The sequence below is a fragment of the Pithys albifrons genome, chromosome 9 (genome assembly GCF_047495875.1).
Source record: "Pithys albifrons albifrons isolate INPA30051 chromosome 9, PitAlb_v1, whole genome shotgun sequence".
Lineage (NCBI taxonomy): Eukaryota > Metazoa > Chordata > Aves > Passeriformes > Thamnophilidae > Pithys > Pithys albifrons.
The window spans coordinates 35,499,459-35,785,096 of NC_092466.1; the positions used below are offsets into that span (position 1 = coordinate 35,499,459).

The following is a 285,638-nucleotide window of genomic DNA, read 5'->3' on the forward strand; positions in this document are numbered from 1 at the left end:
TAAAATACATATCTATAAAATATAAAAATATTTTTACACATATATATGTATGATGCATTGTACATAGATATACAGTATATATGTATATAGAGAAATATAGAATATATATTACTTATATATGGTATATAGTAATACATATAATATACATATAACTTTATGAGATACATATTAAAATATATGCAGAAATATATAAATAGAAATATATAAATCTGTTTATTTATATAAACATATTTATTTGCACATATGTATATATAAAAAGTACAGTATAAAATATATAATATATATTATAAGAGATAATGTATCATGTATATTTTATATATAATGTGTACTATGTAAAGTCTATGCTCCGTATACACCTATACACACGCACACATGTGTATCCGTGTTATGTTACACATACGTTCTGTGTGATACACGTTTCCCCTGCCAGCACAGTACTGCAGTCCCGGAGCGCTGTCCCTCCCGCTGCCGCCGGGCCCGGCCCGGCCCGGCCCGGCCCATCCCGGCCCTTCCAGGTGGAGCTCTCGCTCGTCCCGCGGGCGGAACCTTCGCGCGGGGCAGCAGCACCGGCCGGACGGGGGAAGCGCGAGACGCGCCGTTGCCGGGCCCTCCGAGCCGCCGGCGGCTCCTCCTTCCCCTCCTTCCCCTCCTTCCCCTCTTTCTCCTCCTTCTCCTCCTCTTCTTCCTCCTCTTCTTCCTCCTCCTCCTGTCCCCTTGCCCCGTGTCCCGGAGCGCGAGTGTCCCGCGGTGCGCCCGGTGAGTGAGCGGCGGCGGGGCCGGGCGGGCAGCGGGAAGGTCACGGGCAGCGCGGCCCTGCCCGGGCCCGCCGTGAGGGGCTGCCGGGGCCGGGGGGGATCCCCGCACCGCGGTGGTACCGCCGCACCCGGCACAGCCCGCGGGGGCCCGGCAGGGCTCCTGGCAGGGCTCGGCCTCCCCTCGCAGCGGAACAGAAAGCGGCGCCGCTGGTTTTGGTTTCGCTGTGGCTCCGGCACGGGCGGGCCCGGCACTGTGCGCCCTCCATGCCCGGCACTGTGCGCCCTCCATGCCCGGCACTGGGCGCCTTTGGGGCCGGCACTGTGCGCCTTTGGGGCCCGGCACTGTGCGTCCTCCATGCCCGGCACTGTGCGCCTTTGGGGCCCGGCACTGTGCGCCTTCGGAGCCCGACACTGTGCGCCTTCCATGCCCGGCACTGTGCGCCCTCCATGCCCGGCACTGTGCGCCTTTGGGGCCCGGCACTGTGCGCCCTCCATGAAAGGCACTGTGCGCCTTTGGGGCCCGGCACTGTGCGCCCTCCATGCCCGGCACTGTGCGCCCTCGATGCCCGGCACTGTGCGCCCTCCATGAAAGGCACTGTGCGCCTTTGGGGCCCAGCACTGTGCGCCTTTGGGGCCCGGCACTGTGCGCCCTCCATGCCCGGCACTGTGCGCCCTCCATGCCCGGCACTGTGCGCCTTTGGGGCCCGGCACTGTGCGCCCTCCATGCCCGGCACTGTGCGCCCTCCATGCCCGGCACTGTGCACACTCCGACCACCTTGTCACCCAGCCCAGAGGACTGAGTACCTCGACTAGTCCTTCCCTGGGCACCTCCAGGGGCGAGGACTCTGAACCTCCCTGGGCAGCTCCTTCCAAGGCCTGACCACCCTTTCCAGCAAGAAATTCCTCCTAATGTCCAAGAAATTCCTCCTGATGTCCTCGGGACAATGCAGCCCTAGGGACAGACACCTGACGGTGCCCCCTGGCTCAGCGCTCCTGCCTGTGCTGTCTCCATGGAGTTTCCTGTCCCCCTCCATCCCCCTTGCCACATTATCCTGGCAGAGGGAATGCACTGTCTCTGAATCACTAAATCAGCCTTTAAACCCCTTAAACCTTTGGGGCACAAAGCCCATGGTAGGAGGTTCTTAACGCTCTAAGCTGAGAATTCCTGCAAGTTTTTGGGAGTTACCAGTGTTGATGTTTTGCAGGAAAACGACAGCACTCAGTTCTCGGTTGTTGGCAAAGCCCTGCCCGTCTCCATGTTCTTCTTCTCAGGCTTTTCCTCGCAGGGTATGGGTTGTATAAGGAGGATTTTCCTTCCTTGAGGTTTGGAGAAGGCTGTTCCCCATTCAGTGCCTTCAGATGCCTTTTATTTTAGTGAATTTAATAAATCAGGCTGAGGAGGGCACGCTGAGCCCTCCAGCTCTGCAGTGCTTGGTTAGATCCCTAAGCAGGCAAATTTGGGTCTCCAGGAAGGTGGGCACAGTAATAGGCTGGATTTTTAACTGCCTGAAGAGAGAAGGAAGTGTTAAAAAACCCAGGCCCAGTGATTCCAGTGATCCCACTGGGATACAGGAGGGAGGGGTTGATGTCTGATGGTCAGCACCAAGTGGTGCTTCTCCTGAGCCCAGTCTCCATGGAATTCCAGATTCCAGAATCTGTGGTGTGGCAGTGCCTTCAGTTGAACATGGGGTCAGGATAACACAGAGAGGGGGAATCCAGGGATATCTTGGCTGTAGGTGCTCCAGCCTTGCCCTGGGGAAAGGGAATCCAGGGATCTCTTGGCTGTAGGTGCCCCAGCTTTGCCCTGGGAAGGGGGAATTCAGGGATCTCTTGGCTGTAGGTGCTCCAGCTTTGCCCTGAGAAGGGGGAATTCAGGGATCTCTTGGCTGTAGGTGCTCCAGCTTTGCCCTGAGAAGGGGGAATTCAGGGATCTCTTGGCTGTAGGTGCTCCAGCCTTGCCCTGGGAAGGGGGATCCAGGGATGTTTTGGCTGTAGGTGCTCCAGCCTTGCCCTGGGGAGAGTTCCAGGGATGTTTTGGCTGTAGGTGCTCCAGCCTTGCCCTGGGAAGGGGGAATTCAGGGATCTCTTGGCTGTAGGTGCTCCAGCCTTGCCCTGGCTGCCAGCTCCCTTTGGAGCACAGCCAGAGAGCACTGGGAGCTGCCAAAGGAATTGCCACTGGCTTTGTCCTTGCAGCAGGAAAATGGGGCAGTGCACGAGCAGTGATTTGGGGATTCTCAAGTGGAAGCCTCCCCCCCAGCTAAGCAGGAAGTGGACCCTGATTTTCCAAGTAGTTTTTCCAAGGTTTTAGGAAAAGTTCTTCCTCTGTGCAGCACATTCCCTGCGCTGAAGGTGCTGTGCTGTCTGGGCTTGGCTCATGCAGCATTCAGGCTTTTCCCTGGGTAGCTGTGTGCCACTTCCAGCGTTTTCAGGTTTCCAGGGATATTAATAACTCCACCTTTATCCTGCCAGGGGCAGGCTCCAGCTCTCAACCTCATTTTGGTCAAATCCAAGTCGTCCATTGCTCCCGAATGTGGCAGTCGGGTGACTTTCCTTGTAGGGAAAAGACCTCTCTGGGTAAATAGTGGAGGTCTCTGTCTCCAGGGTTTCACCTTCTTGGGACAAGAATAGTCCCAAAATGTCAGTCTCATTGGGAATGTGTGCATAGAATCCCAGAATGGTTTGGGGTGGAGGGACCATAAAGCCCATTTCATTCCACCCTGTGCCATGGGCAGGGACACCTCCCACCAGCCCCGTGCTCCAGGCCCCGTCCAGTCTGGCCTTGGGCACTTCCAGGGATGGGGAAGCTCCAGAGATTAGACAAGCACTGGGCTCTGAAGTTAACCTGAAAGGGCAGAGAATAGGTGAGGAGAGGAGGGCATTTTTTCTCTTCTGTTACCTTTTCTTAGACAAATGAGAGGGGATCCCTTCCCTGCTGTGACTTCAGGTGGAGAAATATTTATGTAAGGAGAAGTAAAAGATGGACAACCTCAGACCCACTCTTACACTGATGATGCCAAATGGATAAACCTGTGGTTGTTTGGAATCCAGGTGTGGAGAAAGTATTAGAATCCCAGAATGGTTTGGGTTGGAAAGGACCTTAAAGCTTATCCAGTTCCACCCCCTGCCATGGGCAGGGACACCTCCCACCAGCCCAGGGTGCTCCAAGCCCTGTCCAGCCTGGCCTTGGACACTTCCAGGGATGGGGCAGCCACAGCTTCTCTGGGCACCTGTGCCAGGGCCTGCCCACCCTCACAGCCAAGAATTCCTTCCAAAATCCAGCATAAACCTCCTCTCTGTCAGTGGGAAGCCATTCCCCCTTGTCCTGTCCCCCAGGCCCTTTGCCAAAGCCCCAGGCAAACAGCTTTGATAACACAGAGTTTAAACACGAGGCAGATGTTTCCTCAGCTCTGATTTTCCTTCCCTCTTTCCCTCCCTGTGCCTCGTGTGTCCCGTGCAGTGCTGGGAGCAGGATGGTCCACGCCGAGGCCTTCTCGAGGCCCCTGAGCCGCAACGAGGTGGTGGGGCTGATCTTCCGCCTCACCATCTTCGGGGCCGTGACCTACTTCACCATCAAGTGGATGGTGGATGCCATAGATCCCACCAGGAAGCAGAAGGTGGAAGCTCAGAAGCAGGTAGGACTCCATTCTTCAGTGTTTCTCTGGAATATGAGAAGTCTTCCGGTGGAAAACTGGCCTGGCTTGACCAGGGATAATTTTTGGGATAATCCAAAGAAACTGGGATTGTTTTTTAGGAAATCTCAGGATTTAGGCTTTTGGTCTCTTCAAATAACCAAAAGTGAAGTGTTACCTTTGGATATGTGGCAGCTTTTTTGTTTGCTTTCTGGCTGACACAAATTTCACAGATTCAAGCAGCAGTTTTTGAGCAACCTAAATCTGTTTTGGGTGGTTTTTCTTTTCTGATGAACTTTTGATTTAAAAATCAGATTTGCCAATCTGGGCCAGGGCCAGGTGTTGTATAAAAAGCTGCAATATCTCGAAGGTGTGTTGGACTTAGTGCCAGGTTGAGCACAAAGAGAAGCTGAGTTGTGCAGGTGTGTCGACACTCCTGATGACTTTTCCTTTCAGAGTGGGGGAAACCCACTGAACACATGTTAAAGGGTGACTGGCTTCTGGGAATTAGCTTTTTTTGCCTTAAAAATGTGTTCATCTCTCCTTGATGCAGCGCTGTGGAGGTTTAGGGGGGCCAAAATTCAGTGGGTTTATGGGGTTTGGGTTGGTTTTTGGGTCATCGTGATGAGCTGTGGGTTTGGGTGGGGAGGGCTGGGGTGACACGTGTTTGGTGGGAACTGAGACATCTGACTGGGCTTCACTCAAGTGAACAGCAGAACTCTCTACTTAAAACATTTTAACCTCTTTCAGGGTGTGACTGATGGTACACACAGAAGTGTTTTTTTCCAAACCCCACGTAAATTTTTAAAAAACTCATTTTTGAGTTAAACAGTCCAATTCTGTCTCTGATTTTCCTGGTATTTGATTTCCTCCCAGGCTGAAAAACTAATGAAGCAAATTGGAGTGAAAAATGTCAAGCTGACAGAGTATGAAATGAGCATTGCTGCACATCTTGTGGACCCACTCAGCATGCACGTAAGCAACTGCCTTCCCTCCTTCTCCTGCTCTTCAGACATGGGATAGCTTTGGCTTTGACTCTGGATTTCATCAGCTGCCATACATACACATCTGTGGAAGCACACAGAAAAGATTCCTGTGATTTAAAACTCAAATTGCAGAGGTTTTTAATCCCTTGTCTCTTTGTTTGTGAAGGCCACGCACTGCTTTGAAGCTTTTGTGTTTTTCCTTGGGAATTTGGGGTATTTTTCCCCCATCAGGAGCTCTGCTGATCATCCCTAATACTGTTTTTCCCTCCTAGGTCACCTGGAGTGACATTGCAGGCTTGGATGATGTCATTACAGATTTGAAAGACACTGTCATTTTGCCCATCAAGAAGAAATATTTGTTTGAGAATTCCAGGCTCTTACAGCCCCCAAAAGGTAGGAAAGGAATGTTACAGATCTGTGTGGTGGCATTTAAAAATAAAAGCTACAGTTACTCAAAAAGGGAAGGGGAACTGTGTTGCCAGGCCAAAGTGCAACATTAGGACTGATTTTGCAGGGAAGGCCCTCAGATTTCCCCTTCTCTCCTGCTATAAGGAAGAAGTTTCATGTTAATAATGGTTATTGTTGATCCATTTTGGTGCACTAATCACAGAACCATGGAATGGTTTGGGTTGGAAAGGATCTTAAAGATCCTCCAGTGCCACCCCTGCCACGGGCAGGGACACCTCCCACCAGCCCAGGGTGCTCCAAGCCCTGTCCAACCTGGCCTTGGACACTTCCAGGGATGGGGCAGCCACAGCTTTTCTGCCCAACCTGTGCCAGGGCCTGCCCACCCTCACAGGGAGGAATTTCCTCCTAATATCCAATCCAAACCTCCTCTCTGTCAGTGGGAAGCCTTTCCCCTTTGTCCTGCCACTCCAGGCCCTTGTAATCCACACATCCTGTGTTTTTAACTGCCTAAATTGCCCTGTTTTTTTCATCTCCCACCCCTTCCTGTCCTTTGGCAGTCGAGTTACAGCTTTGGCTCTGCAGCTTTGACACTTGGGTGATGTTTCTGTGTTGCAGAGGAACAGGAGGCAGACCATGAGCCCTCAGTGTAAGCCCATCTTGCAGGCATTTCTGCTCTGGTCCTAGGAATTCCCATCATCCAACAAGGCAGACATCCCAGTTTTCCTCCAGAGATCCCTTGATTTCCTCTGGAGTTGGGGCAGTGAGGAAACTGGCAGGTGGCAAAGGAACTTTGCAGCAGCCAGACAGAATCTGGGCCCTGCTGGAATCCTTGGCAGCCACGTCTGTCCTATGTTACTGCAAAACAGCAGAGTTGAAACCTAAAATGTTGAACAAAACACCAAAGGTTGTCTTCACTGCTCTGATCCCTGGAATATTGTCTTCTGGAACTGTTAATTGCTGCCTGGATCTGTGACCATCTCAGTTCTGTGCCCCAAGGGATGGAAAACGCAGCACTTTGGTAGCTGGTTTAGTTTTTCCAGGCTACATTGAAGCTGTCTGGAAAATGACTTGAATGCTGTGATCTAATAAGCTGAAGGGAAAAAATGAATTTTTTATTTATCTTTTTAAAGCAGACTTTCCATCTGGGGCAGCTCCCCAGCTTTATTAGTGGCTTGTGCTCTGTGTTAATAGGAAGTCACTGCTTCAGAGTAGTGATGTTTGTGGTCTTCAGTCACATAAACAGGGGCAAAAACCTTAACAATTCTCTGTTTTAGGCTTTTTTAACTAGATTTTGTCTCTTTAAATTGTTTTCTCTACAACTATGTTAGAAAAACACTCCTGTGAGTTCTTTCACTATGACAGATTTAAAAATAACATGAGATGTCATGTTTAATTGTGGTAATTTGTTTAAATGTCTGTGGGCTCATTTTTTTGGTGTTTTTATTCCCTTTTCTCACCCCTTCTGTGCTAAGTTTTCTTAGCAGGGCTGAAACTGGCTGTAAACAAGGCCTGTCAGGTGCTGACAGGAAATAAACAGAGGCTTAGTTTTGTGTAACCTTTGCAGGCACAGCCATGGAGTCACAGAATGGAATCGTGGAATGATTTGGGCTGGAAGGGGCCTTAAAGATCATCCCAATCCAACCCCCTGCCATGGGCAGGGACAATAAACCAGCCATTTTCCAAATGTCTCCCTTTAGTTTCCCTAAGCCTGTATTTAAATATTTGCAGCTGTAATTTAATAACCCTTACCTGGAATAGCTCTGTGTTTGACTGGGTGGAACAGTGCTCTCCTGGCTTGGTTTCCTTCCCTGGGTGAGACACAGCCCTCAGGTCTGTCACAGCAAAGCATTAACACCATGAATTTTTCAGGAGTCCTCCTCTATGGCCCCCCTGGTTGTGGCAAAACCCTGATTGCCAAAGCTACAGCCAAGGAAGCAGGTTGCAGATTTATCAACCTCCAGCCTTCCACACTGACTGACAAATGGTATGGAGAGTCCCAAAAACTGGCTGCTGCTGTCTTCTCCCTGGCTGTGAAGCTCCAACCATCCATCATTTTCATTGATGAAATAGGTAAAAACCTCTCTTTTTGTGTAGCAGAGTGACATGAAACTGTAGGTTTGATGATGTCTTCATTACTGTCATCTTTTCCTGAAAAAGAGGGAAGGTTCAGTGATGCAAATAGCACTGAAGAAAGGTCCAGTAATACATTTAAAGTAATTATGGCAAATTAGGAAAAACAATGTATTCCTTGTGGTAGTGGAGGAATTTACAAGTAGAACAAGTTGCTGCTGATTTTTGGTTCAGGAGGAAAACTGTCACCAAATCTCCTTCAGTGCTTGTGCCATGAGGGCACAGAATGGAAAATAAAATATGGAATAGTAGTTTAATAAGGCAGGGGAAGTAGGAGGAGAGGCTGCTTTCCATGAGTTCAGGAAGGTGAGCATTTGGAGCACAGGATTTGGGGCAATGTCGTGTGATACCTACACACTTGTGTGATGTCATTTAGGAGCTGGGGGAGATTTCCCTTTGCTGTTCTTCATGGTAAGCAATGCTTTGGTTTGGTGACAATGGTTATAAAAATGCATTTCTAAGATCAGAGAACAGCCCAGGTGTGCACATGAGGAATCAAACTGGGTTGTCAGTGACCTCCTTTTCTCCCTCACACAGATTCCTTCCTCCGGAACCGCTCGAGTACCGACCATGAGGCCACAGCCATGATGAAAGCTCAGTTCATGAGCCTGTGGGATGGGCTGGACACTGACTACAACTGCCAGGTGAGGACAGAGGAGGGTGGGAAAAGGGGTGGGATTCCTTCCTCTGGGTTCTTGTGCATGGAGCCCCTTGGGAAGAGGTTTGCACAAAGCAGGAGTTGCCAAGTGGTTTCTTTACCTGTCAGTGATTACCAGCACATTATGGGAATGAGGTGAGTTGTATTAACAGATCATTTTTCTGCCTGAGAAGACTGGGTTTGGGCTTTTTTGGTTTTAATTAAGAGGAGTTATTTCCAGAAGTGCCTCAAGTCTCAGTGATACAAGTGTGTGGTCTGAGCTGCCAGCACTGGGAATTTTTAAACTGTTTCAAAAAAGCATTGTCTGGACAATATTTTCTTCAGGTGAGGTGAATCTTTGATTTCAGGAAAAGCTACTGAAAGCTCTGAGTATTCATCCCAGGTGCAGATTGGTTTGTTTGTCATGGAATCATGGAATGGTTTGGGTTGGAAGGGGCCTTCAAGCTCATCTCATTCCACCCCCTGCCATGGGCAGGGACACCTCCCACCAGCCCAGGGTGCTCCAAGCCCTGTCCAGCCTGGCCTTGGACACTTCCAGGGATGGGGAAGCTCCAGGGATTAGACAAGCACAGGCTCTGGAGTTAATCTGGAAAGGTGGAGAAGTGGATGTCCTCAAAGACAGATTCTGTTAAGCTGTGTTTCCATCCCATTATTCCCACACTCTTCCATCCCCTCCATGGTCGCAACTGAACTGTTGTATTTTGGAGAGGGGAAAAAATATAAAAGTTGCTGGTGCTGTAAATATAAACCAACAAAAACCATTCATTAAATAAATATTTCTCTAATAAACCTGGTCTAGTGGAAGGTGACCCCATGACAAGGGGTGGACAAGATGAGCTTTAAGGTCCCTTCCAACCCAAACCAGTCTGGAATTCTAAATGACTTGAATGCAGCAAAACCCCTGCATGGTGTGGTTCTGAACTGTCCCTAGAATGATGTTTTTAAAGCCTTTAAAAAGGATGTTTATTCCCCAAGTTTAAAACGTTCAGCCTTTTAAATCTGTGTTTCTGTGTAAATGTGCAATGCACTGACCTCCATTAATTTGTAAGATCTGCTTTTCTGTCTCTCTCAGGCTTGTGCTAAAGATGCTTTTAAGTTGATTCCTCCAAAAATGAGTAGAAGACAGTGAATATATACATATATATATGTGTGTGTGTATATATATATATATGTACACACACACACTGAGTGGCTTAAAGCAGGGTGTTTGCTTACCATTAATAAGAAGCCAATGGTAGGAACACTTCACTACAAACCAATATAATCTTTCAATCACAATGGATTATCTTTTTTTTCCCCAATACACCAACAATTTCTTGGAGCAAGTCAGATGGTTCATTCCCTGCAGCAAGACAGTTTGGGGGCCCTCGAGTTCAGCAGAATTTGGATTTAGGTACAGTAACAAAAGTCCTGAAGGCTCAGAGGAAACTAAATCAGTGTTGGGATGGATGTTATTTATTCCTGTGTTGATTGCACCTGGAACCCACGCTGAGCTTTGGGCTCAGGATGGAGTCTGGAGTCTGGCAGGACCTCGGGGGAAGAGCCCTGGTGAAAAATATGCCCTGGGGCTGAAAAGCCAAAGGAAATAATGCCCAGAGCAGTGTGGATTGCAGCAGGGAGGCAGCGACTGGTGCCTCTAGGTGGCAGGGCAGCTCTGTGCCACCAGCACCACCCTGCCCAGCAGGCCAGCACAACGTCAGGAGAGCCTCTGCAGTGCAGATTAATTGCCCTGACATTGTTCACTTTCCTGACTGGGTGTTTACCGTGTACATAACTTAGAGTAACAAATGGGAAAACAAGGCTTGTATGAATGGGAAGTAAATTTGTTCTGGAATTAATAACTGGAGTGCCCCAATGAGGTAAACACTGTCCTTGTGTTGGACTTGGCTTGGACATGTGTAACCCACTGCTGCCAAATGCACCTGTGCATATATAGATTCATTTAATGCTTTTTTGATGCTTAAAAAAACAGAGACACCCTTGTAGTGCATGTGAAAGCTGCCAGGTGCTGATTGCCCTTCTTGTCTAGTGGAAGGTGTCCCTGCCTGTGGGACAAGATGATCTCTAAGGTCCCTTCCACCCAACCCATTCCGGGATTCTTATTTAACACAGCACAAAAATACCACATTTTTGAACACCTTACCAAAACATCTCCTTTCAAATTCCTCCCAGAGCACCAGGAATTAGAAGTGACGTCACTACCAGTTACAAGCAGAAGTTTTAAGTTCCCTCTTAGGGTCTGAACTTTCCAGTTGGGCTCATGGTGTTCATCCTGATGTAAAAATCTCCCCCCAGGTGGTATTTGTGGCACAGGTTCTCTCTCCAGCTGCTTCTTGCTGCGATCAGGGCCAGGAATCCCTTACGTAACCTCTTCAGACGTTGATGTTCTTGATAAAGTGGGAAGCATCACCTGGTTGGTTGATTTTGAAACTCCCAATCCACATTTTCCAAAGCTGGTTTCAGGCTGACTGGTGTTCTCTGCTGGAATTCCCAGGTGATCGTGATGGGAGCCACGAACCGCCCTCAGGACCTGGACTCGGCCATCATGAGGAGGATGCCCACGCGCTTCCACATCAACCAGCCCGTGAGTCCTGCCTGGGCCACAGCAAGGGGCCTCAGCAGCCAGCAAATGGCTCTCTGGGGGGGGTGTCCAAGAAATGCTGCATTCTTTGATCTGGTTTTTGAGTTTTAGAAGCATGTTCGTAACTTGGTTTTTTAAGGTGGTGTTTCTCGGGGAGGTTTTGATGCTTCTGGTATTTTATCTGTAACATTTCCCATCCCTTTTCTTCTCTGAGAATGGAGTGGTTTATTTGCTTCACACTGGAAAGAGCTGATGTGGAACTTGCAAACAGCCACAAAAAAACCAGAAGTGGCTGCACACACTTGCCTGGGGTGGGGGATGGCACCTGGGTCAGCTCGTGTGGAGAACCAGGACTTACTGACTCCTACTGGTGCCTTCTGGATACACAGTGTTGAGTTTGCAAGGAGGGAAGAGGGAATGAACTCTGCCCAGGAAAGCCCACGCTGTGCTCAGGCCTTGCCACAGCTGGGCACTGCAGGCACTCTGGAAAACCAGGTTTGCTCTGCTTGAGGTGGGGTTGGAACAGGATGGTCTTTAAGGCCCCATCCAACCTGAACCATTCCACGAGTCTGATTTGTGACAGAGGCAGTAATTAAGCTCTTTATCAATTAGCCAACTGCCACAAGGTTGCCCTTACTCCAGATTTGCTATTGCCACCCTGTTCTAGGTATTTTAGTCTCCTTTGAACATTTGGTTTTGTCACCAGGCATTTTTGTGTTGGTGTTGTTGGGGGCTCAGTGTCTGTCAGAATTCCCTTCTGGCTACAGAAATCATTATTCATCTTTTGCTGAAACTTCAGAGACAAAGCTGGAGGAGTAAAGCTCTTATGGATTGTGCAACAGAGCACTCATGTTCCCAGGCCCATGTGGTTTGAACTGGCTCTCACTCCATGTGGCATTTTTCCATACCTGTTCCATACTCTTTTCTCATCTCCTGAGTGTTCCTTGAATTAGTAAGGGCAAGGATGTGGATTTTAGTACCTTCTCTTGTCTTTGCATCAAGAGCTGTCACTGGAAGGATGAATTATCTGCAGTGCCTTGGGATATTCCAGGGATTGGCTCCCTGTCCCAGGATCAGAGTTACCAAAGGAGGTATCACTCAGGGAACAGAAGGGTGATTTTTCCTCACCCCACTGCAGCCCCATTGTGAACCTATTGCTTGTCTCTTGTTCTTGTGCTTTTTGATCAATGAGGATTGGTCCCAGCTGGGATAATTGGTGTGCTGTGGATTGGGAATGGGCACAGGTTTTAGAGCTGAGTTTGAGATGAAGATGCCCCAAATCACTCATTAAAAATTATCTGCAAAGCAGAGGGAAATGGAAAAAGTATTTTTTGGGACAGAGTAGCAACTGTTCATCTGGTAGAGAATCTGTGGGAGAATTTTTTCCCTTTTAATGATTTAAGAGGAGTTTGGGAGATACAACACCCAGTCTTTGCTGCCTATGTCTTCCTTCCTAGCAAGGACCCGCTCAGGACTCAGCTGTTTGTCATAACCTCATTACAGGGTGTGATTTCTCTGGCTTAAAAAGCCCCAACCGTTACCTGTGGAACCGAATTTGCCCTCGGGCAGGTTTCTTCCCACCTCCTGGGGGAGGGCTCAGCTTGTGTGGCTGAACTGGGACCAAAATCCCCTGCAGGGCAACTGGAGCTCGGTGTTACACGTGTTTACCTTTGTCCTCTGGTGACTTTGATCTCTTCTGTTTCAGGCTCTGAAGCAAAGAGAAGCAATCCTGAAGCTCATTTTGAAAAATGAAAATGTAAGTAGGGCCCTGTTCCTGTGTCCTTTGCTGGTGTCACCAGTGGCCTTGCAGAAAACGTGTGTAATAATTGCCTGCCTCGGGGCAAGGGAGAGATTACCTGCCAGGGTGTTCCTGATGGCACCTTGGGAATCTTCTGTGGATTTAGGTGTGGCCTTACAATAAAGCACTGGAGTTGCCTCCTGTGTAAGCACAAGCCTCATCAGAGCAGCAGCCTTGGATTTTGGGGTGAATCACCATCTCCAAGCAGAATTATTTCATTTCTCTGTCTCCATTTACTCATTTTGTAACAAGATAATACATTTATCTCCCTAAAGATGGTGAAGGTGAATCACATTTGGATAAGTGAAGGAAATTGTAAGACCTCATAAAGCAGAGAGAGGAGATACTGACCCTTCCTTTACTCTTTCCTGGCTCAAGTCAAGAAAGGGGAAATTACTTTTTTGACAGTGCTGCTTTTGCTCCATAATTCATATTTCCTTTAGAGGAAAACTACTACAGATGTTATTACTGTTGTGTGGTGTTTGTGTCCCACCTGCCCTCCAAGGGGAGGGGAGGGGTCAGTCTGAGCACACCTGGAAGTGTCTGTGGGCAGGATGTGGGATCCAGTTATCAGAGGTTCCTCCCAGGTTTAGTCAACAGCACTGGCTGTCTTGAAGTTAATGCTGCAAAGGAAAAGGAAATACTGATGGACTGGAAAACATGCTGGGAGGGACCATGAAAAGATGGAATAAATGTGGGGTCTTGAGTGGGAATAGTTCAGTCTGGTCTAGTGCACGGAGTTAGACACCTTATTTTGCCTCTAAATCCCCATTTTGGGGTTGTGTGAGTAGGAACAGGTGTTCAGACAGCAGAGTTGCTGAAGAACTTGTGTGGGTGTCTGGGAAAATGGGTCATTATTCCAGTTTTTGCCACCCGGATCCGTGCAGGGGCTTTTTTAGTGATGGGATAGACCAATAAGATGGTTGGATTTTGGTGGGTTTTCTTTATCAGCCACAGAGTTTGATGAGCTGAAGCAGCAGTTTAATGAGATGAATTATTTGGGGTGTTCAAAGCCTCAGTTAATAATTCATCTCTCAGAAAAAGGTCAAGCAAAGATGATCTGAGGGTGGGTAAAAGTACTGGGAGGGGACTTGACTGTCCCTGGTGACTGAAGTCCATGGCTCTGGACTTTCCATGCTCTGACCTTGTGGTTCCTGGCAGGTGGACAGGCATGTGGATCTCCTCCAGATCGCCAAGGAGACCGATGGCTTCTCGGGCAGTGACCTGAAGGAGATGTGCCGGGACGCGGCGCTGCTCTGCGTGCGGGAGTATGTCAACGCCACCTGCGAGGAGGACACGTACGTGCCGTGGCTCTGCCTGGCCCCAGCCCGGCAGGCTGAGCTGCCCCTGCCCAGCTGCTGCTCTGCACTCCCTGATTTGGGGCATCATTTACAGAGAGTTCAGCCCCTTTGCTGAGGGGCTCTTTTTCTTGCCAAGTTGCAACTGGGCACAGAAAACTCACACACACAACTAAGCTACAGTTACTGATTTTGACTCTGAAAATAAGAGTATTGGTGCCAAGCTGGAGGTGGCATGAGCCAACAAGTCGTGGTGCTGCACTGTTTAGTACCAGGGCTCAGTGCTGGTGACACGGTGCTGCGATGTCCCTCTGGTACCTCCCACACCCCCAGGGAATCCCTGCATGCGCTGGGGTGGAGCTGGAGCATGTGCAGGGCAGGGAGTGGAGCTGGCAAGGGGCTGGAGCAGCAGCTGAGGGAGCTGGGTGGGCTCAGCTGGAGAAAAGGAGGCTCAGGGGGCACCTTCTGGCTCTGCAATCCCTGCCAGGAGGGGGGAGCCGGGACAGGGTGTCGGGCTCTGCTCCAGGGCACAGGGACAGGAGGAGAAAGCACGGCCTCAGGCTGGGCCAGGGCAGGGGCAGGTGGCACAGCAGCAGGAATTTCTGTCTGGAAAGGGTGGTCAGGCCTTGTCAGGGCTGCCCAGGGAGGTGCCCAAGGCAGGACTGGCCGTGGCACTCAGTGCTCTGGGCTGGGGACAAGGTGGGCATTGGGCACAGGGTGGGCTGCATGGGCTGGGAGGGCTTTGCCAAGGTGGGCATTGGGCACAGGGTGGGCTCCAGGGGCTGGGAGGGCTTTGCCAACCTCAGTGGTTCTGTGGTTCCAGTGTGATGCTGGATCCACATCAGAGCCCATTTCCAGTGATCACTGCTCACTCTGGGAATGGAATAGCTGTTCCACAGCACCTGAGCCCTCACCTGGCTCTTTCTCTGTCTCCTTTGAAGCCACGACGAGGACGAGATCCGGCCGGTGCAGCAGCAGGACCTGCACAGGGCCATCGAGAAGATGAGGAAATCCAAGGATGTCTCAATGCAGAACCTGGCCATGGAGATTGTTTTTGATTAACACACCAGAGCGTGTTTGCAGTTGCTGATGTGGTTAGTTTGACTTGTGTAATCAGTTAGCAAAAACAATGCCGGGGGGGAGCGGGGATGGACAAGGGAATTCTGTTTCTGGAATCGTTTTTCTACAAAAACCTCTAAGTTATTGAAATTCCATCGTGCACCACTGGAAGGGCAACCTTAGATCATGAATGGAACAATTGAGCCCAGACGAAGAGTGTTGTCCCACACTGATCCTCTGAGGAGCCTTCCAGCAGGTGAGGGTGGGGCACTGGATGAAGAGGGACAATCCAGGAGGGGCTGGGCGAGTCCCTGTGATGTGTATATAGCCACACTTGTTTTTATATATAGACATAATCTGTAGATAACTTGAGTATGGAAAATCTTTTCTACTTCCTGAAGCAAACCAAATGAGAAGATGTATAAAGATTCCTCGATACTCAGTTCACCTCTACCTTTTAGCAGCAAATACCAAGGTAGAAACTGCTTCTAAAACAAAAGATTTGAAATGCTACTGATCTCTCTTTCACATGACCACTTGAAATCTGGTGCCATTTAGTAAAGATAGCGAAGTACTCTGTAAAAATGTTTGAATACTTTTAATTTTGTATGAATTCTGCTTTTTATTTTTATTTTTGGGTTTCCCTTGATGTGAGCAATTAGAGTAGAATCTTACCTGGTCTTCCCTGAAGCCCCACCACACCTTCTGAGCTCTGGGAAGCTGTGGCTTCCTGATCTCCTGTGCTGTGCTGTGGCCTCAGCTGCTCTCTCAGTCCCCTCTGGAGGCCCCACTGTGGCCCTGCACTGTGAGGTGTCGTAGCTCTGAGGCCTGGGGGGGACTCTGTGTGATGTTTGGCTCTGTCAGGTGCTTGGATCTGTGAAATGGAAGAGGAAGGGATGAGTTTTAAGCTTATAAATGTGATTTAGCAACGTCCTGGTAACAGTTCTGGTGAATTCCTGTGATGTTCTGTCGTGATGAAGGCGAAGGGTTACACATGTGAGTGGCAGAAGTGTTTTGGTGAAGTTTTTGTCAGAGATATTCAAGAAATTGATTTTTCTTTGTCTAATTCTATGAATTGTGCACTATTTGAACAAAAATCTGTGGAGGGAATTCTTCTAACCCCTGGGCTGGGGTGTTGTGTCACAGCTCTGCTGCCTGGAAGGGGAGGGAAGTGTTGGAAGCAGAGAATGATGTAAAACAAAATGCAGTAAAAAGTGAAATAAAGGGGGCTGGAGCCCTGCCATGACACCGTGTCAGCAGCTGCTGGCACTGTCCATCAAGCACAGCTTGCTCCCTGTTTCTGGAATACTGGGCTGGGGATGCAGCAGGGCTCAGTTTGACCCAATTTAATCTTAAAACCAAATGGGGGTCTGTGTGTGTGTAAAAATAATTAAATAATTACTTAGACTTCTTGTATCAAAAAGCAATGGGAGATGCATGTTGCTCAAACTAAGGCACAGCACAAATGCTGGGCTATGGGGTGCTAATCCTGCAAGTCACAGTAGTGCTGGGGCCAAGGGCAGTGAGGAGGGGCAGTGCTGGTCTGTGGGTTCAAGGAGCAGGGCCAGAGGAGGCCCCAGGATGGGCAGAGGCTGGAGCAGCTCTGCTGGGAGGGAAGGCTGGGAGAGCTGGGATTGTTCAGCCTGGAGAGGAGAAGCTTTGGGGGGACCCAATTCTGGCCTTGCAGTGCCTGGAGAGGCCAATGGGAAAAATGCTGAGAGACTATTTCCAAGGGCCTGGAGGGACAGGAGGAGGAGGAATGGCTTCCCACTGTCAGAGGGTTAGATGGGATACTCTGGGAAGGAATTGTTCCCTGTGAGGGTGGGCAGGCCCTGGCAGAGGGTGGGCAGAGAAGCTGTGGCTGCCCCATCCCTGCAAGTGTCCAGGGCCAGACTGGACAGGGCTTGGAGCACCCTGGGCTGGTGGAAGTCTCCAGTGCTGAGCTCCAAGATGTAAGGCAAAGATCCCCCCCCAAAAAAAATCAGAGCTACTCACATGTATAAATATTTATTTGTACTAAAAGTGAGTATTTCATAGCAGAGTATCGAGTTCAGAATATATTAAATCATGAGATGAATCAGGTGAGGTACAAATTCCAGTCTCATGTCTTTAATAAATACACTGTAATCCCCCCATCCCACATGTTCTAATCAGAGGTAATCAGGACACTATGCTGGTTTTCAGGGATAACACATCTGGGTTTGGCTGCAATCACCTGGATTTACCGCAGGGTTTTCTCAATGTTGGATTATTTTATGATGAGCAGCAACAGTGCTAATTCACTCCTTTAAAATCCTAAGTAGGAATATTGCTTTTGGCTGCCAGGTCTCTGCCAGAGGGCCTGAGCAGCTGAGGTGCTGGTGCTGATGTGCTGTCACACCCACCGTGGGGCTGCAGCATTTCCTTGGGGTATAGCACAGCTTTGGGGCTCTGCTCCAAATACTTTAAAAATGACTTGAAAAACCACCCAATAAGACTTTCTGGAAGGATATTTCCTGTAATACACAAAGGCCTGGACGCTCCGCCATGGCCAGAGCAAAACAGGTCTTAGCTGGAGGTATCACTCCCTACCCTGCCTGACGATTGGGAGCTGGTTTGGTTGGCTGAGCATGGATCTGTTGGTCACTAAAACTGGAGCACAAGAGGAGGGGAACGTGGTTACTGTTCGTTGGAAACACATCCTCACCGGATCTCGGGCAGCTACTAAAGAAGGGCAGGCACAAAATTCACAAATTCAGCTCATTGCAGCAACGAGCAAAGGCACGACTGTTTCCCTGCGCTGACACCTCGCACACGAGCGCGGCAGCCGGGAAGGGGCTGCGGGATCAGCCCTTTCCGTGGGAAAGCCTCCGCTGGCCCCGGGGCTCCCGAGGCTGTGCCAGGCGCCAGCGGGACGTGCTCGGGGCGGGGGTTCGCTCCGGTGTTGCATCGCTGCCCGGTCCCGCCGGAGCTGCGAGCCAGCGGGAAAGCGTCGGGCGCAGCGGCAAAGTTCGTGCCGGGGGCGAGGACGGGGAAGGAGGTTAAAGTCTGTGGTAACTTTCCACCAGCCGGAGCTGGGAGCAGCCCCGGGCAGGGGCTCTTGGCTGTGCCCCAGCCGGAGCCAGAGGTCCCACAGAGCACGTCAGGTCACCTGAGAACACAGAGGGCTGCCGATACAGATGAGCCCAAGAGCTTCAGCCTCCTCGCACCGGGTTTACCAGGTACTGGTGCCCAGACCCCCCTCATGTGGTGACTTTGCTGTTTTGCCTGTGATGTGCCTTGTGGATGGGAGGAGTGTGGGTATCCTGTTGGCTGGGAGGATGCTCGAAAGCACGTGGATGACATCCCCAACTTTTTCTTGCTGCCCAGAGTGTTCTCAGATCTCAGGACTCTGCTGCCTTCCAGGACAGCTTCCCCTGCCAGGCTTCAAGCACAGGGATTGCCACAGCACAGGCCCCACGGGGGGCTGAACTCAGAGCACAAGGAATGCTCAGCCCAGGTTCTGTTTGACCAGAAGGCTCAAGAAGGAGGAAGAAAGCAGAGAATGACAGTGAGCAACTGGCTCAGCCAAAAGGAACTGGCGGTGGTCAAGGCTGATTTAAAAAAATCCTTTTAAAAAGGCCATTAAAAAGATTCTGCTGTTTATTGGCAAAAATTGTCTAAGGCACAACCTGGAGGGCAGTGACGATCTGGGCATTGGGAGCCCATTTCCCTCTCCCACCCCTGGCAGCACCATCCGCTCCTCACTTCAGCCCCTCTTCCTGCCTCGCTGTCTGAGGGGCACTGCAAAGGCACTTCTTCCTTCCTGTTCCAGCAGGGCATAGGCAGGATTGGTCCTGGTGCTGAGGTCCCACCTCTGCACTGGGAGTTGGTGTGTGGCCCCAGCAGCACCACAAGATCCTTGTGGCCCATTCAGAGGCCGTGCTGGTCTTCCTGCCACCAAGCTCAGCTGGGAATGAAGGGCCTTCCCTTCCAGCTCCACGAGGATGCTCCCAACAGCTTCAAGGGGAGGACCAGGCTCAAAGTATTTCTGATTAGTACAAACCACTCTGACCCAGGTAGGAACATCCCCTGGTCAGAGCATTAGAAGTGCCAGGTAACTGATCTGTGTCATAGGGAATCAATCAATCATTGCTCACTCTTAATACAAGTATTTCTAGGGAGGAAGAGGCCTTAATTCTTTTTTTCCAGCGACTGGTAGTACGTGGTGAGGACTTTCCAGGCCTTTGGTGCCATGAAGCCGTCGGGTGGGTTTTCACCTTCCCGAGCGAGTTTCCTCATGCGAGTTCCTGAGATGAAGTCAAAGTCATCATGCCTGCACAAAACAGAGACAGGTGCCATCAGCACAGCTGCCCTGAGGTTCCTCAGCCCAGAGGAGCTGCAGTGTCTGTGACACACTTCCCCAGCTGTGAGGGGCTGTGTTTCTGCTGCCACTCAGCCCCCTCACTGCGCTGCTTGTCCTCCCTGGTGGCACCTTCAGTTCCACGTCACCTGGTGACAGCTCTTGGAAGGGACTGTGGGTGGCTTTCTCAGGTTCTCCTCCCATTCCTTTCCTTAAGAGGAACACCAAGGGCTTTTCCCTCTGCCCTGCCACGAGCCCAAGGCGACCACAAACCCCACGTGCCAAAGGAACCACGACGCCGCATCACCTTTTGGGGTCGTAGAAATCCATGGCCCTTTTGAGCTTGTTGTAGGCAGCCACCCGGAAGGGGAGGATCTCCACCGAGGTGAGCCCTGGCGCCATGCTGAGCACCTTCCCGCCGTGCGTGGGCTCGTACAGGTCCTTCTTGGTGTCGGGGTGCGGCATTCCCGCGGGATCGCGCCCCACGATGTAGAAGTTGGCACCTGCCACCATGCGGGCTCGGCAGTGCCACTGCACCTGCACGACAGGGACAAGGGAGGGAGGGACAAGGAAGGGAGGGAGGGAGGGACAAGGAAGGGAAGGAAGGGAGGGACAAGGAAGGGAAGGAAGGGAGGGACAAGGAAGGGAAGGAAGGGAGGGACAAGGAAGGGAAGGAAGGGAGGGACAAGGAAGGGAAGGAAGGGAGGGACAAGGAAGGGAAGGAAGGGAGGGACAAGGAAGGGGAGGAAGGGAGGGACAAGGAAGGGGAGGAAGGGAGGGACAAGGAAGGGGAGGAAGGAAAAGAAGGGAAGGAAGGGAAAGAAGGGAAGGAAGGGAAAGAAGGGAAGGAAGGGAAAGAAGGGAAGGAAGGGAAAGAAGGGAAGGAAGGGAAAGAAGGGAAAGAAGGGAAGGAAGGGAAAGAAGGGAAGGAAGGGAAGGAAGGGAAAGAAGGGAAGGAAGGGAAGGAAGGGAAGGAAGGGAAGGAAGGGAAGGAAGGGAAGGAAGGGAAGGAAGGGAAGGAAGGGAAGGAAGGGAAGGAAGGGAAAGAAAGGGAAGGAAGGGAAAGAAGGGAAGGAAAGGGAAGGAAGGGAAGGAAGGGAAAGAAAGGGAAGGAAGGGAAAGAAGGGAAGGAAAGGGAAGGAAGGGAAGGAAGGGAAAGAAAGGGAAGGAAGGGAAAGAAAGGGAAGGAAGGGAAAGAAGGGAAGGAAGTGTCAGCAGCCTTGCTGTGGTTTCTCATAGCACTGAGGCCATCCAGACACATCTGCCAGTGCTTGGACCTGTTGCAACACCACAGCTCTCCTAAGGACATGTATTTTCAAAAGAAACACTGGGCATGGGAAGAGGGTTTGTTCCAATCTGGTGGCAAATGGAGACCAGTTTGAATTTGCAACATGCAAAGACTGCCCACACATCCCACCCTTTCTCCCTCAGGGAAGGCCCAGCGTTTACCCCTTTCATCCCACTAATTTCGGGAGGAGAAGGGAAACCACTGGGGGAAAAGAGGAAAAGGTGAAGTCTATTTCTGTCCCTTCTCCCCGTGGGAGGGTGGGAGCCCACAGAGCTGAGCTCTGCAGGGACAAGGTGGCAGCAGCAAGTGCAGGGCAGCCATGGAGGGAACAAACAGCAAGGCAACGGCTCCTGGTCCCTTCCTGGGGCTTTCCAGAGCTGCAGAGCTGGGCTGGCAGCAGAGTCCCCATGCACAGGCCTCACACCCTGCCCTGGTGAGCAGCCAAAAGTTATGTTACCTCCGTGGGGCCGGCATAGAGCATGGGAGAGGGGAAGATGGCCACAATGGTCGACTTGGGGTCCAGGACTTGCTCCTCGAGCACCGCCGCGTGCTGCTTCATCCGCCACTCCAGCGGGACGTCGTCATCTTTGGTCCACCCTCCCAGAGGGTGCAGCAGTAGCACAGGGTTCTTGTAGCCCCTCTCCAGGAGCTGGCGCCGCGTGTCCTGCATGAGCAGGGCGTGCCCGTTGTGGACGGGGTTGCGCAGCTGGAACGCAAAGACGGCATCTGCAAGGGAAGGACGCAGAGGGTCACGGGCTGGCACTGCCCCCCAGCCCCTGCAGCTCCATTTTACACTCGTGGTGTTTCCACACAGTCATGACAGACGTGTGTGTGTCCTGTCACCACATGAGTGAGGCCTTGAATACCCCAGGGGAGCGTTGCACACGGGTCCATCGCTCTGCCAAGGTTATTCCCATTACACATCCCTGTTTGGGGCTGCTTTCTGTCCTAGCAACCCTCCTGTAATGCTTGTACATGCCACTGGACACTTCCACCCAAGTTCCCCAACTTCCTAAGTGATCTGCCACCTGCCTGAGAGCAGTGGCACCTTCAGGAAGGTCCATGCTCTCTTCTCAAAGTGAGGATGGATGCCTGACCCCTGCCAGTCTGACCAGGTTGGATGGGGCTTGGAGCAACCTGGGACAGTGGAAGGTGTCCCTCCTGCCCATGGCATGGGGTGGAACAAGGTGATCTTTACGGTCCCTTCCTACCCAAAGCATTCTGGGATTCTGTGGGATAGACACCTGGGAGCAGACACCTGAGCTGGCCCCCATGTATAAGGGTCAATTGTGTCAGTGCAGAGAGGCTCTGAGCTGCCAGGGAGGACACGAGCAGGATGCTCTGCACTTTCCAGGCCACTGAGGGCACAGCCCATCACAAGCACTGTCCTCAACCAAGGAGGCCCTGCCCCGCTTTTCGTGCCATGCCCTGGGTCCCTCTTGCTGCTCACCCCACCTGAACAGTCCCGTTTTGGGAGTATCCAGAAGCAATCTGGCACGTGCTGTGAGCCTGGGAACACACCATCACGGATCACACCAACCTCCCAGTGCCGGGTGGGGCAGGAAGAGCCATGGCACCAGTGCTAACCCAGGGCACTCACCAGCATTCATCTCCCTGAACTTCTGCTTCAGAGCCCGCGGTGTGAGGCGATACTGGTCCAGCCCATCGTTCCACTTGATCTTCTCCAGGACTTGGAGGTCTCCTCCCACCAGCCAGTCCCCACTCTCCATCACCATCTGTGAATTACACACACGTGCAGGGCAGAGGGGACAGCAAGTACCTCCTTTGCCCTCTCCCAGTCTCCTCTGACAATTGTTCAGCTCAACTCTGCTTGTGGAGTGATTCTCCTTTTCCTTCAGCACATTGTAGGTGGAAAACACCATTACAGTGACCACATGAACTGAATGTCATGAGCAGCAAAACTTCACCAGGTGAGGCATCAGCCACCCAGTCCCCACCACTGCACCCAGCTGGGTGCTGCAGCCTGGCAGCCAGAAGTCTACAAGGTATGGCACAAGACCTTCCTCCACCACACTCTTTGCTCTCTCCTCCTGGGAATACACAGGAGGAACAGGGTTGTTTCATGGGGAACACCTGCTGCTGATTAATCACAAGAGATATTTTAAGGGAGGGGGAAAGAATTAACACAGCTTTAGGCTTTTCAAGAAAAGTCACAAGTTTTGACAGTCACTGGGTGGAACTTGGAACTCTCTTTTTCTGAGAGCTGAAGGTCCTTGTACTGTCAGAGAGTAAGTGGGAAGAGAGGGAGCTGTGAAAACATAACACCCCTTTTGGCTGCCTGTATGGAACAGCCAAACTGAGGAGCACTAATTTCCCAGTATCACAGAACATCCTGATTTGGAAGGGACCCACAAGGACCATCAAGTCCAACTCTTCAGTCCTTCCTGCTTGGGATGCGATGATTCCCAGCACGGAGCGGGGCGAATGGGAAACCTGTGACCCTCAAACCCTTGGGAAAGGGGTTGCCATCCCATCCAGGTTTCCCAGGGTGGTGAGGGGACAGGCCTACCTGGATGTGGGGGTGCCTGGGGCAGGTGGTGCCCCAGACCCGGGCACAGCGCTCCTCCTTCCTGTGCTCGAAGAACTCGGGGCTCCTCAGCACGGCCACGCGCCGGCCCTGGAAGGCGAGCGCCAGCGCCTCGCAGCCCTCCAGCCGCTGCTTGTCCTCCGAGGACACCGGCAGCACGATGGGGATGCTCAGGTTCACCACTCCATCTGGCAAGAGAGAGGGAGAATGTTACCATCCTCCTGCCCTGGGGCTTGGGAACGCAGCAAATGGAGGTTTCTGTATAGATTTAGTCATCGCGCTGCTTTTTCAGCACTGCTGATAAATAGTGATGTTGGTGGAACACAAAACTCCTTGTCTCGGGGCTAGAGAGGTCTCCAAGACACCTGGAGCATCTCACTGCTTCCTGCACTCTCTCTCTTTCCCTGGTTCATCTCTGTTAGTTGTAAAGTTGATAAATTTAAATGTACTTGCAAAACACAACCCTGATATAACTCCTGTCTCCTCCTCCAGGAAAACCACCCCTACGGAGGTGGCTCCAGTATGGTGTTCCCTGGAGCATCTCATTCCCTGCACACCTCCTGACCTGCCTCTTCCACCAGGGAGAACACCATCACCATCACACTTGGTTTCTTGGGTTTTTTTCTGGATATCTGTATACTGCTCCTCCTCCTCTATACTTCTTCACTGTCCATTTTTAATCTGGGTTTATACAGCAAGTCTGTATTTGCTCATGTAGTTTCTAATTTCAGTGTTGTCCCTAAATATCTCAAAATCATGTTGGTTTTGTCCCCACTCCCCCAATTTCCCAGACCTCCACTAAAGTCCTCCTATTTCTGCTTGGATATTCCAATGTTTAAAGGAGAAGGATCAGTCCCTCACATGCATTTCCAATCACAAACAAATTACTGATTCAATTTGTTCTGATCCCACTAAATTCAGTTTGGACCATTGAGAGTCTTAATTTGAGGATTTTGGCTATGATGTAGATTTTTTAATCCTTATTAAAATATTTGCATTTACTTTTAACTCACAACTGGGTATCATTTGCCTGCCAGGCAGCAATTTTCAGGAATAATTAGAGATACAGTCACATGAGACCCAATCATTACCATCTTTGCACATTTAAACCATATTAGTAGTGATAAGTCAATGAAGTCAGCACGGGGAAAAAAAAGGCTGGATTAGGAAACCAACAAATGATGCTGAAAGGGAGGATCTCCAGGCTCCATTTCCAAATACAAGATGGAGATTTAACACAAGATCACCCCAGTGATGGTAATTACAAAGCTGCACGACTGGGATTTCTGTGCAGACTGGTTGGTAGGACACGAGGTGTGTCAGGCCACGTGCAATTGCCTGGATCATAAATAGGCCTGGTTGTGTCTAGTCTGAAGAATTTCCTTTTTTTTCTCCTATAAATCTCACAAAATTATGGCCAAAAAACCCCAACTCAATTGAAGTAATTTGCCTAAGATCAGTTACATACATACCAGCTACCAAGCGATTCTTTCCTGGAAGAACACAAACACAGTTAAGATAATTAACACTCAGGGGCATGTTACAGAAACCATTGCAAGAACCAAAGCATTTAAAACCTCAGCGAGGCACCTCCTGACCACAGGCAGGGTGCCTGATGGTGTGGCCATGGTCCTCCACGGTGCCACCCCAGCCTCTCCAGCTCTCACCCACCCAACATGGATCACTCTGGCCAGCAGCTCCCCTGCCACTGCCACCCCATCCTGATGGAGTCCCACGCCACCAGAGCAGAGGGCAGAGCACTGCACACACCACGGCACACCCTGCAGACCCTCCTCTCTTCCTGCTGGCCATCCACAAAGCTCATCATCACCCAGCTGCTGGGATAGCAGGGTGGGATTTACTGCCCCAAGACTGAGCAGGTGCAGCACTAACTTGAACAACTCCACCAAAGCAGTCACTTGGAAACCCCCCAGGGCAAAGGGCTGGACCGATGACTCTGGAAGGACCAGCCTCAAGCCTCTCCTGGGCACTGCCACACCCCAGTCTCAGCACTATGAAGTGGAACCTTCCACCATTCCCTAAAGCTCATCCAAGAGCACCTGGGATGTTCTCCTTCCTGCCCAGATGTCATCCTGTGGGGCTGACCATGCAGATGTTGAGCTTGGAGACCCCCATGGAGACAAGGTAAACCAGGGACTGGTGCTGACGCTCTCTGCTACAAAAACCTTGCTCTGAAGAGCTCACTCCCCTGCAAAGCTGCTGTCCTGGGCTTTGTCCCTGACCCTGTGGAGCTCCACAAATCCTGAATGTGCTCCCAGACCTCAGAGGAGCTTAGCTCAGTGATGCCTGCAGACCTGGGGGGGGCACCCCAAAAACAAATGCTGTCTGAGACGAGCCTCTGGCACAAAGTACGGAGCTCTGGAGCAACGTGGTCATCATGGGGCACCTCTGTGACCTCCTCAGGCCCTGCAGGCAGCTCAAGGACCACAGATCAGGCTCTGATAACAAGGACATGTGCTTCTGAACACTGTTTGCACCCTGGGAAGGAGGTGAAAGGCTACGATGTGTCTGAGAGCAGAAGCCCCCACACAGACACTCCCCCAGTCCAAAGGGAGCGCTCCTGAGCTTTGCCTCTGCTGCACGGTGCCCAAATCCCCAAAACAGCAGCATGTCACTGCCCTGCGTGACCATGGGATCTTCCAGAAGATTGGCAAGGCTCAAAGGGACTTGCCCACCAAGATCCCAGAGGGCAGAGGTCACTACCACCAGGTCTACAAAGCTCTTTGTGCAGGTGAAGCCACAGAGACAGCACCTACAGCTGAGAAACTGGATGGGAACATCCCTGCCTCACTCTCAGCTGTGGATGGTCATTACCTGAGCACTCCTTGCCTTTTCCAGGGATGAACCACATGCTGCTGATGGGTAGAGGAAATCTGATTTGTTTCAAGTTACCAGATTGGATAGGCAGGAAAACGGGGTGGGGGATCAAAATCAGGCTTTGCTCCTCTTCCCAAGGAACAGGCCCTCTCTCCTCCCACCTCAAGCTCAGCCTGCACGCTTGGCTTGGGGTTTGCATCTCTGTTTACCCCCAGAAAGAGCTCCACGAGGGCTCCTATTTGACCAGGACCATGCAGGGTGTCAGAGCTGTGAGCCAGGGCTGTGCCCATGGCACGGTGACCTTGGCCACTGTCACAAGCCCCCAGGTTTGGCACAGGAGAGGAAAGGAGGAGGACACAGCTGAGCATGGAGCTGCCCTGTGGGGTCCGTACCACTGATCAGGGTGCCAAAGTGCAGCACTTGCAAGTACTCTGCCTCACGCATGAAGCCCGTCAGCGGAGTGGCCCAGCCTTCGCTCAGCACCTGCACCCACTGCAGATCCAGCTGCAAAACAAACACAGAGGGCACTCCTGTCACCACTCAGAGGTTGCTTTTCCTTCCCTTCTGCTGCAACAGTGCTCTCATTTCATTTTGTGTTGGAGACTGAAATGGTTAATGATTTATGCATTCTAGGAGACTTTTGCAGGCGTTTGCCTTTTGCATTATACCTCTGATGGGCAGCTGGGGCCCATCCCTCCCCCCTCCCGGTGCTGAAAGTCTCAAGCCCTGAAGAGGCAAGAAGAGCCCTTACCCTGCCCTCCACATGAACCCTGAGGCCATCATGAAAGGCTGGAAAAATATTGGGGGTTCATGGCCTGGCTGGTGACACCTGATGGAAACAACCCCCTGCCTCGAGGCAGGTGCAAAAGGCATGCTGAGGGTGTATATATGGACTGGTGACTTTGGGGGTTTGGGTTCTGTTCTTTGCCCCCACCGCCTGCGGATGGAGACATGGCCTGCAGGACTGCTGAGATGCAGCCCTGGATCCAATGGGCAGTGACTATGTAAACTTTTTCATTCTCATCTTTTCTTTTTCCTTACTCTATCCTGGACTCTTCTCCTGTCTTTCTCCCCCCTGTGCATTTTCTTCCCCCTCCACAAAGGTTATTTCTATGTCACAATATATGACATTGTTAAAATAAACACCGACTATTCATTGTCATTTCACTCTAATCCACCCCAAGGGAATTATCGATATGAACCTGGGTTACCCCCCTCCCCTTTTCCTGGGGCAGGTTGTAACAACAGGACATTCCTGAGGGGCAGAAAGCCACAGGTGGGGGTAGCGTGGGGGCTTTTTTAAGCCAAGCTCACACACTTTGATAACACAACTTAGAATCACAAAATCCCAGAATGGTTTGTGTTGGAAGGGAACTTAAAGCCCATCAAGTTCCTGCCCCTGCCATGGGCAGGGACACCTTCCACCAGCCCAGGGTACTCCAACCTGTCCTTGGACACTTCCAGGGATGGAGCAGCCACAGCTTCTCTTCCCAACCTGTGCCAGGGCCTGTCCACCCTCACAGGGAAGAATTTCTTCCCAATATCCAGTCTGTCAGGGTGAACTTGTGGGGCTGTATTATCACAGTGAAGGGAACTGACAGCCCTGGCTTCCTACAGCACAGGGTAGAGACATGGCAGAAGATGTTTTAGGATCAAGATCACACCTCAGCTCACCATAAACCACGGCCAGGAAAGGACGTGGCCATCAGAGGAACACAGACCCCTCTGGCAACATCCTCCTGGAAGATTCTACCCTTGGAACAGCTAAATAATGACAGGACCCATGATGGTACCTTAGTGATCTCCACAGATGGCAACTTCTCTGCCTCAGCTTGGACACTTGTGAGTTTATTTTCAGGCACAAACAGCTCAAGAATGTCCTTAACTGAGCCTTGGGGGACGATGTTCTGAAAGAAAGAGAAGATAGTACTTGTAGGAAACACACTGGTTTTTACACACTGAAAAGTCCATGTCTCAAGGCAGGATTCCAAAGCTGCCAGTGCCAGGGACCTACCTGTGCTTGGAGGAGCTCCACAACCTGCTGGATACATTCAGACACCGACGCAACGTTCGTTTTCAACACTAGTTCAGGAGCTTCAGGTTTCTCGTACTCCGAGTCAATCCCTGTGAATCCTGCAGACAATTAAACCCCAAATTAAATTTATTTAGCATAATACTTGGTGCCCTAGAGCCAACAATGCTGTACAAACAACCAGTAGGCATTCAACCATGCTTGTGACACTTGTGACAGCGAGATTAGGGAAACAGGATCCTCTTGTGCTCTACAAAGAGCCTTAAAAAACCCATGACAAGGTGCCCAAAGCTTTGGAAAGGAAGGGCAAAATAAGACCTCACTCCTCCATACCTTTGATCTCTCCAGCTCTTGCCTTTTTGTACAGGCCCTTCACATCTCTGCTTTCACAGATATTTAAAGGAGCATCCACAAAGATTTCAAAGAAAGGAAGTCCAGCTGCCTCATGAATTTTCCGTGCATTTCGACGATCCTGTCAAAAGAAAGATGGGAAAATCCTGTGTGTCCAAATTGCAGCAAGCACCTTCCTGCTACCTGATGTGCCCTGGAATTTGACACAGGCAAATTTATTTCTGTTATAGATTTATTAAATTTACACTAATTTAATATGAGCTTTTAATCTCTCTTCCTTCCTTTTCTTTAAAGATATTTGAAAAAAAAATAGTAAAAATCTGTAAGTTTGATCTGGTTTCAACTATTTCCATCCAAAGACTCAAAGATCTTTTTGTTAAGCAGGATAGAACAACTTGATTGTGAATAATTATCTGCCCTGTGTCAGAACAGCTGGACGTGGTGATGTTACAGTTCCTTTCCAACCTTAACGACTCTGAGATTCTATGAAAAAAGGAACTGCTTGCAGCAGCTTGATAACAACAACTACTTGGTCCTCTCAGGAAGCAAAAAACCCCCATCAAATCTCCTTCCAAAAAGGCAGTGAGAGCACAAGGACAGGCCATTGCTTGGGGCCCTCTTTTCTGCTTCTAAGGGGTTAATAGTAGGAGCCTCTGCAGGGAAAATTTAAACTCCTCTTAGCTTTTCATCAGTTTGTGACACTGAATACACTGAGGGAGGTCCTGTCCAGCTGCCCTCCTGCAGCTGGTACTGCTGGTGTGCAGTTGTGTCTCGGTGGTGTTTTACAAAAGAAGAGAGAAGGTGTGAGCCAGAGCATCCAACAGGGAATGCTCCATGCCCATCTCCCTTCCCTAAGGACAGCCACGGGGTGGGGATAGGGGACTCCAGACTGAGCTGTGGGGAGGGCACCTTTGTGAAAGGAGAGATGAAGCTGGTGATGCAGACGAGCCCCGCGTCGGCGAAGAGCCGCGCCACCTCGGCGATGCGCCGGATGTTCTCCTCGCGGTCCTCGGCAGAGAAACCCAGGTTCTTGTTCAGGCCGTGCCGCACGTTATCGCCGTCCAGGGAATAGCAGGGGATGCCATGAGAGACCAAGTACTCCTCCAGAGCAAAGCCAATGGTTGTCTTGCCAGCTCCAGAAAGGCCTGTTGGAGACAGAGGAGTGAGGGGCAGGTTTGAGGTCAAAAGAGTGAGGGTGTAACGCAAGACCTGCTGGGACACTGACAGCAAAACTTGTTCTGTCTGGTGTGGCTGTAGGAAAGAATCAGGTAGAGAGGTTGGATTCATCTTTTTAGCACATCTAGGTCAACCCTTCTTATTAATGCCATGGGAAAAGCTGCTACATCCCAGCCTCTGGAGAGGCTCAACCCAGCAGTGCTGCAAAAGCACCTCTTGCTGGGTCGTGGTGGGACAAACAGGTACCAGTAAGTAGGGGAAGTTTGAAAGGGTCCTGTTGCCTGTAGGTCTCTCAGCATCTTCCTCTTCCTCCTGCTGTTCCCACTGTCAAGAGTCCACTGCTCTCCCAGACTGAACCCAAGGAAAGGCTCTTGCCACAACTGTGTGGTGTGGGACAGGCTCCAGCAGCAACAGCCTCCCTGCATCCACGGACACTCCTTCTCTGGGTGCATATTTCAAAGAATAATCATCAGCCAGAGAAGCTCAGACCTTTCAGACATGAGATTTTTGAGTGATATTGGAAACAGAAGGAAATTGCCCTGGATATATTTTTTGAAATTGAATCAAAATTGAAGAGAAGAACAAAACAGAAATGTGTTTTCATCCAACACCTACCACCTAAGCTGACAGGAAGGCAAATCAGAACAGCTTTACAAACCCTTCCAAGCATGTCCTTCAACATTCTCCTTCAGGCAAAGAAAATGCCAATGTTTAACAAGTAAAGGAACAACAAGGACAAGTGGCAAAAGACAAGAGTTGTCTAAATATTAGAGATGAGAATTGCAATTGTTATTTCCAGCACCCCTAATCCCCAAACAATGAGTTTATATTTCAAAGCAGAAGAGAAGGGCAACAAAACAAGTATGAGGAATTGCTTCCAGTGTGACTGGCTGGGAGTATTTATTCTCCAGACAAGGTGACTGCCTTGTGCTGCCTTAAACACAGCAAACCTACGTGTCCCAATAAGCTTCCCACCACCCCTGAATGAAAACATCCACCTTTTGGACAACCCTGGGCACGTTTCACTGCCAAGGACTGGCTGGATCTGAACAAAGGCTTCCTCAGCTACACACTTGGGAACAACAAGTGCTCCCTTAGGGCCTCTGACGTGTTCAAAGGAGCCTGATAACAGCTGGGAAATGCATAAAAACATCAGTTCTGGGCAGCAGCTGCCAGGGAGCACATCTTGCTGCACCAGCACTGCGTGTCTGTGTTTCCCACGTGTGAGTGTTTTGCAATTCCCTGTTCACAAGGAGTGCTGACGTTTCCCGTGCATCCCAAATCCCCACCCCCGAGCCATAGTCATGCAGGATGTTTAACAGGTGAAGCCACTCTCCCACACCCAGGGGGAAATACCTGTGAGCCAAACGGTGCAGCCTCGGAATCCTCCTCTGGTGCCCACAACTTGCCCTCTCTTACTCCTGCTCACATGGTGGGCTTGGTAAACCACATTGGTTGATCCCTGAAGAAAACAAAGCAAAACACTTTTGTACTGAGAGCAACAGAGAAGATCCCTGCTGGGACTAACACGGGAGAGAAGCACAAATTCATTAATGAACTTTGGTGTCTGGATTTCTGTCTCAGCAGCACAGGCTGATTTTTTGAAGACTCCCTGGCTGTGCCCAGAGTGCTCCTGGTGGCAATGCCTTAGTGCCTGTGCCAGGTGACTGATCCACCCACAGGCAGGCAGGGGAGGGAGGACACAGAGTCTGGGCACAGAGACACACTCCCTGCCTTTTCCATGTTTTACAACACAGACAGACTCACCTATTATTATAATTGTGCTTGCAAAACAAGGGCAACTTCAGGTGCTCATTTACTTGCTGTGTCTAAGATAAGTTAATAGCTGGGGCAGGAGACAGTGACATGGCAGTGCCGAGCTGAGAGACACCAGGGAACACACCGGGATGGGAGGCAGAGGAAACAACACCTGAGGTATTGGGTGCACTTCCCAGAGCACTTCCCAGAGCAAAGGAGGGACTGGCACAGTGCTGAGCCACAGGCCTGAATTTTGGTGCTTCCTGATGTTGCCCACCCCAGCCTCTCTGCTGGGATGAGTATGGAACAGCCTGTCTGTGCCCTGCAGCTCCAGCAACAGCACCTCGACAAAGGATTCTGCACAGAAAGGATCTGCAAGGCCTTGTTAATTGAAAGGATTGTTTCCAAATGAGGTATCCAAAGGAAGGTATCAGGAGGAGATGAAGATACAAATATATCCTGGAGAAATACATATATTAGAGAAGGAAAGGTTGTGTGGAGACCTCACAGCACCTTCCAGGGTCTGAAAGGGCTCCAGGAGAGCTGGAGAGGGACTGGGACAAGGGATGGAGGAACAGCACAAAGGGGATTGGCTTCACACTGACAGAGGGCAGGATTAGATGGGATATTGGGAAGAAATTCTTCCCTGTGAGGGTGGGCAGGCCCTGGCACAGGTTGGGAAGAGAAGCTGGAGCTGCCCCATCCCTGGAAGTGTCCAAGGCCAGGTTGGACAGGGCTTGGAGCAACGTGGGATAGTGGGAGGTGTCCCTGCCCATGGCAGGGGATTGGAACAAGATGAGTTTAAAGGTCCCTTTCAACACAAACCATTCTGTGCTTCCATGAAAAATCCAAAACACCTCGGGTGAAGAAGTGAGAGACACTACACAACGTGTGACTCAGAGAATACAGGATAAGTACCTCAAGATTTGTTTTTTGTGGTTTGTTCTGTTTTATTGGTTATTTTGCAGGGGGGTTGTCAGAAGCTTGAACATTTTGAGCTTGTAAAGGTGAGACAGCACCACCAAGGTTTAATTTTCACCCATCCCTGGGGTTCAGGCTTCAGCAGCGAGACAAAATGAGCACACACAGAAGATCCAGCTGACAAAAATAATCCCTTCTCCCGAGGCACATGGGTGTGTTCCTGCGGTGTTTACTCCTGGTTGAGCTGTGTCACCTGGTCAAGGACCCTCAGCAGGGCACAAGAGCCCAAACTTCCCTTCCCAAGGGATGTCACCACTCAGCCCTGCAGCCAAACCTGCCCTGCCACTGTGCAGTGCTGGCCCGGTGATCACACCCCCCTCAAGTGCAGCGCTCCAGAGAACAGAAAACTGGCGCTGGGCAATTTGTTTGCAAACCACAAGAGACAAGACTGATATTTCTGCAAGGAGAAACGATCCTACATGCTTCAAACCTCTCTTTTGCATCAGTAGGGACTCCAGGCTTTGCAAAGAGTTGATCTGCTGGCTCTGTCCCACAGGAGATGAGCCGCGATACCGTGCGTGCCTCAGGAAGGTGCAGGATCTAAGACATTCCTGCGGGGCTGACGTAGCCAGATTGTTTTAAGTACATGTTGCTGTGCCATAAATCTCTGCTGTGAGTGCATCTCAGAGCTGGCATTTTGCACACTGGCATCTTTTGGGAGCTTGGGGAAGCACCACTGAGGGCATTTTTGCAATTCAGCAACACTGTCAGACCTCTCCTTCCTCCTGGAAGCTCCAGGTGGTACCAAACCCTCAGATTTTTCTGCTTTGTTAAATTATCTTTCTGGGAAATTTTCCTAACCTTGAGCAACTGGATGGCTGGGCTAGAGCCTTTTGCTTGGCAGGGAATGGAAACATGGACTTTCTACCTCACTATCCACCAGCCCAGACATGGCTTGGGAAGCCAGAGCTGAAACAAGATGGAAGGGAGCGAAAAATCAGTGGCCTGAGAGCAAACACTGGAGGGATTTCATGTTAGAAGAGCATGTCTGCAAGATGGTTGGGAGGCAAAGAGAAGTGGTGGATGGGGGTTAATCAGAAGCAGAGCTCTCCTGCTGATTTCATTCTCAAGGTTTTAACCTTGTCGTCGTAAATCAAACTATTTAAACAATTCAGTCATCATCACAACACTTAGACCTGGATTTTGGGCCCTGCAGCAGGGACAATTTAGGGACACTGCATGTCTTGGAGTAGTCTAGAACAAGAAAGTGAGGTTTGGGAGAGGACTTTCTTACCTATAATTCAGCCCCAAACAAGGCTCCAAGCAAGGCAATAAACGACCCAGCAGCATCTCCAAAGAAGAGCTGTGCAGCCTCTGGCAGACAGATGGTTAAAGAGGACACTGCCAGGCTCTCTCCTTTCCTTGGAAATCTGCTGTTTGGCCCTGTGTGGATGATCTCAGTGCTCAGCCCACCCTGTCTTAGCTCATCCAGGAAATCGAAAAAACATACAGACATGAAGACATCACTCCAAACCTTCTGCTGAGGCTGCAGCAGACCAAAAAACCAAATCCAAACTCTGCTTTTGGTCTTCCTTCCTACTGACCCCTTCCATGAGGTTGGCAAACTGGGAGACACCAAGATCTTGAGTCTTTAAGATCAACTATGTGTCAAGTGCCTCCTCAGCTGGTTTCTAAGGAAAACAGTTTTTCATCAACCAACCTGATGGGACAAGAGGGGCCTTTGCTTTGTGAAAGCTGCAGGCAGAAGCCGGAGCTCCTCCTGCATAAAGAGGTGGGACCTCTGAGATGAGAGAGTCTTCTTGGAAATCAGGAAACATCAGTGTCCTCTGCTCTGAGCTACTGCTGCATAGTGTCCAAAAAAGTGACCTCAGCAATTCCTGAAGTATTTGGCCCTGGAAGGGAGTAGCTGTGCTTGCCCACAAAGGCCATGTGTGACTATTCACAGGAGATGTGTAGTCAGGGAGCATCTTCTCTCTCACCTGACAGCTAAAAGCACAAGGTCTGGGGGACCCCCCAGCCATTGCTGGAGCTTGTTGGGAGCAGAAGCACTGCATGGATAATAGAAAATGCTCCAGATAAAGAGCATTTACAATCACAGAACTGTAGAATCATTAACGTTGGAAAAGACCTTTAGGATTACCAAGTCCTACTGTCAATCCAGCAGCACCGCTGGGGTCACCACTAAACCATGTCCTCAAGTGCCACATCCACATGTTTTTTGATCACTTGCAGGAATGGTGACTCCACCACCTCCCTGGACAGCCCATTCCAATGCTTTACAATGCTTTCCATTAAAAAAAAATCCTGATATTCAATCTAACCCCCTCTGGTGCAACCTGAGGCCATTTCCCCTTGTTCCCTGGAGCAGAGCCTGACACCCCGCCCCGGCTCCCCCCTCCTGGCAGGGACTGCAGAGCCAGAAGGTGCCCCCTGAGCCTCCTTTTCTCCAGGCTGAGCCTCCCCAGCTCCCTCAGCCCCTCCTGCTGCTCCAGCCCCTTCCACAGCTTTGTTCCCCTTTTGTGTTTAGGGTTATCCCATCAAACTATACGGATGTTTTGCCTTCTCCCACTAGACATTCAGGTTCCTTAGGACTCAAGGCAGCACCTGCTCCTGCCCCCACATCCTTAACCAGCACCTGCATCACAAACGGGACCGGGGTGAGAACTGGGTGCAAGTGCCACGTGCCACAGCTGAGGGGTGGAAATGAAGGAGGAGAGGTGGGAGCTGAGCAGGACACCCAACAGATCCCCTAAGTGCACACAACATCCTCAGGTCACCCACAGAAGGCAGAGCTCTCATGTTGGTGCTGGTCATCACGATGGCCAACAAGATCCAATGCAAGGTCCTCATGATGCCCTTAATTCACCCCCTCTGCCTGCTGGAGCTGGCACAGGCAGGGCACAGGAAGCTGCCCAAGAGCCACAGCTCAGGACAGGCTGCAGCAACATCCCCCTCTGGAGAGGGACTCCCTCCTGAGAGCACAGATCAGCCCGAGAACAAAGACAGCGGAGAAGGGCTATCAAGGGCACGTCAGTCACACCTCCTGCTCGCTCAGCAGAAGCACCGGCCTCCTCCGAGCATCCAGCTGGAAGCTGGCAGCGCTCAGGGCTCCAGGGAAACCCTGACCCAACAGCCAGGGGTGGGGCAGGACTCCCCCAGCTGCGTTTTTATTTGCAGGGCTAGCTCACATCGTCAGGATCATGATTCATCTCTTTCCAGTCAAGCATTTCATACACCCTATTTGGGTTCTGCAGCCTGGACATGTCTCCAGGAAGGAAAAATAAAATCCCAATAAAAACAGGGGCTTTCTAAATGTTTTCAGCTGATCATGTTTGCAAGTGGTAAAATGGGCTTTTATAATGATAAAATGATCAAGTAAGATTTTGCTTGGTAGGATTGTGGGGGTGTCTGTGCAGGGCCAGGAGTTGGACTCCGTGATCCCTGTGGGTCCCTTCCAGCTCAGGAGATTCTGTGACTACCTGACTTGAAAGTCAAACACTTGCTAAAGCCTCCAGAGACAGATCTAACATTGTTAAAAATCCCCTGCCAAATCCTACTATTTCAAATGAAAAAAACCCCAAATTAAAAAAATCTTTTGTCCTACCAGTTTAATTTGAAGCACAAAAATTTAGTTTATCGAATTTTTTCTTAAAAATTAATTTCTCCTACCAGGACAACTCCTATGGGTGCTCTGGCAAAAGGGTGAAACCAACACCACCAACAATGGGGAAAAAACCTTCTATAAAAGGCATTTGTTGAAAAGAGCAAAATGATTATACTCAGTAGAAAAGGGGGAAGGGAAGAAAGAGGAGGGGGGGTCTGCCTGTGGAAGCAAAGATTTGATTATGATCATGTTGAAGATGAAGAAATCTCAGCATCTGTCAAGTCCCAATATAGCTCTTGTAAGCTGAAACCTATGGATGTTCCCAAATATTCATTTAATGGACTATGGCAGTGAAGGCTTCAAACCCAGCCCCATTCTTTCCCAGGGGAAAACCCCACCAAGATGGAGTTACCCTGGAAATGTTGCCCATTTAACCTCACAGGACACAGGCCCACGTGGGGCAGTGGGACCTTCTGCTGTGCCACCCACCTTCCTGCTTCCCATGCTGGTATTCCTACCATGTCTTCCAGCTTCCCATCTTTGTGTCCACCTTTTCCCTGCACATGGGATGGTCTCCCTTCCCACTGCCTGGCTATGAGCAGGAATAACGTTGTGTTTTCCTTCCAGACTGAGCTGGGCACACAGTGATGTGTCACCAGACACCCTGCTGAGGCTGAGGGGTTGCCAGCGTTCCCTCGCCCAGGCAGGATGCAGGACTGGGCTTCTCTCTTCAAACCCCAGCAGACCTCACTTGCTCCTGGGCACCCGCCACCTTTGACGCCTGTTCCTTTTGGCATCCCCTCAGCCCCTGGGCCCTGCCAGGAAGGTAACACAGGAGACCTTCAGGAGAGCAGCAAAGCCATCCCAGTTCCCCCAAACAAGCAGCCTTTCAGCTTGGAGACAGACGGCTGGAGATGCCAAACGTCGCCACCACACGGGATTTTCAAGCTGCTGTCGAGCTCAAGTGGGTTTTTTTCTTAAGCCACAAGAATTTCTGAGCTCTTGGCAAGACCTTGTTTTTTGATGGCTGCTCAAATATTTGGCTTTTGGCATAAATTTGCATGGTTTGGATCACCACAATCAAGTTTTATACAACGCTGGCACAACAACAAAAATTAAAAAAAAAAAAAGAAAAGAAAAAAACACAACAAAATCAGGCTAACTTTCCAATAACTTTGTAAATCAAATGGTGATTTTCGCTCTGTGAGAGTCAAATCAGCAGGTTGGGCATTAAAATCTGCCTCTCTGAAGGCTCCCAGCTCAGGCATTTCCTTATCTCAGAATTAGATGATGTCACTACTTTAATTTCCTCACAGAAAGACTAGTGAGTCATCCTGCACTCCTGCATTTTCAGGATGAATTTGCAAGGCCAGGCCAGATGTTATAAAAACAATCTTCTCATCTTCATTCCTGGAATCCCAAGGCACAGCTGCAGGGGCAACAAATACTTGACAAACAAGGCATCTCGTTGGCTGCTGACAAAAATAACAATTTAAACATGAAAACTCTCCGTGGCTGCCCCACTTTTAGTGTTCAGAGTGGTTCTGATGAATGATCTCCCCCAAGTGAACCCTCCTGACCAGCTGGGCTCCTGCTCACTTTACAAACAATAGGTTTGACACAGCAGAGGGAGAACTGCTGTGCTTTCATGCCTGGGGTCTCTCACGAGGCTGCTCTGGATCGTGCCAAGGCCACAGGACCACTCTCAGTGCCAAAATCTTGCACCAAGAGGGAACATAAATGATGTTCTTGTGCAGTACAGATAAGTTTGGGGATTGAACCCTCATAGAAAGTGATCAAGCATGTCTATTTACCCTTCCAGAAAGCCAAAAAGAAGGGAATTTGATGACCAGATGACTAGTTAAAAACCACAGAGATGGCTGGCAAATCCAGCTGTGCCCAGCGGTGCACAGAGCCATGACCCACAGCCCTGCATGGAGCAACAGCCTCTTCTTGGGAAATGCTGCACCAGAACTCCAGTCTCCTGGCAGGAAACCCCACCCAGAACACATGGCTGTACTTCTCTGTCTTCTTCTGGAGAAAAAGCCCTGGCCACAGAAATGGTAAACTGAGGCTCAGTCCCTCAGACTGCACAGACAAGAGGAAAGGAGGACAAAGGTGTGGATTTTGACTACACATTAACTTCGGTATCAATAAAGTTTCCAGGTAAGAGTTGCATCCACATGTAATCAATTTTTTTTTTACTTGGATATGAGATTGAGGGGTTTAATTAATGGGTTGTGGTTCTCTATGGTAAATACGCCGCTGTACGTGTCCCACCTCTTACTGTGGCAGGACAGGCACCCTATCCCTGCAAACACACCAGACTCCTGCTCCAAGTACCACGCAAAGAAAACGTGCAGGGCAGTGCCAGGGGACTGTCAGCTGGGCTAAACTGTCAGACACAATCAGAAACACAAGCTCTGCTGATCACAGATGGCACACGAGTACAGACAGCCCTCCAGCCAACATGCCAGTGATGTCCCGTTGCAGCAAAACCACCCTATTGACAGCTCCAGGAAACAGTCCCACAAACCAGGACAGTCATTAACTCACCTGGAAAAGCTGAATGGGCACTGCTCTGACACAAAGCACGGTGAGCCACCTTCAGCAGTTCTGTGTCCCCAGTAACTCCGTTTGCAATCCGTTTTCCAAGCTGGAGGCCAACATCTAATCATGGCTCTGAGCAGGCAGGTGGGACACCAGCCCCAGCTTCTGCAGAATCTCCTTCCACCCTCTGAGCGAGCACAGCTTAACCCATCTCAGCTTTAAATGATATGGGGATAAGACACCCATTTTTAACATGCCCAACATGTACCTCTCAGCAAAGAGATCCTGTACCTTTAAAAAAGCTCCAGTGGTTTCATAAGCAGTGGGACCTACAGAGGATCTGGATTTCAAGCATCTCCATTAGGGTATAATATACATATATTTTCAAGTCCAGAGAAAGTCATTGGAGCTGGAGAAGAGGCTGGAGCACAAGTTTGATGAGGAGAGGGTGAGGGAGCTGGAGGGGCATTGCCTGGAGAAAAGGAGGCTCAGGGGGCACCTTCTGGCTCTGCAATCCCTGCCAGGAGAGGGGAGCCAGGGAGGGTTGGGCTCTGCTCCAGGGCACAGGGACAGGAGGAGAGGGCACGGCCTCAGGCTGGGCCAGGGCAGGGGCTACAGCAGCAGGAATTTCTGCCTGGAAAGGGTGGTCAGGCCTTGGCAGGGGCTGCCCAGGGAGGTTTGGAGTGCCCAGCCCTGGAGGTGTCAAAGGAACAACTTCCTTCACAGAAAGGATGATTAGACACTGGATCTCAGCAATTTTGTTAAGGTTTGCAAAGTGCAAAAGCAGCAGCAGCAGGAAGGACCACGGGGAAACAGGCCCAGAGCCACCACAGAGGACACAGTTAAACTGGGAACTCTGCTGAGCAGGCCAAAAGTTCACTTGGCTGGAAAAAATCATTACGATGAATTTGTGGAAGGAAAGTTCATTGCAGACGATCAGGAAGAAAGTCATGGCCTCTGGTATCTCAGGTCACAAATCAGTGGAAGCAGGAACAGTGCTCTGTGGTGTCCCAGCAACAAACTTTTCCCTGGCTCCCACTCTTGGCTGCTGCTGGAATTGACAGATGGAGCCAAAAAAACCTCTCCATCACTCAGTACCTCCCGCTCATGCAGAACCTCCTCAGTTCCCTTGGAATGTCTCCTGGACAAACACAGGGTTGCTTCCACTGTCACACCACCCTCCACAACGAGCTGCAGAAGACAAGTCTAAGTTGAGGACTCGAGTTTGGAGACAGCAGGATAAAGGTTTCCTGCCCCATCTCTCAGTGCATCTGACCCCTCCAAGCTGCAAGAGGGGCTTTTAACTGTGTGAGTGCACCAGGGGTTACCCAGAGCCTGGCCTAGGTCAGCACCAAGAGTGTTGTACTCTTCCTGCACAAGAGGCTGTTCAGCATTTCTGTCATCCCTCCCTAAATCAGGTATAGGCACAAGTCGTGCTTATTGCACACTACTCAAAGGCTGGCTGAAGGACAGTTACACATTTTCCTTGGAGGTTATTGTTAAGTGGTCCCTCAAAAGGTCATGCAAACTTCAAGTATCTCACTAAAAGTGGCATCACCCCCAGTTTTACAGCCATGGAAGAGTAGTGGCCAATACCAGATGGAGACCAGAGATCCCACACAGTATTTAGGATGTAAAAATGACATGCATTTGAAGAGCAGCTCCCCCAGACTTCAGGCTGCACCTCTGGGAGCTTGATGCTCCTCACATCCATCGCCATGGTCTCAGACCAGCTCTACAGAGCTGAGGGCAGATGCAATGAGTTGGCACAGCCACAGTTGTGGGGACTCATTCACACCATTTCCAGAGGCAAACACACAGCTCAGACTCCACACGGCAGCCCTCTAGAACACCTTCCTCCAAACTGAGGGTCTTCTCCTCTTCCCACACTCTCTGGCAACACAACCTAATGATCTTCCCATCAGAAGGGCTGGGCAGGCCTGAAAAATGACCTCCCACCCGACACATTTTTCTGCACCACAAAGGGAAGCTAAAAAATGGTTTGATACTGAAGCAAACATTTTGTTCTGCCAGAGAGGCTGCAAAGACCTCGAGGTCAGAAAGTCTTGGAGATGCAGGTTTTCCAACAATTCACAAAAAAAAAGCTCATCTCAACAAACCACCAGTGCTGCACCTAAAAAAAAAATAAAATCAAATCTATATAAATCAACTCCTTTCTCAAGCTCTGCTCTCCAAACAGGCCAAGACACTTTGGCACTCAGCCAGCAGATAAAGCTTTTGACACATACAGTTGGAACCCAACCAAGCTGTAAGTCAAGGAGCAAGGACCGCTCTGTCAGGGATGGGAGGCAGTGCTAGCAAGGAACTACCAGTCCCACAGGCAAATCCCAACTCCCCACATCCCATTTCATGCCCTCCACCCAACACAGAGAGCCTCGACTGGGCTTTTTGCATCCCCCCTTTTGTTAATGATACACTCAGTGTAAATTTTCCCTTGGAAATTATTAAGCTGTGAAACCATTAAGGAACTACTTCTCACTTCCTCCAGCTGTGATTCAGAGCTCCATCAGAGATAACCATTAGTCACCCTGCTCACAATAATGGCGTTTATGAATTTACTAACCTGAATTACACGGCCTTTCCCTTAATGGACTTTTCAAGATACCAAAGTATCTGAGCAGTGTGACCAAAGTACAAGTTCAAGTCAGGGCAGATCATGACAAGCATTAACACAGGCCCTGCACACCACTTATCTTTTGGGGGCACATACAGCCGGGAGTTTATCTGAAACACCTGGTTCCAGATAGGCAAGGTCTTTTCATTTCTATTTCAAGACTCCTTCCAGGATCAACATCAGCCCAGGAAAAGTGAAAAAAAAAAAAAAGCAAGTATGCCAGTATTTCTCTTGAAAGCCCTTCAGAAAAACAAAATCCCTGTGGTCTAAATCTAAGCTGCAGCTGTAGTGCACATGTCTGGGTAGTGTGGGGTCTTCAACACCATTTGTGTAGCCTAAAAGCTCTTGTAGGAGATGCCCAAGGAGGGCATGGATGGAAACCTAGGCCTGTGTTACAGGTTCTGGCATGGACTTGTAAGTGGCTGTGACTTAACCTCTGCTTGCTGAAAACAGGATGAGGCTGGAGCCTGTGTTTATCCAGGAGTCCAGGGGCAGGACAGGAGGAACACGCTGGCCCCAAGCACTGCAGCTCAGAGCTGGAGGAGCTGCCGTTGGGTTTTAACGCCTTGGCCACCACCCCAGGTGGCATCACCACACCAACCAGCAGCAGCAGCAGCAGCACCACTCAGCTGGGGACCCCTGGGAGATGGAGATATCCCAGAGAGCCTCTACTCCTGTTGGGAAAGCCAAAGATTAAGCTCCAAGCCCACCTGCAGGGATGAGGCCCACCAAGTGACCCAACTTGCAGCTTCTGGGGCTGGACCACACCAAGATGGTTATTTAACTCCCCAGGCCCTGCAGGGCTCAACCATGGAAAGCAAAAGGCATTCATATTTAGGAGCCTGCAACTTCTCCTGGCTTTTCTTCCCTGAAATTCCCCAAATTGAACACACCTGCTCTTACAGAGCAGAATATGGTTACTAAATACAGATCTCAGGTGAATGAAACATCAGGGTGTGGGCAACAGACTGGAAAGGGGACTTGTTAATAGCAAAGGGCTTCAAAAGAAACAGGGAGAAAAGGGGAGAGAGCCACAGTTAACTAACTAAACAACAAAAGTTAACCACCTCACCTTTCCATCATATCCAAAGAAAACAGACATAAAGCAAAAAGAGTAATAGAAAATAAACCAAGAAATCCTAAGCATGCCATGAGCAGCTGGAAAACAATCCCCTTTGACTGTCAGGGTGCAACGGGGTAGGCACCATATTTCACAAAATAAATCATGTTCTAAGAGTGGATAAAACTTGAGAAAAGCTTTCTTGAGTAATTCAACCCAGAGCAAGGCATGTTAATTCTCTGAAATCAGAGTGCACTGTCACCTGGGCAAGTGTCACTGTGCTGAGCTACTCTGAACTGCCTTGAAAATAAACATCTTTAAAGGTGTTTTGCTCTTTATGTTCAAGGCAATAGTTAAGAGTAAGCATGAGAGGAGATGAATATATGGTCTGGGGTTTTAATAAGCTTTTTCTTCTATATAGCTTAGCAATTAAATTCGTGAAGCTGTGCATATGCTACTGCTCAGCCTGAGATATCACTGCCCATCTGAACTCTGTGGCTCCACTTTTTTCACCATGAGAGTAGTTTTTAGGCAAAGAAACTAAGCCTCTTCCTTCAGGGTTGTCATCTGATCTTGTGGGTTTCTTTCTTTCTCTTGAAATAAATTTACATAAGCCCACATCATTTGCACATGGGCCCTACACAAACATAACTGAACCAGCAGAAGTCACAGCTTTGTGACCCACTGGGCTACGGAAGCAGCATCCCAGTGAGAGTGAGGGGTGCCACTCCAGTTGGCTTCCTGGAGATGCTGTGACAAGAGCAGGTGGGTGACAGAGCTGTGACACTTACCCTGAAAAAGGCAGTTTCAGTGCAGGGCTCTCATTCTCCCCATGGCATCTGTAAGAGAAACTCAGGACGTTCCCCTGCCGCAGGGGCAGGACTCCCAGTGCCTCCATCCCGTGAGATGCACTGAGCTGCATTTCCAGGCACCCCCCGGGGGCACAAAGCCACGCAGGCAGTCACCCCAGGGAGGGGCCAGCTCTTCCAGGGCAGTGCCTGTGGCTCGGGGCTCTGGGGCAAACTTCCCTGGAGCACACTGCGCCATCTGTATCATCCTGGAAACGCTGCTCGACGGGAGACGGAATGAGCTGCGGAAATACCAGCGGCACCGCAGGTGTGGAGAGAACAAGCTGCTGTTTCGACAGAGCTAAAAGAACCCCTCAGCCCTGAATGCCACGCTGTGCAAGAGCCTACACAATGAACAAGGGCAGTCCCACAGCTCCACCTTCCTCACTGCAATTCCTTTATGGTGTGCTTACTCCTGAGAGCTGGATTTGGCCACTGAGGCACACGGGAGGGCTGTGTGAGGAACATTAAGTCTTTAAAGTCATTGTTAAAGAACGTTCTTCTCCTGCAAAGGTCAGTCCTGAAACAGATCAGTCATAAATATTTTCTATCAGTAAGGTCTGGGAACGGGAGGACACTGCCCAGCACACAGAGGACTTCATGCCTCTTGCAACGGCATGAGCAGAAACAGAGAGCAGAAAGAGAGAGCAGAAAGTATTTCCAGCCAGAGAAGGACTCCTGCACACCAAGTTTTGGGTCCTCAGACCAGGCAGAATTAAGGAGTGTGTTCATTTTTAAGGATAACGCATGCAGAATTAAAAAAAAAATTAGTTCTCTTCTTTGTACCCTCACAGAAGCTTCTGTTACTAAATGGGCATGCAAATAAAGCATCCTCAAACCAGCTTCAAACTCCAGAGAGCATTCAGGCTGAATTTAGGATTTAAATCCTAGGTTTCTAATTATTCAATCTCCAAAAGGAGGAGCACAGTCAAATAACACAGCAGTCCATCTTGCCACAGGTGGCACTGCTATGCCTTCCAAAAGCCAAGAGCTGATGAACATCACCTGCAAGACCTGGCTCTGACATACTCTCAGTCAGTGAATAATACTGGTAACATCCAGCCTCATAAAACCTGGTCTGTGGGAGAAAGATTAACACACCACCCACGTTATGAAAACGTGGTAAAACCGAGATTTGATTAGTAACTAGGATTTCCAGGACTAATAAGGATTCATGTTACTGGGAGAAGGAAGAATGGGGATTAAAGGGGGCAAGAGAAGGATGATCTCTATTGCTGTACTCAGCTTAAGAGGACAAATTTTCATGTATCTCATCTTCATTTTCTAATGGAACTGCCTTGGCTGTTGCAGCTACAAAAGGTGTCAGGAGAACCCGTCCCTGTGCACATGCAAATAATCCTGCTGATCAAAAGATCCCTATCAAAGTGAAATTCCTTATCCCGTGCCTTTGTTATCAGCTGGAGATGATTGAAACCAAGAAGCCTCTGAGGCTGCGTGAGGAGAGAGAACTTCCTTCATACCCTGCCTAACACATCTTCCCGGTACTGACAGGAAGAACAGTAATGGGACATCACCATTTCATCATCATTCCCCAAATCTCTTGTAATTAGTGAAATCACGCCATTTCTCGGTCAATCAGATACCTGGCAGATAAGCACACCAAAATCCGCCTACAGCTGTCAACCAGATAGGATCTGTTTTGACACTCACGGTACAAAGGTCAGCCACAAACTTGCTTATAAAGGTCATTTTTCCAGCCAAGGGTGGAGGCAGAGGAGAGGAATTATTCTGGAAGTTCATAATGCTTCTCTCCTGTCACACAGCAATAAACAGAACTCCCATACACAGCTCTCGGCTTGCACCTCCCCTCCCCGAAATAATCCTTAAACCACAGGTTTTCGCGTTCCCAAGAACACCCTGCCCTGCCGCACAGGCGCGCTTTGTTCCGCGTGGTTTTGGTTGCATTCCTACCCGCACAGATTCCCACTGTGTTCTGAAAAACGTACGATGAAGTGAAAAAGAAAGAACATCAACCAGCAACAGCAGCCTGAAAGTCTTACGTCAAGATTTCTTCTGGTTCTGATTTAAAACCTGGAAAACGTATGTGCAGCCAGAGGGACCCGGGGCTCGCATCACAAGTCCAAGAAATAAGGGAGTGCAGCTGGCAAGCAGAGAACGATTTCTGCCTCCGACTGTGATTTGCAATTTTAATTTCTAACTGAACTCTGCTCTGGCTATGATTATTTTCCTTTGCTGCTCGTGTTATATTTTTAAAGCGCTGGCTCTGCAGAGTGCTGGGAGCCCACCTATGGTGGCAACTGGTTCAGCAGCTTCTCCCCCCGCGTGGGACCGGGGTAGGGGACACCCAAAAAGCCACGAGCGAGGCTCAGCCCTCTCGCTGCCTCGACCTTCCGCCCGGCATGGAGCAGCACCGTGGGGATGGACGGCGGCAGCTCTCGGCACAGCGGGGCAGGTGCGGGACATCGTCCCGGCCGAGTGCCAGCGGAGGGATGCTGCGGGACGGCGAGGCACACACCTGCACCAGCGCGGACCGGCTGCTGGCAAGGGTGCCCGTCCGTCTGTCCATCACCCACCCACCCACCCACCCACCCACACCCCCTTCAGGTGATGGTTTGGCGTTCTCCTGCGCGGTGCCAGGACGCCGTGCCACCGGCGCCTGCCCCGCGGGGCTGGATGCCCGTGGCATCCCACATCCCTCCAATGGTCCCGGAGAGGGCTCCGCTGTCCCCCCGCGCGTCCTTACCGTGTGCTGGCGGCTCGACATGGTGGCGGGCGGCTCGGCGGGGCCGGCCGGGCGGACGGGGCTATAAGGGCTCCGCGACACGTAGCGCGGCCCTGGGCCGGCCCCTCCCGCCCTGCGCCCGCCCCCGCCGCCGCCGCCGCCTCCTCCGGCTCGGCTCCCGCGGCACCGGGCAGGGCGCTCCGGCACCGGGGGACGCGGCCGCCACCCCCGAGGGGCGAGGCACCGCCGCCACGGCGAGCCAGGGCCGCCCAGCCCTCCCGGCGCGCTGGGCAAGATGAAATTGCCCCCAAATCAACGGCCTGGGGTTCGCCCGACCAGCCTGGGCTCAAGGAGGGAGGGGAGGAACAGGAGCCCGAGTGAAACTAGTCGAAAAATCACCTCTGGAAGATGATAATAATAATGACGTCTAAAACCGAGCAGTGCTGGTCCCAGACTGTTTGGCCAAAATGCCAAAAAGTTCAAAAGAAGCACAGAGGAGTCTACCAGCACCCAAAGTTCAGCAGGGGAGGGAACAGAAATTCCACACCTGACAGCTTTGCCCGCAAATCCTCAATTTTCCACTGCTGGAAAAGCTCAAATCCCACAATGCTGCTAAGCCAGAGGACAGGCAATGTACTGGTGGAGGGAAACCATGGAACATTCTTGGGTGGCCCGTGAGCCAGTGACAGAGAAAGAAATGACCCCTCCTTCCCCGCCACGGGTGTGTGATTCTGCACCTTGGGATGCACAGTCTGACCCAGTGTGGCACTTGTCCTACCACCACTGTCTCCTGATCCATACCCACCCATGCAGGGATCCAGCCCAGGGCTATGAGGATGGCTGTCACATTGTGCTGCCTCTCCTCTAGGAGGAGATAACTCACTTCTTATCATGCCCAGAAGAGCAAGTGCCCTCTCCAGGTCCCAGGTGCCAAGCCTGCTCTGGGCAGCTCCAGGTACCTGTTCAGCACATGATCACCACCAGCTGTGTGTGTTCCTCTCCATAAAAATACTCCTGTTTCATCTCTGTCCTACATTCCTGCAGTTTAAAGTGAAGATGCCTGAGTGAAGCCCCTTGATGGAAAAGGAAAAAGGTGGTCAAGTTTTGTAAAGCTCACCAAGGTAAGGGTCATTCTCCTGAAAAAGCCTTGAAACAGAAAATGGAAAAGCCCAGGTGGGAGGTGAAAGGAAAGACAGTGGAATAAATGGGGTTCCTCAAATGAAGTCCTGGTGGAAGAACAGGGCCCACTGTGGGAGCAGGGAAAACCTGGAGGTGAAGGAATGGGGCTGGAAGGAGGCAAGCAGCACCTATTCAAGCAACTCCTGAAGCCAGGCAGCTCTTAGAGTGTGATCAGCTATCAACTGAACTAATCCTCAGTATAATTCCAGTTAAACCCATGGCATTACATTCAGGATTAACTCAGCTAAATAATACCAGGGTTGCTTTTTAGCATTACTCATTTTGTGCTTTTCCTTATGTTGGTGGTTTTTTTGGTTGGTTGGTTTTTTTTGTTTGCTTTGTTTTCAGTTAAGGGCAGATTAAATTTCTGCCATAAAATCAATACAGTGAAGTTGGAAGAACAGGGAAACAAGCCCTAACACAATATCCATTGAAAAAGCTCATCCTGGCACAAGGAACCTCTCCCACAGCCTAGAGAGGACACAAGTTACATCTCATCCACTGGAGGACACCAGGAGGAACACATGAATGCCATCCCTGTTGAGTCAATTATGCATTTTAATTTCTATAAGTATTATTTTTAGCTGAGGGGTGTGCCTAGTTGGAGAATAACATTTAATATTCTGCTTCTGTGGGATGAATTTTAAATCCACATATTTTCTCCCTTTACTTTGCCTTTGTGTATCTTCAGTAAAGAAAAAGGGTTGAAAATGTGCCCAAGAGAGCAAAGCAAGAGAGGAAATAGATTTACTGAAGAACAAGGAGCAGCAAGAAGGGGTCTGTGAAGAAAAATCAGAGAGGGGCTTCTGCAACCACAGATCACTCTACACCATTCCTGCCTGACACACAACTGGTTCCAGTGAAGGCATTTTTGAAGGAAAAACTCTTTGCCATTAAAAATGAGCAGTAGAGAGGTCAGGGGAAAGACAGAAAACTTGTGTTACTGTGTAACAGAAAAATTAGCATCAAGAACATGTAACACCTCCATGTCTCCCTTAGATATCTATCAGACAGAAAATGAGTCAACATTATCTCCATTTGTTGCATCATTCTTTTTTTCTAACTTGATCAAAGTTATTCCCTTCTAGGAATTGAATTGATGGCTCACAACCAGTCTCAGGATTGGAGCAATTAGTATTTTGTGTAGAAAAGACAGGGATTTTTTTCTCCCCTATTTCACCCAAGCACAATGCAGAAAATGGTACAAACTTCTGTCACATTAACGTATAATAACTAAATATAAGTGGCTATTGCCTCAAGTTTTAATTTGTGTGGGGTTTTCAAGGAAGCAACTGATGAAACAGAACCAGAAATGAAGCAAAAAAGAAGAAAATCCAGTTGCTTACCTCAGGAGACATACAAATTAGTGACACTCAATAAATTTTCATGGAAGAACTTCTTGGGCTATTGAACAAGCCATAAGAGCTTCAGCCCAGCTCAGCTGGGAAAAGCAGCAGCACCCCAGCAAAGCAGGCAGGGAGGCAAAGTCTCTCCAGGTGGAAGAAAAAGGGCATTTGAGCAGCCTCTTTGCTTGACAAGGGCATCTTCAGGAATGATTTGGCAACTTTCAGCCCTGTTACACACGGCTGGGGGGATTCTGCCCCTCTGCCCCCCAGGTGAGACCCCACCTGCAGAGCTGCTCCAGCCCTAGGGCCAGCACAGCAAGGACATGGAGCTGCTGGAGAGCCCAGAGGAGGCCCCAGGATGGGCAGAGGCTGGAGCAGCTCTGCTGGGAGGGAAGGCTGAGAGAGCTGGGATTGTTCAGCCTGGAGAGGAGAAGCTTTGGGGGGACCCAACTTTGGCCTTGCAGGGCCTGAAGGGAGACAAAAATGGAGAGAGACAATTTCCAAGGGTCTGGAGTGCCAGGACAGGGGGAATGGCTTCCCACTGCCAGAGGGTAGAGTTAGGTGGGATATTGGGAAGGAATTCTTGGCAGTGAGGGTGAACAGGGCCTGGCACAGGTTGGGAAGAGAAGCTGTGGCTGCCCCATCCCTGGGAGTGTCCAAGGCCAGGCTGGACAGGGCTTGGAGCACCCTGGGCTGGTGGGAGGTGTCCCTGCCCATGGCAGGGGGTGGCACTGGATAGGCTTTAAGATCCCTTCCAACTCAAACCATTCTGTGATTCCATATGATTCTAGGGGATATTTTCATTTGTGGGAATTCTCCCTGTGCTTACAGGGTGGGAGACTTTTTTCCTTTCCTTACTGGGAGGGACAGAAGAAAGTGATGCCCTGGGCACCTGCCCTTGTGCACACGGACTCAGCACTTCCCTGGAAAGTATGTACTGCCCCAACACCCCTATCTCAGAGACAATAAATCTCTAGACAAAAAGCTCTTAAGAGCCCATTGTGCAACTTCTTACACTAACAGGAGCCACAGAGAGCAAAATCTACATGTAATTCTGCCAGACAGGTCCAGTGAGCAGCTGATTGTGAGGCATTTTCTACAGCCATCTTCCCCATTCCAAGTCACCTTCCTAATCATAATTCCTACCCCAGTACAACCCTAGAAATTACCCCAAAGTGCCAGCACTTGTGTGAGTGTTTACAGGCCATGCATAAGCACTGGTCTCCTCAATACCCACCTTGACATACCCAACAAGTTCACCAACACCCTTAGTCAACCTGAGAGGTGGTCAGAGGTGGAAAATGAAACAGGCTGCATCCTTTTTGCTCTGTGGTATCACACCCACAAGTGCTGCAGCCTTTGGGCTGGTGTCATGGAGGCAGAGGGTTGTTCCCTGTAGTATTCTTCCATGTGGAAGATGTAAAGGGGAAGGTCATTGTCCCTGAGTTTGCACAACTATGTACTCTTGAATCCTTGCAGGAATTCCCTTACCTTGATGACATCTAGCTGGAAAAGCACCACCCAAATTAGCATCAGACCTCTGCAAAAGGAACCCAGAGACCAGCTGTGAATTTACTAGTGATACCATTCCCTCCATGGCTCCTGCCTGCTCCATGCTCCTGCTTTGCCAAAGTGGGAGCAAAGGGTGGAGGAAGCAGGAGGATGCCCAAGCTCTCCTGCGTGCCAGGACTATCCTGGCCAGGTAAGAGATGCTCCCTGCACTCAAACTACTGCACTGCTACAAGAATCTCTGCTCTTGTTTATTTGCTTCCCTAGCACTGGGGGACCTGCAAATGAAGGTTCAGCGCCTTAATTTTCCAAATGATGGAGATGCAGTTGGCATCTTCAGCACCATTTCTTCTCAGATTCTCTGGCTTTGTTCGCTCCCCTTCATGAAGGGTGAAGTGCCTGCACTTCCACTTCCACACTCCCTCAGTCTGCAGCTGCCACAGTGTTTCTCCAGGAGTTCAGTCCCTGCCTGCAAGCAGCAAAGAAGAGATCCTAGAGGACACACAGCCCAAAGACAGCTCTCAGGAGGGAGCCCTTGAGGAAATGAGTGGAGAGATACCTAAGGCAGACCCAGACTCAGGGGCTTTTGGCTGTATACAGACAACCAGTCCCAGGGGAGGCTGTCACCCCAGTGAATGGAGCATTCTTCAGCCACAAAGAGTGTAATTCTGCTCATCCAATCCCAAATGCATTAAGATCAGTACCTGTGGAACCTAAATATTCCACAAATGAACCCATGGAATACCTCTGGCATCGTCCTGCAGAGATACCAGCGATACTGAACTGCCCCAACAAGCAGTTCCAGCTTATCTACTTCATCTTTCACACAGGGCTTTTCACAAAGAGTTTTGAGTTGTGTGTGTGAGTCAAGTCTGGATCTGCAGCCCCAAAGCCTCAATCACGAGATATCAAATTAGAAATAAACTACAAAAACAAAGCACAGATTAATGGAAGCACCACAGATACAGGATGGTAAAGCACTCCCTCCTGGCATAAGCAATTAGGACTTCAAGGAGAGCAGGAAACTTTTTTCCTTTCCTTGTTCTGTTATTCAAACACAGGAGATCATCCCCAACCTTCAGAAAGCTGTTGGAGAAAAACAAGAGCTCCAGAAGTGGCAACAAATCAACCACTGAAACCTTCAGCAGTGGCAACTCCCACTGCTGTTGGGGACTGCCACAGCCAGCCAGAAATTGAGTCCTAAACCAGTTTGCCAAGATTTCACAATGGGAGAAATGAGCCCAAGCCAGGAACAAGCAATGCACCTACATGGGTCTGTCACTGCTGCAGAGGTCACTTGAAATAACCCAGATCTGGGATTGCCAGGGTGGGTTTTAATGACTGTGACCCAGTGACACAACCACTAATGCTCACCACAAGGATCTTCCTTTCCTACACCTCCTCTGGCCTGTAAGTGACAGGTCTGAACGTTCACAGTGCAGCTGGGGCAGCCCTTGGGATGGCATCCCACACACAAGCAGCCCAAATGCAGCAAATCCCCATAACCAGGGAAATGCACAACCCCACAGCTGCTGCTGTTACTCTGTTTTTTAAAGTGGATACAAACATCTCCTGCCCTCTGAGCGCTGCTCAACACAGGATCCCACAATGGGTCAGGCTGGAAGGGCCCACAGTGGGGCATCTGATCCCACTTCCCTGCTCCAGCAGGGCCATCCCAGAGCACAGGGTTGTGTCCACACATCTCTGGAATATCCCCAGTGAGGGAGACTCCACACCCTCTCTGGGCAATTGTTCCAGTGCTCGGTCACTGCTTAGGAAAGAAGTTCTTCCTCATGTTCAGGTATAACTTCTGAGCATCAGTTTCTGCCCACAGACGTGTAAACTAAGTTCTAATGGGGTCCTTGACTTTTCTAATTCACCTCCCCACTCCAATTTCTCTTTTATTCCTTTGCCTGTCTTTATAAACCTGCAGTGCCTTCAAGATTTCCCTGCCAGCCCCACAGAGGTCACAGCAATCCCAGCTCCTGTTCGCAGACAGACCTCACACTCTCCTTGCACAACACAGTTCCAAGACACCAAATACAGAAAATACATAAATATACTCCTATCAAGGCTTGGGTGACACTCTTCAAGGGAAGGAGCATTGACTTAAAAAATCTCTATCTTTGGAAGCAAAGCAAGAATTCTTATCATTTTGTGGTGTATCATATTGCAGTAAAGACATTAATTTATTTATTTATTGGATGTAATTATCTACTAGAGGGCTATTGCCTTTGCCCTGTGTGATTTCTTATCCCTATCACAGACCTTGACCCATCTCCCAACGTTGTTCCTTTTACAATCCTGGAATAAAGATCCAAGTAATTGAAATTTTCAGACTCATCCCTAGAGGTTGCTGTAATCTGGGAACTCTGCTTGGAAGCCACGTATGTCTTCTTAGAAGAACAGGTTGAGAGAAAAAAAAGTTATAAAACAGCCAGGCTGAGATATGTGCAGATAAAACTGCTGCCAGAGCAGTCATGATCAAAGGGGAATTAACAGAGGCTAAGGAAGAGCCAAGGAAAAATCCAGCCTCTTCAGGGCTGGGCAGTGTTGGAGCTGGAAAAGCACAGACAGGTAGCAAAGTTGGCTCCTATGACATTTTGAAGTTTAATTTCATCCTAATCCTTTTCCAAAGCACCCAGCTGTGTGTGACAGCAGCTCCCACCTGCCACTGCCTCCGTCTCCAGACTCCAGGCACTTGGGAACAGGAGCACTCCAGCACTGAGCACTTTTCCAGCCAGCACAGGGAACAACCCCACAGTCCCCACTTGTTTCCACCCCTGTGCAGGAACAGATTTAGGATCTGCAATACACCACTGGACTTCAGCACTTTTTCCTCCCTGCCATTTCCTAGCAGGATTTGTCACACAGATGAGTGTTCATACAGGAAACCACATGAAGGAAAACATTTCCAGGTTTGGTGAACTTTATCTCAAGTCTGCAATTTTTAGAATAATCTAGAGAAGCCCTTTTACCACTCTCCCATAAGAGTCATCCTTAATTACAGGTGATAAGCTGTGAAAATCAGGTTGTCATTTACTAGCTATGACACCTGTTGGGAGCTTTATCCCAAACTGATTTTCACAGAATCCCAGAATGGTTTGAACTGGAAGGGAACTTAAAGATCACCTCATTCCACCCCCTGCCATGGGCAGGGACACCTCCCACCAGCCCAGGTTGCTCCAAGCCCTGTCCAACCTGGTCTTGGACACTCCCAGGGATGGGGGCAGCCACAGCTTCTCTGGCGCAAAGCAGCCCATTAGCCATGATAGCTAAAAACTCCCTGAAAGCTCTCCACTGCCATACAGGATGGAAACAATTCCTCACTTCAGAAGAGCTGTCTCCAGGTCTCTGCTCTGCAGGCTGTCTGTGGGAGCTTTAAGAAGTAGGTCACATGATCCTCTGCTGTTCCTTGTGTTGCCTCATCCAGCTGGAAGCCTAAGGCTCAAAGCACCACCCCTAGATCAGGCTTTGACACCCAACTCCAGCCTTGTGCCAAAAACTGTTCGGAGCAGTAGAACCTTCTGGGGCAGAAAGAAAATTCAGAAAAAGAAAGGAAAGAACTGAAACTTACCAAGAACCTGTTTGATTTACCACTTCTTTTCTGCCTGACCAGGGACACAGGGCACATGGACACAGGACAGCCAGGCCATGGCACACTGGGAATGGCATTTGCTACTGATTCTCCATGAAAAGGTCGGAGATGGAGATGGGGCAGATTTGCTGCAGGGCAACCCTGGAGAATCCATCTCACCTCAAACCCAGAAGAAGAAAGGCAAAGAAGGAACCTTCTGATTATTCCCATGGATAATCAATCCCTGTACACCCAAACATCCAGGCTGGTGGGTCCTGGGCAGAGCCTGCACTCCCTGCACTCCCTACACAGGAAAGATGTGCCATTCTTTGCCACACCAAGGCAGATGAGGGCTGAAGAGCAGCCCTACAAATGCTGGGTAGAGTGAAATCAAATCTGAGGCCCAAAGGCTTTCCTGCAAAGCCAAGTCACAGCAGGACTTTGCATATGCTTCATGCTTGAGAGGGCTGGAAGAACAAGGCCCCAGGGCACCAGGCAGTGGATCATAAGAGCAGCAGACACGCAGGCAAAGAGAGAAATGCAGAGTGTAATTAATAACACCATGTTATAATGAAACAACTTTGTTCTTATGTAGATCAATGTGCAAGACATGACCTGTGACACCTAGGGAAAAGGTTCTGTATAAGATAGGAGCCAAACCACAAAACCTACACAGTGCGACAGAAAACAGCCCCTGGCCAACTAAACAAACACAAAACCCCCACTTGCATAATGATTAACCCTCCCAAGAGGGAAGGTGGGGAAATCTCCCTGCCAGCAGAGAGTCATTTGTTAGACCTCATCTGGAAGACCAAGTACAATTGTGGTCATTTCAGTTCAAAAGAACTGAAGTGAAACAAGAGCCAGTACACAGGAGAATGAAGTCAGGTGAGAAGGAGAGATGAAGAGGGACTGAGTTATCAGATCTGGCAAAGCAAAGACTGAAAGGAGAGGCAGATCCAGAAGGATCAGGCAGGTCAGTGACTCTATATCCAAACACAGAACTGGGAGACAAAGGCCAAATATAAACGTACAAGCTGAAAACCCAAAAGACGAAGGTTTTCAAATGTCTCTTTTGGCAGACACAGTAGGAACTAGAGATTTGGGGGTTGGGGTTTTAAATTGATAGGTGGACACAACCTGGCCGTGTGTGCTGGCAGCCCAGAAAGACAACTGTGTCCTGGGCTGATCAGGCACAATGGTGTGATCAGGGAGGATTAAGAGCCATCTCCCTGTGCTTTGGCCAGAACTATCTGATGGCTTGAAAATATTCCCTTTACTGCTCATCCCTTGTCTATTTATTCTAACAAACCAATTATTCATTTCAAAATAACATTATTAAAAAATACAGGATATCATAAATTTGTAAACACTGGAATAAAAAGCTGTTCCAATTTGTACAGGTGTTTTTACATAACCAAAATCCTCAGAGAGCAGTAAACAGCCTCTAATAGCAAAAAGGAGGAATACATTATACATGGAGGACAACACTATCTTTGGGATGCTATTTGGTGTGGGGGAGGTGTGAAATAAAAACCTAGAAAGCTTCACAAGAATTAGCATTTCACCCCTTTCCAAGTTGACAGCGACTCCTCACCTTGAATAATGTGTGCAAGTCTGGTCCAGGAAATGTATTTATAGGCATAGGGTAACACCAAGCCAAGGATCAAATTAGCAACGCTAACCATGAGAAGAACAGAATGATTTCAGCACAAAGAATAAACAAGCAAGATGAGCCCCTCCCATCTGGGGAAATGAAAACAAGTCACAAGTAGCACAGGTAGGATGCAAAGAGATCAAGTGTTAAACTCCTCTCTCAATAGAGGTGCTCCAAGGAATCAGATGAACTGCTGGTGTTCAGGAAAACACAACACTGAAACAAGATTGGTATCACACATACTGTTCCAGAACACATGCCAAGCTTTAGCTTTACCATTTGCATATGGTAATTAACTCTGTTAACTGAGTATGTCAGAAGCTATTACTGTTCTAAAATCACAGCTCCTAAAAACGTGGCTGAAATTCCAGTCTAGCAGGAGGCTCAGATGGAAGAAGCTGGACCTTCCCAAAGCTAGAACAGAGCTCCAGCATCCACCACATCCCCCTGCAAAGCAGATCAGAGAATCACAGACTGGTTTGGGTTGGAAGGAGTCTTAAAGATCATCCAGTTCCAGCCGAGGCATATCTTCCACCAGCCCAGGTTGCTCCAAGCCCTGTCCAACCTGGCCTTGGACATTCCCAGGGATGGGGCAGCCACAGCTTCTCTTCCCAACCTGTGCCAGGGCCTCCACATCCTCACAGAGAAGGATTTCTTCCCAATATTCCATCCTACCCTGCCCTCTGGCAGTAGGAAGCCATTGCCCCTGCCCTGTCCCTCCAGGCCCTTGGAAATTGACTCTGTCCATCTTTCCTGTTGGCCCCTCCAGGCACTGCAAGGCCACAGTTGGGTCCCCCCAAAGCTTCTCCTCTCCAGGTTGAACAATCCCAGCTCTCCCAGCCTTCCCTCCCAGCAGAGCTGCTCCAGCCTCTGCCCATCCTGGGGCCTCCTCTGGGCTCTCCAGCAGCTCCATGGCCTTGCTGTGCTGCCCCCAGGGCTGGAGCAGCTCTGCAGGTGGGGTCTCACCTGGGGAGGCAGAGGGGCACAGCTTGGGGTTAGGAAAGATCTAGGAGAGTTGTGGAGAAGAGAAATTCCTTAAGAGAATATATAAAACTAAACACAAATACACCTTCCCTGACTCAAAACCACCCTGTAGGCACAATAAGGTGTGTATGGGGAAATAGTTGCTCTATCCCTCCACATTTGCTCAGACACCACATCCTACCAAAAGCCAGAGGTCACCAGGCTAAAGGACCTTCAGCCTGATCCAACCTGGTTCCTGCCCAGGATCAGCTGGGCACCTTCCATTTCTGTAACAGATTCAGGATTCCTTATCACATCCAGTGAGCCATTTGAGAGCTACAGGTTACTGGTGTGGGGAAATCTGCAGTTTTTCTGACCCTTAAATAATAAGAAGTTCAGCTCCTTCCATACTAGTTCTTCAACAATAAGCCCTTCCCCAAAGACCAGGGATTTGTTTCTGGTAACTGAACACTGTGAGAGGTGTGCTCAAACCTTTCAACAGACTGCCAGAAAAACAATGCTCCCTTTAAACCCTTTCTCAAAAGAATTGTTAGAATAATAAATAAATTAATCTGCCACGGTAAGGTGGTTCAGGTGTCAGCCTTGATTTTACATAAAAATACCTCTTTAAGGTATTGAAATAAGTTGGTGGGGAAAATAGCTGTAAGTGTAATTATTCCTATAGAATCTTCATTTTCTACTTCTGGAAGCAAACAAGGGAAGGGAATAGTCACAAAGCCTTTACAAACATCTCTCTGTATCAGATCTGGAAGCAGAACCCAGCCTGGCATGTGTTCCACAGCCAACGAAAACCCTCTTCAAAAACATTATCAACCTCAGAAACAAAGCAATTTAGAAGTAGTTTTCTACTTACTGGACCACACATCCTGAGCAATCAGCCAGAAAAGCAGCACTCAGCAGCCGAGCTGGACACAAAGGAGTTGCTGAGTCTTCATGAAGATGAATTTGAAGGTGGCACCATGTCAAGGCCAAAACACACCCACGCACCCATCAGTCAGAGCAACACAAAAGACAGGCAGGACTTTTAAACCAAAGAAACCTTTCACACACAAAGCAAAGAGTGGCCTCACCATCACATGGGGACACAGGTGATGAAAGTGCAGGTGGCATCAAGACTGCAAATCCATAGGAGAAGGAAGGGTGGGAAGAAGGAACCTTCCCAGGAATCTGAATGTTCTGAGCATTCCCTGGCTCACAGGGCTTTGATGGGCACACCAAGGTCTTGGCATTTGAGTAGGATTCTTCTCCTCATGGTCCTACCTGACCACCCTGCAGAGGCTGTGGAGGACACAGGACCTTCACTCCAGTCCAGTAAGGTCAGGAGAAACAGTCTATAACTTAATAAAGCCCATGAAAGCAAGAATTTCACAATCTAAAGATAAACCATTAGTCCTGCCCCACCAGCAACTGCAAATAACACCTGCCAATACCAACTTCCTATTGAAAAGTTAGGCAACTAGCAAAATAATTATTTCATATATTACACACCAAGAAACAGAGCAGGGGAGATGGATGCAGGGATCGTGTTCTTCACCCTGAAGGTTCTACATGGGTTCTGATGTCTTAGTTTTTGAGGCATTTCACTCCTTTTCCTGTAACTATACAGTCTGGGGGGGTTTCCTTTGTTTTAAATGAAACAGCCTCAATTACTTTCTATTTCCAGCTGTCTTACAGACTAATACATCTTCACAGAAAATGTAGAAACAGATCTTGATCAAAGATTATGCTGTTCACTCACTGCACCCTTTTTGCATCTGTAAAAACCTTGGCAGGAAACTGTTGCCATTTTTCAAAGCAGGGCTCCTGGAAACAAGAGTAAATCTTTACTCCCCTCAAAAACCTAATCAATGCATTTTCTATGAACCACCAAGCCATTTGAAAACTTAAAATTATTTAGAGACACCAACACAAGTAATAGCAACCTACCAAATGTATTTTGAAGCAGAACAGAGCCATGATACTGAAGATTGTGTCATTATTGCTGGTCATCAAACAGAGATGAAAGAAGTGTGCAGTTTTATTTCACAGCACTACAAATCCACAGTAAGTTCCCAAAATTCATCCAGTTAGTGCCATATTATTACAAATTGGCATTGGCCAGCTCAGTGCTTAACCAGAACCACAGCAACACTTTCTAGGAGGGAAGAACCGATTTGGCAGAAAGGTTAGACATTCAACAAATTAAAATGCATTTCACACATATTTAAGGCCAGCAGCCAACAACATTGTTTTCTATCAGTGAAAGCTTCCAGTTTGAGAAAGGTTGCAAAGAGTCTTTGATAGATGAGCGAGATGAGGCAATCAGAGCCACAGGGAGGAGGAGAAAGTGTCGTTTTTCTTGCAGGTTGTGGGAATGTGCAATGTCAGGAGACGTGGCAGCCTGTTCAAACGCTGCTCACACTGAGCTACTGCTCAACTTGGTAGAAAGATTGTGATCCATTTCAGTATCTAAACAAATGTCTGTGTTTACCAGAGAAAAGGGTCAGAGTGAAGTCACCTCCCCAATGGTAAGAACGAGATTAAGAGCCCAGAGCATTTACATGTCCCAACACTTCCAGTGGTACGATGGTGCAAAGTTTCCAAACTGAGCCGCTACTTGTGCCAAAGGGGTGAGTCAGAGCATCCTCTAAGCACAGAGCAGACCCCAGGCAGCACCTTTCCCTTTCCAGGTAATTGCTGACAGCCACTGAAGATGGATTTGCTTCACTGGAGGTGTGATGGACCCGCATTCCAAGGTAAAACAGGGAACAGCCCCTGAGGAATCATCCTTTGCACAGAATTTAACCATATAATCGACTTGCTCATGCAGAAGGACATGAGACCTCACTGTAGAAGGCAGTTTTTGGTTCCTCCACCTCAACTGGCACACAATCAAACAGTCTGTCAAGTGCAATGTATTCCTCCCTCCACAAGGAAGAAGGATGTATCTTTTAACAAATATGATGCCTTAAACTCAGTCTTGCTGAACTGACAACAGAATCCTCCATTCATCTCCCATAGTCAGGCTTTCATCCCTTCTGTCCATGAATCATCACAGGGTGACTGACTCACAGGAAAAAATATTTGTTCAGAGGTGGATTTTCTCCCTCTCCTATCTGCGATTTCCAAACTTAACTGCCTTGAAACAAAGGTTTGCTTCTTTGTAGCTTGCCTCAAATGTTGCAACGATGTTTCTAAGTGGCAGCACTCACAGCGATTACCACCCGCTGACTTGGGCTCAAGGTAGGATCAAGTGAAAGAGGAGACATGCAAGGCTTACAGAGCAGTAGAGTCAGGTGCAGGGGTTGACAATTATCCTGACCTATATTCCTGTGTTCCTTGCAGCACTGAACTCCTCCCCAACCACTTCACCAGCTTCAGAAAGACCTGCAGAGCTAACACAGGCAAGTGTTTCACTGGGATGTTAATGCTGGAATACCCACCACAGTTAATCAGTGTCTTCAGTGATGGTGTCTGCAGCACCTGGAGCACGAATGGAAAAGGGCCCTGTATCCACAGGTAGGGAAAAGCCCTTAACTCAGAGAACAACAGTAAAAAACAGGTGTTCAATGGCTCCTTGACTCACAGGTGTGTAAATCTAAAGCGCTTTTCCACAAGCCATATTTAAAAAGTGACAGAAGCCTAAAACCTCAAGAAAGATTTTTAAAAAAATCACACACTAAGTTGAACTCCTCAACTTCAAGCCAGTTTGGCTTTCTTTTTGCTAGTTTTGCAGCAGTTCAGTTCCCAGTCGTGAAGGTGAGCCTACAAAAAGAACTTGGCCCATAGCAAAGGAGGGTATCAACATCTATAGTGCCCTGACGTGCTCTGGTAATCACATATTCCAACCTTTCACCTCCTTGCCAGGAAACACAGCAAAATACACCTCACTTTAGAGGGTGAGCTCTGGAACACTCACTGTGGGGTGAGAGTACACACTTCAAGAGTTACCTGCACCATAAACCCATACCCTCATTGGCTTCGGGGCAACTTGCTCACACAGCCTTTCCCTTCCAGGTGGTGAAGGAATTTTATCTGACTTCCTGCATTTCAGACATTTCTCGTCAGTTATCTTCAGTTTTCCTTTCTCAGCCACACTGCAGAGCTCCAAAGTACTTCCCAGCTTTCAGTAATGTAAGTGAAACCTACTTTAAGTGCAGTTACCTTAAAAGGTCACCAGACCTTCTATGCAATTCATCTCTTTAAAACCAGCTGCATTTCAAAACCAAGGTGGCACATCAAATATATAATGCCTATATAAGGAGCATCACATTTGATGCCTTAAAGCCAGCACAAGTCAAGTTTCACCCAGATACTTTTTACATTCCAAAACCTGCCTGGATTTACGGTTAGCAACAATCCCATTTCAAGCAGGAGGCTGGAAAAATCCAGATATCCCTTCCAGCCAGAGCTGCTAGGAAAACTGTCAGCACCTGGACAGAACCAAGACGTTCAGAGCCTAACCTGAATGTCCCAGGCCAAGCCTTCACCACCAGAAATGGAGGCCGTTAGGGAAAGGGCACCCCAGATTATTTAGAGAACCACTGCTGCATCTCCCAGAGTACCTTAAAGGAAGAGTGGCTACCTTCCACTCCCTCACTTCTTTCTGTCTATTTTTACTACTTCTTCTTACAGATAATTTACTTACCCTGGAGGCTAACTTGGTATGTGGGATGGGTCGGTGATGGCTTTAAGACTTCTACCTCCTTGGCCCTTTTCAGGCAGGGAACACAGGCAGGAACACTGCAACTCCTCCTGCTTTATAATGCCAAAAAAAGACATGGTGCTGTCCAGGCAGAAGTTGTGCAGCTGTGAAGGACTGTGCACCCTCTCCCTTCTAGAAGCTCAGGAAAAGGAACCAAAAAAGCTCACAGGTTTGAAGTATTTCATGCCTGGCACAGGAAAACAGCAGCAAGCAACAAAGGCAATGCAAAGCAACACTGAATCAGTCCAACCACCTTCAGCTCTGATAAAATGGAAGCTGCCCCAGCTCTTAAATCCATCTGTGGCACATTCATAAAAGGACTGACCAATGAACTTAGCTTATTTGTACATATAAAGACACAGGTACTTGTTTCTTGCATCACTTATTTGTTACAAATGCTCAGCAACTTCCCTGTTACAGCATTTGTTTTTGTAGTCCTGCTTATGCAACAGAGAACCAGCACACTGAGCTGAGACAACCCACCAAATAAGCAAGTTTAGAAAGTCAACACAGCAGCAGCAAATCATCCAAAGTGCTTCTTTACAAGGCCTGTCGATCCGAACAGAGATCATGACACAGAACGCCCACTCCGTGTCATTCCCTCACAGCTCATCCACAGCAGTGACATTCACTTTGGGCAATTCACACTCCTCCTTGAAGTGGCAGTTTTCCAGGATGTCCCTGTAGTAGTCCTTGAGGTCTGCATATGTGGAGATGGTTTCGTTGGAGTGGTGGAACACCATTGGTCTCTCGTTGAGCAGCATCTGCACCTGGTACTCCTCCCTGGAGGCGTTCACGTGGTCGCAGTGGTACAGCACCAGCACCAGGTTGGCTGCGTACGGCACGATGCGGCCGCTGCGGAACTTGCGGTGCTCCTGCCTGGCGAAATTGTTGGCCATGAGAGGCTCCTCATCTTTGAAGAAACCCATCAGGGCAAGCAGGGGCTGAAGTGTCTCTGCGTGCCCAACTTGGACAATCAGAGGTGAAGAAATGGGTTTTGAGCTACAAAAGGAACAAAGTGCAAGGGATGAGCAAGAGCCTGTGCTTTAAAACAAACATAACACATTGCACAGCTGCCAGCAACCAGGGCTCAGGTAAACCTCAGCCTTGTCTTAATCCTGATAAAAACCTGTTGGGCAATTTCAGTACACTACAGACTTTTCTAAAGGCAGCTTCCTAAATATTGTCCCAGTTTAAGGCATTCATTCTTACAGAAACTGTAAGTGCACCCAGAGTAAGTTCACAGGTGACACCAAGGTGGGTGGGAATGTTGATCTGCTGGAGAGCAGGAAGACTCTGCAGAGGGATCCGGACAGGCTGGATCTATGGCCTGAGGCCCAGTGGTGTGTCCTGCCTTGCAGCACAACAAGCCCCTGCAGCTCCAGGCTGGGGTAGAAAGCTGGGAAAGGTCCTGGGGGTGCAGTGACAGCAGCTGGGAATGAGCCCTGGTGAGCCCAGGTGGGCAAGGAGGAGAAGGGCAAGGAGGTGCCAGCCATGGGGTGTCACAGCCCCAGGGCAGTGGCTGTCCCTGCACTGGCCCTGCTGGGACACCCTAAGGGTTGTGCCAGTTCTGGGCACTCCTGGCAGGAGAGACACTGAGGGGCTGGAGCATGTGCAGGGCAGGGAATGGAGCTGGGAAGGGGCTGGAGCAGCAGGAGCAGCTAAGGGAGCTGGGGGCGGGGGGGCTCAGCCTGGAGAAAAGGAGGCTCAGGGGGCACCTTCTGGCCCTGCAATCCCTGCCAGGAGGGGGGAGCCGGGGCGGGTTGTCGGGCTCTGCTCCAGGGCACAGGGACAGGAGGAGAGGGCATGGCCTCAGGCTGGGCCAGGGCAGGGGGCACAGCAGCAGGAATTTCTGCCTGGAAAGGCTGGTCAGGCCTTGTCAGGGGCTGCCCAGGGAGGTTTGGAGTCCCATCCCTGGAGGTGTCTAAGGAACAACTGGACATGGCACTCAGTGCTCTGGGCTGGGGGACAAAGTGGGCATTGGGCACAGGACTTGATCTTGGAGGTTTTTTCCAGCCTAAATGATTCTGTGATTCCAAACTGTAATACAAGTAGTTAGACTAAAGCTAGAGCCTGATATGGTTAACAAAAGTAAGAAATAGATTAATGGTGTGCATCTATATACTCAGCACATCTCTGACTCCCTGTGTGAACCCAGTCCCTTGTGCTCTTCCCAGGTATGGGATGGTCCAGTGACCAGGCTACAGTGAAGAGTGAGTTTGGATTAAATGTAAGATCTTTAAATAGCACTGACTCCTCCCACCAGGCATCAGAGAAGGGCAGCAAATCACCAAGCCAGGTGCAAGGCTTTGTTAACATACAGAGACAAGCCCTTCTCTGATGTGAGAGAGCCCTCTTCAAATCATCAGCAGCATTTCCCAAATTCAGTCTGAAGACAGTGCTCCAGTCATTGGTGGAGAACAGTTGTCCCTCCCCAGTTTATTAGTCCAAATCATAAGCAGAAATACTGCTATTCCTTAATCTGGAGGATAACAGCTAGTCAAGAAGGGATGATACTCCCTTGCACACAGGCCAGTCAATTAAGCCCCTGATTCATACCAAGAATGATGCCTAAAACGAGGAGAGTTTGTGCAACAAAAGGTTACAAACTGCTCCACCAAAGTGAAGGTAAGAGCTGGCTTGCTGTGCCAGGAAGCACCAGCCAACAGGAAAATCTGACCCTTGCTCCAGAGTAGGCTGATGGTTTTTGGGGATCATTTCCAAGTGGCACACAGAGCCCAGGTCACTTGATCCAGCACATGTAAGTACACGTTAACTTTCAGGAGACACATCTTGACTGGCCTGAAAAGGAGGCACTTCCCTCTGCTCCAACCTAAATCAATGGAAGAATGGTTAACTGGGAGATCTGCCTGTGGACTGGAACTTTGATCAGAGAAGCAGGAATTCAGTGCTGCCACAGGATGGGTCCCACCAGCTCAGTACAGCCATGGGGTTTGTACAGTGTGACACACACACCCTGTACCGTGGTGCTCCAGGGCAGCCTGGGCCCTTCTCTCTCCACACCCCTGACCTGTGTGTATACTCAGGCACAGACTCTCCCCCAGGCAAGAGATCTCCCAAAAAAGAGATCCCAACACTGCCTCTGTTCCACCTTCAAAAGAAGCAGCATTTAAAACACAGAGGGGCTCTGTATGGAGGACATTGTATCTTTTTCCACCTGTGCCTTTGGTGCACCAAGAGTTGTACATTCACCACATCTTCTCTTCCAGCTTCTCCAAAATTAGTTCTCTCCTTGTTATTTACGACCCCTTCCCTCATTTTAAAATTGTAAAGCTTTTGGATCCTTCAATGCCTTTCTCTTCTCTTCCCTCTCCATTCTTTGTTCACCTCTCTCCCTCATTTGACTAATTCATGTATATCCTGCCCCTCCACACACACCTGCAGGGAAGTACTTTTAGGTTTTAGGACACATTCACATCCCTCCTGTCAGTCAACAAAACTCAGATGACTATGGAAGGAGACAGAAGGCTGCTCCTTTGATCTCATGCAATTCCCAGCTCAGAGGTTTCCTGGGTCTTCTTCCATGTAACAAATCCTTCCTTTGCCAAATCTCTCCTTAAAGCCACACATGTTTCTGCCCACACAGCATCCTGTGGCAAGGAGGTGCACAGCTTTACACACAGCCTCTGCAAATATTAAAAAATAGGAGCCATGTCCCATTCAATCCTTTCTATTTACAGCTTTGAAGTAATATTCTTTCCAAGTTGAGAATTCCTACCTTAGTCCTTCCAAAGTTTTCCCAAACAACCCTGATCCCTTTAGATCAGAGCATTAGAATGCACAATATTCAAGACAGTGAAGTACATCATAAATCCATGAGCTCTCTCTTTGCTTAATTCCTGACATCTAACATGGAATCATGGAATGGTTTGGGTTGGAAGGGGCCTTAAAGACCATCTTGTTCCAAGCCCCTGTCATGGGTAGAGACACCTTTCAGAGACGTGGTTGCTCAAAGCCCTATTAGCTTACAGAAGTTTGAGATATTTCCAGGCAACCACAACAGCCTCAAAACTCAACTCCTGAGCAGTACCTTAACCCAGATTTTACCTGACAGGGGATAAGATAATTTTTCCTGTATGGATTGACAGCTCTGCAGTTTTCCAGCCCAGCTGGTCTCCCCAGGTCCTTTTACAATCCTTTTGGTAGAAGCAATTAATCTTATTTACCTTAAATAAAACTGCTGCATTTGCAGTGCCACTGAACTTCTCACCTCTTTTTTTCCTGGGTCATTTACAACATGCAGATCCATCTCTGCTAGGAAAAATCAATCAGCTGTCCCTGCCCTCCACTTCTTGTAACTTTGTTCATTTTTACCCACGTAAGGACCTTTTCCCTTTAACCCCACCTGCCTGACTTCTTTAGATAAGGAAACCTGCTGAAAGATGTTTGGAAGTCATGACTGTGGCTCACAGTTTTATACTTGCTGATCCTTCCCAAGAGCTCCAAGAGCCACATTTTCCTTTCAAAGAGCTGTACTGACACTACCCACATTCATCAAGGTGCTCAGCAATACTAGTTTGGGGCTTTATTTCCACAAGACTGGCCTGTAATTCTGATCCTCTCCTGGAGCTGCTTTTAAAATCTTTCCTTCACTTAATTCTTTGTATTTAAATCATCACACCTGCCAGCCCCCAGAAGCTTCTTGGCTGCTATTTCAGCTATTTCCTTCACGTTCTTTTAGCACTCTTGGGGGAGTATCACCCAACTTTAGCAAACTGGCACATTTTCATGTCATCCCAGCTGCATGGTGGTCTGTGTTTTATGCTTTACTCAGCAAGGAAGCCAGTGATGCAAATATGCTGCTGAAGCCTCCAAAGGAGCATTACACAGGCATTATTCACTCTACAGGGAGTGGATTTCACATCCCACCCCTCCAAAAAATGTTTCACAAATGCTGAGACAAAAAAAAAAAATTAATGCTGGCTTTAAGCAAGGTTTGGCTCTACTTTCCAGCAGGAATGTTGAAATGGAAGTAAATCACCAAAAAGATGGTGAACATCTTTGTTAAAAAAAGAGCAAGACGTGTGTTTCCAAAGCAGGAAATAAATTACACACAAAGGGAAGGTTTTAAGACAAGCAAAGAAAAGCTCCTGAAGACAAAAGAAGGATTAAACAAGGTGCTGATTTCTCACTATAACTGGAGTTTTCACTCCACCTGCTCCAGTCTCATGGAATGCTCATGCTGACATGCCAAACTGCCCTGGGAGGCCAAACAAACCTCTCCCACTCACAGCTATCCCAGTGGATTATTTTAATGAGGATTAAAACTGTTTCCTGATACGACACAATCCTGAGCTTTCAACAGCCTCTCACACAGCGTGCTTGGTGTCTCAGCAGCACCAGGTAGCTCATTTTCCAGACCCCTCAAGCAATCCCTGTTCAGTCTCCAGGGTCATGACTCCAGTTCAGACGTGGCTTCATATCATCTAATGATGACAATAAAAATGGCCCTCAAGGTTAAAACATCAGTAGTTTTAATTACAGGGAAAATGATGACAGATTGGCTCTTCAGAGCAGGCACACAGGCAAAGGTTACCACTGCCCTGCATTTCTGATAAAGGCAGGACAAGCAACAGAACACTGATAAACTGAAAACAGTAGCACAAGCTAATAAAATATTAAATGTTAGGCCTGATGTTTCCACACTCCATCTGCTTAACAATCAACTAATGACTCAGCATCGTGTTGGAAGCATCAAAGTTCTCAACAGTTGCTACTGGTATTTCAGTTCACTATTTCCTCCCTTTCACTTAGGAGGAGTGAATTGGGAAGCCCCACTGAATAAAATCTCATTTCCACCTCTGAAGGCAGATGAAGAGACTGTGCATAAAACTCTGCCCTGAAATACAAAGAGCCTGTGTGAAAGTGATTGCTGGTGATTGGTTCTGTATTCATTTCACAAGGCATTTCCCAATGAGCAGCAGTGGCTGTCAGCAGGCAGAACACAGCAGGGTCCTTGGAGAGATGGGGCAGCTCCAGCTACTGAACCACCCACACTGGGGCTTTATATGTTTGGTTTTTTTAACCTTCTCAGTAAATCTGACCACAGCTGAACATGAAGGTGCTGAACAATTCATCAGCACACCCCCAGAAGCCAAGTCTCACCACAGGGAAAAATAAGGCATTGTGGAGAAGCACCAACATGGGGTTTATCATCCAGGCCAATTCTAGATCACCTAAATCTCAGCAGATTCAGATTTAACCCCAAATATTCTGCACCAGCTCACCCATCCTCAACAGCAGATCATTGCTGCCCTTCCCAGGACTACTGACAGGGCTTTGGATACAGAACAAGTGAACTTTCTTTAAACCAAAGTATGTCCTAAGCACTGGTCTGACTCTCAGTTAGAGATAACCCAAAGCCCAGGAAACAGTGGGAGAAGAAGAAACATTTCCTCCAGCAAAAGCTGAAACCCCATGTAAAAATCCCTGCAGCTTCAAAAAAGGTAAGTTTTAATGCTTGTTTAACAAGTAAGCTTAGACCATATTTTGTTGGTTTTGTCCCTAATAAAAAAGCCAGGACAAAGGGCTCCAAAACCTGCTTTCAGCTATAGATGAATTCTTAATCCTTCCCACCTCCAATGGTTATTTACTTCTGGGAAAAACAGCTGAAGGCACCTTAAACCTACAAGGAAAGAATGCAGTGGCAGGGCACTGAGAGGGCAGCACAAATACTTAAAGAGTGGGTGCTCAGAGCATTATCACCAGTGGGAAGAAATAAAAAAAATCCAAATTAAGGAAAAAAAAATCTGTCAAATAGTATTAAGTCCTCATATGTCAAAACTTCCACCTTGGATAACAGAAGCCAGCTGTGCTTGTTCATTTCCAGAATCAGCACCAACACAACAAAATGCCACTACAAACACTGAGAAGGTAAAAATTCTCTTCTTTTCCAACAAGGACACACATGAGCTCACTCATGACAAAGGCAAACTTGAAAAGCTGAAGAGACAAAATAAAATGCATTAAAAACCCCAATTAAAAGGCAACAGTTAATCACTGAGAGTTAATTAGGCTTTCCTGCATTTCAGTTCAGAGCTTCTGCACTTCCAAAGCTCTTTTTTGGATGATCCCACCTCTCTGTTCTGTCACACCTCGCAGATGAAACACGTTAGTGCACCAGCACCAGGCTGATGATGAATGTTGATTCATTAGAAGGAGCCAAAACCAAAGCAAGAGGGTCATGCCATTGGTCAGACCCTTCCTGCCCAAGGTGAACATTGCTTAGATCAGCTCACTGGTGGGTTAGTTGCCAAAGTACTGTTTTGTTTGGGGTTTTAATTGCTTACATAAATAGTAGGACTCTACAGAAATTGCTGAGCTATTTTTGAGCAACCCTGAGATAATTAATGTGAGATTAAGTATGTCCTGGGGAACCTTCAAGGCACAAGAAACTTTCTAGGTCTAGGCATAGAGATGAACAGCCACATTCCCAGGGGAGATCCCCTGGGCTGCCCAGCTCCAGGGAAAGTCAGCAAACACACACACACACTCCAGAAACACAGGCACAGGGATGCTGCTGAACATGCCACAGGGGTCTGTGGAGAATCCTGGCCTTCCCCACAAGCACCCTTTAAATCATGCCACAAGTGCCATATTTGGAGCTACCAAAGCTAATCATACACTGTGAAATAAAGCTGCTGATTGAGACACTGACAGTTTAGTAGTGAAAGTCATCCCATTTCTCTGATTTTCTGGAAGAGAATTTAAAACCTGCCCATTTTTCCAGGTGTACTGTGTGGTCTGCTGCCCTGCAAAGCTGGCACGTTGTCCTGAGAATACATGACCACCCTGTGACAGGGATCAGTTCACTCATCACACACACAATACCTGTTCTCCTCTCTGAATAAATAAATCGAGGTCAAGCAATTTTTATTTTTTCTAAGTGATACATCACCATGTAATTGGCAGAAGAGGTGACAAGCAGGTAGTCCAGAAGCTTCCATCACAAGCTCTGCCAGCACCCCAAAGAGCCAGGGGATACAGTGGGGACACCCCTGAAGTGGCCCCAAAGCCACATGGAGTCACCCCCACCTCCATGCCCACTGAGAGAGGGAAGCCCTTGGAAAGACAGTGATACCAGCTCTGACCTGGCTCTGCAAGAGCCACTTCACACCTTGAATTAAGTTCATGCAGCCCTGGCTACAAACTGCACTGCACTGCAAATACTCTGTTACATGTCTGTATGTCCCAGTCCTGGTTGCCCTTTGGAGTTGCTCTTGCACTGGGTGGGTGACCAAAGGCTGATTTACAACTCCCACCAAGTCTTGCAGGGCATCCTGAACCTGCTGATGCTCCCAGAGCCACAGCCCTGCACTGTGCAGATGTGGCACCCCAGCTGCAACAAAGGGGCTGTAGTAAAAGAAATGACCCAAGAATTTGAATCTGAGCAAAGGGGTTTTGTAAATCCAATTATTTCATTTCTACTGTGCACGTAGAAGCTTTTTGCTCTGTTCCCCTTGTACATGCCATAAAAAGAGTTATGAATAATTAGGTGGTTTTAGATCATACATTCTGTTCTTTTGTACTGAGTCACAGGTCTGGAAGGAGCAGGGAGGGCACAGCAGTCAATGACCACTGCAAGGTTACCAATTGGGTCGGGAAGTGACCTGCAAAAAGGAAAGCAAATCACATGGAACAATAAAAACTATTAATAAATTGCCAAATGCATCTGTTTAACTTACAGCTTAGCCTGGTATAACTCACAAAGATCACCTTCACTGAATCTTGAACTACATTCAAGTAAGTTTTTGTTTGTTTTATTTTTTAACACCTTGAACTTGCTTTCTTTCAGAGGAAACCACCAAATACTTTGCAGTGTACGTGTGCTCCTGGTTGCTCTTTCCCACACATACTATAAATACTGAGAAGGCTGCCCAAAACAAGCCTTCCAATTTCCACAGCCTTGTGGCAATCCATTCAGGCAATACAAGTGAAAACTGGCATTTCAAATTCCCTGTCACAAACAAGAGAGGCAAACTTGTTGAATATTTGAAGCTAAAAGGAAACAAAAAAGTATAAAACAGTTTTAATGAAGAGCTGATAGGCTTAGAGTGTGCCACAACCAATTTACAAATCCACCCCTGCCCAAGTGTGTACCTGCAAAGGTTTTTAAAGTCAGAGTAGCAGATTCATAGTACATTAACTACTCAAATACACAGATTTCTCACCAACACACACTGCTGGCACAATACTCTTCACTAAACAGCTGGGGAAAACAACAGTGAAGAAGAATTCCCAGTTAGCTTTTTTGTAACACTTGCATGGCCTGACTATGCCACCCCTGGCAGGAAGACCTAGAAAAACCATAATTCTTGTGCCTTCACAGAAATAAAGTGCTTTATGGACTAAGACAACTGCCCAAGACTGCCATTTCAGTACAGCAAGTCACATGGTTTCATCTTATAAGCAATTCTTGTGATACATTATTTTTTTTGTATTCAAGAAAATTGGTATGGGAGAGAGTCCTGCTTCCCAACCTCTCCCTAAAAACGGGATCATGACACTGCCCCATAGACTGGTAAGAAAGTCTGGAGGAACGTGGTCCTGAATGGTCCACTGAGACCATGGTAAGATCTCAAAGAATATTCTCTCTACTGAAGAGTTAACCTTTATTAGACATTTTTGCTTCATGGCTCCTGAGAGTGCAGAAGAATAGAGCCCATGCACTGGGCCAACAGCAGATGGTCATTAACACAACTACTGATAAATTCAACATCAGACTCAAGTTCCTGAATAGATATTCCAACACCTTTCCACGGGCTGTCTGGATGGAAAAAGTTAACAAAAGCAATCAGAGTGAAAATCCCATTTTAAAGCCTTCAACATCATCTTCCTGTACAGCAAGACCTACACAGAAGAGAGTTTTGGTAGTTTAAACCCAAGAATTATCATGGAATTCACTTGATGAAATATCCTAAAAATGTATGAAACTTTTGCACTCTAAATCAAAGGTGGGACTAATTAGCAATAGGTATTTTTTCACCACCTTCATAATTTTCTTAAGGATACACTAATCATCAGGAGGTGTTTTCCCCAGTAGAAATAAAAGCAGGCTTTGATAAGGCAACTATGTTTGCTGAGCAGGTTGCAAGATCAAGAATCTTCATGGAAGATTTACAATAAAAGCAAGGTTTCTCTTTTTAATTCTGCTGTAACTGTCAGTGAAAAGAGGACAAAGCTATTGAATACATAAATAATTCTACAAAAATACAGCATTGCCAACACTGTTCTCCTCTGCCAAGCCTGGAGCAGAACAGATAATCCAGATCCCTCAGCTTCTTGGTGGAATAGAAATGCTTCTCTTTCTACTGAATAGTCCAGTCTAAGCTTTCAAGAAAGGAGATCTTGGAGCAAAGATTATGCTCTGGAAGTAAATTTCTTGTTATTAAATTTTTAGAGCAAACAGCCAGATACAAATCAATACTAAACTTTGTTAAATCAGAACAACATTCCACTAAAAAACATTTCGTCGTCACAAAAGTTCATTTTCTGAGTAAGGAGCTGCTGCAAAAATATTTAACCTGTTGCCTTAAAGTTGAACATCACCATAATGAGAAAGAAGAGACACTCGTACACAGCCAAACATTTTCTGTTGTTATTAATTGTATGGTTTGCTTCCATTCGTACTCTCACATTGCCACAGGACCTGGGCTAAGTCTCTCTCCGCAGATGAAAAAGGCTTAGCTGCATCTCTGCTCCTTTGATCCCAAGGCAGATAAGCTGTTCCAACACATCTGCACCCTCAGCAGGGTTACCCAATCCAGGCTATTCCCGTGTCTCCGGTGCTCTCCGACTGCCACCTTCCGTTGTGGGACAGTAACGCGCTCCTGCCGCGCTCAGCCTCACACCCAGGCAGGTTCCGCCTCCTGCTGCTCGTCCTCCAGCCCGCGCACCCAGCTGGGCACGGGGCAAGATTTCGGGTCCTGACCCTTCACACTCACTGCCTGCTTCCCTCTGGGGGGGCAAAACACCACGGGAGCCCCTGGGATTGCAACTGAACTTCCACAGCCAAGGCTGAAAGACAGGAAAGTTCTAACTTCATCCCTTGGACACCTCAGATAGCTGCTCTTCCCATCTCCTAATTGAGCAATTCCTGAGCCAGTACTCAATAAATCAGAAGTATAGATAGAGATTTTTAAACTATAGCGCTTTATGTGTGTTTTAATTAATATTATTTAACTTACAGGGATGTCTTATACACAGCTGAGACACACAGCTGTGACAGCACATGCAATGTAAAGACTAAAAGGCTGTTACTGTTCAGAGCAAATTACACTGAAAGGAAACAAAATTAATCACCCCTATTAAAAGAGTCAATGTGGATGTGGCATTTGGGGTCCTGGCTCAGTGGTGAACATGGAATGGTTACACTCACTGACCTTAAGGGCCTTTTTAACCTTAACAAGTCTATGATTCAGGGGTTTGGGGTTTTTTCAGATTTCAGGAGGGCAGAGCCATCCAAGGACCTGCCTTCTCTGTTTATCTGTTAACCTGCACTTCTTCTGATCATCTCTGAGACAGTCAGAGCCTTGACAGGGGCAACCATCTGTTCCCAGCAGGCTGCCAATGACCCCTGTACCAATAGATTTTCCCTTCAGCTCTCTCGAGGCTGAAGAAAGGATACAGAAGTTTAAATAAACAGTGGTGTAGCACAATCCCTGCTTTAACTCCACCACTACCAAAAGGAGAGGTTTCACCTTCTCCCACACCAGCCTGCCACTTCCAGACACCACAGCGATCATCTGACAGCACAGTTTCTTAAGCCAGCTTGGCTGTAGAGGGGCCCAGTGCTTACATATCAAAGCTGCACTTGCTGGTGGCAAGTTAAAGTTACTTATAAATTGATTTCTAGATAGTATTTAATAGCACAATATTCATACAATCTTACAGTCATATCCTTGATACTGTGTACTTTTTAAAATATTTTCATAGTAATCTGCTAAGGTATTAATTAATGTGACTGATGACTGAACTGTGAATTTATAATTGTTCAGTTTGCATGAGGAACATGCACACAGGTTGTAAATTACAATTTAAAACAGCTCACACTCTCTCTCCAAAAAAAGAAATGTTAGCAGTACATGAAAGCAAATGCATATAATTCTGTGACACAAACACCCCAACCTGGAACCAAAGCCTTTGTTTTCTGCACACTGAGACATATCTCAATTTTGTCCCTGTTTTACTTCTCCTTGTCAAAATAATTCACACAAGACAAGAGCAACACCAAACAGCTCCCAGACCCCAACTGCTACAGGCCCTTAGGGGCAAACAGCACAGGCATCTCCCCTCTCATTCCTGAGGAAGCACAGGGATGGTTCTATCCATAAATCTACAAAGGCACTTTGAGGACTGCACAACACAGTGCTCAGAGTGCCACTGTAAGTGACTGTTGTCAAATCCAGGAATTTGTCCCAAGACAAACGATTTTATCAGGGCTCCATCCTTTGAAGGGACCTGTTATTTTACCTTCAAGTTTACCAACAGTTACTTCTATGGCCTAGTATCTTCCTACAGCAACAGTGTTGCTCCCAAATGATGGCTTTGCTGTGAAAGAAAGCGAAACTAAATATCCTTTAACAGAAACTAAATATCCTAGACAAAGGTCTCAGACTCATGGGCTGAACTCCTGACTTTGGGTTCATGTAACAAATCAAGACATTTACAACAATTTCAGGAGAAATGTCTTTTCCCTGTTCTTAAAGGGCACTGAGTACATCTCCTGAAGTCTGCTCTTCCCTAGTTCCAACAAAGCAGATTTGTTACAACAAGGCTGGTTTGCAGTTACCTCTCCAGGCTCTTGGATCCTGCAACAGCCTGTTCTGGTCCACAAACACTGTTGGGATTGATCTGCAGTAATTATTTTCTGCAATTACATTTCAACACTCTTGATGTGAACAGAAGGCTTCAGTAACACAAGGGACTCAAGTCAAACACATGCAGAAAGACAAACTGCCATGGTGATGTGCTTAAGTAACCAGGTAACAGAAAGTGCCACGGGGATGCTTCCAACCCACAGTCTGCCATTTTTGCCATGGATGATTTTTAACAGGGACATTTTAAACAAAAAAAGCTCATTGTTTTAACTCAATGGTCTCTTTTCAAACTGCAGGAAGAGAACACCACTATCAGACAGCAGCTGGCTGTCCCCTGAAGGCCCCTGTGCAAGTTAAAAGATGGAATTACATTAGCTGGGCACAAGAGCATCAGTGGAAGAAGAAAATACACTCTATAAAGTAATACTGATTCATTAAAAATTGCATTCTCTCCATTAAAGTTCTCCTAGCTCAAACTCTCCTAATATTGTCACATTTGGAAGTAAATTACTGAACTTCTGCTCACGTGAAATCCAGCTCAGGACTGACCACTGAAAATTCACACCCAAAGCACTGATTTTGATTTACCTTTTGCTCTCTTCCACTGCTTTGTCCAAATGCTGGAAGATATCCTGGAATAAAATGCAGCTGGAGCGACTATTGATGTCATAGCCATATCCTCTCTTCCAGTATTGCTTCAGGTCATTCAGGTATTCCAGCACCTAAAGCAGTGCAATAATAAAAACCTGTGAGCTCTAAGGGACAACAACCCCCTCCCAGCCTGAAGCAATGATGGAGCCACACACTGAATGAAGTGGACAAACCTGACACAGAAATCAACCCCAAGCACTCAGGCTCCAGTTGAAACCACTTCAGCATAAAACCAGACACAGCAGATCAGAGCAAGGAGCCACCACATTCAGCATCTGACCACACTCTGAGTCATGTCAGGTGCTGCACATCACAAGACAAACACTATCCACTGCTTTTTTAGTATTGCTGATCTTGCCTTTAGCTCACCATCCTTCACATGGAAGCCATTCCACACCTTTAACTCAGCTTGTCTGGTTTTACATTCTAGACATGTGCACACATCTCAAACAGACAGAACTGTGCCTGGGGTTTATGCAAGAGCACACAGTGCTCTCCTTGTTCTCTGTTCCTTTTCTTAGAATTCCTGCCATCAAAGCTGTTTCCCACCTCAGAACTGAATTATTTATAAATACATTTAACAGGGCAGGTCTTGGCAGAAGCCCATGGTGATCCTGATCCTAATCCATTGCCTACCCTTTAGCCAACCACCTACCTATGCAGAGGTCTCTCCTCTTTCCTAGGGGTGCAAATTTCCTTAACAGCCTTGGGGGAGCCTTACAGACATCAAAGAATACATCAAACACTTTTTGAAAGAGGAAGAACAAATATTTGTCTCATTTATCTGGGTTCTACTGGATTTTATTAACAGGTATTTGGTTTAGAGATCTGATAGTCCCCAAAAACACATACAAAGAGTGTTGAAGGCCCTAGAAAGCCTCATTTGATGTTCTCTGGAATCAATTTTATCATATGATTCTATTATATGAAAGCTGCCCAGAGCATTTCTGATGTTACAGAAATAAAAGTATTATATGAATTAAGCACAACAGCAAAAGACAATTTATACCAGGAAAAACTGAGGACAAGCTTAAGTCTGAATCAAGAAGGATATTTCAGTCTTGCTGCTTGATTAATCCAGAGCTCTTTGCAGAGCAAAGTGTTTTGTTAAGAATAAGAGGCATAAAGTTACAACTTCTGACTGTGAAAAGACTTAAATCTGAACAGTACGGCATCTTTCGAAGGCTTCTCAAATATCTCTCCCTTTTAGCACATTATAGAATGGTTGGGGTTGGAAGAGACCTTAAAGATCATCTAATTCCACTACCCTGCCATGCACAGGGAAACCTTTCACTAAAGCAGGTTGCTTGGAGTCCTACATACCTTGGCATCTTCTTCACTGAAGAGAGAACACCACGGGGAGGTCACATTTTTTATAGCCAACTCATAGGAGCAGGTAAGAAAAGCCACTTGAACAAGATCTGCAATAAATCCATCAAATAAGCAAAAGATAAACCACTGCCACACAACTAGCAACTTTCTCTCAACTTGCCCACTCCAGAAAGTGGAATTAAAAGAATAACATCAAATCCCAACAAACACAGGTAAGGTTGAATTAATCTTCAGGAAAGATGTTTTCAAACATCTTTTTCTTCTGACCAGTAACTAACAATCATTCGTTACTGCAACACCAACATACACTTATAGCCTCATGCATTTAATTAGAGACTGTGCCTCCAATTTACAGCACACTCTAAATTACCTACTCTGCATAACTACAAGTCTTGGAAGTTGCTCTCGGCCATACTCGGAGCCAAAGCCACCTGTAACAGGAATTCCTTACCTGCATTTAGCTCCTTCACTGGCAAACACAAGGCACTTGCAACCTTCTCCAAGACCTTCTTCATCTCCGGCCCCTCTTTGAAGGCGCTCACCTGGCACATGGCGGCGTCGTTTTCTTCCACCAAGGCTACAAACTTGGCACAGTGGTCAAAAAAACGCATCAAGGAATCATTGACTTCAACCTCCACCTCTGAAAGAAAACGTGGCCATCAGGAGAAGCACTGCCATGCCCAGGGGCACCAGCACTCTCTCATGGACAGTCCACCCATCGTTGCAGTGTCTGGGCACGGGGGATGTGGCACTGGTCTTGTGGCTCCTTAAGCCACAGGGCAGCAAGAAGGGCACGAGGCTCCTCCAGCCCCCTCAGGAGAACTGGGAATGCTGCAAGGAGGGTTTAGTAGCCTCCCAGGGGGACATAGAGCTCCCTCGGGGTGGGCACTAGCCTCTCCTGGAGTCCTCAGCCTCCCTCCTCAGGGAGGGCATGGGACACCCACATCCCCTTCTGGAGCGACTGGAATCTCTCAGGGAAGGCCAGGAACTTCCCCTGTCCCACGAGGAAGACACGGGAATCCCTCAGTCTGGCCACGGATTTCCCTCAGCCCCTCAGAAAGGGAGGGAGAGCACAGGAGTCCTCCAGCCCCTTTGGGAGAGCTGGAAATCCCTCGGGAAGGGTACGAGACTCCCCCAGCCCCTTTGGGGAAGCTGGAAATGCCTCAGTTAGAGCACGGATCCCCCTCAGCTGAGTGGGAGCGCTGAGAGTTTCTTCAGGGAGGACATGGGACCCCCCCATCCCTCCGGGAGGGAGGGCAGGGGAGCCCCTCAGCGAGGGCGCCGAGGCTCTCCCAGGGAAGGCGGGCGGGTGCCCCGGACTCACCGTCTCCGCCGAGGCTGAGGTCCGGCCCGAGCCCGCGGCGGAAGGCGGCTCCGCTCTGCAGGCAGCGGTGCTTGGAGCTGCTGGCCAGCGCCAGGCGGCGGCGGGCGGCGAAGAGCGCGGGGAAGCGGGCGGCCAGGCGGCGGGCCAGCAGCTCCATGTCGCGCCGGCCCTGCGGCGCCAGCCGCCCGTCCAGGCTCTCCTCGTACCACATGGGCCAGGCGGCCAGCGCGGCGGCGGCGGGGCAGGCAGCGGGCTCGGCGGGCCGCCGGAGCAGCCGGGCGTGCAGCTCGCCCAGCCGCCGCACCTGCCCGGCCGTGGGGTAGCGGGTGCCGTGCCGGAGCACGGCGCGGAGCTGCAGCGGAGCGCAGCTGGGGGGTGGCGCCGCGCCCACGCCCGGACCCAGCGACAGCGGGTCGCGAACCAGGTGCGGGTTCACCTCCTCGTAGCGGGACTTGGTGCCGAAGTAGCCGCTCAGCCCCGCGCCCGCCGGCGGCACGGCGAGGGCCGGGAGGAGCAGCAGCAGCAGGAGGGATGCGGCTGTACCGCGCGGCGCCATGGCGGGGACTGCCCGGCTGCCGCAGGAAGAGGCGGAGCAGAAGCGCCTTCCCAGGGCTACACCCGCCCCTTCACACACCCGCCCCTTCACACACCCGCCCCTTCACACACCCGCCCCTTCACACACCCGCCCCTTCACACACCCGCCCCTTCACACACCCGCCCCTTCACACACCCGCCCCTTCACACACCCGCCCCTTCACACACCCGCCCCTTCACACACCCGCCCCTTCACACACCCGCCCCAGGGACCAGCCCGGCCCAGCCCACCTCGGCACACCCGTACCCAGCGGGAGGAACAGCCTCCTCATGGCTTCATCCGTCTCGGTCCGGGGGTCTTGTATGCAAAGCAGAGCGGAGCCACTCCCTCAGGGCTCCACCCGCTTCCTCAGGGCTTCACCCACCCCACGAGCCGCCCCTCAGCCCGGGAGTCCCGGACGGAGCTGTCCCCTCACGGCTTTCCACCCTCAGCCCGGGGGTCCCGGACAGAGCCGTCCCCTCAGCCCGGGGGTCCCAGACAGAGCCGTCCCCTCAGCCCGGGGGTCCCGGACAGAGCCGTCCCCTCAGCCCGGGGGTCCCAGACAGAGCCGTCCCCTCAGCCCGGGGGTCCCGGACAGAGCCGTCCCCTCAGCCCGGGGATCTCGGACAGAGCCGTCCCCTCAGCCCGGGTGTCTCGGACAGAGCCCTCCCCTCAGCCCGGGGGTACCGGACAGAGCCGTCCCCTCAGCCCGGGGGTCTCGGACAGAGCCGTCCCCTCAGCCCGGGGGTGTCGGACGGAGCCCCCCTCAGGCTGGGGGTGTCGGACAGAGCCGACCCCTCACGGCTTCCCTCCCAACCTTGCACCCGGGGAGCGCTGGCGGGAGCCCTGACGGAAGCCACGAGTGTCAGGTCTGTTTCTGTCTCCGCTTTGCCTCTGCCGGGCCTCATTCCCTTCACGGAGCTCCACAGAAGTTTACCCACAGCATCAGACTCGAGGGAAAAGGTTTGATTTCTCTGTACAGCCACCAAAAATGCCAGGCATAACAACTGGGGCGACTGCAGCAGGGAAGGGGAGGCAGAGACGAGGCAGGTTTTCCTTCTCTGTATATAAAAGTCAGGGCAAACCCCATGAGGCAGGTGGGCTCCTATGTGCAAAGTGTGCTAGACCTCAAAAATTTAGAACTGCTCCTCTGTCTTCCCTGCAGTTCTGCAATGTATTACCAACTCTAAGGTTTAGTGTTATGAAAAATCCAACTTGTTTGACTGGTAACAGATGTCGTACTATCCCTGGAGTCCTGTTTTAGATAATCTCTCTGTAGATGCAAAGCTGTAGCAAAACTTGTTATTGAATCCCTACCATGTTTTATTCAACAAATTAGTCTAATTATGATTTAAAATAGCTAAATGTGAAGATACAAGCTTCAGTCAAAACCCTGGGCCTAGGCCCTGATGGATACAGGGCAAGTGAGGATGTGGAAATAAACTTTAAAGCTATGTCTGTTTCTCAGAGCTCTGTGAAAACTTCAGATATGATGTGCATATCTCCAGCATTGGAGAAGCTTTGGCTTACACAGACTTAAAAAGTCAGTACACTCTCTTTCTCTGTACTTCTTCATGACAGAAATTCATTCAAACTAGGAATGCTGCCCGAGGCCACAGCTCCCCTCAGAGCTCGCTTTGTCCTCCAGCATGGGTAAGGCCACTCAAGAAGGGCTTTTTGAGGGTGCTTTTGTCCCATTTTTTGCCCAAAAGCAGTTGGATTGCTCTCAAAATACAAGTAGTGATGCTGTGAGGGGATTGTGAGACATGTGGCTTTTTCAGTAAAATCATATGATATCCTGAGTTGGAAGGGATCCACGTGATCATTGAATCCCAGAATGCCTGAGGTTGGCAAAGCCCTCCCAGCCCATGGAGCCCACCCTGTGCCCGATGCCCACCTTGGCAAAGCCCTCCCAGCCCATGGAGCCCACCCTGTGCCCGATGCCCACCTTGGCAAAGCCCTCCCAGCCCATGGAGCCCACCCTGTGCCCGATGCCCACCTTGGCAAAGCCCTCCCAGCCCAGAGCACTGAGTGCCATGGCCAGTCCTGCCTTGGGCTCCTCCAGGGCTGGGCACTCCAAACCTCCCTGGGCAGCCCCTGCCAAGGCCTGACCACCCTTTCCAGGCAGAAATTCCTGCTGCTGTGCCCTCTGCCCTGGCCCAGCCTGAGGGCATTTCCCCTTCCTTCCCTTGTTTCCTGGAAGCAGAGCCTGACCCCCCCCCAACTACAAACTCCTTTCAGGTAGTTTTAGAGAGTGATAAGGTCACCCTTGAGCCTCCTCAGTGGAATCCAACTCTTTTTAACATACAGTTTTTCGTGTTCCCAGCAGAACAGGTGGAAACATGGAGCAGTGGAAAAACGAGTGGGAACACCAAGTTTGCAGCTGAGGATGTTTCCAGCCAGGAAAGGTACTCAGAGAGCCCCCAGTATTGGTCATAATCACAGGATCACAGACTGGGTCAGGATGGAATGGACCACAGTGGAGCACCTGGTCCCACCTCCATCCTCCAGCAGGGCCATCCCAGAGCACGTGGCACAGGATTGTGTCCAGACAGCTCTGGAATATCCCCAGTGAGGGAGACTCCACACCCTCCCTGGTCTCTGTTCAGTGCTTGGTCACCTGCACAGGAAGTTCTTCCTCCTGTCCAGGTGGAACTTGCTGGGCATCAGTTCCTGCCCATCCTCTTGTCCCATTGCTAGGAAACATCCAGCAGAGTCTGGTCTGTCCTCTTGGCACCCTCCCTTCAGAGACTCAATCCCATCCTGCTGGCATTGCTGGCAGCATGGAATGATGGCATTGTAATAATCCATCCAGAAAAGCTCAGAAAGGCTTAGAAAAGCAAAGAATGAAAAGAGTCATCCTGTGGAAAAGCCTGAGCTCACTGGTGACACATCAGGTTATGAAAGAGAAGAGAGACCAAAACCCCCTAGTTTTGTGAAATTTCTGATAACTGCTTTGCAAAATGCTGTTTGCACAGCAGGGCCACTGAACAGCAGGAAGTGCTGAATTGGTTTGTTCTGGTACAAATTGTCCAGTAATTATAGAAACTCGTGTACCACGGGTTAGAAGTCATACATTAAACTAAGCTGGACACTTCAATAGGATGAAATGGTGAAGATCCCAGATTTTGGAGAGTTGAAGCCAAGGTTTTACAAAGTTTGACAGGTCATGTCACTGAACAAAGAAAAGGCAGAAGTCCAATAGTGATGAAGATACTTCAAGACCATCCCGAGGGATGAGGTCAGGAGACCACCACCCAAATTCAAAGCCAAAAGAAAAGCTCTGCCTAAGATTTTGCCCAGTCATTAATATGGAAATTAGAGGGTGTTAACTATGAACTTAAGGCTATAAATGGCTTATTTTACACAAATGACTTAGGCAAGTTTTTGCCCAGTATGACCTGGCTGTGCCTCCAACTTCATCAATAAATACCTTTGCTGCTATTAGAAAAAAACTTTCTCTTAGCAGTTATTTTTTCAGTGTTTTCTCTTATCAGGTTATAAAATGATTAGGGCAAAAGCAGAAGCAAAACATCCCCAGTGCTGATTATAGCCATTTTCAAATAAACCCTCACTACTAATTAGGTATCAGTTGTAGCTACAGAAATAGAGTTTTCCATAGCATAAGCAAGGCTTATGGCTAACAAAAATATCTCCAGTCTCATGAAAAAGCTTTTGCACCACAGGATGTCCTGGGGAGACCTTTGTTTTATAGAGGGTCAGCTTTTACACCCTGTCAGGCTATTGCTTAGACTACTGAGAATTTTTGTTGAATAAATAAATTTTCGTGATAGAAAATATGGGAATAAGTAAATGTTTTAAAGCTTCTAGGCAACGTTATGAGCTCTCTGTGTTGAACCAGACTTAGCTGTCTCCCAGTGATACTGTGCAGAGTTACCTGGCACATTTCCTGGTGACTTTGGGAAAGGAAAAGTACAGTGTTTAAAGCAGAAGGTCTTGGTGGAGGCTTTGCTTGACCCTCTGTAGCGTGTGAAATGTTACATCTTGCCAAGCAGCAGGGCACCTTTCAGGGTATGGAGGAAAAACTGTGGACAGTGGGAAGTTTGTGCTGTTTGTTTCATAAAAATGCAGCTAATACAGGGCTGGATTTGTGACCTCTGCATACTATCAGCTCTCATCAAACTAATCTCACCTGACAAGTAATGCCCTCAGTTGTTCTGTCAGGGCTTCTGTCGCTGCCTGTATCACCAAAACCCTTGTGTGTGAACTACACTAAAGGCCGTGAAGGAAGAGGAAGCAATTCCATAATGATTCAGAGGACAATCTCCCCAGTGGAGAGGTGGAAACTCCACCGCACCTCATTTTAATTGCCAGCCCATTGAGCAGGTAAACAAACTCTTAACGACTGCAAGTGCCTTTCACTGGTCATGGGGCTGTGCCGGGAAGGGCTCAAGTTAAACACAACTTTGTGCACAAAGATGAGGCTAAAAACTGGCTCTTGTTTAAAAAACAGAGGACACTGCTGGAAAACAGTGGTAATTCAGAATCAGTGAGACAACCAAAGCTGGTTTCATAATTTGTCTACTACAGCTCTTTCAGATGTAAATGGTTCCTCAAAAATTGTTCCAGGGAGCTTTATAATTTTAAACAAGGCTGGACTAAATTTGTAAGTAAGTGTTTGAAGACAAGCACAGGGAAGGAATTTGGATTTCAGGTTGAAAAGTGGTCCAGAGGGGAAAAATGTAAGTACTCCAATATAATTTCATATGATAGTCTTTAGTTTATATCTACCACAAATCATTTCTAGCATATCATCTTTTATAACAAAACCAGCATGAAACTGCCTACACTGCAGTTTTCAGAAAATATTGTCCTAAGTTGGTTTGAACATTAGATTTTTCAGTTATGTTTTTTGAATGGTTTCACATGATTCTTTTTTCTATGCATCTGTTAAGACATCTTATTAATAAGATATTCTAAGAGGAGTCACAACAGCTCTAGTTTATATCCCAGAACTGTGGACAAAACATTTACACAACAGCCACGTGTCCATTTTCACCCTTCACTGTAATGTTTTTTTTTGGTACTCCTTTTGCCTTCTTTATGTTTACATTAGAAGCCAAAAGCATTTACAAACATGCCTGTTCCAAACAGACATTATCAGAGTGTTCTCTGTTCTGTTCTCCTTTATCTTTTTTGTTTCCATTTTCAAGTATGGGTGATGTTGAGAGTAGTTAGTTCATGAGTTGAATTTCCAGTCAGCAGCAGTTTTTTGTCTCTTACAGTGCAGTCAAATTAGTCCTGTCCTGAATAGTATCTTTATTTCTTCTTCATCTATGGATTTTCCATAGAGGTGCATTAATTTGCAAACCAAGGTACATTCCAAGTGACTGAGAAAGAGAATGCACCAACCTCTCATAAAAACACCTTTTTTCTTATAAATCCTTCCTGTTCCTCAGTGCTTTGGTGGTCTGTAATTGCAATTCATGGTGATACATTTCTTTAGCAGTCGAAAGGCAGAGAAAACAGATTTTAATACATCCCCAGCTGAGTGAGCTGTTCTTTTCTGGAGTGAAGAAGCTGCTCCTCTTGCCAGTCCCATCACGCAGAGGCCCCTGCCTGCAGCTGTAAAAGTGATGAATGGTTCTAGGTTTCAGCTCTCTGTTTAATGCTTTTAAGCCAAATAATATTAATTTTCAGGGAGGGAAAGGTGTCACCCTCTGATTTTGTGTTCTGCTTTCTTTTCCATGCAACCCTATTCCTTTACTTCCAAGCAACAGGTCTCCAAACAAGGATTTCTTCCTGCTGCCTGGCAGTCATTCCTTATTATCTCATGACTGTCATTTTAGGAGAAGATAGAATTATAAAATCACAGAATGGTTGGGGTTGGAAGGAACTTATAAGATCATCTCCTTTCAGCCCCTGCCTTGGGCAGGGACACCTTTCACAAGCCCAGGGTGCTCCAAGCCCCATCCAACCTGGCCTTGGACATTCCCAGGGATGGGGCAGCCACAGCTTCTCTGGGCACCTGTGCCAGGGCCTGCCCACCCTCACAGGGAGCAATTCCTTCCCAGTATCCCATCTAACCCTGCCCTCTGGCAGTGGGAAGCCATTCCCCCTTGTCCTGGCACTTCAGGTCCTTGGAAACAGTCTCCCTCCGTCTTTATGCAGGCTCCCTCCAGGCACTGCAAGGCCACAGTTGGGTCCCCCCAAAGCTTCTCCTCTCCAGGCTGAACAATCCCAGCTTTCCCAGCCTTTCCTCTCAGCAGAGCTGCTCCAGCCTCTGCCCATCCTGGGGCCTCCTCTGGGCTCTCCAGCAGCTCCATGTCCTTGCTGTGCTGGCCCCAGGGCTGGAGCAGCTCTGCAGGTGGGGTCTCACCTGGGGGGCAGAGGGGCAGAATCCCCCTGTCCTGCCCTGCTGCCCACGCTGTGGGACCAGCCCAGGGCACGGGGGGGTTCTGGGCTGGGCCATGTCCAGCCGCTCCCCCACCAGCCCCCCAAGTCCTTCTCCCAGAGCTGCTCCATCTGCTCATCCTCAGCCTGGACTGATCCTGGAGTTTGCAATGACCCAGGTGCAGCACCAGCACTTGGCCTTGTTAGTTGATGTCAGCCTTTGAGCTTCTCAGTTCCAAAGTGACAGGGGATCAGACACATGGGAGTGGTGCTGTTGGGACACCTTGGCCTCATGTGGAGTGTCGTTTTCAGACCAAGGCATTGTCCCAGCTGGTTCAGAGCAGAAAGCTGTCCTCAATCATTTGGTGTTTAGTTATACTCCCTAACTAAGTGAATCCAACTTTTGAAGGCAGACAGCAAACCCAACAAGATCCAAATGCATCCTGCAGACAACCCAACTTTACCCTGCTCTGGCAGATGAGCTCTGCGGACACCCTGGCGCTGGATCAGCCCAGCCAAGGCACAGCCAGCAGCCCAGGTGTGGAGACCTCTGGGGGTGTGTTACTGTTCTGGCTCTGGGCCTGGGCAGGAGGGCTGGGGCAGGGACGAGCTGTTGGGAGCCTGATCTGGCATAAAGAGGGCCAGAAAGATGAAGAGGTGTGGTGGAGACTCAGAGGAGGTGGAGGGTGTGGGCTTGGAGCAACTCAACCTGCTTTTAGGTCATGCCTTCACACTTGGAGATCATGCACCAGCACATCAACTTTGTGAGTTTCTTGTGCAATTTGTAGCATCAATAACTGAACTGCTTTTATTTCTCCCACAAGGAGGGTGACCTTTTTCCCTGTGAACTTCCATGGCTCACATGCAGCAACTTGTGTCTGTGCTCAGCAAGCCAAGCTGAGTTGCTGCTGGTGGTAGGTGAGGTGGTGGCATCCAGAAACCCAGGCTGTTGATCCTCTGTCAGTTGGCATCACATCTCAGCTCTCTGGTGCACAGCCATGTCAGCAGAGTGGTGCTCGCTTTGGATTCGTGTTTTTGTACACTGGTGCAAAACTACTTTGATCTGGGGACATTGCCAGGTCCCTGCTGCTCCTTTGGAAGTGGGGGCTCTTCAGAGTCACTTTCTGCTCTTCTGGGAGTCCTCGTTTTCTGTGCATGTGAGCAGGGAGCTGAAACACATTAATTGCTCACAAGGAAAGCAATGGGCTTTTCCTTAGCTGATGCCACATTCTGGTTAGCAATGGGAGAACTGGCAAAGGAACAATACATGCACTGATAATTACTGCTTCCTGCAAAAAGGGTGGAATTCAGATCTCATCCATTCAGTCCTAATGGAGAGAGAGGGACCATCTCCTGATGCTTTTGGTTGCTATCTGACTTGCATGTCATTCCAGCTGGGGACTGGGAACACTGCAACTCACCAACAGTTGTCACTGGGAGGTCTATGATGGCTGTTCGGTGTGGAGATCACCTTGCTGGTCTCTTTTTCCCCCTGTGAAGGGTGGTTGCCTTAGAGCTGCTCAATGTGATCCCATTGAGGATGGGGTTGAAGTCTTTCCACAGGCTTCCCAGGCCTGCTTTTCCATCTGACTATTCATTTAATGGCCTATAGTTAGGGCAGAGCCACTGCCTGATTGTTGTCAGGAATGGCTTGAGCATTGCAGCTGTGTCCTTAGGAGGCTGTGTGTCCTATGCCTTGTTCTCCCACAAAACACAGAAACCTTTGGGGATCCTAAGTGGTTTGGCTTCTTTACAAGCAGTTTCTGATCTTGCAGTGTGGCCTTACCCTGTGTGGGCAACTCCATCAGCATGGCCACCCCATAATTATGTGGTTGTCTTTCTGAAGCAGGTCAGGCCCTTCCAGTTCTTGAGCAGTGTGACACCACACAACAAAACAGGCAGGCTGTGGAATGGCCTGGAGTTTCAAAAATGCAGAGATAAATTCAGAAAACCTCAAGACCCAGCCAAACTGGGTTTTCCAAGGATAAAAATAAATTTAAAAAGTTTCTTTCTCCATGTAAGAGAAGGAAAGAAACTACACAATGTGGACATATACTCTATATATGGAAAAGGAAAATTTCTGGGTTGTATTTTCACCAAATAAGAGACAGAAAGAAACTCAAACTTCCTAACATGCTAAAGGCAAGGGACTAGTCAGAATAGTGAATCATGAAAGAACTGTCCAGGACAAGAGCAAATAGCTTCAAGTTGCATCAGGGGAGGATCAAATTGGACATTAGGAAGAATGTCTTCCTGGAAAGGGTGGTCAGGCTTGGAAGGGGCTGCCCAGGGAGGTGGTGGAGTCCCCACCCCTGGAGGTGTCCAAGGAAGGACTGGATGTGGCACTCAGTGCTCTGGTTTAGTGTAAGGTGGTGATCAATAACAGGTTTGACTTGATGACCTTGGAGGCCTTTTGCAAACTTAATGATTCAGTGACTTTGCAAACTGACAAGAGCAATTAATTAACTAATTCATCCAGTGGCATTCATTTTTGTATGGCTTTGTCAGACTGGGTTTGGGCTTGGATGGCCAAAAAAGGCCATAATAACTAAGTCTGCTGACAGCACAAAGCTTGAGAGGGACCCACTAGAGAGAGGAACAAGTCAGAGATGGGCTGAGGTTTAACAGTGAGGATGTTATCAGTCCAGACAGGGAGAGATTAACGGTCCCCAGTGTGGGCATCCATCCATACCCACATCCATCCAAGTGCAGGATTGCAGGGCAGCTCTCCTGGAATGGTGCACAGCTTACAAAGGGGCACACAGGTGGGTGCAGACTGCACATGAGTGAACACAGGCTGGACATGAGGAAGATTCTCATCTGGAAAGGGCAGCTTTGGGAACAGCCTTCCAGCAGTAAATGACCCAGGTGGCCACAAGATAAACTGGGCAAGATTAACTTTCTCTGTGAGAGGAAGGAGGTGATTTGCCTGCCACTGATCTGATGGGAGATCCTGAGCTCAGTGAGACAGGATGCTTCAGTCCTGTGCCCTGTTCTCCTGCTCTGCTTTCTACCTCAGGTTCAAGCCTGCTTTTATGACCAAGCTTCTTGCCCAAGTCAACAGGGATGTTATAGCAACAACACTGATAGTGTGACTTTCCCTAGCCAGTGTCATCCATCTCTCACAGGAAAAATGGGACTGAAAAGCTCTGGAAGAGCTTCAGAAAAATTCAGTGTCAGGAGTTGGCATGAAACAAGTCCAACTGTATCACACTACATTCAAAGCCACATCTTGTTAAATCATTCAGGGTGAAGGGCCGGAAACAAGGGCAGTTTGCCAAGTTATTCAGTAGATGTACAGTCACGGCTGGTCAGCAGCTTTCTAAAATTACAACAGTCATCCAAGACAGATTTTCTTCATGACCAAGGCACTTTGGCACCTTTTTAATAGATTCAGTAAATCAAATATTGTCTAGCAACATTTCTCCTAATACTAAGGCAGTAAATTATCCTTGTGATGCCACTTTTCAATTCCTTCTATGCTTTTTATTGCTGGTTTTATTTTCTTTAAAAAGTGTTGATCGCCCATATGGATTTTTAAAAAAAAACAAGGCCATGTTAATTTTTATGTCTTCCAAGGGATGTTAGAGGCTGTTTTACAGATACTTCTTTCAAGAAAGCAATTTAAGTGCCATTTAAAATTTCTTTCTTATCTGGACTAGTTAACTTTGTCACTTCATTTTTTCCATGAGAGGTAACAACTCACTGCTGGCTCACTTTTCTTCTCTGTGTGTTCTTCACTGCCCTGTTTTGTGAAGCTTACCTTTCATCTCTTCTAGACTTGAGAGATGGTGAGACACCACAAAGCCAAAGAAATTATTGTACTTGACAATATCCTCACATAAGAGGAGAAGCAAATATCATGAACTAACTCCTAGTCCCTTTGGTGATAAGATGCTTGTTCTGTTCTCCCCAGTCTGCAGCCATGCCAAAAGTACATCGTGGTTATGGTAGCAAGGGCAGTCCATACCAGTTGTGAGGGAATCACAGAATCAATTAGATTGAAAAAGACTTTCAAGACCTTTGAGTCCACCCTGTGCCCGATGCCCACCTTGTCCTCCAGCCCAGAGCACTCAGTGCCACAGCCAGTCCTGCCTTGGGCACCTCCAGGGCTGGGCACTCCAAACCTCCCTGGGCAGCCCCTGACAAGGCCTGACCACCCTTTCCAGGCAGAAATTCCTGCTGCTGTGCCCCGTGCCCCTGCCCTGGCCCAGCCTGAGGCCGTGCCCTCTCCTCCTGTCCCTGTGCCCTGGAGCAGAGCCCCACCCTCCCTGGCTCCCCCCTTCTGGCAGGGATTGCAGAGCCAGAAGGTGCCCCCTGAGCCTCCTTTTCTCCAGGCTGAGCCCCCCCAGCTCCCTCAGCTGCTCCTGCTGCTTCAGCCCCTTCCCAGCTCCATTCCCTGCCCTGCACACGCTCCAGCCCCTCAGTGTCTCTCCTGCCAGGAATGCCCAGACCTGGCCCAGCCCTCAAGGGGTCCCAGCAGTGCCAGTGCAGGGACAGGCACTGCCCTGGGGCTGTCACACCTCATGGCTGGCACAGCCCAGGTGCTCTTGGCCTCCTTGCCCACCTGGGCACACCAGGGCTCATATCCAGCCACTGTCACCAGCACCCTCAGGGCCTTCCCCAGCTTTCCAGCTCCTGTGCCCCAGCCTGGAGCTGCAGGGGCTTGGTGTGACCCAAGGGCAGGACCTGGCACTGGATGTGGTTGACCCTCATATTGTTGGCACTGACCCATTGATTCAGCCTGTCCAGATCCCTCTGTAGAGCCTTCCTGCCCTCCAGCAGATCAACACTCCTACCCACTCAACCTGGTGTTGTCTGCAAACTTACTGAGGGTGCAGTCGGTAAATCTCACACTCAAATTAACTGAAATCTGGTCCCTGTGCTCACAGTCTGTTTAGATTCTGCTCTTATATCTTGACCTGGTTTTATGTTTCCCAGGCAGTGTGGGTTGCAAACAAATCATATAATCCACACAGGGTTTTGGAAAGGTTTTCCTCCATCTAAAGCCAGGCTGAGACTGATGGCAAACCGAGCTTTGCAGAGGAAAGATGTTGTTTTGCTCTGCAGCTTTGCCCGGAGCTCAGCTGATCCTGCCTGTGTTTCAGAGCACAGATTTCAATAACAGGAGTGAAGGAGCACGCCAGTCAGTGGGCTCTTTCTTTCAGCACCATTAGCAGCTGCAGCACAAAAGGCAAATGAACAGAAGGAGGCATTCAGCTGGGTTTAGCTGAGTGTTAGTTTTTTGTCTGGAAAATCCTTAACTTCCCCATTGAAGTCTGGAGTAACAAATCAAAAGCTTTTGTCTGCTTGCCCCTCCAAATCAGTACGTGTCACTAACACTTTAAGCTTGCATAAAGGAAAAGGGAGTTTGTAGGCTGGGTTTAGCATTAATTAAGGTAAATTCATTTACTCTTCTTTATACAGAGTTGAAAAGTGCTGCCCAGTACACCAACAGTGCTCGGGGCATGGGCCTAGAGGGAGGGAGGGTGGAGAAATGGTGCTGTCATGTCCCACTCTGGGAATGCCTCTGAGTCTTGTGCAGAAAGTGAAGAGCTGTGAAAATCATCTGCTTTTCTTTATGTGAGTATGAGGAATCCATTCAAACACAAAAGAAAAGAGAAATGGAAATACTAAAATAAGTAAATGTTTGGGATGTTTTACCCCTCTTGAGGATTCTGGATGTTTTCAGAGTCTGTTTGGTTACAGAGAGGTCAGAGACAAAACTTTCTTGGTAGTGATAGGTGACATAAACGAGGGTCTCCTCCGACACCTGGCCCCAAACTGCAGACTCAGGTTGGATGTAGGGTAGCACACCTTCCACAGAGCCACGGAATTGTTAAGGCTGGAAAAGACCTTCAAGGTCATTGAGTCCAACCTTTGACTGATCACCACTGTGCCCACTAATCCAGCAGCCTCAGGGGGCAGTCTCCATCCCAGGGCAGGGTTAGGAACCTCCTTGAACCAGCCCACGAATGAGGGACCAGTGCAACCCTGAATGGAAGAGAAGGGAAAGCTTCCTTTGAAACAAAACTGGAGAGTGAGTTACTCCAATTCCTCAGGCTGCATGGCAGGAAAAATAGCAATCCAGGGAAGTTTTGTGTGTTGTTGTGGTTGAGGAAATGAACCTTCATGCACAGAAACAGGCTGTACGTGGGGAGTGCTGCTTGATATCATCAACCCCCAGCATTCTTTCCTTGCTTTCTGGGGAGGTTACGAGGGTCTGTTCAGGAGTCTTGAAGTCAGACTTCAGTGTCATAAGCAGCAGAGTCTCTTTTTTTAATCACTGCTTTTATGGCTGGGGAAACAGTGCTGTGGAGAACAGAGCTCTTATTTCTCATAGCTTTCCTGACATTTACCCTGATTAATTGTCTGTGTTTCTTTCACTCCTGTCAGCATAAAATCTTTCCTTTTTGGCTGATTTCTCTCACTGGAATTCACTTTTGCAGTTCATACATCAGTGGTGCAGGGCTGTGTATTGATTTTGTAAAACCTTTTACTTAAAATGCCAAGATAATAATTCACCAACTACTGAAAAAGCTTTCCTGTCTGCTAAAATAGATTCTCCAAAATACCTGAGACTTTCACTAAGACGGGAGAGACCCCAGGAAAAAAACCCCAATCACCTCTTCAAAATACCAATATTTTATTCCATCAAAACTCAGTTCACACATCTTTTCCTTCCAGCCTATCCCAGATGTGACAAGAGCAAGGCAAAAGTGCTTGTATGTATCCAAACAAAACCATGGAATGAAAGTCCAATAAAGGTACGTTCGTACAAAACTCATTTGGTCTTTAATTAAACGTAACGTGAAAGTGGCATACACAGATTAACAGGTACAAAAAGATGCATAAAGTTTGTGTATTTCTTGTGCCTGTTACTGAAATGTAGAACACTTGTCTTCACTACCATAACCATGCAGGGAATAAAACACAGCAGCATTAACTTAGACTTCAGCTTTTATTTACAGAACTTAGATGGAAACATTGTAGAATATTCTTTCTGTTATAAAAAAATACTTTATAAAAGCTGGCTGTTATTTACCATTACTGGAGAGCTCTGCTGATGTCAGTATCAGTACTCATAACATGATTAACTGATTGCTGTTTACAGTTCAGGCTATACCTGCAGCTATTACTTCAGTCAGTTCCCACAGACAATGACTTCTTTCTTACCTGATCACCTTTCCAATGGACTCTTCCATGGGTTTTCAGGGCTTTCAAATTTCAGTGCTAATGCCAACTGCAGCATTAACGCAACAGGACAGAGACATGACAACCACAAAACCATTTTACTCTTCTGATTTTTTCAACTTTAACTTTGCCTTGTTACCCAAGGAAGTTCTGGCTGTCTCAGCTTGTTCTGCAGTTTCAGTGGGTTTCTTTTTTAGCCTTTTCTTTCTGGAACGTACCAGGTCTTCACGTCCCAGTTCAACCATTTTTGCTTCCCAGGACTTCATTTCATTCTCATACCGAACCTTGTCATCTTCAGCAAGCTGCAGGTATGGCTGAAAGAAAATAATGTATTGACAGTTACAGAAGAGGCTTTGTCTGGAAAACTGCCATGACACAAAGGTCACATAGAACACCTGTGCAGTGCACAGCTCAGGCTTCACCTTCAGTTAATTAAAAAAAAAACAAAATAAAATCAAACTTGCAGAAAAATACAAAACTTTATCACTAAATTAGTTTAGTCATGATTTGGCCACTCCTGAAGAGGAGCTTTATTCAATATTGCTCCCAGCAGCTATGGCTTTTTTATTTGACACTAGTTTGAGAGAGCTGATTTATGTCACAAACAAGAACAGATATTGCTGCAGAATTATTTCTAATTTTTTCTACAGTAAGAAGATGAACCCAACATCTGTCCTAAGTACACATTCAAAACTATCTGGAAGAAGGGCACTGGGAGTGAGGTACAGAACACCTAAACTTGACATTTTCAGATTAGGTTTCAGTATAGCACCCCTCCACTTTTCATATGCCTATCTGCAGGTTTGTATTTGGATATACTGAGAAAGCTGGCAGAAAACCATCCCCCAGACAACTCAAGTTATTAAATTACTCCATGCACACCACTTGTAAATTTCTGTTGCTTTTCTCTGTCAAAAGTCTTTCCAAAAGCAGGAAATTATGATGATGGCAAGATTTTATATATTATTGGAAAAAAATCAAATTGTTGCACATTATTCCACCTTCCTCTCTAGATGCCAGTCAGCAAGCACCTCCATCCCATCCCACTGGCTCACATTTCAGTAACACTGTGAATGAAATAAAGGGAACAACAATCTTTTTCAAGATGCATGAAGGTCTTGGGAGTATTTTCCTCAGTATTGTCTTCTGAGCAACTTGAGTTTAAGCTTTTGTATGAATGTATAAATTTTGGTTCAAGTTTGTCATTTTCTGATTACGTTGGAGCCTCTTCAAATCCACTGACATACCTGCTTTTGAGAAGTGGACAATTTTTGCCATGCATCAAATAATTTCTTCATCTTTGCCTACAAGATACAGAACATGCAACACACGAGGGTTACTTTAGGAGCAGACTGACCTCAGATGAATGTCACACAAGTGAAAGTCAGGCATAAACCAATGCAGAAATGCACAGTCAAACAGGCTTAATCCTCCACCCTGTTAATGTAGGTAAACAATAAACTATATGGCTCAAAACAAGGTGCTGGGCATCACCTGAGCCACGTTTGCAGCCCGGGCCTTGGCTGACTGGAGAAGCCTGCCTTGCACAGGGAAAACCTAGGAACAAACTACATACAGCATCCCAATTTCCTGAAGAACTGTGTAGGTGTCCTAGTTGAGGAGGAGGGACCAGCTAACACTGTGTGGGGGTGATCAAAGCTGTGTATTCTACCCCCTCTATTCATTCCCCAAGGACAATGGGCCATCAGCAGCAGCTGCCCAGGGAGTCATTGGCACCTTCACACCCAGCCTGAGGGGATGTGGCTGCCAATGGGCCATCAACAGTTCAATACCCCCTGGCTCCCAGAGTTAATCACCCACTGTGTGAGTCCCCACCCAGGGGTAGGGACTGGGTGCTCCCTGAGGGTACATAAGTGGTGGGTAAGAAGACCTTGGGAACTTCTCATTGGATCCAGAGGAGCAGCAGGACCTCGACAGGAGGAGATCCCCGCTCTCGCCCAGACCACAGCCCTCACCTGCACCAACAGGTTTTTCATTTCCTTTTGCTCTGGACTTGGGGGAGCCACAGGGGTCTCAGCACAAGGGCAAACAAACCCCCTTGGGTTTGTGCCCCAGGACACTGGGTTATACTGCTGGGGTTTGTGAGTTGAAAGCAATTTCCCTTGTGTGTCAGTGTTGCTATTGTAATATTATTATTAAATTTTAGGTCTGACTCATAATCTCTCTCTTGTGGTGAGTTCATTTCCCCTGCTGGTTCACCTTTAAACCAGCACAGTAGGGTAAGGAATGTTATTACACACAGGGGAGGTCTCCAACCCTTTGAGTGCTGTAATCCATCAGCATAATTGACATCACCCCTAAGCCCAGTTTAGTGTACAACTTGGGAGTCTGCTGAGGAACTCTGGCATGTTCTGTACCAGCAACTGAGCTACAGGAGGTACAATAAACTGCTACTGCAGGAACAGGGGCAGACCACCACAACTCTTTGAAAAAATATTGTATTTCTACACCAAAATAAAGAGAAGAATAATTCTCTCCTTACAGAAGGAACAGATGAAGGCCTGTAACACCAAATTGCAAAAAATACTGCTAATATTTTAAGTCTGTATACCCAAACAGCAGTTTATACAGGCCATGCCAGCTGCAGTACAGCCAGATCACTGCAGTCTAAAAGAACTGTAACCTAAGCAAAGCAATATTCAGATACTGAACTACTGAAGTTTCTTGGAAAAGGACAGATTTTTCTGAATACAATGGATCTGTTTTCCAAAACAATCTGTCCTGGCTTACCGCAGGTGAAATTCCCTCACTTTCCTGGAAGTTTTCTGACACAAAAATGTTAAGGCCGCTACGAGGTCTTTTCGGTTTTCCAAGCACAGCCAATTCCTTTAAAAACAACAAGAAAAGTTATTCCACCTACCAAGCATGCATTTTTTTTTGCAAACTACACTTACCATTTGTCTTTATATTTTACACAAAAACCAAAGAGAAATGCTTTCTTTAGTGTTTTATTCTGTAAACAGGATGGTTTGTCATGAGGCTTGTTTAGACTAATGCTAAACTGAACTAAGAAAAGCGACCGACTTGAGTTTTCAGACACAGAAAAAGCATTTTAAACTGGTTCTTACTTCAGCTAAGTCCCCCAGAAACCAAAGACTGTTATTAAATGCCACTCTGTAACAAAGTCATGATGACAGGTTTTCTATTCCTCTTGGTAAGGCTTCTGTTTCTGGTGTGAAATACTGGCTGATGCAGAGAGGAGGGCAGGTGGTGGACTGTGGGAGGTCAGAAGGTGGAACAGAACCCATTTCCAGGGAAACAGAACTGGGTTTCTGCTATCAGAACACTTTGCCTGCAGGGATGATGGCACAAGAAGGGAAGTATAGCAAGTTATGAATGCAATTATACTTCTTGCTTTCTCCAGTTCTGGCATTCCCACTGGAGCCTGGGGGCTGCAAATTAACATCTGCTTAGGTATTAAATATGCCAACTAAATTCCTTGTGGTGCCATACTCTAAAAAAGGACCAGCACAATCATTTGGATTAACAACTTCCTCCAAGCAGAGGCCTTTTAAGCCACATTAATTTCACTTTTGCCAATGAGGGCAATGTCACACCAGCAGTTGAATTCACAGAAATGAGCAAGCACTAAGTAACCCCTTTGAACGATTTTGCTGCTGGACCAACCAAAATTTACAGACAGTTCTGTCTCTCACGACTGAGACATAAACCAGCTGGAAGGGAATAGGAAGATGGTCTGTATGAACCTGCTAGTAAAGGATTCTAGTAACCAAACACACCTCTGCAGCCCTGATTCACCACAGCAGCAGCCAAACAGACAGCTAAGTGGCAGGAAGGGACAAAAAGCTGCTTCAAAGAGCTGCCACCTGGTAGGGCCCAATGATGTAACACATACAAGGCCTCTGTGAAAAGCTATTTCTGGATGTTTCCCATTCAAAGAAAGTGCTGCTGGTCCAAATGTCCTTTATTGACCTGTACTTTCTCTGGTAGCTCCAGGAGCAGGGAGACAAAAGCACAGAGGAGCTACCTTTAAGCACAAAGATACAGGTCAGCTCTGTGTTCTTCAAGCAAAGGAAAGCCACTAAAACAACTGCTAACACCAGCAATTGTATTTAGCCCGTGGCACTTTTTGGGTTTTGTGTTTGTTGTGTATTTTCTTTTATTCTGAGTTGGTTTTGTATTTCTAAAATGTGCTTCAGCTCTGCTCTGTATATAGACAGATTTCAGGTTCTTGAGAGAAAAGAAACTTGGACTTCAAAATACTTACTTTTTTTGCCCTGAATGCTCTTCTCTTTGCCAGTTGTTTTCTCCTTTCCTCTTTCAAAGCTGCAGCCTGGGCTGGAGTTAGCTGGGCTTTATATTTGGCCAACTGCTCTATGTATCTTTGCCAGTCTGTCTTTTTTTCTTCCTCATAAACCTACAGCACAAATCATTACCAGCCTTAAACAGATGCTTTCAGTCACAAGCACTTGACCATTAGACAAACTAACACTTCTAATCTATGAGTAAAAAAATTACAGCCTGGAAAAAATTAACCTGGAACATCAGATATTCATCTGTCTGATCACCACCCTGTTCTCCATTTCAGACACACAAAGGGAAAAGCACAGAGTGGTAAGTCCAGGACTAGGAGAACACCTCAATTCTATTGGAGGTAATTGGTTCCCAGGCCCACAGCCACATGGAGCAAGAGCTGGGTCATTTCTCTGGCAACAGATTAAAAATATGAAAAAAAAGGTCATGTGTACAGGTATCAAAGAAAGTATCTCCCTGTACTGGGTTTGCACAGCCAGGTTTTGGTGGCAAGGGGCTCACAGGGATGTCTGGTGGAGCCAATGCCAGCAAGTGGCAAGGGGCACCCACAGCTGGCCAAGGGCAAGCCCACCAGTGGCAAGTGGCGCCTCTGCAATAAGGGCAATAAGAAGGGGAAAAAGAAAACCACACAACTTCAGCCTGAGAAGGGAGTAAGAGTATGTGAGAAGAGTATTTCTACAGATCCTAAGGTCAGTGCAGAAGGACAGGGAGGAGATGCTCCAAGTGATGGAGCAGTTTCCCCTGCAGCCCATGGAGGAGCCCATGGAGGTCTGTGGGGGAGCAGAGATCCACCTGCAGCCCATGGAGGAGCCCATGGAGGAGCAGAGACCCACCTGCAGCCCATGGAGGAGCCCATGGAGGAGCAGAGACCCACCTGCAGCCCATGGAGGAGCCCATGGAGGAGCAGAGATCCACCTGCAGCCCATGGAGGAGCCCATGGAGGTCGGTGGGGGAGCAGAGACCCAGCCACAGCCCATGGAGGAGCCCATGGAGGTCCGTGGGGGAGCAGAGATCCACCTGCAGCCCATGGAGGAGCCCACAGCAGAACATGGGGATGCCTGAAGGGAGCCGTGTCCCGGGGTGGGGACCCACAGTGGGACAGCCTGTTCCTGAGGAACTGCACCTCATGGAAAGGGACCCACGCTGGAGCAGTTCCTGAAGAACTGCAGCACACGGGAAAGACTCACACTGGGAGCAGCTCGTGGAGGACTTTTCTATAGGAGGGACCCCGTGCCACAACAAGGGCAGAGTGTGAGGAGCTCTCCCTCTGAGCAGGAAGGAGCAGCAGAGACAACATGTGATGAATCTCAGCCCCCACTCCCCATCCCCCTGTGCTGCTGGTGGCTGAGTAGAGAAACTGAGAATGAAGCTGAGCCTGGGAAGGAGGAGGAGGGGGAAAGTGTTTCAAGTTTTTATTTCTCATTATCCTACTCTGATTTGGTTGGTAACAAACTGATTTCCCCAGGTGGAGTTTGTTTTGCCCTGACAGTAACTGGTGAGGGATCTCTCCCTGCCCTTTCCCAGCCCATGGGAATCTTTTGGTGTATTTTCTCTCTTCTGCCCAGCTGAGAGTGGCTTTGCTGGGCACCCAGTGTCCAGCCAGGATCAGCCCACCACACTTTGCCCAAGTTATTCAAAGCTCCAAATTCTCCCAATTGTTTTGATGTCTGAACCTTTTTAAACTGTTGTTTAAAAACAAACCAACCAACAAAAAAACCCCCACACTAAACAGAAAATCCACAAGGGCCATCAAACCAAATAAAACAAGCACACAGAGTACAGAGTTCAAAGCACTCAGGGCACAGAGACACCCTTACCTGCTTCTGGGATGCTGGTAACTCCTTCCAAGCACCTGCTATTTTTTTAACCAGGTCCACATTGCTGGCTTCTGTACATTCAAATGAGAAAGCAAGAACACCAAGGTCAACATTGTATCTGTCGTCAGGTTCTCCAATTTTCCCAAGGAAGGCTGTCACAAGTACTGTCGTCACTACAAATATATTTTCATCCTTTCATAAAACTACCTTACTGTGGCAGCTAAAGGGAACTGTAGTATTTGTGGAATAGGGAAGAGTCACTGCCCTTGGTTCTACCTGGAATGAAACATGCAGTTATCAGGTGAAGCAGCATTTTAAGGCAGTTATTACCACTCCACAGCAATTCCATCTTTTTCCCTTTTGAGCTGGATCTTTTTCTATACAAGACAGTCTGAATTTGGAAGAAGGAGCAGGAAAGAAACCAAAAGTAAAATTTTTCCAGTTCTCAGTTTTTAGCAGAGTCTGCTGAATTCTTCAAAGCAAGTACAATGTGACTTTAGCCACAAAAATCAGTGACTTGAGTCTGGTTTTCAGCTGTCTTTCACTCTGGCCCTTGTACCACCATCATTTGATGAGGCCTCCAGCCAGACTTGAATTTGTAAAGAGGAAAAGAGTAATAATTCAGAAACAAACAAACAAAAAAACCCAAAACCAACCCCAAAAGAACTAAACTCAAGGGTGCTGTGAAGAGCATATAAGGTTTGACTATTCTTGATAAATCCTTGACAGGCTTTTCCTCTACTTCACAACTGAAAAAACTAAACCCAGATGAGCTTGTCTCCCACCTCAGATGTCAAGCTCAGCCACCTCAGAGGTGGAAAAGCAGAACTAAACTTGTCTCAGTAACCTGACTTCCAAATTCTGGAAAAACAAGACAGATGGAAAGGTTTTGGTCCAAGTAGACCCGCCTGAAAACCTCTGAAAATACAATGCTTTGGCCAATCATAAAAGAAAACAAATAAATTATCAGGTTATTTTGACTATTACTTCTATTGGAACAAGAAGACCCAAAGTTCTCACTTTGTGTTTAAGATCCAGTAGATTTATTTGCACATTATTCAAATTTTGGAAATGTGGCAAACACTGGTGTATTATGTAGTTACAATAAGCTCTGATACTTCAGTTTCCAACCTTTTGACTACTGTGGAACTCCTGACCTGCTGAGCTAAACAGGGTATCAAATGGTTTTCCCTACTTAAATTTAGTTCAGGACTTGCCCAATGAGACCATAATTGATTAACCATTTTAACCTTCATTTCAACAGTATTTCAAAGCCAGCACAGCCTTCCATTGTGCTGCTGTCTGGCAAGAGTGACTGCATTGCCTGTAAATAAAGTTTCTGACAGCAAATTGAGCATATTCACAGAAAACCATTTGCTTCTTTTCCTGTATATTCTCAGACACTCCAGTGCCTGTAGTTGTCCAATTACTGAGCATCAAATTAAAATCACATGCAGCTCCTTAGACCAGCAAAAGTGTACTTCAAATCCATGCAGGTCCAAAGATAACTGAGAGCCAAAAATCGCTGTTAATATGTATTGCCCAGGTATTACAGACGCTCACGTTTTTGAGTTATGAAGCACAGAAGACAACGCTAATGCACGTGCAGGCAGCAGGCGTGGCCACGCGGGGCTGGCCCGCGGCAAAGCTATGGATGGACGGACGGGCTGGCTCTCTACAAGGGGGCAATCGGTTCCGTCCCAGGGGCCGCTTCCACAGACAGGGCTCGCTCCCGTTCCCGGCTCAGCCCTGCTCCCGATCCCGGCTCAGCCCCGTTCCGTTCCCGGCTCAGCCCCGCTCCCGATCAGGGCTCAGCCCCGCTCCCGCTCCCGCTCCCGGCTCGGCCCCGCTCCCGCTCCCGGCTCGGCCCCGCTCCCGTTCCCGCTCCCGGCTCAGCCCCGCTCCCGTTCCCGGCTCAGCCCCGCTCCCGTTTCCGGCTCAGCCCCGCTCCCGATCCCGGCTCAGTCCCGCTCCCGATCCCGGCTCAGCCCCGCTCCCGTTCCCGATCCCGGCTCAGCCCCGCTCCCGTTCCCGGCTCAGCCCCGCTCCCGTTCCCGATCCCGGCTCAGCCCCGCTCCCGCACGCAGCAACCCGCGGGCTCGCCTCCCCTCACACCTCGTACCTGGGTTCTTTTCCCTAAAAGCCGGACGGTTTTCCTTCAGAAAGCGGAAATAGGCGGTGAGGGGCCGCTTCGGCCGCTGGTCCGAGCTGATCCCCCGGGACAGGCACTGCTCCGCCGCGCCACCGGCCCTGCACACAACGGCACCGCCGGTCACCGCCACCCCACCGAGGCGGCTTTCCGGCCCCGGCTCCCGCAGCCCCGTTCCCGCACCACCGGCCCCTGCAGCCCCCGCAGCCCCGGCCCCCGCAGCCCCGCTCCCGCCCCGCACCGGAGGAGCCGCCGCCCGGCCGTGACCAGGCCCAGGCCCAGGCCCGCCCGGCCCAGCACCAGCACCGCCATCCCCACCCGCCGCGCATGCGCCGGGCCGCGCGGCACCCCGGGACAGCGCCGGGGGCGGGGCCGGGGAGACGGCTGGGGACAGGGACACAGGGACAGGGACACAGGGACACGGCTGGGGACAGGGACACAGGGACACGGCTGGGGACAGGGACACAGGGACAGGGACACAGGGATAGGGACACAGGGATAGGGACACGGGGATAGGGACATGGACACAGGGATAGGGACACAGGGACACGGCTGGGGACAGGGACCCAGGGACAGGGACACAGGGATAGGGACACAGGAACACGGGCACAGGGACACAGGGATAGGTACACAGGAACACGGGCACAGGGACACAGGGAAAGGGACACGGGTATAGGGACACGGGGACAGGGACACAGGGATAGGGACACAGGGATAGGGACACAGGGATAGGGACACAGGGACACAGGGATAGGGACACAGGGATAGGGACACAGGGACACAGGGATAGGGACACAGGGACAGGGACACAGGGACAGGGACACAGGGATACGGCTGGGGACAGGGACACAGGGATAGGGACACAGGGACACGGGGATAGGGACACGGGGACAGGGACACAGGGATAGGGACACGGGGACAGGGACACAGGGATAGGGACACAGGGACACAGGGATAGGGACACAGGGACACAGGGATAGGGACACAGGGACAGGGACACGGGGATAGGGACACAGGGATAAGGACACAGGGACACGGCTGGGGACAGGGACACAGGGATAGGGACACAGGGACACGGCTGGGGACAGGGACACAGGGACACAGCTGGGGACAAAGGGACACGGCTGGGGACAGGGACACAGGGACAGGAACACGGCTGGGGACAGGGACACAGGGACACTGCTGCGGACAGGAACACAGGAGCTTCCGAACGGCATTCATGTTCATTGCACTGGCTGGCAGGAGCGAGTGTCTGCACAGAGAGAACTGTTAACAGAGATCAGACACCAGCTAAGTACTAACTAACTAACTAACTAACTAACTAACTAACTAACTAACTAACTAACACTGACTGGACGGTTCCAGCAGCTTCCTCGTCACGGCGTGTCTGGGACCGCAGCTGCCACAGCACCCATCGGTTCTCGGGGGGAAAAGGAAATTTTACATTTTTTCCATCACAGTAAACAGCAGAGAGTGACTTTTCACCTCTAATTCCCTGCACCTCCACCCGCCTTAAAACAGCATTTCTGTGAAAAGCATTAACTGAGCAGCTCTGAAGGAGCAGGAGTGGAGAGGTTTATCTCCACAAATCAAACCCAATGACCTCACTGAATGAGGATGTTTATCATTTCATTCCTGTAATTTCAAAGGCATAAAGGCTGAACTGGGAGGAGGATGGTAAGAATCAAAGACTTACAATCATGCTGTTCTGGAGATGTGAATATAAGACAGTCCTTTTTAAAATATCTGCTTATCCTTAGCAAGCCCTACACACGGGTGTTGGTTTCGTATCGTTCTGCTGGTTTCACAGTGATGGAAAGTCATTCTCAGATGCCACAACACAGAAACATTACCAGTTAAAGTATAAATGTTTTCAAACCACCCCTAACACAAACTGATAAACCAAAAAAAAAAGGTGAGTATTCCAAAATGCAAGACAAACATCCAATTTCACACAGTTCAGTAGAGTGCAGGTATTGCAAACATGTAAATAACTTCCAGTACAAAAAGATTACTACTGATCTAGAAAAATAAATCCTCCATTTATTCAGTTTCCAAACTGAAGTGAACAGGGATTTTTTAAGATTAATAGAGTCACTCTTGATCATAGAATCATAGAATCATAGAATGGATGGGGTTGGAAAAGACCTCTGAGATCATCAAGTCCAACCCTTGGTCCAACTCCAGTCCCTTTACCAGATCATGGCACTCAGTGCCACGGCCAATCTCAGTTGAAAAACCTCCAGGGATGGTGAATCCACCCCCTCTCTGGGCAGCCCATTCCAATGCCTGAGCACTCTCTCTGCAAAGAAGTTTTTTCTGCTCTCCAACTTCAATTTCCCCTGGCAGAGCTTGAGCCCATCGTGCCCCCTTGTCCTATTGCTGAGTGCCTGGGAGAAGAGACCAACCCCCACCTGGCCAGAACTTCCCTTCAGGCAGTTCCAGACAGTGCTGAGGTCACCTCTGAGCCTCCTCTTCTCCAGACTGAACACCCCCAGCTCCCTCAGCCTCTCCCCACAGCACTTGTGCTCCAGTCCCTTCTCCAGCCTCGTTGCTCTTCTCTGGCCCCGCTCCAGCCCCTCAAGCTCTTTCCTCAACTGAGGGGCCCAGAACTGAACACAACACTCAAGGTGTGGCCTCCCCAAGGCAGAGTCCAGGGGAAGGGTCACTGCCCTGGGCCTGCTGGCCACGCTAGTTTGGATCCAGGCCAGGATCCCATTGGCCTTCTTGGCCACCTGGGCACACTGGTGGCTCCTGTTGAGCTTCCTGTCCCTCAGTCCCCCCAGGTCCCTCTGCCTGGCTGCTCTCCAGCCACTCTGTGCCCAGCCTGGAGCGCTGCAGGGGGTTGGGGTGGCCAAAGGCAGGACCTGCACTTGGCCTTGTTGAACTTCATCCCATTGGAATCAGCCCATTGGGATCTAGCTATTGTGTCAAATATCATGACAGCATAGATAAAACTGTAGCACAGAAATAACATTTTCCCATCTGTGACCCCTTGAGTCAGTAAATCAGCAAACATGAAGGTTAATATTCCACTGGTAGGAAAAAAAACCCTCCTACTGTGCACACTTACCACCTCTACCCCCAAATTCCAAGTAACATACGTTAGAATAATAAAAAAAACCCCAAATATGTCACCTTAAATGTGTATTTTATGATGACAAATTTCCCAACTCTAGGTCAGTTATTTTTTCATGTGCAAGGTACAGAGAAAAACATTTAGTCAGCCATTTTTATTTTCAGATAACCAATAATGCAGGGCAGGAAATCAGTTTTTTTGCTTCTTATCTACCTTTTAAGGACAGATTGCCCCTCTTCAGCACTATTGGTTTTCCACATGCATAGTCTGAAGCAACTGAAGTGCCAGTTAATGGAACAGTTACCTTCAAGTGTGAGGAGTTGACTGTAACATTCTGATATGGCAAATACAGCACTTTAATAAGAGGTTGATGTTCACACACTTGTGGTTATCTCCTCAATCGATGAATACAGGTGTAACATGGTGTGGGGTGATGGCCCCTGATGAGCCATGATGGGTTGAGGGAAACACCTCAGTCCCCCTAGAGGGATGACCCTGGCTGAGGACAAGGCTTTCAAACTGATAAGGTTAGCAGAGGGTGGAGTGTTGTTTGAGGAATGACATGGCCCCCCTTTGTGATATCTATAACCACTCCAGAAGCCACCTCCCCTCAGGCATCTGCATCACCCCACCAAAAGACTGACATTTTGTCACACAAAACCACATGAAGGAAAAAAGAGGTATAAAAAGTGTGGAGTTGAAACTCCAGCAGAGAGGGAGAAATGTCAGTGTCTCTGTGAGGGCAACTGCTGCAGCTTGTCCTGTCTCCTCCTCCTCCTTCTCCTCCTCCTCCTCCTCCTCCTCCTGGAACAACGTAGGGGTGAGAAGATCATGTGCTTTCTATTTTTCTATACTTTCTTCACTTTACTTTCTTACAAAGTTTATTCCTTTATACATTCTTTACATCTTATGCTAAGAGCTACTTTGATTCTTACTTTATAAGCATTTCCTTTACTAAATGAGTTTTGCTACCTTAATACTAATAACAGTAACTTGCTTCACACTTTGCTACTTTATATTGGTTATTGCTTTTGCTGTTCTTGCTTTATAAGCCCAGCTCTGTTTTGCAACTACGGTAACTTGCTTTGCTTTCAATGTGCAGTTTCTTTTCAACATGTGTGTTGATAAAAAGCAGTTCTGTTCTTTCTTTTTGCTTTCTGTTACAGAGAGTGGTGTGCAAGATATTTTATTGTCCTGTGTTATTGAGAGTGTCTAGATAAGTGTTGTAGGTGGCTGGTTTTATTTAGTAGTTCTTTGTTGCTGGTTTCTGTCTGTCATGAAAATGGGATACATTGCTGTGTTGTAACTTGAGTTTAGTGTGTTTGTCTCTGTAGAATGTTTGTGCTGGTTTCTTTTGGGGTCTTTTATTACCAATGAAATACAATCTTGCAGCTGAACGTTCTCACCAGCAAAGCGGAACCCACAATAACTGTCACATATTTGTATTAATAAATGTTATTTTGGGAGCTGTTGTGGGGAAAGTTCTTTTCTAACTATTAAGTGTGGTCCTCATATCAGAGGTTAGAAATCCTTCCAGCCTGTGTTCTGTCTTAGTTGGGCAGGCAGTGCTGGGTCCATAAGGCTCTAATTTTTCTGGAGGTGCTTATTGCTAATAATTTCTCCCTGGCTTAAGTGAAGTCCTCATAGGGGAGTCAAAAATCTCTCCACTCTCTGTGCTGTCTGTTGACAGGCAGTGCTGGGTTCATAAAGCTTTGATCATCCCGAGGGCACTTACAGCTATTAACTTTATATTAATACAGTTAAGACCAGAAATCCTTGCATTTCTGTCTCCCTCCTCCCTTTCACGTGGCACGTGGCATGACACCAGTTGAAATCCTGTACTCACCAGTGGGCACAGCAGGCTAAATCCATCAGGCTAAAGCTGGCATAAAAATGAACTGCAACCCAGTTCTAAGTGATCCATGGCTTTATTTGTCCTTCTGTCTACAAGACACACACACATTTTAATATTGGTGACTCTCTAACGTTATAACATTACTTTATATATATATATATGCATATACTTTAAGGATATGCATGAGTTAAAATTAAAAAGTAGCCAAGAAAAGTAGTAGAAAATGCATTTTATTTATATGGAAAAGGCTACATTTAGACTTGTAAAAGGTCTGTGATAGTGTTATGTTGCCCACATGTCAAAAATCAGTTGGGAATAGCATCAAAATGGTTACGTATCTTTCTACATAGCAGTGCAATTAGTTCACATTGCAATAAAATTAAGTATGCAACAGGATCAAAACCAAGTGTTTTTCCATAATCAGCATACAAAGAATTACAGTGTCAAGATCAATTTTAGGTTTTAAGAAATCTGCAGTCAGTATTTGGAGTATCCTCATGGGTGGAATACTCCAATTATTTTCATTACTAGCAGCTGTATCTTGTCAATACTGTGCACAAGCAAGTAAGTCTAAAATGAAATGACTTACACAGTAAATAAAATATTTAGCCTATACAGTAAAAAAATACAAATTATGTAAGTGAACTAACAAAAAGAAATTTGAATACACTTATGAAACAGACAACATACTTCAATAACACACATACAGTATTCATCACATAAAAACAGCTACTTCTTCCAGCAAAAATAATTTGGTTGCTTTACAACTGCATTATAGATCTTGTAGTCTGAAGATACAGATGTCCAACTCTTAAAAACCATAATAAATGTCTTTTGCAAAGCATACAAAGAGGATAAATATTCTTATCACAGTCCTAGGGTTATTTTTGGAAGTTTGTTCTCCCTTGCTTCAGAAACACACTTACATGGGTGAAAAAAAATTCAAAGGGGAGTTATGGTACATCAAAACCACAAACTGTGCTCCATTTCCTTCTAATTTTGAAAAAAAACCCTAGAATTTACAGTACTCTGTAGTATATGAAAGTCTTCACAAGTTTACATTGCATATTTCTGAGTCCATTCTCTGGCGTGTCTGTTGTATCTGTATGTACAGAAAGAAGGCAAAACAGTGGAGAGCTGTGAGTGAGACACTGACAGTGGCCAGGCATTCACTTAACACACATGTGATTGAGCTTTTCACCTCTGAGCACTGAGTCAACCTTAGAACAGTCTAAAAGCCAAGAAACACACACCCATCACAGTTCAGTTTCTAAGGTTACCTATTAGAGCTATTCAGACTCAGTCTCACAGGTTGGCATTAAATGCCCATCATTGTGCATAATTACTTTGCATTTCACAACTCATTCCCTTATTTGTACCTTAAGAGGACGTTGCTGACAATTATTCCTAAATGTGTATGGTATTATCAGTCTGACAGAGTTCATGCATTTTAGTTACATGACATTTGGTGTAATTAGCTGAGGTTTTATTCTCCATTCTGCACTGCCATCTGCATTTCAGAATCTGAAAGGAAGATTTCCTGGAAAATATTTCTTACTGGATTTAAGGTATTGGGTCTTTTCCTTCTGATATGAAGCTGCTTAGCAATCCCAAAGGTGAATGCCCTTAAGAGACTTCACAACTTCCCCTTTGGTCCTTACATTTGTTACCTTCCAGTTTTCAGACTAGATTCACTTTCTTCTGGGTCATTCAGAGAAAAATGCTGACAAGTTTTTAAATCTGTTTCTTACGATCAGTATAACAACTCATGGACTAATTGGTTTTCTTCTTAAGAATATGCTGCCATACAAGTCTTTGGATCTTTATTTACACTAAAACATTCATAGATAAATGCTTGGGGGTAACCAGCCATATCATTCATTTCATAAATCCAAGATGAGATAAAAAAAAATTAATAGGTGATCAGCATAAGAAGTTAAAGCTACAGTCAAAACCACACATTTTCTCTAGCAATGATTAAATTTTGAGTTTCGCAGAGAGAAAAACACCCTTCATTAACTTCCTTACAAACAAGAGGCACAGTAGCTGAAACCACCAGTAAGTAGGCAGATAGACAGAAGTTGACATGCACATGGGGAGAAGGTGATGCCCAACATCCCCAACTTGAACACTGTCTGCTTGGCAGAACAAGCTACAGAGTGCCCCAGGAGTGAGTTACATGATTTGACTGTACCAGACACTGAACTGTCAGAAAAAGAACTTTTTAATAAATCTTAGTCTAGGGTGAGAAACACTAGACCAGCCTTCTATGTAACTTCTACATCACTCCTGTTTTATCCCCTGCTCAATGTAAAAGCAATACTTGAATCTTCCTGAACCTGTGACACGTGATGAGCCACAGACCACCAGCCACAACAGTGCAACAAATCTTCAATGGCTTAATACTAAAAAATAGGTACCAAACAATCCAGTCAGTTAAACCAAAAAGGCCAAAATTCTTCTGTACAGGTTTTACAATGAGAGGATTGCAGTAGCAAGAAATAGTTCATGTTTGGGAAATGATTTTCCATGCAATGACTGTAAGATGACACACACAGGTGTGATGGTTTTATGTAACTAAGTACAACAATTAGGTGCCCAGCAGTACCTATGGAGGGATGCACAAGGCTTGCAGTTTTCTACCTGCCTTAGCTATTTTCAAGATTTAAAAATCTAATCCTAATCCTGCAGAAATCTGTGAAAAGAGTCTTGCTAGAGTTAAGATGGAAGGTGCATGGCAGACAACCATCTGCAAGTACCACACAGACAATTGTGTTATACTCACTTTTCCTTGTCTGACTTGTAGATCTGTGCAATATCTGGTACTAAAGGATCATCCGGATTAGGATCACAAAGTAAGGAGCATATGGACAATAAAACTAAAGAAAAGAGACAGGAAATAAGTTAGTTTGCTCTATTTCTGTAATACTTCAATATATTCCAGTACACTGAGGGAGGGTTGTGGAAGACTGGAAAAAGAATGCCTATTAGTATTAAGGTGCCATACAGCAGTTCTGTTCAGAAATGTTTATACAGCACCACTTTTCCAGGGCCTAAGTAAACAACCCCTGATCCAAGCCTAGAGGATGTGCAACCCATGGACTTGTACCACTTAAAAACAATCTCTCTCCTGCATTTGACCTACAAACATTGAAGAAACTACAGGCTACACAGTTCCATATAAATATTTGCTCAAACTAAGCCTTTCATCCACAATTATTTAAGAAAACTAATAGTTAATATTACATTACTGTGCAGTACTCTATATGTGCACATCCTTCTCCACTTCTGTGCTAACAGTTATTCTCTCAATCATAAGAACATTTCACTTGAGTGTGACTTTCATTTTGTGAAAATACTCCATCAGCATTATATGCAGGTATTCACTTATAATTCCATATTGATTTCCTGGTATTGAACCAAGGATGCTTGATTTTTTTCAGAAAATTTCTATTTTTATACTCAGAACTAATCTGCATACAAGAGCACACAGATAAGCTGTTCTAAATGTGTTGTGAAAGGGAACTTGATGCTACAATAAGAATCTGCTGTAGAAAACCTTTATCTTGTTACCCAAGAGCCTGCATCTATTTCCAGCAGTAGCAAGTCTGGCCACTTCAATACTGACATATTTATTAAGTGCCAGTGATATTAGTAATGCCAAAGGGGGTTTGATTTTTCATTTTTATAGATTTTAGAAGTATTTGTAACTGTAGCAAATGTAGATTTAATGTGCTAAGCATTCTGGCAGCCTAAGTTCAATGTTTATGTATCCTAACCCTTAGCATTGATCAGTAGCTCAAATTCTTTTAGCTGTTTGGGCTCTCTTCAAGGCAGAAAAGCTGAAGACTATCAGAAAGTCCTGCAGGACAAGACCAAACATAAACCAACAACCTTGAGTCTAAGAACACTGGAAGAAACCCAAGGAAGAAGAGCTGATGAAGACAGAGGGTCCCACGACCCCAGCCCCAAAATCCTGGTGGATGGCACAGGGCGGGACTGGGGCTGGAATGAGGAATGTGTGAAGTGATGATTGGAGGGATCATATTATAAAAACCATGGAAATCAGTGTTTGGGGTGCACGGAGATGTCATCATGTATTCCTAAAAGCCCTAAGCCTGGATATTAAAGAATGTACCTTTTATTTTATCCCACATTAACTTGGCTCAGAGTCCTGTTTTTGGGTTCTCTGACAGCATCATTAGAAAATCAGGTTAGAATACCTGGTCACACCAGTCACAGGTGCAATAGCAATCAGAGTACAACAGGATGTTGTGAACCTTCGATTCAGTAAAACAAGGACTAGAAAGGAGAAGCTTCCCTGAGTTACTGAGCTGATTTCTGGTTTAGGAAATATGTAACGTGCAGGTGAGTTAAAAGCACATCACATCAGAACATGAGACCAGCAGACTGCTGTGCTTTATACCTGAAGAACTGCTCAAACACAGACAGAAAAACGATAAAGATTTAAAAACCTAAAAGAGTTTCCAGTTGTAGATGTGTTAAACCCAACTTTATGTGCCAACTTTCCTTTGCTAAATAATCAGAAACAAGAAAATTTTTGCACAGCTATAAACCAACTAATTTATGTGAGAAGCTGATACCAATGACACACAAGAGTAACTTGTATCTCAGCAATGACTTCAGGATGCACTATTAGACTTGTATTACTATGTGAGGTTACAATACAAGGCTGTGTGCATGAGAAGCTGCTTTTCCAAGGAGGGACAGCAACTGGACTTGCACAGACCAATTTCCATTGAGTAGCAAGTTTTTCTTTGCTTGTGCACTCAATGCAGTGACACTGTTCTAAAAAAAAAAAGACACACGGTTAGAGAGCTCTCAAGCACAGCACAAGATGTGATACTGTTTAACCTCCTGAGTCACATCAGAAATTTCTGCAATGTGACTAAGTATGTCGTGGCATTTTGAAGGTGGGTGAGGAAAAACAACAGCACCCCCATTTTAAGCAGCTTTTGAAGAGATACAAAATGCCCACAACAAAAGAACTGCTTAACTGTGAACTCAATGTTCCAAAAATCTAGTGTTCAACTCGAGAAAGTGCAAGTACACAACAACAGTATTTTAATAAATGTTGTACTGATGACTTTGAAAGAAGCTATTTTAAAATAGTCATCTTACAGATGAATGCAAACCAGGACAATTTAATCTCATTTTAAAATAAAGCCTAATTAAGACACAGCCCACACAGGGATGCTCAAGCAACCCAAAGAGTCATCAACAGACAGTCATGTAAGCCCACACATGCCAGTGTCAGGGTTTCCAGTTTACATCCAAATTCATTTGATTTTGAAGCCCTGCTCATCAATTCCTCCTCAGTTCTGCACAGCTGTCAGCCATAATACAGAAGTTGCATTTCAGGCTAATTGGACATTTATTATCTTACTCAACTTGTTTTAGAACATTTCTTTGCCATGGACATATTTTTCTGTAATGTGACACTCCCAAAAAACTGTGCAAGATCCTGGATTGTAACAAGAATTCCAATGGAATTTGCCCCTTCTGAAATGTGCAGGATAAATGAGTTCCCACTGCCTCCTTTAATATAGTGCAGTGATACACCAAAAATGCCAGAGCACTGTATGCAATTGCAAAAATGCATTATCAAATTAGTGAGCTTACCTTTAGATACAGTCAGAGCTGGTGACCACTGTGATCTCAGGATATCAAGACAAATACTCCCATTACTGTTTATGTTTGGGTGATATATTTTTGTTGTAAAAGCAATCTGTAATAAAAAAACCCAAACCAAACAACATCAAATGATGTTTATTACCTTTGGAATCCTTAACATCATCCATTCCTTTCCAGTCATACTGGATCTGCCAACACATTTTTTACCATCTGACCTGTTCATCCACAGTGCTCGTCTTTCTGGTTTCAACTTTTCCAAAATTAATCCCCAAACAAGTAAGACACAGAAACAAAGCTTTGACAAAAAATGTGGCAAGTTCAAAGCAAGGACTTACTTTTGGTGGTTTGAAAGGATAGTCTGTTGGAAAGTGTACAGTGAGAAAAAACACACCCCCTTGATATGCACTGTCAGGCTGGGGAAATAAAACAAAACAAAACACGTTAATATATTTCAGCTATTTTAGAGCTTCCCTTCCAAATGCAGATAACCTTCCAAAGAAAATCCAGTTTTTCCCCAGTACACAGCCCACTGTGTATACTGGGAAGGCACAGAGGGAAGTGAACCCTCCCACTGACCTGCAGAGCTACAGTAGAGCTGATCGTGGCTACCACTGCAGTGGCACAACGAGCCACTGAGCACTGCCCTTCTGGGGAGAGAAGGGAGGGAGCCACAAACCTGTGGATCAACAGCTTCACTGCACTGAGGGAAACACAAACCCCAGAGCAGGACCTCCATATCCTGTCTCCATGCAAGACCACACCTATTCTGATCCTCCTCCAATCTTAAGCTACGAATATACTTACCTCAAGAAGTGGTTTCTCTTTGCAGATGCAAAGAGCAGAATTTTCCAATATAATTCAGTTCATCATGATGACATCAGGGAGTTTTAAAACACACAACATCTTTGTGATCTGTACAAATCTGTGAACATGCATTTTGTTAGAAAACATGTGCACAGGTTTACGTCCAGGTTGCACACAGCTAAGAGATAGAAATAACTCAGTTGTAGTCATCTGTTGAAGAACTCTCACTTTTATTAACTGAAGAAATAAGTAGAAAAGTCTTGATGCTCAATGACAGAGAGAGGTTCTGTCACTTCTGATTAAGGGAAAGAAGAAAACCACTCTCATTACATGCTAAGTTTAAAACAGCAACAAAGGAAGTCAGTCTCAGCAAAGCTGCAGAAGATCGAGTTTTTGGGCTTTCTTATGGAAACAGAAGTAGACTGTTGCTAAAAATCTTTACCTTGGAAATGAATAACTTTAGAGATGACTACATGACCACAAGAGGTAGAGCCACAAATGGTCTGCTAAGACATGTTGTCTTACATGCTCAAACTGCAGACAGTGTTGCATTGTAGGACAGGTTATATATAGTCGTGCTAAGGCAGCACCAGGCCATGCCATAACAGGTTGCCCCTGTTGGGTTTGACAGGACTGCTTGCTTGAATACTAAATGGATTTTTTCATGCTAAAATAAGCTGAAGATGAGGTATGTTCAGTGCTGGAGAAAAGGTAAAGTGAAGTCACACTATATTTTATGAGCAAGGTATATAAAACAATTTGATGATACCCGTACACAGAAGAGGTTTCCCCACTTACACTCATGGGAAGCCAATTCTGAAGGTAAACTTTAGTCTTATGTTTCCATCAGGAAACATACAGGACACACATCCCTCATTCTTTTTGTTATCAAGAAAAGGGAATAATAATAATAATATCCTAGAGGTGCTCTGTTCCTGTATCTCTGCAGGTATGGCTGAGAAAGGTTAGCAAGAGATGCCCATTCTCACCCTGAACTAGAGATATCTCAATAATGTGAAGCAAAGACATGAATACTTTCCACTACAGAATACAAAAGGTAAAATGCACCCTGGAGAAGAAAATTAAATTTAAGCCAAAATTCATGTGCTATTATTTGCCTCACCCACATCATCAGTTATTCAGAATAGAGACATTAGTGGTGGCAATCAGCACATAAGCTTTATTAACTCTTCTTTGCTGCTTTGCTGTTGCCCCTTTATCTCAGTGGAGAAAGGCCAGGGTCAGAAGGCCTTTGTATGGGAAGGAATGTGATTGTCCAAGAACAATGGCAAAAGCATTAGTGTGCTACAGAAGAGCAGTTGCTGCTGGGCTACTGACTGGCTGGACAACAGATTCCAACACACCACTGGCAAATCAGTGACTGCTCTTCCACTGATTCAGAGCAACTGTGCTGAAAATGAAGAAACAGTTTCAAAGCAGACACAATTCAGCTTTTCTACACCTACAATGCTACATCTTAATGGATCATGTATTCAAAATTTCACCTTGCTCACCTCAGCTCACCACCTGAACCAGAGACTCTTCTTTCCAAATTCTTAAGTCCAAAAGGAAAACATTAGGAATACAAACTCCTTACCTTAATTATCAACAAACACACCTTCCCTCTAATCATGCTCTCTTTATTCTTTTTTGCTAAAGCTCTTTTCAGTTTTCTTTTAAAACTTTGTGGGTTTAAGCTTTATTGTCTTAAGTCCTTTCCTTGACAAGGGTCATAACTGGGGTCTTCACAGATCTCCCTCAACCCAAGGAAGGCACCTTTTTCACTCACACAGAAACCAGCAAAAGCACCCACAGCTCCTGGCCTGCAGTTTGCAAAAGTCATCTGCTTTTGCCAGAGCCACATCACAGCCATCAAATAAAAATTCTACCTAAAAACGCCAAAATCACCCTGTGCAACTCCACTCTTACTTAGTTACCAACGTTAATACTGGATTTTACCCACTCTTTGTCCTTTCAAATGGATGAATCTTCCAGAATTAATCTGATCATCTTTGAAAATCAAGCTGTTTGCTGTGTAGGCTGCCCAACTGGAACACCAAACACCACAGCTGACTAAGCACCTCTGACTTCAAGAAGAGGATGGATTTTGAAACAGTTACAGAAAGCAACTACGACCAGACTACTCTGAACAAGGTCATCCCTCTAAATCTTCAATGGATACACAGCACAGCTGACAGTGACTGTCACGTTTACAGAAACCCAAACAAATCCTCCCATAACAAAAATGGAAGCAAAGTCTTACATTCTAAGGGGCATGAATTATATACTTACAGGTCCCATAATAGTTGCTTGCCAGTGAAACACTGAAAGTCAAAAAGATAAAACAATTAAGAGATTTTCTGAGCTTTTTCTTGACTGAGAAAGGGTAAAATCTGACAATGCACGAGGCAGAGCTTACAGTCATCTCCAACAGGTCCGGCGGAACAGTGAGCCGGGGGGTCTCGCTGCAGGTCACTGAGTTCCTGTAAGAACACAAAAATATTTGAAAGGCATCTGGGTAAAAATACACTTCAAAAGTAAGAACACTAACCAATTTTGCCAAACCTGCGGGATTTTTCTTCTGGTGTTTTCATTTGACAAAACAATCAATGCTTGAAAAGCTTTGGGACTGAAAAGGTTTTTTTTCCAGATGGTCTGCAGTTAACACTGTGCTAGAAATTAATAAAGTATTCAAGAGTTGCAACCAGGTTCATAGTAAGTGGAATATACTGAAGGAGACAGAAAAAGAAAAGTGTTTCTCAATTTCTCTGTAAACTCACTGTTTAATTTGTAGTTATCTGCTAATCTGATTGTTCCTTTAGCTTTTAATTTTACAAAAGTTTCTATAGTGGCCCAGACCATGTACATTACCTGAGCCTGCCTGGAGATGATACATGAACATAACACAAAGGTTCCTAAAAAACTAGAAACTAAAGAAAAAAATATTAGTTTTTACACCTTATTTGTTACACATTGATTTCATTACCTCCATGGCTTTTCTCTTTTAAATGATTACTAAAAGACTCCCAAGAAAGTTGAAACCTAAGCACTCACAAAAGCCTTTGCAGGTCAGCTGATTTATTTCTCTTCCAAGAGTCCACATGCTGGACTAAATTATTAGTGGACTAATAATTTAAAATTATTATTTGATTACATAAAGCCAGCTCAGCTTTCTGTCTGATTTATCATTGCTGTATCAAAGAGAAGACAAGCCAGGCATCAATGGCAGTTCATTTTCTTTGTTTAATTCAATATACTACTTTTGATGTCTGAGCTTTTACTGTACTAAGGATGAACAGCTTTTTCCAAGTCTAGGCTGATAGGTCCTGTGCTGGGGTAACAATGACCACATGTAAATACTTCCTTTGCAGTAAGTTAAAAGATACGTGCTATGGAGGTTTGTAAACAACTCAGTTCATTACTCAGAACAGACACAGTGAAGTCAACAATAGACAAAAGCAGGTCTGTGAATACCTTGAATTTACCTTAAGGAGTAACAGGGGAAACATTCCTACTCAAAAAAGATTAGACAAGGCAAATACTTCCAAAATCAAGGTTCAAACTGGAACTAAGTTTAACTCAAGTGTAGAATTTGTCTGCTTGGCTTGATCAGACCTTACTAAGGATTTGAAGGGTTAAAAATCTGCACTTCTCAACTCCTGTGATACATTTTCCCATTTATGACAATCTGGTAAATATTTCAACTCAATTTGCCACCACCTGGCATCTGAATTCAGCCAGACTTTACAGCTCCACTCTTGGCCCTGAATTCAAAGAAAGTCATTGTACCACATCCTACTACTGCTCTGAAGTTGCTTCTCACAATCCTTGTGATTTAAAACAAGGGAGACACTTCTTTGCACACTGAAATAGCTCAGGGTGCCAACCACCATTTCTCATCTGCACTTCAACTTTATTCTCTTGGTGAAACTGTATGTTGGTCTGGAAACAACACCCCAGGCTAGACTCTAATTAATAAAGGCAATAGCAAAAACCTTTAAAAGTGCAGTTCCCCTTTAATTGGAGGATTCAGATTTTATTAAGGAGTAATGCAGAGAACCAGCTCTCTATGCAAGCCAAGCCACTGCCAGTACACACAGGGATCAACCAGTCTCAGGTGTCCAGCAGTCACCAGAGCTGCCACAAACATGACCAGCAGCAGAGCTGTCACAGCCACTGCCTTCTCCAATCTGAAACTCAAGATCTAACCCAGCAAGATCTTCCACACACACTGAAAAAAAACCCAAAAAACCCCACAAACAGAAACCCCCAAACACCTACACAAAACTGCCAAAGCAGAGAACACTGGGAATAAAATCATGTATTTATAACAGTCATTGTTGATTACTAAATTCAAGGCAATGATGGGGGAAAATATGTAGCTTAAACTCTTGAGTAAGTCTCTAAAGTACAAGCAAACATTCTCTATATGTATGTGAACATCCAGGCAAGCATTTAATTTTAGAGTCACAGGCCTGTAACAGCACTCTCCTTTGCCAGATGCTTTTCTCAAGATCTTTGCATACTCCAAACCCCACATAAATTGGTTTTCTTTCATATACACACTGTAACATGTAGCAAAACTCACTCACTGCCCTTGAAGGTGCAACCCCAAGAGGCTCAGGCCAATTAAAACAGCCAGGATACCCCAGGATAAATCAGAAAACATGTCAAAAGAACAAGGTAAGTCCAATTAGACCAGCAAAAGTTGCCAACAAGAGTGGTTTGAACCAGTTCTGAGCAAAAGGTAAAAAGTTCACAGGAGGAAGATGATTTACTTCATCCCCAAAGACCCCCAGAGACACCACCCTAAATTACCAGGAGGAACAGCACAGGTGCAAGAAGGAGTGGCTTGAGGTGGAGAAAATGGAAATCAGTTCCTGAGATTGATTATAATAACCCTGCCTTCTCTAAGAAAATAATGTTTATGCATGAAAGAAAAATAAATATGTATAACTTACTTGCATATAAACCCTTTGTCAGCTCAACCAGGCGTGTGTATTTTGGAGGAGTTATCCCCATGCACCCTGGGCCAGAATAAACATAACTCTCCATAACCCCACTGGATTAGAGGGGTTTTATTCCACAAAACAGACTAAGTCTTTAATTCTCTCAAAAATACAGAATATTACAGGGTAGAACAGAACACCATTGGCTAGAATTCTCCTGGAGGTTGTTGCTGTAAAAGTCTGTAAAAAAGACTCCGAGCCAAGTTTTGTAGGAGATAAGATAAAAAGTAAAGGTCCTTTAATATCCCAGGCCTACAGCCCACAGGAATACAGGATGACAGGCATGTGTGCTCCAGTTCTTGTTTCCATGGCTTTTATAATAAGATCCCTCCAATCATTGCTTTACACATTTCTCAGTCCAGCCCCAGTCCCACCCCTGGTCCAACGCCTGGAATTGGGTCTGGGGTCATCAAGACCCTCTGTCTTCATCAACTCTTCTTCCTCGGGCACACAAAGGTCTCTTGGAGTTCATCCAGTTCTGGCTTTTGGGTCACTCTGACCTGTGTTTATGTTTCATTCTGTGGCCCTTCTGATATCCTTCAGCTCTACCTTGGAAAGGAGTCTAAACAAGATTAATTAACTAAAGGAATTTGAGCTCCCTGTTCTGGGACAGGGGTAGTGATAGAAAGGCATTAAACTGTTAGAAATATTAACCCTCTAAAAATCCACAACTACTGTGTTCCTAAAATCTACAAAATGTGAAAATCAGAACAAAAACCCCTTTGGCATCAAGGTGGACCCAGCAAAGCTTCCAAATTCTCACCCTTCCTTGCACCACACACCCTCCAAAACAGCCCTGTAGGCAGCAGGAAGCAAAAATGTTCAAGTTCAACAGCTGTGAAACACAGGCTGTGGTAACCTATAAAGGCTGGAGACACTTCTGAATGTGCAGACCAGTACCCAAGGACAAACAATTCCATAAAGTTGAAGACTGCAAGGCCAATTTAACAGTTAAATATGCCTGATTAGCAGCCAGGATTCTCTCCTGGAAAGCTCCTGAATCCTCATCATAAAGGATGCTTTGGTAACAAGTAGATAAAGGTTCTCAGCACAGTCCTCAGGGATACTCAGTGACTATCAGCCTAAGTAGTAACAATAACAACAAAAAGCCCTAAAAATGTCCCTTTTATCAGTTAAAAAAAAGAAAAAAGGCTGCAGATTAACAAAAGACCAAAATTAACTGCAGGCAGCTATTTTCATTCTCTAATTGACACAAACCCACCACCAGAACCTTTTGCCACACCATTATTTAAAATAATGAGGTTTATATTTGTCAGCTGTGTTCTTAATTTTTTGCATGGAATGCACTGGAGATCACAGGCACTTCCTACCGACTCCAAGAACACACTGCTGCTTGGAACCATCTGTCAGAAAACTCCCCAGTGATCTTAAGACTAGTTAAAGAATTCTCTGTTCTTCATAAATTTGGTAAATGTAGAGCACACATTTATCATAACGTTTATTGATACAATGGTTAGTCAGTAATAAAGTATATATTCCATTTCCATACATAGTTTTAATGCAAAAAGAATATTGTTTTGATATCACAGCTGATGTTTTGAAAGCAAATTAAAACATTTTATGTTAGAGACAAAAAAAGTTTCCTCAGTACGTTTATTACCATCTATTCATAGCATGTTTAAAGTCAAAATCTCAATGGCAAATTCAATAAATTTTATTTGAGTCAATTTACAACAACAAAAGTTATTTGCAACATAAAATTCCAAGCCCTGTTAGCCTGGACATAGAGGAAACATATTGAAAGAAAGAGACATAGTTCATTGAAATAACTAAATGAGAAAAACAACCAAGCAGGAGGTACCAATAAGATAAAACAACAGCTATTTTTAAACCAGTTTTCAAATCTCTCTCTTCTAACTGGTTTCAAAATCTCTGCCAAAACCTTCTTAAATCAAATTTTTTTATGCCTGTAACAAGATTACAGACACAGTGGGTTTGTCAGTGTTGCAAACCAGCCTGGGCATGAACAAGCCCCACATCAGCCAGCCATGAACACAGGAGGAGTACCCAGGTACAGGACTTGGGATGAAAACAATCTCCTCAACTGAGATATGGATCTGACAGGTCAGCAAATAGATCCATGAACAAAGAATTTGGAACAGGCACCCCAGAGAAATGGTTCTGCATAAGGCAGGTGAGCAGAACAGACCTACAGACTACCCCACATAACCCGACAGTCTGAATTATTTCCCACCTCACACAAACCCATTAATTTTCAGAGGTGGCAAGAATAAAAGTATCTTTGAACAGCATCCCTTCCCAATTAAAACCGACATGATTTGTTTTGTTGTCATCACTTGCAACATCTGGTATTTACAAGACTCACAAAACATGCATTATTCTTTCACTGGTGCATCACAGGCTACAGAGAAGCAGCTCCTGCCCCAGGGAACACGTATCCTACATCACACACAGCACAGCCCAACCTTTGGAACAGTGCAGAGATACAGTGCCTTCCTCATACAAAGGGAAACAAACACAGGCTTCTCAGCTTAAGATGAGTAAGAATCCCCCAAGCTGAGCTTCTCTGAGGTGGTAAGTGACTCAAGATGAATTGGTGACGGAGGCAGCGCTGAGAGCTGTGCCTGCAGAGCAGGACTTCATGTCCTCATTGTTCCTCCACCCACAGGACTAAGATCAACTGCCTCAGGTTTGGCCTAGTCCTTTTTACCAACCCTGGGCTGCCCTCCTCCCTCCTCCCAAAGTCTTCCCAGCAAAGGGAAAAAAAACTAAAAAGAAAAGAACTCAAAAGAAACTGAACTGAATTAAAACAGAAATTATGGGTTTTTTTAACATGTACAACCATGTATGCAATTTGTACACACTATGTGGGGCCCCACCCCAGGGGCAAGGGAAGAGGGAACAGGGAACAAGGAATAAGGAGGGACAAAACCAAACCAAACAGACAAATACAATTAAAAACTTTGAGAAAGGAGGAGAACAGGCAATGATACAATCTCACCACATCCCAGGCTAGGAAACCAACTGAAACAAGGGACCCTCCAGGCTCCTCCTGCTCCTCTCAGCTTTGCCAGAAGCAGGAAGACAACTCCTTCCTATCTCCCCTCCTCCTCTGTCACGTGGAAAACACGTGTGGAATACTTGTGTAATGTCCACTTCCTTAGTTACACCTGGTTACTGAGGAAGCCCTGGCTCCAACCCATCACATCAACACACTCCCATGTGCAGTGAGCAGCTTCTTCACCGGCTGCTCAGTTGCCCCTTTTCTAAGAAAGCTCCCAAATCAAACACATCATTCCATGAACGGTGTAGAGTCTTTAGGACAACATGCTGTCCTCCTTTGAGGAGTCCCTCAAGGCCCCTCAGCAAACAGCAGGACACAATGACACAGATCCCAATGGCAAAACCATTCAGAAATAACATATCTGCATTTCACAGCTCAGCTTCCTTCCCGGGTGTTGTCATACTGAAGCACACAAATTATCTAAATTACTGTGAACAAACAATCAAAACCCCACAGCTGTGTTCAGGCACAATCCTGCACCACTCTAAATCCACCCAAGCTTAACTTCAGACAGTATGTCTGCACTGAGAAGCTCCCAAGCAATGCCACTGGTTTCCAGTAGTGCTTTGTTTTCCAAAAAATTTCTCTATGCACTCTGTGAAACCAGGAAGTTCTTACAGCATTTCCTTTACTCCAGATCTTATCCCTTCCTGCCCTTGGGATACAACAAAGCCATCAACCTTTATAACCAGCCTGAAACAGCAGAAGTTAGATGGCATAAACACACCATCACAGAAATACATCTTATCTGGCATTCAACTGCCAGGCTGTGATTTTCAGGACTGCTCTGTATGTTACAGTGACATCAAGATAGTTTGCCTTTTTGAACTTCTCCCCTTCATTTTAACTTTCCATTTGAAACAATCCTATTTCTTTGCCACTCTCTTTCTCCTGCTCTGGAGAAAAGCTGCTGGCCAAATCCCTCCAGCAGCATTTTTTTATTCCCCTGGAAAGGCAGTGGAGAGTGATGAGGGTAGTAAGTGAAAAAAAGAAAACCACCAGTAGCAATTTCTGCAGCAAACTAGAAGTAAGAGGTAACTAGCTCTGAATTTAACCTCAGCTCTTCAGGGAGGTCCTTACCTGACATATCTCCATGTTTTGGGTAGAAGTTATTGCATAACCAGGAAATCTCACACTACCTCAGCACGTTGGAAAGAGACTGAGGGGCTGGAGTGGGGCCAGAGAAGAGCAAGGAGGCTGGAGAAGGGACTGGAGCACAAGTGCTGTGGGGAGAGGCTGAGGGAGCTGGGGGTGTTTAGCCTGGAGAAGAGGAGGCTCAGAGGTGACCTCAGCACTGTCTGGAACTGCCTGAAGGGAAGTTCTGGCCAGGTGGGGGTTGGTCTCTTCTTCCAGGCACTCAGCAATAGGACAAGGGGGCACGATGGGCTCAAGCTCTGCCAGGGGAAATTGAAGTTGGAGAGCAGAAGGCAATTCTTTGCAGAGAGAGTGCTCAGGCATTGGAATGGGCTGCCCAGAGAGGGGGTGGATTCACCATCCTTGGAGGTTTTTCAACTGAGATTGGCCGTGGCACTGAGTGCCATGATCTGGTAAAGGGACTGGAGTTGGACCAAGGGTTGGACTTGATGATCTCGGAGGTCTTTTCCAACCCCATCCATTCTGTGATTGCTTCATTTTGAAAGAGTGGAAACAGAATCTAACAGGATGAAAGATACTTTCATAAACAGTCCAACCATAACTTCACATCTATCAAACACAAAGTTCTTAAATGCCACACTAAAGAAAATTGTGGGCTTCCAATACATATGGAAGTCTCTAAAGCAGAAAGAAAAGATACGCAGGGAGCACAATAGAAGAACAATCCTATTCTAGCAGGACCTCATTTGGAAAGCCACAAACTACCACTCCCTCTCAACAATACCAGATTATCAGACTCTCCTCTTTGTCTGTTGACCTGAGCAGAACGAAACTGAACAAGAAGTGGAAAGAGGCAGTATTAAGAGCTGAGGTGGGAAATTAAAAAGGCAACAAAAGGCAGACCATTCCTAGAATATGTAGAAACACGACAGAGTTATTGCTAGAGGAAATCACTGCAGTTATTTATTAATGCTTTATATAATAGTCTAGTGCAACATTCACAGCAAGTAAGTGTTAAGAACTAACAAAAACCTCCATCAATTGCACTACCTGTAAAGGCATAAGCTTTGTAGCACGAATCATGACTACCAACTTCTGAAAGAAAACCATCCAAGTAACTTGGTACCTACTGTAGTGTCCCAAATTTGCTCACTGTGGGGTTAATTGGTCGCTACAGAATCCTATTTCTGCAATACCAGTGACTTCCAAGAGCAAAAGGGAATCTTGAAGAAGAAATTACGGCACTGTCACAGAAGCAGGGCAGCACCAGTGCCGACTAACACGGCACATCAACAGAAACCGAACACCCGGTTTCTGTGCATCCCGTCACTGCCCTAACCTTAACTCGGCTCCCGTGCTGCCCACCCGCGGTGTCCTCCTTGTCCGCACTGCACAGCGGCCAGCTCGGCCTTGCCAAACACAAGAAAACTACCAATTCACTCCGTAACTTCAACCTGGCCATTTTAAAGCATTCCAAGGTCATACCAAATACAAGCACTTCTTAACCTGGCACACCACCTGGGCACGGGGCTGAGCAGCCGTGCCCTGCGCTGACAGACGCTGTCCCTGCGCTGACAGACGCTGTCCCTGCGCTGACAGCCGCTGTCCCTGCGCTGACCGACCCTGTCCCTGCGCTGACAGCCGCTGTCCCTGCGCTGACCGACCCTGTCCCTGCGCTGACAGCCGCTGTCCCTGCGCTGACAGACGCTGTCCCTGCGCTGACCGACGCTGTCCCTGCGCTGACCGACCCTGTCCCTGCGCTGACCGACGCTGTCCCTGCGCTGACAGACGCTGTCCCTGCGCTGACCGACCCTGTCCCTGAGCTGACAGCCGCTGTCCCTGCGCTGACCGACGCTGTCCCTGCGCTGACAGCCGCTGTCCCTGCGCTGACAGACGCTGTCCCTGCGCTGACCGACGCTGTCCCTGCGCTGACCGACCCTGTCCCTGCGCTGACCGACGCTGTCCCTGCGCTGACAGACGCTGTCCCTGCGCTGACCGACGCTGTCCCTGCGCTGACAGCCGCTGTCCCTGCGCTGACAGCCGCTGTCCCTGCGCTGACCGACGCTGTCCCTGCGCTGACCGACGCTGTCCCTGCGCTGACCGACGCTGTCCCTGCGCTGACAGCCGCTGTCCCTGCGCTGACAGCCGCTGTCCCTGCTGAGCACACACACCCCGGCCCGGGCCGCGCCTCCGCCGCCCCTGCCCGCCCCGCCCGGGCACCGCCGTGAGCACCGGCCCGGCGTGCGGGGCCTGCGGGCAGGCCAAGAGCCCCGAAACCACGGGGAGCCCGACGACAGCCTCGGCCTTCGCCCCACGCCCGCTGCCCTTCCCCGGCTGCCGGTGGCGGACAGGGCAGGACCGGGTCCCGGCGCAGACAGTGCGGGGCAGCGCCTGCCGCGGCGTCTCTCGCGTGGTCGGGCCGGGCCCGGCTGCCACCACCCCCGCAACAGCGGGGCGGTCCCGGCGGCTCCCCCGGCGCGGGGGGCCCTTCCCGCGGCCCGGCCCGGCCCGGCCCCACTCACTTTCTGTATCCGCTTCAGCGCCATGGGAGGCAGCGCGGCCCTTTGTGTGCGCTGCGCATGCGCGGCCCCGGCCGCGCGCGGGGCGCGCCGGGAAGCGCAGGCCGAGGGCGGTGCGGGAGGGCCCGGCACGGGCGGGAGGGGAGAGCGGTGCGGGAGGGCCCGGCACGGGTGGGAGGGGAGAGCGGTGCGGGAGGGCCCGGCACGGGTGGGAGGGGAGAGCGGTGCGGGAGGGCACGGGCGGGAGGGGAGAGCGGTGCGGAGGGCCCGGCACGGGCGAGAGGGGAGAGCGGTGCGGGAGAGCCCGGCCTGGGAGGGAGGGGAGAGCGGTGCGGGAGGGCCCGGCACGGGAGGGCCCGGCACGGGCGGAGAGCCGAGGGAGGAGAAAGGAACGGTGTGGAGCTTCAGAACTGCATCCAAGGAAAGGCTGTGACACACGATGCTGTGTGAGAGCAGCAGGACTCATGTTACTGTAAATGGACAAATAAACACCTAAACCCCAATTCGTGAGCATTAGCGGGCAGGCATTCTTCTACACACATAGCCCCCAGCAATGATGTTCTTACATGTTCACTACTTCTCTTATAAAGTTCTTGCATATGTTAAATTAGTTCTAAGAAGTTCTTCGGAAGCCCTTATTTGGTCACTGGGGAGATCCTCTATTGGTCTTTTGGTGTTTTCTGGGGGTCGTTGGGAGCTTTCACTCATACATGGAGCGGTGCATTCACAGCTGGTTACAGAGCACCCTGTCCCACATCTCTCAGGTGTAACTCCACATTTGTGTTACCCTGACTTCAACTACAGAGCCTTTGTACTCTCTACTCTTTTCTGTGGGTCTGAATCCTGGGTCATCTGCCACCACCTGCGGCTCCTCGAACGCTTCCATCAGCGCTGCCTCCGTTCAATCCTAAACACCCACTGGTCTGATTACGTGCCCAGTGTGTCTGTTCTGAACAGGCAGGGTCAGCAGTATGGAGGCCCTGCTGCTGAGAACGCAGCTGTGCTTGGCAGGGCACGTCTGCAGGATGGAGGATCACCCACCGCCCAGGGCACGTCTCCAGGATGGAGGATCACCCTCTGCCCAGGGCACGTCTCCAGGATGGAGGATCACCCACTGCCCAGGGCACGTCTCCAGGATGGAGGATCACCCACTGCCCAGGGCACGTCTCCAGGATGGAGGATCACCCACTGCCCAGGGCACGTCTCCAGGATGGAGGATCACCCACTGCCCAGGGCACGTCTCCAGGATGGAGGATCACCCACTGCCCAGGGCACGTCTCCAGGATGGAGGATCACCCACTGTCTCCCGAAGATTGTGCTCTGTGGTGAACTCGCCACCGGCTGCCACAAGAGAGGAGCCCCGAAGAGGAGATACAAGGACTGCCTGAAACAACAGCTCAGCCTTGGCCATATTGACTGCCCCAATGGGCCACTCTGGCCTCCAGTTGGGATTCATGGAGACCATTCCCGACGCTGCTGCTTCCTTTGAGAACGCAGCACAGTCAGTCTGGAGGAGAAAAGACAGCGCAGACAGAACCGTTCCTTGCCATTATCACCAAAGGAGATTTTCTGCTGTGCCTTTTGTGACCAGACCTGCCTATCCTGCATTGGCCTTTTTAGCCACCAGCAGCTCTCAGCAAGTGTGGGTGGTGCCCTTCCTAAATCTTTGTTCATGAAGCCTGGCCCTGATGATGACTTCCAACTAAAGCATTCAGAAACTTGGTTATTCTGCACCTACCTGAACAGAAATTTACATTGCAAAGGCCAGTAGAAAATGACTGAACAATGGAGAATTACTGCTCTTGCATGAGTTTGAAAATGCTTTGTGTAGTTCATAGAATCATTAAGGTTGGAAGAGACTTCTAAGACTGAATCCAAGTATAAACTATTTCCCATGCCAGCAAGTCCCTAACCAGATACACAACTTCCATAATACTATTTTTTAAGTAAAGACTAGGAATTCTCACCTAAATACCCAGGCCTGTGAGGTTCGAGGGGGCTATTGCTTAGAGGAGATCACCCTTCAGCTCATCTCTGCACAGCTACCCAGGACAGGGATCCTGCAGCCACCTGCGGGGCCGGGCCGGGAGCGCTGCCAACCCCACGAACAGTGCCGAGGCCTCACGGAGGGCCCGTGCCCGGCGCCAGGCAGCGGACAGCGCCCGCCGGCCGCTGCCCCGGCCCTGTCCCCGCGTCCCTGTTCTGCTGTTCTCCCGGCCCTGTCCCCGCGTCCCTGTTCTGCTGTTCTCCCGGCCCCGGCCCTGTCCTCGCGTCCCTGTTCTGGTGTTCTCCCGGCCCCGGCCCTGTCCCTGGTCCCTGTTCTGCTGTTCTCCCGGCCCTGTCCCCGCGTCCCTGTTCTGCTGTTCTCCCGGCCCTGTCCCCGCGTCCCTGTTCTGCTGTTCTCCCGGCCCCGGCCCTGTCCTCGCGTCCCTGTTCTGGTGTTCTCCCGGCCCCGGCCCTGTCCTCGCGTCCCTGTTCTGGTGTTCTCCTGTTCCCGCGTCCCTGTTCTGCTCTTCTCCCGTCCCCGGCCCTGTCCCCGCGTCCCTGTTCTCCCGGCCCCGTCCCCGCGTCCTTGCTGTGCTGTTCTCCTGTCCCCGCGTCCCTGTTCTGCTGCTCTCCCGGCCCTGTCCCCGGTCCCTGTTCTCCTGCTCTCCCGGCCCTGTCCCCGTGTCCCTGTTCTCCCGTTCTCCTGTTCTCCCGGCCCTGTCCCTGGTCCCTGTTCTGCTGCTCTCCCGGCCCTGTCCCCGGTCCCTGTTCTCCTGCTCTCCCGGCCCTGTCCCCGGTCCCTGTTCTTCTGCTCTCCCGGCCCTGTCCCCGGTCCCTGTTCTGCTGCTCTCCCGGCCCTGTCCCCGGTCCCTGTTCTCCTGCTCTCCCGGCCCTGTCCCCGGTCCCTGTTCTGCTGCTCTCCCGGCCCTGTCCCCGCGTCCCTGTTCTGCTGTTCTCCCGTTCTCCCGTCCCTGTCCCCGTATCCCTGTTCTCCTGTTCTCCTGTTCTCCCGTTCTCCCGTCCCTGTCCCCGTGTCCCTGTTCTCCTGCTCTCCCGGTCCCGCCCCCGTGCTGTGCGGGCGGCGCTTCACGGGCCGGCCCCGCCGCCATCTTAGCGGGCCGTGCGCGTGCGCGGTGCGGCTGCAGCGGGAGCGATGGGGCCGGGGCAGAGCGGCGGCGTGCGGGGTACGGCGGGGCGGGGGGCGGCAGGGCAGGGCAGGGCAGGGCAGGGCAGGGCAGGGCAGGGCAGGGTGGGGTACGGCGGGGCGGGCAGGGCAGGGTGGGGTACGGCGGGGCGGGCAGGCAGGGCAGGGTAGGGTGGGGTACGGCGGGGGGTAGCGGGGTGGGCAGCGGCCGGGGCTGCGGGCTGGGCACGGCACGGCGGGGCTGGGCTGGGCGTGGGGCGTGGGGCGTGGGGTGTGGGCTGGCCGGGGCTGAGGTCCAGGCACGTCTGAGGCACGGTTGGGCTGGGCACAGCTGGCTTGGAGCACGGCTGGGCCGGGCTGGGGCACGACTGGGCCGGGCTGGGCACGGCCGGGCTGGGGGCGCGGGCCGGTCGGCGGGGCCGGGCCGAGGGTGCGGGCCGGTGTCCCCCCCGGTGTCCCCCCGGTGCCCCCCCGGCCCCGCTGCACCCCCGGGACAAGATGGCGGCCCCCTCTGGTGCCCGCTCGGGGACGTGCCCTCTGCGGGAGGAGCCCCCGGTCGGACCGAGCTCCGCGCCGGCCCTTGCGGAGCTTCAGCCCCCGGAGCGGGCCCGGCCCCCGCCGGGGTCTGTCTGTGCTGGGGACTGCCCGTTTCAGGCGCCGCTGTTTTATTTCTTCCCGTCTACGTGTTTGGGTGTAAATGTGAAAACCTGTAAATTTCAGCGCTTTTGCCTGGCTGTCAAAGCGCGTACTGTGCAACAGAGGTAACGGTGGCACTTGCACTGTGTAATGATTGACCTTGGGTTATGTGTTTTATGTGTTTACACAGCCGGATAGGGTAAAAGAGTCGGGTGGGTGGAGAACAGAATAGGGTCCGAATACTTATTTTTTTCCAAAAAACGAGGTTCACCTGCATAACTGTGGTTTCCACTTGCAAAGCTCTCATGGTTTATGTCCTTAATTCAGTGGGCAGGGTAGTTTGGGTTTGTTTTTCTTTCGGGGTGGAGGGTGTGCACGGCTGAGGATGTTGGCAAAGGCATTAGTCTAAAATGGATTGTAGTGGTGGAAGACTGTGCTTATTAAAATAATCAAATCCCTGAGGCTGACTTGGTAAGAGTTTGCATCCAGGTTGTGTTTCCAAGGGCAGCCTGCTGTCATTTATAACCTTTAAGAGTTAGAATGTATGCTAGGATAGAAAAAAGCTTTATGGTGGTGAGAGAAGAACATGAAAATATCCTCCTTATCTCAGGAAAGCAGGGAAATGGCTGATGGGAGCAGTCCTAGAGGCTGCTCTGATTTGGAGGGGACAGCATTAGATTATTGTGATTTCTGACAAGATTAAATGTGGTAAGTGCCTGGTGACTGGCAGGTCACAGTTCTTTCTCCAGCTTGTGTGTGCCTCAGGCTGATGGATTTTGGAAATCATTTATTCCCCTACTGAAAACCAGACACCAGAAACTTGCTGTATTTTTGTGAGTTTTAATTCCTGGTAGTAATTTGGGAATAACCTGCTTCTGTGCATTTGTGCCTTTGAGTGGCACAGCTCATGCTTTTTGTTGTGAGAGGTGTGGCAGGTGTGACCCCACACCCACTACAGAGCTGATCACGGTGACTTTTCTTGTGCTGCTTACGGGCAAAATCCAACGTTCTTTCTCCCTCAGGTGGCCTTTTTACCTTACAGCTTCAGTTACATTAAACCTGCCAGCCATAGTCTCATGTGTTGTGGATGCTGTGGAGTGGTGGAAGTGATCTTGGCAGCATCACTGCGTGGGTTTTACTGTTGGGCTTTTTGTGCAACCAGTTATCCGAGATGAGGCAGTTCAGTGGCACCCCGACCCCGTCAGATCTCGGAGGCAAAGCAGAGGCAGGCCGGGTTAGTACTCGGATGGGAGACCTCCTGGGAATACCATACCGGGGGCTGTGACAGTCCTGAGGACTTCCCTGTCACTGTCCAAGCTCGTGCAGATGAACCTCAGGAGTTAAAGGGTGGGGCCAGTTCTGTGCACGCTGAGCCTCACCTAAAATCCACTGCACAGCTCGAAGGACGCACCCACATGGGGACAGCCCTTCCCAAATCTTCGTTTGGGAAGCCCAGCCATGGTGATGATTCTATCCTGAGTGACTCCTCAGGTATCCCATGTTTCTCCAGCATGGCCTTTGGCTGTGGACAGTGACACTGTTGGACTGCTATAAACAACTCTTGTGCAATAATGGTCTCTTCATTGGCAACAAAACGAGGAGAAAAGTGCTTGAAAGTTATAAGCACTTCTGGAGACATAAAGTATGGATTCTCATGTTTGGATTTAATTCTGTGTCACTTTTGAATAATATAAACATTTTCTAAGCAGCAGAGTCAACTTGAAAATTGCTTCCTAGGACTGTCTTGGACTAACTTTGTCAGACTGCAGCTCTCCCTCTTGTTGCCAGTTCCTGGAATGTAAATTGATCTGTACCTTAACAAGGATCTGCTACTCCTGATGGAGGCATCACCACCTCAGCTTCTTAGCCTGCTTCTTAGTGCAGCTGATAAGTGCCTGTTCTTCCTGCAGATACAGTCTGAGCTCTCTGGCAGATCCAACAACTACCTCTGTAGCCGAGATCTGGAAACATCCAGAGAACATCCTAGATGTTTAGAGGAGAAACTGATCTAAATCTCTTTTTCTGTAAGATACAACCAAAGAATACAGAAGAGAATAAACTCCTATCACTGGCTTGTTGCTGTTCTCTCTTCTAATGTTTTGTTTACTTCTGTGCACCCCCTGCTCTCCTGGGATTTCATTCTTTGAATTTGTTTCCTTTTTTCACCTCTCTTTCCTTCTCTTCACTTTGTGTGTTAATTTTTCTGGAGTTTTAGCCAAACTTTTTTCCATTGTTCAGTGCTTATGACATGGAAGCAATTTTTCTGCCATGTTACACAGGCCTTTAGTGTCTTGTAGTCACTTGTAGCATTCTGGTTTTGTATTATAGCAGAATTGAGAATTCTTTAATAATCCATCAAAAGTTGCTCCTGTTGGGTTTTATTTTAGAAAGAAATAAACCCCCGCTTGATATTCCATATCAGTTTCACTCTTAGCAGATGCCTCATGCATGACCTTATGAGCTTGGCAGCAAACAGTTGAATTGGCACCAGTGAGCTCTTGAAGGAGCATTCAAAGTATTTAAAATCATCTGAAAGGTGTTTTCCTTCCAGATGTATTTTATGGTTAACTTAGTTAGAAAGATGGAATGGGCATTCAGCTTTTTCAGACCTTTTTGTGGAACAGACAACAGTTCAGGACACAACTTAGTTCCTCTGAAACCCTGCAGGATGATTTAAGAGAGAGTCTATTAATTCACTTCAAAAACTTGTCCTAAATTTTCATGATGTTTATTAAGGCAGTGCTGGAATTAAAAAAATAGACTGCTTTAAATGTTTGGATTTAATGTGTTATCAGTTGATAACAATTTTCTACCCTGATACAACTCCAGAGAAGCAATGAAAAAAGCTAATACAGTAGGCAAGAGAAAAATACCTGAATCTGTTTCTATAAATACAACTTGCCCCAGTGGGTAAGAGATGACTCTGACCCTTGGGAGAAGAGTGAGGATCACAGGAACACAGGATGACTAATTAATGATTTCTGCTTGTTTAGCTGGATGTGCTATGTGTGGTTACGTGAGGGGTGGTCCAAGGGGTGGGCAGAGGGATCTGGGTTAGCTGCAGATGTGCCAAACACCTTGAGTGTTGTGTTCAGTTCTGGGCCCCTCAGTTGAGGAAAGAGATTGAGGGGCTGGAGCGGGGCCAGAGAAGAGCAACGAGGCTGGAGAAGGGACTGGAGCACAAGTGCTGTGGGGAGAGGCTGAGGGAGCTGGGGGTGTTCAGCCTGGAGAAGAGGAGGCTCAGAGGTGACCTCAGCACTGTCTGGAACTGCCTGAAGGGAAGTTCTGGCCAGGTGGGGGTTGGTCTCTTCTCCCAGGCACTCAGCAATAGGACAAGGGGGCACGATGGGCTCAAGCTCTGCCAGGGGAAATTGAAGTTGGAGAGCAGAAGGCAATTCTTTGCAGAGAGAGTGCTCAGGGATTGGAATGGGCTGCCCAGAGAGGGGGTGGATTCCCCATCCCTGGAGGTTTTTCAGCTGAGCTTGGCCGTGGCACTGAGTGCCATGATCTGGTAAAGGGACTGGAGCTGGACCAAGGGTTGGACTTGATGATCTCGGAGGTCTTTTCCAACCCAATCCATTCTATGATTCTGTGATTCTGAATGTGCTGATGAATTTTAGTACAGTCTTTTTCTGCTTGCAGTGTGAGCCCCAGAAACAGCATCATCACATGTGTTTTTCCTCTTCTGGTTTGCTAATTTGACCTGGACCTGTGCAAGAAAAGATCACCTTTCTTAAGGTGCAGCACTTTAAAGTGTGTTTCAGGAGTCATTGGCCTTCACTAAAATCACTCTTTGCCCTCAGATTCCATAAGGAAATTTGTACAGTCTACCACTGTCCCCTCATCACTAACTTAAAAATGTAGGTTAAGATTTGTTCCATTGGCAGTGCAGCAGCTGGTGGCTTGGACAATCCTTGCAATTGCTGCTTTCCTGCAACCCCCAGAATGGGCAGTCCCTTTGTTTTGTGTAGCTGCACTTGGCATTTCATCAGGAATCACTTTAACCTTGTCAGACCCAGCTTGTCCCTGAGCTCGCTGAGTCTGCCTGCCCTGCTCAAGTGAGACAGGGACAGGGTGCTGTCCTTGGCAGAGCCTCCTGCCTTGGATTTAAACTGGGGCTGTTCTTTTGGGTACTTTGGGCTGTTGTGCTGAAGTAAAGCAGATTTTCATAGAATCCCTTCTTTAATTTCACCTCCTCACTTCTTCACCCTATTAAAGTTACTGCATTACTCTGGCTAGTTTGTAATGGGGAGATAAAGGGTGAGAACTCACTGGATGGATATAAAGCACAGAATTTACAACATGGTCCCTGGGGCTTTTACTGTTTTAGGGACTTGGGGAGCAGGGAAACATGCTCGAAATTCCCTGATGTCAAAGATGGTTTTCTGTATCTTAATATTACCTTGTTACAGAGAGGGTTTGTCACTCATTTGCAGGGGAAATCTCATGTATGTTGGTCTCTTCTGCTGCATCATTTACTAAGAAAATGAACTCTGAAGGATTTCTGCATGTTTTATCCTTTAGTTAGACCCTGAAGGAGCACCTGCCTTCCCTGACCTTGCACTGTTGCAAACACAGCACAGATATTTGTCTAATTTCATGTATTGCTACCCCCAGGCCCTTGTGGATCAGCCTGGTGTCCATGAGCTAAGGCAGAGTTTTAGTTGAGGAAAGGGCTTTGTATGGATTTTGGAAGAGTCTGTGGAACAGGGGCAGAAAACCTTGATCCTTTTAGACCAGTCTCAGGTTAGCAATACAGCAAGTCAGTTGGTCATGGAAAGCAGCAAGAACTGACAAAGGGGGTTTGTCTCTTAAGCTTGAATGTAGTAATGTCTCTTGCTCCAAACGTGTCATCTGGTTTGGCATCTTACAAACCCAATTCAAACATGGAAGGGCAGGATAGAAATTCCCTAATTAGGTTGTTCTGGGTTTACTAAGTTCTGTAAACTGTGCTGAAACCTGAATTCCCATTTGGTTTATTTGTCTGTAAACAGCACTGTGTGTACACGTGGATCTAACAGTGGTGGATAAAAAGCAAAGAAAGAACAGCCATTTGCTGAATTGAGAGGAAACAACCAGGGCTGTTGCTTCAATCAGAACCTTTGAGCCAAAGTCCAGCATGTTTTCATGAAGCAGAGAGAAAACAATAGGGCCACAAAAACGTAGGAAAACTTCTTGCAGAAACGGAAATTGTACTCAGTAAGCAAGAGTGCAAAAATTTTAGAGATAAATAAAGGGAGGAAGAGTGAGGATGAGAGGTGGTGGAAAGAGGATTTTTTTAGTGCAAGTTGTCTTGCAGAGAGTCAGGATCCAATCTACTTAAAGTAAATGTGTGCTGTGATTCTTAAATATAATCTCTCTGGTCCGTTCTTTTCTCTACACCACAGTAGGGTTTTAATCTAAACTCTTTTTGTTACTGGCAGCAGTGTATTTAATAATCTCCCCATTGCCAAACAGCTGGTTTTAGTTTAGTTACAAGATGCATCATGTTAAAAGCTGCTCAGTGCCCTTGGGGGGATCCTGCTTGGGTTGTTGGTGCTGACTGTTCTTTAGTGACTTGCCTGCAACTGAAACAAACAATGTAAGTTTTTTGCTGCTACAGAGTGTGCTTGCAGCTGGTTTTGGATGCTGAACTTGAAAAAAATGTACTGCTGGTGTTGATATCAGGGTTTCCTAAATAAAAGGTTAAAAAAAGCCCCACAGAAAGAACCCTGAAAACCTTACCAGGAGCTCTGATTGATAGAAAGGAGTAGATTAACTAGGTGAGTGTTAAAGGAAAATACTCTTCCAAAGTATGGAGTTACTACTACAGAACAAAAATACCTGTTGGAAAGCAAATGGTGTTGCTGCAAGCATGAAGACCTTTACTGCTGAGTAGTTCTAATAGAAGGTTGTGGTCAAAAATTGACAGTGTCTCATTTTGTCTTGTTTTCTTCCAGTGGAGTGGATTGCTGCAGTCTCCTTAGCTGCTGGAGCAGCTGCTGTTGGGTATCTTGCTTACAAAAAAATTCTCTCTAAAGACAAATGCTGCAAAGCAATGGTGAATCCCCATATCCAGAAGGACAACCCCAAGGTAGTCCACGCATTTGATATGGAAGATCTGGGAGACAAGGCTGTGTACTGTCGTTGTTGGAGGTCTAAGAAGGTAAGAGTAGAAGGAAGGGTCCAGTGTCATGCATGGGCATGAATCTTTCAGAAAAACTATTTTAATCTGCTTTAGAGGAAACTTAACTTTTTTCACCTAAACTATTCTGCAGGGAGATGTAGCAGTATTTTAAATCCATAAAACTATGCAGATTTTTGCTGGTGCTCAGAATAAAGACTGCAGATCAGTGCTAAAAGTGGAAAAAAAATTTTCTGTAGCTCTGAAGAAGCAGATCTCTTGAGAGGAGAGCCACTGTATGGAGCATGGTCATGAAGGACAGATACCATTTGGTTTGCTACCTCTGCTAATACTATGGCTTAGCCAAAACTATTGGCCTGTTGGCTGTAGGAGCTCAGGAGCCACAGTCTCAGAGGACCTTAAACACCTTTTTTTTGGAGAAAGTTGGAAGCTTACTCAGAAAGCACCTTGCTACTGGTACATGATGCATGCCAGTGCAATCATGAGGGCATAGTTTAAGCTTCTATTTTTGAGCAATTAAAAGTCTGGCCTAGACCCTGCTCCAGCTTACTTGCATTTGAAGTTGCCTGAGTTGGTTGGGTTGCCTCAGTTGCCTAAAATTAGTGGTAACCTAACCTCTCAATAACAGTACCTCAGATTCAAATCTCATCTTAGACATGTGTGACACTTGATGTATCCAAGATATGTATAATTTATCCATACTGCGAGTTCTGGGATCTGTAATGAGGGAAAGTGAATTGCATGGTCAGTCTTGGCCATTTATCACTGGGGCACGTTTAAAATTTTTTTTAGAAGGTGCTAATATGTGGTCACTGAAATAACACAAGCCTTCAAAGCCAGATAACTGCTTTGCAGTACAGCTCTCTGTCCACCAGTGAACTGTACACTAGACCCCCTGCAGGGCTCCAGGCTGGGCACAGAGTGGCTGGAGAGCAGCCAGGCAGAGGGACCTGGGGGGACTGAGGGACAGGAAGCTCAACAGGAGCCACCAGTGTGCCCAGGTGGCCAAGAAGGCCAATGGGATCCTGGCCTGGATCCAAACTAGCGTGGCCAGCAGGCCCAGGGCAGTGACCCTTCCCCTGGATTCTGCCTTGGGGAGGCCACACCTTGAGTGTTGTGTTCAGTTCTGGGCCCCTCAGTTGAGGAAAGAGATTGAGGGGCTGAAGTGGGGCCAGAGAAGAGCACCGAGGCTGGAGAAGGGACTGGAGCACAAGTGCTGTGGGGAGAGGCTGAGGGAGCTGGGGGTGTTTAGCCTGGAGAAGAGGAGGCTCAGAGGTGACCTCAGCACTGTCTGGAACTGCCTGAAGGGAAGTTCTGGCCAGGTGGGGGTTGGTCTCTTCTCCCAGGCACTCAGCAATAGGACAAGGGGGCACGATGGACTCAAGCTCTGCCAGGGGAAATTGAAGTTGGAGAGCAGGTGGAAATTCTTTGCAGAGAGAGTGCTCAGGGATTGGAATGGGCTGCCCAGAGAGGGGGTGGATTCCCCATCCCTGGAGATTTTTCAACTGAGCTTGGCCGTGGCACTGAGTGCCATGATCTGGTAAAGGGACTGGAGTTGGCCCAAGGGTTGGACTTGATGATCTCGGAGGTCTTTTCCAACCCAATCCATTCTCTGATTCTATGATTCTATGACGTGTCAAGTCTTAGACATAGGTCTAATCAGACCACACTCAGCAGTGTTCCAGGTGCTGTAACTGCTGTTTCTTGCTGTTGTCAGTTCTGACTGCATTACTGTAGTGGGAGCCCCTTGTACTGAGCTGGGCTGTGGTCTGATGGTCAGAAGAGCTCAGGCACAGCAGGCATCAGAAGAGCTCAGGCACAGCAGGCATCAGAAGGGTTGATCAGGAGGCTCACATATTAGGGAGTTTATTCAAGATAGGTTAACAGACAGATCTTCACAGCTCATAGTAGCAGTAGTTAGTTCCTGGAAGTTCCTATTACATCAGTAGATCTACATCTAACTAACTGTCGTGCAGTAATATCCACACCTTTATGCACCTCCCATCCAACATGCTATCACATAATTGGTTAACCAACTCACCTTGCACACACCACAGCCTCTCATTGGTCTTAGCCACCACACATACTCCAGGTAGCTCTGTTGTCTTTAAGGTAGAACTCCAAACAGCTTTCCTTAAGGGATGCACTCACACTCACCCCCACACATTACCTTGGGGGTAACTTGGGGGCTTGCACATCTGTAACTGAATTTGGTTAAACAGTAAAATACTGCACGGCACCCGATGCCTGATCCCGTCAGATCTGGGAAGCAAAGCAGGGTCAGGCCTGGTTAGTACTCAGATGGGAGACCTCCTGGGAATACCATACTGGGGGCTGTGGACAGTCCTGAGGACTTCCCTGTCACTGTCCAAGCTCGCTCGGCCGTGGCAGATGAACCTCAGGAGTTAAAGGGTGGGGACAGTTCCACAGGCTGTGCCTCACCTAAAATCCACTGCACAGCTTGAAGGACACACCCACGTGGGGACAGCCCTTCCCAAATCGTTTGGGAAGCCCAGCCATGGTGATGACTGCTAAGGATTAAGAAAGTAGATTATGACTTGATTCTGAAATAATTCTGTGGAGATGGGCTTGTCTTCTCTGTTCTGTCTAGGGTCTGAACTGAAAAACACATAAACCCCCTAACCTGAACCTTGGTATTTGTGCTTTCTGCTTCCTACTCATTTCTAAACAGAAGTGGAAGATAGTGCTGGTTCTAGTGGTTGCATTGCAGCTCCTGTTGGTTGTTTGCTATTGTTTGATATTATCTTTTTTTTTTTGTGAAATCAAACCCCTAAGAAGTACATTTTGGCATATGTTGAAGGGGTGTTACCCATTTAGGAACATACTGTCCTACTGAATTCGGGCTCTGTACTCACACAAAAGGAAGTAGATGGGGCTACAATGTGCATGTTCTTAGAACTCTGATTTGAAAAGTCTTGCAAAGGCATTAAGGAGGTCAGTGGAAATTTTGGATGGCATTTGTTTTATTTTACTGGTGTTTAAAGCTGAGTATTTTAGTCAGAATGTTCTGCTTCAGAGACTGTAGTTTGGAGTTTTGCTGCCTTCCTCTTGTCCTGATGGGCTGACCTTGCAGGGTGGGGAGCATGTTTAAGATGATGTGTGTGCTTCTCATGTTCCATTATTGCCAAGCAGTAATAAAATACATCCTTCTAACATGCTTGTCATCTTTGGAAATTGTCAGCTAGCATTTTCTGGTTGTAGCAGTTCTTAAATTGTTAAAATTTGTAATAATATGGTGTCAAAATGTGGAATGTGTGTGTTCCAGTGCAGGGAAATTAAAATTACTTCAAATGCATGAAGTGCCTGCTGTGTTTCTGTTAAATAACTGGCATATAAAGGTTAGAAGAAATGTCCCTTTGTATCACTGTGTGCACTTCTTGTCAGATTTAGCCTCAGCTGAGGCATGAAGCTGTACACAGAGCCACTGGTGTTGGGAACCATAGAATACTTCAGTTGTGCTGGTGGCTTGCATGCAACTTGGTTTTCTTCCTCTGCAGGGAATCTCAAGAGAGTTGGACCAAACCAAAGTGTTGTGGTGTAACTCTTGAAAAAGGAGAAGGATTATTTGCAGCTTTTTGTTATTTTTTTTTTCTGAAATAGTGTACTTTGAAGGTTTTTGTGCTGGCCAGTGTCTTTGTGGAGCATGTGTGTATAGAAAAAACTCACATGTGGTATCTTCAAATAAGTCTGTCTTGGGGTGTAATTACCTGTTAATAACAGGCAGGTAGTTCTTTAAAGAACCCTTTTCTGTTCAGTGTTGTATTCTGCAGGCAATTCATAGTTGTCAAATTCTGTGGGGGAAAAAAAAAGTGTTCAAAATAATCAGTGTCCAGCTACTGAGAGCCGTGACAGCTGAGAAACAAAAGCAGAGCCAAGATAGAGCAGTATTTACAGCCAGCAGCACGCCTCTATTCCAGGAGAGGGAGCCCCCCTGCTGGGTTACAGCTTCCTCTTTGTATCTTTACAACATTAGGCCTATTCACAATTGCTTATTCCGTTCTCTCAAACATAGATACAAACATATCGGAAGGCTACAAGGTCTGCACATACTGCTAGTGCTTCACATCCTGTTTTAGTGTGGATGCATCTTCTCACTTGCTTCTCTGTTACTTTGCCTGCATGTCTCTCTCTGTTTCAAGGGTGGGCTTTAAAATCCTCATGACAGATTACTTCAAGAGTCAGGGGGTGAGCAGACCCACTGTCAACCCCATCGACCCCGACACACAGGCAGTAGTTTTGTCTCAAAACTAAAGTGTAATTACATTTAGAACACTTGTTTTCTTACTTGTCTTCATTTTTAACTGTGTGAGCCGGGGGAGAGGGGGAATTAATTTGCCTTCTTTGACACTGACTTGCAGCCCCTCTGTCTTCCCGAGAAGTGTTAGTCCCCAGGCTGTGGGTTGAGGAATACTGCTGCAAACTATCAGCAGAAATAAGTGATAGAGAATCCAAGCCTGTTCGGTGTCAAGAGAAATCAGCTGAGCTGTCCAGATCACTGCACAATTCCCTCAGGGTCTGAGCTTTGGCCATTATTGTTCACAGAATCATAGAATGGATTGGGTTGGAAAATACCTCCGAGATCATCAAGTCCAACCCTTGGTCCAACTCAGCCCCTTTACCAGATCATGGCACTCAGTGCCACGGCCAAGCTCAGCTGGAAAACCTCCAGGGATGGGGAATCCACCCCCTCTCTGGGCAGCCCATTCCAATGCCTGAGCACTCTCTCTGCAAAGAAGTTTTTTCTGATCTCCAACTTCAATTTCCCCTGGCAGAGCTTGAGCCCATCGTGCCCCCTTGTCCTATTGCTGAGTGCCTGGGAGAAGAGACCAGCCCCCACCTGGCCAGAACTTCCCTTCAGGGAGTTCCAGACAGTGCTGAGGTCACCTCTGAGCCTCCTCTTCTCCAGGCTGAACACCCCCAGCTCCCTCAGCCTCTCCCCACAGCACTTGTGCTCCAGTCCCTTCTCCAGCCTCGTTGCTCTTCTCAGTTGGGTTGGAAAAGACCTCTGAGATTATCAACTCCAACCCTTGATCCAACCCCACTGTGATCACCAGCCCAGGGCACTCTGTGCCCTGGGCTGGTGATCACAGTAGGGTTGGATCAAGACGTGGTGGATTCTCTGTCCCTGGAGGTGTTTAAGAGGACACTCAGTGCCACATCCAGTCCCTTCTCCAGCCTCGTTGCTCTTCTCTGGCCCCGCTCCAGCCCCTCAATCTCTTGCCTCAACTGAGGGGCCCAGAACTGAACACAACACTCAAGGTGTGGCCTCCCCAAGGCAGAGTCCAGGGGAAGGGTCACTGCCCTGGGCCTGCTGGCCACGCTAGTTTGGATCCAGGCCAGGATCCCATTGGCCTTCTTGGCCACCTGGGCACACGTTAGCCTGGGCACGTTGTTAGCCTGCTTTGTCTTAATCAGGGATGAACACGTTGTGTCAGGCCAAGGATCCATCTTTCAGTAACTGGGCTTCAAGCTGACCAAGTGGGTGCCCTGGAAAAGTGGTGTTTGCTTTGTTTTTTTTCCTGAGAGGCTGAAATCTGGTGTACCAGCCCCTGGGAGCCAGGGTGTCTGAGACTGGCTGACCAGTAGGATGAATTCAAAGCTGTCAGCGTTGGTAGCTGTTAAAGAGGTCTCTGCTGTCTGAAGCCTATGAATCCCATTATTTTTGTCACTTGCAAACTTGAAGTGATGATGTTGCTGTAGCTGGATCTTGGGCTTGCCTCCTTGGAGCTTTTGAAATGTTAATATCTGAAGGAATGTCTGTGTTGGTGTTTCTGTGAAGACCAGTGGACTGTGGTGTTGCATGGAAGAACAACTGGCCCAGGAACTTCTGTCTGGGGAGCTGGTCAGTGTCCCACAAACACACATTCCTGTTTGCTCAGATTTTGTCCAGTTGTCTGGACTACTTAATCATTGAGTCACAAATGACTGAGAGGATGATACAGGTTCTGCATTAATCAGCATTCTCTGAATTCAAGGTTTCTTTAGTTCATAAACATCACCTGCCCTTTTTAATGTCAGTGTTGACATTTTGTAACTCGGAAAAACAAAAAAACCCCACCCTGACCTCTCTCCTTTCCTCCCAACACTACTCTACAGAGCAGGTGGGGTTATTTTTAAAGCTTTGTATATTGTTTCAATATATTGGTTTTGTGCAGTCCTTTGAAATTTTTTATTCTATCTTAAGGCATGGGTGGTGGGGTATTAATGTTTTTCAAAGGCAGTGACTGAGGCATGAACATTGGGGTTGGTGGAGCATTGCAGACTGCCTGTGACAGTACTGCAAGGGAATAGTGCTGTTTGATTCTCATTTCTTCTGAGCAAACAAAATAGTAACTGAGTGTGAAATACCAGTGTGTGGTTTCTGTGATTGTCTCCAGAGCTTCCTGTACAAAGGAGGCATAGCCCTGAAGATGCATCCTTAAGAAGTGATGGGATCTACTCTCATTCTTGTTACCTCACAGAATGTCTTTTGGCTCATGTATGTGAAAAGGGCAGCCCAGAAAGAGAATGGTTGTCACCAGTCTGGGACCTGGACAGTCACAAGTTGCTAAAGAAGTCCCTGTAGTTCTTGCTCTCACCAGCCTGTTCTAGGGTGGGGTTGGTTTTTTTTCAGTGTGTCTTGGGTTGAGCTGAACTGCTCAATACCAAGTCAGAGTCTCTCTCCCTTCACCGAGAAAAGAGAGAAAGGGGAAAACCCCCCTCACAAACTAAGTGTATGCTTAAACTAACTATATATATATTTATACAGAAAAGAGAAAATTAAGAGAAAATTACAATATAACACTTACACAAGTTAGGTATAACAACAATTTTTACCTCCCACCAAAACCAGATTTTATTACTCTTGGTCTATAAGCACCCCAAAAGATACCCAGCAAGAAGCAAAGTATACCAACAAAATGTTTCTACTTCCCTGAATTCAAACAAAATGCAAGCAGTGGCAGCAAGGGCAGTGGGGCCTACTCCAACAAGACAGGAGCTGCACCATGTCCAGCTTGTACCTCGGCTGTGGTGGAACTGCCCAAACACCTCCCACTGCTGTCCTCATATCTCAGGTTTGCATCATCTGGTATGAAATATTCCCTTGGCTACCCAGTCAGGTGAGAGCTGTCTCCCAGTCCACAGAGATTCTCTGAGCCTGCTAATTTGAGGCCTAGCTAAAACCACTACACAATGGAACAAAGATTTCTTGAAATTACTTCCAACTGACATGGCTCTGAAGGGCACTACTGAGTAAGTGCAGTTTGTTTCCATTAGCCAGTCAGAACGCTGAGGGGGAGGCCAGCAAAGGGATGACTGTGGGGATGAGATAAATAAGCTCCATCAGGACAGAGCAAAGCTGTCTGGAGGCAGGACTAGTATGTAGGTGTGTCTCTCATTTAAGAGGTGAGCGAGGGAAACTGTCTTTTTTCTCATTATATGCTGTAGAAAAAGAGGGAAATAATGAAGCTAAGGATCTCCTCCTGTTTCTCTTTCTAACTCCACTTGCCATCTGGTACTACACTCAACTCTGGCTGTCACCTGGACAAGGTTGAGAGCAAAGTACTCCCGGTAGGTTACAGCTGAAGGTCTGCTTAGGCTGCCCTTTCCTCATGCTGGCCTGAGGCAGGAACACCAAACAGGGTGGAGTTTAGTGGCTGCTTTTTTGGAAGGAGCCTCTTGCCCAGTCTGTACTGACAAGGGTAAAACCAGCGTTCAGCCAAAACTTGGGGCACCTGAAACACCAGCACAGAAGTTGTGGTCTGTGGTTGCAGTGGATTTAATGAGAAAATGTCTAATAAACTTTCAGCCTAGGTTCTTATTCCTGCCTCTGGATGGATGTACTTTAGATGTGTTTATTCTCTCTTTTTTCAGTTCCCGCTGTGTGATGGTTCTCACACAAAGCACAACGAGGAAACTGGTGACAACGTTGGGCCTCTGATCATCAAGAGGAAGGAGGCATAGAGTGGACAGTAGAAGCTACAAAATGAATGTCTGACAAATCCTCTGCTCACTTGTAATTGGGGAAAAAAACCCCCACAAATCCTTTGTCATGTCACTGAAGACTTCCCAATGCAGTATATACATCAGGCTTCAGCATGTGTATTTGGTGCTTGTTGTCTTTCAATCACTACAATGCATAATTTACTAAATAGTCATGGTTTAAATCTTTTGTTCTGTAAAATGTGTGTACCCTCTCACCGAGTGTGAAACTGAAATGGTGCACAGTGTACTTCATCAGGAAATAGGTATTAAATTATTTTCAAATACATGTGTATCAAAAGGTAGATCCTAAAATCCTGGAGAGGTTCTAAAGTCACAGAGCTGGATAGATTTCCATGTAAAAGGCAGCAGCAGGGAATTAATTAATTATTTTCTGATTATGCTGCATTTTCTGCAAGTGTCATCTTTGACCTGTTACAGTGCTGTGTGGCTTCTATAAAAGAACAAATTGAAAATGAACAGGCAACAGGAAAGGCTGACAGGAAAACAGGGCTGGAGGGCAACTTTACCTTTTTGAAACGTGACCCTACTTCTGTATGGTATCAAGAACATATTATCCAAACTGCAAATCTGTATTTAGACTAGGATTAGGAAAATTTTCTCTGTGAGAGCTTTCTTAATGGCCAAGGGGATCATCAGGTGGTGGCAGGGTTGCCTTTGCTGCTAGAAAATGTTAGTTTCACTTGCAGTCTCAGAGTGAAGCCAACTTCCTGAGACCACGGGACACTTCTCTGGGGAGGCTATACCAACTGATTCTAGATATAAAATAAAACCTAAAACCCTGCCTATCATCACAGCCTGCTTCACCCCTGTTCTGGCTGGTTCTGGAGAGCTTTTCCTGCTGTGGAGGGGGAGGCATACCTTTCTTACTATGTGGCCTTAGGCTCTATGTGTCTTAAATAACTCCTGCCTCACTGGGCTCTTAATGTGGTTTGGCTGATTTTACCAAAAAAAAAACCCCTGGCATGGACAAGGAAAGGCTTTGGGAACAGATGAACACAAGGAGGGAAGGAAAGATGAGACAGGGAGAGCTCTTACCCTCCTTTCCTATGGCACTTGTCTGCTTGTCTGGCATGGTTGCATTAGTGGCTCTCATGTTGGTTTCCTTAAATTAAAGAGCTTTGGTTTATTAACATGAAAATGACTACAAAGCAAAACTCAAAGAGTGGGGTGGCAGAGGGCAGTTTTTTACTAAACTCAGTCCATTAATGTAACTGCAGCCTGTGTAAGATGGAGCTCTTGATGTCCTGGGACAGAAACTACCTCAGGGCTGGATAAGAAGCTGACATTTTAATGTGGACCCTTAAGGATTCTTCAGATGATTGGAGCAGTAAAGGTTTGTTTTTTGTGGGTTTTTTTTTGTTTGTTTGTTTGGTTTGGGTTTTTTGTTTGTTTTGGTTTTGTTTGGTTTTTTTAAGGGTGGTTGGTAAGACTGAAGATGATGTTCTGCATATTCTTGATGTGAGGGTTTCAGAGGCTGAGGTCTTGGCCAAGTGGTCTGAACTTGGGCAGAAGGCACAAAAAGCAGAGAAAGTGGCACAGGTAGAGAAAGGGTTTGCAGGTGGAATATTGTAGGAGGGGCACTACTGTCTGAGAGACCTCTACTTGAAAATACATTAATTTTTCTTTTTTGCTTCTGTTGAATGTAAAGGTATGGGGTATTTTTTTTACTTGGCCAAGTAACCAATGCATATGAAAAGTTGTTTCAACCTGAAATTATTGATTACATTGCTTTTATCCAAAGCAAAGTAACTTCCGTATTATTAAAAATATGGCACTGAATATTTCTGTATTTTTGTCAAATACATATTTGAGCTCATCTTCATCTGTGTTCTCATGGATGTGCTGTTGCTTTCATTGGAGTTACAGTGTGAGTAGTGCTGTGCTGCTGTAGTCACAAACCTGTGTCTGGGGTGGGTTTTCCTTTTGAGACTCCTTGTCCTGTCAGCAGCAGAGCCTGGCTGCTCTTGAAGGAACAGAACTTCAGTGAAAACTGCATTAATGGTCTGAGAGGTGAAGTCTTGAAGTTTCAGGTGCGTCTGCTGAGTCATAAAACTGTTTTCTGGAGTTTGCCAATAAAACATTTCCTGGAGTTTGGGTGTCAGGGAAGTGGGCCCTGTGGGAGGTTTTTATTCCTGGGAAGCAAAGTTGTAGGAGCAGAGTCTGTGTTGACTTTTGTTTTGGGTGTCACATTTCTGAGTGTTGAAGTGATCAGATCTTATTTTGAGGTATGTGCAATTTCCTGTACTGTACCTAAGAGTTGCCTTTATGTATCTGAGCTGTTTGAACGTGATAATGAGAGGAGATGCCTGGATTTGAGTAAACCACCAGTCTTAATGAGCATCACAGAGAACACTTCATTTTTCCCCTTAGTACCATAATAGGTTACCATGTTATGATGGGCTGGATGCTTGCCTGTTCCAGTATTTTCTGAAATCTCTTTCTTTGGTGCTTTCCTCACATAATCACTAGAGTATGAAGTGAATCAGTTACATTTCTACCAAGTTTTAACCATAAAGAAATTCTGCACATGTGCAATTTTGGCCTCACATTGAAACTGTTGCAAATGCATTACAAATCCTCCTGAAAGCAGTGAGGAATTCCTGCCCCAGAGTAAAACTTTCTGTTCCTCAACACGTAAGTGGTTTTTGGGAAGCTGAACAAATTAAAGTACTGATTCTTGAGTAATTGAGTGTGACTCATCAAAATAGCCAATGTCAAATATTTGAGTGGTCAGCATGCTTGAAGAGGAGAGGCTGAGCACTGTTAACCTGAAGGCCAGCACTGTTATGCTGGGAGGAAAGAGACTCCATGAGGACAATGCTGGCTGAGCCCAGGCATGCAGAAGTGCTGTGTGAAGTGTGTTAGGGACTAGGCAGCTCTTCTTGCACACAGACTCACACACTTAGAGTCCAGGAGTTGTATTGCCAGTTCCCCGACAGCCCTTTCCAGAGCTGACTCCAGGCCCTGCTAAAGTTGTCACCATATTGTTGCAGTTTGGGCCTTGTTCTGGTGCTGTTGAGGTCTGTAAAAAACCTACTTTGTGCAGGTGTGCAGCAGTTAGACTGGCATTTTTCCTTTCAGTCTAATGTAGCTAAAGACATGGAAGCACGAGTTCACTGCTGTAGCACAGCTGCTCAATCAAACAAATGGAAGAACATTTTATAATAGCAGGAAGGATAAGAGCATAGGCATGAAACTAAACATTGGAGTTACAAGGAAACCTTGTCAGCTGGCATTTGTTTCAACTCCTGAAGCTTCAAGGCTGACAAAGACCTGACTGGATCAGGCAGAGAAGGATGATCTGATTGCATGGGGACAGAGAGAGGCGATGCCCAAACCCACTGCCAGCAGGCTGAGTTTATTGGTGCTCAACATCTCTATTTCAGCCTGGGCAGAACGTTTCACACAGGCCTACTCAGAAGACCAAATGCCTTTTCCATCGTCGCTGACACAAGTTCAACCCAGGAGTGCTGGATACCTGTTCCCTTACTTGCTTTCTGCACCCAGGCTTGTTCTGCCCCAGTTTTCCTGCCTTGATGAGCAGTTTCTCTGCCCTGTCAGAAGAATGATCATTTTCCTAGAGCCATGAGTAATTTAGGATAGGCTGCTTGAAGCTCTGTGCTGCTTGTTTTCTGTAGCTGTGCTGCCAGCAGTGTGTTTCTCCGTGGGATGACTTCCTGCCTAACGCTGAGACTAATGCAGAGATCAGCTGAATAAAAACTAAGTAATAAAAATAAATGAAGAAGAAGGAAAAATGAGAGGGGGGAAAAGTGGCAGATGGGAGGAGAGCATAAGCTAGATTTATCATCATTAACAGAGTTACATGATAGCAAAAAGGGATAAATCAAACAACAAAATGCTGTGTTGCATTTCATATACCCCTTACTAGAGCCAAGTATAAGATGTACAAAGTGGCCGTTCATTGGCATCAGGGACTAGGCAGTTCTGTAAGGCAGAACTTGGCTCATCAGAGTTGAAGGGGTTACATGCTCAAGCAGACATTTGTGGTTTTATTTCTGAATTGTGTATGAAATCCCACAGTACAGACAGAAAGCAACACTGGCGCTGTGTGTCCTGTTAGTAGTCTGATGTTCTTCCACACCCTCTGTTGTAAACTTCAATTAGACATGCAATTACAATAAATGGAGTATTTACTGGTATGCTTCCACAGGTCAGTAAAATCACAGTAGGGTTACAGGACTGTAGCAAAGCAGTTCATCTTTCCCGTGTACAGTTTGGACTGGTAAGAAAGGATTTATCAGGCTTCTCAAGCAACTTTTGTTTCCTTTGATCTACAGAAGCTGCAGAGGTCTCACATAAGCATGGAAAGATCATGTCTCTGGTTATGTTTTTCCCAGTTGAAGACTGAACAATCCTTCCTCTCCAATTTGATATCCCACTACCCTTAATCCATTGTGCTCTGCATCCTTTTTGTCACGCGGACTGCAGTTTTCTTTTGCAGTGGTATTCATGCATGGTGCTTTTTTAAAAAACAAAAAGTGCCTTCTGCTCTTCTGGGAGAAGCCTGTGTGAAAATAAAGGAGCTTTCTGACCATCCCAGAACTTAACAGCTTTAATGTGCAAAGCATTCAAAATTCAGTGTACTGCAAGGGTCTGCTCAGTAACTGCAAGGTTTGTTCTGTTCAGTTGAGTCAGCTGGCAACAGAAAGGCAGCAAAATGAATGATACAGTCACTGACTGCATGACTTTTCTCAAATACATTTCCACAGCTGGCAGATATCACCATACACGGATATGACATGGTCAGGACGCCCTGTCTCTTCACTGCCAGGGCTCTTGCTCAAGACTTGGGTACCAAAGCAATGGCCAGCGCAGACTTTCTCTGCAGTAATTAAATTTGTTGCTCTTTTCAAACAGTGTGATCTTGCTCTTTCAATCTCATTCTTGGCTCCAACAGCTGTGCAGGTTAGATTACTTTGTAAGGGTTGTGTTTCTGTTGCTTTGCAGATAAATAAGGGCAGTAAAATACCCTTTAATAGAAGAAACATTTTTAATACCACTAGGATCAATCAATAATGTTTAATAAGGTGTTTAATTTTACTGCATGTGGAGGCACTTTAAGTCACCTCTAGGGAAGGATGAACAGGCATTTTAAATAAACCTCTAGGCATGTTAATCACCTTAAATCAAGTCCTGGGATTATCCTGAAGTATTAGGATGTGACTGGTAAAATGTCCATGCATTTGTAAACCCCAAGCAACCCCCTGAGAGTAATACAACACTGTACTTGGAAAAAGGGAGTATCTGTACCTGTTTGTTAGCCAGGGAATCAGGAGATGGTACCAAAGCCTTTGATCTAATGTGTCTGTTACAGAAAGCAGCACAACTTCTTACTTAAGGATGTCAAAGCACATGTATCTCTCATTGTTGTTTTCTAGGGCTGGAGACAGCTAAAATACGTTTAATCTGTGCAGACTCTCCAGAAATCATATTTTGATTCCATCTTCTGCACTGATAATTAATGGTGTGCTCCTATTGACTGAGAGGCCAGGCTGGACTCTGTGGCATGCTGAGGGGACAGAGATTTAACAAAATGATGCCTTTTCTCTTTCCTTTAACACTTCCTGCTGCTGCCTAGTGTTTTGTTGGGTTTTTTTGGCTGCAGATGCACAGTGGACTGATGATCTCAGACAACTGTTAATAGTGACTTCAAGATCTCTTTCCTGGATTGTGACAGTCAGCTCCGGGATCAACATCAAAGAGCTTTGATTTGGATTATTTTCTTCTAAGTGTGTTACTCTCCCTTTATCCACGCTGAAGCTCCTATGCCAACATTGTGCCTTTTGTTCAGTTTTGTGAGATCCTGCAGGACTTCTTGGTCACTGGCATGGCATTTGACTGCCCTACGGAGGTCAAGAATATCCACAGACCACAAGACTTTGTGCACACCCCTTTCTGCAGGTCGTGAATGAAGATGTTGAATAAAGGCAGTCTCAGCAAACACCAACTGCTGGCTTCTCTCCAGCATGAAACCCCTTCTGTTTGCTTCCCAACCCTTAACTTCCCCTCAGTTAAAAAATGAATCTTTCCTCCAAGTTTCTTTAGTGACTACCAACAAGAAAATGAAATCCAAGGATTCTGAAGAAGAAAAGAACTACTGCAATGAACTTCTCATTTTTATAGTCATCTTTCTAATACAAAACAACCTCCCCAAATTTACAGCTGTGGTTCTGATTGTAGAAAAGGTGCTCCAGAAAATACACAATTGCCATGAGTTAACCTCACATGCATTTTTAAAATGTACCATATTATTCCCAGAGAGTGTAGGTTGGTTTTTGACAGCATTCTTTTGTTTTCATTCTGGAAAACCCCAGATGTACCAGTTGCTAGGGAGGAGAGTAGTGTTACAGAGTTTGTATCAGTTTGCCAAGTAAAACATTCATCATTGTGGGACCTGATGCCTGACAAGGCCACAACTAGGAAAGAAAGCAAGACAGCACCACAGAGCTTTACAGCTACGGAAGACAAGGTTAAGTTTAGATTTTCCTTTACTTAACAAGAATAAAACAGCACAGAACTGTGAATTTAACAAAGCATTAAAAGCCCTGGCCGATTTTAACAGGGCATGATACAGCAACATTTCTGCTGTGAAGGAGCAAGAAAAAAGAACTACAATGCAGCTACAACTTCCTCACTGCTGTGATGGAGTCTTCCTTGTGCTGGACGAGCAGGACAGGTCCTCCTGCCTGCAGAAGCTCGCTGCAAGTGCTCTTGCCTGCCCAATAAATTCCAGATTTTGCCAATGGACATTTGTTTTCAGGCCCACATGTATGGTCTAGGCCAGCTCTGCTGCAATCTGTTGGGCCGGCAGAAGCCACATAAGCATGGCTGCCCACTGCAGGAAGTGGCTCTGTGGGCAGCAGGATCAACATCTCTTGCACAGACCTTGCACAGAAAACACAGCTCTGGCAGAAAAGCAGTAACTCTGATGAGGTGGGGAGGAGGTGGCTGTGGACCATGCAAAGGGACTGAAAAATCCAGCAGTGCTTGCTGTCAGCAACCTCTAGATTACCAATATTTTGGCCAAGTCCCAGACCCCTGTTTTGTTTACTTAATGTCCTCCTGCACTTCCACTGAGGTACGAGTTCATTTCCTGTACTAAATACTGTGTGTCTTGGGTTTAGTTATTAACTAGCTGTTGTGTTTGAAAAAGGGCTTTATTTTAGCAGAAGGTGATTCTTTTGTAATCCTCACTCAGTTTGGGGGAGCTGTGCAACCTACCAGAGAGGTATCTTCTGGCAATGCAAACACATGCCTCGTATTTTCTAGGAATGTTAGAATGTACATTTTCATCAGACTGAGGTAATATTGATTTCCAGCAACAGTGAGAAAGAGTAACCGAGAATTAAGCACCATTTTGCTGAGTGCATTTTGCTGGGGGGTCTTGGAAGAGATTTCCAATCAAATGGCCCTCCTTAGGAGGTGTTTGCAGCCTCTTTTGCTTTCCCTTGGAGTGCAGTTGCATAGCTTGGAGACAAGAAGTCTCCTTGAGAATCCTGCTGGTAGGTTCACCTTTCATCAAAACTCTCAGAGTATCACACTCAGTGGAGAAGTGAATTATTTCCCTTTTCTGGTATTCTCTCTGTTTCACTTGTCTCATTTTAGGAGACGTTCCCAGATAAGATTAGTGAACTCCATGTGCTGAAGTGTGAGGGTGGGATAAGTGAGCGAAGGATGGTCTCGTGTCACTTGATTTCTGTATGCCTGAATCTGACTAAAACATGTATCAGGGAGAAGGAAAGAGTCAGTATTTGCTTATTCCAATTACTCATTTCTTTTAATCCCCTTCAGCCTCTGTTAGCTACAAGGGTATCTAGTGGCTATGTGTTGAGGACTAGAGGCTTGAAGAGTCTTTAAATTCCAATTTTATTGCCTTTTAACTCCATTCTTTTTTCCATTAAGATTTTGAGTTCAGGCAGATTGCAGTGTTAGATGGGCCCTTAGACAAGTTTGAAATGCCATCTCTTTTTCTCTCTGAGTTTAGACCCAGATTAGCCGAAGTGTCTCACATCTCTGCAGGTGGAAATATCTTTCCACAAGGCTCAGGTTGGCATCCAAACCTTGCAGCAGCTGTTGCTGCCAAGACCAGGAGCCTTCTCTCTGCCAAATGCATACCACTTGTGGTTTTTTTTCACTGTACTTCTCAGTAATTCTTGTGCAAGGGTTGGCCAGCTCTGGTGTTTCTCTCCTGTGCCAGCACCCCCTGGGAAAATTCAGTGTTGGGGTTCTGAAGATAGCTTACTCTTCCAACCATCTGACTACTACTAATCTTTAGGGCTGAACAGTAATGACTGATGGGAAGGGGATATTTGGGAGGGAGAAACATTTTCTGACCAGCCTTGTTACTTCAGAAAGGATCTTCCTGAGTTGTTACCCATCTGCCCCATCTTACCTAATTAAGAGTGTAAAACAAACTGTTCCATGAAAAATGAACTAATGAAACTCAGGTTTGATAGATTTATATGTTTTGCTCCTTTCTCTTACTCTTCAATATGCTAATTTCCCCTGTGACCTTCCTGCTCCTTTGACATTTTAATTTCCCCAGTATATCCCTCAAATTGCCATTCACTTCTCCCAGCCACCTGCCATGTCTCCCAACTATGGAAGTAATAGCTGAGCTCACCACACCATTGTTCCTCTGCTGTCAGTGCCAATTCCTGAATATAAGCCCATTTTATAAAACCTGGGGAAACAATATATATCTGCTAAAATTTATTTTCCTATCTCTGGTCTTGTTTTCCTGTTAGTGTCCTACTAATGCTAAACATGCTTCTCCAGGGACACCCCCTTGTCGCGGGGGAGAAGCTTGTGTGCCCTCATGAGGTTGAGAGCTATGCTGGTGGTGGTTTGTGCCTCTGGTAGGGTCTCCCATGCCAGGTCTCATCTAAAGAGTCAGACAAAGTGTGTCCACAGGCAGGATGGGCTCGCTAGTCCCCTGGCAACCATCCTAGGAGAACAACTCTAGCTCCAAACCTGGATAGATGGAGCTTGCTTAGCCCTGTAAGGCCATCCATCTAAGAGAAGGATACTCTAACCAAACCTACATCCTACGTCCTGAGGCTCGCTAGGCTGTGGCAGATGAACCTTAGGAGTAAAGGGTGGGGCCAGTTCTGCCCACGCTGTGCCTCACCTAAACAATCCATTGTGCAGGCTCGAAGGGTTCACCCACATTGCAAAGCCCTGTAGCGACAGGTGAGGGTCGAAAACGGCAGGTGATAGGAAGCAGCTGGAAGCCGCAGACCCAACCCTGCATGCAGGTGTTTCAGGGTATGGGTCATTAGAGACTTGACCCCGGAGATGACAGTCTGGTGAGGCAGCATCCTGAATGACCATGCAGCCTTTTCTAGGGACAGCACTGCTTGCTCCACACTGAGCCCCAAAGAGGAGATACAAGGACTGCCTGAAACAACAGCTCAGCCTTGGCCATATTGACTGCCCCAATGGGCCACTCTGGCCTCCAATTGGGATTCATGGAGACCATTCCCGACGCTGCTGCTTCCTTTGAGAACGCAGCACAGTCAGTCTGGAGGAGAAAAGACAACGCAGACAGAACCGTTCCTTGCCATTATCACCAAAGGAGATTTTCTGCTGTGCCTTTTGTGACCAGACCTGCCTATCCCATATCAGCCCTTTTAGCCACCAGCAGCTCTCAGCAAGTGTGGGTGGTGCCCTTCCTAAATCTTTGTTCATGAAGCCTAGCCCTGATGATGAATGCTAAACACAACTTGACACTGGCAGATACCACAGCAAAAGCACAAATCCAATATTCACAGAGGTCTGCTAATTTTATGAAGGAAAGGAACTGCGAAAGGTAGTAATTACAGGCTGACCAATGGAGCTGACATGTGCCCTACTGAAAAGAAATGTTAATGAAACCTCCTAGTCAGGCAGTGGGCTTTGGAGTCCTGAGAGTGAATGCAGAGCCATGCACACTTTCTCTGCCCACGGGGAGGTAAAATTCAGATTAGATATTAATTCCTTATCCAGCTCTGATCTGGCATTGGGGCAGGTGTGCTAATTTTCTAATGCTAGAGCAGTACCTGCAGTGGTAAGGTGTGGTAAGGCTGTTAGCAGCGTGGTGAGGCTCTGGTTCAGGCTGCATAAAAGGTCCTGCCTCGCTCTTCATACTGTTCACGTGCGTCGGCTGGGTCTCGCTTGCAGTCCCTCCTGTCTACCGGAGAGAAATTAAACAAACCTCGGGGTGACGGTGAATTGCTAAAGAAATGAAAAGTTTTGGGGGGATGTTTCAGGTTACCGAGAGCCGTCGGAGGGCGCCCGGGGGTGCCCGCGGGTTTGGGGGCCGCGCCCGCTCGGTACCGTCACCGCCACCGTCACGGCCAGCACGGCGGCGGCAGCGGCGGGGCCGGGCCGGGCCTGCGGCGGGGGCGGAGCCTCGGCCGGGGCGGGGCGGCGGCGGTGGCTGCCCCGGCGCGGGGTGGGCGGGCGGCGCGGAGCGGAGCGGCGCGGGGTGATGGAGCCGCGGGCCGTGGCCGCCCGCGCCCCGGCTCGCAGCGCCCGCTGAGGCCCGCCTGGCCCCGCGGCTGCAGCGCGGCCGCTCCTGGCGGGCCGCCACCCTCGCAGCGCCGGGACATGGCCACGGAGCCCCCGCGGCCCGCGTCGCGCCCCGAGGGCGGGCGCGGGGGCTGCGCGGGCGGCGGGCGCGGCGCGGCGGAGGCGGAGGCGGAGGAGGCCGCGGCCCAGCCGGCGCTCGGCGCCTCCCCGGGCCCCGCTGCCGCGGGCGGCGGCCGGCGGCGGGCGCTGAACGGGTGCGTGCCGCTGTCGCACCAGGTGGCCGGGCACATGTACGGCAAGGATAAAGGCGGTGAGCGGCGGCGGGCGCGGGGAGGGAATGGCATGGCGGGCCGGGTCGGGCCACCCGTGAGGAGGTTCCCTTCCCCGTGCCTTCCTTTCATGCAGATTGTTCCAGACCGGTCGCGCCAGGGCGAGCCCGGCCCCGGGTCTGCTCGCGCCCCGCCGGCGGGGCGGTGTCTGCGCGGCGGGAGGGGCGGCGCCCCCGGCCGGGGCTGCGCCAGGGCCCGCTCGGAGCGGCGGCAGCGCTGCCGCTCCTGCTGCTGCTGGCGGCCCCCTTCGGGACGGGAGGGTCATCGGGCACCTTTTAACCAAGGGCCTTCTGTAGTTCAGCTTCATTTTATCAAGAACCTTTTAAAAAAAGTGGGAATTCAGGGAACAGCGTGCTAGTATCCGCGGAACGTATGTCAAAACCATGCTTTATCTAACGGAGACTCCCAACCTGTGGCCGTCAGAAACTTCAGTAAAATATTAGTTGGTTGTTTATTTGATGATAAGTCTGAAGCAGTGGCTGGTAAGCAGACTAATAATACTAATACCCTGAAGATAGAGCATTTTTAAGTATACCTCCACTAGCTTTAAATTTCTATTTTAATTCCATATGGAGGAATTAATATTGGCCCTTGTGATGAAGGGGCCTTTTGAAATAGGCAGTAATCAGTGCTGAAGTGAGCAGCCAAGTTAATCTTGCCAGATGGCATTTCTCACCCTTCCAGGACATCACAGTTGGTGTAACTCCTGCCTCTGAGTCAGATGGAAGGTACACGTCCATTCAGCTCTGAGAGGAGCTCTAACAAGTACCTGCTGTCATGGGCTTTGAACCCTGTCGGTAGGAACGACCCCTGCTGAATTTCAGAACCCCTTCAACCATCAGTGAGTGAAATTACAGCACTAAGGGCACTATGAGTTTGTCTTACCTGCATCCAGTGTCCGTGGCCTGTCTCACTGCTGATAATCTCCACAGAAAAGTAATTCTTGTCCCTTTCCCCTGCTGCATGTGGTGCATTGAAATGTTGATGGCAGTGTATTGGATCCTTGAAGCTGTATGTCTTCCTTATTCATGGCTCATAACAGAAAGTGGGATTAGGCAAAAAAGGCTCACTTCAGGGGAGCTTCATCTTTTGCACATCAGTTTTGTTGCAATTGGATTATACAGCACAAACAATCCTCTATATTGTGAGTGCAACTCAAATGGATTGGGTGAAGCTACATCTCATGGGCAAGACCAGGATTTTCCTGCAGAGGTACCACCATGGTTGATGATCTCATCGTAGAAATTATGTTGAAGTGAAGACCAAAGCTGCTCTGTTACTCAGGGGTCTCTCATTTTTGTAACTCGACTTCCCCTTCTGTCACCACACACAAACACACAGAGGACTTGAAGGTATCCAAAGTAATTTTAACTGTTTTTGTTTTTTTTTTTTTTTAGTTAAAGTACACCTTAATTTTTTTATTTTGCCATAGGATTCTCTCCTCCTGAGTAACCTTTCCATTTTCCCTTTGCTGCAAAGAAAGGCCTTTCACAGCCTCCCTGCATGGACATGTGGACATTTTGGCTTCTGGGCACTGTGACTGCCCTTTTGTTGAATGCTGTGTGCAGCTGTGCTTCCCCCAGATAAACTGCGTGTAGGAAGTCAAGTAGCCACCTTGGGTTCTGGCTTAATTCCATAGGCAGGTAGAGAGAGACAGGAGCTGATGGGATGTGCCACCTTACAGAGCTTCCCACACCTGGTTGTGGTTTGGTGCCTGCACCTGCACAGTGCTGGGGGGTCCCCAAGCCATTAGTGGGATTCTGTTGGTAAAGGAGCCTCTCTCCATATCTCAGGCCTATCTCTGACTGCTCTTTTCCCAAGGCACAGGTTAAGGTGGCACATACAGGCTTGTCTCCTTATTAGATACGCACAGAGGATCTTCTGTAATGTAAATATTCAGTGTATTTGTTCAAAGAAGGTTTTTGTCTGTAGCTCAGCAAAGCATGAGGATTGGTTGAGATGGTTGTGTTGGGAAGAGTGCATAGAGCTGCATGGGTTATATCTGCAGCAGCTTTGTGTTGCAGAACCATAGCAAGCTTTGCAGCCACAGCCAGAGAGAAATGTCTGTGACATATTCCAGGATTTTATTTTTGGTACAGTTCTGCCACTGCTTTAGAAATATTGCTTATTCATATACAATACTACTCCCTATTTGTGCTGAAAACCCCCAGGAGGCCTACAGCAAACCCATGGCCAACATCCATATGTTAGTGTGATGTGCAGGTGATGGTATCTCTGTTGGAGATTACAGGGAAGGTTATGGAGTTCACATGTTTGTGGTGAGTGTTGTTGTAACTTGTTTTCCAGGCCTGCCCTGGTCACAGTGACAGAGTGGGTGCTCAACTCTATTAAGAAATGCAGAGAATGAGGCAACTTTAGACATCAGTTTTATATTAAACTCTTCAAGTAATATGGATCAATCCAGCAGTGTATGGATTCTACTACCAGGAATCTTTTGTCTGGTCTTTCTATGTTGTAGGTTGTCTCCTTGTCTTATCATCAAAGCCAAAATGCAGATTTTGAGGAGTGTGTGTCATAAAACCTGTTTTAATGTTGTGATTGTTAGCAATTCACATGCAAAACACATCCCATTCCAATACTTGGTGCACTTTGCAGAGTGATTTCCAGCGCATGGGGAGGGAAGGGAACACAAGCTATTGTGTTTTGAAGATGTTATGGTAGTCTGCACATTGTTGTGTGTCAGTATTTTTCCAGTTTTGGAAAGTATACAAAAGCCAACTTTGAGCAAGCAATGTGACTTGAGAGCTGTTTTATGCAAATTTTAAAAGCCACTCTTTGGCAGAGCCAACTACTGAAACAACTATGCTAAGTCTGGTGGTTGTTTTAAAGTAAATATTCTGGTCTCTAAAGATTTTATTTAGTTTCCAAGGCTGCACAGCAGAGCCCATTCATAGATAATGGTTTTTAAAAGGTCAAAACACAACTGCTGTTTAAACTGCAAACTCTCTTTGGGACACAAAGCTCCTAGTTCATTTTTCTGTGTTTTCTTGAGAGGTAAGCTGAAGATGGAACCTATTTTGGATACAGATGACAATTTTGCTTCCCTTCTAAACAAAACAGATTAGTGTCTGAATAAATCCTAGGAAGAAAAATTCTTTCCCAGTAGTGGGTTTTCCTTTCTTCCTTACAACTGATGATCTTGAAACTCAGTGCACATTTCAGAAGGATGCAGATACTTTTCCCCATTCTTGCCTGATTCCATCTCTTGAGTGCCCTCACATCCTCAGTTGCATTTCTTATGCAGGTACTTAGAAATATCAGTGACTAGGAAGTCATTAAGGCTGTTTCAGGAGGGTATTTTGGAGGGGTTTTTGTGCAGGCATGTTCAAGGTATTGCCTTGCTGAGGTGAAATTTTGTACTCTCTTAATGGGTGATACAAATAGAGCCTCTGATGGCATGGGGTGCTCTAGGGGGACTAGTTCTAGTAATAAAGATACTCTTTCTATGCCACTAGTAGAGATGTGCATCCACAAGACTTTTATTTCTGTTTTAATAGTGAGAAATGCATGAAATGTGGTACTCCTTTAACTTCTTGGCATTATTGGAAAAACAATTTATGAGTTACTTAAAAAAGGAGTGTCTGTGCAATCTTAGTCAATGGTAGATTTTTGAGGGTGGAGATTTTAACTTCAAATTCCATTCCTGTGTTGGCCCTGAGCAGAAGTAGAGCCAGGAAATCATCCAATGGCTAGAAATAGAGGAATGCAAGCAAACCTCTGCTAAGGGTTATGTGTAGGAGCTGACAGTTCTGACTTTACTGTCCATGCAGTGGAAGCAGTACAGCTTTTCAACAGGGTGTCCTTGGTGGTGAATTCACTATTTCAGGGGGTGGGTGAGGGAAAGCTGTGCATTTTGAAACTAAGCCCTGAAGGAAGTGCTTCTCTTCTAGGCATACTGCAGCATCCAGATGGGACTGTCCTGAAGCAGTTGCAGCCACCACCTCGTGGTCCCAGGGAGCAGGAGTTCTACAACAAGGTGAGGGGCCCACAGCACGGAGGGGCTGGCTTGCTGCAGGGGAAATACTGGGTGTGGTGCTTGTAGAAGTACATCCTTATCACTGGAGCTGGGAAAGTGCAACCTAAATATCAGAAGGGTGTGTCACTGACAGCCCTGCCAAGGTGTCTGTGTGCTCTCTGGGACTTTCTCCTCTTTGCATGAGACCCAACGAGACCACTTCACTCACAGGATTTAAGCTTGTCTGTTCATGGGACTGGAGTTTTCATAGCATCTCAGATTTTGTTGAAAAACCTTCTGTCTATGATGAAAGGGTTGTATGTTTGATCCCAATTTTCTCCTATGGCTCAGTGTTCTTAGTTGCTTATACCTAAATTTGGATGTCTGCCACTTCTGCCTAGTGTGGTTTACTGCTGGTGGTGTTGTTCTCATCACTGTATTAAAACTGTTCACTGCATTAAAACTCAGCTCCTTTGGAAGGTCAATAAAAAGTGAAACTCTCCAGTTGTTTTAGCTTTAGTTGTATTTTTCCTGTTGCTCATCTTCAATTTGCTTTATCAGTAACTTTAACAACACAGACCAGGAAAGCTGTTGCTTGTTGTCATGTCTGGTTTTAGAGCCTGTACAGTCCTACTTGCCAATGATAGTCTGTGTCAGATTGATATGCCATCCCTCTCCGTGGCTTAGTAGGTATGAAGAACTATAGAAATCTTCATGCATGGGGAGAGAGGAACCTTGAGTCCCTCCATTTGTTGTGTTATTTGGTTTGGGTTTTGCTGGAGTTCGTTGTTTGGATTTTTTTTCCCTAAAAGGGTATTAAGTTACCAAAAGACCTTGCATGTTTTGTGGAAATGTCTCTCGTGAGAACAGACTAAGCAAGGTGTTTTAAGCAAACTGTGTGTTTGCATGCCAGCATTACTTGGGAATTCTCATATGGGACAAAACAGCACCTCTTGAGTTAAGAGGAGCCAGTTAAACCTAAATGTAAATATTTTTCTAAGGTATCTCGTTGAGATAAGTTTGAGAAAGATGCCATCCAGACATAGTGGTAACTCTTCAGTAAAAGGAGAAAGCTTGAACAGATTCCTGTGGGCACCAGGCTACTTACTGTGCTCTGAAATCCTGGGGCACAGACAGTAACATGCACTCCCTGTCTAAAGACAGCAGGTAAGAGGTGTAAGCACTAGTACTGCTTGGACATTAACCCTTCCCAGCAGAGACTTTATCCTGTTTAGGCTTAGACTCAGGTGACAAGCTCTGAGCAAGACCCTGGGTAAAGTCTATGAGAAAGTGGTCTGTGTTACTGCCCTTGTTACTGTGCTGTGAAGAAGTCAGGTCTCTGCTAGTAACTTTTGCAAAGTTAGCTTCAGTTCTTCTGAGGCTGGGTTGCTTCTAACACTGAATTTTTTTGGTTGTAAGCCATCTTGGAAACGAGTTGGGCAGCTCTTGAAACATAACAGAGAAAGGGAGAGGTGATTAGAGGATTAGTTCTGCATGGACTAGAATGGCTTTTTGTGAGAGAAGGGAAGGAGAGCAAAGGCACGTGTCTTGTGTAGATGAAAGTACAGGAGAAAGGTCTTGGGGTTTTGTTGCTTCTCAGTGATTAACTGCAATCGTGTTTGCTCTCAGACAATAATCATGTGATGTGGGCTGTAGACATCTAATCACTACATATGGTTGTTATAGGATGAGATTTACTGTGGATTGGGAGGTTCAGGGTGAGGTACAGTTTCACACAGTTTGAGCTGATCCAGTAGCTCATTTGCAGCCAAGGGGGAAATGCCTTCCTTCCCATTCCTGCCATTTACCTTGTACCATGATGATGCTTTTTGGACATCAATGGACTGATCTGACCTATTTGAAAGGTGCAAAAATTCCTTGTCTTAGTAGTTTTCTGGCAGTTTTTCTGACTAAACTGATGAGCAATGGAAACAACAGTAAGGCTGGCCTGCTGTGGTGACTGAGTTCAACCCAGCTGTGGGCTGTATATAATCAAAGAGACATTAGCACCTTGGAGCAGGCTGATGAGCCTCCAGAGAAGCAGGGAAGGAGAATATTACCACTCCTCGAGACAAGGAGCTGTTTACAAGGTGGCCAGGTACAGGAGATGGTGAGAAACAGTGCAGAAATGAAACAAGACTGAGTCCCAAACTCTCACTTTGTCAGGTGTAGACAGCAGGTCAGTTAGTAAGATCAGACCAGAAGGTTGTCTGGCAGTATTAATGTGGATTAACTGTGACTTTTCCTTTTTCCCTTTCTGCCCTTGTTTTTTTGCACATGCTTAGAACTGGTTTTTTTGTAGTGGTAGATCAGTTAATGCTCCCTTTGCATGCCACCTTATGCTGGCCTGAATGAAGATTAGTCCCCCAGTACTTGGGTCAGAAACAAGCAGGGTATCTTTAGGTAAAGCAAACCTTGTCTGAAGTAACTGAGCAGCCCTGTAGTTTATGGTAGCAAGAAGATGAGTGTGTCTCACTGTCAGCTGGAGAGCAGCTATGGCAGATCTGAAGCAGGAAGAGGTATTCCAGTGTGCAGGCTGAGTGCTTGAATGCTGAAGGCTGCAGGGAATGTGTCATCATAGAAGATAATGAGGCATTAAGAGACAAATTTGACTAGAACTCTGATATATTTAATGTGATACCAGGTAGATATTATCTTCTGATTGGACCGAGAAAGTCTTCTGAAACTGCTGGATTTGCTTGAAGCTGGACATGTGGACACAACAGAGGTAAAAGTCTGTGTCAATGAACCACCAGAAGTTTTTTCTCAGGTTATTGCTGTGTTATTTTCTATTGAGTGTGTAGCTGAGTAAGTTACTGGTAGAGCCCAAACAAAATGGGCTTCTGTTTTGGACTGGCAACTTGAGCAAGACACTACTGCAAAATACTGATAGTCATCCAAAACCTGCTCAGAAGGGGGTGGCAGCTGGAAGTTGGGAAGAATTTCACAGGTCTGTGTCAAAGTGGAAAACTGGAAAACCTCTCCAGTAATTCCTACTCAGTCTGTCACCAGGTTACCTTTCTGCTTTTTTTCCAAGTATATTTTCAGTTTAGCAGTTAAAAAACCAAACCAACCAACCCACCCTCTAAATACAAGTCTTTTTTCTTAAGAGATTAACACACCGAGTAAATCAAACTTTCATCTCTACTACAGCAATATGTATTGCTCTCTCCTGATGGGGAAGGGGCTTGCCATGACTCTGTGTTATGAGGGCAGAGAAAAATTGAACATGACACGATTGTCATGAATACCTTCTGTGATAAAAGGTAGAAGAACAATGAGCTGTTTGTAGTCATTGTTAACTTACCATTGGAGTGTGACTTTCTCACCGTAATGTCCACTTGCTGCTGAGTTCTGTAAATCTGAGTAATTATCCAATCAAAATAATATCATTTTAATTTCGTTCCTGCAAACTCCCTTCCTGTACCTGAGGGCATGAACCCCTTACAAACATTGTCTGCCCAACCATGGAGTACCAGGTACCAGTACCCTCATCTGGGTGAAAAAAATCAGAGTTTTTTTGACCTTGAATAACTACAAAATACTTTGTTTTCAATAGCAGCAAGAGAACAAAACAAATTGAAGTAGAAGGGTAGTGGTTTTTTGAGGACTGTCTACATTGCTGATCAGTTTTTATCTAGTGAGGATGCTCTGTGAGAACATGTAGGTGGAGGCACTCTGCCTTTTAAAGGAGTTTCAGGAGGTGGCAGTTTACAGAGATGTGGGATCAGGGAAATAGTGTTGTTTGAAAATGTAGTAGAAACCCTTCTAAATTAAAGAGAGTAAAAGGCAGCACACTGTGTATTTATGGTAGGCTGCCTATACAAGCATGCAAAGAGATCCACAGAAGTGGATTTCTTCTTAGTGTGTTTTGGGATTTGGCTTCAGCCTGTTTTATGCCAGAGTCCATTTATCTGTGATGACATTGTCGGATTTAGTTCATCAGTGCTGGGAGAAGGAGGAAGCCCATTAGCTCTCCTGTGGTGATCTCAAAGCAGATGAGTTGGGAACTGTTAGAATAGCACCCTTTGAAAAGGTGAGAACAGGCCCTGTCTTAGGTAAGGTCCCTGCTTGTCTGGGTACGGAGCTCCTGTCTCAGCCATGCCTGGCTGTGCCCAAGAGCGCTCTCTCTTCCTGTTCAAGAGCTGTTCTCTTCAGCACAGGGCTCTCCTCAGTGTGTCGTGTCAAAGATACAGCATTGCAGAAACTGCTGTCCTGTTGGTGCTCTGCAAGGGGGGAGGAAGCTGGAACGTCAGGGTTTAAATAGGAGAGCAGCTTTTGTGGGCACAGAGGGAGAGGGATTGGGCTGCAAGGAGGACTTGTGTCTCTGCCCCACTCTGCTGAGACCCCACCTGCAGTGCTGCATCCAGTTCTGGAGTCTCCAGTGCAGGAAGGATGTTGACCTGTTGGAGCAGGGCCACCAAGATGAGTAGAGGGATGGAGCACCTCTGCTATGAGGAAAAGCTGAGAGAATTGGGATTGTTCAACCTGGAGAAGAGAAGGCTTTGGGGTGACCTTACCCCCCTACCTAAGGAGGTACCAAGAGAGCTGGAGATATACTTTGGAGAAGGGCATGGAATGACAGGACAAGGGGCAATGGCTTCACTCTGACAGAGGGCAGGGTTATACTCAATACTGGGAGGAGGATGTTCCCTGTGAGGGTGGGCAGGCCCTGGCACAGGGTGCCCAGAGAAGCTGTGGCTGCCCCATCCCTGGAAGTTGTTCCAGTCCAGGCTGAACAGGGCTTGGAGCAACCTGGGCTAGTGAAAGGTGTCCCTGCTCATGGCAGGGGGGTGGGACAAGATGAGCTTTAAGGTGTCTTTCAACTCAAACCAATCGATGATTCTGTGAAAACTGATGGAGGGAATTTATGGTTGTTGAGGTTACCTTTGTGACTACAGTTCCCCACAAACTGTATGTTTAGCACCAAGAGATGGAATGTTTCTTACATTCAGCAGAGTAAGAGAAGGTTTCTGAAGTGTTTTGAAATGACAACTCTTTCACTTCTGATCATGGCTTCCCTCAGTGGGCTGTAAACATTTTACTGTGCATAACTTCTGAGTGTGGCCCACTGGAGCTTTCAAGGTTGCTAATGCAGCAGCTAATAAACAGGGATTGTCTGCTTAACAGGTCAGTAAATGTTCCTGTGAACGTTTATTTGAATTGCCTTCTGCTCTCCTATGGTGACTGCATGATAGCTGGGGTGTGAGTAGTACTCCTTTCCCCTCCTGCTGCCTGCCAGAAACTGTCTTGGACAACTTCCAGTGTTTATGTTTTTCTTTCTTCCCTCACTTCTCCACCCCGTTTGCTGCATGTCAGAATTGTCGTAGCTGATTCTAGTGGTGTTGCCATGTCATGGCTCCAACTAATAAACACTTGAAATAAAGTTTCCAAGGCTGTTGTGATGCAAGTCTTACCTGAATTCTCAGATACTCTTGTCCCAGGTGCAATGGTAATTTCGAGGGTTGGAATGACAAGGTGGGCAGGGTTCTTCTAGGCTCAGCTCAGCTCAGTTCTGGCAACCTCCTACCTTTGGCCAATGCTTGTAAACCAAGTAAGCTGGGTGACCTCGTGTAGCATTGTGAAAAGGTAATTGAGCTAATCACCTGGCCCTTCTGGATAACAGATCCTCCACCTCTTACCAATTAGTAACTCTTAACTGCTGTGACAGCATTCCACGTTCAAGGCTTGAGCCCTACTCACGTAAAATGTGAATGCAAGGAAGCTGTTACCACTGGAGATAACAGAAAATGTTTTTCACTCTTGTTACATGTCCTGAAAACAAAGCCAGGATGAAGACACAAATAGCTCCAGCATGTAAAAGAGATTTACACTGGTTAGATGAGAGTCAGGCACTTGACAGCTAGGAAGGAATGGTTTCATGGTTGCCTGTGCAATTGTTCTGAACTTTTCTTGGATGCATTGTATGGCAGCTTTCAATAGGACCATGACCTGTTTTGCTTCCCCTAAAGAACTCACTAACTCATTTTACAGCTTGATATAAGCCAGAATGAATATTGTTTGTGGAACTTGTGCTGACTGTTTTGTAACAGTCAATCTTTGAGCTTGTGATGGGAGGATAACGTGTTAGTGAAGACCCAGTTATGTTAATGTTCCTGAAGCCATAGTTCCTTGTGCTTCTGTGGTTACAGAGCAGAAATGTTCTTTTCTGCAGTGTCTAATTTTAATTAGTATTCCAGCAGCTTCAGGCAGTACAGAAGACTTGTGGTGACTTCCCTCCCCCTCCATGGCAAAAAATCAAGCCAGCAGCCTGAAAGATGTATTTTGGCCTAGAAGCTTTTGCACAGAATTGCAGGAACTGACTCATAAGGCTCAGCCAGCCCCCCTTCAGCCTATATAGCACATGCCATGATCAGGCAGCCTGTGTTCTGCTCTGCTAGTGATGGAAAAGGAAGGGGGTTGGAGAGGCAAAGTATATCTTGTGTCAGGTTGAATTACCCTATTTTGTAAACTCAGTTAACTGGTTTTACAGTCTTGATTTAGATGATTATCCTTGGCCAAAAAAGGAGTGGATGATGGCACTGTGCTGCTGTTGTGTGCTAAAATATCCTTATCATATGATCATGTCTACAGCTAAGGTTGTGATTCTCAGTCTTGTATGGGCAAAAAAATAGGATGCACTTGTGGTTTTCTTGAAGTCTTATTTTGGAGATGCAATTCCTCGTGTGTGCCTTTTATTACTGCCACTTCCAGAGCTGTTGCTCAATATCCCAGAAGGTTGTCTTTGGCTGTGCCTCTTTCTGGTACATCTGGATCTGCCTCATCATCAGCAGAGATACTGGCACTGAAGTGAACAAATTACCTGTTGGCAAACACGGCAAGCACATCCTGGTACAGTCCATTCCTGCCCTTGGCATTAGTCCTCCTGCTGTGAAATTGTCTGGAGGGAGTCCTGTTTTGCTGGGGAAATAGTCAAACTGATGTTCCCAAACTAGCTTATGAAATGCCTCACAATCTAAACCATGAGCCTGGGCAGAAAAATTGTTGTAAAAGGAAGGACACACAGTATTTCTTAACTAATGAGAAGAAAATGGCTTTTTCACCAAGTTATGAAGTACTCACAGCTGATACTTGTCTTTTTCACAGGAGGAGTTGCCTTAAGAGAGATGAAGGATGAGGTGTAGCTGTAAGAATCTGCTGAGCTCCTACTACTGTCCTATAAATGTTTTTCGTATTTCACTAATAAATGACTGTGCCAGAACAGTAAGACTTAAAAATTATGACAGATTTTTCTAATTCTTGCAATCTGCAGCAAAACCAATTTTGGAAGAGATGCTGAGCAGTAGTGGGGTGTGGTGAGCTCCCTGAGTATTGTGTGTCACAAAATAAACTACAAGCTGCTTTAATAAATCTCAGAAACCCTCATAAAGGGAGACAGTAAAAGGCCATTATTGCAATTCGATGCTGTCGTGGAACAACTGGGTGGAATTGGGAACAGGCTGAGTAGTCTGCAGTCCATGCCATCCCAGTAAGCAGGAAAAAAAATCTGGTTCTCTTAGCAACCTGATTTTGAGGAAGATTCCTCCCTGAGAGTAGATCTGGCTGAAAGTAAAGCTAAAATGCACAGTTTTAAAGTGCACAATATGTTAAGCTGAATTAATATACAGTACAGTGCCCTGCTGTGCTGGAGGGTCATGCAAGTGCTTTTTTGGATTGGATCAAATGGTGTTGAACTTCAGTTATAGATGTTCCAGGATACAAATCAACTTACTAAATACATGTTGGTGTTACACAGAAAAGACTTTGTTCATTATAAGTTCTTTTAAAAGTAAGGAACAGTTGGTGAGCTGCCATTATGGGATTGAGGAAAGTGTAGGTTGCCTCTGTGTAAGAAAAGCAAAATAAATTCAGTCTCCTAAAAGAATTCTAATTTCCAGATTTAAAAAAAACCAACAAGCTTGTAATATGAGAATGTTGTCACTGATGACGTGCTGGAGGGAATCAGTGCCATCCAGAGGGACCTTGACGGGCTCGAGAAGTGGGCGGGTGAAGACCTCAGGAAGTTCAACAAAGCAAAGTGCAAAGTCCTGTGCCTGGGTCAGGGCAATCCCAGGCACACCTACAGGTTGAGTGGAGAAGTGACTGAGAGCAGTCCTGTGGAGAAGGACTTGAGAGTGAGGGTTGATGACAAGCTCACCATGAGCCAGCAGTGTGTGCTTGTAGCCCAGAAATCCAGCAGTGTCCTGGGCTGTATCGAAAGGAGTGTGGCCTGCAGGTCAAAGGAGGGGATTCTCCCCCTCTGCTCTTGTGAGACCCCACCCACAGCACTGCACATAGTTCTGGTGTCCCCAACACAAGAAGGATATGGAACTTCTGGAGGGGACCACCAGATTGCTAAGGGGACTGGAGCACTTCCCCTACAAAGACAGACTTTGAAAGTTGGGGCTGTTCAGCCTGGAGAGGAGAAGACTGTGAGGAGACCTCAAAACAACATTCCAGTGTGTGAAGGGGCCTACAGGGAAGCTGGAAAGGGACTCCCTGTCAAGAACTGGAGTTATAGGAGTAATGGGTAGAAACTGAAAGAGGGGAAATTTAGGTTAGATATTAGGAAGAAATTCTTTCCTGTGAGCATGAGACACTGGAACATTGCCCAGGGAGGCTTTGGGTTCCCCAGCCCTGGCTGTGTTTAAGAGGCCAGGTTGGACAAAGCCTTGAACAACCTGGTCTAGTGGAAGGTGACCCTGCCGGTGGCAGGGCAGGTTGGGACTAGATGGTATTGAAGGTCCCTTCCAACCCTTAATGTTCTATGATTCTATAAATTGCAGTTTAAGTGGAGTGCCTTGGCATGACCCTTGGGCAGTGAGCCATCTTAAGGTGCTCAGCAGGCTGTGGGTGTAGCTGTATGTTGGCATTGCTGCAGGGCAGGGGATAGAGATGTGGGTGGTGCTGCCCCTGAGTGACTGATGGGTGTGCAGCAGGGTGGTGCTGCAGCAGTGCATCCCCTCTGAGGGCTCTCCCATGGTATGAGGCAAAACAGCCCAGTGTGTTTGGTAGGGCTTGCTTCCCCTTTCTGTCTTTTTGAAATGGAAAATTAAATTTTGCTTACTTAAATGTAACTGCTTCAGGATTCCTCCCAGCCCTTGTTCTCTCACTTCTCTCTGGCAATCTTCAGCTGGGATCAGATTGCTTTCCAGAAACAAAGAGTAATAAGGTTGAAAGTTCTCAGAAAGGTGAACAGCCTTATTGGGGTTCTTTCCCCTTTAGTCCTGTTGTTCTACCATTCCACTTTCAGTAGTTTCAGTGATAATCTAAGCTTGAATAGTTGTTGTTGCTTAAAAATATTGTTCTTAGGACAGAAAAGTTGTATGGAAGCAACACTCTGGCTGTTGGCTTTATTCAGCTCTCTTTTGCATCTGTGAGCTTGGATGTGTCAAGGTGGTGGTTTGTGGCCAGGTCTGTTTCCTTCCTCAAAATCCCGAGCAGTATTTATGTTGCACCACATTGTGCATTGTAGTAACAATGTGTCTTTTGGCTGGCACAGCAGTTACGAAGACAGATGAGAAAACTGGTTGAACGGTACTTCTGCAAGGCCAAGTACTTGAATTTCTGCCTTGAAATTTGCTGGATCCCTTTCTGGCTGCTGGTAGCTTGAGTTTTGCAGTGGGTAACTTCAGGTCAGTGCTCTCCAGCTCTGATGGGTAAGTGTTATCAAAGAAGGAAGAAATAAGTCAGAATGGGTTAAGTATTTAGTGTGTTAAAATTGAAAGTTCTTTATCAGATGACCAATGGTAGTATGTCTTAACCATTTTTTAGGCTATATTCTTTTTATTTAGGCCTCTAGTGGATAGTGCCATATGTGACTCTGCTCCAGTTTGTTGTATGTGCATGTTGACATAACTGAACTGGTCAGTGTGGAGCAGAGACCTCTGTCTGCAATTTGCCATGTGCTTTGGGACTATCCAACAAAGAGTCTCATAACCTGCTGAAGAGGCTGCTTAGCAGGTGTTAGTGCTGGTAACATAAGTGCAATTGCCTACACTTTCCTGGATATCTTCTTTTACAACTTTTTTTTTTTTTTTAAAGAAAACAGTCAGATTTGTGCTGCCTGAGGGATCAGGCTTTATTGAACATCCTGAAAGAAATACTGTCTTTGATTTTGAGAGCTCTCAGATTCATTGAAGACTCCAGCAGCTATGCAGTTGAAGTTGAATGTAATATCTGAAGTGTGCTAGAGAGTTGTGAACAGAGGAGAGACTGATGGGCAAGGGAAGGCTTGGTTCTGTGGCAGGAGCTTGGTGATGAAACATGATCTTTAATTTTGCAGTTTTGACCAAGAAGGCCCTTCTGGCCACTGCCCTGCTCTGTGTTCAACTGGATGACTTACAGCAATTGTAGGGAAGTGTGGGTAAAGTAATCAATTTGAGCTTGCTTTGCTGTTAATGTTTAGTTGCCCAAGAATCATGTGGGATGAAAGATGAGATGGGAGTTTCCTGTCTTGTGAAGGGGGAAACAAGACTTTTCTGTTTATGATGGCAGAGGGCCAGATGCCTGCTGATGTCTTTCAAAATGCTTTACTGCCTTGCCTCTGTGTTAAATGGCTATTGGAAAGAAAGAGGGCCTGGAGTATCAGACTCTTTTGGACCAATGTGCTGTGGATGGTGCCTGCAGTTCTTCGCTTGCAGCTCCCCCATAGTACTTGTTCAGCATTCCTGGTGGTGGCTGTGTCTGACTGCAGCCTTTTGGGTGGTTCTTCTGGCTGCTGAAGTTTTGAAGCTCTGCCACATCCTCAGAAATTGTTCAGGGTTTGCTCTGCCTCTTGTAAAGATGATTCTGTGCCTGGGCCTTCAAATCTTGCTGGGGTCTGCCTAAATTTGACTATGTAAAATGTGAAAGTGGGTGAAATGAGACCTGCTGGTTTTTTGGCATTGTTAGAGAATGGCTGGTTGATAAACATAATCAAATCTCTTTGGGAGATTTTTGAAGCTTGTTTTTACAGCCTTCATTTTTTGGAAGGTAAGATAGCCAACCCCTTGCTATAATGTGTTTTTTTTCCCCTGACTCCTGGAAGAAAGGTGTGATTGTCATAAGTGTGTGCAATGTTTATTTCAAAAATGATTTATGTGGTCAGATTGTGGGAACAGATCCTAGTTTGTTCTAAAATTTCTTTCTTTCTGTAGGTATCTTCAGTGAGAATGGTTGCAATCTCATTAGTATAGCTGTATTTTGGGTAGTAAAATAAGCAGTTCAGTATAATAGCATTTAATATAACATCAATCACACAGTCTTAACTTTTGGAGTTATTCTGGGATCAGATATTTTGAATATAAGCAGAGCTGGCTCAATGCTAGTCATGTTTATGGAAACAAATAGTGCAGACACGAGTCAGACCACGATACTACAACTTCAAGAAGAAGCCAGAGCTGTCTGAGTTGTAAAGCCAAACACATACAAATTGCCAACATCATAGCTGCTGATTCAACCTCAGTTTTCTGGCCCTTGCACTTGCCTTGTGTAACTGGGTGATACAGGAGTCCAGAGGGAAATGCAGTGTGTGCTCAGGTAATTAAAGGCCATGGTTTAATACATACTTAATGGGAGAGTGAATTAGGTTGCACTATCACCTGTCAGTCTTGCATTTGCTAATTTAAGTGCATGACTTAACAGCATTAACTGCTCCAGAAAACCAAACAACTCCACATTGGACACTGAACTGTCTGCCTGATGTTGGCAGCTGGTTCTGTATCCTGAGACCACAGGCTGTAGAGCTGCTGCCTTTAGGGATAGTTTATGAGAGCTGGCAGCAAAGAAAGGCAATGCTTCAGACTGATACAGCTACTCTGGCATTTAAAGTTTCCTACTCAAATACCTTTAAAATAAATGTGAATTAAATATATAAATTTATTATTTTAAATTAACTCTTCAGTGTACTTTAGAAGATTCTCTAGAGGTCACTTTTCTGTCAGAGTGATATTTTTGGATCAGGACAATTTGAGACAAGTCTGTACTACAAGGACTAGTTTCCTGCTGAAGTTTAAACATTTGTTTTGCCCTCCCTGTGTCTTTAGTAAACAAGCCCCTCCAAATATTATGCTGCTTTAAATAAGGAAAAGAACATTCCCATTGTCCCAAGCAGCCTCTGTTTGCATTAAAAACAGGTCCCTCTGTTTGCATTAAAAACAGGTTCCTCTGTTTGGAACATACCAAGGCAGAGTGTATTTTGGATTAAAAACTTACAGATGGTAAATTTGCCTCGGAATTAAAAAGTTCTGAGTGGCTGGAAATTATGACTTGGTGGTGTGTGTGAGACTATCTGAGCTGCCCCAGGGCGTGTCTGGGGCGTGTTCTTCCTATGACTTACTGCCTGTAGTTTGCAATGGTCATGTTGTGAGCCCTCCAAACGTCAGCATCCTGTTTACTTGCTTCTAAGTCCAGCAGTTATCACATTTTATGTCTCCACTTTGTGCTATCAGAAGAATGTACCCTGTGATACACAGAAGGGATCCCTCTCCAAGATGAGCTGGCAGTATTGGTTTGCAGTTCTCGATTGGTGGATGAAGTTGTTATGTCTTGTATTCCTTGTATTATGAAATTCCTTGTATTTGTCAGTGTATGCTGGGGAAATGGACCTGTTGTTATGTTAAAAAGTAAAAAAACATTATTGCTTGAAATGAAATTGGAATGTTGCTGATGTAAGTAAAAATTTAAAAGTTGTTGCGAGGTAGGTGATAATCTGCATTTTTCATGAGCCTTCCAACAGGATTGGTAGCAATTCCTTTTGGGGTATGAGACACATGGTTTATTTCCTGTGTAGTTCTAGGGACCCTGTTGTCATGTATACCTCTGTGTTTGGCATTCTGAGTGTGTAGGTTGCTACCAGGTCGTATGAGCTGAGAAGAAACACCCACGATGCATGTGCTGCTCACAAGGCCCTGCTCTAATGTCCTGCAGTGGAATGATCATAATTCCTGAAATGTCTCGTTTTGTCAATTTGCCCACACCAAGTGACTTCCTCAAATCTTTATTAACTGACTGCTTATTCTTGTTTGACATGCAAATAAATTACAGGCTAAGACTGAAGTTTTATTAAGGTTTATATAATATAGAGATCTCTATAGAATAAGTACTTTTTATATGTTATGTCAAACGTGTGGAGTTTATTACTGGTTCTGAGAGCAAGGTAACTTCCTGAGAGACAGAAGGACTGCATTTAGTTCTGTTATGTCAAAGTAATGATACTGAAAAATGCATTACTTGGAACTTCTGTCTCCATTTAAAATGTTGTATATCACTATATTAAAGAATAGACTACTTGGAAGATATCACCCCTGGAACTCTGTTTCCCCCTTTTGCCTCAACTTTGGGCTATAACACCCCATTATAAATTATCCGAGTATCTTTGTTGTATCCTGCTGTTTGGAGTACACAGGAGTATACTCATAATTACTTGCTAAGTGGCTAAATTTAGTTGCCTAAAGTTGATGATAAAAAGTAACTCAAGGGTACTGTCTCTTTAAAAAACAGAAGTGGTTTCCTGACATTTCACTTTCTCAGAATCTTTTGCCAGTAGATTAAGTAATCAAGTCATTACGTTTGCCTGGTTTTTTCAGTTGCATTCAGTGTTTCTTCTCCTCATCTGCTGCACTTTTGGTTCCCATCTCTCTTTCCTCTTGGTCCTGACCTAAGTATATGTACTTGCTCACATGTAAAGGCTGTGGCACTGCATGGTGGGCACTGCCTCTCAGATCTGCTCAAATTCACCTGGGAAAAGAACATCTGTGCTGGGGCAATCCAGTTCCCTGCCTTGGCTGTGATGCCCTGTGATCATGAACTACCAGAGTAAACTGTTTGTCTGAAAATGTTTACTGCATGAAGTAATGCCACCAGTCAGTGCTTGGGAGTCCTGGCCCAGAAACAGCTGTCTGTAGAGTGGGGAACACTAAACTGCTATCAAAGGTAGCAGTAGTCAGGTCTGTGCCTCAAGCATTTGCCTGGTGCTAAGTTCTGCTCTCTCCCACCCTTAACTTTTTTTTTTCTTCCTTAAACTAGTAAGATCAAGCTACTTGGCAGTCTTCTGGAGAAAGCCCCGTCTTCTGCTGGCAATGCCTGAGGCTCAGTGAGGAAATGTTGCATAAATAAACAGCAGCCACTGATCCCATGAGCAGGCAAGGCTTTTTGTCTCAGAGCACAAAGGACCAGCTTGTGTTAACATGGAGGAAAACTGGGTCTAGGCATAGAATTATATGTCATCCTCAGAGGTCATGTCAGCTTGTCAAGTAACATGTGAAGAGGGTTCATTGCCCTGTGATGTGACACTGTGACTTGTAAGATGCACACCCAGCAACTTGTGTGTGTGTAAGATAGCAACAGCAGTGGCAGGGGGTGTGGCAGTGGGTGTATGCCGGTGTTTCGCAATACACTGTGCACATATTCATGTGGTTTGAGCTCTGAGGTTTCAGCCCCCTTCCTTAGGATCTTGTAAATGGGGAATATACCATCAGCTAGTTAAAGGAGTGGGTCAAATTCATTCCTTTAGAGTGCAGGTGGTCTGGATTTGGGTGTATCGTGTTCTTGACTGCTGCCCAGTAAGAGCATGAAGGTGTCAGAGTTGTGGCTGGTGCAAGCCCAGGAGAGCCCTGTGTTAGCTGTGGAGCAGCCCCTGTGTTAGAAACACACTGGTGATTTGAGTTTGAGGTTTCTGCAATGAAACCTAAATTTAGCACAAACCCACATTAACTAATTTTAACGTTCTGCTGCTGCACGAAGTCCTGTCAAGAGTTAGCTGGCTCTGGTGAGGATAGCCAAGGCTTGCCTTTATGCTCCAAAATAGCAGCTGGACTTCAGGTCTGTTTCTTTTCTCCCTACTTGTATTAACATTGCAATACTGCAGTCATGTATTTTGTGATACCTCCCCACTGGAGTTGCCATCACAAAGTATTGCCCTCCTGTAGTTAAATGGGATCTGACACAGTGAACTGAGCCAACTCTGCAGAGCTATTAATGCTGGACCTTTTTTTGCCTTGCTTCCAACTTTGTGGTGGGCTTTGGCTGCACTGAAGTGAAAGCAGAACCTGTAGCATGCCCTGGTCACTGTGCAGCATCCGTGGGTATTGCTGTGTGGGCACTGTGGGGCTGAGGGGCAGAGTGCCACTCTGATGGTGTCACAACTGGGAGAGCTGCGTGAGGACTGGTTGAGATGGCTCCTAAATGCAGTAACAGTCGTTGTAGCCTGTACTGGAATGGATACAGATCTAGTTCACAAAGCATGTGGAACCCCTGGACCCTGCTATACACAATCCCCTCTGTCTGGAACTCCGTCCTTGGGTGAGGTGAGGGGGAACCCCGGCAAGGGAATGGTTTTGAAACCCTCTTAACAATGCTGCAAACTGGTGACAGTCATGCAATTCCATAGCAGATGGTATCCAAGGCTTCATTTTGACTCTGCAAAGAATTGTTCCTTAAGGAATATAAGCCAGCTGCTGTTTCCAAACTGTTCTTGTTTTTCCTACAGAAGACAATGTTGAAAGCATTAAAGCAAATGAAAAGAAATATATTTGAATCGTGCATAATCTGTGTGATGACTACAGCTGTAGTTGTTTTGGAGGAGACAAGAAAATACTATCTAGTCTGAGCTTCTGTGCCTTTCCTGATAAAGCTTAAAAAGGTTTGGGTGTATGATACAATGCAGGAATCCTGTACAGTCTTGCATCCAGGATGTGTGAGCACCCTTTTCACTAAATCAGCTTTCAAGTTAATAATTACAGTTTAGGTTTTTATTCAAGGTAAGCCATAAATTGTTACAGTTGGTGCATCTTTTCCACTTCACAATTTGAAAGGATGCCACTTATTTATGTTTGACTGTGATAATAAGCATCTTGATCTTGTGTGTTTTTTAAATGTAAAGTAGAACTCTTAAGCTTATGAAAACAAAGACTGTAAGAAAGTATGTGGAACAATTGGAAGTATAAAACGAATGTTTTAAACTGATGATCTCCTCAACACTCCCTCCTTTATTTCAGGTCTATGACCCCGACTGTTGTGACAGCATTCTCCTGGAGCTGCGGAAATATCTGCCAAAATACTTCGGTGTCTGGTCACCACCTACTGCACCAAATGGTACTGTTCTAATTTTATCTGTTAATCCATGCGTTCTGGAAGAATATTCTGGAGGCTCATCTTTGGCAGTTGTGAGCTCTGTAGGATTTTTTAGTCTTGTTTTGTAATCCTGATGCCCAAAAAGGCAGAACAAACTGTTTAGAGACAAAGTTTCAGTCAATAAACAGCAAGGTATTTATTAAGACAACGTTGGGGAAACTCTCCGATTAGTATCGGACAAAAGAGCTCCAAAATCTACAGTGAGAAGCTACAGTATTTATACATTTCTAGTGAGGGATTACAATATTTTTACCTACATATTCATGCACAATTATAATATTGCAATATCTAGTTATAATATTCATAGCAGGCGGGGTTAGGGCGGAGCTGTCCATTTTGAGGAATATTATGAGGGGAGATCCTGTTACTTCATCTGGTGGTGGTGGTATTTTTGCTCTTCATCCTCATGAACTTTTCAATTTGGTCTAATTTTGCTGATTCTTTCAGATTCTCGTAGTGGGTGTTGCCAAGCATGGTGTTCTGGCTTTTTTTCTTGGGATTAACCTCTTCGCTACATGGGCCTTTAATTATGACTTCACTGAGAGTTAGATGTCTTCCATAAATTAGACCTTATCTCTTGGAGACTCCCCGGAAAGTTGGGTGCTTTTAGTGAAATCTCCTAGGTTCTGGCTTTTCTCTACTTCAATCCACTGACGTTTCCTCTAAGAACTGGTTCCAGTTTGCAGTCCTGTGGCTGGATTAGGTCTTTGGGGTCCTCCCTCCAGGGAAGATGGGATGTGGCTGTATGGCAAAGGTTCCCTGAGCAGTGAGTCTGATGCCTGTTGCTGCAGAGCTGCTGGTCTGGTTTGTTGTGTTGGAGGAGTGGGCGGGTTTCATGGTTGTGTCAGGCCATCAGAGCAAGAGGCAGGCACCTTGTGGGTGTGGAAGGAAGGAAAGACAGATGGGCTGGGGCTGAAGGAGAAGCATTCAAATTGGAACCTGCTGCTGGATCTCTAGAGATTGGATCCCATTGTCATGCTTTTATCACACAAAGCAGTAATTTCAGCACATGCCATACTAGTGAGCTCCTCTTGTCATACCTTGTCACTGGTGTGAATGGAACAAAGATCTGGTGTCTTAAATTTTGTGTTTGCATAACATTGGGAGTCAGGAAGAAAAAGGTATTTTGGTAAAGCAAGTAGAAAATTGTCTCATCAAGAGAAAATGGGTGTTACTGTTGTATTTAAAGCAGAAATTAGCTGTTCTTATGGAGACTTTCCTTATTCACACTGGGGAAATGGAGCTTCCAGAACATACAGAAACAAAGGGATGCTGTGGAGTCTATTTAAATACATGGCCACTAAAACTAGATGCCATGCTCCTTTAAAATAACTCTGTCTTCCTTTGCTTATACTGTCACTTGATAGGTTTATTTTCTAAAGAGAGTGGTGAGATGGAGTCCAAGGGCACAGTCTCAACTCTGAAAGAAGAAATCCAAGGAAGATTGTGGTAGTACCAGCATTTTCTTGGCTCAGATTTGCCTTCACACTTTCTTGCTTGGCATTAACTCAAATAGCTGTACCAGAGCTATATTTTATCTTCCCTCACAATTTTATGTGTGTCATGGAGCTCTCTTAATATCCCCTCCCATTTGCAAATGATTTTTTTGTATTTACAGTTTGCTCTTAAGATGTAAAAATAAAAATCTAGCCAAGATATAGTAGTTCATGACAACCCTAGTTTGCTTTGGGAATTCACTAGCACTGTGCACAATGGGGCTGAATTTTGGCAGGTCTCCACCAGGCATCCAGAGATAGGCAGTAGGAATAAGGCTTTAGAGGAAGAGAAACTTTTGATTTTGTTTGTTTTTCTTCTTGAAAAGGCTGTGCACTATCAGGAACCCTCTTCATAGAAAGCCATGGCAGCAGTTCAACCAAAACACTGCCCTGCCAACTCAGTTATCTGAAATATTAATGAGCTTTGGGTAGTCTTGATAGAAATCAAAGATGTTGGGGATGATGGAGCTTAGCAGAATGCATGTGTATCTTGTTCTTAAATGTAGACTGAGGATATATTTGTAGGGTTTTTTGCAGTCTTGACATTGGAAACCTGACCTTTGCCTTGGCAATCATTGTTCTGCAGGCTCTGGGGACACAGCTCCACACAAATCCCTGAGCAGTGAACCCAGTAATTCCCTATTGCTGCTAAACTGGGCATAGGTGACTTCTAAAAAACCAAACCTTAATTTAGAACCACTCTGAACTTGATTTGTTGACCTTCTCTCATGTGAGTTTCCATGTGACAGGTAAGCCGGAACTGCAGTGGGTAAGGTGAAGAACACCAGGAATTTATTTCCTTAGAGAAGTATTTAGGGAGAAGCATCAGTTTTCTATACTGAAAAAGTAGGTAAGTGGCTGAAATTGCTACCTAAAAAGGGTGAAATGTAAGTGAGAATGTAGAAGTATGACAGAAAAGATGGATGGATCCAGTATCAATAGAATTTATAAAAACCACAGTTGTGTTCTGCTGAAATTACTTACCCAATACTACTGCAGAAAATGGAGGTAGAGGTGAGTCCATAAGCTCATCTAAAATTGGCTGAATTTCAACTTTAGCTTCACTGGCATTGTGGGCTTTTGGAGTTTATTCACAAAGAAGTGGAAAAATCACTGGCATTGTGGGCTTTTGGAGTTTATTCACAAAGAAGTGGAAAAATTGTTACAAATACGTAGAAGCCAAGTGCTGCTGAGTTTCCTGGGTTTGGCTGTCTACTTGTTGCCCATCCCTTTTTAAATTTTTTTTAAGTAACTTTACTGCTGCTCTTTTCATACTGTTACCTAATTTTGTTGCCTATCCCGAGAACAGGGTAGATAAATATGACCCAGCTTCAAATCTTTCTGTTCTTCATTTGTTGCTGTGGCTATTGAGGCTTTTCTCTGCTTATTCCTGTTTTTGAGAGATGTCTTCTAAGTTATGAAAAGGAATCAGATGCCTCAGGTGGTTTTGTCACTTCTGTATCCAGTGAGGACTGAATACACAGGCATGCACAGGTACCCCCAGGACCAGCCAGTGGAAGGATTGAGGAAAAGTTGTTTCCAAAAGCTGAGAACAGTGATGTGATGGCACTGCCTGCACCAGGCATGACAAAAACGTGCCTGCTGTTTTTCCTCCGTGCTTATTTATCATTCACCTGCCCCCCACTTGCTGTGGGGCCTTCAGGCATGTCTGCAAGGACTTACCTTTTCTTATACCAGGGAGTCAACCTCTGGAGTGCAAGAGTAGAAAACATCTAAGACTACTCCTGGAAAGATGTCTCTTTTCCAGGCAAGAAACCTTTCTTGAGTAACATGAAACTCTCATCTCCTTGAAATGAATCTTCTGGAAGATTCTTCTGCACTTAACAGTGCTGAAGTCTTGCCATGGTTTATGCCATTGTGCTGGTTTAAAGGTAAACTGGCAGGAGAAATGAACCCAACACAAAAGAGATTGTAAGTCAGAGTTACAATTCAATAAAAATATTACAATACATGCAAAGACACAAAGAGAAATTGGTTTTAACCCCCAAACCCCAGCAGTATAACCCAGCCCCCTGGGGCACAAACATAGTGGGGTTTGTTGGCCCCTGTGCTGAGCCCCACATGGTTCCCCCAAGTCCAAAGGAAAAGGAAGGGACAAACCTGTTGGTGCAGATGATGGCACAGTCTGGTGGAGAGTGGTGGGCTCCTCCTGTTGAGGTTCTGCTCCTCCTCTGGATCTGACTGGTGGTCCCAGAGGTCTCCAACCTCCAAGATTATCAATGCTCTGGTTCAGGTGCACTCAGTACCTCCCCCAGCGCAGGGAGTTCCACACTGGGGGATCTGACTCTGGCAGTCAGGGGGGATTTTGGAATCGTTGCTGGCCTATGGGCAGAGCTGAGCCCTCAGGTGGGTGTGGAGGTGCCAAGGACTTCCTGCAGGGCAGTTCTCCCAGCTCCTCTGCCAGGCTTCTTTTAACACCCATCTTACAGCCTGAGGGGTCAGGTGTGCCCTGGGCAGCTGCTGCCAATGGGCCATTGGGAACAGTTCCTGGGAAACGGCACAGAGGGTGAAGCATCCACAGCTTTGGTCACACCCACACAGTGACAAACTGGTCCCAGCTTGCTGACCTAGGACAGCTGTTCATACTTGCTGAGTTTTGGTGGTCTCGAGGGTGGGGGCAGACTGTAATAAAATATGTAAATAATATGTGAAGCCACAACTTCCTGCCACTGGTAAATAGAAAAGGACAGGGCAAGTCCCTGAGGAAAGATTTATATAAATCCTTGTAATGCATGTTCAGGACTATCTAGCAAAGCAAGATACAAAATTGTTATGAATTCTTCTCGCTGCCGGGTTGTTTAATTTCATCTGGATTTAGGTGGTGAATGCATGATTTCCAGAAGCATGTTGGGTTAGCATGACACTATGTAATAATTTAGGAAGTCTTCATTGCTTGAAAAATCTGCAGGTTTTTGTTTAACAAAACAAGAAGAGGGAGGAGAGCACCCTGGTTACCAGGACTCGGGTTCAGACTCACTGATGCCCTTGAGAAGGGCACTCAGTGTCAGAGCCTCAGAGACTCTGTGTCTGACTTAAAAAAGTAGAGCAGTGATACCTACCTGAAGCTTTCTTTGTTTGCCTTAGTCTTAGTGCTTGGCTACATCATAGGAGTGAAAGTGAGAGTTTTGTATGTTCCAATATTGTAAGTTTGGGAGCTGTTTCATTAGACTATTGAATACAGTGCTAGTAAGCACTAAATAGTGCCCAAAACCCCAGAGTGTAAACACTTGATCTGTTTTTCTGAAGCTGTAATGAGTAAAAATAACTCATTATGATGCTTTATGTAACGTGGTATTGCTCTGCCCACAAAGCCAGACAGCCTTGTGGAAGCAGAGAAGTGCATTGAGGAGAGGTAACAGCCCTAATTCTGAGCTAGCAGTTACCTAATGAGAAAGACATAAAATCATTCCAAAAATTGTGCGAGAGAGATGAGTAATTTCTGGGTAAGTCACAGACTTTGACAAATAATTAGTATTTCCCAGGGTTAGTGTTAGCTATGAAGTTATTTTAATGCTTAATTTTTAAAAACAGTTATTCTTATATTTTTAGAAGGTCAGTAAAATAGTCTAGTTTAATAAATCTGAAATGGATGGGGAACTAAGCAGTTACAGATATTTAGGATATTTGGGAGGTACTGAATGTTGTTGCTGTATGGTTATAAAGAAGGAAAAAGACCAGTGGAATCGCAGACACCCATGGGTGTCCATGGGAATAGATGTTTTATGCTCCTTTCTATATGATTATATTTTAGGGTTGCTGAAAACATTGCATCTAAACAAGTTGTATAATTTGTGGTAACTTTCAATTTGTGTAGTTTTGTATTTGTAACAGTTTGACTCCAGAGCGCTCACATGATCCAAAGCATTTTGGGGTTGGTGGTGAAGGACTGCAGTCCTTTCCTGATACGTTTTTGTGTTAACTGTCTCTCCTCACCTCCCCTGCAAACCTGTGGCTCGGTGCTTTTGAGAGCTAAGTACTGAAAACATTGAACTCTATTTAGTTGTCTTCTGGATTGGCTTAGAACGATGGCACAAATCTGTCAATTGTGATTTCTGTAACACAGAAAAAGGGTTGGTGTGAAGGATGACAGACTTGGACAATTTTTAATAACAAGTAGCTGACAGGTTTTATGGACTCCCCAGGTTTCGGTAGTGGTTCCCCAAAGTCCCACAAAATCTGTGCTAGTATCTAACTGAGTTAGACCTGTATAACAACTTTGAACAGTAAGAGTGGTACCTGCAGTTCAGGTGGTATGGAGAGTACTTGTCCTGCTTCTCCTCTGGGCATATTCTGTGAGCAAACACCAAGTACTTTTGCTGCCTGGGGCTCCTCAACTGTGAGTTACCAGAGCTTGAGTGTGTTCCTGCAGTTGAAGTTAATGGGTGATCTAGTCTATAACAACTCTTTTTGCTGTAGGTGGATTGATCCTGCAGCCCAGTGGACACCGAAAGCTGATACAGAGAGTTAGCAAAAGAGTAGATTTTTTTTTTTTAAATAGTGTATTGGTTTGGCATGTTTTCCTGAGAATGACTTCACCTGGACAAGATGCTGTAACATGCCAGCTTTCAAGCCACAAACTGCCCAGGCGGTTACTTACATTTAAGACTTTTAAATTTGCTCACCAAACTTTTGAAAAGCCTTTAGTTTGTTATTATCTTGAATTCACATGGAGAAAACGCTGCTACACTTCCTGTAAGAGAATTTCTTTTAATTTAGTGAGAAAATAAGACATTTTGGAAAAACTTTTTACAGGGATAACATAAAACCAAGGCAAAAATATTTCACCAAAACTCCCAACCCAAAGACACAATCCTCAAAAGCACCCACCACAAATCAGTCAGTACACCAGCTCAGTAAAACACAAGTCACTGGTTTTAAGTTACCCACAAGAGAAAGAAAAGAGAGATTGAGAAAAGAAAAAAGTAAAGGAATAAATAGAGGAGAGAAGAACAGTTGTTGCCAAGCTTCAGGGATTGCCGTGGTGGCAGCTGCTTGCTACCATATTTATCCCTCATGGCCACGGCTCCCGGGCAGGACATCTGAGCCATGGCCCACCCAGTGCCGTCCAGACAGGGGTGACGAGTGCTGTAGCCAATCAAGGGCCCTGGGGACATGGTGTGGGGGGCTACCAGGTGTGCCTTCCTTGAGTGACAACCCAACCACATGCACACAACGGACTCAGCCATGAGGCTGTTCGTGTGCCGGCGTCTGTGCCGTGTGCCGGCGTCTGTGCCGTGTGCCGGCAGCTGTGCCGTGTGCCGGCAGCTGTGCCGTGTGCCGGCAGCTGTTCTGTGTGCCGGTGGCTGTGCCATGTGCCGGTGGCTGTGCAGTTTTCCTACAGCTGTGCCGTGTTTTTGCAGCTGGTTTGTGTTCCTGCAGCTGTGTCTTGTCTGCAGCTGTACCAAGAGGCTACTGGCCCCACCGTGTGCCTTCAGCTGTGCCATATGCCTGTGCCGTGTGCTGGCAGCTGTGCCATGTACCTGCAGCTGTGCTGTGTTTCTGCACCTGATTCGTGTGCCTGCAGCTGTGCCATGTTTCTGCAGCTGGTTTGTGTTCCTGCAGCTGTGCCTTGTCTGCAGCTGTACCAAGAGGCTACTGGCCCCACCGTGTGCCTTCAGCTGTGCCATATGCCTGTGCCGTGCGCCTGCAGCTGTGCCATGTCTGCAGCTGTGCCATGAGGCCACTGGTCCCACCGTGTGCCACAGGCCTAGCCCTTCCCACACATGCAGACAAGGTGGTTGATCCAGCACAGTCGTAAAGCGGGATGGTGAGATACGAATCCATCTCCCACACATGCCTAGTCCCATTCATACATAAGCAGGCATGTAAGGCTTAAATGAAACTTTTTTCAAATTGATGCATACGTAATTTGGGAAATTGGGACATTTCATGATGGTGTAAATTGGGACATTTCATGATGCTGATCATGATGGTGTAAAAACTGAAGCTCTCAATAGGACTTAAATTAATTAATAAAAGTCCCTGTTATTTCTTTTCCTTAAGAAAATGTTTCTACTTGTCAAGGGGAAATGAAACACTGCTTGTTCACCTTATGTTGACTGACTGGTTTTGTTACCTGTCTATACAACTTTCAAACAAGACACTTTGTGCCTTTTCTCTTTTTAAACTTGAACTGGTTTTGCTTTCATTGGCAATCCTGTTTTTTATCATATTGCAGGAATAGGGAAAAAGACAATGTTTCTGTATTTGGACTACATTAAAGTTAAAGAAATAGACTTTTGGAATAGCCTGTACCAGAAGGAAAACCAGACTTGAAGTGTGTGCCTGATGACAGGTGGATTTGATAGGAGGAATGAGACCCGTGTTCAGGCTGTGTGTTGCCTGGGTGTGTGCCGTGTCCTGGCAGTGGCTGGGCAGAGTCGTCTGCAACCTGGGCATTTACTAAAGTTCATTTGCTGGGTGTATTCTGACAGTCAGTGCTGGGGATTGTGCTTATAATAATCTCTTACCTGCTCTGGAGAAAAGCACAGGTCATTTTTATCAGGTTTTAGATACTCCTTTAAATCTTCATGCACTCCCAAGTACTTCTGGGTTTTTTTTTTTGTTCTAGTCACCCTCCCAAAAGGACTGTCAGAAATGGATGAAAGGCATTTGTTAAACGATTTGAAGAGTGTTTTCCCTACAAGATGTGCCATGAGAAATGATTACAGATGCGAGTGGGATTAAAAAAAGCAAGATGAGCTGCACTTCAGCCCCTGAAGTGCAGGACTGAAATGCTAATTTAACTTTTTAAATGACACAAAACACTGTCTGCATTGCAAAGCCAGCCATGCAGTCACCTGCATTTGAATGTGCTTAGTAATTCTCTTTGAGATATGTTAATGATTAATAAAAGCTACTCACGGATTTCATATGGGCAGTAATTTGAATTTGAATGCTAAGTAAGCACATGTTAATTGTATATAATTTTCTAAACAATAAGACAGTTAGAATTTCATACCAACAGAATTTGTTGGTGTCAGTGTTCGGAGACAAATTTGACCCTTAAAAAACTCATGCGATGTTAAGCCTTAAACTATTCATCTTCTTTCAAGGGAGCTCAGCTAAAGCCATGTAATTATTTTGCTTTGACCCACTGTTTACAGAAGTTTGTTTTTTTGACAGATACGTATCTAAAACTGGAAGACGTGACCCGTAAGTTTGATAAGCCCTGCATAATGGATGTGAAAATAGGTCAGAAAAGTTACGACCCTTACGCTTCGGCGGAGAAGATCCAGCAGCAGGTCAGCAAGTACCCGCTGATGGAAGAGATTGGCTTTTTGGTGCTTGGCATGAGGGTAAGAACTTGTTTTGTCTTCAGTTTCAGCTTGTGCTCAGGCATCTCATCCCACACCAGGTACAGGGACTGGTTTTCCCAGCAAAGGACAGTCCTCCTGTGTTTTATGCAAATAAAGCTTTATCTGAATGTGTTGGTAGCAGCAGTATCAGCTGTTGGGTGAGACCTGTTCCAAAGCAGTGCTCTGGTTCACACCAAGTGTTTAACTTGGCCATCCCTTACAGGAAACTGTTTGCAACCTGGGCACTGTAAACATATATAAAGGAGAGGTTGGGTATTTAAAATCAAATATAGTTGCAATTAATTCTTCACCACCACAGCAGATATTTAAAATTATCCAGGGATTTTTTCGTCCTGTTTTTTTTCCTTTTCTTTTAGGCTTATATCAGAGGTTTACTTGGCCATCCCTTACAGGAAATTGTTTGCAACCTGGGCACTGTAAACATATATAAAGGAGAGGTTGGGTATTTAAAATCAAATATAGTTGCAATTAATTCTTCACCACCACAGCAGATATTTAAAATTATCCAGGAATTTTTTTGTCCTGTTTTTTTTTCCTTTTCTTTTAGGCTTATATCAGAGGTTTACTTGGCCATCCCTTACAGGAAATTATTTGCAACCTGGGCACTGTAAACATATATAAAGGAGAGGATGGGTATTTAAAATCAAATATAGTTGCAATTAATTCTTCACCACCACAGCAGATATTTAAAATTATCCAGGGATTTTTTTGTCCTGTTTTTTTTTCCTTTTCTTTTAGGCTTATATCAGAGGTTTACTTGGCCATCCCTTACAGGAAACTGTTTGCAACCTGGGCACTGTAAACATATATAAAGGAGAGGTTGGGTATTTAAAATCAAATATAGTTGCAATTAATTCTTCACCTCCACAGCAGATATTTAAAATTATCCAGGGATTTTTTTGTCCTGTTTTTTTTCCTTTTCTTTTAGGCTTATATCAGAGGTTTACTTGGCCATCCCTTACAGGAAATTATTTGCAACCTGCGCACTGTAAACATATATAAAGGAGAGGTTGGGTATTTGAAATCAAATATAGTTGCAATTAATTCTTCACCACCACAGCAGATATTTAAAATTATCCAGGGATTTTTTTGTCCTGTTTTTTTTTCCTTTTCTTTTAGGCTTATATCAGAGGTTTACATGCTAAGCTAATATTTCTAATAATTTAATAATTTTCATCTTAATGTTGTTTTATAAATAAAAATAATTTTTACATAATTATTCTATTTAGGGAACAGTGACTAAGCTCTCAGAGGTGATGTATGTTGCTATGAACAGCTGTTTACATTCTGCATTTTAAAAAGCTCTCCATCAGAAGGGAACCTCTTTTGATGCTTACACACTCAAGGAAGAGCTGTCAGGGAAGGTTTGTTAGGTGTGGATGAGGCCCTGCAGGTGTCTGTACTAACTCTTATTCCTCTTAGAAGTACTAACATTCAGTATTTGTGTATTGGCTACTTTAAAATTTCATTGCAAAGCAAAGCTGTACTGAACATTTGTGGCTCAGAAACAGAAATGTTTTGAGGTCAGTACTGAGTTCCTGATGCAATCCAGAAGTTGTTTTCTTCTCCTATAAATGGGGCACAAATAATTTTCTTTTTGATGTGAGATTTTTGTTTTTCTTCTCACATACACAAAGCCAGGGCTCCTCAAGCTCTGCATCAAGATGTGTAAATGGCTGCAGACTTTGATAAAGTAATTCTAATATCTCTGTAATGTCTTGTGCAGAACTGCTCAGGCTCTGAGCCTTAACTCTGCCATGAGATAAACTGTTACAGCCATAAATTATAGTGGTCATGTGTAGTAATTATGTAAGCCCATGAGCAAGAACGTGGGAGTCGAGTCAAAAACCAGCCAAACAGTTTAGATGGAACAGGAAGGTTAGAGATTATAGCTTTGGATTTGGTTTCTGTCATTGCATAACCTTTCTTATCTCCTGTGTAAAACAATGTACTTCATGTCCTTTGTTGCAGTGCAAAAGAGGTGATTGATTGTTTCCATTGTGATTGTTTTTAACATTGTGAGTTATTTGTATCTTAGTCCTGTTGCAGAGATGTTTTTTGATCCCCTAGTTCAGACTGGATGTATAATGATGATTCCCCCAAGCAGTGCCATTTTCCATCCAATGTTTAACTAGATGAGATTTGTTTTGTGCCTCTGGCACCAAATTGCATGTTAGAAATTGTTTTTTTTTCCAAAGAGAATTGAAAAGGTTCCTCCTCCCCTCATGCAACACTTGGCAAAGTCTGAATTCACAAGGAAATTTTTCTGCCTCTTGATTATGGGTTGATCTTGCCCTGTCTGCTTGCTTTATTTTTGCAAGATTCTCTCCTCCACACGTTCTCCAGCACAGATAAGTACTGGCTGAAACAGCTCACATGCTGGGTGAAGTTTGCTTGTGTCTGCTGGACATGGTGTAAGATGTTTCAGGAGTTAAATGGGTTCATTTTAATCTCTCCATTCACTGTTATTTTTAACATGGAGGTAGATTTGCCTTGTGAGTTTCTGTTTTAGAAGAGCAAGAAAGAGAGGGCTGGGAAAACCAGAATGCAGCTCTGCGTTTTTTAAAACACCCATCCTATAAGTTGTCATAAAGAGATACAAACAAAAGAAGTGTTGTAGGTGGGGTTTTACCCCAAAACTTCTTTAGAGTGTATTTTTACCCCAAAAACTATTGATACAGCTTATTTTATGCAAGTGTAAATAATCAATCATCTCTTGGTGTATCAAATATCTGTGGTCTCCTGCCTGGCTCAACATAATTTATATATACAGTTCTGGCATTTGACATGCTAACCTATATTTATCTTGACACACTGAATAGACAGAATAAATGCCTGGAAATGCATTTAGAAAATTACTGAAATAATACTGGTTAAAACCACAATTCCATATTTAGTGGAGAGGTTCCTTTCTTTAAGAGCTGCCCCATCCCTGAAAGTGTTCAAGGCCACTTGAAAGTGTTGGATAAGGCTTGGAGCAGCCTGGTCTAGTGGAAGGTGGCCCTGCCCGTGGCAGGAGGGGATGGGAACTGGATTGTCTTTAAGGTCTCTTTGAAACCAGACCATTCTGGGGTTCTATGAGATTGGACACTTTCTTTTTGTTATTAAAGTACTGAGAGTTTAAATATGCGTTGGAAATCTCAGATACTGTTGTGAAGCCCTAAAAGTCTGTAAAAAAGACTCCAAGCCAAATTTTTAGTAGGAGATAAGGTAAAGGGTAGTTGCTGTAATGAGCACCCAGGCTTGCCCAGGAATGTGTGGGCAAGCTTTGATTTCCATAGCTTTTATAATATGATCCATCCAATCATCACTTTACACATTTCCAGTTCCACCTCTGTCCTGCCTCAGTCCCACCCCCATAGGAATTGGGTCTAGGGTCAATGAGACCCCCCCCTTCATCAGTCTCCTCTTCTTCAGCACACAGAGGGCTCTTGGAGGGTTTCCAGTGTTCTGGGTCACTCTGCCCTGTGTTTGTCTTCTTCTGATACCCTTTAATCTTGTATCTTGAACAACAGACTAAACAGCTAAGGAATTTTAGCTCCCTGTTCTGGGCCAGGGGGTAGCGATAGAAGGACATTTAACTTCAGCTGCCAGAAATATTAACTCACTAAAATCTACTTTGCTACAGCTACTCGTGTTCCTAAAATCTACAAAATGTGAAAATCAAAAAAAATCAAAAATCCTTCCTGCATCAGTGGCAATAGCAAAAATAAAAATTGTAACATGGTTTCAGCAGTAGGCACACAAATAGATAAGAAATCTCTTCCCAGTACAGGAGTCTTAAATACAGAGCGTTCTGTTGGGTGCAAGCAGAATGTGTGGACTGTGCTCTCATTTCAGATTTGCAGTCCATTTTAGAATCCACAGTTCCCAGTTTCTGCAGGTTTAATTTTTTCCAGAATACCTTGATTGCTGTCTATTCCATAATATTTCTGAAACCCTTTTCTGAAGCTCAAACTGGTAATTTTACCAGTATAATCCATCCTTGACCTCTGTTATTTGTACCTATGAACGTGGGTACAGTAATGTTTAATAATCAGAGCTGGTTCTAGAAGTGAATTTCTTAATCTACAGCACATGTTTCTGCAGGATGTTTTCAAATCACAGTAGCTGAGTCTGTTTTATGAGTTCTTTATGAAGTCTTTCAAGTATTGTGGTAATTTTCATAAGCTCTGATCTGTTAATAGCAAGACTTAGGAAGAGAGAGGTAATAAAGATATTAAATCCTGAATCTTGTGTTCTGATTCTTCCATGGTAAAAATTTTTTTTACATTTAAAGTCTAATTCAAACTGATGTTTATAAAAACAGGAAGACAAAGCAAACCAAAAACTAAAAAGCAAACCAACCAACCAAGGGTTGAACTCAATGATCTTGGAGGTCTTTTCCAACCCAATTGATTCTATTCTATGAACTCCCCAGAAAAACAAAACACAAAACCCCACAGCGAACCAAAGAGACTATCAGGTATTTTTTTCTTTTGTGAAAAGGAGGCAAAAAAGAAATGGATTCTAGTGAGATGCTCTGTGGAAGTTCTGGGAGTCCAAAATTCTGTATTTTTAAGATGGTTCATGATTTAACTGCAGCATCATTGTTTCTTTTCTTTAGGAGATGAATAGTCTGCTTTTTCATCAAATAAGTTTCAACAGAGTTGAAATTCTACAATTTACTTATCTGAGGACTTTACTAAACATTAAATGGACTGTCAGAGCATTTGGAGGTACACAGTCTTTGGAGCACTCTGATTTTGTTATGTGGTTTAACACAAGGGCATGGTGCCCAGTATTTTTTAAAAGAATATATTTTTTCCTCTTGGTACTGATTGCCACTGAAATGCTGAGAGTTATGTAAGAGTGGGCAGAGTAATATCCAAGTATGTCTTGGAAATAGGAGAGCAGGGATGCATCCTTCCTGTGCTGAATTTTCAAGGCAGCAGCAAGCAGGGATGTATGTACTTGGATCACATATTGTCTAGCAACAACAAGGTAAGTTCAAAAAAAAGTAAGAATTACTGGAGGGAGTGTTTATATAAATGGTTTTGGGTGACTGAGCATGCTCTCAGCAGCAGTGATAGAGTGAGAACATTGCTATAAAGCAGAGAGTCTCAGGTTTGGCCTAGTTCTTTTACCAACCCTGGACTGCCCTTCTCCCTCCTCCCAAAGTCTTCCCAGCAAAGGGAAAAAGAACCTGAAAAGAAAAGAACTCAAAAGAAACTGAACTGAATTAAAACAGAAATTATGGTTTTTTTAACCTCTACAACCACGTATGCAATTTGTACACACTATGTGGGGCCCCACCCCAGGGAAAAAGGAAGAGGGAACGGGGAACAAGGGATCAGGAGGGACAAAACCAAACCAAACAGACAAATACAATTAAAAACTTTAAGAAAGAGGAGAACAGGCAATTATACAATCTCACCACGTCCCGGGCTAGGAAACCAACTGAAACAAGGGACTGTGCAGGCTCCTCCTGCTCCCCCAAACCTCACCAGAAGAAAGAAGACCAAAAAAAATTCCTATCTCCCCTCTTCCTACTTCTACGTGGAAAACACGTGTGGAATACTTATATAATGTCCACTTCCTTAGTTACACCTGGTTACTGAGGAAGCCATGCCTCAAACCCATCACACAGAGATATCAAATAAGAGAATGTATTTTTTAAAAAATGTTATTTTTCCTTTAAATCCTTGCTTTATCTCGTTTTTGGAAAGGGAAAAATAAGGCTTGTTGAAGCTGTGTTCAGGTCTTGCACTGTGACAGGATTATGATCCTGCAGACAGACCTGGGTTACTGGGCATGAAGAAAACCTGTTTTCCTATGTGGGCAGTCGTGGGGTAAGGACAGAAGGTGAGCGGGTGGGCCTTGACCTGGTGCTGGCAGTGCCCCCCCAGAGTACTGATGCTGGTGCTGATGTGCCTGGGCGAGCTGGGCTGCCAGCTGCTTACTCCTTGCATTCAGCTCAGCTCTAGTTTTGGCAACAAGCTGGGGACTGACCTTCAGATGCCAGTCAGGAGTGCAGAGGTGCCTTGTAAATAGAAAGGGCTGTGTAATGTCTGTAAACACTTGTTTGCTCCTGCCTGTACGTGTGTGGTGTAGGGGCATTTAGGGAAAAAATCCCAGGGGTGGGCAGCTCTCGGGTGCCCTGGGGAGACTGGATGCCTTGGCATCAGAGCATGTATCCCTCATCTCCTTGTCTTGGCTTTAGACAGCAGATCCCAGGCTGTCGTTGTGGTCCATGCAAGGGATGGGCATCAGGAGCTCTGTAGGGAACTGCTGGTGTGTGGGAATGTGAGCAGCTCACAGGTCTGTGCTGGGTGTGCCATCACGTCGGCCTGTGCTCTGCAGGTGCCCTCTGTAGTGCACAGGTGCCTGCTCAGGATAGGTTGGGGTTGTTTTCCCCAGTTTCAGTGATGTGGATTAGTAGATATTTTTGCAGATGTGAAAGAGCTCTGCAGGTTACTGAATAGTGATTTTTATTTGTGCTAGCAGTATCTCCCTCAGACAGAAATGACAGTCTAAACATGCATTTAAACTGTACTTTCTGGAAGTCAGGGAGCTGTTGCAGTAAGTATTTGAACGGTGTGTACATTTTTCTGCCTCAATGTGGAAGTTGATACTGATTGACTGTAATGAACATTGCATAACATTTGATACCTGTTTTACTCAGTTTAATGTCCTAAAGCTGAAGTTGCAAGGTTTCCAAACTGTGTATCTCTGGTGAGACCTTGCAAGGGTTGTGTTTTTATTGAAGACCACACCGGGCCAACTTTTTATTTTAACTCAAGTTTTTCATCAGTCCAGGAACATCAGATGAACTTTAACTGAAGAAAGGGTATAAAAAGCATGAGAGCAGCAATGACCAAACACCTCATAGGGAAACAAAAGCCAAGTGCAGGTGGAGAATGTCCAAAGATCATTTCCCTTGACAGTTTATGGTCTGGATTTTTTAATGTGTTGCCCATACAGAGTCACCAGCTATGGTTAATTGAAAACCTCTACCTGTTAGCATGCTGAATTCCAGAGCCATTTGTTCAGGAAGCTGACTGAGTGGGAGCTGCTTGTAGGCACAAGAAGGAGCCTTCTCCCTGTCAGTCAGAACAGCTCTGATCTTGCATAGTAAGAATATATAAAAATGACTCATGAAGTAGGAGGTTTCTTGAAGGCAGAGCTTTGCAGCTCATAGGAAGAGTTCTCTTTGTCTTGCACTCTGCAGTGAGCCTCTCTGTGAATATGGAGCAAACACATAACAAGCTGTGGCACATGAATAAGAAATGAGATTTTCCTGTCTAATAATTTCTTGGCTGTTGTTAAGGATCTGACTTGTCATTGTTCTGACAGAAATGGGCTAGTACAGACAGCAGCAACAACAGGGATACAGAAGAAACTTGGTTCAAGGCAAATAACATTTTGGGAAGGGTTAGGAGTGGATTAGTTGTGACAGTGTAAACCAAAGTGCAGTGAAGCAAGAGGTCTGTCTTATAGGAAGTTGATTTTGGTTTCCTGCTCCTCCAGCACATCCATCCTTGTGTTAGGGGGATAGGTGAGGGTGGAGCAAGAACTGGAGGGAGATTGTCTGTCTGAGCTTGTGTTTCTGTTCCCTTGCTTTCAGAACTGGGCTTAATGCATTTGTACCTGAGTGAGGTTTTTCAGGAATGTTTCAACTGGACTCTTCCCTGCAGTTGAGCAAAGACTCAGGGTGATGGTCAGAGGCAGCACTTTGGCTAACATGGAGAATGCCTTCATGGTCACCCAGGTCTGTTGTTCTTTAATGCCACTGGCTGCAGCCAAGCCTGTTGGTGACCAAGGGTGTTCTGAGTGCTCATGGCAGTTATAAATACACACATCACACTTGCAGTGTGGGTGTGGGACTTCATAGTTTGTCTGTGACCACTTTGTGTAGTTAAAAATGCCCTGTTAATGACAAACCTGCTCATCTGCCTGGGTGTTTGTAACTACAGAAAGACATTTTGGGGAACGCTTTTGTGCAAATTTTAAGAAGAGGGTGGGGTGACTTCATGGGAAATGCAGCCCAGGAGCCCAGGGGCTGACATGCTGCTTCAGTGTTTCTTTGGAAAACAAAATGAGCTTGCAGATCTTAATCAGCATTTTTGAGCTAGTGCCCATGTCACAAAAACTGTAGCTCCTACAGGAAGAAATATGACTCTGGTAAACAAGATGTTTTGGTCAGGAACTGCTGCAGTGCTGATGTCTGCAGGAATCTGCCCCTGGGCTGACTACATGAGAATGTTTAATATTAAATTGAAGACACAGCTAGTGAAAACTTAGATGTACTCATCAGACTGTTGATTCTCTTTCTAAACAGTACATTTATTTTATTCTTACTCTGTCTGACTCGTAGCTCTTTAAAAAGTTTTTGAAACTTTTCTGTTTTTGAAAGTTACTTTGATACCTGAAGTGTTAACATAAATAATCTTTGGGTTCCTGTGTGGTATGCTGTACTTATTTCATGTGCTTTGGGAAAAAAAAAACCAACTAAAACTAAGTTGAAAAAAGTTTCTGTTTTTTTGAAACAAAAATCACAGTTTTTGAGTGCAGTTGTACAATAATTTATCTCAGCTATGGCTTTCTTCAGTTCATAGACATTGAGGCCTCAGCTTCTCCAAGTATCATAAGAGTGAAAATAGGGATCAGAGCAGTGGGAAGTTTCTCTGCTACTGAGTGAGTTCAAACGTTCAGGCTTACAGTTCTTAGTTTAGAACGAGAATTATTTACTGCTCCTTCAATACAGGGTTGATGGCTTAAATCAGTTTCCACAAACTATGATTTAAGTTCCTTGGGGACTCTCAATTTAATTACTTCTATCTTTTTGTCAAAATAAAAGCTATTTGAGACTGTTCTTCCCAGCTACTTTGCAAAGCAGGAGGTGGGGACCTGTATACAACTGGATTTGTTGTGGTTTGTGTGGGGGAGAGAGGTGTGCTGCTGTTTCACTGTCCTGGACTTTCTTTGTTGGCTACAACAAGTCCCCAGAGGAGATCGGGAGCAGGCACCTCAGCTGTGTGCCCTGACTTGCTTTCCATGGGATCCTGTCTCCTCCCAGCAGGGTGAAGGGAATGCTGTGGTTGGGATGGATGCTGTGGGGTTGGGTGGTCTGAACAAGTGCCAAGCACAAAGTTCCTGCCAGAGAAAACTGCCTGCTTGGTAACACCATTTTTTCTGCAGGCGAGAATTGTCTGCACTCTCATAAACAAATTATACTTGGGCCCGTCTGCCTGGCATGTTTCTGCTATGGAAATTATTTCAGTTAGGGAGAAAATGTGTCTATATGTAAAACATTTTTGAATTAAGTTCTTAAGCTTGTACAATTCCTGATATGGACAAAACTGTACCCGTGTGAGCTGCCTCCCTTTCAGATGAGAACTGATGTGCTGCTGTCGAGGCTGCCACCCAGCTTTTGCTTGGCTGCTGTCATTTATTCAGTGCAGCCTCATTTGTGCTGACAATTACAATTTTGGATGGTCTTATGGAGCTGACTTGTGGTGGTAATTCTTGCTGTTTTGCTCTTGGGCTACACAGTTTTATATTTTTGAGAATTCAAAATAATTGCATCGAAATTGTCCTTGTTGTGTCTTACTGATTTAACACCCACAGTAACACAGATAGGAGTGGGATAATTTCAGATCTCTGCTTTGATTTGCAAGGCAAGGGCCATATAAAACAGTTCCCTGTAACGGGTACGTTGCTTTTTTCCACCACTGTGATGTCTCCGATGTGGGAAAACTGTAGCTTGGAGCCCAAGGGCTGAAGGGAGGGTTTTGGAGAGCACCAGAGGGCAGTGCTGGCCACTGCAAGAAACATAAAAACCTGCAAGGACTAAATGGTACCCAGGGTTTTGTGGCCTGGCTGTGAGGTGTCTCTTGTTCTGCAGAAATACTGGTGGTTTGAAGTACATATGGGGCCCCCTCCTTGTCTCTTTCAGGTGTACCACATCTCTTCAGACAGCTATGAGACACAAAACCAGCACTATGGAAGGAGCTTGACCAAGGAAACAGTTAAGGACGGTAAGGGAATTGATGTGTAAGAGTTCAGTGCTCTTGGATATTTTGCATTTATTTCCTTATTTACAGAACTCTATGGAAAAAGTAATCTGCATGATCCTATTTTAAAAGTCCCTTTCTGTCCTCATGCCAGACAGGTCTTTAGCTGTTCTCTGTAGCATTTGAGCTACCTGTCAGTCTGAAATTGAGGGTGCACTTGGCTGTAACAGCAGTGCAGACTACAGGAATTTCCTCCTTATGTCTCTTTTTAACTGGAGGTGATAGTTGTAGAATTCAACTTCTTTGCAGCTTAGAAATAGAAATATTTTAAAAGAATTAAATGTTTTTATAATGTATTTTTTATCTCTAGGTGCCTTCTGTGAATACCTGAGTGTCTTTTATATTAGAAAGCTGCTACAAATGCATGTTTCAGTTCAAGGGACCTTCTCAGTTGAAGTCAATCCACATATTGCTCTGCATTAGCCATTAATAAAAATGCTGCCATCATACAGCTGTTTGGTAATGACTATTGCAGAGTAGTTATTGATGACAGCTGTTCTTCTGTCCCCCAGCAAGACACAGAAGGGCACACACATGAACACACTCATGATAACAAGCTGCTTGAGCCTGTTCGTCTGTGGAGAATTTGATGGGTTTCCATTTGCCCAGAACTGTCCAGACATTTACTAAAATGACCTGGGGAGCAGTAACCATGTTCTTTTACTGTTTGATTGATACATTTAGTTTTACCTACAACGAGAGCCCAAGTGGTAGTGTTATACAGCAGGTGAGGTGGCAGAAGGTATCAGAGTTTCTTGGTTCACTTTGGCTTTAGTTAACAACTATCTGAAAGGAAACTACCTGAATGCTTTCTTTCCCTTCAAATAAGAACTACTCTCATCCCAAAAGAAATAAAAATTACTTGTTTTTCTTTCAGAGGTGAAAATAATCCCCAAATGTGTCTATTTCTTGCAGGCATCTCAAAGTTTTTCCACAGTGGGTACTGCTTGAGAAAGGATGTGGTAGCTGCCAGCATTCAGAAGATTGAAAAGATTTTGGAGTGGTTTGAGGGCCAGACACAACTCAACTTCTATGCAAGCTCGTTGCTTTTTGTCTATGAAGGTTCATGTCAGGCGACAACGGTGCGGTTGAGTGATGTCACCTTGGCGGAGAAGAGAGGAGTGCCCAAAGGTCTCTTACCAGGTGGAGATGTATTGGAGTATAATAATAATATTCATGTAATCAATTCTACAGAGAATGGAAAAATTGAAGCCTCTGTAAGTAAAGGCCTGTCCAAATTTTATGCACTTCACAAAAAGGCATGCTCAAAGAGGCACCACAGCCAGCTCTCACTGAAAGTTGAAAACTTGGAGCAAGGCAGCGTGTGGAAAAGCAGCACATGCATTGCACAGGAGCACCTGAACGGGAACGTTCTACCCCAACTGGAAAAAGTTTTCTATCACCTGCCAGCAGAGACCAAGGAGAGTGCAAATGTTGAAGTCCGAATGATCGATTTTGCTCATGTATTTCCCAGCAGTGCAAAGGATGAGGGCTACATTTATGGCCTGAAGAATCTAATAACAGTACTTCAAAATATTTTGGATAACTAAATTCTTTGCTATGTTTTTTATTGGGGCCAATGATAAAGAGCCACAACATGAAGAATTTCTGCACTTGTAATGCTGTATAACTGGGTTTGTATTGTTCTATATTTTATTTGTCTTTGTACTTTTGGTAGAAGGGTTTAACTTTTTATAATTTCACTCAGGAAAATAGTTGATAGTTAATTAGGGAGTGTGAAAGGATGAAGATACTGAGATAAAGCAGGATAGATAGATTAATAGAATGAAGTGTATGTGGTTGTCTTAAATCCAAGGACTACCAGAAGCAAGGGTTATGTTACTTCCTTTAATAATTTTAGCATAGATGACACTTGCCCACTTAGCCTTTGACACTGAGCCGCATCTCCATGAACAGGTGTTTAGGAAATAGGCTGAAAGCTGTAAGGTGCAGGATCAATGCCCTCAGTACTGCCCTTGTGTTTACTGTATTTGAATAACTGGAGTAACCCTGCTTGGAGAGAAATGCCCTGCTGAGTCAGCAGTGGCACCAGAAGCCAGTGCATCAAAAAGTGCTTTTCCTTGTCACAGGTTGACATTGCTGTTCTTTCAGCTCTGAACTGGGGGCCCCTTCCCCTTTGTGGGAATCTGTAGCTGATGTTCACCACAGATAAACTACCACGTAATTTGTGTTGAGGTGCTAAGAAAATGCTGGAGTGTAACAGGCTTAAACTGCACAACTTCTAGGGAAACTCTTAGTTCCTAAGAGCAAAAGTATGCAAATGGGAAATGTTCCAGGAACTGATTTGGTTTAGGAGATTAAGTCAGTCTGTTAATGGAGTGTCTGACGCTGTGATTAAGGGAAATGCCTCACTCCATTGTTCTTGTGGCCCTTCTCTGAAAGCATTGCTCTTAAAAGCACCCCGATGCAATGGAGGAAGAGAGCACTTTGAGCAAGCATGCAGAGATCTCCACTAGCCATTGGCTGCCTGAGTTTTTGCAACAAGCATTTCATGTTTCTGCTGCTGGGGAGCACTGGCTGGAGCCATGAGCAGTACAGGCCAAGGACTCCCCTTTGGAGGTTGCTGAGCCCTGGAGCCATCACGTGTGCTACTGCTTGTGCAGTAGAGCTGTGGCTATCCCACCCTAATGACACACAGGCAAGCTGTGTAATTTGAAAGTTGTCCCATTTTTTTCCTTTTCATGGGAAAAATTCAGACTTTTTTATGGAATAATTGAGGTCGGGATGATTTATCCAAAGCAATTTTGGTGTATCTCTTCCATGTGCTGTGTCTGTGTCTGTGCATATACAGTGAGCTGTATAAAAAGTGGGAATGGCTGAGTCTTGCCATACCCAGAGCAGGATTTTAATGCTTAAAGCAAGCCCCAGGAGGAAACCACTTTAGAATGGATTTGGTAATTGGAAACTTACTTCATATTGTGACCCCGTGGCCTTGCTACTCTCTGTACACTGACCTGCACTCTGCACTCAGTTGTGTGCACATCTTGGCAAGTTCTTAATTTGTCTTTCTGAGAAGGAAATACATCCCTTTTCAAGCAAATATGCTGTTTCAAATTAAGCTGAAATTTTAGCTTGAGAACTTGGGTTAATTGGAAGAAACAGGGTATTAATGTGTGTAGAACTACATTATTTAAACTTTAGAGCATTTATTGGCCAAAGCATTCAAGAATGACACCAACTGTTAGTAACACAATGTTTTTGAAGTGTGAGAAAAGGGCCTTGCAGAAGGGGCTGTATCATTTTCTTGGCAATTTTATGTGAATTATGGTGAAGGCTGAGGGGAAAGTACCAGGAAGAGAGGGACTTTTTTCCTACCTGGTATTTCTCTTGCACCATATAGTCAATATATTCCCAAATGTCCATGAATTAATTTAAGCCATATTCTACAAAGTGTTTGTGGGTTTGCTTGCTTTGATGCTGGTTTCTCTCTTATCATTGCTTTGTTCTATCCCATAAATAATCAACAGTAGAGTAATCCAGGCTGGTAGTGGCCTTGTGATGATAAGTTTACAAGGTTTTATAGAAAATGTGGGCAAAAACCACTTAAACATTATGATTTTTGTCATCTGTAATTCATCTCTTCCGGATTTTAATCCATTTTGTGCCAGAGAAATCAGACATTTGTCTCAAAGGAGTCAGTTATTGGAAAATGATTGGAATGCTCTTGGTACCATGCACTCTCCTGTCTCTGCTTTAATATACACTTCCTCAGTGTTTGAATGCTCTTTAAGTATTGATTCTTTTGTTGGCTATGGCAGTGTTTGTAATGCACCTGAAATATTGTCAACCTGTCATAATATTTTGAATAAAAAAATAATTTTATCATGTTTTTTGTACCAGTAGTTACTACGAATGTGTTTCTGTTAATTTGAAATGTAGCTTGAGAGATAATAGTATTTTTTGTTGGAAGTTGTGCAAATAAAGCTTGCTGTAGAGGTGTTTGAGCATAGTACCAGCTGCTGAGTTTAAGCCTGCAGAGCCCTTACATTCACATTGCTCTTGCATATTTTAGACCTGGTGTCTCTATTGTCTTGTATCTGATCCAACTGGAGATACATTCACAGAAATTATTAAACAGAATATGAAATTAATCAAAAGATGAAGAGGGGAAACACTGGTAACTGAGCTGGTGCACTGCCATCAATGTCCTTCCTCCCAGAAATGCCCCTTTTGTTCTCTGGGCAACATGTACAGGACAGGCAACCGTGACATGGAAATCCTTGTGGGAATGGTAACAAGGCTTGTAGGTGTTTCTGTCCTGTAAAATGAAGGGAGGATCCCTGCCCCAGGCTGGTGTGGTGGTACCTGGGTGCTGGAGCTGTTTGATTTTCAGCAGAGTTGGGTTTAGCAGAGCTGGCTGTCAGAAGGGAAGACTCATGCAGGATTGTCACTCGTGGACTCAGCAGATGCTTCTGGAGCCTTTCTGCCTGAGTGACAGGAGAACTTACCTAGGAGAGCTTGAATTGTATAAAGTTTTATAAAAAAGCATTTACACATATGGTATTTTTGGATATGGTTGAAATTTGTTGCATAAATTTCATTGGGATGTGTTGTACCATTATGAAATATTTAAATTATTTTAATCATTTTATGAACTAAACTGAAGACTTGGCTTGTAGTTGTGATTCTCATGAAACTTGTACTGTTCTGATTTTTTCTACTGTAATGCATAGCCAGTGTTCTTTTCCATAACCTCACAGCTTCATGGAGAGCTTTTAAAGTACTCAGTAGGTTAGGAAATCACTGATTTTCATTAATTCGATTACAGAGTCATATTTTCTTGAAATATTTCAGTGTGCTTGATACTTTAAGCAATGTTACTAAGTTACACATCAAGAGTCCCAGTAAAACTCCTCATCTGCACAGAGCTCCTGATCCGAGTCGGGATTGTGCAGAGTTTAGAATGGGCCTTCTCAGGTGTTACAGCAGCAGTGGTGAAGGGAGGGCAGCACCTGCACTGGCCATGTCAGCTGTGCAGGAGTGTTCACAGCCTGAACCAAAAATCATTGGAACTACTTGCTCACTTCATGATGTGAAGCACTATCAAATGTGGGAAGACACCAGAAGAGTAGATACTTGCATCCATATCTGCTGTTCAATGTTGTGATTAGTTGTTCATCCTCCTAATTCCATGTTTTTCCCAAGTGAGCTTTCCCTCCTGAGTGCCTTCTTCACCCTTGCCACAGGTAACCTTATGTAGCATCATGGTGGAATGTTCTAATGGAAATTCTGGTTTCCTAATCAGCTTATGCCCTGTAACTGCTCTTAAAGTGCCAGTATTGAAAAACATAATGCCAGAAATACTGTGGGAATGCACACTCTTCTGAAAGAGTAGGAGTGGAGAGCAAGAAAACTCCCTGCTCCCACCGAGAAAAGGGAGAAAAAACCCCCTCCAAAACTTAACTAGTTATATATTTGCATGGAAAAAGGAAAATTAAAAGTAGACTACAATGTAACACACACTCACACAAGTTAGATATAACAAATAATTCCTTCACCTCCCACCCAACAGAAAACTGAATTCCTCCGAACACAAATCTCACTATTCTGGCTACAAAATCACCCAGGAGAACTCTGTCCTCAGGGTCAGACCCAAGCAGGGAGAAAACTAAGAATAAACATTTTACTTTCCTGTAGATAACAGCAGTGAGGTGGTGCTGGGCCCAACTGCAGAATGGCAGCAGCGTCCTGCCACTACCATGGCCATGATCAGAGAGAGAAGCACCTCCTCCTCCGCTGTATTTGTACTGAGATGACATCAGATTATGGTATGGAATACCACTGGCCAGTAGCTGTCAGCTGTCAGCTGGCCTGACCCAGCTCCAGTCAGCTGAGAATCTAAATCCTGCTCTAAAAACTAAAGCCTAATTTTAGGCCCACACCTAAACCCGTAACACCCCACCCCTTATTCCGTACCATATTATGTCACTCATATCCCAAATCTGTCTATACCTTGAGCTTGAACAGTCCTTCTTTTCAGAGCCATCTTCCACCCCTCTAGGTTGTAGGCTTTAGTCCCTTAGGATGGGGTGGGTACTTTGGGCAGGAAAAGCAGTCAATCATTGGGCAGCAACACCAGCTTAGCTTAGGTCGTCTTCACCTGGTGATTCATTTCCTGCAACACACAACTCAAAATGCAAGTTATTTTTTTTTCCCCAAGGTTAAATCTTGAGGCACACACTGGGGTCGTCCCATCCCCTTCTCTGGGGTCTCCATCCCCTTCTCTGGGGTCTCCATCCCCTCACTGGGGTCTCCAAATCCCTCACTGGGGTCTTCATCATAGTAACCACATTTCACAATCGTGGATAACCTTAGAAATCATGTCCATGGTTAAATCCAACCCTTGGTCTTCTGCCCACCTATAGGTGAAATCATGAGGCCTGAGGCATCATGAGCCCATGGAGGCAGGAACAACTCTCTCTCATATTGCTAGTCCAGGTGTGATGTTCCTCATTAGCTTGGCCTTTGGGCATATGGGCATCCACGCAGTGAACCTCCACAGGTTCTACTGAAGCAGCAGTGTCCTGCCACATAGCAGCAGCCCAGGTGGGCCTCTCTCCACACTTCTAATTAGTCTCCTTCCATCGGTCTAGCCATCCCCACTCCCCCCAGGGCATTGGCTGTCACCCACAAGTCAGTGTAGAGGTAAAGCCTTGGCCACCTCTCTGGTTCAGCAATGTCCAGTAGACTCGGTTGTCCCCCTCTTCCTCCTGGCTGGAGACAGGGCAGCCTTCTTGCTGTTCTTGGCCCTTTTCCAGGGTCTCTGCTTCAACTATGTGGACAGCCTTTTTATCAACTTTCTTCTGTTTTAAAACTCGTACCAAGACTTCAAGCATAGAAGTAGATTCACTCTCCCACCTCCTCCTGTCTTACCCCAGGTCACACAGGAAGGACCCCAGTTCACCACATGACCTGCGCTTTGGGTTTGCTCTCTGTCGGGGTGGGGCAGGAGAGAAAAACCAGTCTCTTGGGCTCTACACATATTCTCAAGGTCTTCCCACAGGACAGGTGTCTGAACTCAGAAGGACAATCAAAAGAAGGCTTACCACAAGCCTCCAGTGAGAAGCCATTGTTTATGTTATGCTTTCTCCATGTACTCAAAACATAGCAAAACAAAGCAGATAAACCAGGTATGTTTATATGAACGAGGTCCTGGAAACCTGCCAAGCTCTGGGGAAACTTGCCAAGGTCCATTGACTGATTCTGGGAAACACCAATTTTGTTTTGGTTTCAGTACTTTGGAAAAATGTCAAGGATAAACCAAAGCAATAAAGCTCCCTCCTCCCACCGAGAAAAGGGAGGAAAAAACCTCAAAAACTTAAATTTAACTAGTCATATATTTGCATGAAAAAAAGAAAATTAAGTCTACAATGTAACACACAAATTAGATATAACAATTCCTTCACCTCCCCACCCAACAGAAAACTGAATTCCTCCGAACACAAATCTCACTATTCCGGCTACAAAATCACCCAGGAGAACTCAACTTCCTGAGGGACAGACCCAAGCAGGGAGAAAACTAAGAATAAACATTTTACTTTCCTGTAGATAACAGCAGTGAGGTGGTGCTGGACCCAACTGTGCAGAATGGCAGCAGCATCCTGCGACTACCATGGCCGTGATCAGAGAGAGAAGCACCTCCTCCTCCGCTGTATTTGTACTGAGATGACATCAGATTATGGTATGGAATACCATTGGCCAGTAGCTGTCAGCTGTCAGCTGGCCTGACCCAGCTCCAGTCAGCTGAGAATCTAAATCCTGCTCTATAAACTAAAGCCTAAATTTAGGTCTACCCTAAATCCATAACAGATTTGAAGAGGACATTTTGGGGGCAAGGTGAGTGACAGTCAAACTGCATGGAGTTTTCCTTCCCTTGCTGCAGTTAGTGTTGAGGTTTGGAGCGGGGAGGGTTCCTGAGGAGCACTGAGCAGCCCATCATGTCTGTGCTGCAGCGCTGGGACTGGCACTGGGGGAGATCCAAAGGCTGCAAATGTGCAGGTGCCTTGCAGGGAGAAGATGCTGTGCATGTTCCTCGGGTTACAACAGGGTGTAATCTGGGAGGTGCTTTCATACAGATCCTGCCTATTCTTTGTGTTCACAGCAACCTGTAACTGAGGCTGCAGAAGAAAATTGTCATCCAAAGGGCAAAGGTGTTTGAAAGGGGGAAATAAGCAAAGCTGAGGATTGTACAGCAGAAAACATGTTTCAATAAATACCTTTTACTCTGGTCTCATTTAGTGTCGGTGGGCCCTGTGGATTTGGAGTTTGATTTGTTACATGACATTCAGTAGCAAATGGTCAGAACAAAGGGATTTCAAAACCACCTTAGTCCGAGTTGTGGTTCAAACAGTTACTTTAATTTTTTTAAAGTGACCTATGAAGTAACTTCCAAATACAATGTGTGTTGCATCTGACTCGAAATGAACCAGTGCACAACAGCACTTTAATCCTCTGGGAACTGTCCTGGAAAGTAGATGAAAACATGTGAAACTGCACCTGATGCTGTGTTACTGTTTTTAAACTCTAAAATTCTACATTAATTTTGCTTGATGGATGAATGTATCTAGTGCAGTCTGGTCTCGGTTTCTTTGATTCAAGTGTCTAAAGCTCCCCCTCAGTCTCCTCTAATCTGTATGTTTGTGATTTCATTTGTAGTTTTCTGCCATTCTTGGACCATAGGGTGTATTGTTAATATTACCTGTGCTTATTTTATAGAACATTGTACTATGCTGTTTACCAACTTTTGTAATTTAATAACAAGTGATATTTAGGGTCATTCTTCTAGCTGTATATTTGGCAAATTATTAAAATTTTCTGCAATGACTTGCAAGTATAATTGGTTTCTTTTTTAATAAAGGAAGATGGTTGAGAAAAAGTTTTCTTGAATATCCCTGCACTGATGAACTCTCTTGTCCTCTTTCCTCTTTTCTGTGCCCTCTGTATTGGATATTTCCATTGGATTTACCAGGTTTGCTTTACCACAATTTTTTTTTCACAGCATCCATTGGCATCATTTGTTGGGAATATTTCCTGGATATTTAAGTGTCATCTCTATAAAATTAAAAAATAATTAATAAAATGCAAATTCATACACAGTAAAGTCCCCAAAACACAACTTTTTTTGAACAACCCCCCTCTTCCCTGCTAGGAGATACTTCTCTGAATGAAAAGAGGATTGGAAAAGACAAAGCCACCCCTCTAACTAAGACACAGGAAAAAAAATAAAAATCATGGATTTGGGACAATTTAGCACTGAATGAACGTCTAGAAAATGGCAATTTTACTCCAGAAGGATCAAACCTGCAGGTTCCTGTCCTAGTTCAACAGGAGGGACCAGCTAACCCTGTGTGGGGGTGATCAAAGCTGTGTATTCTACCCCCTCTATTCATTCCCCAAGGACAATGGACCATTAGCAGCAGCTGCCCAGGGAGTCATTGGCACCTTCACACCCAGCCTGAGGGGGCGTGGCTGCCAATGGGCCATCAACAGTTCAGGGATACCCCCTGGCTCCCAGAGTTAATCACCCATTGTGTGAGTCCCCGCCCTGGGGGAGGGACTGGGTGCTCCCTGAGGGTACATAAGGGGTGGGTAAGAAGACCTTGGGAACCTCTTGTTGGATTCAGAGGAGTAGCAGGACCTTGACAGGAGGAGATCACCGCTCTCGCCCAGACCACAGCCCTCACCTGCACCAACAGGTTTCTCATTTCCTTTTGCTCTGGACTTGGGGGAGCCACAGGGGTCTCAGCACAAGGGCAAACAAACCCCCTTGGGTTTGTGCCCCAGGACACTGGGTTATACTGCTGGGGTTTGTGAGTTGAAAGCAATTTCCCTTGTGTGTCAGTGTTGCTATTGTAATACTATTATTAAATTTTAGGTCTGACTTATAATCTCTCTCGTGGTGAGTTCTTTTCCCCTACTGGTTCACCTTTAAACCAGCACATTCCCCTTAATGCTTGATTGAAAGTTGTGAAAACCTTGGCTTAGGAGTGTTGTGGCTGACTTGATTTCTCTGCTTGTCTTTTCAGTTATTGCAGGGGTGTAAAGGTCAAGTGCGGGCAGGTATCCCAAAATACCAGACAGGGGAAGGACTTAGGAGAAAGAATGTACTCCCAAAAGTTGGGAACACTTAACACCTTGGTACAAAAGCTGCTCTGGGCCTAAGAAAGACATTCCCCCTGTTCTTCTCAAGGCTTTCATCATCCCTTACCCCCTGGGCTGGACAGTCAGGTCCTCTGGAATGCAGGAGGAGAAACATCTAAAAAATGTCTCTGGGAAAGATGCCTTTTTCCAGGCAGGAAAGCTTTCTCATGTGGAAAACCCCTTATGTTCTTGTAATAACTCTTCCAGAAGATTTTCTATACTGGAAATCAGTAAGATGGAAAAAGAGCAAACCAGGCTTCAAAGGAATAGTTTCTCTGTCTGGGTGAAGAGCTGTAGTTTGATGAGTTCAGAATGATCATTGGACAGCTGGGCAGCTCACACAAGCACCTCTCTGTGGTGTTTAACAAATGAAACAAAACTCAAGGCCCATACATATCTTTTGATTAAATTAATTGCCCTTAAAGCTAATTAAAACTGACAAAACTGGATTTTTCAGTCTATTTAAAGCCCAACAGGCTGTGAAGCACTTCTGAAACAATCTGAAGGTTTTCAGCAGCTTAGCTAAAGCTATTTCTGAAATCTTGAAGCTGATATATATAATGTTAATGCTAATGACAATTTCTGAGTTTGACCTGTAGCATTTCCTTGCTTGTAGCTGAGAGGAACGTAACTGCGAAGCCTTAACTTGTGTTAGACCTTTGTGTAGGCCTTGAAGGAGAGGGACCCTCGGGGAATATAAAATTCACTCCTTTTAGGGCCTGCAATTCTTTGTTCCATGGCCCTTTCAGCTTTATTGTCCAGTGGAAGAAGAAGGCAAGTCTCCAGTGCTGCACTTTCCCTGCACCCCTCCTCTCCTGTAGAATTCAGCACACTGTTGGAACAGCACATTGGCATTTAATTGCTGGAATTAGCAACTTTTCTTTACCCTGTCTGAAAGATCTTTGTGTCCGTTTCCAACATTTGCACTCCAACATTTGGAGCAAGTAGGCTCCAGATTTCCCCCCTGGAATCCTCATGCCTGGCAGGTGCCAGATAAACAACCAGCTCAGCTTTCCCATTCACTTGGGGCACAGCTGTGTTTTAACACTACTACAACTCTATCTGGAGAAGTAAAACAAGTGATTGTTTGATCTGGAAAAGCTGACTTGCCTCTAGGAAAATAGCAAAGACACATGTGTCCTGATTTATGTTTCTTTATTCACCCCTTTTTTCACTTTCAAGGCTTATTCCTCAGCTGGTACTTACAAAAGTAGCTGTGCTGTGTGTTGGTGCAGTGAGCAGGACAGCCAGTATGGAAAAGTGGCTACCAGGGCATAGAACCCAAGGCAGAATAGGCAATCAGTTAAAGAAAGAGCAGGGAGAGAGAACCAGGCTGAAGAGGAGGAATACATTTGCAACGAACTGGGAGTTTTCCCTTAAAGAAAAATGCATTGAAGTAAAAGAAGTTTAATAAAAAGAAGAGTTTGTTGCTATGTAGCACACCAGAATAATGGGCTAGTAACAGAAATCTCTGATTTCATCACACTAAAGTAGGGCCTGGGAATTGCAGAAGGGCTCCCTTAACATTTCCTATGTTGTCCTTAAATCCTGCTGCTAAGCTCTCTCCACTGCATATGTGCCACGTGGCTCTGAAGAAAATGGAAAACTGCAATCAATTCTTGCACTAAAGTGACCTTATCATTTGTTACAGGTCACTCAAACTGTTGCATTTTGGATAGTGTTACTGAATGAAGGCTGTTTGGATCTGCTTTTCTTGGGACATGAGTGGGAGCTTTCCTCTTGGAGTACATTTAGAAAACTTTACACCTCTGCTGGAATGTGGCACAACACCCCCCTGACTACAGAGCACAGGCTGATACAATGGTCTGCAGTGTCCTTTTGGTTATATTTCTTTCATGCTTCAAGAGGAGTGTTTGTGGCAAGTGTCCTGAGTTCTGGTCCCATTTTGGCTCTGTGCCCTCTATTTGTCCAGTTCCAGTGTATCCAGTGGCCCTTCTGAGATTCTTTTCTTGCTTCAGCAGGAGTTAAGCTCACGAGTGACAGTGTTGAATTCTACCACTGGCACATTATTTCCAAAACATATTAACAGGTTTGTTCACCCCCATCTGTCTAAACATGGCAAATATACTGTGCAGCTTTCTTACACACAGAGAATTGATTGGGGTTTTTGGGCAGAGAGAGCATCTGATATCTTTTCCTGGCCTGCTGTGGAATGACCCTGGACCCCCCCAGGTCTTCTTGCACTTTCAGGCCTTACTGTGCCCTGATTCTTATTGAGGGTGTTCATACCTCACCAGCATGGGGTGATAAACCCTGGAATGGTTCTGGATGAAGATCTGCAAAATTCATAGCAGAGATGGCTACTCCCCATGGGGCTTTTAACTTTTGACTTGCAATTATTTTAGTTAAAAATTATCAGGCATAATTTTTATTCCACGCTGAGATCATCTGTTGGTGATGGTTTCTCTTTTTAATTTTTTTCACTCAGATGCAGGCAGCATGAGTTGGACTCTGCATCCTTCAGAAGCCTTTGGAAAATGCTGTGTATTTGTGTTTCAGCCGTGGGATGTCTTTAAGTGACAGGTGAGGCATCCCAAAGTCAGTGTCCCAGTTACCTGGGGAGGAACTGACAACATTTGTCAGTCCTCAGTACAGCACTTAAGTTAAAGTAGAGACTTGATTAAATAAGGTTAAAATCTCAGATTGTCAATAGTAAGAGTATTTTGAGGAGCTCCCAGGGTGTAAGAGATGCTCTGAGTCTTATGCAGAGGCAGGTGAGTATAAGGGGAGTTTACTGGGTGGGCTGCTGAAAACCTCCCTGAACAGATAACAATGTTAGAGGCAACAACTGTTGAAAAGCTCCCTGAATTTCTCTCCCCTGCCTGGAGATCTAAAACTATTTTCTTTGAAGGCAGCAGCTGAGATATTGTTGACAATAAAGAGCTGCTCTGCCTCAATAAAATGCTGGAGACAGTTCATTAAGCCTGACCACAGCAGGTTTACTGCTGCTTATCTGTGGCTTTATATGTATCTATTAGAGAAACCAGTCTATACACGAATGGGATTATCTCACTAGATGTGGCTAATTAATAGAGCTCTTATATCAGGGAATTGTAGTAGATAGTATTAGGACTAGTTATTAATTAGTGATAAATGAGAGTGCTTTCCCAAGGGAGCTGTTGTACATTCTTAGTTCAATGTGTTACTGACATATCAAGAGGGGCTTTGGTCTCAGCATTCGTAGTCTGGGGTGCTGGGAATGTTATTGCCAGAGCGGCCGCTGGATGGTCAGACAGGAAGGTTTCCTTCACACAGTAAAGCTGGGAATTGCTGGGAAAAGTTTCTGCTACCCGGTGAAAAGTTGAGGAAGCCGCTCACAGCTCTGCCAGTGCCTGCAGCAGCGTTTCTAAGTTGGCTTCAGCGGGAGAGACTCTGGAGGGCGCTGTAAGCTCAGTGTTTCAGCCCAGCTTCGGGTTGTGGCATTTCGTGGGGTTTTTTTCCCCCTCTCAGCCAAAATTGAGATTTAAAGAGGCGGCATGTTGGGCATTTGAAGGTGGATATATTTTTGAGTGATAAGAAATTGCTTTACTTACCCCTGTGTAAACTGCACATGTAGTTACTGATGTCTTTGCAAGCAATATTCACCTGTGCCTTTGCTGGTCAGATTTTAGTGGTTTATATCAGTGCATGAGGCAAGCTCTGTTTTCTCTGCTGGCTATCAGTTTCCTCTGGAATGGAGAAACAAAGGGGTTGGTTAAGGTACAAAGTATAGACAAGCAGGTGTGTATTTTTTTTCCTTTGGTAAAGAGCTTTCCTGGCTTTTGAGTGCTCTTGCTGTTTTTGAGATGGTGATTAGGGAAGGGGATGGGCAAATTTAATAACATGTTGAAAACCAAAGGCAGCACTTAGCTATGCAATGCTTTGCAATGCTTATCAATTAACTGCTGGGAAGACTTGTGGGCAAATGACTGCTGAGAAGTTACCAACGTAAACCATGGGTTGAGAAACACTAAAAAATGCCTTGTTGGAGGCTGCCCCAGAGGCAGTGTGGCTCTTGGTGCCCAGGGCAGGCTGTCCCACCTTGGGCACTGTTGGCTCCTCATGCTGGTGTTTCAGGTGTAGTGTGAGGAGTGCCTGAGCAGCAGCTCCTATTTTTCTGTTGATTTTGGGACAGCTGTTTCTTCCAAGGTGTCCTGTCCCATCGGTAAGACTCTTTTATCCTCATGAGTGAAGGAATAATTTGGGTTGTTGGCCAGGCTTGAAACAGGGCTAGGGAGCCCTGATCTGGAGCAGAAATGCCTCCTGGCAAGAAGTGTGCCATTTCCTCCAGTGGAGTAGTGCTTGCTTTCCCCAAAGACCATTTCAGTAAAAACTGTGACCATTTTTTTGAAGCAAAACACATTTGAGGAGATTTGGGTTTTTTCCAAACCCTGTGCCCTCAGCTCTCTCAAACCCTGTGCCCTCAGCTCTCTCAAACCCTGTGCCCTCAGCTCTCTCAAACCCTGTGCCCTCAGCTCTCTCAAACCCTGAGCCCACAGTTCTCCCAACCCCTGTGCCCTCGGCTCTCCCAACCCCTGTGCCCTCGGCTCTCCCAACCCCTGTGCCCTCGGCTCTCCCAACCCCTGTGCCCTCGGCTCTCCCAACCCCTGTGCCCTCGGCTCTCCCAACCCCTGTGCCCTCGGCTCTCCCAACCCCTGTGCCCTCGGCTCTCCCAACCCCTGTGCCCTCGGCTCTCCCAACCCCTGTGCCCTCGGCTCTCCCAAACGCTGTGCCCTCAGCTCTCCCAAACGCTGTGCCCTCAGCTCTCCCAAACGCTGTGCCCTCAGCTCTCCCAAACGCTGTGCCCTCAGCTCTCCCAAACGCTGTGCCCTCAGCTCTCCCAACCCCTGTGCCCTCAGCTCTCCCAACCCCTGTGCCCTCAGCTCTCCCAAACGCTGTGCCCTCAGCTCTCCCAAACGCTGTGCCCTCAGCTCTCTCAAACCCTGTGCCCTCGGCTCTCTCAAACCCTGTGCCCTCGGCTCTCCCAACCCCTGTGCCCTCGGCTCTCCCAACCCCTGTGCCCTCGGCTCTCCCAACCCCTGTGCCCTCGGCTCTCCCAACCCCTGTGCCCTCGGCTCTCCCAACCCCTGTGCCCTCGGCTCTCCCAACCCCTGTGCCCTCGGCTCTCCCAACCCCTGTGCCCTCGGCTCTCCCAACCCCTGTGCCCTCGGCTCTCCCAACCCCTGTGCCCTCGGCTCTCCCAACCGCTGTGCCCTCAGCTCTCCCAACCGCTGTGCCCTCAGCTCTCCCAACCGCTGTGCCCTCAGCTCTCCCAAACGCTGTGCCCTCGGCTCTCCCAAACGCTGTGCCCTCGGCTCTCCCAAACGCTGTGCCCTCAGCTCTCCCAAACGCTGTGCCCACAGTTCTCCCAACCCCTGTGCCCTCAGCTCTCTCAAGCCCTGTGCCCTCAGCTCTCTCAAACCCTGTGCCCTCAGCTCTCTCAAACCCTGTGCCCTCAGCTCTCTCAAACCCTGTGCCCTCAGCTCTCTCAAACCTTAGTTCTCCCAACCCCTGTGCCCTCAGCTCTCCCAACCCCTGTGCCTGTGGCTTTCCAGTGCTGTTATTTACCACTAACCAAATGCAGATCGTGCTGTTTTGTGCCAAGCTGAGAGGCAGCAGCTGGGTCCTGCTCCCAGCCCAGGACTGGGGCTCCTGGTAGGGAGGCAAAGCTCACACTGTGGGCAAGCCAGACCATATTTTAAGCCCTATCACTGCCTGTGAGTGGGATATCTGTGCAGGATGGCCGTGGGGCACCGTTGTGGCCGTGATGAGGCGAACCAGAGAGGAGCACCCTCGGGATCCTGAGGGATCCCACTCTGGCAGCCTCAGGAGATGTAGCTTGCTGTGTTAAAAATATTGTGCTGCAATACTGTGTGCATGTCCTCCTGGCCCATGTGGTAGAATGCTGGAAATGAAGGGGAAAGGAACGTGCACCATTAAGTATGTCTGAGGTGTCTGATAGTCTCAGGTTTGCAAAGACTGAGGATGAGCCAAGATCCACACACAAGGAATCATCCTGAAGCCTGGCATGCCAGGTGAGCACCAGCTGCTGCACAAAGGTGGCTCCAGCTCAGCTGCTGTGTGAACAGTGAGCTGTTTAGTCCCTACACTTCTGATTCCACCTCCTGCTTCTGCTGTCCTTGGCATGGGCTCTCCCTGGGAAGACGTGTTTTCTTATGTTCTTGGTCAGATCTAGTCAAGCCAATGATACTTGGCAGGTGTCTTGAGGTGTCACGTGTCACACAAAGTTAAAACTAAAACAAAACACCCAAAAAACCAGCACAAAACCTAAAAAAGTTCACAGACAGCAGCCTGTACTATGTATATTGTATAGGAATGTAATATCAGTAAGAGGACTAGTAATGTCTTCTATGAGTCACTGTGAATAAAGGGATATTCCAGTTCCAAGGAAAAAATTTAAAAAGTCCTGAACAGGATTTGTTGAGGTGTGGGGGAACTAAGTCTGACCCAGCTTCATTTGTAAACCAACAGGTTTTTCAAGACTCTATCCAGTTGTTTTGGAGGATGGCAACCTTGATGGCAGAAGCCAGACAGCTCTAATTTGGTGGTTTTACGTTGCCTATTGTTATTTTGTTAGCAAGTAGGAGCAGGGCAACTGCAAGGTTGCCAAGGATGCTGGAGGTGTAATATTGCTCTGTTGTGTCAAGGATGTAATTTATTTTTTTAGAGTATGAATGTTTCTCCTTTTTTTTTTGTGTGTGTGTGGGAGGGGGTGTTGCTTTTTTTGCTGTTATCAAAGTTCAAAAAGGTGGAGCTCATCACATCAGTGTCCTGTTGGCAAAGCTAAGCCTTCATTCAAGCTCAGACCTGCTCTGAAATCCTGGACTGAAATGCTGTCCCACTGCTGGCAGAGGGAGTGATGCTGTTGAATTAGGGCAGTTGAGGGCTCAGTTCCTGGCTTTGATCTGGAGACTTTGTCACTGCCTTCCTGGCAATCATCTGTTGCTGTAGACTGAGGAACATCAAGCACAGGTAAAACCAGGATTCAGGACTATGAGCAAGCTGCTGCCTGCTGTCCTCATGAGCTTCTATGCTCAGACTATATCAGGTGAGACAACATCTTGCAGAACCAAAGATTTCTAAACACTGGTGGGTACTGCAACTCCTTTTAGTGCATGACTATGAAATGGTGCTTCAAGTCTGCCAAGATGGGGGGGAAAAGTAGTCCTGACTTGTTCTTAAAACTCTTGATAACTAAAATTTTATTTTAGTGTTGTCTCAAATGTAGATTTGAGTTATCTTTTTGGATTCAAAAGAAAGAGGTGCTTCTGCAGAACATCAGTTTAATGCTGAGAAGTTGTGCTGTAGCACTAGATGTCAGTAGTGCCTTACAAGTATCTGTCAGTCGTTACAGACTTGATTTCCTGCCAGCTTTTAGCACATGATGCCCTTTCCTTATCCCATGTTTTCCAGAATAAACACATACATGTATGCTGTCCTTCAAAACTATATTTTCTCTTACTTTACTGTCCTTGAAAAGAATGTTTTATTTGGTACAGAACAAGGGGAACAGGATGAGCCTGGTGTGGGCATCTCCTGCAGTCAGATATACATCCACATCCACGTGGTCATGTGGGCCCAGTGGAGCTTCCTTACCTGGGAAGAACACACGTGGGGATGAGGTTTTAGCAAGGCCATGCGAGTTGGGCATGTCAGTGATTCTCCCACGTCTGTGGAATTCATGTTGTACCAAGACATGTGCTATTCCCATCAGCTTGGAGGAGAGAAAATGGGCCCAGAAAACACTAATACATCGTCTCATATTAAGAATGAAGATGTTCACCCAACAGCTAGCAGCCACTTGCTGGCTGTGGCCAGTCCTTTCCTGCCATGGGAGCCTGAGATTTTAAAGCCATTTCACTGTTGGGGATTTTCTGTACAGCAGAACAGGCTCTCCATAAAGCACAGAGCAGGCTTTCTGACAGCTATTGTAGGAAATATCACTAGGAAATGTGGCCTGAAGGTCTGAGTACTCTGCAAGTTTCTCATAACAGGGTTCTTTCCAGAATAAAGCTACTAATTTTGGCTCTTAACTCTTCTCATGTTCATTAGGCAGATTTTGTGCCTTGAAATATGTGCTATTAAATAAGTGAAGGATAAGAAAGGTCAGCGGGGAAAACTTGAGAAGACTGAAAAAAATGTAAAACTGGTAAAAGCAGAAAAGTAGTGCTGAGGTGGAGCAACTGGCTGCTGTGTCCAGGCTGAGGTGGTCAGGCTGGATAGTGTGGAACAGCTGAGAAATGGGAACCAAGAATGATGGCTGAGGATGGCAGGAGGAAATCCCTCACTAGGTGTGCAGGGAGTGACAGTGGTGGGAAATGTAACCCGGTCTGAGATGAAGGACTAAAAGCAAAGGTTTGGAGCTGTGTGAGCAGGCCAGAAAAACAACCTTTGCCCCCTACCTCTTGTGCAAGTTTTTGTCACTTCCAGTTTTCTGTGTCTGGCCTGAGAAACGTGACTATGCTGGAGCTGTCAGTGTACCTGGGGCTGATTAGTAGAAAAACGCAGCTCTACATCTGCCCTTGTGGGCTTACCCTGCTAAATCTGGGTCAGTGCATGTACCAGTGTGTTAAAGAGAGGCTGTGCACAACATTCTTTTGTGGGCTTGCTTTCTCTTGCTTTCCTGACTTTTTAAATCCAAAGGGAAATGCAGGCAGCAGTCTGTAAGAAAAGCATAACCCAAAGCAATGACACTATTTTAAAGTTTGTGACTGAATTTCTCAGCAAGGTTGTGTTTTCACTGCCTGCATCAAGTTGCTTTGCATTTTAGTGGTGCACTAAATGCAAAGCCACTAATGCAAAGATGGAAGTCACTGGTATTACTCTTCAGCCCCACAGGGAATGGTAGAAGGTTCTCTGACTGGGTACTTTACAAGCATCAAGCCACAAACTGCTGAATGTGTATGATACGTTCATTATTTCTAAAGGATATACGTGTTGTTCACTTAAATACACTCTGATCTCAGCAAAGAATAAATTTTTAGTGATAACCCCTTTTATAAAGGAGTAAATGCACAGTGTTTAAGAGCACCTATCACTACTGTCCTTGGAGCTGGGTCCAAAACCAAGCAGCTGTGCATGCTTGGCCACTGGACACCACTTTCTGCTCACTGTATTCCTGCATGCCTCTGCAGCTGCTGTTGAGTTGGCATGTGAGGTACTGCCATCTCCTGATGTTTCAGGTTCAGTGAAACGCTTTTACAGCAGCAAGTCAGGATCAGATAGGACAGCGTTTGTTACTCTGTAAAGTATCATGGGTAGAACTCCAGTTTAAATACTCAAATGAGACCACTTGAATGTGAATCTTTAAGTACTTTTTTGAATATTAACTCATTTCACTGGGTGAAAGCGAAGCTCAGTGAGCAGTACATCCACTTTATAGATTATTAAAATAAAGCACACTTAGATATATTGACTGCTGAAAGCCATATGGAAAGGCAGTGATAGGGCTGGTAGTAAAATCCAGGAATGCTGACTTGCAGTTCCCTCTTCTGTCTGTTAGATAATTTGGTCACAGCTTTTGTAAATAAAATTGGAGCCAAGAATTTAAGGAATATTAATTTATTTTTATTCTAAATTGCATTCTCTGTGTTAGCTGTGAATATGTGAATGTCATGTTTCTTGGTATTAAAGGGTGGATATAGCTGTACAGTCCTCAATTTAACCATTATGATCTGCAGAGTCCTCCTATTGAGTCTGCTTGAAGCTGGCAGCACCTGCAGACAGGAAAGCCCTGAATTTCTTTTCCTTCAACCAACAAATATCTCTTCCTGTTGCTTTATCTTTCCTGCTATGATTGAGATGGAACAAAGCTCAAGGTATTTGCTAGAGTTACTTTCCTCAATCTCCTCTTTTCTTTTGAGGATTGCCCTGCTTCCTGACACAGAGGACCTGCAGTCACAACCCTCTTTCCAGGCAGGTAAGCAATACCTGGCTCAGCTACTGATAGTGCTAAATTAAGTAATTAACCAATTAGCTAATTAAATAGTGTTGCTGCCCACCCATGTTAATGCAAGGCAAGCTGTGAGAGGCAAAGGAGGATTTTCAGGTTCTCCATGGTTCCCTTGATGTTTGATGACTGGAAGATACTGGAGCACATTACACAACAACCAGTGAAAAATGAACTGGATATAGCCCCTACTATAGGAGAGAAATTTAAGGCCATGGAGCAGGTGAAAACTGGCAAGGCAGCTGGGGTTGATGGAATTCCACCTGAAATCTGGAAGCATGGAGGTCAAGCACTCCATGCCAAATTCCACGAGCTTGTTGTGTGTTGCTGGGAACAAGGGGAACTACCACCAGATGTCTGTGGCACAATCATCATCACCCTGTACAAGAAGAAAGGAGAAAAATCAGACTGCTCAAATTACCCAGGTATTACTTTGCTCTCCCTTGCTGGTAAAATCCTTGCAACAATACTTTTGAACAGATTAGTACCCACTATTGCAGAAGAACTTCTTCCTGAAAGCCAGTGTGGTTTCAGAGCCAATAGGAGCACCACAGACATGGTGCTTGTTCTCAGACAACTGCAAGAGAAGTGTAGGGAACAGAACAAAGGTCTCTGTGTAACCTTCATTGACCTCACCAAACCTTTCGACACTGTGAGCAGAAAAGGCCTGTGGCAGATCTTGGAATGTTTAGGATGTCCCCCCAAGTTCCTCAAAATGATCATCCTGCTACATGAGGATCAGCATGGACAAGTCAGATATGGCGATGCACTCTCTGAGCCCTTTCCAATAACCAGTGGTGTGAAACAAGGTTGTGTTCTTGCACCAACTCTATTCACAATCTTCTTCAGCAGGATGCTCCAAAGAGCCACAGCAGACCTCGATGAAGAAAACGGCATCTCCATCCGATATGGTACCAATGGAAGCCTCTTCAACCTAAGGTGACTGAAGGCCCACACCAAGCCCCTGAATCACCTTGTCCAGAGCTGCTTTTTGCTGACGGTGCCGCCCTCGTTGCTCACACAGAAGCAGCTCTGCAGCACTTCACATCCTGCTTTGCAGAGGCTGCTGAGCTCTTTGGGCTGGAAGGCAGCTTGAAGAAGACAGAAGTTCTCTACCAACCTGCACCTCAGGAAGTCTTCCATCATCCCCACATCACCATAGGCAATTCAGAGCTTAAGTCAGTCCAGCAGTTCATCTATCTGGGAAGTATCATTTCCTCAGACAGTGAGATTGATGAAGAAATAGACAACAGGCTGGCAGAGGCATACAGAGCCTTTGGAAAACTCCATAAAGGAATCTTGTCCAATAAACACTTGAAAAAAATACAAAATCAGTGTTTACTGAGCCTTTGTACTGTCTATCCTTTTATATGGGTCTGAATCAAGGGCCATCTACCCCCACCACCTGAGGCTCCTCGAACGCTTCCATCAGCGCTGCCTCCGTTCAATCCTAAACACCCACTGGTCTGATTACGTGCCCAATGTGTCTGTTCTGAACAGGCAGGGTCAGCAGTATGGAGGCCATGCTGCTGAGAACGCAGCTGCGCTGGGCAGGGCACGTCTCCAGGATGGAGGATCACCCACTGCCCAGGGCACGTCTCCAGGATGGAGGATCACCCACTGCCCAGGGCACGTCTCCAGGATGGAGGATCACCCACTGCCCAGGGCACGTCTCCAGGATGGAGGATCACCCACTGCCTCCCGAAGATTGTGCTCTGTGGTGAACTCGCCACTGGCTGCCACAAGAGAGGAGCCCCGAAGAGGAGATAAAAGGACTGCCTGAAACAACAGCTCAGCCTTGGCCATATTGACTGTCCCAATGGGCCACTCTGGCCTCCAGTTGGGATTCATGAAGACACACCATTCATGACGCTGCTGCTTCCTTTGAGAACGCAGCACAGTCAGTCTGGAGGAGAAAAGACAACTCAGAAAGAGCTGTGCCTTGCCAATATCGCCAAAGGAGACTTTCCACTGTGCCTTTTGTGACCAGACTTGCCTATCCCACATTGGCGTTTTCACCCACCCCCTTGCAGCAAGTGTGGGGAGAGCCTTCCCAATCCTTCGCTCATGAAGCCTGGGCATGATGATGATTGCAAGTCAGGCTGTGGGAAGGACCTAATTGCCACTGACCTCTGTGCAGGGCGATGCCTTGAGAAAGGCAGAAAACAGAGACTGAGCTGAGTTAGTGTAGGATAAGGTAAAAAGGTAGAGTCTTTAATGACCAGGCTTAGGGCTTTCAGGAGTACATGATGCCATGCTCTTTTCAATCCTAAGCTACTGGCACTTTATCCAGAGAAGTACTTGGGGTAATATTACTGAAGAGTATTCCATGTGGTCGCCCTAGAGGTGTATTTCAGATAAGGAATGCTTCAAGTTTAGTTCTCAAAATGTGCTGTATGCTCTTGGTGTACAAATTATCTTCTACACCAGAGGGAACATGGTGGGACTTGCAGGGAGTTGAGGTAACGTGTGGGATACAAGACACCAAAGAGGGACATGTGGAGATGAATGAATACTGCTCCTGCAGGCTGGGTTACAACTGGGATGGCTTTGCTTCAGTCCCTGCAGGGATAATGTGTAACTGGGATGCCACAAGCCTCCAGCATGAGCAGTCCTATGGTCAGTACATCCCCTGAGTTTCTCTGTCTCTCTTCTAAGAGCTGTGTGTTAGTTGATTGGCTTCTTAAAATGGGAAATATGATGGAGATGAAGCACATGGACTTTGATGGTCTGACAGGTATAGTTCTATACCTTACAGTTATTATCTATGAAGAAATTCACTATTCCTTCATTTTTCAGGGAAATAATGTTTTGAGAAGTTAAACAATTATGACTGAACTGAATAATAATCTACACATTTTTAAAGTAAGTTTATGAGAAAAAAAATCATCAATGACAGAGACAACTTCTGTGACTAAGGAGGTTTCTTCTGTTGTGGTCCTGTTCATCCACATGAGAGATTTTTTGCTAAAGACTGAATGTTGTAAATTCTTTTTTTTTCTTTTTTAATAGGACATACACAAAACCTGTACAGAACCTTGCCCCCTCATGCTCCTGTAAAATTTCCCTCAGGGAGAATCTAGTTCTGAAATCAGATTTCTCTATATTTTCACTATGAACTTTTTTGAATGGAGGAGACTGCAATATTTTCCTGTTTTCTTGGATTTTTTTTTCCTTTTGTTTGGGTATTGTTGTTGTTGGGGCTTTTTTTTTTTTGTTGTTTATTCTGGGTTTTGTTTCTTTGTATGTTTGTTTTCTTGAACAGAAGTTTGGTTTGGATGGTTGATTGCCAGAGCTGGATTGTTGTGGTGGAAATGTATTTTACTTCCCAGACACTTTCTTGTTTTACAAAACACTGTTGTTTTTCATGTGGGAAAAGAGAAATACCTTTTTTTAACTATCTCAATTTGTTAAAAAATGGGTTTAGGCTCTAAGGAATGACTCAGGCAAGGAAAAAACCTTCTGCCATGTCAGAAGTTGTTTCCTCCCCAGACTGTCATGAAAAAGGAGGTGTCTTGAGCCTTTTTCTGGGTTGCAGTAGGTGGAGGAGCCCTTCTCTCAGCTGGAGGGGAACAGACTGATGGCAGAGTTGGACATTGCTTGATCTATCAGTGACCCCTCCTCAGTAAACTGTTGTCAGATATGGGCTGGTTTCAAGTTTGTATTTCAGAAAGGAAATTATGCTGCAATTTGCAGATGGCTATAGGTAACAATTCACACTAGAAACTGCAAAATAAGTGATTACTGTATTGCTTTCACTTGTATAAGGTGGACTAGGATTGCCTTAAAAAATGCAAAGAGATGGTTTAAATGATTTGGATGGAGATGAGGTGGTGGTTTTCTGGAAAAGTCTTCCAGTTACTGCATAACAAATAAACTTGGAACTTAGTGAAAGTGTTTGATATGCTTCCCCCATGACAAACTGGCAAAATTCACATGTCCTTGTGCTCCATATAAGCCTGTTCATCTGTAGGATCTACTATATTCCAATTAAGAGCCCAGTGAGGAACCCGACCTGCCATTTGGAGGTGCTTATTAAATTTCTTTGGTTTCAGCCACTTGCTGTGATAATACAGGATAAAAGTTTTACTTCGAGGCTAATAAGAAACCATTCTCATTGAGGGCTTTGATGCAATACCTTCAGACCAAAGATGGAATTTCTAATTAAATGCATAATGAATAATCTGGTTTCTTGTTTGAAACTTTAGACTTTCCCTCAGTCTGTTTCCTGCACTATCTGCCTGTGATGCCTCTCTTGGGGAAAATACAAAAAGAAATGCCTGGTGGCAGTTGAGGAAAACTAAGGAATGCCAGGGGGAAGGTCAAGGGAATGCCAACATGGGTAATGAATAAAATCAAGAAGATGAAAGGGTAGGCAGAATATCAAATATCTTAAGGCTGAAGTGGAAATTTAGTTGTTGAAATGAGCTGGAGGGGCCCTCTGAAGATGGTTGATGGAGGTTGGTACCTCCACTGTGGATGCAGGAAAGGGTGGAAGGAGCTGTAGGACAAAGAGGGCAGGCAGGGTTATATGTTAGCAGGATGATGTGAATAAACTGGTACACTGAGTTTGGCAAAACTGGAGGAAACCAGACACAGGCAGAACTAAGAATTAGTGAAAAGGAGTAAAAAATATTTCTACTTTCAAAGTGCTGGCATTCTCAGTTTTGAGGTGAGATGTGATTTGAAATGAAAAAGCAAGTATTTTGTATAGGCAAACATAGTTATTGGATATTCTTAGAAATGAAAGAACATGCTATTTTTAATTCTTGAATTTTAAAACCCACAATGGGATTTCTTCTCAATTCACTGAAACATAGAATACAATTGTTCTGTGAATAATTTCAGTTGACCTGATTGCTTCAGTAAGGATTTGATAAAAATGTTCTGCTCATCTGTCTCAGTGGAGCAGATCAAGTCAAATATCTTACTGAGCCTAAATGTGGATTTACGATGGTGTTTTGGTGCACAATTATTGATGAAATCCTTTAAATGTTTGTCATCTTCATATTGTGTATCACCTGGTTCCTCCCACTCCTAGAGAAGGAATGCTCCTGATTATTCTGAGTGGATTAATTAGTACATCAGTAATGATTCATTCTACCACCTCTGGACACTATGAAGTGTTGGTTGTTTTTCACATAGATAGGAAAAAAGAGAAGAAATTGCTGGAAAATGATTTCTGAAATGAGCATGAAAATGACTCATTAACAGCTAAAATAACAGTGTCAGGGATACTTGTTTCAATTGGCTTGCAGTAAAATTAATTCTACACTTAAGAGAAGAATTATTGGTGTAATCTGCTATTATGATGATGTTTTAATGACTAGAACAAATTTGTTAGAAAACTATTTTACCAACTGTGGTCCAAACCCAATAGAAAAGAGAATACAGTCTTTAAGACTGAATGTACTTTATGCAAAGCTGTTGCATTTAGCTTTCATCTTTGAACTAGCATTTTAATTGGAATTATCATCCCTAAATATTAGATTAAGATCCCTTACTAAAAATACATTATCATTTTGGGTCACCTGCATTGTGAGTATAACCTCTAGTGACATAATCACTGGACTTCTGGGTTTGCTCATGAAAATGTAGAGTTCTTGCTGGGGCTTTTTTAGGATCAGTAAAGTTTGCACAGCAAGTCCTTCACTTTGGGCTCTGTATGCTGCTGCCCAATTCTGTACAGAAGTGTTGTTTGCTTGCTGAGAACCCAAGAAGCTAAAAGCTGCTTAAATCAGATGAAGGGTATAATAGATATGTCCAGTTTTTTGGATGCTTTTGCGGTCCTCAGATTAAATCATACAGATACACAAGTTAGAAAGAAACTGCTGACCAAGTCCAGGAACTACTTACTGTAAAGCTTCTTGCTGCTACTATTATTAATTATAATCTAATGTTGTGGACCCATAACAGCAAACTTACAGGTGAACAGTACATGATACGGCATGCACAGTTCTTCTCAAGGAAACAAAATTCACATTTATTTAATCCTCTCTGTCACCAAAGCTTTTTATTTAATTGCGGGGCAAAAAGTATGAACTAAGTGCTTAAATTCTTCTTAATGAACAAATAAACTGGATCATCCCTAGAGTTTCAGTTCAATAAGCTACTTAACCTCTGTGCCTCATTCACATGGAAAGCAGTTGATAAAGTGACCCAGTGCCTCACCAACTAGTGGTATTGTGGTTAGGAACATGATCCTGTTTGGAAGCAGGTCTGCCTCTTGATCCAGACATATAGATATATTGTATGTGTATATGAAACTGTAAAATCATATCACAGAAGAGTATCAATCGATGTGTGTATGTATGGCTGGGCTTCGTGAACCGAGATTTGGGAAGGGCTGTACCCGTGTGGGTGTGCCCTTGGAGCCTGTGCAGTGGATTTTTCAGGTGAGCCACAGTGTGCACAGAACTGGCCCCAGCCTTTTTAAGTCCATTCATCTGCCACAGCTGAGCAAGCTTGGACAGTGACAGTGAAGTCCTCAGGACTAGAACCTACAGCACCTGATATGGTATTCCCAGGAGGTCTCCCATCCAAGTACTAACCAGGCCTGACTCTGCTTTGCTTCCGAGATCTGACGGGATTGGATGTCGGGGAGGCATTTAACTGCCTGTCAGTCTGTGTAGGATACAAGTATCTAACCAATAACGTTTCAGATCATGCTTCTTTGTGTTGCATAATGTATTGAAACAGAATAGAAATACTATCCTTATATTTTAAGAACAGTGATAGTGTCTTTAGGCAGTGCTATGAAGTGAGGTCTAATACAGTCTTCGTCGCACCTACTTAACTTTACCTGCTTTTTGAATCCTAATGTGATGTTAGTTATGCTTTAGATTTTCTTGTTGAATTTTCTCATGTCATTATGTGGTTTTGGAGATCGTGGTGGGCACCTTGCCTCTTTTCCCTTGGGCGGGACAGGTTGCGGGGAGAGATGGAGGTCCCCACAAGAGACACTGCAAGAGATACTAAGAGAGTTTTTAGAAAGGATAAAAGTAGCTGGCTGGACGGGAACTGTCTTTGTCCTAGGACTGCAGCTGAGAAGGAGTTGCCCACTGCTGCGCCCCTGGAGCCCATCCCACAACGCAGGAGCCTCCTGTTCATCTCTGCTGCCGACCGGAGGCATCCCCTCTGTGCACCGCGAGCCCTGTCACTCCAATCTGCTTGCAGCTGCCATCACTAACCTGCCGCGGTGCTCCCCGCGGCTTGGCCCCTGCTCCCTGCGTCGCCGACCATCAGTGCTTGCCTCTCAGTTCCTACCGCTGTTCCCTCTTGCTGCTGCCTCTGCCATCTCCGGTGCCCGGAGCTCTGCCCTGCCGCCCCGGGCCTTCCTGCCCTCCTGCATCGCCTCGGAGTTGGGGCGCCTCTTGCCCGCCGTGGCTGCAGCGCGGCCACTGTCGCCTCTTGCCCGCCGTGGCTGCAGCGCGGCCACTGTCGCCTCTGCCCGCCGTGGCCGCAGCGCGGCCATTGTCGCCTCTTGCCCGCCGTGGCCGCAGCGCGGCCGCTGTCCCCTCTGCCCGCAGTGGCCGCAGCACGGCCGCTGTCCCCTCTGCCCGCAGTGGCCGCAGCACGGCCACTGTCCCCTCTGCCCGCAGTGGCCGCAGGGCGGCCACTGTCCCCTCTTGCCCGCAGTGGCCGCAGCACGGCCGCTGTCCCCTCTGCCCGCAGTGGCCGCAGGGCGGCCGCTGTCCCCTCTTGCCCGCAGTGGCCGCAGCACGGCCACTGTCCCCTCTGCCAGCAGCGGCTGCAGCGCGGCCACTGTCGCTGCTCCCGGAGTCTGCCATTGCTGCCGCTTGTGCAGCCCCAGCGCGGCTGTGGCTACATCGTGATCACGGGACCGACTCGGAGTTGAAAGAGTGGTTTTGGGTGACATTTCTTCTGTTATTGTTTGGTTGTTACCTTATTCTGTTTCGTTCTCCACTTTTAGTCAAATTGTTATTCATTTTCATACTCCCCTTGAACGCCTCATAATTTCAAAAAACCCTCGCAATTTAGGGAGAGGGATTTCTGTTCTGCCTCCTGGGACACATTGTCAATAAACCAAAACATGTGAAAATAGAAGGAACAAAAAAGGACTAAAATTGGAGCCTGACTCTTATTTTTCTTCAAATGATATGAGTAGTTTGATAATATATGCACAATAAAGTCTGAGGTAATTTTAAGCAACCCAGTTGTTTACAATTAGGATTTTATTACACTGTATTTAGAAGAGAGAGGGAAAGGGAGTTCAGCCACCTCCAAAAGCATTGCTATCACAAACTGCTTGAGTACCACTCTGTCTGACCTTATGCTGAAGTCAGTAACATGCCAAGCACATCAGTCCTGTGCAGCTCCCCATGTGCAGGGTGTCTGCTAATGCACAAGCTGGCACAGAACATACAGTTATAGCAGAGAGGCTTTGACTTGAGGGCACATGGTTTAATGATGAAGCATTTTGTCCCTAACAAAAGCAGTGTGCTCATTTGCACATGAGGAAATAAAGTGCATGTCAGTAGAAGGGATGTAATCTGTCCTGACTCCTTAGGTCTGGGGGTGTTTGGCTGGAAAACCAGCATGTTTAGTAGAAATAAAAGCTGTTAAGTGCTTGGGTCTTACACCCCAAGGTATGAAAGGAGACTTGAATATACCCTGAGATAAAGTTTGCAGAAAACGCATCTAGAAAAATAATGGAGAGAAAAGTGTCAGATTCAAACCTAAATTTGGCTTATTTATCTTATTTAACAATTAGTATGCATTAAATTTTTCATGAGGCCTGTTGTGGTTCAATGAAAGGGAAAATGATGGCATGGGACCAAAGGACAATGCTGTTCATTGGGATGTGCAGTATGACTCCAACATCCTGTTATAAAATGTTGGTTGGGCCTATAGTTAAAGTTTAGATGGAATAGCTAATGCTTTAAGTATGAAGGCAGTACTGCTAACAATAAGCTTGGAAAATAAAATTGCAGAGAAGAATGGTAAAGGAGCTCTGCAGAAAAACAGAGGACAGTGAATTGTGGAACAAAAATTTTACTGTAACAACAAGATGTAACATGCTTGTATTTGAGTCCTAATTTCAGCTGCCTATATCATGAATGGATCTAGCAAAAATGAGCCTGTGTACCAAACCAGATTATGTAGGTGCACACACAAAGGAGAGAATGGTCTTCTGTGTAAATAATATAAAATAAGTTTCTCCACATCTTAAAGGTTCCAACAAAGAAAGGTTGTGTGGGGAGGGGTCCTGCAGGGAATTTGCCTTTCCCTACCAACACAAAGGTTTTGGGACTTGTAGTGCCAGGACCAAGAACAAAGGAGAGGCTGATGCCTCTAGATTCCGACTTAATGGTGGGGCAGAGGTGAGAAACAGACCCCCAGCACCTGGGAGGGGAAGAGGCTTTTCTCATGTGCTGCTTCACTTCATTTTGGGCAGCTGCTGTGACTGGAAGCCACTGTTTGCTGAACTGGTGAGAGCTCCTGCTGGCTCTGCTCTTCGCCTTCCCCTCTCCATCTCTGGGCACCCTGAGCTTCAGAGAGAGAGAGGAGAGAGAAGAGGGTCACAGCTGCTTCAGGATATGCTGCAGACTTTCTTTCTTGGACCAGCTTTGACTGCAAGGAGATTTTTGGGCACTACCACCCCTTGACTTCCAGCATTTCCTTCTTCAAACAAGACCCTCCTCTCTCACCTCTCTCTCTCTCTGAAGCTCAGGGAGAGAATCTGTTCTTCCCTACAGAAAAGGCTCCATCCTGTCCCCACGTGAGTCAGACACCTGCCTTGTCTCTGCCTCACTGGGAAAAGACTGAGAATTCACCTCATGGCCAGCCGAGGTGCATAAATATATTTGCATCAGGAGGAAATTACAGGTGTTTGTGGGTTGGCTTTTTTTTTGCAGGGGGGAGGGGGGGGTGGTTGGTGTTAGGGGAGTAGTTTGCTCTGGTCTGTTCATAGTTATATCTTTATCTATATCTTTATCTAGTAGTTAAGAACAGTCATCCTTCATTTTCTAATTAAAGTTCTTTGACAGCATCTTGTGTTGTTGGAGGTATTGAGTCACCGTGTTCCTCTGCACCACCAAGAAGTGCTTGGAGATGGCAGGAAATGGCTTATTTTTAAATAGTGCACTAAAAGGCATCCACAGCTAAAAATATCTTTAGTATATAAGTTAATACTTCTATTTTTATTACTGAGTCAAAGGAGAAGTCACCTAACTATGTCCCAGAACAAATAGAAAGAAGATAAAATTCTGTTAATGCTGGATTTTTTTTTTTTGACAGGAAAGTTGGAAGATTGTGTTGTCACAGATACCAAGTAGGGAGGACTCAGACCACTGGGGACGGGTTTTAGTTATAATCTGGGCAGATGAAAGGACTGTGAAATAAGTACATTTTGCACATTTCCTTCTGCTTTTTATCCCAAAAACGTACTTTGAGGTTTTGAAAAGTGCTTGGGAGGATTTTGTGACTTGAAATCGTAAGTCCCACTAAAAGTGCTCTGATGTACTCACTTAAGTAACTCTTTCTGTGCTTCTTTTGGTAAAGAATACCCTGCCCTGCCTGCTGGGTTGCCAGCCCCAGTGAGTACTAGGCAGGAATTTTCTGGCTGATTTCTTCCCTGCATAACTTCTGGATCCTGACACAGCAAGTGCTGGGTGTGTTACTGCTGTCCAAAGGGAGATTGCTGAGCTCATGCTCAACCTGTTTGACCTGCCAAAAGTTCTTAGTGAGGGCTTTTACTGTCAAATCAGGGAACACTTGGGTTTTCAGCCTGTGTGTGTGCTGAAACTCATGTTTCTCTGCCTTGGACTCAAAAGCAAAACTCTGTAGCTCTGTTGATGCTGTTAATCTCACTTCTGATCTGCAGTGTGAAACTCCTGCAGTATTTTTGCAGCCTGGAGAAGGTGTAAAAGCCTTCACATGCTCCTTTAGTAGCTGCTGCTTTTCAAGAGAGATTTTAAGTGGCTGATTTCCTCCCAACCACAGCTTTATTTGTATTGTGTGCTGGAATTTTCTTAGGAGGCTGATAAGAGATCCTAAGGGACTGTGGCTTGGTGATGACACTATGCCTGGTTTTGGAGACAACTGCAGAAATCTACAGTGGCAAAAATAGATGCAACCTTTCATCTCCTTTTCAGGATCAGCTGCACCTGAGTCCCTCTGTGATAGATGTTTGCTCTGTCTCTGCTTCTTCAGCATCTTCCAAGTCAGAGATTTCAAGGTTTGCTGAGGAAGCCTAACACAGTTTTACCCTGGCCATGATTTTTGAAAGTTTCCCTTCTTGCCTGACTTAGATTTTCTTTGTCCCATTTGAAGTGGGTTATCTCTGTCTCTATCCACAAGGACACAGAACAGATTATTCCTTGCCTTTGTGCAACAACTTTTTTTTGTAGTCTGTCCTTTTGTTCTTCTTTCTTGGGGCTAAGCAATGCCAAATTATTCAATCTCTACTCCTATGTGATCTTTTAAACACCTCCAAAGGGGAAAAGTACATTTCAGTTGAACTATCTCAAATAATATCTCATGTATAACTTTCTAAAAAAAGTTCCATATAAAATTTGCTCTGCATAGTGGCATTTTGTGAACTATATTTGCAGTGAAGATCTGTCTGCAGTATTTCTGTGTCATGTGAAAGGGAGGAGGGAGACAGAAATGCAAAAATTTCTAGTCTTAACTGTATTAATAAGAAATTATTAGCAATAAGAGCTTCCAGACAATCAGATCCTTATGTTCCCAACACTGCCTATCAACTACAGGCAGCACACAGGTTGGAAGGGGTTCTGTCCTCTGATATGAAGCCAACACTTAAGCCAGGGAGAAATTATTAGCAATAAGCACCTCCAGACAGTCAGATCCTTTTGTTCTCAGCACTGCCTGCCAAATTGCTGGACAGAACACAGGCTGGAAGGATTTCTAACCTCTGCTTTGAAGCCACACTTAAAAGCTAGAAAAGAACTTTCCCCACAACAGCTCCCGAAATAACATTTATTAATACAAGTATGTGACAGTTATTGTGGGTTCCGCGTTGCCGGTGAGATCGTTCAGCTGCAAGATTGTATTTCATTGGTAATAAAAGACCTGTCATGGTTTTCCCCATGGCTTCCTCAGTAACCATTGTAACTAAGGAAGTTACAAGTATTCCACACGTGTATTCCACGTAGCAGGGGGGGAGTGGTTTTTTGGTTTCTTCCCTTCCTTGGCTGAGGAGCTGGTGGGAGGTGGTTGGAGCCTGGTTCCTCTGGTTGTTCGTGGTTCTCCTGTCCTGGGTGAGATTGTTTCATATTTGTTCCCCTTCCTTGAGGGTTTTAGTTGTGTTTTGTCTGATTCATTTGTTTCTTTTGGCTTGGTTTTGTGTTCTTCTCAATTTTCCAGGGACTCAGTCCCCTATTCCCTTTTCCCCTTTCCCTTTCCCCTGGGGGTGGGATCCTTTGTACTGTGTATACAGTGTGATTGTAAATGTTAGAAAATAGAATTTATTCTTTTAATTCAGTTCAGTTTCTTTAGAGTGTGTTTCTTTTCAGTTTTTTTTTTTCCTTTCCTTTGCTGGGAAGGTTCTGAGAGGGGGAAGGGGGGCCAGTCCAGGGTTGGGAACAGCTAAGCCAAACCTGCGACAAGACCCCAAAAGAAACCAGCACAACACACATTTTACAGAGACAAACACACCAAACTCAAGTTTCAATACAGCAATGTATCCCATTTTCATGACAGACAAAAACTAGCAACAAAAAACTACTAACCAGAAGCACAGCCACCTAAAACACTTATCTAGACACTCTCTCAATAACACAGGACAATAAAATATCTTGCACACCACTCTCTGTAACACAAAGCAAAAAGAAAGAACAGGACTGCTTCTTATCAACACACATGTTGAATAAAGCAACTGCACATTGCAAAAGAAAGCAATAACTAATATGAAGTAGCAAAGTGTGAAGCAAGTTACTGTTATTAGTATTAAGGCAGCAAAACACAGTTAGTAAAGGAGGTGCTTATAAAGTAAGAATCAAAGTAGCTGTTAGCATAAGATGTAAGATAGGATGTATAAAGGAATAAGCTTTGTAAGAAAGTATAGAAAAATAGAAAGCACATGGTTTCCTTACCCCTACATTGTTCCAGGAGGTAGGAGGAGGCAGGACAAAGCTGCCAGCAGCTACCCCAACAGAGACGACGGCATTCCTGCCTCTCTCCTGCAGTTAAAATTGCATCTCTTTTTATACCTTTTTTTTTTTTTCAGGTGGTTGTGTGACTAAATTCAATCTTTTCGGGGGGGTGATAGAGATGCCTGAGGGTGGTGGCTCCTCGAGTGGTTATAGAAGATATCGCAAAGGGGGCTGTGTCATTTTTTAACACTCCATCCTTTGTTAATCTCATTAGTTTGAAAGCTTTTGTCCTTGGCTGGGAGCACCCCTCCAGGGGTCTGAGGCATTTACCTCAACCCATCCAGGCTTATCAGGGCTATCACCCCACATTCTGTATGTATTTTTTATTTAGCATCAGATTTAAAAGTGATCTGAAGCTTCATTGGTTGGATATATTTTTAATATCCATTATGGAAACTTGTAACTCAGGTGCTATTGTTAAATCCACTTATGAACCAGGTAGTCCAAAGAACTGCCATCAGCCACTTCTGCAGTGATTGCTTTATCCTCCATTTCAAATAGCTTTTTTAATAGCTTATTAAAACAACCCAAAAATCACCTAAGTGTTACAGGGGTAGTGATCTTCCTAAAAATATTCTTCCCTTATTGTGTTGCATGAGCAGGAGCTTGTCATGAAGGTTAGAGCAGTTTGGATTAAGGGTTTGGAAGGGGGGAAAAATTGAAATTACTCTTGAATTTGAGAAGTTACTCCATTACATGCAGGAAAAAGATTGAAGAGATGCTCTTACAGCTTTTAGTCCCCACTGTTTTTGGTCCTCCATGTGTATATCACAGAGGGCCTTTAATCCCTCCTGCTGTTGTGACTGGGGCCACACACCTGAGTCATTCCCAGTGCAGCTCCATAAGTAATCCCTAATTAGGTACATAATGGATTTTCTTATTTTTTTGATAATGAAATATTTCATTCTACCTTCCAAATTGAATTGTCTCTTAGAGTTCCAGGATAAAACTTTATTCAAATGACTTGCATTAAGTGGAAACCCAGAAATTGAGTTTTTCCTACCTCATTTTTCAAAACTTTATTATCAATGTCTTCATTTTCAGTCTCCTCCAATAGGGCTTATAAATGCATTGGGAAAGGCTAACATTCAGAAATAATGAGACTTTCTCCATTTATAGCAATGATCAGGAGATTGTATAGCAATAATGGCTCCTGCTGCAATAAAACATTCTTTGGACTGTTTTGAGGGCCTTTGTAACTCAAGGTTAAAGAAGCTAAGTCAAACTAGACTCAGTAGTATTTAGTAGCATGCAGCAAAGGTCCTTACAGTTTGGAAAAGCAGTTGGTTCAAAGTGGTCTTCTCTTTTATCAGCAGATCAGCTCGTTAGATGAAGAACTAATGAGAAAACCTTTTTTAGAGATTTCTGTTGTCATTTTTGGTTGGCAGAAGTAATGTCTGCTCATTAGGGTCAAATTACTAATGCTCAATACTCCAGTCCAAATTCAGTCCTGTATTATCCCAGTCAGAGGAAATACAGTGCTGTTATACTCCCATGCATCATAGATGGAACAGACACGGAGACACACCCAGCTGCTGGTGGTGTTTCCCAGGGCTGTTTTGGGGCTGGTTCTGTTTAACACCTTTATTGATGAACTGATTCAGGGGATCAGATGTACCCTCAGTAATTTTACAGATGACAGCAAGCTGGGTTGATCTGCTGGAAGGTATGAACACTTTCACATAAAGCATACATTTTAAAAATAAATAAAATAACTCAAAAACCCCCAACCAACACCCAAAACTAAAGCTCAAGAAATCTGAGTCTGATTAGGTCTTTCAAAAACTACCAAGCAATTGTGAATAAATAATACAATGGCAGCATATACTAAGGTCAAATATAATTACAAATTCCTCTTAGGGTTAATTGTGCTAGTTTTAAAATCTCAGAAAGGAAAAATTAAGACTGTTTGAGCCACCTCCTTCTGACGGAGAAGGAGAAAACAAAGAAAACAAGACTGCAAGAAGTTAAAAATGTTAGAGTCAAAATTTCACTGAGGTAAAACTTGCAAATAATAAGTTTGTTTGGGAACAATACAGAGAAAAATGTTTTACCCACAAAACCAGCTAAGGCAAAATGTTACCTGGCCCTCCAGCCCTAGGGCACAACCAAAAATAGCTTCCATTCCTGTGCTGTGTGCCACATGGCCTGGGAGAACAAGGAAAGTGCTGTGGCAAACAAGCTTCCAGGGTTTAACACCCTCCCTGGCCACGCAAACCCCAGCATGGAACAGGGGCAAAGCAAAACCTGGACAGCTATCTTGTCTGAAAGGATTTATTCTGCTGAGATGCTGGTGTGGGATCTGGTATAGAAGTGGTTTGTGAAAGCCGCAGTCCCAGGTGGTGGCTGGCGAAAGCGGCAAGTAGAAAAGCTTTGGCTGCTCTGGCAGTGGTGGCTGCAGTTGTGGTGGCTCCAGTGGTGGTGGTGCAGTTGTGGTGACTTTCTCTTACAGTGCTGCGTGACCATACGGTCCTGAGTCCCAGTCCCACACCCTCTTCCTGCCATGCAGCTGCAAAACCAAAAAAATGGCAGTGGCAAAATCAGAAGCAGTGACCGGCAGCTGCAATGGGTGTTGAACCAGGTGGGATTCCAGCAACCAGAAGCAGTGGCCGGCAGCTGCAATGGGTGTTGAACCAGGGGGGATTCCAGCAACCAGAAGCAGTGGCCAGCAGCTGCAATGGGTGTTGAACCAGGGGGGATTCCAGCAACCAGAAGCAGTGGCCAGCAGGTTCAATGGGTGTTGAATCAGGGGTGATTCCAGCAACCAGAAGCAGTGGCCAGCAGCTGCAATGGGTGTTGAACCAGGGGGGATTCCAGCAACCAGAAGCAGTGGCCAGCAGGTTCAATGGGTGTTGAATCAGGGGGGATTCCAGCAACCAGAAGCAGTGGCCAGCAGGTTCAATGGGTGTTGAACCAGGGGGGATTCCAGCAACCAGAAGCAGTGGCTGGCAGCTGCAATGGGTGTTGAATCAGGGGGGATTCCAGCAACCAGAAGCAGTGGCCAGCAGGTTCAATGGGTGTTGAATCAGGGGGATTCCAGCAACCAGAAGCAGTGGCCAGCAGCTGCAATGGGTGTTGAACCAGGGGGGATTCCAGCAACCAGAAGCAGTGGCCAGCAGCTGCAATGGGTGTTGAATCAGGGGGGATTCCAGCAACCAGAAGCAGTGGCCAGCATCTGCAATGGGTGTTGAACCAGGGGTGATTCCAGCAACCAGAAGCAGTGGCCAGCAGCTGCAATGGGTGTTGAACCAGGGGGGATTCCAGCAACCAGAAGCAGTGGCCAGCAGGTTCAATGGGTGTTGAATCAGGGGGATTCCAGCAACCAGAAGCAGTGGCCAGCAGCTGCAATGGGTGTTGAACCAGGGGGGATTCCAGCAACCAGAAGCAGTGGCTGGCAGCTGCAATGGGTGTTGAACCAGGGGGGATTCCAGCAACCAGAAGCAGTGGCCAGCAGCTGCAATGGGTGTTGAACCAGGGGGGATTCCAGCAACCAGAAGCAGTGGCCAGCAGCTGCAATGGGTGTTGAACCAGGGGGGATTCCAGCAACCAGAAGCAGTGGCTGGCATCTGCAATGGGTGTTGAACCAGGGGGGATTCCAGCAACCAGAAGCAGTGGCTGGCAGCTGCAATGGGTGTTGAACCAGGTGGGATTCCAGCAACCAGAAGCAGTGGCCGGCAGCTGCAATGGGTGTTGAACCAGGGGGGATTCCAGCAACCAGAAGCAGTGGCCAGCAGCTGCAATGGGTGTTGAACCAGGGGGGATTCCAGCAACCAGAAGCAGTGGCCAGCAGCTGCAATGGGTGTTGAACCAGGGGGGATTCCAGCAACAGCTGGGGCTTGTGGAACCACTCTGGCCTGCAGCAAAACAGCTCCCTCTATTCCTCCCAAGGAAACTAATGCCCCAGCTTCCACTTCTGTGTGTTGTCCTAAAGAGACCACCCAGCAGGCACAATGTAGATGGTGTAGAACACACACTTTGGTCGCAGCCACACAGTGCTAAACTCTGCCTCCCTTCTCTGTAACTAGGACATCAATAAAACAGGAGAAAATTTTTCCTCAGTATGACAGCCTTGATTTGTTGGTTTCAGATTCCTAAATAGAAAGAAAAGGGGTCTGACTTCTTGTGCATTTTAATGACTGTTTTCTCTGGAAATTCTGTAGCTAAAATGTGACATACTTTGTCACAAAACCTATGAAATTGCAATTATATTTTTATTATTTTTGATTAAATGGCAAAAGGTTCAAATACATTTTCATTCAAATCACCACATTGTTTGTAGTTGCTCTAGGGCTAAAAAAGAAAATTTTATGAAAATGAAATTCCTCTACTGACCCTAAATCTATGTGAAAGCATCCATTTATATGCATGTCACTGATCCAACTAGGACTGCTGTGGTTCGAGAAGCAGGCAATGGCCTAAGTTTTAAAGCTTGCTTAATTCTTTTTCTTTTATTCTTTTCATGGTGACTAAATGCCACTGAGAAATCAAGGGAACACAAAGTAAACAGACAATGGTATGTTTGGATGTTGTTCTTTGTTTTTCTGGTTATTAAACAGCCAAGTTGCATATCAGAAATTCCTCTTGAGTCTAATCTGGAATGAGGTGCTTTTGAAACGATTACTACACAGCCGAGTCTCTTGGAACCATCCCACCTTTATGCAGAAAATATGCCAATAATGCCAAATGAGCTCCTCCAAAATCCACGGCTTCCTAGAAGCTCGTTGAAAAAGAATATTAAGCATTTTAAATAGTGTAATTTTGTTTTATTTGGCCTGGTTACTTCTGGTTTTCCATGATAAGGACCCGGCATAAACTGAATAAAGGAACAATTAACGCTGTCACAGTTGGGTTGGACTTGATGATCTCGGAGGTCTTTTCCAACCCAATCCATTCTATGATTCTGTGATTCTAAGTTTATTGCTGACTTTCTGCACCGAACAAAACCTCTGTTATCCTTGGAGAAGCTATTAATGAAGTACCTTGTGTAGTTGAATCCTTTATTCACCTTGAAATCTGATTAAAGGAAAAAAAAGCACGAATCACAAATGAATCTCAGTTCATGATTAGAGTTTGTAATCATTGGTAACACATCCTGAAGACAGAGGACCTGGAAGCAACGAGCTGGCTTTGGAAACACTGGCAGCTAATTCATGGTAATGTTACTATTTCCAGGAAGTTTGTGTCTGAAAAAACTGTGATATATAACTGACAAATAACAGAGGTCTACGGGCTTCTTATTTTCAGTTCAGAATATGTAGTTCCTGTCAACAGAGGAACATGCATATAACTCAATTAAAAAGAGCCCTTGAAGTCTGACATGCAGTATAATCGCCTGATTTCATTTGAAGAATCTGTGGTTTGATTTTCCTGCCGGCTTAAAATTACTCTTACTGATCTTTATTCTCAAGCATTTCTGGAGTCACCAGCTGTGCATTTTGGGAATGGTCTAATATTTCAAATTCTTCTGAAGTATTCTGTTTGCAATTTATTCGCCTGTCAGTCTTCAGTTATTTGACTGCATCGTTACATAAATCTCAGCAAATGTCAAGATGCAGATCTGAGGGAAGTGGTGTGTCCTTTCAGCACTTTTAGCAAACATGATTATTCTCTGCATGCTGCAAAGGAACAGTGCAGGCCATGACTTTCATGTTTTCAGAGGCAGGGCAATTATATTCAGTGAGCAACCCCACAGAGGATATTGCTGCTAAACAATCTTCTTTGGCCCAAATTCAAGGACTGTTTAATTTATTAAAAATGTTTTTATCCTTTAGTAGGTTTTATTACAGCAACCCATAGATATGTTGGGATTTTCTGCCACTGAGTTTAGTTTCACACTTGTGTGTCAGTCCTTGGGCTCGGCTGCTCTTCTGCCATAACACCTCCTAAAGTAATTTTAGCTATACATGGAAGGTGGAAGACTTTATTGCATTCATTGAATCTCAGTGTCCTAGTTCAGCAGGAGGGACCAGCTAACCCTGTGTGGGGGTGATCAAAACTGTGTATTCTACCCCCTCTATTCATTCCCCAAGGTCAATGGGCCATTAGCAGCAGCTGCCCAGGGAGCCATTATCACCTTCACACCCAGCCTGAGGGGGTGTGGCTGCCAATGGGCCATCAACAGCTCAACACCCCCTGGCTCCCAGAGTTAATCACCCATTGTGTGCGTCCCTGCCCAGGGGGAGGGACTGAGTGCTCCCTGAGGGTACATAAGTGGTGGGTAAGAAGACCTCGGGAACCTCTCGTCGGATTCAGAGCAGCAGCAGGACCTTGACAGGAGGAGATCCCTGCTCTTGACCAGACCACAGCCCTCGCCTGCACCAACAGGTTTTTCTTTTCCTTTTGCTCTGGACTTGGGGGAACCACAGGGGTCTCAGCACAAGGGCAAACAAACCCCCTTGGGTTTGTGCCCCAGGACACTGGGTTATACTGCTGGGGTTTTGTGAGTTGAAAGCAATTTCCCTTTTGTGTCAGTGTTGTTATTGTAATATTATTATTAAATTTTAGCTCTGACTTATAATCTCTCTCGTGGTGAGTTCATTTCCCCTGCTGGTTCACCTTTAAACCAGCACACTCAGTTGTTCTAGAGGCACTGGGAAACAAGCTGAAAGTTCACACTGTGTGATAACCCTCCACTCTGCAGCAGGTGGGAGATGAACTTGTTTATACATGCAGGATCAGTTAATGGTGTTTGTGGTCTGCTGTTGTTTTTCATGTGCAAGTAAATGCTTGGTCAAAGCAAATAGAAGTGAATTTGACCTTTCTGTATTACTAATGTTTTTAAACATTGCAGTATTTGTTGGTTTAAAAAAGCTCACTATTGTTTGTAAGCATCTTACACTGTCAGCTTCTTGATGTAAGAAAGAGGTTCATTTAGCTTTCAGTAGCTTTCAGTGGCTTTCAGCTACTTTATTACAACTTGAGCTTTCAGAATCTTCTTTCTTGGCCTCTTCCACAGTGTAAGGAGCACTGGGGCCTCCCACTGCTGTCCTGAGAAACCCTTGCATTACAAATACCTCCTCAGTGAATGTACACAGTTTGGTTCAGCCTACAGTTTTATTGGGGTTGTGGCAAGGCTGATCAAGGGAATTTTGGGGACATTCTCTTTTCAGGGAGTTTCAGAATCAAAAGACAAATCTCGTGCTTCTCTCTAATATAATAATATAATCTCGTTCTCTCACAGGCAGTCAGGAGGGAAATATAAAAAATGAATGTTAAATACACAAGTCAGTAGAATAAAGGTGGCCTGAAGTGGCAGTGTGTTTGTCTTTGATCATCTCAGTGCTGTGTATATGGAATAGGTATATGGCCACTCTTTGGTAGTAAGACTTGCCCTTCTCGCCCACACAGGCCTTCCAGGAGGCTACTGATGCCACCTGCCAGTGGGTCTGACAGTGCTGAAGGTAACTGTCTTGGTTTGAGATAAGCAACTGCCAACCCCCCCAAGCACAGAGAGAAAAGCCTCCCTCCTAACACCAGGGAAAGGGAGGAAAAGAGAGGGGAAAGAAAAAAACACTTCAAACTGCATTTATACTAAAACTACATATATTTTTCACAGGAAGAAAGAGACAATTAGAAGAGAGTACAAATATACACTCACACAAGTCTGCAACAACAAGTTCCCCACCTTGACTTCTTAACGAACACACAAATTCTACTGTCTTAACTACACATTACTTAAGAAGAAGCTTATTCCCCGGGGAGACAAACTCAAGCAGAAAGGAGAGACCCAGAACAACACATTTTACTTTCCTGAGATACCCTGTGAGCCAGTGGTGGGCCTGGTCCTCTCCATCCCCCCTGGGACAGCATCGTGTGTCCTCCCAAGAGGAGGCTGAGAAGCGACTGCCTTAACCACTCCCACACTGGTTCCTACTTCCCTGGAGATGATGCCATAATGTGGTATGGAATACAAAATTACTGGCTAGGAGAGGTCAGCTGTTAGCTCAGCCCAGCTCAAGTCAGCTGACAGCTTCAGCCTAGTCCAAACTCCAGAGCCCAAATCTAGGCCCACCTGGGTGAACCCATAACAGTGACAAAGTGCCTTTTCATGTAATATCAGTCTCAGGTTTAACCTCTGGTTCAGCAGCAGAGATCTCTCAGAACGGTCATGGACAACTGGACAGTAATCCAGCTTTGTACTTCACACCAGAGTGACACTGCTGCTTGCACTTACCATTCCAGTGTGCACCTGTATTGGATATGTGCATCAACACAGCCTATGGGAGACATTCGTGGCAGTGGAATTTCAACAAAAAGAGAAGGATGAGAGGTTTTTAAACTGAGATTGGCCATGGCACTGAGTGCCATGATCTAGTAAATGGACTGGAGTTGGACCAAGGGTTGGACTCGATCTTGGAGGTCTTTTCCAACCCAATCGATTCTATGATTCTATTTCCTTTAATCTCATGAATCTTGTCTTTGTATATATGCCTTGCTTTGTATCAGAGATGTTTTGGGCTTCAAATTGTTAAAAGAAGTTAGTTACTGGAGATACATAAGATTAAAACCCGAGATGGTCTCCTTTACCCTATGGGATAAAATTAAAGAATGTGCTCTCTCAACGCCACACCTTTTGCAGCAGAATGATGCTTGTCACAAACAAGAGAGTGGAAAAAGCCTTCTTGGCTGTATGTTCTGTAGGATGCTGGTGTTATTGCTGGTTTACTTCTTTGAGGAGTGGTGCTTAAGTGCCTTCACATCAATAGTTCTCTGTATCTATTAAATGTTTCATCCTAAAGAGTGAGAAGCAGAGCAGCCTCTTTATAGCCACTTTGCACCCCTCAGGTTTGGAGAGAATCTTGTTTCCTTGATTTCAGTTCACTTTGTGCCAAGGGGATGTGTTACCATGAGATGTTATACATCTCAGTGCATCTGATACATGGTTAAAGTAAACTAAAAATATACGGTGAAGGAACTGGACTTCACACCAATCTATGAGATTCATAGTGAAGACATTTATTACACAAAGCACACAGTTGATATGGGGTTAGGACTACAGCTTATTGGCTAAAAGAGTTACACACCACCTCACTAGATACTTCAATTGGTTAAAGCCTCTCTCTCACAAATCCCATGTTTATATTATTTCATCCTGGCTGTTTCCATGCACCTGCAGAGACTGTGAACTCCCACTATGTGAATTCTTGGGGAGTAAACCACCTCCCTACCAGCCAGCAGCAGCTGAGCTCCTTGCTGCCTCTGGCTGATAGCTGAGTCTCACAGGGTTTTTCTATAGATCTGAATTGCTCTCTTTTGATTTTACTGTAACAACACATGGTAGGTGCTCTCTATATATATGGATTAATTTTGTTCAAATTTTAAACTTCTCTAAGCCTTGTGTTGCCGTGAGTGCCCCCAAAAACAGGACTTGGAGCCAAGTTAATGTAGGATAAGATAAAAAGGTACATTCTTTAATGGCCAGGCTTGGGGCTTTTAGGAATACATGATGACATCTTTTTGCTGCCCCCTTCTTCCTAGAACACTGATTTCCATGGTTTTTATAATATTGCCCACCCAATCTCCAGTTTACACATTTCTCATTCCAGCCCCAGTCCCACCCCTGTGCCATTCCCCAGGATTTTGGGGCTGGGGTCACTGGGACCCCCTGTTCTTCATTCTCTTCTTCTTCAGGCTTTGGAGTTCTTCCAGTGTTCTTAGACTCAAGGTTGTTGGTTTATGTTTGGTCTTGTTCTGCAGGCCTCTCTGACAGTCTTCAGCTCTTGTACCTTGAAGAGAGCCTAAATAGCTAAAAGAATTTGAGCTACTGATCTGTGGTAGGGGTAAGGATGTATAAACAATGAACTCAGGCTGTTACAAATATGAACACTACATTTGCTACAGTTACAAATACTTCTAAAATCTATAAAAATGAAAAATCAGAAAACCCCTTTGGCATCACTTGTGAACTTTATAAATGAGGATCTGTGGGCCAAAGTTCAATGTGGGGCTGAAATTCATTAGTGGAGCTGTACTGGCACAAATAAATTTAGCAAGCCTTTGATCTTGAAGTATTTTAGAAGTCTGCAATTGAACTACAGCTTTTGTAATGACCATCTATCAAAATATTATTTTCAATACTACTGAAAGTGTAGCAAGAATGATCATGGTTGTGCTTGTTATGGTGAAAGAGTGTATTACTGTGCTGGTTTAAAGGCAAACCAGCAGGGAAAATGAACTCACCACGAGAGAGATTATAAGTCAGAGCTAAAATTTAATAATAATATTACAATAAATACACTGACACAAAAGGGAAATTGCTTTCAACTCACAAACCCCAGCAGTATAACCCAGTGTCCTGGGGCACAAACCCAAGGGGGTTTGTTTGCCCTTGTGTTGAGACCCCTGTGGCTCCCCCCAGTCCAGAGCAAAAAGAAGTGAGAAATCTGTTGTTGCAGGCGAGGGCTGTGGTCTGGTTGAGAGCAGTGGTCTCCTGGCGAGGTCCTGTTGCTCCTCTGGATCCAATGAGAGGTTACCAAGGTCTTCTTACCCACCACTTATGTACCCTCAGGGAGCACCCAGTCCCTCCCCCAAAGGAAGGGACACTGGAGTAGCAGTGGCTAGACATCATTATCAATAGATAAATGCTCACCAAACTTGCATTGTTTTAAAGAGCAGGTCATCTTGAAATGGGTCTTTGTGTGGGAATGATCTTTTGCTTGATAAGACCTCAAAATGAAATTCCTGGTTTCTTCCATCATCTCATATGCATGATGCCAAAGTCTGGAGTCTGTTTTGATCTACAAAATGCTGAACAGTGAAGCAGTTCAATTTTTCTCTTACAGGTGATGATTGTGGTAAAACTAGGACTGTATTAAAAATACATAGAAATGAATTTCATATCTTTAAAAAGTGTTTGCTGTTGTCAGCTTTTGATTTTTTTTCAAGTCTTCATCTATCCATTACAATTTGATGGGGTTTTTTAGTGTTTATTTGAATTTTTCCATTTCTTATTTTTTCCTTCAGGGCTTGTAATAAAACTAAGTTATTGTTACATTATAAAACTGGGTTCTTATCTTGGTTTTAGATCATGTAACTCCAATCCATCCTGTTGATAAAAGCAACTACTTTTAGCCACAGCAAACTGCAGTATCACTTTTAAGCAGGCCAACTACTCAAGTGATAACCCTTTGGCAGAAGAGGATGTATGAGGCAATAAATTTCTCCCTGTTTCACAGAGACCTGAAACTCATCTGTTTTCACCTTGGGAAGACATACACTCATCTGTGGTCCAACAGCTTCTTTGTGAACACTGTTATCAAGACTAAAGGAAATAATTGGTGATGAATTTTTGGGGTTTATTTTTTATTTAATTCTGTCATAGGGAGGGAGTGCAGGCAGCACAGTGCAGCAAAAGGCTTGAACTGCAGATGCCCTCTGAGACCCTGAGTGCAAGTTTAGAAGAGTTTTTTACAGGAGAGGGATGGGAGCCTGGTGGAGAGCTCAGAGTTCCTCCAGGCTAAAACTCTGAGCTGCACATAGAGCTGGCAGTAACTGTTCCATTTGTTAGATGTAAAGAAGCAGGCAGTTTGTATGGAAAACAAACTGTAAAGCTGTACCATAGAATAATTTTTATTCCTCAATAACTTATATTTAGAGGTGTTTTCTTTATCTCTCTCCCTTCTTTTTTTTCTTTAAAGTGCAGGTAGCTGAAGAGCAGATGTTTCTTAAGCCTAAGAAGCTCAATTTTTGTATTGCAGCTTGTAAGAATTGATCATACACAGGTAACACCCAGACAGACATGAACCACAGCTGCAGTGTAAGAGTAGATTTATTCCATCACTTCAAGAGACATCCATGCACTGCTGAGTTAGTGCAAACTTAGTAGGGGCAAAAAGTGCCTGCCCAGTCTGGGCTTTCCGTGTGTATCAAAGGCCTGATGCTCTCACAAGTTGCTCACTTGGGTGGTTCTTACAGTTCTAAACTTTCTTGCTTATCTCCCTTCCCTCCGAGCCTGTGTGAAAGAATCCTTTTAGGTTTTGAACCACATTTTCTTGTCTTTCTTGAGAGAATTCCATTTCTTTCAACAGACAGAAAACAATCCAAAGGAAACATGGGGATGTGAAGATTCCACACTGAAGCAATATTCTCAGCATCTCTAGCTGCAACTTTGGTCTTTGAGCAAGAAAAATTCTAAAAACAACAATTTTCACCAGTCTTCTGTTTTCAAGCCCTTCCTCCCCATATAGCTGCAAACTCCTTTTGCCTTAGCCACACATCTGCCAGTGTTTTGTGTTCTCCAAATCAGTAAGGGATGGATGGAAACCTACAGTTTATGAAACCTAGGGGGTCAGAAGGACTGGTCTTTGTGGTTTCCTATAGGAATTTTGCAGAGCAAGATAAATTACACTGGGAGGAGATGAATATTTTGCAACATTAGATTGGAGAGGGGGAGATTTTCTGGCCAGCTAGCAGAAGAAGGGGCTGCATGCTTGGTCAGGACCAGCAGCCTTTCCTGGGCTCCCATCAGTCTGGAAGGTAACTGAGGATTTAAAAAGCACTTCTAAATTTGTGCATTGCCATCTTAGGCTTGTCACTTGGTGGGGCACTGCTGTCCCATTCCCAGTGGCTTCAATGGGAATTTGGAAATGTTGTAGCAGAAATTGCTCAACACTGAAAATAGGTGCTTATGGAAGGGAAATCACTGAAACCACGTGCTTATTGAGCACCAGCACAGTTCATGCACTAGAGGCTGTTCCTGTCAGCAGTGGTTAATGCTGCTTTAGCACTCAGGTTTGCAAACTTTCTTCTATACCTGCAATTTCCTCATGTATCTGAGTAAGGGATTTATAATTGTGTTAAAGCACCTCTGTCTGAGTGTCCTGATTCATTCCTTGCAGTCTGATTTCTGGAGTCAGCAGACACATTGGTAGCACTTTAAGCAGCAGCTGAGAGATGTTGAAGCTTTCAAAAAATGTCTAAATCTTGATGATATTTATAGCAATTTTTTCTCTGATAGCAAAAATTAAACTGGTAATTTCAGGGAGTGTGACCCCATTATTAGTGGAAGCTTTGGCTGATGGCCCACCAGATTCCCCTTGGTGGGTATCTGCCCTTTGTAGATGGGGCAAATGCACCTGCTAATGGGACCCAGTTATTCTGTGCCCTTGACAGGCTTTGAATAATGTCATTATACTATTGGATTTCCTGTGCATCATGCAAAGAGATAAATGGTGTACAAGCCACATCGTTATTGATTCATGCACCATTTGCCTCAGCTCACTCAGAGAAACACAATTGCTGCTGTTTCACTTCATTTAAAAGAATTGGAACTTTCTGGCAGTGCAAACAGCTATTGTGTCTAAGTTGATATTCTTCCTGGGCCAATCCTTAACGTGCTGCTTTATGTTTCCCCAATTGCAACCAAACCAAATTAAAGAGGGTTATAAAGCCTTTTTTTCACATTACTTGTTTTCCCTGTGCTGCCCTACAAAACTGCAGAGCATTTTCCAAACTCAAAGCATAGCATATGCACTTCCATCATTTACGTGATGCACTAAATAACTTTATAAATGGTTGGAGTGAATACAGTGTTTTTCTTAATTAAGGCTAAAGCTGGGGTTTAGGATTTGTGCAGGTATTTGTGACTTCCAGCTCTCAGCATTTGCCTTGCCCTGGTTTTGCTGGAGCTGAGTTGTTGCCTAAAACTGGAGGAGGAAGGATGCTAGTGAAGATCCTGCTTGTTGTTGGTCAAGTTGAACAATTAACGGTCTCTTCTGGGGTAATTTTTGTGATGTCTGAAGTCAGTCTGTGTATTAAGAATGTATTGATAATAGGTTTGCTCTAAAGTATGTGTTTTCCAATAGTTTTCACAGACAAAGAAATAATCCAATTCCAAGGTCATTTGCATTCCATATTGTGCGTGTTAAGTGCACATCTGTGATGACTTAGTTAGGCCAAGCTTTAGTTTCTTGGAGTAGGCCCTAGCAGGCTGTCAGCTGACTTTGGCCATGGGTTGTCAGCTGACTTGGGGACACAGGCTGTCAGATGACTTCAACTAACAACCAGATGATGCTAAACCAGGTGAAAAAGAAAGGGAGGAGGAGTTGTTTTCTCTCTTACTATGGTGGCAGTCCTTGAGATTAGATGTTCCTGTCTCGAGCTGGGTGAGGCAGAGATTCCTCATTGCTGCTTTTACTGGTGAAAAGATGATTTTCTGTTAGTTTTACTCTTGTATGTGTGTATATATTCCTTTATTATAATTTTTATTTCTTCTTTTTGTGTAAATATAATCTGCCTTATTGTAAATTGTAATTTTGTAGGGTTTTTTCCTCTCCTTCCCCTCTGGGAAAGGGAGGCTGCTGTCAGCTAGGTGGATACTTGGCATTTTGCCAAGGTCAAAACTACCCCACATGGGGAAAACATGACCATGTCTTGGAGTAAGATGGGCCTGAGCAGTAAGAACTGTGAATGCATCTTCTTGCTCCTCTTTGCAGTTTCAGGGTTTCCAAAAGGTTCCTGCACTGGGGATGGTGTGTTTAATCTGTCTTTTCTGTGCTGAGTCCAAATGGCACTACAGAAATGGAAAGAGCAGCACTTTGGGGCCAGTCACAGGAGCTCTCCCTTAGGCTGCTGTGACATTAACAGTGACAAGCCTCAGCGATACCTTTCAGCATTAATTTCAAACTGAATCCTTGAGAGAGCACTGGGCTGCAAATCATAATGCACTAGATTTTGAGAGCAAGTTTTCTTCTCTGAATATGTCATATTTGAAAACACGTCTTATAATCAGTAAGAGAAACAGTTTTGTTCAGAAATGTTATTCCTTGCAAATAGCAGCCACCAGAGAGAGTTTGTTTTGTGCTACAGTTATTTTTTTTGCCGTATTTTGTTCTGCTTCATTTATCCTCTTGAAAGAATTTGTTGAAATGACTCATCATTATGCAAGCAGGAGCTTTCCCTTACTCGTCACTTGTTAAGTTTGCCATCTTTGGTGGTGTTTCTCTAACATAAGTCAGGAAGATACCTGCCCTGTAAGTGAGCAGTGCTGGGGAGCACTTCTGCTACTGGAGGATCCAGGAAGAGGTCTTGGGCCACCAGAGCTTTTGTCTCTTGAAACTCCTTGGACCTGGTGTCATTGAGAGAAAAAAAGTACTGGGTGGCTTTTCGGCTTTTTAAATCTTATTTTAAATAAATGAAACAGATAAAAAGCTGAAATAAGCTCAGCCCACAGTATCTGTTTTGGCCTAGAGTCCTTTCCAATAAAATGGCATGTTAAAGCCAGGATATACAGAGATGCTGTGCACTGGCAGATGGCAGTGGGATTTCACCAGGGATGTTGAAAGAAGTAGAGGTGGGGTTAAGGGCTAAATGTCTCATAGATGCCTTATTTTTATTATTTATGGCCAAGGAAAAAGCCATCTACCAAGCTGTTTTCTCAAAGTATTTCCACTTGATAAAATTATATTTTATTGTCTTGGTTTGAGGGGAAAACCCAAAATGTTTACCAAGAAGCAGAGGAGAGGATTCCTCCATAATAATCACATCACTCTTTATTAAATTTAAGAAAAGGAACTTTAATTAGAAAATGGATATAAGAAGGATAACTGTTCTTAACTACTATATATATACAGATATATGTAGATATAGATATAACTGTAACCAGACTGTAAACAGACCAGAGCAAGCTACTCCCCCAGAACCAAAAGTAAAAGAAAAAAACAAAAGAGAACAACCCCCAAAATGGTAGATTCCTCCTGGACCAGTTACATTTATGGGCAGTGTCAGTGTCAAACCTTGGCTGGCTGCGAGGTGAATCCTCAGTCTTTTCCCAGCAAGGCAGAGACGAACGGTGCTCTCTTTGTCCTTTGTCTCAAACGAAGAAGGAAGAGCTGAGAGTGAAGAGATGATGACAGTTCCCAGGAAAGCAGATGTGACTCATCTCCCCTCTCTCTCTCTCCGGGTCGCAGCTGTGGCGGGGTGGGCGGCCACGACACTTCAGGCGATGATGAAACCGGAGTGGTGACTGGGGCCCCAAATGCTGAACCAGGAGCAACAGCAGTGGCAGGAAAAAAGCAGCTTACTCTACAGCAGCAGCAAGGAGCAGGAGAAAGGCTTCTCTCCCACAGCAGCACACACAGCCAGAGCTGTGTGTTGTCCCCAAGAAGAAAAGAGACAGTGCAAACCCGTTTCCCACCACACCTTCCCCCAGTCTGCCCCCACCCAAAATGATCAAAAAGGAATTGGTAGGAGTTGACTACTTCTTTTGTTAACTAATGGCATGAGGAGTTAGTGGCAGGGAGAGAATTTTTCCTTTAGCATCCCCAAAACTACAATATTCATGAGAAGAAAACTCTGTGAAACTCATGAAAGCCCTTTCAATGCACTGATTTCAGACCAATCTCAACCTCCTGGGTGATTCTTTTATTGGTTTGGGGAAGGATCTGTATGCAGTTTGCAGCATGGCAGTACAAACTCTAGTAATTGCACCCAAGTGTTATCTGAGAATGAAGTAAAAGGGATGTGAAAGTGCCAGGATGATGTAGCACCCCTGCATGGCTGGAAGCTGATGCTCAAGTGATACCTGTACACTGAGGCCTTAATGTAGAGCACTTAAAGAATGTACTCTCTTGATCATCCATGCAGTGTAATATTTTTTCTGTATCTTGAATAATTGTTCAGGAAAAATAACTACAAAGATTCTCTTTTAAAGCTGTAGAGATAAGAGAATAAAAGAGGTAAGAGAGTTGTTGAGAGGCTGCACAATGTCTGTTAACATATCTGTTAACATGCAAAGTTAACAGATGACGTTGTGTTGCCTTCCCATGGAGTTGGTGTTGGAATTACAGGACTGATATCCCCCAGGGCTGACTGTTCATGATTTACCCTTATGATCAGTTCAGGATGATGGACTGAGAGAGCTTCTTTGATGTCCTCCAGTTCCCATTTGTAACAAAAGTTCAACCCCCAGAGGAGGGTGCCACATTTCAGTGTGAGAGCCAGTGATGGGAGTCACTTCTGTGAAAGGTTTTTGAGAAAACTTTCCTGCTATCTTAAAAGCATTGGAAATGAGGGATGCTGCTGATCTGTAGGCTTGTGCCTGAAATCATTCCTTGGCAGCAAATGCTAATGCAAACTGTGTTCTGCTAAGAAATGGCCTTTGGCTGTTTATTGTTGTAGCTGGTTTTAATATTTGTATGCAGCAGATAAGTGAACCAGAGTAAGCAGCAGGAAAATATTTATTTTCTACCCCTTGAGATTATGCAAGTTAAATCAACACAAATTAATATAGGGAATATAGTGAATTTAATGCTGCAATCCAATCCAGAAATTATTTTCAGGTGACCCAGAAATAACACCTGTGTGTTTAGTGTGCCCAATGGCCTAGGTTTTCTTCCAAAGCATGAAGTGTTTGCCAGGCTCATGGACAAAGGTTGTCATTATTTTATTTCATTTGCCTGACTGATTGAATTGGTTGCATTCAATTCTTTTCATTGAAATGCATGGTATATTTGCATAATATGTATGTTATATAGACACATGTGCAGCCTGAAAATGCAAATTAGACATCAATGGGGGCTAAAAGAGCATTTGATATTGAAGTGGGGGTTCTGGTCAATCCCTCAGGCACCAGGAAGTGGGTGCTGTGCATCAGCAGGGTCTGCTGGGCACAAAGGGTTAAACTTCTACAAAATTCCCAGCGTGATAAATGCAACCTTCTAGCTTTTTTTGTGGGCCTACCTAGTTCATCCCTCTCTTCTCCTCTCTCCTCTCTGGTATAGGTTTTGTGAGCAGCTTGTGTGGGCCCTGAGCTCTCTGTTCACTGATGGGTATTGGCAGACAGCACCTACTGTCAGGCACGACACCTCTGTGTTAAGAGAAGGGGCTATGCAAAGATGTGCATCCCTTATGTGTCATGCCTTAATTAGTGCAAGATTTCCCCAAATAGGTGATAGGCCTTGATCTACTGTGCATACTTGGTATATATGTTAAATTCTTTCTCTTGGGCTGGCTGCAGTATCTGCTTGGGAATTGCCTGTCTGTTTTAGGCTCCTTTGGACAGTCCCTGGAGCGTTTTTGTGTGAGGAGGAGACAGTTCCTAAGGTGGACATTCTCTGGACAATGCTGATGCTGTGGCTGTGCCAGCTCCAGCTGGCTGGCAGCAGTGCTGCCCTCTTTGTGGGCACAGCTTCACAAAAGAGATGCTGGCAGTCCCACTGCTTTCCAGCTGTGACATCTTGCTATTGTAAGCTCTTTGAAACACTGAGGGAGAGGTAGCTTGCTTTTGTGCATGAGCTTTCTCAGCCTTTTTCCAGAGGTCTAATGCTGCTAGGAGATGTTAGCCTGCTCTCCTTACCATGGGAGTCTCTAACCTGCATTATTGCAGCTTCTGGCAAATTGTTGTGGTACTGGCATTGTGCATTTACAGCCCATGACACGTGTGTGCTCACAGGTTTTTTCAGTGATTTTCCTGTGAAATGTTCTGGGGTAAAATGCAGTGCAAGCTGTTTATACATTTGAAAGTCCTTTTCCTGTGGACCCTTTCCTTCAAAGGACAGGCAGAACAGGGCAGTTTTTTGGGTCCAGTAGATCATGGTGGGAACAATGTCTTGATGAGTGTTGGTGAGCCTGATCACTTCTAGACTGGCAGATATTTTTGGATAGTAAATGTGATTTTTTTGGATGCTAAAAAGGTGTATTTGGAGCTTTTGGTGTTCCTGAAGGGTTTCAAGCCTCTATTTTTTATAGTTTCCCATCTCATTCAAACCTCTTTGCCATTGATAGGGATACCTTCCATTAGACCAGGTTGCTCCAAGCTCTGTCCCACCTGGATTTCATTGACTTTGGAAATTGCTGAGAATATAAAGGGCTCTCTCTTGGCTGTAAGAAATTTCCAAGCAGATACACTTAAGTTGTTTAAAGCTGTGTGTGATTGTTGCATATACTGTTTGATTTTTTTTAAACCTGTCTTGGGTTGAGCTGACAAAGTGCCAACTTCCCAATTCAGAGTCAAAGCCTCTCTCCCCCCACTGAGAAAAGGGAGAAAGGAAAAAAAAATAGAAACTCAGAACAGGTTTAAACCCAAATTTATTAAACATATTTATACAGAAAAGAGAAAATTAAGAGAAACTACAATATAACACACACATGAGTTAGAAATAACAAGAAATAACTCCCCATCAAAAACAGTTTCTGTCACTCTAGATCCATAAGCACCCCAAAAGACACCCAGCAAGAAAGAGAATGTATAACAACAAAGTTGGTTCTGCTTAAGGTGTAGTCAGCAGCATAGGAGACAAACTATTAAAAGAAAACCCAACAGCTGAGATGATCTTTGGGTCTTTCAACACCTTAGCTAGATTTTACCTCTTCTACACCCCAGCTTAACTGGAATGTCCTCTTTTAACTTGAAATGAGTCTCTTGCTTTGATTATAGATGTCCCTGACTCTTAGCCTTACATTGTCCCTTCTGCCTCCTCCAGAGAAAGGGAGAACACAAAATCAGCTCTGTCCCTTTTCCCAAGAGGTGGTTGTTATGGGTTTAGCCAAGTGGGCCTAAATTTAGGTTTTAAAGTTCAGACCAGGCCTGGAATTGTCAGCTGACTTGAGCTGGGCTGGGCTAGCTAACAGCTGACTTCTCTAGCCAATAATATTGTATTCCATACCATATTACAACATCATCTCAAAAGGAGTAAAATCCAGTGTGTGGCAGTGGCTTGGTCAGTTCCACCATGGCTGAAGTAGAAGAAGGGCGTGCTACAGCTCTTCTACTGTGCTAGGCCCCTGCTCCTGCTGCTTGCATTTTGTTTGCATTCCAGGGAAGTAGAAACATTTTGTTATTGCTCTTTTTGTTCTTTGCTGAGTGTCTTTTAGAGTGCTTATGAATCTAGAGTAATAGACTTTGTATTAACTGGGGAGTGGAAGGTTATTTCTTGTTATACAAAACTTGTAAGTGTGTGTTATATTGTAGTTTTCTCTTAATTTTCTCTTCTGTATAAATATATGCAGCTAGTTTAAGCATAAACCTAGTTTGAAGGTTTTTTCCCCCCTCTCCCTCTTCTTCCCTTGGCTGGTTGGTTAGGGGGGGAGGGAACCCTTTCTTTCTGACTTGGACACTTGGTGTTTTGACAGCTCAACCCAAGAGGTTGTGAACTAGACCATCAAAGCCAAATGGCCTTCTCATAATGCCTTGCAAGACCTCCCCTCCTACTTTCTTGATGCTGAGACATGTTGGGATGTGTTGCTATATGACCTCTTCTCTTGTCCCCCTCTTTTGTCTTGCTTTTGCATATCTCAGTACTTTCCCATCTCAGGATTTCTGGACTTACTTTCAAGCAGGATACTACATATTATGAGAAATAAAAAACCATGAATTTTGTATTAAATTTGTAACTTTTTTTGTGAGCATTATGGAACAGTTTAACTGTAGCTCAGGGAATTTGAAGGGAGGCTTGGATGGTTTCCCACCTTTCACATGAATGTTCTTGACTTTAAACGGGCTCTTCTTGCAGCCATATCACAAATAGATGCCTTTATGTATTTCAGTCTACAGGGATTAGAATTGTCTCATTCCTCAAACCATCAGAGGAATGTGTGAATATTCATGATGTCTTAAAGGACAGGGCCATGGGCATTACTGACAGGACAGCAGCAATTTCATGCCATCTGTTAAGGTGAATTTCTTATGGTGGGTAATGAGCACAACTAGGCCACTCTTTCTGAGAACTAATTATTGGTAATTTAAGGGTATGACACCTGAGCATAATTCATTCTGTTAAGGAATAATAGATTAAACAGCAAACCCAATCTAAATAATAGTGTGTATTTCTTTTTAAAAAAGAGCAAAGTGTATGTTCAGTTTCTGGCCAGATTTCTTGCTTTACTTTCTGGCTTTGACTGCCTTGCACACAAGTTCTTATGTTCCCATCAGCTGAATTTTAATTAAAAAAAGCCCAGAGGCTTTTGGGGCAGAGTTGTATATTCAATGTCTTAATGAGGCAGTTATTAAAATAACAGAAATCCCTTGTTTTACAACCAGAACATAAAGCTGTACCCCTGACTGACCACAGAGACTTAGTTGGCATAGTACTAAAACCAAACCAGTATTTCCTACTGTGCCTTCAGTGAAGGATATTTTCTGGCAGAGATGAAAGATATAAAACTCAAGTAACCCTTGGTAAGTGGTCACTTAAGGCAAGACAGATCTGGAAAACAAATCCTCTAAATGATGCAGGGAAATGCTGGTCATCTTGGCTCTTATAATGCAGTTCTATCTGCCAGTTCTGCTTTTATTTCTTGTGTTCATCAAGTGGGATTGGTCAGTTGGGTCCGTTCATGGCATTGATTGTCTGGTCTCAAATTTGCCATCACATTTCATGTAATATATTTTCCCAAGATTACTTCAGAGGGTTTTTTGTACCTCTGGCAGCTGGGTTTGGTGCTGCTCACTTGTCAGAATGTGAAGTTGCAGAGGCAGGAGAGAAAGGCTACCTGATGTCCCTGAGCTTGTTGTGAGTTTTGCTGCTTATGCTTCTGTTCACACATAGCCAATTTGGAAATAAGAATAATTAGCAAAACCTCTCCATGTTTTTCAGTGCACAGACAAGTTTGCTTTTAATTTTTCTATTCACCTGTTGGGCCTTGCCTGGATTCTGCAGCACACAGGTGTACAAGATCTCACATGCAAACTTGTGACATGGCTCTGCACTCAGCCACGTCAAGTAGGTAGAAAGAGAGAAAGATGAGAAAATCTGGTGTTGTTATGGCCTCTGGATTTGTCATTTGGAATCCTATGTATTTGTTGATGCATAGAAGAGCAGAGGCTGGTCTGACTTTATCTAGATTTGTTCTTCCAAATACTCTTTTAAAATCCCTTTTCTTTAGCCTTTATGTATATTGGCTCTGACTTGTTGCAGCAACAGTGATGACAGTTTCCAAGGACTGAAGGGGACCTTTACAGTAGCATCTTGTCAATAACACAAATAAGTTATGAAAGAAAATGTTGAGATGCTGCTGGGCTGCCCCATGTCCATTGGACAGAGTGATGGGGAGGAGGAGGAGGAGAAGGAGGAGGTGTAAGGTCATGCAGGTTGTTTCCACTGTACCAGAGGTGACTTTTGCTGAAAGGCAGTGAGATCAGACTGGGAAAGGAGCTGGTATTCAAGATTTTGGTCAAGGTTAAAGGCTTGTTTGCAACCTTAAAGTCTGAATGTCCCTAGAGCCAACTCTACAAGCAGGCTGGCAGAAAGCTAGAATAGTAAGTGCATACCATGTGAGGTGTTTCAGTTCTTTTTCCTTCCAGTATTACCAGAGATCTTACTATTTTTTCTCCTCCTGATGGTAAATTTCTCCTCCTTTAGTGCACTGTATGATATATCCCACTTTTGGGTCTGCTGATGCATTTGAAGGACTCTAAGCAGCTCCATAAGACTTCCCTAGAAACCTGCTACTCTTGTCAGAAATGGCAGAGCCCCTGTCCTCATGTGTCTCTGTGGCTAACCTGTAAGAGAGCATTCTTCAAAGTTCAAATCCAGTGGGCTATGAGAACTTGAACATGGTTGTGGTTTTTTGCTCCTAAGGAGCAGTGTATCACCCAACCTTGATGGGAGATCTTTGGTGCTAAGGATTCATGTAATAAATAATTACAGAAAATTTCCTGGGAATATCAAGTAATTTCTGAGAGAGGAACATCCAGCCCAGCAGATGAATGGACCAAGCTGCTCTTTGTAATAAGTCCCACAGCAAAATGATCAGACTGTGCTGGGTGGGTTTTTTTCCTGAGCTTGTGAACCATCAGTCAGTAGAAGTCAAAGTTTGGGTACTGTAGTGCTGATGAGCTTTTCCTTTCATCTAAATAACCTGATCATTTTGGAGGTGGGGGAAACAGGGTAAATAGCTCTGGAGAGGTGCTACTCACCCACCTTTGGAGAAAAAATTGCTAATCATATTCCAGTGGGTGAAAATGTAAGGAAGGTCTATAAATATTTAATCTGATACCAAAATAGACCACTAGTTTTAAATGAAACACATTTATAAAATTTTACCGAGCATTTTATGATGCAGAGGTAAAAAAACAAAACAAAAAAACCCCAACAAAACATGAAAAGGAAGGGAATTACTGCTGCTGTATATTACCTTTTTTCCCCAATGAGAGTAAGGGGAAGTTCAGATTCAACATAACTGATGAGTGAAGAGAAGAACGAGCTGAAATGTAATTAGCAGAGTGTCAGATGGAAAAAATAGACCAGCAGTAACTCCACTTCTGACAGGCTGCAGGTTTGGAAACAGCAGCTTGATGCTCAGTAACTTGGTACAGATCAGCTGAAATCATGATCTCCTTTGGGAAAAGGCTTGGGGTAGATAAGGAAAAACAAGTTCTCACAGTTGTGGATTCCAGGGGCCTTTGGTGCCTTCAGAAGAGCAAATACAAGGAGACCTCTAAGTGGGGAAAATGGTTGGTTATGCTGCTGCCATTCTGCTTGGAAAGGTTTTCAAGCTCACTGACACTGATGGAGTCTGAATGCTGAGCTAATTGGGAACTTGTCTCTTTCCTGTTCAAAGCAAGTGGAAAATGAATTTGTCTAACTCCAATTAAGAGAAAAAAAGCAAGTTAATGGCCTGTTTCTGGCATTGGAGAGAGATGTGTAACTGATACTGAATATTCAGTATGTAAATCTACATGATGTAAGAGAGAAACTTCCTCAAGGGGAAGAATAAAACCTTTTTTCTTTTTTTTTTAAGGATTAGAGATTTCTATGCCCCATGCCATCTTCTAATAAGATTTTATTAAAAATATTCAGGATTAGAAAGCACTTTTTAGCAGTTTGACCATCTTGAAAGGGATATATGTCAGGGTGTTTTGGATAAAATTTTTCTAGCTTTATACCACTGACAGCTTCAAAGTGTGTTTTAGAATAAGTGTATATGTATAAAATGCATTGAATGTGCCTGTGGCTGAGTATGGAGATGACTCAGGTATGTTATCAGACTGCAGCAAGTTTTCTGTGTAAGAAACATGGACAGTTATGCTCCACTTGCTGAAAGATGGGCAGCCAAGTAAGAGTAAATTTAAAAATGCTGTGTGGAAGTTCAATTAATCTCTGTGAGAAAAGCAAATCAGGATAAAGTAATTTCACTGTGGTATATGGTGTAGCATAGTTTCATTTTAAAATAATGTTTTCTGTCTAAAGCCATATAGACAAAATATCAGCAGATGTGTCCTGATAAATGTGGAGTTTGGCAGGTTTGGCTTGGAAAATGGGATTATTCAAAAGCAAAGAAAGGTGTAGTGTAATAGCTAATGAAATAAATAAACTGGAGATAAATTAATGACAACCTTAGGCATATTTTAATAGAAGATGAACTTCTTAATTTTCCAAGAGTGCAGAAACTGAAATGTAAGAAAGTGAAAAAAGTTGTGGAAATTACTGATAAGTCACCGAGCAAGTTTTTTCAACTATTGAATATTGGAGACCCCAATGGTTTTCTTCAGCTCTCAGACTACAGAATGTGTTGAGTCCTGGTATCTTTTCTTTGTGTTGGGAATAGACTGACCTGGCCCCTACTAGGGATGCCTCGTGCCTTGTTCTTATTTCACTGCAAAGGAAAAATCCTCCTCACTTTGTTGAGAGGAAATGAGAAGCCTTTTCAATGCATTCTGCACCTTCAGGTACTTATTTCTGTTTTCTTGGTGTTGTTTTTTTCACAGAATTTAAAAAAAACCCCAAACCAACTCTTCAGTTTTGCCCAGAATATGTCCTTGCTATCTACTTCTTCCTTGCTTTGAGGTGATGGGGATTTACACAGCATCCTAAAAACATGGTAGTATTTATACAGTAACTATATTTTATGAAATGAGACCTTTGCTGGAATTAGATCCCTTTAACTGGCAACTTTTTGTCCCTTATGATTTCCTTCCTCTTCTTGTGTGTTATAATTTAATTTACAGTGAATAAATCCAAACTCTGATTATGGTTTTTTTTCTGAGTTGTGCAAACTGAATTCCGAGTGTTTCTATTGGTTCTCCAATATTGCAGCCATATTAAGGTCATGGTTATCTTATGTGAAGTATTCCCAAAATTTTCCTGGTGGCACTTTACATAGAGTACCTGCCCTGTAGCCTTGTAACAATAATCACAAAAACCTAGAGATGTTTTTCCAAGTTTTTATGACTCTTCAGTACTTTCTCATCTGAGTGTGAGTGGGCTTTGTTTGGATTTCTGCCTCTTAACAAAAATATCTCAATGTATTTTCTTGTTCACTTTTGGGCACAGGCTTAGTGAAACTTGTTCCCCAAATGCATTGCAGGTTTAGGCCTTCAACACAGTGCTGCAATTTTGAGCTTGTGTCTTGGTTTGAGATAAGCAACTGCCAACCCCTCCAAGCACAGAGAGAAAAGCCTCCCTCCTAACACCAGGGAAAGGGAGGAAAAGAGAGGGGAAAGGAAAAAAAACACTTCAAATGGCATTTATACTAAATCTACATATATTTTTCACAGAAAGAAAGAGACAATTAGAAGAGAGTACAAATATACACTCACACAAGTCTGCAACAACAAGTTCCCCACCTCAACTTCTTAACGAACACACAAATTCTACTGTCCTAACTACACATTACTTAAGAAGAAGCTTATTCCCCAGGGAGACAAACCCAAGCAGAAAGGAAAGACCCAGAACAACACATTTTACTTTCCTGAGATACCCTGTGAGCCAGTGGTGGGCCTGGTCCTCTCCCTCCCCCCTGGGACAGCATCGTGTGTCCTCCCAAGAGGAGGCTGAGAAGTGACTGCCTTAACCACTCCCACACTGGTTCCTACTTCCCTGGAGATGATGTCATAATGTGGGATGGAATACAAAATTACTGGCTAGAAGAGGTCAGCTGTTGGCTCAGCCCAGCTCAAGTCAGCTGACAGCTTCAGCCTAGTCCAGACTTCAGAGCCCAAATCTAGGCCCACCTGGGTGAACCCATAACAGCTTGCTTTGTCATCCATTAATATTTCACTGGAAATCTGCACACTTCCCAGCTTCACATACTCCATTCTCTCATGAAAAACATGGTGGCAGAAGTAACAAATGGTTATTTCCATCACCCTCAAAGCAAACACACCTCTTTGTACCAGCAAAGAGAAATAGAAGAGGAGTTGCTTGTTCCTTTGCAATGCAAGTGCCACGGGGCTGGTGGACCTCAGAGGTTTTAGGAAGCCACCCTGATGGATTCAGTGACCCTAATTTCAGCCACTGGAAGGGAGTTGATGTTTCCTTCTAAACAACTGGATAAGGAAAAGCAGCACCAGAAGGAGCTGATCTCATTTTGAACATCTTTGCTGATGGGTGGTAGTTTGGCATTCAAATTCTACTCAACTTTATGTAATCTTAGATCTATTTTGACCAGTGCAAAAAATTGACAAGTTTCCCTTGAAACTGAACTTTTGAAAATGAGTTGTGACCTACCTGAAACTCCTCAGAAACATCAATGTGGGCAAGGGATCCAAAGCCAATTGAAAATGAACAGCTGCAGTAAAGATGCTTCACTGGAATAATGGCACTTTATAGAAGCAATTTATAATTTTACTTTTAGGATATTTGTAAAGGCTACTGTAACAACAACAAGAACAAAGAAAAGATCCTATGTTGGGCTGTGAGGGAACCAATAGGGCCTGATGCTTCAGGCTGGGGCTGCCCCTGCTCCCTCTCTGCCCCTCATGGCACCGTGACTGATTCTGAAAGGATATGTGGAGTACTCATGGGAAGAGGTCAAGTCACAGATTAAACTAAACAGCTATTAATTCTGTTCTGTGCTTTTCAGCCTTTTTTTCCTCTGAGGAAAATGAAGCAGCTGTTGAATGACTTTGTGGTTTTTATGATTAGTGTTGTCAGATGTTTGACTGTGAATTCAAAGCCAGCTCTTTAAAAGGTAAAATGCTGTGGAGCACGTAAGAAAAATAGCAAAGTTAGAAAGTGCATCAAAATCCCTGTAATTTCAACTTCTGTTCATGACATGATAGGGCAAAGTGCACCAAAAAGAAATTGCTTAATTTGTCATAGGAAAAAACTCTGTATCAAAGGTGCTTTATTTAAGAGAGACCAGCTCAGGACCATGCAACAAAGTGCATCACAGGCTGTCAGTAAGATGGTGCCTTGCAGACTTGCTTAGGATTCCAAAGTAAGCAATATTTTTAGTAAGACTATTATCTAGCTGTAAAAAGGAAGTTTCATTCTGTGCTTTTCAGGAGCTGACAGTATCTCGCTTTTTGTATTTGTCTTACATTTGGACAGATCATATTATTTTTATTAGAATTTGTGGGAGGAAAAAAGCAATGGAAATGAAATTCCTTATGAAATTGCTTGAAATTGCCTTTCACTTGCCTGAATAAATTTGATATTGATTTTTGTCCTTTTATAAGAATGAAAGGTTAATGAAAACAATCCCATTGCTTTCATCTCTAGGTAGAGATTATGTAATACATACAAGGCTCAGTCTTTTTATTTTTCTACCTAACAAAAATGTTAGTGTTTCAGTATTAGCCTTATGAAAGATTAGCTGTTGTGATGGGAAAAGAGTTATGCTACAATATCTTCAAAGGCTATCACACAGTGTATGACAGATTTATAACTCCAGTCTTTATATATTTTACTCCTTAGCTATTTGAGATGTGTGCCATCAAAGCTGGGATCTGTACTCCCCAGATCACAGAATCATAGAATCGATTGGGTTGGAAAAGACCTCCAAGATCATCGAGTCCAACCCTTGGTCCAACTCCAGTCCCTTTACCAGATCATGGCACTCAGTGCCACGTCCAATCTGTGTTTAAATATCTCTAGGGATGGTGAATCCACCCCCTCTCTGGGCAGCCCATTCCAATGCCTGAGCACTCTCTCTGTAAAGAATTTTTTTCTGCTCTCCAACTTCAATTTCCCCTGGCAGAGCTTGAGCCCATCGTGCCCCCTTGTCCTATTGCTGAGTGCCTGGGAGAAGAGACCAACCCCCACCTGGCCAGAACTTCCCTTCAGGCACTTCCAGACAGTGCTGAGGTCACCTCTGAGCCTCCTCTTCTCCAGGCTGAACAGCCCCAGCTCTCTCAGCCTCTCCCCACAGCACTTGTGCTCCAGTCCCTTCTCCAGCCTCGTTGCTCTTCTCTGGCCCCGCTCCAGCACCTCAATCTCTTTCCTCAACTGAGGGGCCCAGAACTGAACACAACACTCAAGGTGTGGCCTCCCCAAGGCAGAGTCCAGGGGAAGGGTCACTGCCCTGGGCCTGCTGGTCGTGCTATTTTTGATACAGGACAGGATCCCATTGGCCTTCTTGGCCACCTGGGCAGAGAATGTTTTATTTCTTTTGACTTTCAATGGAATCAGGAAGGTACACTCTTGTATTTGTACAGGAGGTGAAGTGCAGTGGGGCTGGTCACTGGTAGAGCCTCTGCTAGACCTTTCCTGGAGAATGATGATGTCTCTCGGAGCCCTTGAAGGTGCGAGTTCAAAAGCAAAATTCTTTACCCCTGACAGAAAAAACCTCCCTGCTGACAATTGATTAAAGAATCCATTTAGTGTGGGTAGCGCAGGGTGCAGCTGCAGATTGAGCTCTGGAGGAGCCCAAGGCGAGGCAAGAGGCTGTGAACTGCCAACCCTGTGCACAACAAGGGCCTGGGGACCTGTGGCACAGATGGGTGAGGGACGTGGCAGGAGCAGATGACTCCAGACTTTCATGTTCAGGCTATGAGGGGATACAGACTCAGGGTTTCCTTTGTTTGGGGTCCCTCCTCAGAGGAACCACCTGGAGTTGTTACTTTATTATCTAGTTTTTGCATCATTCTTAAATTATTTTAAGGATATGGACCTCTGAAACTCTGCTGTGAGAAACCTGGGGTGGAGCTGGTAAGGAAACCTGGGCTGACTGTGAGTGTGGAGGGTGCAGCCGTGAGAACACCTTGGTTCCAGCTTGGGTGGTGTGTGAGTGAGTGCCAGAGCGGCTCCTGGATGGTTGGACAGGGATGTTTCCTTAACAAATTCTTCCCAGATTTTGGCTGAGCTTCCTCTGTTTCTGAAGGATTTGTGGTGCATCTCTTCCAATGGCCTCTTCTATGTTTTGTTTGTAGCACCTACTTTCATTCAAATAAAAAAGAAATCTAACAACATCCAACCAGGTTCTGGTTTTTCAGGGGTCAGTACTGACCACTCTGGGTATAGCCTGGTGGTAGGGAGGGCTCCTTTTAGATCTGTAATACTTAACATTCTTATAGGAACTTGTAAAGGCCTGAGCAGATGACGATGGGCTGAAAGGAGCAAGATGTGCTGCGAGAGGTGGCTTCAAAGGAGCTCCCCATGTATTGGTAGAGATGTTCAGCCTTTCATGCTCCATATCAATCTTCCCAAGTCTGTCCTCTAGCTAGAGGAGAAATACTGCTTCCTCTGCTGACTCCTCGAAATCATATGAGGGTGGGGAGGTCCCTTTGTCACACAGAACAAGCAACATCATTATGGGTCAATCTTAAATCTTAAGTGGTTTCAAACCTACTTGCATTTTCTGCTTTTGGCAGTTTTTGAGAAAAGTTTCACCTTGATCTTTACATCAGTCCCAGCTCTTTACCTTTATTCAGAGTGAGCAGGTGTGAGTAGAGATCACTGAACTCTGAAGCCTCACTTTTCCTCTCAGGCTGAGAGCTGCTTACACCCTGGTTCCTCCATTGGTTGTCTCCTGGTAATGTTTGTATTGTCTCTGCTTTTCTGGCATCTCTATGGACTTCTCTATACATTGCAAGCTGATTCTACCTCATAAAAATGCAAACAGAATCTCAATTCCTTTCCTATTCACCAGCCATGTCTTCTTTAAAGTCTTGAGTAAGACAGATTCCTCATAACAAACTTAAGGGTGAAGGGGAGCCTTTATTCAAAACATGCAATCAGGTTTGGTTTTTTTTATAAGCAGTTGCTACATCCACAATTCATTTTAAGGTATTATATTATCTATACTCTAGTGGATTGGAAAGAAATGAACTGTGAGAAAGAATGACATTTCTACACCAATGGTTAAAGTCTTATCACACTCCCAAAGCAGTCAATTTCTGACAGAATGGCAAGTTCATTTTCCTGAAGACACACAGTGGATAAATATAACGTGCTGTTGGCAGGTGGAGTAATTTTTCAGCTCCTGAAAACCTTTAAAGTTCAATATAGCCAAAAAAGCTGCATGTCAGATGCAGCATTGGGATTCTTTTTCAACCTCCAAATGTACCAAAAAACCCCAACCCATACAAGAGTTTGGATTGTCAACATCCCATAAGAGCAACAATGAAAAACATGCTGCAAAATAGTGATCCAGTTCATGTTCTTGTCCTGTTTTGCTGAGTTTTTTTCTGTTTTAAGGGACTTGGAAATATCACCTGCCCAGTTGTTGCTGCAGTATGAGCTTGCAAGCCACATTTGTGATTCAAATGTGAAGTGTCTGGGTGACATTATATGACTTCCTGCAATGTCTTGTATACAGATGGCTGTCCTACAGCTGTAATTCAATTTCTAGTTTGTGTATTTTGTCTTGAAATCAATGCGTGTATTTAAAGCTGTAGGAGAATGTCTAACATACCAAGGATGGAAGAAATACTACAAGAAATGGGTTTATGAGGATGACGAGGAATCCAAGGCCCTGCAATTGCCCAAGGACAACAAGTCCACTATGTCCAATGTTATGAATGTTTGAATAAAGACTTTGTGGTTTCTATTGCATGTTTTTTGGTTTTACAGTTCACTGGTTGTTACCCCCCTTCTTCTAAAATGGATTCCATAGCTGTTCTCCCTTAGTCATGTTCTCCTTCCCATCAGCCTCTGGGTCATTTTCCCACCTCTGTCCAGAACCCTGTTCCCTTATTGGCTGGTTGACCAGTGTTCCCCTATTGGTCAGTTTGTTGGCTGCTTACATACTCCACCTTTGGACTTGCCCAATCCCATCCCTGACTCCTCCCAGTTTCCAGCACCTTCCCCGATCAACCTTATAAAAGCCGGTGTTCCCCCTAATAAATTTTGCTTCTTTCCTCACGCTTCAATCTCATGAGCAGCGTGTGACTGGGAGCTATCCCAGTCAGTCCATGGCTGTCATAAAGCTATTTAACTCATGAACTTCAGCTAAAGATTTCTGGACATCTGAACTGAGCTGTAAGCCAAGCTTCATGCTGTCCTCCATACACCATAATGTGATGCTAAAGGAAAGGTGTTGCTGGTGGTGAGTGGATTTTCTTTAAACAGCTCTTTGCATAGAGAGGAAAGGCACTAGAGGGACTCATAGTATGGCCTTACTTTGAGTTTGGGGTGTTATGGCTAAAACAAAGAGAAGGGACTTTTAAAATCAGTTGAGGAAATTCACTGACCTTGCTGTTTGCTTATATTTCTTTGGGCACTTGGGAAGTAGATCTCTGATGTGAGGCAGTTGCTGTGAGTTTATTACTATAATACTTCATCTTTGCTTTTTGTGTGTTTTATTATATAAAGAACTTAAATTTTAAATATTGAAAGTTGAATTTAATATGCTCAAGCCACTCTTCAGTTGCTTTCTGTTACCTTGTATTTGCATCCTACCTGCTGATCTGGGATCCTATCAAACACCCAGAGGACAGAAATGGCTCTGCCAGAGATCCTTCTCTGTTCATTTTCATAAGGTCTCATTCAATAGAGGATGTTTATAAAATTTTTCTCAAACCATACTGGCTATCTTTCTTTTTATTTCTCCTTTTTAAATCTGCCCTCACTGCTGATTTCATCTCTTTGAATTTTAAAAGGACATTTTTTTTCGTGTTGTATCTAAAATATGACGTGGGCTGATTTGTGTTGTATCTTAAATACAACATGAGAGATGGGCTGATTCCAATGGGATGAAGTTTAATAAGGCCAAGTGCAGGTCCTGCCCTTTGGCCACCCCAACCCCCTGCAGCGCTCCAGGCTGGGCACAGAGTGGCTGGAGAGCAGCCAGGCAGAGGGACCTGGGGGGACTGAGGGACAGGAAGCTCAACAGGAGCCACCAGTGTGCCCAGGTGGCCAAGAAGGCCAATGGGATCCTGGCCTGCATCCAAACTAGCGTGGCCAGCAGGCCCAGGGCAGTGACCCTTCCCCTGTACTCTGCCTTGGGGAGGCCACACCTTGAGTGTTGTGTTCAGTTCTGGGCCCCTCAGTTGAGGAAAGAGATTGAGGGGCCAGAGAAGAGCAACGAGGCTGGAGAAGGGACTGGAGCACAAGTGCTGTGGGGAGAGGCTGAGGGAGCTGGGGGTGTTCAGCCTGGAGAAGAGGAGGCTCAGAGGTGACCTCAGCACTGTCTGGAACTGCCTGAAGGGAAGTTCTGGCCAGGTGGGGGTTGGTCTCTTCTCCCAGGCACTCAGCAATAGGACAAGGGGGCACGATGGGCTCAAGCTCTGCCAGGGGAAATTGAAGTTGGATATCAGAAAAAAATTCTTTACAGAGAGAGTGCTCAGGGATTGGAATGGGCTGCCCAGAGGGGAGATTTTTAAACGCAGATTGGCCGTGGCACTGAGTGCCATGATCTGGTAAAGGGACTGGAGTTGGACCAAGGGTTGGACTCGATGATCTTGGAGGTCTTTTCCAACCCAATCAATTCTATGATTCTATATTAATTACTAGGTAGCATTACTTAGTGTGACTGGTTACTTCCACTTGTCTAATCCATATTAGAGTTTACACTCTTGGGTCAGCAATAGGCTATCCAGGGTGTTAGTTGTATCAGTGAATACTTAGAAAATCTCAACTTTTCAGTACAGGTTTAGGGCCAGGTGGCTTCTACAGCCTATGCTTTCTTGCTGCATGAGTTCTTCTGGACATGTTATGCTCACTAAAGGAAATGCGTTGGGAATAGAGAGCAAATTAAAGTGAGTGATGATCATTGCATCTTTAATATTGCCTGTGGCTATTATCTGTGGACATTGGGAAAGAAGGATGATAATCTTTGCTATTCCAGTTCCACTTGTTCATGGCAGATTTTCAACCCTCTAAGAGTGCAGAACAATGTGCTGCCACTACTGACAGCAGCAGCAGCCACTGCTGTGCCTCTGAGTCAAACTGCCAAGGCCTCCTGTCTCCAGGTTTCTCTTCTTGCCTTAAGCACCGTCATCCTTCCATTGGAATTCCACTACATGATCCTACCTGAGGAAGAGGAGATTTTTCGACTGTCTATTTTAAACACTTGTTGTTCCTGAGACACTGGAAAGTGAGTCAGATGATGTCACTGTCCTGGCTCTTTCAGTGAGGGGACTGAGAAGAGATTTCAGTGCTTTGTCCCCATAACTCCCCTACTTTGAAATGTAACCTTTGTCGTCTAACACTAGAATTCCTCAGACCACTTCCCACAAGTAAGTTTCTTTGCTCCTTTGACTTACAATTCAGACACAGTTTGCATTGAAAAGGATTCAGTAGTTTGCTAAGGAATTAACTGGTTTTGAAAAAAAAAAGCTTAAAAAATGAGAATATGCTTGCAGGGACTACCTAAGGCTGTGTAATTCTCCAGTATCCATTCATACCCTTCTCTGCTGTTTTTCAATGTGTGTTTTGTTTGCAATATGTGTGAACAGTTTGGGCTGGCAGTTCGTGCTAAGGGTCAGTATTTGTGGTGGGTGTTGCTGGTTTAGTGCCATTTTCTTTCAGCATCGTAGTGTGAAAGGATTGCTCTGGTTTTGACCCTTGCTGAGAGAGACATGTAACACTGACATAGCTGATAGCTTCCTTGTTGTCAGGTTTTATTAAGTGCAATAGGTAGATGTTCTCCTGTGCCTGAGGGAGCTCTCGGGCTATTTCCAGCACTTACTGACATAACAATCCATGCAACAAATAGCCACAGAGGGAGCAACATTTGGATTAAAGGTGTGACAGGTAGCTTATTATATGTCAAAATGGGCAGGCCTTAAAGGTTGACATAGCTGGTTTGGATTGGGCTGGGCTGAGTTTCAATCAAGGCCCTTTTTTTTAAATTATACCACTCTTGTAAAATTAGAGACTTTTTCTGGGGCTCAGTCCTGCCACAGTTAAGCAAACAGGTATCAGTGGAAAGATCACTAAATATAAAACTGGTAATACCCAAGGGTTTGTGAGACTATTTTTAATATAATAGGAGCTCATGTATTCAGCTGGAAAAAAATCATATTAATTCTGTGAACCAGAAGGATTTTAGGAATGAGTAGGAAGTATGAATGGGTATTTCTGCATTAATATGATATATAATAAAATGCATGTCCTCTAAAAACTTACCATCAAATGGGCCTAAGGGTCTATCTGATTCAGATAACTTTTCTATATCATCATGACCTTAGTGATTTTGTTGTTCTGTACTTGATATCCTATATAGGATAGCCTTGTGTTCTGGGTTAAGACAGGCCTAAATTTAGGCTTTGATTTTTAGAGCAGGCTTTGGATTCTCAGCTGACTGGAGCTGGGTCAGGCCAGCTGACAGCTGACTGCTACTGGCCAATGGTATTCCATACCATATTCCTACATTATCTCAGTACAAATACAGTGGAGGAGGAGGTGCTTCTCTCTTTCCTTCAGGGCTACTTGACTGGCAAGGACGTGTGTGTTGTTCTGGGCAGCCAGACCTCACTGCCACTCACTGCTACTTTCACTTCTGTTTTGGTTCAGGAAATCAAACATCTTATTGTTGAGTTTTTTTCTCCTCTCTTGCTGAGTGTTTTCTCAGGGAAAATCTTTTGGAGTGTTTTTGTGAGCTGGAGTGGTGAAATCTGTATTATTGAGTGTTGCAACTTGATGTGGAGTTATCGTTTCTTTTTACCTTTGTTTATATGTGTTATATTGTAGTTTTAATTTTCACTCTTCTGTGTAAATATATAAACCTGTTTTAAGTTTTAGAGGGTTTTTCCCTCCATTTTCTCGGGGAGGGGAGAGGAGGGGAGAGGAGAGAGCTTTGTCACTTTGGTTTATACTTTGCATTTTGCCCAAGTATTCAAACCAAAACACCTTGATATAGGGCAGACTATAAATTCAGGAAATATAAAGGAGTAGCTTGGTAAAAATGTGCTGAAATAAGAAAAATGCTATTCTTGAGCCTGTTAAAATAGAACCCTTTCTGGTGATCTCAACAGGGCCATTGCTTTTAAATATTTTCCCCTAATGCTGTTTTTCTCTTTGCAGTCAATGTCTTATTGTAGTTGTTTGAAAAAATAAACTCAAGTAAAGTGCTGATGCTGTACAGTGTGATGCACTGCAGAGGGAGATTAGACTGGGGTGTTCAATTAACCCTGCAGCTATAATTTAAAGTGGGGAATACAGCAGATGTGCTTTACTTCTTCCTGGATGTGGGGCTGATGTACCTATTCATGAGTAGAAATGGGAAGCAGAAGGTCTGTTGCATTAATGCTTCTAATTGGTTGTTTAATAGTTTGGAAGCACGAAGTCACGTGAATTATTACTCATGCTGTCAGTAATAATGCAAAGCCAGGTACAGGGTATGACTAGTACAGAGAGCACTGAGTAGCTACTCTGAAATTATGAATAAGCAGAAGACAAATAATCCAAGAACCACTTTGCTTGAAGGGGATTCATGCACCTTGATCCTGGAGGCCAAGGTGTGAGGCAGGAGGTTCACGGCATGGGTACAAAGTCTCTTGGGTTTGTGAAGGCCTTTGGCTCATCCTTCTGATGGGAGGAATGCTCAGGTGAGCTCTTCTCACCTGACCCCCATTGCTGAAGCTTCTGCAGGTTGTGTGTTTTAAGGCAGACCTGGAAAAAGGCAGCCTTACAAAATTCTGTGAAAATGTGCCACCAAAAGACTATGAAAGACACCCAGAGTTATCACTGCAATGGATCTCTCCTGTGGCCATGACCCTGCTGATTCTCAGCACCTAGAAAGCAGCAGGACTTCTTTGGCTTTGAAGATACTGAGGGATTTGCTCATTTTTATCTCCTGACTTCTCCCCAGGCCATCAGACCTGTCCATTTGAAGAACGAATTTTCCATGCACAGTCTTTTCCCTGCTGGGTTTTCCTGGTGTTCTGACTTTCATGTGACTTTTATTATTAATTGCTTTAACCCAAAGGAAGAAAAGAAAGGGAAGAAAATCAGTAATGTGGTAGAGCATAATGAGAATAGAAAGCAGAAGTATTTACAGGAGGGAAAGTGAAATACTGAAACATGTAAGACATAATTTTTTTCCCAGGTGTCCTAAAAAATAAATTGCTAAACACAAAGGTGTGCTGAGAGTTTGGTCTGCAAATTTCCAATTGAAAGTCTGAGCTGCATTTCAAGGCTGCAGGAAGCAGAGTTTTATTGCTGGTGCTAGCAAAACCCAGGTGGGTGGCATCTCACCCAGCGTGTCTCAGTAAATTCAACCGTATGTGACTTTTACTTAACCTACTCCTAGTGGAGTTCTTATATCAAAGTAAGTGAGAAATTTCCTATCCAGAGAAACTGAGACATCTGTAGCACAGTTCAACAAGGAGGTGTAGGAGAGCCCCATGGCTTTTTAAGAAAATCAGAGTATAAGAGAGGTGTGAAGAAATATTTGGCCCCTCTGTTTTACACTGCATCATAGTTTCCTGATTCTGTAGGGTCATTGTCTAATGATTCAACCAATGCACACCTTCCATGATGCTGTGAAAAATGTCTGTTCTGGTTTAAAGACAATTACTGGGGTTGGAACTCCAATAAAATGAACTCCCTCTATTTCCCATTAAGAAACAAAAGGCTGGGTGCTATAAGTGAAAAAATAATAGTTTACTGACAAGCAATTAGGAGCACCACAAAGATACGAAGGAAATGGTTTACCCACAAAAAGGGGAATTCCCTGCATCACCTGGTCCCCCGGGAACAAAGTGGGGGAAATGGTGGAGTGTCCTGTCCACCAACCACCTCCCTCTGTCAAATGAGGAACAGGGACAAAAGCAAAAATTTAGGAAAACTGTAGTTCACGAGGGGTTATACTATTAAACTGCTCACTCTACGTGACTGGGTCAAGTTCAGGGTTTGAGTGCACCAAGTGTCAGTTTGTGTTCTCTGCCTCGCGCTGATTCAGGCACTGTGTGTTGGCTCACCTGGCTGGACTGCAGGAGGTGGCGGCCCCGGCAGGGGATGCTGGCACTGGCAGATAGTCCCGGCACGAGCAGGGACTCCCAGCACGGGCAGAGGGTCCTGGCATGGGCAGCGCCAGCCACAGTGGTTTGCTTCACTTTCGGCCTCTCCCTGGGGCAGTGGCTGGGTTGGGGTCTGCCTTGGTTTGAGCTGGCAAAATGCCAACCCTCCAAGTACAGGGTCAGAGCCTCCCTCCCAACACCAAGGAAAGGGAGGAAAAGAGAGGGGAAGGAAAAAAATCTTCAAGCCACGTTTATGCTAAAACCACTTATATTTTACAGAAAGAAAGAGAAAACTAAAAGAAAGTACAAATATACACTCACACAAGTTAGAGACTTTTAAACGCAGATTGGCCGTGGCACTGAGTGCCATGATCTGGTAAAGGGACTAGAGTTGGCCCAAGGGTTGGACTCGATGATCTTGGAGGTCTTTTCCAACCCAACTGATTCTATGATTCTGTGATTCTATGATTCAGTGCCCAAGGCAGCATGTGGTCTGATTCATTGGCTGCCTGTCAGTGTCATCCCACAGCACAGGCTTCACAGACCTGTATTGTTCTTGTGGAGTGTCTGAGGAGGGGGCAAGGACAGAGTGATGTCCATGAGGAGCAATATAATTAGCTGGTGAATTAAGTGCTTCTCCTTCAACATCAAGGCCAAGAAATGCAGTTTTAAATGTTTAATTACCTTGTAACCAGCAGTTACATTTTCCTCCTTAATTTCTTTTGAAAATTCTGTTACTTCTTTGGGTGAGGAGAAAGGTAATTTTTTTTTTAACTGATCCAGTCTTGAAATCTTGTAGAGGGAGAAGACAAATCAACTTGTGATCATTCTTCTAATTGTAAAAGTCCTCTAGCTTTTTTGAAACCTACTTCAGGGTGCTCAGAGGCATTAAAATGCTATTTGAAAATCATGATTTGTATATCCCATTGCCTCATTTGTGTACCTATCATTACACCAAAGTGCAATTTGGAGCTTTTCCATGTTAATGACATGTGTGAGGTTGGAAAACAAATGGACATCTCAGTAGAGTACAGTTACTGATCACATGGAGTGACTGATGTTTAATTGTTTTTAAAGTAGAATCTTCTCTGTTTCACTTCCCTGCAGAGTACTGCTGATTTAGAAACAAAATGTCATATAAAAACACAACTTTTGGTATTAGTGTCAAGGGGCTTTGGGTGCAATTAGACCAGGGTGAAGATTATATAAAAGATCCCTGCCAATTAAGCAAGGTCTCTGGTACTTCATGATCTCTAACGTTATTTTATAGTAAACTAACTATGTTTTTTTATAATAAAGTAAATTTTTCATTAACATTTAAAAATGTTTTTCTTTAAAAAATTCTGTCCTAGTGATCCTTTAAAGCCTTCAGATTTAACCTCTGCTGAAGTTAGAAATATTGCCATTGTTTCTGCTTAAACCTACCATTCTGAAAGGTGAACTGTGGTGAAAATACCTTTCCACTTGCTATAAAGCATGCAAATAAGTTTGTAGAGAAATTGCAGAATTTCTTACCAATTTTGGAGACTATTCTGATATACAAAAGCAATTGGGTAAAACACATTGCCAGCATCTTTCTGTATATAATGAGGGAACAGTCTGGGGTTTGCTGTGCAATTGTTTAACTGCTTTTTAATGTGTATTATCTATCAGAAGTGTGATTCAGCAGCCGAAGTCCACTTGGTTCCTGGTACATCTAGTTTGTTCTCTGAAGGAGTCCATTTGGATTTGGAGAGGAAGAAAAACTGGAACAAACACTAAACCTTTAAATCTTTCTCGGTCAGAGTCTGAACTCTCTGATTTTTTTTTTTTCACTAATGAAAAAACTGAAAGTTCTGAAACAGGAAGGTTTTGTCTGGTAATTGCAATGTAAGCTCCAGGGCCAGACTGCATCTTCCCTTGGAGCAAAGGGAATCTGCATCTTGGTTTAGTGCTGGTCTGTTTTCCCTTCCCACAGCAATGGTCATACATGGGAAAGACCAGAGGGTTCCAGTTCAAAATCACAGCCTGATGCTTCAGAAATAGGGGGATCTGGAGCCTTTTAGACTTTCTACATGTTGAAATAGCTTTTGCTTTTAAAGCTCTGTTTTTTTGGTTCTGAATTCCCTTGGAGAGCTGCAGATGGAAGAGGCAGGGGTGGAGGCTGCATAGTCCCTTTCAAGGCAGGGTGTGAAGCAGCATTCTTGTGGTATCTTCTGCAGGGCTGTCTTCACAGGTGTCTGCAACAACTCTCCAATGCAAGTGAAAAAGAGGCACTCGGGTAATGCTTTGCTTGACAGTTGGCATGTAAATCAAAGGCCATAGGAGTAGCCAGAATGTGAAAGCATTTTGTCTGTGGAGCAGGAACCTGTATGGTGCACTCACACAGCTATTGGTACAGGATGCACTGTGAGAGCAGGTGATGTGTGTCCACAGCTCCAACTGTTAATCCTGGTTTCCACTGAAACAGTCTTTGATGTCAGTTCTTTTGCAACAAAAAACTTGGAAGAGCTGAGCTGATGAAAGTGATGGAGAACAAGGAGTTTCAAACTGAACTTGGCAGGAAAGTTGAGATTAAGGCCAGACAACTCCTACAGTCCACAAAGTATCACCTTGAAAAACTGTGAAATAAGAGAGAATTATGCCTCCCTGACATCCAATCCCATCAGATCTCGGAAGCTCAGCAGGGTCAGCCCCGGATTAGTACTTGGATGGGAGACCTCCTGGGAAATGCCGGGGGCTGTAGGTTCTAGTCCTGAGGACTTCACTGGCACCGTCCAAGCTCGCTCGGCCGTGGCAGATGAACCTCAGGACTGAAACGGTGGGGCCAGTTCTGAGCACGCTGAGCCTCACCTAAAATCCACTGCGCAGGCTGGAAGGGCCCACCCACGTGGGGACAGCCCTGCCCAAATCCTCGTTCACAAAGCTGAGCCACACACACAGCTCTGGAGAAAATGCAATAATTGAACAGTTGGAGCCTGACCAGGAGTCCCACAGCTGGAAGATGGCAAGAAAATCAGGGACCCGGGTACTCCAAAAAGGAGCTGTATCTGGCTTTGCAGCAATTATATGTGCTTGGCTTGTATTCATCCCTTTTGTCATAACACACAGGACATAGTGCCAGGGATTAATTTGTTTCACTGTGGATTCTGTGTAAGCTTATTTTTGGTGTAGCTTTGAGGCAGGTTATCATGTCTTAATCTACAGCTTTAGTGTAAGATTAAAGAAAAAGGAGAGTTAAAAGATGCCCTAAACCTGGACTGAATTCCAGAGAGTGCAACACATACTTGATAAGACGGTGTGCATGATACATTTCCTTCCTGTTCAGTTCACTATTTCTTCCTCATATTGGAGAGTTTGGGGATTTAAATTCATATTTTTCTTACATTACCTAAACTAGCCATTCTCACATCTAATTAAAGCAGAGAGTTTTTCATAATCAGAACTAATCATTATTATCTAAATGAGCAAAATACACATTATCCATTACTCTTATTGGGGTTATAGTTATGATAGGCAGCGAGCATATTTCTCCTGGCAAATACAGAAATGCACCCTTTAATTTTGATTTTTCTCAATTAGAGCAAGCTGAAGTCTTCAGCAGAAGAGCAATGGATAAAGGTGAGGTAAATGGCCACTACCTTCTGAGAGATGGCTCAAATTGGAAACTGCTGTTCCAAACCCAGGAAACCCTACAGGGAACACAGAAGGAAGATTTATTCCACCACTCGATGTCAGTATATGCTCACTTTTAAAACTAGACAGAATTTGTTTTCCTTTCCAGGGAGGCTTCTGGGTAAAGGCTGTTTGCCACCTTTCTGAGAGTTCCTTGTGTTTCAGATTTTATTGATGATGCCAATTGATTGAAGAATTAGGTATACAGTGCTGAGGATGATTCTTGTATTTCCTCACAAGTGCTGCCTGCTTTCCCTTGCTTTTGCATAACAGAGCAATGGTTTCTAGGCTTAGAGTGTTTGTGGAGGACTTTACAGATGGGGCTCATTACTTTTCAAGACATTTAACTACATTCTTAAGCTGATTGAAATCTGTCCTCACAGAGGTCTGGAGTGACCTCAGCTATCAGTAGATGATTAATTATCCACCGATACGGTAGATTGGATGGCACTCCCAGGAGCAGGGCTCGAAGAACAATGACTTATGCTCTCGAGGGGCAAGCTCCCTGGAAGCTTAGGGGAGGCTCCTCCCGCTCCCAACCCGGCGACGGTTCCCGAAGGAAGAAGTCTACACGAGTCGGGAGTCAACGAAGAGAAGCAAGATTTATGGAGGTGCCCGGACTTTTATAGGGGAGCATGGGAGGTTCCAGAACTTGGGTGGAGTAAGGGGAGGAGACAGGGAGGAGCGAAGCATCTGATTGGTGGGTATGCAAATGAAGGGGTGGAACAAGGGAAGAACCAATGGGGGAACAGAACCACATAAGGAAAATGGTGCACTGCACCAAACAGGTACCAATCAGGGTAGGGTTGGCGGGAAAAACCTGAGGGGGTTCTGGGAAGAAGAACTTGGACAGGGACTCCTATAGGGAAGCATTATGGGTAGACCTGATGACCGGTGCCATTAACAGGGGAGAAATCAATATATGAAATGCTTGAGCCCACAGCCTCAGGCTCTCCGATCTCTGCATCCCCGTCGACCCATCGCTTGTAGTATCTCTGCCATTTAATAAAATCCTGGTCTATCCCGACACTCAGCCATTCATTACTTCTTGGAATATCTGTATTGAGAAAACTATCTTGTCACTGAACGTTATTTCTGTAGCAGCCTCACTTTTTGATGCCTGTTCTCCCATTCTTTTCCCTGCATGGTGAAAGTATTGAAAAATTCCACTCAATTAATTTGACTCCTCTTCCCACCCTCAGCTTTCCTTTCGTGCCATTGCAATGCTGAAGCTGCCAGGGAACTGGCTTTGAGCCTTCTCTGGATCTATACCAGCAGAGGAGGCAGCTGTATCAAACATCTCATGTCTAACCTCAGGCAAAGTTCCCTCTTTGCTTTCTACAACACTGAGTTTATCATTACATTTACTATTTGCCCTGTGAGTTCTTCTCTGCTCTAAAGGCTTTCTTTATTGTTAATGTGAGCAATTTCTTTGATAATATAGTCTATTAGAAAGTGAAATTGAGATTTAAATAGAAATCTATTTAGTTCTAAATAGTTTAATTTTTCTCAAACTGAACAGGCGGTTTTAGAATATCATTAGGTACTTGGTTGTGTGTGGAAGATGATTTTCCTGAGTCTATGTGTTCACAAACTTCTATTTGTATGTGAGAATAATGAGGCTGTTTTCAAATAATTAGTACACTTCACTGGTGTAGACACTTAATAGGCTTTTAAATCTGCTTTAAGCCATTTGCATTAATTGTAATAAATCACTCATTTAAATTGGACACAGTTTAGACAGAAAACAATCTCATTCCTGGGATTTTGAAGCCTACTGGAAGAGAAAAAGCTATTTTTACTGCTGAAACTGAACTGAATTTTACAGCTACTCATAGAAATGTGGTACTGGCTTCCCTGTGACTTCAGAAAAACAAGATCATAGTTGGCACTGCAGCCAGCCAGGTGACCTGTAGAGACTGGGAAAATCCAAACCATGTTATTTAAACATTTCCAAATTTGTTTTTTCAATTTATAAGAAAGACCAACAAAATAAAAATATGCATAGGCTATGACCTAGGTCATCCAGCCAAAACTTCTGAGAAAGACTTCCAATGTATCTGAATTAAATGGTTGCTGCAGAGGATGACTGGCTCAGAAGATGTATTTTAGTCCTGTGAAAGTCTTTTTTGCAAAACAGTAGCAACTCCTATGCTGTGCTTTAAAGTTAAACCCATGAAAATCCCCCTGGGATTGAAATCTGGTTTCCAAAAAATAAATGCATTTTTGGATGTACCAGCTGGTCACCACATTTGTTTGGAGGCTAAAATCAAACACACTGTATTGGTGCCTCTGTGGCTGCAGTGGAGAGAGCCAGAAACCTGCATTACATGAGTACTGCAAAATACCACAAAAATGCCACATACTATGCAGCCCAGATCTACTGTACTTGTAGGTTGTCCCAAAAGAAAGGTGAATGTTCCTCCCTCATCCCTGGTAATGTTACTTCCTTTTGCTTTGCATCTGTTATGCAAAATAAGCCTTTAATATAAGAGCACAAACCATTAGGTAGTCATGCTGCATTTTTCTGCTTATCAGCTATATGCTGGCTGGTTCTTTCCTTGATGGTTGTTATGGGATATTAACTGGAAGACAATGGCACACTGGGATTTAGAGTCAAGCTAAATTATTAGTTGCTTAGTATCTCATTATTCCTTTTTCTTTTGTGAGTCAGCACCATTTTCAAAGCACCATCTGGCACCACAGAATCAGTGCCCCTGCCCATTACTGGCGTTAATAACGATGTGCTGATTGCACTTATTGGCAATCATCCAGCCTTGGGTGATCAGTGCCAGAGGAGATGAGGCAAAGACAAGAAGGCCGTTGCCATCAGCTACTCCTGTGGATAATGTCTCTTTGAAACTGTATTTTGTAGCCCTTGCTACAACCTGATGCACAAATGGGTGATGTAGGCAGGCCTGAGCAGTGTCCTTGTGCTATGCTAAGATCCAGCTGCTTGCTAGAAGAAAAATTTCCTTTTGGAGCCGTACCCAAGGAACATGGAAGAGTGTTACCAGCCTGTGGTCCCTTCTTCTGCATGTGGTCTGATAAGCACTGACCCTTTCCATGGCTTCTCCAGTCACTGCTGTGGCCTCTGCTGCAGACCTCAGCTGAAATACTTGTTTCACAGGAATCGAGCTGCAAGACCTGCTCTTGAATCAGGCCTGTGCTTTTAAATAGACCTGTGGAGGTATCATAGGAAATATTTCATGTATTGGTGGTGGAAGCATCAGAGTCTACCTTTGGCAGCCTTTACTGCTGAGGTTAGACACGTGTCAAACAAGCAATCCCTCTTTGTTTAGTATCATTCTGACAAGCCTTAAGGCTTAAGAGCAGCAAGACAACAACAGCAGAAATCTCACAAAAGAGCTGCTCCTCTACATGCACAAATACCTCACACGCAAAACTTTAAAAGTAAAAACTGTCCAATCCATGTATGCATTTCAAATCCTGTACATTGGTCATGTGCCTTATGCTTAATATGCCTTATTCTGTTGGTTGGTGTTAGAGAAGAGTTACACCTGTATTAATTTTAGTAAGAGTTGTAGGACAGCTTAAAAAGGAACTTTTCAAGTGACTTGGTGGTATATTTTGACTTCACAAATGAGATCTTATGACACTGATATCAGAAGCAATTAAAGCTGTCACTCAGCAATGGAAAGAACATGAATGTACTATGATATACATTGTTACTACTCTGTGCAACCCTTCCTGTACCAAAGTAAACTTTTAGCTACTTGCTTTTATTTCGTATAAGAATGAAAAAGTCTTATGTCTATTACAGAAATTTATTCAGGTTTGATTAAATTCTTAAGGGTAGAAATGTTTTCTACATGAACATAATTGTTCCAGTAAAATGCCTTTATATAAGTAACAAATATCTTCATGTAGTCAGTAGTAGGTCTCTGCAGCATGTGATGCCTGTGGAGCTGACCCAAGCCCTGTCCCATTACTGTGGACTGAACAGGGGCAGGAGGTTCTGAAGAAGGAAGCATGCTTTGCCTTCAACATGTAGCTTTGTGTGTGCTTATGTGATTCTTAGAGCTTTGTATGGTATAAACTTCGCTTCTTGTACATTAGAAACTTTCACTTGTAGTGTGGAAAATACTTCCTAGAGTGTGGGACTGTTCGTCAGGCTTATAGTTTATGTATGAAACAATGGAAAAGTAATTTGGCTGAATATATCTCTTCAGAGAGCCATCACACCATCATCAACTTCCACTGGAAAACAATTATGAGGCTTCTGAAATCGTTAGCGTGCCAGATATTTTCCTTTGTGGCTTCACTTAAGGGAATGACAGAAATTTCAAGGCATGATCTATCCCTAGTGTATTCTTTACCATTCAGTAAAAGCAGGAGTGGGAGAAGTAGATCATACTAGGTGCAAATCAAACAGGAAAAAGCATATATATAAGTGAGAAAATATGCAAGTGCCTCATCTTGGTGGGTGTTGCTGTCACTTTGCATATTTGGGGCCCTTCCACTGAGAGTCATTACTCTCTGCTGGTTTCTCCTTCTGCACCACCTCCTTTGTGCCTCTCCAGCTGCTGGTCTCTCCAAAGGACCTTTGAAGTGTTTATTATCTTTGGAGACATGGTTTTATGTTCTCTTGCTCTTCTAGCAGTACTGGGATATAATAAGAGACCACTTGTGATCTGATAGCGAGGGGTCTTCTGTCATCCAAGCTGCTCTGAACTAAGTGCTAGTGAGTAAGACCGCTGGTCTGTGAACTCTTTTTGGCTCCTAATATGACATCTGTATGGCCAGACTTCGTGAATGAAGATTTGGGAAGGGCTCTCCCCACATGGGTGTGCCCTTCCAGCTTGTGCAGTGGATTTTTCAGGTGAGGCACAGGGTGAGCAGAACTGGCCCCACTGTTTAAGTCCTAAGGCCCATCTGCCATGGCCAAGTGAGCTTGGAGAGTGACAGTGAAGTCCTCAGGACTGTCCACAGCACCCGGTACCAACCGAGGCTGACCCTGCTGAGCATCTGAGATCTGACGGGATCAGATGGCAGGGAGGCATTGAACTGCCCAGGGGATGGTCTCCACTGAGACTGGAACTCAGGTCCTTGGGATTTAGAGACCAGAGTGCTCTCCTTTACATCATGGCACCATCCAATATTACATCTAGTTACCAAAGAAAGGTAGCACAAAAAAACCCCCAAAGTTTGAAAGCCACTGACAAAGAGGACTTTGTTTTTTTTGAGACCTTGCCATCCCAGTTGCAGAGTCAGCATCAGCCCATGACCTCTCATTCCACTTGGTAATTGCCTCACTATTTAAAGACTGCCCTTTATTTCTTCACTGGTTTGTTGGGCCACCCTCAACCTGGAGTGCTTGGAATGCTGGATTAAAGGATTGTCAATTTTTTGTAGATGGCAAGAGGCTGTGATCAAGCCACCATTTAACCTGCCACTTGGTAATCCAAATGCATTGACCTCCTCAAATCTTCTGCTCTATTTTTTTTCCAGTCTTTTACCTTGTATGTGTGCTTTGACAGATTGTGGAGAAATGGTGCTTTGGAGATGAGACCCTGTTTATTGAGTTTGGAATAAACGGCCCTGCATGTTGTTTTGGAGTTATTGAGACCTTTCTGCATCCACTTGTACACAAAACAATTTTGTTGTTGTTGTTGTTATGTGTTCCAGGCTGTTCTGGCAGCCTGTGAAATGTCTGATTTGAAATGATTGCCAGGGTTGACTTAAATCAATAGGAGGGAGATGGAAATGTATTTCAGGATGTTTCCTTGTTGGTCAATAAAATGTTCTACCCTGTGCCATCAAAAAATGCTGAAATCAGCTTTGAGGAAGCAGAAAAATGTAGCAGAGACAGAAGAAATTATAATGATTTGCAGCTCTGAATCACCTCCTGCACACAAAGGTGAAATGGAAGTTAAATAACAGAAAAGAGGTGTTTCTGTTCCTCAAGATCTGGGGTTTAAAGTTTGAGGTAAAAGACAAAACTTATACTAACACAAAGCTCAGGTGACCTTTCAGTAATGAAGAAACAGGAAGGACATCAGATGCTTCATCACCAAAATTAGTGACATTTCCTGTTCTTGTAATTAAAGCAAAAGTAATTGTCCTAGGCATTATCAGCTGAAGGTTTCTTCTTGAGGGATTTGTCCCCATCATGACACAGGGAATGAAACTTAACTGATTTTTTTTATTGTTACATTTGGGTGAAAATGATGGCCTAATTGCCTATAAAACATTCATTTCCCATCTAATTACTTCCCAGTGAACACACAGATACAGATATTGAAGACTGTAACCCATGAAGCTTCTGTGAGGGATGGCCTGGGCCACAATATGACTGCAAAATAAAGTTAATTTGCCTTCTTTATGGTTATCTGCTGTGACAGCTGGCCTGAATCTTCTCAATTCATTTAGACAGAGATTGTACAAGTTCACCTTGTGTGCTTGGGGATTTTTTACCTGTCTGAGAATAAAAAAATTGTCTCAGATTTCACTGATCATTATGGCTAGTGCAGCATTTTGGAAAGGCCTCTTGCACACAAAACTCTGCAATGGCTGTAGATGGCACCTAAATTACCAAAACAAATTGTCTGAGACAGGCTTCCAACACAGCATGAGGTGGGTTCCTCTAATTCTGTTAATTTGTTGTTTGGAAAACATAAAATGAATGTTAGTTTTCACAAGACTCCTGTGAACCTGTAACTTATTTTTTTTAAGTTCTTGTCAAATCTGTGTTCCTGAGTTTCTGCACATGCAGCAGAGAGGTTGAAAGGGGAGAATATAAGTTATTCTCACTCTATTGGCTCACAAGTTTTTTGTCTTTATCACTGCTGAACCTTTAAGAAAAGTCAGATGAGGATAATGAAGCTGAATTTACCTCTTTGTGCAATATCACTATCCAATTCCATGTGGTGGCTGCCACAGGAGCCTTGTGTGCTGTGTCCTGAAGCCTTACCATATTCTGGGATGGGGTTTGGACACCACTGGTTGGATAGTGCAAGGTTCAAAATGTCTTGATGGGTTTAGTAAGATGCTGGTTTTTGTGGCAGGAGCAAAGTGATGGAAACTGCTCAGGTTTCTCTGCAGGCTGAGGTGAGAGGAAGCTGGAGCTGCTGATGGAGATCAGCAGGGCTGGTGACTTATCATCTAAAACCAATTGTATACATGCTGTGGAAATGGCAAATATTAAGAAAGGATTTATAGAAATATAAAGGGCTGTGTGCTCCATTTCAGTCAGGAAACCATCATCATCTAAAATACACAACAAAAACAAATATTCAGCTTTTTGTCTGAACTCAAAATCACTGTGAAGAAGTTGTCACACTGTAATAGATGGACCATAAATCTGCTTTTGGCATGTCCCTTCATTTGCCCACTAGAAAATATGTATGTGTTTCTGTTCAATTCTCAAATTTCCTACCACTTTTCATATTTTTTCAAAGATATATGGTATAATTCTGTAAGTGTGATGTGGAAGCACCTTGGTGACTACAGGGAATCTACTTGAATGAAAAAATAATTTAAAAAGTCTGTTCCTTTTTCGTAGAAAACAAAATGAATTGACCAAGTCAAGTTTCAGAGATGGCCATCTGCTAAATCTGTGGTTCTTATTGTGAAAAGCAATTTTCCAATGCATGCAGAAATCCACTGGGCAGGGCTTTGATGTCAGTTTGAGGTCAGCATGAAGGATTTGTTTCCAACTGCTCTCACTTTAGATATTCAGGCATCTGATACACATGTGGTTGTGAATAAATAAATACTCAAAAAGCAGTGATGTTACCTGAATTTGGAATCAATGGGGTGAGGATTGAGCAACCTAATCATAGGATATTTTCTGTCTCAACATCCTTTCTTGGTAGGTTTGGAGCAGCACATGGCACAGGCTGTTTTTGCAAAGAAGGGGTTGTACATAGGCTGGAGAGGAAAGGCAGTGACTGTGAGGTCCAAGAGAACTGTGCATGTGTCCTCAGGTCTGGCCATGGAGGTCATTTTTATTAATGATTACGCCATTAATAAAAAGTGTATAGTTTGAGCTAAATTCTGGCTGGATATACTGAAGATTTTGGAAGTATGAGCTGTGAATTTTAACTGTATAATCAGATAGAGAGTAGACTAAAGGGTCACAGGGCAGTTAAATGCCTCCCTGCCATCCGATCCCGTTGGATCTCAGAAGCTGAGCAGGGTCAGCCCCGGATTAGTACTTGGATGGGAGACCTCCTGGGAAATGCCGGGGGCTGTAGGTTCTAGTCCTGAGGACTTCACTGGCACTGTCCAAGCTCGCTCGGCCGTGGCAGATGAACCTCAGGACTGAAACGGTGGGGCCAGTTCTGCGCACGCTGAGCCTCACCTAAAATCCACTGCACAGGCTGGAAGGGCCCACCCACGTGGGGACAGCCCTGCCCAAATCTGAGCCTCACCTAAAATCCACTGCGCAGGCTGGAAGGGCCCACCCACGTGGGGACAGCCCTGCCCAAATCTTCGTTCAGCGAAGTTTGACCATACATACATACAGACTAAAGGGTGAGAGATCTGTAGGTTTGAACTGGAATGGCAGTTGTAGCAGTGTACCTCCCATTTACTGTGTACCTCCCATTTGCAATGTACCCTGAACTTCCAGGAAGGAAGTTTCTCAAAGGGTTGGCTTGAATTTTTACTTTTTGATAATAAATACAATACTTTGCTTATTGGCTTCGGGGAGCTTATGTGGCAATATGATACAAAGATGCAGAGATAATAATATAACATTTAACACACTGAAGTTATTTATATCTGAGAAAAGGCTTCAGGGTGATGGCATCAATATGTCTGAGCTGCAACAAGGATGTAGGAAATCTGTGCTCATCTTTTGGCCGAGGCTGTTGGGCAGAACAGAAGTAAAGCTTCAGATGATTGAACAGACTGCAGGAAATTTCAGAAGGCGTGGTTGTGCACAGAGTAGTGATTATAATCTCTGAGCAATTCTTCTAAGAAACAGTGTAAAGTGCAGGATGATGTAAAGCAAGAAAAATAATTAGCTTGATTGCTTTATGCTTCAGTGTATGTGATAATAGGAGGATACAAAGCCCATTATAGAGGTCTATATGATAGCACTTAATTCTAAACACGTTCCTTCTGCCAGAATGCACAAGTCCTTTCTGTTCCTGAAGATATTCCTCAATCTGTTGAGGATAGATGAGAGTCTAGTCTTATGTTCTGTGCTCAGCATTATCTGCAATGAATCCATCTACTAAATGTCTCAAAAATAATGCTTGTATCTGGGTTTTTAAATTCATTCTCTGTCAATTATCATGTTCCTGTTGAATGCAACTGCAGAGTGTCAAAGCAAAAACAGAGCCTTTTATTTCCTCCAGAAAATACTGCATTTTGATCCATAAATTAATGGAAATTTCGTTTTCAGTTAATATCATGGCTGATACATATCTAGAAGTTATATGTGCCAGGTATATTATGTGTAAACTTTTATTCTGCCTGAAATGGGAGTTACTGAGGATGCTCTGTAAGTGATCCAGGGCAAGACTGAACCAAATGTGGTATGTCGTTAGACTCTTACACATTTGAAGCAAATCCAGAAGAGAGTCGTGACTCTCTTCTTTCCACTTTACCTTTTTGGTTTTCATGTTTCTAATGTAGCAAAAAGTAAGGGGTTTTCATTGCAGCAAATCTCTGTTTTCTTCTGTACATGTGCTGACTTCTGCTATACCACCTATTGATCACTCCAAAGCACCTTTTTAATTGGAGAGCTCATTATTTCAAAATGCTGGTTTGGAGGGAACTGCACTTTCTGGTTGGCAGGGTCAGTAGAGCTGGGAGGATGATGAATTCAGAGTTTTTGGTGGCTAGAAAGGCAAAGATACTAAATGAAAACAACAGTAGCACAGTATACAAGATGATTAAAAGCCAATCTAACAGTGTTAGATGAAGTGCTGTGTGTTGCCACTGTGCTAAAACAATTCATCATGGAGTTATAAGCAAAATTATTTGAATGATTACTCAGTGCTAGTATTAATAATAACCTGCTTCTCTAGATGAGGAGGAGATAGGCAGAGACACAGTGAGGTGCTTACCTGGCAGGAGCATTCTTAGTTATAGTGCCAGTATCACTGTTATAGATATGGAGTATAATATAGAATTATGCAATCAGTAGGGTTGGAAAACCCCTTTAAGGTCATTGAGTCCAACTGTTAAGGCAACACCACCATGTTCACCACTCAAACATGTCCCCAAAGTGCCACATCTACAAGTTTTTGGAACAATTCCAGGGAACACTCCACCCTATTCTAGTGCTTTACAACACTTTCTATGATGAATTTTTTCCTAATATCCAATCTAAACCTCTCCAAGAGTGGGGGTTGTAGTTGCAAGGCTGTGTGCACAGCTCATTTCCTTACACTGAAAGCGATTCCCTGGGTTATCATTTCCAGGCAGGTGTCTGATAGGCTTGGGAGGCAAGATCCAATACTCCCAGAGATTTCTGTAATGACTTTCAATGCAAATCAAGATTTTTCCAAGTGTTCTCTATTTGTTATACAGGCCCAGCCTCTATTATTCTCTTAAGTCTTGGCATCCTTCTTTCTTCTCATGATGTGCACTCTATTTGAAAATGTGTGAATGACTTGAAAAGATAAAAATGATTTGAGTGCTTTGCTATTTAAGCCCTCAGAACTGGGCCTTTTCAAGAACCTTTGCTTTAGATTTGGAGACCACTCATTGAGCTCACCTTACTGAAGTGCTGCTTCCACAACTGCTTCTGTATTTCTTCAGCCAAATGGGCTGTTGACACTGTTAATGAACATTTTTTTCTGTTCTGACGATGAAGCTCCTCATTAAAGTATAAGGACTTGTTCTTTCCTGAGTTATTGTTCCAGTCATCACCTGGAAGCTGCTGAATAAACATATCTCAGTGCCAGTTCTTACCTTTATTTTTAGTGGCGAGTGTGAAGCAGTAGAGGCTGATGACATTTTAAGGGTTGTAATTTCTTAGTGCAGGGGACTCTTGACTGTGTAAAAATTTTATAGGAGTTGAATATTTAACAGGGCTGGGCAACTACAACTCAGTACTGAAATGAATGGAAGTAGTAGCTTAATTCTATGGAAAAAGCATTGAAGTGATGTTACTGATGATGCCGTGAATGACCCTTCCCCCCAAAAACAGGACTTCGAGCCACGTTAGTGTAGGGTAAGATAAAAAGTAAAGGTCCTTTAATATCCCAGGCCTACAGCCCACAGGAATACAGGATGACATGCATGTGTCTTAGTTCTTGTTTCCATGGCTTTTATAATAAGATCCCTCCAATCATTGCTTTACACATTTCTCAGTCCAGCTCCAGTCCCACCCCTGGTCCAACTCCCTGGAATTGGGTCTGGGGTCGTCAGGACCCTCTGTCTTCATCAGCTCTTCTTCCTCAGGCACACAAAGGTCTCTTGGAGCTTATCCAATTCTGGCTTTTGGGTCACTCTGACCTATGTTTATGTTTCATTCTGTAGGCCTTCTGATATCCTTCAGCTCTACCTTGGAAAGGAGTCTAAACAAGATTAATTAACTAAAGGAATTTGAGCTCCCTGTTCTGGGACAGGGGTAGTGATAGAAAGGCATTAAACTTAAACTGTTAGAAATATTAACCCTCTAAAAATCTACAACTACTGTGTTCCTAAAATCTACAAAATGTAAAAATCAGAACAAAAACCCTTTCGGCATCACTGAAAATCCTTCACACCTTAAACATGAAATGTTAGTGTCTAGAGAAGACTGATAGTATGTGGCAGCCCTCATTCAAAGCTTCAGCTATTCTCTCTTCCTGGCATGTTGTATTTTATATAGTGCTGTCACTGAATATAGTGAATATAGTGCTGTCAATCTTCACAGGGAGTAGGAAAAAGTTTTCATTGAATAACACTATCTATTAAGAGGCCCTCGAGAGAAAAATTGTGCTGGTTTAAAGGTGAACCAGCAGGGGAAATGAACTCACCACGGGAGAGATTATAAGTCAGACCTAAAATTTAATAATAATATTACAATAACAACACTGACACAAAAGGGAAATTGCTTTCAACTCACAAAACCCCAGCAGTATAACCCAGTGTCCTGGGGCACAAACCCAAGGGGGTTTGTTTGCCCTTGTGCTGAGACCCCTGTGGCCCCCCCAAGTCCAGAGCAAAAGGAAATGAAAAACCTGTTGGTGCAGGTGAGGGCTGTGGTCTGGGCGAGAGCGGGGATCTCCTCCTGTCAAGGTCCTGCTGCTCCTCTGGATCTGATGAGAAGTTACCAAAGTCTTCTTACCCACCCCTTATGTACCCTCAGGGAGCACCCAGTCCCTCCCCTTGGGCGGGGACTCACACAATGGGTGATTAACTCTGGGAGCCAGGGGGTATTGAACTGTTGATGGCCCATTGGCAGCCACACCCCCTCAGGCTGGGTGTGAAGGTGCCAATGACTCCCTGGGCAGCTGCTGCTAATGGCCCATTGTCCTTGGGGAATGAATAGAGGGGGTAGAATACACAGCTTTGATCACCCCCACACAGGGTTAGCTGGTCCCTCCTGCTGAACTAGGACAAAAATCTATCAAAAAGGATTTGAAATAATATGGCAACAAAATGTATTCATGCTGTTGCACTAGAATTTTGATTCCTGGTGGGATGTGCTTCAAAATCTATCATATCATCCTGGCCCATGCTGCAGCCTTGTCAGCTTCCGTATCAATACGGACTGCAGGGCCCTAAGGGAAGGTACCGTAGCAGGGCCTCTCTTGGCACTGTGCCTCTGGGGACTTGTGCTGACACTTCAGGTCTGGGCACGTGGCACAAGAAAGTGACTTGTAGAAGTGAAAATGGCATGGGAGATTGGGATACTCCCCTCCTAAATACTGAAGCTTTGGTTTTCTTGTGATTTAAGCCTGACTAAAATATTGCGAACAGTGAAATTCAAGTAAAATATATTGACAGATGTTCACAAGTACAACTCAGGTCTAGCAGTTGCTGTTTAATTCTTACTGAAGAAGTAGCTGTTTGATTCTTGATGAAGAAGCAAACTCCCCAAGGTAGCTCTGCTCAGAGTCATAACATAATTGTAATAATTTGGAGAGGTGCCAGTTAGTTTTGTTTAAGATTTGTTTACCAATTCAAAAATATTATTTGTCATAAACCAGTAGATTTCTAGATGAAGCAAAATTGAGACAAAGGATTTCACTTGCATGATGAGTAAAATATTGTTAAGTGAAAGTAAAGGCATTTTAGTGAAGGCAGCCTGAGGGAGAAGAGTTATGGCAGGAATGCAAAGTACACTGCAAGCAGAGCATCTCTGGTGCACGTACTGCTTTAATGGGAAGCATGAGACCAGGCTTAGGGGTAGGCTGCAGATGCTTTCCTGTGCTCTGAATGTTCAGAGGTGCAGTAAATCCAATTTAGCTGCACAGCTGAGCAAGGTTTACAATTGCCTTGCGTCACTACAGTGGAGCAAAGCCACCAGACCTTAGGCGTGAATGTGGCCTGTGTACATCAAAAAGAGGAAGGGCATGAAATAATAGTATTCCCCAAATCCTTTGCTCAATTCACACATATCCAAGGCTTCAAGTGTGCACCCAAAGGGGTGGATAAGTCCATGGGAGCAGATGCTGAATGCGTGGTTCTGTGTTTGTCTCAGAGTGCCTGTTTTGTGCATGTTTTCTGCTTTGGGTTATTTCCCCATATTACTAAAGCAACTGGAGCTGGTTTTTAAAACTCTGAAATACTGCAGTTCTTTTCTGGCAGTACTCTAAGGCGTTGTATGCAAAGAGTGTGGGAGGTGATCTCGTTACTCCTTTTGCATCTGTTATTCACCACAAAAGTCATTTGCAGGTTTTCTCTCCTACTTCCTCTGTATTCATTTCTGCATTATTTTCAGGGCTGTGACTCTCCATGTATGGAGTGTGGGTTTTTTCCTGTAATGTAGCTCAAATTTTATGGATATTAATTAACTGCATCAAACTGACTAAGGGCTATCAGGCAATATCACAGTCTGTAACAGCAATAAATCTTTAACTCTACTTCTAATACGCAGAAAACTACAACCCATAAACTTTTTAAATGTTTTAGGGTAAAAAGAGAGATGATGTTGCTGGTAGTTTTATAATGTTTATGTAAATGTTTCTATATTCATAGCAGAATAAAACCAATGGGTTAGAGACTTTAAGTGGACCGTATTAAAACTGCTTATTAAGTGAAATGTCCTGAAACTCTTGTAACTGAGGATCATGGGTGCTCAATGAATAATTTGCTGTGTTTTTTGATGGGTCCCTTTTTGGCTAAATCATTAAAGGCAAATGTACCTCCACATTACTTCTAGCCACTCAGGGAACTCTTAAAAGGCTCTTTAACTTAAAAAGAACCCCAAAACTTGTTTCATTAGATTGCTCATTAGTATAACTAGGCTTTTAAAACCCAAGATTAGATAAAACAGAATAAAATGAAGGTTTAACTCTCCCCAAATCTGTGGTATCCTTGCATGTCAGTCACTGCTTTCTGATGTGGGTCTGGTCAACTTGGCATCTTTTGGGATCACAACAACTTCTTTTCCCTGGCCAGCTCTTCTTTCTGAAGCCACACAATCCTGCCTCACTTGGCTCTGTGCTCCTCCTTACAATTTCTCTCCATCCTTGCTGCAAATGTTTGTGCAGAAAAAGGGTCACTTAATTAAAAAGGCATTGCCTGTGTCCCCCCCCCCCGCCAGATAAAGATCACTTCATAAAACTCTTTTCAGTTGGCTTGAGATGTTGATCCTGCCCAAGCAGTACCCCAATCTTACAGCCTGAAAATACACACCCTTGAAAATAATGCCTAGAATGTGAAGAGATTAAAAACCCCCTAAATGTGTTTGCTTTTCCTGTTGGTAAGCTGTGTCAGAGGAGACACTTTGCATCTGCCTGTTCAGCTCAGTGTTATTCCCTGGACACAGGCTATAAAGGCATGACTTTCTCTAGGAAAGAACTCCACAGTCTCTTGAGTTCTGAATTACCTGTGGGGGACTTGACAGAATTATGACCAAGACTGGCCAATTGGCTCCCACCTTTCTTTGCTTGATTTGAGCTGCTTTTTGCTTGGCTTGTAAGCTTTCGGGGAAGAAAGTTTCCTATTAACTCAGTTTTTGCATGAGGGTGTCACAATGAGACCCATAATGAGTGTAGTGGGTCTGGCTGAGCTGCAATTTAATTCCCCCTAGTTGCCCACAGCAGACACAGAGCTGTGCTCTGCATTGGTGGCTAGAGGAGTGTTGATAACATGCCCATGTTTTGGCTACTGCTGAGCACAGCACTGTGACATTCCTTCTTCAGTTGAGGGCAAGATCCTGGGAGGGGACACTGGTGGACCAGCTGACCCACACTGACCAAGGGGATATTCCATACCATATGATGTCAACCCAGGTCTGAAAGCTGAGGCAAGGAGTAGGATGGAGGCATTCATTGTCTCCCAAGGCTGCCTGCTGACAAGTGTGACGTGTGCTGGAGCTCTGCTTCTCAGAGGAGTGGCCGACCATTGCTGCTTGGGGGAAGCAGAGATTAACTTCTGGCCTCTGCTTTGTGTGTGTGCTGCTTTTGCTTTTCTTTTGCATAAACTGCCTTATCACAGCCCATGATTTGTGTTGTTTTTTCCTTCCACCTGACTCTCTCCCCTGTCCTGCAGGGAAGGGGAGTGATAGAGTGTTTGGGTGGGCATGTGGTATTCAGCCAAGGGGAACCCACCACAATGAGATCCCTCAGTGGTAAGTTAATAATAATGCTAATTAACAGCACACTAATTGTGTGTATGTACTCAAAGCTTTTTCTGGGGTTTAAAATAAAGGCTTCCCCTGCTTCAATTGGAAGTTTATATAAAGGGTTAAGTATCACCCTATATCTGCCCTAATCTTTGAATCACAGAATTGTTAAGATTGGAAACGACCTCTAAGATAATCAAGTCCAACTCGCAACCCACTGTTGGTACAGAAAAATCAAAGGTGAGCAACTCAGATCATACAGACCCTGTGAGACTGAAGGCAGCAAACAATAATCAAGGCCACAGCTGCTGCAGACCGGTAAAGGAGAAATCACTCCCTGGGAGTTCTCAGCAACTCCCCAGAAGTTTCTCATGAGAACTCCTCAGGTTTCCCACACCACACCAGAGATGTTTGTGAAAACTGTCAGGATGAGCTCACCAAAACACTGGACTTGTGAGATATGGATTATAACCAATTAGAATCTGCAGTTAGATGGTGGGAGGTTCAATTTAACCAATAGAATGTAGCTTTAACCCCATATAAACTATAATAAATGGCATTTGCTTGACTACATTGGTTTGGTGCGTGGTGTCCTTTTTCCTCTCTGTTATTTATTGTTTACTTTAATCCACCTTGGCACTGCCAAAGCCGCCACTAAACCATTTCCTCAAGTGCTACATCCACACGTTTTCTGAACATTTCCAGGAATGGTGACTCCACCACTGCCCTGGGCAGCCTGTGCCAGTTCTTTACAACCCTTGCTGTGAAATTTTTTTCCTTTATATCTAACCTAAACTACCCCAACACAACTTCAGGCCATTTTTTTCTATGTCCTGTTGCTTGTTGCCTGGGGGAAGAGATTGACCCCCATCTGGCTCCAGCTTTCTTTTAGACAGTTTTAGAGAGCAAAATGGTCCCCCCATGAGCCTCCTTTTCTTACCTGAGCATAGAGAAAAAAATGTGAAAAATCATAGGAAACCCAGGACTCTGAGCAAAACTATAGTCTGTTGTAGTGCTTATTCCAGGTATTTGTAGCATGAAAGGAAAGGATGATGAAGTGCAATTAAAATATTTTTGATAAGTGCCAAAGATTTAAGGAAAGCAGCTTATGAAAAAATGGTATTAAGTTCAAGACTGTATATTAAATATCTTTTTGAGAATAGCTGTTGGATCAAATATTTAAATGTGCAATCAGGAAAATGAAACTAGATTAATATACTTCCAAACTGCAAAATCAACAGTTTTGGGGTTGTTTAGAGTGATTCATCTTGGGTGAATTTCAAAGATATAAGAATTTAGTAAAAAAGCTTTAGCCTATTAGACATCAGTTGTAAGTTAGCTTGGATCTTCCTGTTTGTTTTATAACATTCAGAGTCTCAGAAAGTCTTGTGCTCATGTAATGTTTCATCTACATTTTTGGCTTGATACTTCTAACATCAGCAACCTGTGGCTGGCAATGATCTCTTTGGGTACAGCAAAAAACAAACACCCAGACTGAAAGCAAAGACAGTCTCAAAAAGAATTTACTGTAAGCAGCAAAGCAGACAATGTTTCATTAAAAAACATATCGAGCAGAGAGTTGTCTTACTGCAATGTACTTAGTTACAGGCACAATATATTTGGAACAAAACGTTTTTCAAAACTTGTCTTATATTATAAGTTGGTCAAGAAATGATATTGAAAGGGGAGGATTCAGAGAAAAGAAAACCTTTCAAACTTTCCTACGTGTTCCTGTGTTAGTGGCACAATTCACTGGATGGTGCAAAGTGCAAATAAGAGTAGAAGAAAATGAGAAAAACTTTCTACTGTATTTAAAAGAATAAAAATTGGAGGTAATTTGGCTTAAATTACTTGCAAAACTAAAAATTCTGCATTTAAATAAACAAAAAACCAAAAACCAAAACAAACCCCCCAAAACTCCAAAAAGGATTAAATGCCTTCTAAACACAAATCCTTAAACCTTCAGGGGTCTTATGATAATAAGAATCACTTAAGACAAAATTACCTTGTGAAAGGTGTAAATAGAAGGACAATTTTTGAATTTTAATAAAATCTCCATAGATAAAGAGGAAACTAAAACCAATGTTAAAATAACTACTAGATGGTTTATGTTTGCTAGAGGAATGAGGAAACATTTCAAACAAATCTCAACATTGGAGAAACCTTGTAAAACTCTGTAATGTAAGTGTAATAGTGAATATATGATGTTAGGAACAGCAGCCTGTAATCATCAGTGAACAACTGAGCAAAATGGAATATTATCACCTTGGTTGGCTACCGATTTTCAGAAGTTTTGGAAAGCCATCTACACAACCACTGCATTTCTCTAGAGGGTGATGCCAAAGGGGTTTTTGATTTTTCACATTTTGTAGATTTTAAGAACACAGTAACTGTAGCAAATGTAGTGTTCATAATTGTAACAGCTTAAGTCCTTTGTTTATACATCCTAACCCCTACCACAGATTAGTAGCTCAAATTCTTTTAGCTGTTTAGGCTCTCTTCAAGGTACAAGAGCTGACAACTATCAGAAAGGCCTGCAGAACAAGACCAAACATAAACCAACAACCTTGAGTCTAAGAACACTGGAAGAATTCCAAAGCCTGAAGAAGAAGAGAATGAAGAACAGGGGGTCCCAGTGACCCCAGCCCCAAAATCCTGGGGGATGGCACAGGGGTGGGACTGGGGCTGGAATGAGAGATGTGTAAACTGGAGATTGGGTGGGTAATATTATAAAAACCATGGAAATCAGTGTTCTGGGGAGGGGAGGGTGCACGGAGATGTCATCATGTATTCCTAAAAGCCCCAAGCCTGGCCATTAAAGAATGTACCTTTTTGTCTCATCCCACATTAACTTGGCTCGGAGTCCTGTTTTTGGGGGCACTCACGGCATCAAGAGTCACACAAAGTAATAGATGTGGTAAGACTGATGAGTGTACAACCTTAATCAGCAGTATATGGGCTAATACTTCATTTCAGTCATAATGAAGATCCTTGACTTCAGGCTGGATGACCAGTGTGCATTGCTGAATGATAGGTACTCATTTCTAGGGATAGGGTTTTGTCATTAAACACAAAAGTGGTTTTAATAATGGCTTGTTAATTTTTATTTGTATGAATGTGATATTTATATCCTTTTTATCAAAGCAACTCTTTTTTTTTAAAGCAATTTATCAAATCCTGTAGCAGTATTGCTTAGGAACCCAAGAGAAACTGATCTGTCTCTAAAGCATTAGTCTGATTTTAATGTACAGCTCAAATACAGCTGTCACAGAAAATTCCTGAAGAATAATGTGAATGGAATCAAGAAATGCTACATTATATTAATTCAAAAATTGTACATAAGACATGTTACATTATATTAATTCAAAAATTGTACATAAGACATGTTACATTATATTAATTCAAAAATTGTACATAAGACATGTTCTTTTAGGAAGATGGTCTGCAGGTACAGGACTGAGAAAGATTACAATATATTTAAGGGTGGAATTAAGGGACGAGGACTGAGCAGGAAAACGAGGTTTGGGTTTAGCAGCCATACAATGAGAGTGTCAGGAGCTAGCAGGGACTTCTCTAAGGAACAAATCACTCCTGAGCTTGACTGTCTTTCCAGATGGAGAGGGAGGGGAGGCAGTGAATGCTGCTGGAAAATGGGCATGCTGATGGAAAACGAGATGTTTGGTGTGCTGGTGCTCCTCTGGCTCCACCAGCTGTGCTGCTGGATGAGCTGAGTTTTGCACTGGCTCATCTGAAGCTTGGACAGCTTCTGAGTCCCAACACGTCCCAGCTCCCCATGTTCGTGTCTTGTGCTAGGCTGCAGCTCTGGCTTGTGGGGTTTCTGGCTCTGGTGCAAGCTGCTGATGAAATAGTGATTTCCTCTATGAGGGAACTAGGGAATGTGTGGCTTTTGTTTTAAATCAGAGTGAAGCCAAGTCTCCAATTGCTCTGTGAAACAGAAAGATCTGGCCTGGAAATTGCAGCTGAGTGGAACTCCCTCTTCTGGCCTGTACCATTCTACTTCAGGGTTGTGGGAGCCCTGTAGATAACCCAAGTCTTTTGTTCTGCTCCAGCACTGGCTGTTTTTCAGTTGGCATGAGATAATTTAAGGCAATTACAAAGTCTACAGTAGCCAATCTCTCTGCCTGCCCATTTCGTAGGGGCAATGGGAAGCCAAAAGCACTTGCTGCTTGGGCAGCCCCAAGAAGCCAAGTTGGTGACTGTGTTAGGGCTGGGAACACAAAGTGGGAAAGCAAAAATTCTAGGGATTAGTGGTTTGCTGGTGGGGGGTCTGGGCTTTGTTGCTGTATAGTTACAACCCTTGTCATTCAGGACCTGCCCAGGCTGGGAAGAACTGGACAGTACGGTGCAAATTTTTCAGGAACAGTCACTAGAAGAGAAGGACCAAAACCCAGTTGCCCCTTTCTTACCAGTTACCAGTGACCTTAACGGTATACACCCATGATAATCCTGTCCAAACTAACCCCAAAGTACTTGATAAATTGAGTGACTTCAGAAAATTCAGTCTATGCAGAGTAATATCCAAAGAGCTGCTTAATTAAGAAATTTTTGAAATTTCTTTTTTGCAGAGACTGTTTCTAACAGAAATATCTGGGAAAGTAAAATAAGACAAAAACTTTTCTCTTTGTATCAAGTACTTTAAGAGCTGGCAAGATGAAAGAAATAAATGTTGAGATGAAAAAAGCAGCTGCGCAATGATTGTTTTGCCTGAGTAACAAGGTCTTAAGTTTGAGGAAAAATAAGCATTTACCAAGTAGGGAAATGACAGCACCTGAGTGCAGTCATCTGAATGGTGAAAAAACTCAGATTTAGCACCCTGCTAACACCAAAGAGAGAGTGCTAGAAAGGGGAAAGGAACTGGGTAATGGAGATAAAGGACCTCGTGTGCAGTCTGAGAAAAAGAGCCTGTACCTCTGCATAGTACAACCAATGCAGCTTCCCTGTCTGCAAATTAACCTGAAGTTGTGAAGAATAAAAATAGCCTGGGAAGCCAACAGGTCATTGCTCAATTAGAGGAAACAACTGTGTAATGGTTAACATGGCAAGGCAGAGGACTGCAAGCAACTGAGCAAAATGTAGGAAGAGATAAAGGATATCTGAGAGCAAATAATGAGGAAATTCTGGTGTTTCTTAGTTTCAATAAAAGTAATGACTTTAAGCAACTCAAAGAGCTCAGCAGCAGGTAAATGCATGGCTCCATTAGAGTCTGTAATGTTAGATAAAAGTGACTCCTAATAGGGAATATAGAAACCCAATGGCCTTCATGTTGATACACACTCAGGCTGCAACGTGAACATTCATCGTGATGTCAGGGGGGTAATGGCTTCAATGTTTTAAGAGCAAACTTTAGAAGCTTGATGAGAAAATGCAAAAAGTGGACTTGCAGCAGGTTGTACTCATGTGTGTGGTCTTAGCACTGCTGCTCTGCCAGGTCTCAAGGTAACCCACATCTGCAGGGCAGTGTCCTCACTGGCCGGGTCAGGCATTCCCTGGGCCGTTGCTCAGCAGCAGCTGGATCAGAGACTGCAGATGGTGCTCTGTGGGTGAGGAGTGTAACCACACTTTGCAGCAACTCTGCTGTCAGTCATTGAAATGATCCTGAAGGAAATGAGCAGCAAAATAGTTGTTTTCAAAGCTGTAGTGACAAATGAAAATAATTCTGCTGCAATTATCCTGCTGGGAAAAAAAATAGGAGAAAGGATAAAAAAATATTTCTGCAAAGTCTCCTTTTATTTATTCACTAACTAAATAGATGAAAAATTACTC

General features: G+C 45.4%; 7 protein-coding genes across 10 annotated transcripts; 3 read left to right on the forward strand and 4 right to left on the reverse strand.

Annotated features, from left to right (window-relative positions):
* The first annotated feature begins 550 nt into the window (after positions 1-550).
* Positions 551-16,368, forward strand: ATAD1 (ATPase family AAA domain containing 1). 2 transcript variants are annotated; one of them, XM_071564426.1, is made up of 10 exons: positions 551-756; positions 4,213-4,387; positions 5,261-5,359; positions 5,643-5,763; positions 7,648-7,848; positions 8,446-8,552; positions 11,061-11,150; positions 12,853-12,903; positions 14,107-14,243; positions 15,185-16,368. In XM_071564426.1, the coding sequence occupies exons 2-10, from the start codon at positions 4,226-4,228 to the stop codon at positions 15,303-15,305; spliced, it is 1,089 nt and encodes a 362-aa protein (XP_071420527.1). In that variant the 5' UTR covers positions 551-756; positions 4,213-4,225; the 3' UTR covers positions 15,306-16,368. The 2 variants fall into 2 exon arrangements, with proteins under 2 accessions (XP_071420527.1, XP_071420528.1); XM_071564427.1 differs by having other exon boundaries at positions 14,107-14,213.
* A 925-nt stretch (positions 16,369-17,293) lies between these two features.
* PAPSS2 (3'-phosphoadenosine 5'-phosphosulfate synthase 2) lies at positions 17,294-46,069 on the reverse strand. Of its 2 annotated transcripts, XM_071564424.1 has the most exons (13): positions 45,979-46,069; positions 31,213-31,318; positions 29,590-29,825; positions 28,663-28,801; positions 28,312-28,430; positions 28,091-28,204; positions 26,690-26,801; positions 24,932-24,952; positions 23,442-23,647; positions 22,512-22,647; positions 21,369-21,637; positions 19,931-20,160; positions 17,294-19,596 (listed from the first exon to the last, which is right to left on the reverse strand). In XM_071564424.1, exons 1-13 carry the CDS (start codon positions 45,997-45,999, stop codon positions 19,455-19,457), a joined length of 1,851 nt encoding a protein of 616 aa, XP_071420525.1. In that variant the 5' UTR covers positions 46,000-46,069; the 3' UTR covers positions 17,294-19,454. The 2 variants fall into 2 exon arrangements, with proteins under 2 accessions (XP_071420525.1, XP_071420526.1); XM_071564425.1 differs by lacking the exon at positions 24,932-24,952.
* A 12,052-nt stretch (positions 46,070-58,121) lies between these two features.
* MINPP1 (multiple inositol-polyphosphate phosphatase 1) lies at positions 58,122-77,627 on the reverse strand. The gene is made up of 5 exons (XM_071563877.1): positions 77,040-77,627; positions 76,167-76,355; positions 75,707-75,804; positions 74,321-74,454; positions 58,122-61,895 (listed from the first exon to the last, which is right to left on the reverse strand). The coding sequence occupies exons 1-5, from the start codon at positions 77,593-77,595 to the stop codon at positions 61,496-61,498; spliced, it is 1,377 nt and encodes a 458-aa protein (XP_071419978.1). The 5' UTR covers positions 77,596-77,627; the 3' UTR covers positions 58,122-61,495.
* A 12,969-nt stretch (positions 77,628-90,596) lies between these two features.
* TFAM (transcription factor A, mitochondrial) lies at positions 90,597-99,775 on the reverse strand. The gene is made up of 7 exons (XM_071564007.1): positions 99,665-99,775; positions 99,397-99,524; positions 97,275-97,345; positions 95,411-95,560; positions 93,913-94,008; positions 92,409-92,465; positions 90,597-91,475 (listed from the first exon to the last, which is right to left on the reverse strand). The coding sequence occupies exons 1-7, from the start codon at positions 99,733-99,735 to the stop codon at positions 91,260-91,262; spliced, it is 789 nt and encodes a 262-aa protein (XP_071420108.1). The 5' UTR covers positions 99,736-99,775; the 3' UTR covers positions 90,597-91,259.
* A 4,622-nt stretch (positions 99,776-104,397) lies between these two features.
* On the reverse strand, positions 104,398-124,471 carry UBE2D1 (ubiquitin conjugating enzyme E2 D1). Of its 2 annotated transcripts, none has more exons than XM_071563383.1 (7): positions 122,489-122,568; positions 113,236-113,299; positions 113,109-113,140; positions 110,348-110,425; positions 110,001-110,106; positions 107,143-107,236; positions 104,398-105,459 (listed from the first exon to the last, which is right to left on the reverse strand). In XM_071563383.1, exons 1-7 carry the CDS (start codon positions 122,510-122,512, stop codon positions 105,414-105,416), a joined length of 444 nt encoding a protein of 147 aa, XP_071419484.1. In that variant the 5' UTR covers positions 122,513-122,568; the 3' UTR covers positions 104,398-105,413. The 2 variants fall into 2 exon arrangements, with proteins under 2 accessions (XP_071419484.1, XP_071419485.1); XM_071563384.1 differs by lacking the exon at positions 122,489-122,568 and adding an exon at positions 124,453-124,471 and having other exon boundaries at positions 104,399-105,459.
* Positions 124,472-125,564: 1,093 nt separating this feature from the next.
* Positions 125,565-142,204, forward strand: CISD1 (CDGSH iron sulfur domain 1). Its single transcript, XM_071563295.1, has 3 exons — positions 125,565-125,655; positions 132,191-132,396; positions 140,251-142,204. The coding sequence occupies exons 1-3, from the start codon at positions 125,625-125,627 to the stop codon at positions 140,338-140,340; spliced, it is 327 nt and encodes a 108-aa protein (XP_071419396.1). The 5' UTR covers positions 125,565-125,624; the 3' UTR covers positions 140,341-142,204.
* Positions 142,205-150,828: 8,624 nt separating this feature from the next.
* Positions 150,829-194,194, forward strand: IPMK (inositol polyphosphate multikinase). The gene is made up of 6 exons (XM_071563575.1): positions 150,829-151,225; positions 155,156-155,241; positions 171,198-171,294; positions 179,976-180,148; positions 190,107-190,188; positions 191,140-194,194. The coding sequence occupies exons 1-6, from the start codon at positions 150,994-150,996 to the stop codon at positions 191,772-191,774; spliced, it is 1,305 nt and encodes a 434-aa protein (XP_071419676.1). The 5' UTR covers positions 150,829-150,993; the 3' UTR covers positions 191,775-194,194.
* The last annotated feature ends 91,444 nt before the right edge of the window (positions 194,195-285,638 follow it).

Coding starts and splice junctions, on each gene's coding strand:
- ATAD1 (XM_071564426.1), top strand. CDS start 4,226: ATGGTCCACGCCGAGGCCTTCTCGAGGCCCCTGAGCCGCAACGAGGTG. Junction 7,849..8,445: donor CATTTTCATTGATGAAATAG/GTAAAAACCTCT, acceptor TCCCTCACACAG/ATTCCTTCCTCCGGAACCGC. Junction 11,151..12,852: donor GCTTCCACATCAACCAGCCC/GTGAGTCCTGCC, acceptor CTTCTGTTTCAG/GCTCTGAAGCAAAGAGAAGC.
- PAPSS2 (XM_071564424.1), bottom strand. CDS start 45,999: ATGTCGAGCCGCCAGCACACG. Junction 31,319..45,978: donor TGTCGAGCCGCCAGCACACG/GTAAGGACGCGC, acceptor TGTTTTCTTCAG/GGATCAACCAATGTGGTTTA. Junction 28,205..28,311: donor TGGAGCTCCTCCAAGCACAG/GTAGGTCCCTGG, acceptor TCTTTCTTTCAG/AACATCGTCCCCCAAGGCTC.
- MINPP1 (XM_071563877.1), bottom strand. CDS start 77,595: ATGGCGCCGCGCGGTACAGCCGCATCCCTCCTGCTGCTGCTGCTCCTC. Junction 76,356..77,039: donor CCTCAGCCTCGGCGGAGACG/GTGAGTCCGGGG, acceptor GTTTTCTTTCAG/AGGTGGAGGTTGAAGTCAAT. Junction 74,455..75,706: donor TCAGTGAAGAAGATGCCAAG/GTATGTAGGACT, acceptor GCACTGCTTTAG/GTGCTGGAATACCTGAATGA.
- TFAM (XM_071564007.1), bottom strand. CDS start 99,735: ATGGCGGTGCTGGTGCTGGGCCGGGCGGGCCTGGGCCTGGGCCTGGTC. Junction 95,561..97,274: donor TACCAGCATCCCAGAAGCAG/GTAAGGGTGTCT, acceptor TTTGTGCTGTAG/GTTTATGAGGAAGAAAAAAA. Junction 94,009..95,410: donor GAGCATTCAGGGCAAAAAAA/GTAAGTATTTTG, acceptor TTGTTTTTAAAG/GAATTGGCTGTGCTTGGAAA.
- UBE2D1 (XM_071563383.1), bottom strand. CDS start 122,512: ATGGCGCTGAAGCGGATACAGAAA. Junction 113,300..122,488: donor CGCTGAAGCGGATACAGAAA/GTGAGTGGGGCC, acceptor GTGTTCTTACAG/GAACTCAGTGACCTGCAGCG. Junction 105,460..107,142: donor TACAAGTCAGACAAGGAAAA/GTGAGTATAACA, acceptor CTGTACATACAG/ATACAACAGACACGCCAGAG.
- CISD1 (XM_071563295.1), top strand. CDS start 125,625: ATGGGGCCGGGGCAGAGCGGCGGCGTGCGGG. Junction 125,656..132,190: donor GCAGAGCGGCGGCGTGCGGG/GTACGGCGGGGC, acceptor GTTTTCTTCCAG/TGGAGTGGATTGCTGCAGTC. Junction 132,397..140,250: donor GTTGTTGGAGGTCTAAGAAG/GTAAGAGTAGAA, acceptor CTCTTTTTTCAG/TTCCCGCTGTGTGATGGTTC.
- IPMK (XM_071563575.1), top strand. CDS start 150,994: ATGGCCACGGAGCCCCCGCGGCCCGCGTCGCGCCCCGAGGGCGGGCGC. Junction 171,295..179,975: donor ACCACCTACTGCACCAAATG/GTACTGTTCTAA, acceptor TTTTTTTGACAG/ATACGTATCTAAAACTGGAA. Junction 180,149..190,106: donor TTTTGGTGCTTGGCATGAGG/GTAAGAACTTGT, acceptor TGTCTCTTTCAG/GTGTACCACATCTCTTCAGA.